Here is a 288,358-nt window from a genome sequence, read left to right as displayed (position 1 = left end):
AGTGTGTATGTAAAAACAGGGCAGGAGGGCAGACAGCATTGTCAGTAAAGAAGGAGCCAGACTCTTCTCAGTGGTGCCCAGTGACAGGACAAGATGGCCACAAAATGAAATACAGGAAATTCTGTACTAAACAAGAAACAGTAAAAACAGCTTTAAGGGTGACGGAACACTGGAACAAGTTGCCCAGTGAGGCTGTGAAATCTTCAGTCTTGGAGATGGACAATACCCAACTGGACACAGCCCTGAAAAACCTCTAATTGACCTTAGGAAGGAGGGGGTTGGACTACATGATCTACAGAGATGCCTTCCAACCTCAGCTATTCTGTGACTCCTGTTGTAATCAGTGGGGAGTTACAACTCATGCTCTCAGCCACCTTCTCCTTTAACAACACCTGGAGCCTTGGCTCCCAGTTTGAGTGACACAATACCTTTACCACCCACTCCCCAATCCATCTGTATTGAATAGCAGAAAGGCATAGAGGCCATTCTGTACTTTATACAGTCAGATTTTCCCTAATTAATGTTGCGGGTCTGTGGTTTGGCTTTTTTTTTAAAGAAAAAAAAAAAGAGGAGAGTAACTAATTCTTCATAACATCTTCTTTCCAAGAAACAGAGCACAGCATGGTCTTACAAGCAGATTGAAAATAGATTTCTGTAAATTACAAGGTTTCTTAATAGTCCATGAGTAAAACCTTATATAAAATAAACAACCAGGTAAGCTTGCATCATTGGAAGCACCTTGCCAACAACAGTAATTTTCAGCTTTTAATCCAGTAGCCTACCCCTTTACAGAGACTGCTTAAAACTTCTGCAAAACTGACGGGTGGGAACATTCAGCTCTTTCAAAGCTGCAGAGAAAGAAGTTGGGACTATGTTTTTCTTGCCACTGTCTTTTTTCACATGGCCCTATTCCTATTTATCATCTTCCATTTAATCCAGTTCTGCAAAGAGATATCAGAAAAGCCACTACTTTCTTTTTAGATATTAGACAACTTCTGGAGACTAAGAAGAATAATTATTGGCCATTCTTACGCTCTAATGATATATCTAAGATAGCAGTCTTACCTGGGCTGCCAAACAACAAGCACAAGATGCTTGGATTCTCTTTTTTAAAGAGAGAAGGGGGGTGGGGATAGAAAAGATTTGTGGAATTTAAGGGGACCTTGTTCACCTAAGCTAAAAATGTCATTCCAGCATTGTTTGCCATTTCTTCAGGGAAAATAATCTCCTCAGCTCCTTCCCTGTCTCCTAATTCCAGGGAGAGCTGGCTCCCCCCAGACAGGCCCCTCAAGCTGATTCCTGCTCACTTGCTTCTAACATCTCCTAGCTATTTGTAACTGCATCTGTTCATTCTAGTTCACTGGAAAAGGTCTATTTTTCCAGCATGAAGCAACATGAGGCAGAATTATTGTATCTGACTTAAGGCTCTGATGCACTTAGCTAAGATGCATACGTAAACTGCAGAGAGAACAGAAATAATATTTTCTAATGACATATGCTAGCTGTTCTCATCACCGAACTCATGACACAAGCACTCATCACAAACACGTTTACCTTCCTCCTGCAAACATTTACCCATTCTGCATTTATGCTCTATTGCTCTCTGATGGAAACCCAGCACCTCTAAGCAAATTGTTGCTCACCAGCTTGCAAGTATATACCTGGAAATGTTCAACTTGTTTACTTTCTCATGCTGCATAATATCCATACGTGCCAAGGCTGAAACGCTACTTGAGTTTTAGATACATTTTCTGTCTTTAAAAATGAGCAGCTTTTTGAAAAGCATACTTGCATACTAAACCATGAGACCTTTTGTGTTATTTAAAATACTTTACCAAAAGCAGACTTTAAGAAACAGTGCAGAAAGACCGTTCACATCATTACACTGTCTGGCCATGCTGAAAAGAAAGCAAAATTCTCAGAATTCTGACTTTAGACATCCAGACACAGGCCACCACAGCTGCAAATCATCTGATGCATCCAGGTACTCAGAGCAATACATTTCAGTGAAAATGCTGCTCTTAGGAAGAAAAGCAACAAGAATTTAAATCATCCCACCTGCTATTCTGTTAGTGCACCTTGTTTGAAATGCTGTGTCCCTCACTCCTTCAAAGCTTTGTGCCAATATGCATTTGCCAGTTCCCCCCCTCCGCCCCCCCCGTAAAATGTTTATGTATTTGCCATCATAATATTTTATTAGCTTGCCTGTACATTAGTTCAGAGCTTTTTAAAAGCAAGCTGCTGGCAGTCCATGCAGGACTCACTCACTGTCTCTGATTCAGTGGTGCTTTTACCTGATGTTACAAGATTTATATTAAAATCTGCCAGGTGCAGTAAGCAGCTCATGCAGAGATTTTGTTCCAAAGAGGACACCATGTCACAAAAAGCAATCGAATAAAATCATGCCATTGGAAAGGTCCTACAGGGTCCCTGAGCCCTAAAACACTTCTTACTATGTTTATAAAAAAGTTATCCTTTCCCTGAAAGCAGCAGTGGAGGCCAAGTCTCCTCACTTCCCCAGTAGCTCAAACCCATCTGCCAGCTTCCCCACGCTCTTTCAGACCCCAGATTGGACAATCTTCTCCATTCCCAGGAGTCTCCTCTGATCTGGTTGCTGTTTGTATTCAGTGGAGGACCAGCTTTATCACTGTTTGCAAAGGCATTAAAGCTGCTTTCACTCTTCTTTAACTATGCCCAGTTTTGAAACAAGACAGTATTTGCCCCGAGCAAGAACTCCTATTACGTGTTGCTAAATTCATGGCCCTGGACTTAATGGAGGTTTGCTTTCAAGGCTTCAGAGCAATCCAAGACCACTTGCATGACTTTTCTGTACTTCTCTGCAATAACGCTTTTTCGTTTGTTTAGCTTTGTCATTAACGGATTTAATTTGTAACAGTCTGTCTTCTTGTAGTATTTCTCCTACAGAAAGACATTTTTTAAAAACTAACAATCAATTGTGGAAGATTCTGAATTATTTTCTCTTTCCTGTTTTTTTTTCTGTCTCCCTCTCCCCCCAAGTTCTTGTAATAACCCTTTATAGTTCCCACCTCATGTGGCGCTATACAAATCTAAGTGACATCCAGACAAATGTGAACTTAAATCAAACATAAGAGGTGGCAGTGTTTCCTGGAATAACCTCATTTTGGTAATTCAGACTATGTTTTTATCCCCATTTCCGATTCATGTGTCATCCTGCTGCCATAATATCCCCCAAATTCCACCTCAGCAGCACAAACCCACCATCAACTCAGCAGTTAGCTTTCACTGTGACAGGCTAGTAATGAGTTACCAACATTACTCACGCATGCATATGCAGGTTACATGTATCTGCAACACATAGCATCAAGCATCATAAATATAAAAAAGGCTGTCCTGTAAGACGAAAAACTATAAAGGGCTGCATATCATCCTTTTACCCCCTTCCAGGCCCTACCACCCTCACACACTCTGCTCCAGGGAAAGGCAGCATTTATTTCAAAATTAGCTATTTGTTTATTGCCAATTGAAATACTAGAGCAATCATTAACACTTCATTAACGCTTCTGTTTACCATCTAGACAGGAGATGGCTTCAACAAACCATGCCCAAGGGAAATTAACATATCTAAAGATTTAGATGCTAAAACAAACATCCTAATTAAGGTTTGGGTCACAAGAAACACCAGGGAGAAGGAAATCCGAATCTACACCAGAATTTCAGAGAACATCTGGGTATGTCAGGAAATACGCATCCCAAAACAGGACCACCCTTCTGTTAACTCTCCACCTAGCGTGAATTTTTTTTTGTCTGAAGGATGTCCTCACGACTCCTTAAGAGCTGAAAGATACAGACAGACAGAAAGAGAAACAAGTATCTCAGAGCTGGCAGTTCAAGTGGGACTAGCGCAGTTTTCCTTTATGAAATCCAAGTATGGGCATCACACTTACTAGGCTAAAACACAGAAGCATAAAAACAGATTTCCTCTTGAATTTGTCTTTGGGACTAAGGGTGAGCTGGGATCAGGTGGCAGGAATGGCACTCCACTTCCAGGGCTGCAGCAACATCCAGAAGCAGAGATATTCTTGCAGCACACTCCAATACACTGGCAAGGGTACTCAGAAGGTGTGTAGCGAAGAGGGAAGATGAGGAGTTGAGAGCCTGTAGTGCACAGAAAGACACCATTTCCCTGCAAATAGCCTCTGGGGAACAGACAGTAGGATCAGAGGCTGAACTGAACAGTCTCTCTGCAAGGTCAGGCTGAGACACCTCAGGTACAATTCTAAATGGAGCTTCCTGGTCAAACAAAACTACCTTGAGCATTTCTGAAAGGACTTCTTTTTGTTGCTGTTTTTCCTTTGCCCTCCCCAAACTGTGATCTTATTGCAGTTTTATTTCCACTTCGCCTGTAATAGGTTTAGTTAAATGTATTCCTTTTCCTCACAGCCAAGGTTATCATTCTAACTCATCTTAACCTCCACAAATCCTCACTGTCCTGATGCATCTTGGCCTCTAATAATACCGCAGCCTTTGCTGATCAGCTGTAAGGATTACAGAAGGAAAGTACCCTGTTTCTGAAGCAATCCTTAAGAGAGGGAGATCAGGCAGTTTAAACTACCTGAAGAATATTTTGGCTTTCACTTTGTTTGAAATCTCAACACTTCCTTCTCAGTATCTCCAATCAAACACTAATAACTCCGTAACTAAAAGAAAAACAAACCTGCAACAAAACAAAACACCATTGAACAAGAGATCAGGTAGATCCAAAATCCTACATCAGTAGAGATGAGTTTGAAAAATCATTGCTAGAGCACAGATTGTTTGAGCTGCAGCTCAGGAAAGGATGATTTTAAAATGTTTACACTCACAGCAATATTTGGATTGTAACTCGGTGGGGTAGGATTGTTTTCTACATCTTTATTCCCGATGAAGGACCCCTGCTGCAGAGCTGGAGTCAGTTTCATGTGTTTTTTTGTGTCATGACTCATACAATGAAGATAGGGATGACACCGTAGAGAAATAGTTTTGCCTCCTTCTCTCAAACTTTTTTATCCACTGCTTGACTGCATGACTCATTTAACATCAAGTACAAATATAATAAGAACTTTTATTCACTGAAAAATAGTTGCATATGATAGCTGCCTTTAATTCCAAAAGAAAGTAGGAAAATCTGGACTGGTAATGAGGTTATTTACGTAGTTATATAGAAATTGTGCACAAATTTCCGTGTTTGTGACATTTGTAAAAGTCTGACCTGTAAAAACAAGTTCAACCCCAGCTGAGGCATAAAAACAGTTGTTGCATAAAAACATGTTTTATTCATGGAGAAAGAGATGCACCAGTACTGCATTCTTTCCATGCTCAGTTTTTCAGAGCTTGATCAGCACTGTGTGCACTGAAGGAAATGGCAATACGCACTACCTTGAGAGAAACTGAGTCTTTAGGTCCACTGATTGATTTACATTTCTGAATCTTGCCATTTATCCTAGCTTGTGAGGCTCGTAAGTCAGCCTGTCACGAGCAAAACAACAGGGCCTACACAGACAGATCCACTTGTACAGCACAATGCAGGAGAATTCAAAAGAGGGGTGTAACAGCACACGGGGTCAGCACACCCTGTTCACTTGGACCATTTCCTCCAACCTGCTCTGACCAACACATAGATAATGCAGCTCTTGAACATCTAGCCAGCTCCTGGTAGAAAGGGAGCCCATAAGTTTTGCAGTATCTGCTCTTCGTAACTTGATGCAGGAGCTCAGTGTGGCTGAGCATCAGAACCTTTAAATCCAACCAAGAACAAGAGGCACTAAAAGAAAATAAGTAAAAGAAAAATATTATAGAAAATGAAAGATAGTGCCCATAATGCAGTAAAGCAAGAAAAACAAGTCACTGAAAGAGAAGTACCTTTAAACAACCTGTCAGATTTTGTTTACCACAAAAAGCCATCCACAAACCTCTCAAATCCTAATGCTGGGGAATAAGAAGTAGTAGTAGTAGTAATATTAATCATCATCATCATCCCCACCAAACAGTCACAGAAGTGTTCTCCCAGACAAATCTGAACTTAAGTCATCACCAGAGGAGCAACATCAAACTTTTTTCTGGGCTGCTATTTCAAGCAAAACTCTACATAAGCAAAGAAGCAATCCTTTGCTTTCTTTAACATCTACATCTTCCTGGAAAGTTTCCTCTCCCAACAAGAACTCCACATTGCTGTAGCTCACAGCAAAGAATGGAAAATCCCAGCACAAAAGCACAGAAAGGGGCAGCCACACTTTGTTTAACGATGGGCTATGATACAAATGAAAATGGCTTCCAGGAAATGGCCCTTCAGACTGCATTTACTATGCTACACACTTCATTTCTCAGTATTATAGAAATATTCTTCAGCCAAGCTACAGCAAAGTGTCTTGTTTGCTTGAATCACTACCAGTGACAACCAGAGTACTTACGTTAACACTCACCATAATGGTTTTTCACTGCCTACCCTTTCACACTTTCTGCTATGAGATTTTTTTTAAGCTTCCAAGATTAATTCTGTAAAATGATCAATGACATTTGTAGTGTTTAAACAAGAAAGTAAAAGTGCCTTGATGCTTCTTTTCTGTTTGTACTTTTGCAGCTTCAATGGAAAGTCTACAAGCTGGCTTTTGTTTGCTAATTACTTTAATTTGCAGCATGAAGAGAAGAAGGGTTAGCACATGGCAGATAAGCTTTACTCTTAAACATGAAAGGAATGACATGACAGAGCATTCAGGCCCTAGGTGAATGATTTCCATGCTCTTTATGAATCAGAGAACAGTCTCAGCCATAAATTATATTTCCAGAACAAGAAGAATGCATGCATGTCCCAAGCTCTACTTGCAAAGAACATCGGCTCATTGACGCTGCCCCCCCTCGACTTGCTTTAGAAAATACATTTACACCAGAAACAGTTTCAAAATACAAAGCAAACAATTCTTTTGTAACATCCTCCTTTTTCAGTGACTTGTGCTGCCCATGTTTCCCCTGCTATTTGATTTCTGTATGCTGTCATCTAGGAATCTGTGAGGCCTTAAAAAGGTGTTATTCCTGCCAAACCTGCAAAGCCTCAAGTTTCCAGGCAGCTGTTGTTACCAGAAACATAGTCCCCGTGTTTCAGTTTTAGCCAATTAACAATATTCCTCGATATAGCAGGAAATTATTCGTTGATACTAGGAAGAGAATAACTGGACTTTATTCCTGACATAACAAGCTGTCTGCTGCTCACCTACCAGATGCTGTTCTGGGGGTTTGTTTTTTTTTATACTAACTGGTAAATGTTAACAGAGGATGTGCTGAAGAGGTTCATTGTAAGTTAAAGGGGCTGCTTTAACTCAAGAGTAGTATGCCAAGTGCTCCAGTCCACCCCCACAGCACATAGAGAGCAAGAGAGGGGAGAACACTGCTCCTCCACGAACATGTGGCCCTTATCTAGGTCCCCTGCAGGGCTGCAGGCACACACCTCCCCTGATCTCCCTGCTTCATGGTGGGCAACTGAGCTGCTAGCTGGGAATTTGCTGGCACTAGACCGATGCAGAGACCTCAAGTAATGAACTGCAGAGTCAACTGCGGCACAAATTTCACCGACTATAAATCAAGGTAAACCTAATTGAAACCAATCTAGCAAACTAAGCATGAGGTGAACGCAGAACTGTTGCATCAGAGGAAACCCCACTGCAACTTGGAAAATTGCTTTTTTTAAAGCTTGAAGTCCCAACATAACTTTGTCACAGATATAACTGTGGTGAGAAGCAGTAGAGTTCAGGCTATAAGAGACTCACACATACACACAACAGGAGAATGGGAACATGCTGCTACCTTATAAAAAAATAATAAATATATATTTAAGTTTTCAGTACACCAGAGAAGGGAAAATAATCAGATTTTTTTTCCCATTTTGCCTCCTTTAAAGTAGCCAATAATACACCTTTTTTTTTTTTTTTTTTTAAATGAGAAACAGAAAAAAGGAAAATGATTAAAAGCATATGCTGCTTTTGGACACAGATGTTATTCAAAACCCACCCTATAACCGTGCATTAGATTATGTTGACTCTCAATGCAATTCTAGTGCAGCAATTCAAGCTGGACCACAGAATACTTAGGTCTATTACTAGGTCTGCAGTAATCTTTCCCCTCTTCTCTGCTTTTCCAGTTCCTGACAAATCCACTAGAAGATATCAGCAAGGAGCCTGGGTACATTTCATCTGATCTCTTTCCCTGTACCTGTTGTGAACACAAGACCAGCAATGCAGCTTGCTGAGCTGGTGCGTGGTTTAGTCTCCTCTGCCACCCAGTGGTTTCCTGCCTCTCCTGCCGCCTGTGAACGCTCTAGTCCATCCTTCGGGTAAGCTCTGCAGAGTAAACATTTTTGCTAGGCATTAGGGTCAACTCAAAGGAGTACAACGACAGCAGAAAGCCAAAGCCTGGTATTCTCGGCACGCTTGAAATAAAGCCAAAAAGCACTTTTGAGGGCTCAGGGGTTTTCTGATATTCTTTCACCCAAAACAAAGCTTTCCTCAAAAACTATTTTGTTCCAGTGAAAACTCCTCTCATATTCAAGATGCAAATTATGGTTAAAGTCTGAGGGAATACAAATAGCCTTCACCATAATCACCAAGACCGTTTCCCCCATATGTTTTAATCCTCAAGCAAGCAAAGCAAGGACTTAAACTCTGTTTTCCAAACAGCACTGCAAGAGTCCCAAGCCACAGAAGTCTTGAACACTTGGGTTTGAGGTTTTGTTAGGGTTTTCCTTTGACAAAAGGCATCAGAAGGTGTTACTCACATCCAGAGGCGACTTGAAGTCAGTTAGATTTTAGTTACAAAGACTTTGAAAGAAAACTGTTGTTTTTCCCTACCAGAAAATTCCCAAACAGTACTTGGAGCAATGCCTTTGTCCCAGACTTAACTCATACTGTATTCTGAGCATATTAAATAAGGCTTTATAGATATACACCATATTAATTTTATTTTGATTTGATTGGGTTTTATTCTCTTTGACTTCTCTCAGACCACAACAGATAATGCCTTTTATGTCAGGGAATTGCTTTTGCAAGTAGAAAAACTCCTGCTCTAAGTAACCAATTCTTAGGACCATCTGTACAGATGACCTTGACTTACATAGCTTCTTTGGAGAGCATACCTTCTGACAGAAAACAGCAGTCTGGCCTGTACATTTAATGCACTGCAATAACTGCTTGTACGGATGTATTATAACAGCAGCCCATCTATCCAGCACATTCTTGTTCTACATGAATTCTACAGCTGTGGTTGTAAACTCAGTATTTAAAGATTCTTTTTTGAAGTTCCACCCCTTTCTCTTTCTCACCCTCCAAATAAAACCCATCCTTCCTGAAATGCTATCAGGAAAGCCTTGTATACCTGACCTTTCACATTGCATTCTGAATGCTTTGTGCTAATGAAGTAGCTGCATTTGAACAGATACAAACACAGTTTAATAGACCTCCAGGGTCCTTGAAAATGGAAATGGGGGAAAAGGCTCCACTCTAAATTAGCATGTTGCAAATTGCCAGTAAGATTAAAATACATATGTAGTGCTGAAAATGAAATCACTGCTTCATGACCGAAAAGCCAATCTACCTAAAACCTAATGAGTAGCAAAGAAGGGAGAAATAAGGGCCCGGAAATTTTGTTGAGCAAAAGCTACCCTGACTCTTGGATCTGCAAGTGACATGAGCTGCTTCACTTTGCAAATAATGAGGCAGAGAATAAGAACTAGCACATGAAATCATCTGCCCCCATCTAATCCATATGCATGAACTCCCAAGTTAGAAAGAAGGTTCACAGCGTATTAGCGAATTTTGTAACTATATATAACAGCTGCTTTTCTACTGCAAACTGGGTTTTCTAAACCAGCCCACAGAAAAAAAAAATCATGTCAGGTACTCTATAATTTTTCATGTGGCTTTTAAAGCCTATATTTTCAAAGCAGATATACATTTCAGTTATACACAAATTGGCACTTATCAGTTAGCTGTGCAAACAAGCCAAGTTCCAACAGAAGAAACTTTACATGAGCACAAAGTAGCTATAATATTCATATCAACCCCATTGACACCGTGCTCTGCATGTGTGTAATTCACGTACCCATGTTTAGCAGGCAAGTTTAGTGTATGCAGGTACTGGAAAATAGTCTGACTAAATTCAGTGTGTGGTCAATTACTCAATTTTATACAGAGAATATTGTAGGGATGTTCCCATCCACATGGAGACAGAAGCAATAGTTATTCTGTTGGCAAAGTGCAAGAGAACTTTATTTCTTTTTCTCATTTTCTATGCACCTCCCCTTCCCTAATTTAACCACTTTCAGAATGTGCAAGATACTGGTGCTGAATAGAGTGAACTCAGCTTCAAGAGCAAGAATACTGAAGGCCAACAATATGGCTACCATTCTGCTGAAGAGACACACTGTTTTGGGGAGTGCTGTTTTAAGATTGTTTCCTTAACTCATCCAAGCACCAGCAAACTAATATCTGTGATGTAGAACTAGGATGTATAAGAAACTGCACGAAGATAATGCATTTAGTGATGATGAATATATTTGATCTGTGTTTCAGAAGGCTTCAGTCTCTTGTCCAAAATAGTAAGTTTAATAGTGTGAAATAAAAACAGCTTAATTCCTTTTGCTATTGGAACATTGCTTGACCTTGCTCTACGTTGATATGAATGCAGTAAAGCCAAGCTGTTTGTTCAAAGTCTAATCAAATCAAACCTATAGCTTGCAGTTTCTCTTACAATGAGAATAGTTTTGTTTCCATGAAGATTTTCATGGTCACTGAACTAAAAATGGAAATGAGTTTATAACAGAAGCATTTTTGCAATAAGCCCCAATCTTTGATGTAGCCATCCTCTCATGGGGAGCAAACATAGCTTTATGTCATCCTTGATTAGCATTCACCTTCCCAATGAAAGGAGACAGATTCCTTTCTGACATAGTGAACATCTTCAACAACCTCCACCCTTCACAGGTTGTGCCAGAGCTCAGTAGTTATCTCCCTCTCTTTTCCAGGCCGTGCCACAGTAACACACAGACCTTCAGACTAGCAAGGGCATTTCTCCCAGACATCTCTGCTTCCAAATTCTAAAAGGGCTTCATGTGTTCCCCCTACTACCTGTCCACAGTAGCCATAAAAGAAATTAAACCTCACTCATTTAGACCACACAGTGGAATTTGTTTCTCATCCGTAACATGTTAAAAATAGTTCCTATACAGACTGAAGTGAGTAAATTCTATACAAATAGTTTTGTTGAAACGCAATTTCCCCTACTTCCATCCTGATGTGACCACCTCTATTTTCACCCCCTCCCGCCTTTGACTCAATATGACCTTGCTTCACCTGCTAACACCTCTATTCCCTCTTCATGATAAACCCAGATACAACACACCATTGTCTCTGAATCCTTCTGCTCCCTTACATTCACTCTACATTTCAACTTTTCATCCCTGCCACAAAAACCACATCCAGTTAATTCTCCATTCAGCTTCCAAATAACCATTTCCATCCCTTAATTAACAAAACAAACCCCCTTTTTTTACTTCTAGTTATACTTATCTTTAAATCCCTTCCACTGGCTTCCTTGTCCCCTCATTTTCAAATTCCTACTCCTCATCTTTGACGCTGATTTTTTTTTTTCTAATATTAGTTGAACTGCTTTTATCTCCCTATGGTGCACTGAGAAGATTTAAGTAGAAATGTACTTTGAGATTCTGGGGAGGGTCAAGTCACTAGAAAACAACAGGTATTTTTACTGACTGCAATTAATCTTGAGTAGTTACAGTATATACTTGAAGAACCATCTTTTGAAGCCTCAAGGAACCATTTGTATGAAATGTTACAGTAACTGAGTGACCTGGTCTCTGTGCTCAGCCCTGTGCCCGAACTACTTAAGTGGTACATACTGCATTTTGCCATGCCTTGCTTTGCCTTCTCAGTTGTCAGCTGTAAAGTATAAGCAGGGACAAGGAACCTTTCATCTCCCCTGAAGGTTGCTGATATTCTATAGCATAATCTCGTCTTCTCGTGGTCAACCGAAAACTACATTTTGCCCAATTTTAGGCACCATTCACAAAGTAACTTTCCCCTTTCTCCCTTACCCAACTGTCCCACAATGCTGCTCAGTTTGGATCTGTAGTCACACCTACACCTTAAAAATGAGTATATGCTTATGTGAAAGGAGAAAAAAAAAATCCTGAAGTAAAAAATGGCCCATTAACCAGGTTGTCAGGCAAGTAAGAATTCTCTGCCTCATAATTACTGCTTTAGTCTCTCTTGTTTAGAAAGGGGAGAGCACAGACCCATTTCCAGGAAAAGGATTCATGGAAGGAAGACGTTGTTTCAGACTTCAGAAAACCTAAACTTCAGAAAAGCTATGCTGCATTTCTTTCAACTAGATCAATGACCACATTTTAATTGTCGGGTTTGTTTACATAAGACTGTACAAACTGTCAAGGCCCATCAGCACTGGATCAAAAGCAGCTAGCCACCCACTCCGTTCCACACTGCTGACTTATTTAGCATTGCCTCGTCTAACAATCCTTGACAGCGTTGGAGGCAGGAGCCCTTTCCTCCCCCGCCACTTGCAAGGCGTAGCTCAGGGAAGAAAAAAAAGAAAACTCAAAACTAAGCAGCAGCATGTTTCACCTCATCTCCTCAGTTTTGTAGTTTTGCTCATGAAGACCATTTTACCTGTTTGTGTAGAAAATGAGACTGTGCAAAATTGCCTTTGCCTTCAAAGGTCTATGGAGTTTTATTCACAACTGCTGACATTGCTTGTTTTTAAATCCATGTGATTGGTAGACCACGAAGTGCACGATAAATCACTCCCTCTCAGCAAAGGCTTCTGGGCACATGGCTGAAGTAATTCAACATTGAAGGGCAGCAGCTTGTAACGTTACACGGAAAATATCTGTGGAGGTACAAGACAAAGAAGCTCTTTCAATACTGCATTAGATACTCCACAGCTGCAAAAGAAAGTTCTTCCCCCAGATACAATTACCGATTTCAGCTGAGTCACTGTAGAGATGAACTTGAGTTTGTTATAAGGCCTCTTCTATCTAGTGCACTACTGACAAGTGATGAATTAGACTGAGCAAAACAAGCTCTTCCCTGAAAATGAGACAAGCATTCTAGAAACTCTGTAATTAATTGTGTCAAAGCCAACAGACCGCAAAACCTTGTTAAGTCACCAGGATGGGAGCAGGCAATAAAAAAGTGCATGTCTGGCTCACAGCCCCAGGGACCCTCTCCCCATACAACACTGTGCACACTTGTGCACAAAAGAGAGATAGGGACAGGGTCCAGCCTCTTTCTCCCCTTCCCAGGTGCTAAAGTCAGAGCCAGAAACTCTCCAAATTCCTGCTCTTTTACCTTATCCCCTTCACTGCTGTTCCCTGGTCGTGGAAACCTCAAGTAATTGGAGGGGGAGGAAGAAGGAGAGAAGGTGCAAAGAAACCATTTTCAAATGGGGAAAGGAGGAAAAGAGGGTGGAGTGCCTCCTTATACACAGCGAATATCGCAGCCCTTCTGTTCAAAGCACTTGGCTTTCTATTTACTGTTGCCAGACAGTTCAGCTTCATTCCCCCCATTTTGGGTGAAACCCTAGGATTTTCTTTGGTTAAAAGACAGACTTGTTTATAGGAATGCCTATGGTCCACTCATGGAAGAAAGTGGAAACCAGTAACTTAATCAAAAAATCTTTTAAAAGCACAGAGTAGAAAAAAAAAAGGCACTGTACCCAGCGCCCCTCAAGTGGTGAACACAAAATGCTATGCTCACACATTCACAGCAATATTCTATTTGGCAAATAAATCAAGCAAAACTTCTCCCAAAGGAGTCCATAAAGGCAGTAAAGCAATAACAACAGCTGCATGAAGATTAGCTGTATCTCAGGCTCTGAAGCTGAACAAAATAAGGACAAGAGGCACTGGAAAGCCTTGCAACATAACTAAATACAGTGAAAGGATGACTGCTATCTACAAATCATGCAGGTAAGGCATGGACTGTGCATTGAAAACTGCAACTTGTAGCATGAGTGCACAACAGCAGTTCCCACATGAAAAATGTTGCCTATCACAGCTACCAAGCCTTAAGAATAGATGTCAGGAAAAATGAGTCTAAAATCTAGCTTTAGATTTTAAAAAAAAACCAACAAACAAACAAGAAAAAAAAACCTTTTACTCCTTTTACTATACATTAGGGCACATATTGTTAGACTGTCAAATACCTTTAAAAAAAAGTAAACAAACTTCACCATGCTGCAACCAAGCGTACTTTAACTTCTCCATTGCTATAAAAACAAAAGTTTGCTATTTTCAATCATCTAATTATAGAATTCCTCTTCCATACGTAGGCCTTCTAACAGAATTGCAGGTCTTTTTGGAAATCATAATGCTGTTAATGCTGCTTAGCGATACCGCTTACATACAGTTAAAAGAAGAGAGTCTCAAGAACAAGACTTTTAATAAAGCTAAGGACATCTAGGACATTTTGCTGACTCTTACTTAAAAGATTATTTGCATTTTGTGGCACTCCTAGTGTGGCAAGAGATGCCTGTGATTCTGTGACTCTGCCGTGATTCTTTGCAAGACCAGAACACCCTCGCCTCACCATACCCAGCACTAGAGGGCCCACCTCGGCTGCTTAAGCAGCTCAGACCTTCCAGCACCACAATTGCTTGTCAGTATATTTTAATTATATAGTAATAATCTGGCCGATGTGATCTCAGAAAAGCAAAAAAGCATAAAATCAACAAAAATTTGGTATTATTTCCCTTCATTTAACTGTAAATATTTTGTATTAAGTAAAAAAACCCCAACCCTCTCAATAATGTGTTATTTCAAATTATAGTTTAGATTACAAACAAACCAGCCAAGAACCAGCCAAACCCTAGAACTATTATGAAAGAAATCCTGTCTTCTCTGCCTACATTCATAGGGCTTTGACAACACAAGATCAATCTGTTTTTCTACAGAACTACAATGCTGTGTTACTCCTCCAGATGCAATTGCTACGTGCTTTGAAAAGCACACCTTTAAGCCTGTTTGGGAATTTTAAGCTCCAGCCTCAAAAAACCCAAACCAATTATTAATGAATAATAAAAGCATAGGGAGGGTTTCCTTTTGTAAAACATTCCTTTTTCTTCATGGTACCTGCTAATTCAGAATCTATTCTTTTCCCCTTTGTTGGTCTCCTTTTATTACCTTCAGTTTTGTTTCCTTGCATTTCTCTGACCCTACAAACTTGCTTCTATGTTTCCCTTTCACTGCATCTTCCCCTGAGCCAGGATTAATAATTGCTCTCTTTCTCACAAGCAATCATTTTTTTCCCTAAAAGTGCTAAATGAGCACTTTTAATCTGCTATTACCCTGATTCATTGTAAACAGGAAGGGCAGGTAAAGACACAGTTCTTTCAATCATTGTAGCAGGTATACAATAATGCATTAAAATCGTGTTTTTTTTTTTTAAATCTAAATACAACCTAATCTAGGATTACATGTATATATGAAGATCCGTAAGTATAAGCTATCTTTTACCGAATTTTAAATTGGAGCCTTCTAAAAACAGGATGCAAGCAATTTGTAAAATTACTTCAGTGATTTTTTCCTCATTCACTTTAGCTCCCTAGCATCTACAGACACTTCCTTTGAGAAAATAATTTCCATTTAACTGACATGCAACAACAGCAACAAAAATAATGTTGCTTATGTATGCAGAATCTCAAACAACTACAAATGAAATAGAAAAGGATTTTGATATATGACCATGAACTCTCAGATAGAAACATCATCAAAAGAAAGAGTACAGCATAAACACGACACAACAAATGCAGATCATTGCAAAGAACAATTTAATATGACGATGCATATTATCAAAACAGCAGCTGGCTTTTCATCCTCCAATAATTTCTTGCTTTGCTAAATCAAATGCAAATAGCCCTTAACAACAATTTCTTTAATGTCAATTAGTTATGTAGGCAGAGAGGAGAGTCTGGACTAGATAAATGGAAGTGAAAAAAATCCATGCATTTAGGACAATAGAAACAAAACAAATATCTAAGGCTTCACTCAAGCCTTACAAGACCAGAGCTCATTGGGATTTACCAGTCTCCTACACCCTGCCCAGCAGCATCCCCAGCTGCTCTGACCAGTCAATAGAGCATTCATAGTTTTCATTCCCCTCTCCTAATTCCCTTTTACAGAAAAAAAGAAACTGAGCAGTGAGGCCAATATCCAGTTCTATCATCTGTTGTTTTATGTCTACACAGCTACTTCCCTTGTTCTGAAGAGGCCCCAGCTCGAACAGGTCTAACCCTAGTCAGACCTGCACTCCCCCAGTTAAGCCAGGAATGGTGCTGCACAGGGCTGGTCATGGCCAAGTTCATCGTTTTACAAAAGGGTGCCCAAATGGATCCAGCTATTATTTCACTGTTATCACCCAACAGACTTTCCCTCCTCTTTATCAGATATTTGATGGAAAGATTGTTAAGAGATCTTTCCATTTATAAGAAACTCATAATACTGCAGGGCCCAGGGCTTGAATTAAATCAATACTGCATCTGAGACTGATGCTATGACAAAATATATACAGGCTGAAAGGGAAAAAAAAAATTACACAAAATAAGTACAGCCAGAATATAAAAAAAATTTGCAGATACCCTAGGCCTAATTCCTTTAAACTGAAGATCTCCAGGCACACCCCTCCATACCCACCAGTTATGCTGGAAGTGGCAGACCTGCATGTGAACGAAATGGACTGAGTTTTACAAGGAGTAAACTGGTGCATTAGATGATAAGAATTATGTATCCATTACATTACAATAGCATGCAAAGTGCCTTTCTTGAGCACCAACAGGTTGAAGCAAAGTAACTATGAATCTTCAGCAGCCTGCCTACTGCAAACAGGGGTAAAAACAAACAAACAAAAAACCCAAGGGTGTTGAGTCCAAGGAGATCTTGTCTTTGTTCTCTAATACAAGTTCAAACAGAAGTCTGTTCCATTGTCTCAAAAGGCTTCAGCAACAGCCACTTTCAATTTCTCAGAGAAAATTGTCTCTTCAGCTCCATGAAATTCTACTGAACCCAGGAACTATACAGGCCTAGTGGGAGGTAAGTTATGGGGAAGCCTGCAAGAAGAGATTTTAAGCTGCATATATCACCAAAGCACTCTGCTATTCAGATTACCAACACAGCTCTGATGCTGCTGCAAGCCTTCATTGCAGCTCTTGCCAGCACATCTCCTGGGAAATCTGCAGTTACCCTTAACTTTGACAACCTCTGACAGATCTCTGAATCAGGGATGTCAGACCAATGGCAAGAACAATGAAAACAGAAATAGCATTTAGGTGGGGTGGGTCTGGCTTTGTCTAATACACAGAAAGACCAAATGTGATCAGTTGCCTTGTATCGGCAGATTCTCAGTCTTTGCAATCAGGAACCCATGAGTCAACAATCCCAGTAAACCACTGCTTGTGGTGCAAATTCTTTCCCTATGCTTGGGCCATACTTACTCAAATTCATAAGTTGTAGTTTCAAAAGTTCACATTCACAGAATCAATTTTAGCTCCTGAAGAATTTAAAATGGGAGTTCCTTAACAGTGCAACTCAGTCAATAAAACATCACTTGGATTTACAAAACAGCACAAGTGTACTGTCAGCATCTTCCAAAAGCTTTTGAGTCAGTTACTCAAACTAAGATGATAGTTACTGTACTATCACCTGCAGTTAAGTCTACAAGGCTCAGACCTTCATTTGCCCCAGGAAAGATACTTAAGCCTCTAAACTTAAACAGCAAGGACACCTAGAGTGCTAGGCAAATACTAAATCCAGCTACTCTAATCAGAGCTGATCTGATACCCACAGACTAACAACTAAAGTTGTTACACAGTGTTGCTCTGTAGAGGGTAGAGTGAAGGCAGCGTGGCTGAGAAATCTTACGTTTATCTGAGCAAAATGAAGCATTATCTTTGTAGCTAGGTAGCTTGTGACTCAGAATGTTCCTATGTTCAGGTACTCAAAGAAATGCAGGCTTACACAAGTTTTACTAGAATAGCCTCTGCAGCCACCTACAGTAGCCATGCAAGGCAGAAATTTGGCAACTGACACATTAAGAGCCACAGAAATAAAAAGCACAGAGACCACAAAATGCATCTCTAAGGCACCTCACACCATGTACAATTCAGAGAAACAAACAGCCTGTTTAACAAATTTTGTGACTCTCCAGCTCAAGGAGGACAATAACACCAGATGTGCAAAACATAACTTAATCCTTGATCTAATAGCCTATTCTACACCTTGAAGAAGTCCTTGAGCTAGTTCACAGCTGGATAGTGGTGGCAGCATACATGACAGAAAAGATCACAAAAAAATTTAACAATATATTCCTGGATTGAGTTTCCCTCAAAACTGAGGCCTCCAAAACAATCCATTTTAGTCACCAGCAACCAAAAATCTTCTCCTAATTGTGTATTACTCACAACCTTTTGTCGTAACTGAGAAACTGAGCAGGAGGCTTGTACAGGATGGGGTCTCTATGCATTTTCTGTAAAGGTGATGAGGAATGGCTGCCCAAAAGGCACGTCCTGTACTCTACAAATAGAGACTAAGGCTACTCTAAGGCTTAGTCTCTAAAGGACTGGATTAGCAGTTCACAGTGCAGTCTCAGTAGGAGGATCATGAGTAATCCATCCCTCCACACAGGAGAACAGCCTATTCCCCACCTTTCTCGCTATCAGAGCTTATTTTTCCAACTCCTTTGGTTCAGCCATGCTGGCTGACACATAGAAAACAAAGCCATTTCAAAACGGATGAAGCCGACTACTTTCCTCTTGAAGGATTAATAGCTTTTACCTTCAAACAGTTCTTCCACCTTCATCAGTTAAGATCAGAAACAAGAGAAACAACAATTTATTAAAAAAGGTGCCTGGTGGGATTGAAACAAAAGCATTCTCCTCAAAACTTAGAGGGGATGGCTGACACTACCTGTCAAAGCTTGCTAACATTTGGGCTTGCAGCCAGCTCTGCAAAAGCATTTAGTTCTCTGTTTGGTGGTACGATCACTTTTAATCTCTTCCCTGAAGTTGTTTATGAGAAAAGTGGAAGAAGTCAGCTTATGTACGCATCCATCTTGGCACTTTTAGTTTGGAGGAAATACCATCTGTAGAAAAAGTTGATCCAAATCTGTTCAAGATACATTCGAGGTTAGAAAACGTGGCTGATGATTGTCTTTCTGTAGGTTCTGCAGTCTGTACTCTGGTTGAATGCTCTTGACACCCATGCTGGTAACATAGGGGTTGGTAGGGAAAGTGTTCATGGTATGTGCAGAACAAGCTATACCTTGCAGAAAATAATTTCTTCACATGGTAAAGGGACTGTGGATGGTTTGACAAATCTCAGCAGTGCTTCAGTGAGGGAACTGCTGTGGGATATGACAAGAGGTCAACAGCCTTTCCTTGCCCGTAGATCTCAGAGAACGTGCAAAATGTTCTTGGAAACTAGTACAACAGGAGATTCACTTATGTGACCTTTTTTAATTTTATTGGATAAGGAATTTGGTGGTGACAAATATGATAAGAGGAATATAAATGTAAAGTCTTCAAAGCACAAGCTAGCAGAACTATTTAAGGTTATCATAATTCCTGTTAGTGGTTGAATGTTAATGTTTTTTTCCTAGTAGAGACAGCGTAGTAATAGCTGTTTGTTCTGAGTGCATCATGGCAACCTCAATGCAGGGATGCAACCCACCTCCCAGGAGACTGTGCCAGAAACTGCAGGCAGTGATTTTTGCATGTTTGTTCCCTAGGCTATCAATGGGAATGGATGGCTATTGGTAGCTTCATCTTGTTTATTAAAAAAGAAAAAAATTACCTGAAAAAGGAGCAAAATTGAAAGCAGCTGACTTCAGAATTTCAGAGAGACCAGACAAGGCTGTGTCTGCAAGTGGATGAAGAAACCAACAAGGCTGATTTATGAGGGGGAACCTCATGATGGTCACACTGAGATGACCAATGTTGTGCATTAAGTACACAGAACTCTGCTGCTTTAAGTTACATTGCAAAATGAAACGAGAAAACGAGAGCAATGAGCTCCATTACATCATGGAGACAGCTAATCCATATTGCGCTCTGCCTCCCACAAAGAGAAATGCTTTAAAGCTGTCAATTTTCGCAATCACACCAGCTGCTCTTCACACACCACCAGCCATCAGCACCTACCAATTTGAACAGAACAAGAAAGCCACAGCCTGCACCCTGCAGTCAGTGGCCTTCCTACTGCCAGATTTAAGTTTTAGCACAGCTAGAACCAAAGTGCCGCAATCAGCTCAACGTAGAATAGAGTAGAGCTGCAGAACTCAAAGAGTGAGTAATACTTGAAGAAGCATATCCATCACTCATTGTGCAACAAACCTAGTTATAGTGGTATTTAGTTGTGACAGGTAGAGGGTGAGAAACAATCAATATATACGTTAGCAGAAAGAGTCAAAATAAGCATTTTTCTACTACACTTTTTTCCTCTCCATAAACTCTACTAGCTAGATACTAATGCAACATCACTTTTCTGAAAAAGCTCAAGCTGGCCTCTGAGACTCCATATGTTCACTGGTCATATTCAGGCAATTTGAAGCAACTCCAGAAAGTGTCAACACACACTAACACTTATTCAGGAGTTGTAAGAGCTTCCAAACAACTCAATATTTCTCTAGTTCCCAAGTGTGCCTAAACCCACACAAATGAAAACGCAAACTAACCAGAAGAATTTGCTCAGCAGCAAATTATGACTTTGTACTTTACATACACGTACACTGCAAATCACAAAGGATGACCTAGCTTAACAGCCTGAAACACAAAATTAATAATTTTCTGCCACGGCTGTTCTGAGTATCCTTGAATAGCTACTTCCTTCTGCACTTTCCTCTCACCCTTAAAACAAAAGAAAAAAAAAAAAGCACAGTGTTTTCAACAGAGCTCTGTAAGTGGAACAAAAGGTGGCAGTTCAAACCCTTAAGAACACGCAGCATCTGCTTACAATTCTACAGTACAAACAAACCACAAGCTAGTGAAAGCATATTGAGCTTGTTCTGGCTGAAAACCATGTCTCCCCCAGGAAAAGAGGTGGTGGTAATGCCTTAGGGACAGAGATTTTGCTGTCTTCCCTCTATTGATTAGGTTTAATGACATAAGGCTTTTTCTGTACATGCAGCTTTTCCTGTTGAAAAGCATGGCACTTGGGCCACGACACTCTGACCTTTTCTTCCGAGTTAACATCAAGATCCACAAGTCTGACTACACTGCAAAAAGCAACATAAGGAGGAGAGCCTTGAGCTAGCAAAAAAACAAGCTGCAAGCATTAAGAGTTACAACACTGTGGTGCACTGTAAAAGCTATTTATTGAGTTGAAAGATAGGGCTAATTTACACTAGGTACAATGTCACACTCATACAGCCAAGCAGCTTTCAGGAGCCACATCTGTAGCTTGGAACAAGGGGATTTTGCACCGTGTAGACGTAACTAAGTCTGGTGCACATTGAGTAACCTTACAACACAGAAAGTCTAACTGGCAGGTACACGAAGTAGATGGTGACTGGGATGAGCTTTGCAAATCAACAAAGCCAACTTGTGAAAGAAGAATCCATCCAGAGTTACTAAATGCAAAGATATCACCGCTGGTGCAGGGAGCGCAGGGATGAATCTGTCATCTAACACAGGATGGTTGCATTCTTGAATGCAAGAGCGGCAACATCTGTGCCTCGTTGCCTCTGCTTGGGCCATCTCCCATGTTAGGTCTGCCTCTCTCAGCTCTTTTGAAGTTTCAGGCATCTCTCCGCCCCAGTCCTCTGCCCGGTCTCCTACTGCTTCCTTTCAGTCCACAGTTCTTTCACCCCCATTGGTTATCATTTGGACCAGGAGACTAACTGTTAGAACGCTCCTACATTTACAATACTGTTCTTGCTTTGAGTTACAACAGTGATCTTAAAACAGCTTTTCTCAGATGGTGACCATGATGGAGAGAGTACCCCTCACGGCTATGAATTATTTCAAACATTTACTGTCGTATCTTTGCAACCAAATGTCCCATGCCCCCTGAAAACTGAACCCAGGTTCTAACATTCACCATCTCCTCCCACAAATCCCAGGCTAAAATAGTAATTTTAGCAAGATGAGTTGTATGCCAAGTGGAAAGGGCAACATGACAGCAAGAGGCCAGATTTAGTATACTGCCAAAGACATGAGAAACAGGTCTATAGCAGGACTGGAAAACACAGATCTCAGCCTCTTGGGTAAGATCTATTCCTCTACACGCATTGCTTAGCCTCTCTACTTGCAGTCTTGAGAAGGAGTCAAATGAAGAAGTTTTGGCAACTCTCTACAGTTCTCCATTATACAGTGTAGTGGGATGACACATTAAAGATCTCATAGTGACTTCACATATTCTGCTTTTCCTATTATTTTGCATGCTGCTATAGTTGTTTTTCTCAACTTTCCCCAGGAATTACTACTTCCTCCCTCTTCTCAGAACTGCCTTGCCTTTTGAATTATTGGCAATTATTATTTTTAAGGGGCAATATAAAATGATGAGTATATTTACAGATATCCTTAAAGCCTATCATTTCTCTAGTACATCTCCTTCTAGAGTTTTTAAGGCACAGCATGTGGAATATTGCAGACAGCTATTTGCATATCAAAGAAGATACAAGGAAGTTCAATGCTTTGGCTGGCATCACGATCAATACATGACGTACAGTATATTAAGATAGCCTGACTCTACATCAGACCAGTGCTAGCAATTTTACCCTTTCTAGCTCAAAGTGCTGAGACTGCCTGAAGACGAACACAGGCATCAAGCTAGCTGCATTTAGTTTACACAAAGCTGTGTTACTGTTTCCAAAGAGAAAACAAGAGTGTATTGGCAGTTACACCACCTACAAGAAGCCATTCATTGGAACAGCTAATGCACATTTTACTCAACAGTAAGACTTCCAAAGTCCACTAGAACTCTGAAGGATGTAGACATTTGTCTCCTGTGAAACCTTCTTAGTGAGGAATTTCTCTATTCTGCACCAGAACTGGGAACCATCCCTTTCTATCACAAATAATTGTCCCAGTAATCTTCAGAAATAAAGACAGGTACGATGCAGTTAGAGTTTCAACCACCAGGAATTAGAAACAGGATTTCCCTGTATGACAGAGTGTCTGGTTCCCTGGGTTATTTATGCATGCAGAGGGATTTCTCCACCTCTGGCTTCCAGAAAGTCTGCCAAGTACTCAAGCAACATTCAGCCAACAAAACATCACTGGAACAGGTAGGTTCGTAACAGAATACTGACTGGTGTGGGCTATACTCCAACACAGTCACTAGCAGATGGACTAGCAGCTCTTCTCTGCCACACTGCTGTTCAAATGGTATACCATATGGGAGGAAAAAAAAAAAATTCTAATCTGAGTAGAGCTGGGTAGTACACCCCCAAACTTAGTCCACCCCTTCAGTAATTTTACACAGTCTTATGGCAAAAATACAGTAGTGGAGCCCAGTCTCCTTTTATGGGAATTCCCCCCATCTGAAAAAAATCTTTGGTGAAACCCTCTAACAAATCTTAACATCACTGCCATTGTTTCAGGGCATGACCATAGTCAGTGCTTTGCTATAGCATATATAAAAACAAGCATTACAATACAAACAGAAGAGCTGTCTTTAAGCAGCATTCTCACAACACTATCATGTAAGACAAGCTCTACAGTTTGTGTACTTGTTCAAGACTGTGTTCTTTTGCATTTTACACTCTTCAGAGACATTCACATCTTTGTTTAAGCAACACCGGGAAACTCAAGCATTACATGTGTATAATATATTCAAAGCTATTTACTAAATACTCATGCAGTTTTACCTAATACCATATATTTTGAGCTCCCGCTTTTCACAGGCTAGCAGTGTAATTTCAGTCTGATCAGAAAGAACAATCAGCCTCACACTGGTTCCTTGTGATCTGTATTGACATAACAACATTCATCCATTCCAAAGCAGTTTTTTGCACCCACCCCTGAAAAAACAGCCATTTCTAAACCTGAAACCCATCAGTCACCTCTGAGGGCTGGTGACACAGCCATACCACACTGGGTCAAGAAAGCCAAGCAGGGGTGAGAGGCTGTAAGGGGAAAAAACCCTGCAGACTGGTCAGTGGCAGCCAACAGAAGATAAAAGCACCTCTCATTTTCTAGAGAAAAGGAAAGAAAGACAAACTATCTTCCAGCTTAAGTTGGATATTTCCAGTAAATAAACATAAATCAGGAATAGTTTAATAGCAAGCACTATATTAAGACAACTCAGGCCCCAAGTTTAGCAATAATATTTTCCAGTTATTCTTCTCCTTATCTAGTGCCCTGGTTTGAGGTAAAACAGGGCCAATTTTGTTCAGTAACTTTGCTTCTTAGCTGGGCCTCTTCTAACTACTGAAATCAACAGCATATTGTGCAGACAATGTTCACTCTCTCAGAGTGATAAGACCTATGTTTATAGTTGATGCCCAGGCATGGTATGCAGAGAGGCTCTTGCTTATACTTATTGCTATAACACCCAAGACCAACCAACTTTTTTTACTTGCCCCGTTGGAGGGTTGGAAGCAGAAAAACATAGAGGGGTCCCACCTGTGGGGAGGAGCGGACAGGACAGGTGACCCAAAACTGACCAACAGAGTATTCCATCCCATCTCCTCATGCTCAGTATAAATGCTGAGGGATCAAAGGGTCAGGGGGCTCTCTTTCTTCAATGGCTGACATCTGAGGAGGACTTTGTCTGTTCATCTGCCTTTGATCGCGATCCTGAATCCACATCCGGAATCCAGTTCCTGTCCGTCACTGAGCCCAGCCTGGGACTTCCCCAGTGCCAGTCAGTGTTGTGACTGTGATCCTGGGAGCCTGATATGGTTTTGTGTCTACTTCATTATTTCCTTTTATTTTGTTATTAATATTTCATTAAAGTAGCTTAGTTCCTTCTGAACTCCTAAGTCTCTTTTTCCCTCCTCTGCCTCTCTCTTTGAGGAGAGGGTAAAGGGGAGCATCTGTCGGTCTCATCTGGGGTCACCCATGTCCCCAGTAGCCGATTTGGCCTAAACCATGACACCTCGCTACTCCTTAACAAGGGTTCCTAAATCTCAAGGTAATGAGAAGTTTCAGATTCATATCAGAAAGGCATCTTCTTGCAACAGCCAGCTCAAAGTACTTTAAGTGACAGAGAAGAGGAAAGCACAGGCCACCACACTTCAGATTGGAGGTCACCATGTTGCATCTGCATCTGCATCTGCATCTGCATCTGCATCTGCATCTGCTCTACCTACCAGCCCAGCCTCCTCCCTCAGTCCATCTTTGCAAGTCCAACTTCCCTCTCATCCTGCTGAGGTGGTGATTTTTATAGCAGCTGTTGCTCATCCCTCCTTGATCTCAGACAGGGCTGCAATTAGCCCTTCATTAGCCCTGCAACAGGGCAGCTGGGGATGTTGTTTGCCCTCCTTCAAAGCCCTCATGCTGCAGCCCCTGTGTGGAAAGGAACTCAGCACCTACCATCTGCCTACTGTTTTCTGTTGCTGAAGTTTGTTGTATGGAGCTGGCCAGCGCTGGTAACACCACCCCACTGTGGGTACAGGCACCTCATGCACTGACTCTTTGCCACTGGGCCATCACACTTCAGGAACACACAGCGGTCTTGTTGTCAGAGTGCATTAGCATGACAAAGCTGTGGTGGCAAGAACACATCTGTGGAAGAAACACATTGCAGGAAAGCTCTGAGTGAACTCTTTGTCATCTTTCATAAGCCCTGAGCCATGTTTATTGATAGTAGAACAGATAAAAAGATGCTTTCAGCAGTATATGTAATTAGGAAAAAATCTAAAAATCTCTAGTGTAAAATGTTAGTGCCATCACAAATAAGAATTAGATAAGCATGTGTGAATCCTTCATAAACTCAGTCATCCTTATTGTTACCAACAAGCCAAATCAGAAACCTGGCCTGCTGCTGTGCAATTTGAGCATGTACTGCGGACAGACCGTGAGATGGGCAGGGGTTAACAACCCTGACTGGAGAAGTTGTGGGAGCTGGACTTGTTCAGCCTGGGGAAGAAACAGCTTCAGGGGGGCACAAAAACAGCCCCCCAGTAACTACAAGGGGTTTATTAAGAAGATGGATCTGGGCTCTTTATTGAGGTGCTCTGTGGAAGAAAAGGCACAATGGACATAAACTGAAAAAAAGAGGTTTTAGATAAAGAAAGTAATTTTCACTATGAGAATAATTAGGGAATGAGTTACCCAGAGTCCTTGGAGGTTTTCAGGACTGGGCAAATCCGTGAGCACTTTGATGTGGATCCCGTGTGACCCTGCTTTGGGCTGGAGACACCCGAGGGCCCTCTCAGCTGGGGTGTCCCTGTGACGCTACTAACCAGTCGAGTCCTTCTCACAGCCAGCCAGAAGCCAGCCACTGGATGTCACCCTGCGCTCACCGAACACCACTGTTCCCACTGGCCAATAAAGGATCAAATCCCATAGCAGCAGGAAGGCTTTCTTAATTACGAGCTTTTTACTTCAGGTAATGACTTAGAAGCATTATACTTCTTCAAAGCCAACCTTGCTGAAACTACACAACAGTTTAGTTTAAAAGCTTCTGAATCCCCACTTAAGGTAGAAAATTTAATGCTAATTTCAGCCAAATAGATACAATGAGATTGCAAGTTTGAGGCAGTTTGAGGCCATATCAAGACTCCTATACAGACTAGTTTAAACGCAAAAATCAAATACACATCAAACTGTACATATATTTCCCCCATGCTGGGATAAAATGAAGAGAAACAGACTGTAAGAGATTGTCATATAAATAGCACACACTGCATGTAAGATATTGTGTACATATTACTAAAACAGTAAGAGTGAAACTGCTGTGATTTCTAGAAACTGCAAGGACAATAATCACTGTAGGGGAAAAAGAAAGAAACTAGAAAATCAAAAGCATCCTCCAATGCCTGCTAGCATAATATTGATTCTCCTTTCCTTCTCCTGAAAGTCAGTTCCTGTTTATTTCACCCAGGTACACTACAGCATGAACACTTAGGGGTCTGAATGATCTGAAACAAGCTTCACCTAAGAATGCAAAATGCAGAAAGCAGGTCTCTGTTCAGTGTGAAAACTATTGATCTTTAACTGTCAACTTCACATTAATAGTGCTGCCAACTGCAAACACTCCAAAGTTTTCTCCAGACATCCCGTGCCCCCTTGCCATTTCTCCCTTCCCTACTCCCCCCAGATTTCATCATACAAGTCTGGGATAATTTTGTTTACTTTTGGTCCTAGTGCTGTTAAGATTAAGGTTGTCGGGCTTCCTTACATTTGTAAAGGGTAGAAACTTAAGACATTCCTCTGAAAACAAGAGATTTTCAAGTAATAATCCAGCCTCGGCAATCGGAATTTTAAATTAATCAAGCACAGTGAAACTTGCAATAAAATAATGGCAATTGAGGCATATTGTGCATCTTCTCTAGAGTGAGAAGACCATGTCAGACTGCAACATCTCCACTCTTCGGAGCACACACATAATTCCTTGCAAAGTGAATCTACCCAACATGCATTCTCAGTGTAGTGTTTACACAGTGAAGAGATTGCCCTCAGAGCAGCAATGGCTATGAAGATCAGGAATTGCTGCATTTGTTATATCACGTCCCTGGTGACTAACGAATGAAGTCACAATTCTCCTTCGGACAACTAAAAAAAGGATCCTGCCAAAAAGTCACATGCTGAAGCTATAAATTTATTCAGTCTACCATACCAGAGTTCACATTGTAGCATAGGTCACTGGTGCTTGTGAGATGACAGTTTTACACAATGTGGATATATAAAACAAGTACCTATGACATTGTGCAGACAAAAGGTGCTATAAAGCTTCATTAGATTGGAAACCATCCAACAGTTGCACATTAAAGACTGAATTCAGTAGACAAGTAGCTTTGCCAGTACAATGCTTCTTCACAGCCAGATGCTTTATGAATTCCACAAAGTGAACCCTTATCTTACTTTCCACAGAATGAGATTTTCAAGTAGCAAAGACAGACTTTGATGCCCCTTGAAAGCCTGCTGAATTATTTTCTGCACAGAAGAGATCACCACAGAACAGGGCCTCTGATGGCAGCCAGGGAAAAGGCAAAAAGAAATAAATACATACTGCCCACATTCTGCCATGATGGCCCCAGACTTGCTGTAACTGCCAAAGAAGTAATAGCAGGCTGTTTTTCACTGATAGTCCAAACGTTGCCCTTTGCGCAAGCTCAAAAAGGACAATATATGTATACCTACTCCCTATTGTATGCATCCTGCACTGACACTATTCTCCTTTTTGTTGTTTTACTGTCCTGAGGTATCCATAGCTCACACAAGCTGGTTAAAGAGCAAACAGGAGCTGAAACCAGCTATGTCAGCAATCTTTTCTATACAAGGACATGGGTTAAGGATTAAGCGCAATGTCAATGACTAAGAACACTGGTCTCACTTTATACCACAGAAAGTCCCGTTTTCCTGGCCTGGAGCTCCTGCACTGTAAATGAAGAGGGAAGGACAGTATCCTTGTGGAGAAAATGTACATAAAGTTTTCTACATCTGCCTCTTACACGTGCATGTAGAACTGGGTATATTAATAACTGTAAGCAATTATCTGAGATGATAATTTCATCCTGGACTTTGGGAGAGCTGACTTTGGCCTCTTGAAGAACCTGCTTGATATGGTGCCATGGGATGAAGCACTGGAGGGAAGAGGGGCCCAAGAAAGTTGGTTAATATTCAAGGACTACCTCCTCCAAGCTCAGGAGCGATGCATCCCTACAAAGAGGAAGGCAGGCACAAAAGCCAGGAGGCCTGCATGGATGAACAAGGAGCTCCTGGACACGACCAAAAGGAAAAAGGAGGCCCACAGGGAGTGGAAACAGGGGCAGATAGCTTGGGAAGAATACAGAGGAATCGTTCGAGCAGCCAGGGATCGGGTTAGACAAGCTAAAGCCCAGATAGAACTAAATCTGGCCAGGGACATCAAGACAAACAAAAAATCCTTCTTTAAGTATGTCAGTGAGAAAAGAAAGACTAGGGAAAATGTGGGCCCTCTCTGGAAGGAAACGCAAGAACTGGTTACCCGGGACAGAGACAGAGCTGAGGTACTCAATGACTTTTTTCCCTCAGTCTTCACTGACACGGACTGCAGCCACACTGCCCATGATGCAGAATGCAAAGGTGAGGTTTGGGAAAATGGAGCACCACCCACTGTAGGTGAAGATCAAGTGCGAGACCACCTGAGGAACCTGAAGGTGCACAAGTCCATGGGACCTGATGAGATACATCTGCGGGTCCTGAGGGAACTGCAGATGAAGTCGCTAAGCCACTAGCCATCATATTTGAGAAGTCGTGGCAGTCTGGCGAGGTTCTGGCTGACTGGAAAAGGGGAAACATAACCCCGATTTTCACAAAGGGAAACAAGGAAGACCCAGGGAACTACAGGCCAGCCAGTCTCACCTCTGTGCCTGGCAAGATCATGGTGCAGATCCTCCTGGAAACTGCTGAGGCACATAGAAAACAAGGAGGTGATTGGTGGCAACCAGCATGGCTTCACCAAGGGCAAGTCATACCTGACAAATTTGGTGGCCTTCTATGAAGGGGTTACAGCGGTAGTGGACAAGGGAAGATCAACTGACGTCATCTGCCTGGACTTGTGCAAAGCGTTTGACACCGTCCCACACGATATCCTGGTCTCTAAATTGAAGAGACATGGATTCGACAAATGGACCACTTGGTGGATAAAGAACTGGCTGGACGGTTGCACTCTAAGAGTTGTGGTCAACATCAATGTCCAAATGGAGACAAGTGACGAGTGGCGTTCCTCAGGGGTCGGTACTGGGGTCTGTACTGTTCAACATCTTTGTTGGCGACATGGACAGTGGGGTCAAGTGCATCCTCAGCAAGTTTGCAGATTACACCAAGCTGTTCGGTGAGGTAGACACGCTGGAGGGGAGGAATGCCATCCAGAAGGACCTGGACAGGCTGGAGAGGTGGGCCCAACCCAACCTCATGCAGTTCAACAAGGCCAAGTGCAAGGTCCTACATCTGGGTCGGGGCAGTGCCAAGCACAAATACAGGCTCGGCGGGGAATGGCTGGAGAGCAGCCCTGAGGAGAAGGACCTGGGGGTGCTGAGTGACGAGAAGCTCAACATGAGCCAGCAATGTGAAATCGCAGCCCAGAAGGCCAACTGTATCCTGGGCTGCATCAAAAGCAGTGTGGCCAGCAGGTCAAAGGAGGTGATTCTGCCCCTCTACTCCACTCTCGTGAGACCTCACCTGGAGTACTGCATCCAGCTCTGGAGTCCCCAACATAAGAAGGACATGGACCTGCTGGAGCGTGTCCAGAGGAGAGCCACAAGGATGATCCGAGGGCTGGAGCACCTCTCCTATGAGGGGAGGCTGAAAGAGTTGGGGCTGTTCAGCCTGGAGAAGAGAAGGCTCCGGGGAGATCTTATTGCGGCCTCCCAGTCCCTAAAGGGGGCCTACAGGAGAGCTGGGGAAGGACTTTATACTAGGGCATGTAGTGATAGGACGAGGGGGAATGGCTTTAAACTGAAAGAGGGCAGGTTTAGATTAAACATTAGGAAGAAGTTTTTTACTTTGAGGGTGGTAAGGCACTGGAACAGGTTGCTCAGAGAGGTTGTTGAGGCCCCATCCCTGGAGGTGTTCAAGGCCAGGCTGGACGTGGCCTTGGGCAACCTGGTCTAGTGGGAAGTTTTCCTGTCTATGGTTGGAACTCGATGATCTTCAAGGTCCTTTCCAACTCTAAACCATTCTATGATTCTGTGATTCTATAATTTGAGGAAAAACTCGTATTTCCCAATAGCAAGTGCTAAATCTCACCTCGCAATTTTCCTTCACGATATCCACAGCACAATTTAATGTACTTTGTGTATTGTTTGCAAACACCTACTACTATGCATACTCTTCTGGTACCCGCAGCTTCTAGTGTGTGACCAGGTATAGGACACATTTCCATCGATCCTACCTAAAATGAATGTATGCAATTGCAAACACCTCATCTTGGAAAGCTGTGCTGAGTGGGAATGATCCAGCTAAAAAATCACACTTTTTTGTTAAAAACTAATTTTTTGCTCACAGACAACCCTGCCAGAGGTCTTTGATAAATTGTCCTGGTTTGAGCAACCCAGGATTAATTTCTCTTTCAGTAATTTTATTTTTTGGTAAGGTATCTTCTAATGCTTGGAAAAACTGCATTTTCTAGGAGACTATCTATTGTCTGAATTTGTGAAAATATTTGTTTTATAGCCTGCTATGGTATGTAGGTTTGAAGGTCTCGGTGTTTTCGACCTGGCCAGGTGCAGGGACAAGGAAGAGCAAGACCTGAGCACTTGACCCAAGCTGGCCAACATGATTATTTCATACCGTGACTGGCACATTCAAGATCAATTAGAAAGTTTGCTGAGAAGTGAGTGCTCTCTCTCCCTTGATGGCTGCCATCCTGAGAACTCCTTGCCCCAGTGCCGGAGCCCTGAGCCCTTCCCTTCCTCCCGAATCTGTAGCGCTCACAGTGTCCCAGGTTTGCTGTCACTGCTGGGAGTGCACAGCTTCCCACGGATAGAATGGGCTGAGTATAATCTTTGTGTATTTTATATTGGTATCGGGATCAATACTGGTTATTTAGTATTACTAATGATAATTATTTAGTATTATTCCATTAAATCTGTTTATATTTCAACCCTCAGGTTTCCTTGTTTTTCTCTCATTCCCCTTCCCGGGTGCAGAGGGCTCATTGGGTGAGTGAGTAATTGTCTAAACAATAAATTGTCGTGGGCTCGTCAAACCACAACACAAATGCAAGTACGGCTAGTCCTAAAGCGTTCTGCCATTCATCCTCTTCAGAATCATGAAATTTTACCTGAAGAACACACTTTTTGAGGCCACATTGACAGCACGGAGGCTGAATACCATCACCACCACTTTCAGCCGCAGGCACGTTTAACGTGGAGTCACCACAACCTCCCGCTCCGGGGGGTGGGGTGGGGAGGGGACAGGAGGCTCAACCCAGCGGCTCCGGGGCGGAGGCAGCGGCGGGCTGGGCGGGCGATGCTCGGCCGGGCCCCGGCTCCCCCCGCCGCCATGGTGCCTCAGGCGGTCCTTCGCCCCCCACCCGCGCGAGCTGACGGAGGGAGGGCGGGAGGGCAGAGAATGCCCGATGGCCATTGGCTGCCGCGCGGGCGCGCGCGCGCGGCTCCGCCCTTCGGGGAGGTCCTCCGCCGCCTGAGGCGCTCCCTGAGGGTGAGCGCAGCTTCAGCCGGTGAGGGGCCGCCGCAAGAGGGCCCTCGGAGCCGCGTTTGGGCTTTGCTTTCTGAGGGGGGGTACCCTCCTCTATTCTGCGTGGCTTCAGGAACGTGCTTTTTCGTAAAAAAAAAAAAAAATTAAAAATTTTCGTAAAAAAAAAAATTAAAAAATTGTCGTCTTCTTCACCCGATTCCACGGGCGAGGCTCCCAGCAGGCGTCCCAGCGCTGGCAGCCCGGCAGAGGGGCATCCGCAGGATACCTCCTCCAGTTCTCATGCTTTGAATATTGAGCAGAGGCAAAACGTCTTCTGTACCAGGCTCCGGGGGGTAACAGGGCACCGCGCTCCCTCGAGGCGAGGGGCGGCCCTGGGCAGGCACCATCCCCAGCCTTGCCCCCTCCTCCTGTGGCTCTGGGCCACGGCTTCAGCCTGAACGTGCCCCATACCAGCACAAAGGACAGGTGAAATACTCTTTTTGACACCTGTATTTAGTTACTGGTGATTTCTCAGTTGTTGAATAGCTCTTGCAACGAAAACGATTTATTCCAGCCGGTCACATATGGCTCACCCAAGGAAGGTATTTTTAATATCCAACACATGGTGTAAGGTTATAAGAGGAAAATGCAGGTCAAAATCACACATCTAATCCCATACATAGCATATTTATACCACACAGACTTACAGCAATTCAAAGGCTATTAGCTTGATTAACAAGTAATGAAATAGATGCAGGTAAAAAAAAAAACTTCTAAAATCCCATCCCAAATCGCTCCCTTTAAATGAAAACTTTCTTGTTTTGAAGAAGGATTACGTGTTTCACAAACATCTATTACAGGAAGGGCTGTGTGTTCAGGGAGGGTGTCCGGGTTTCCCCCTGTCAGCTTTCCCTGGTAGCAGCCGAGAGATTACCTGACTGCTTTCAGCACTATTCACAGAAGAAATCAATGTCCTGAAAAAGCAAGTCAAAAGGAAAGGTGTTTTGAGATTAACAAAGGATTAATGTGTCTTTATCACCCACCCAAAGGTACATGAGTAAATGCAAACACAGAATACACTATAATATACTCAAAGTACCCCATAATATACTCAGCGTATTCTGGAAAAGAAAAAGGTCTTGGACTTCTTTTGCATAGCTGCGATCGTTTGTTCCTGCCATAAATTTTTAAAGTGAATTAGGCAATACCACTTTTTGTCTTCATTTCAAGTGATTCCTTTATCTCCCTTTTTTGTTTTGTATTCCCACATCCATACCTGGATTTATTAGTTATATATAACCCTTTATGCTTAAACAGTTCCTAATCACACAAGAAAAGGATGTCTTGAACAGACTGAGGCTATGCGATACACTTGCTATGGAGAAATGTGACTAGAAAATAAATGCCAGCATTTTGCTTGGAAACTTCCAGCATGGGCTAGACTTCCACAGCATATTGCTTTCATCTAACTTCCTGCTATTATTTTATACAGCTATGTAGATCTCGATTCTGCTGCAGGGAATTATCACACTGTGGCACTCAAACTGTACGACATCTGCATTAGACCAGCATATCACAGATAGCTGTCCACTGGAAGCAGAAGAGAGGGAGCCGTTTCAGAACAGATGCTTACTGGTAATGAAAATACTCTCATCTTAGCCAGCAAATGGCCATTTTTAAGTGATCGAGGGAACACAGGCAATCCAACACTGCTCTGTAGTACACAGAGTCTATTGTATTCAGTGTGATTCAATGGTTCAGAAGTAGCAGCACTGAGGGAGGAAAAAAACAATCCCTTAAGATTTATTGCTCAAACAGCAACCAACAGCCATGGATTACCCAGAGCTCCACAAAATGATACTGAGAGAAGTTCACAGGCAGAAACAATTATTAGCAGGGTCTGCAGCTGATGGAGACACTGACTCCAACAGTGAAAGTTACTTTTTTTGTGAAAAAAAAAAAAAAAAAAAAGTAATAAAAAGAGGGTCAGAGACACAGAGGCCCCCAGGCTGACGCCCTCTTTCAGGCTTCTCAGGGGGGCACACGCTTCTTCAGTGCAGCAAGTGCCCCTCGATAATACTTGTCCCCATCAAGGTCCCTATTGGTTGCTCCTCCATGCAGTGCCATTTGTGTGTGCCACCCGGGTGCTGCATGCTGATTACCCATTCAACTTTGGGGATCATCAGGTCCCCTAATATAAATGGCAGCTCTTTCCCAAGAGAACCCATCGTAATGCCAAAATCGGGCGTTGCAGGTGCAAGGCCAGGAAAGCAAGGCAAACCACTGCAAGCGCCTTCGGGGAAGGTTACAGAGCTGCGAGCAAGAGAACCAGCTTGGAGGGCTGGTGGCATTAGAGGTGTCTATGACAGCGTGCCACACTTGCTCTGTATAAAACAGCACCTTAAAGGGATGTTTCTGGAGCAAGCCCAATGCATCTTGACCAACCTGCATATGTAGACCATTTAAAATGTGAATTTAGAAAGAACAAGATCCTTTAGGACACATTTGCAACACAGTTGAGAGTGGTAGAACAAGGAAAAGAACATATCTGTATCACCCTTCATTTTTGTCGCAAAGCTCCTGTGTAGCGAGAATGTGAAATAAGGGTGAAACAACTGAAAGTCTGCACTGCTAGTTTTGCAAAAGAAAATTGCTTTCCAATTAAAGTTCTGCACTGCTGCCTGACAACAGCCCATTTTGGACCTCAAGTCTGCCTGCAGGCTAAAACATCGCTTTAACCTACCTCTGCTTCCAGTTCAGCTTGCTGTGCAGCAGGCTGCCTGTCATACTGTTGAGAAAAGAGCTTAGAAATGTATTTTAGTCATTCTTACATGTTCTGCAACTAATTAATTGCTGCAATGCTTCTGGGCCAAATTCGGAACAACCTAATGTAGTGTCAAGAAAAGCAATCACTTACCCAAGATTTGCACTTCCTCAAATAAAGCTTGTCTGACACACTATAACGCAAATCCTCACAACTATTACATGAAACAATTCTTCCTTTCACTTATTCCCTCTGTGTTAATGAAAGCCATCTAGTAATCTGGACCTGGGATTAAAAACTCCATATACGATTCAAGATTAAAGCACTAATTGTTGTATTTTGTCATACACTTCAAAATGGCGTATAGCTAAATATTTAATATTGATGAAAGTAATTTATGTAAACCTCCCACTCAATTTGTTTTAAGCATAGAAATAAGCTACCAGTAAGCGTTAGTTGTAAACCAAACCATACCAGCCTCTGGGAAAGGACCCTCCTTTTCCACTCCTCTGTGAAATGTTTCAGTTCTTTCAATAAAATTACGAGTTGTCTGGTGTGCAAGACGCTACGTAATCAGGGACGATCACACTTCTAGAAATAAGCCCACTTACTCACACAACACTAACGTGTTTCCAAAAGCTTTTTCATTCAGCTTTTTGATGTACCAGTAACTTTGTTATAAGAAAGCAAGCCTGCTTTTAGTAAATCAGAAGTTCTGTATGACAGTGTCCATCTATGATTAACAGAAAGCACACTTGTACACGTTACTAAAGCACACAGCACAATATCCAGACTCTGAAAAAAGAAAGCTTTGGGTAAAACTTTTGTGGCCTTGAAGGAATACCATTCAAATCAATAGGAACTGTAATAGGATCAAGCCCTTAATGCAGCATTTGCAATGTCTGCAATATCAGAGCTTATGTTTAGGATTTTATTAAGGCTATTTGCCTGTATAAAGGCCCAAAGATTGGATCCCTAAGCATCTGTGATATGCTACAATCAACTGCCACAATTATGATTTGTTTTTACAGCAAATTAGCATTACACAGCCAAGTATAATTATGTAGCCAGCTGGGATTTTGCAAACTCCTTACCGTTGTAGGAAGAGTCTTATTTGCTTCTTGATAGACATGTTGTTCTGAGACTAAGCTGCTAGGAAAATAACCAACTGTCCCCATATGGTCTTCATACTGTTGTCCATAAACCTTCAAGCAAGGAGATGTATAATTAGGTACCTTAAAACAGTCCTCATCTGGTTTGAGCTAGTTCACAATTTAGTCAAAAGCAGCTACTAATAGTGTTTCTCTTTCTGGTTTTACATTTCCTAGCTTCCAATTAGCTGGCGCATGAAACAAACCATTAACACAAGTTCTGATACAGGCATACATTTTTTTGGCGTAAATGAATACTGCCTATAGTTTATCTGGATTTTTTTTTTTTATAAATGCAGTTAATTATCTTTGCTTCCCTTAAATTTAAGGGTTTTATGACCAACTGCGATAAAAGCTTTCTCCTCCATAGTTTCAGCAAGCAGCCACAGAAAAGAACTGTCGAGCCCCTCCGTTAAGGTTCAGTTCATAATTACCATATAGTTATTGAACTTACTTCATAAAACAAAAAAATAAATATTAAAACCCTCAAGACTCCTCAATCAATTTAAGTTTAAACATTCACTTTGAAAACTAAGTTGCTGCTTTAAAACCCGCAATAGCTCAGCATTAGCATCCATTGCTTGACAGAAATGCGTGTTAATCTACTTATGGTTTGCTTATATTCACAAGAATCTCCTCTTACACTTCCAGCCCAGAATTCTCCAGAGTTGTTTTCTTTCACTAGTTTTGAGTAAACATAAATCAACTCTCCTTTTTTGATATTAATGAATCTGCAGTCCGGAGCATTATAATCCTCTTCTGCTCTGGCAAGGGAAATGGTGTCTAGAAAAAAAAAAAATGAGGTGGATGAATTTAAATACATATATACTTTTACAGAGAGAAATATACGCGTGTGTGTATGCGCACATGTAAAACTATTTCTACAGACAAAAGCAGGTTATCCTGAAATTAATAAAGTCTTCAAGAATTTGTCCTGCTCATTTTATTATTCTTCAGTAAGCAAAGTAACGGCTTAAGAACGTGCCATTTCATCACAGTGGAAGTTATAATCCTTCTCTCTGCACTTACCTTTCACTTGAGTGAAAAATATCCCTTACAAAACCCTTTTTGAAGTTAAACCGCATGTGACATTTCACATAAACCCTCACACTCTGCTTTTAAAGTTGACAAACCAATACAAATATAACAGAGCTAAATAAGCAGAGCACTTTTCCATTGCACTACAGCATCCAAACTCTGCATTTTTGAGACTCCATCCTCAAAATTAAAACAAATTTACTTACAGACACAGTTGTCATCAGCACACAGCTTCTTGCTGGCAAGCTTGTCCATAAAAATTCCAGTTACAAGAGGACACATTAATCCGAGACACAAAAGTAAAACAACCAACGAAACACGTTGTGTCATTTTTCTCTGCTGCAGCGCTTGCCAAATGCGTGCCAGGTCCAGCGATCCCTGTCTTTTATGGAAGAGGCAGACACCTGGACAAACATGCCAGGCCAATGGGAAGGGGTCAGGGCGACATTCCACCCCACCAGAGGAGCCGTAGGCGGGAGGAAGAGCCCAGGGTCCACTCACGAAACTGAATCCCTTCCCAAAGCCATTCTGCATTAACATTTCAATCAGCAACTGTATTATTTGAATGTTTTAAGCCTTCCTGTAGTTGTCCATAGTCTTAATCTTACCTCAAGCAGAGTTTGAGAACGAAAATTAAGGCAGATCCTGGTAAGCAGCAAAGGAAATTACATCCTTCCAAATCCTCAAGTTCATTTCCACAAATGCTCACTGACAAGTGTAATCTTCACCGGACCGTAAACCCTCAGTGGCAGATATTCCCCTGTTATGGTCTACACAAAGGACCTACTAGGACCCTAACACATGGATGCAAATGTACACAAACCATTAGGGAGCTGAAACCCAGTAAAAAGGGCTTCGCAGGTCAGTAATTTAAATTTGAAGTCTAAAAGGCTCAAGCGCTGCATACTTGTAGAGGCAAGATCCTTTCCATGGGGAGACGCAGTCAAGAGTGGAACACACAGATTACGCCAGGGCAGTGACGGTTTCACTTCTATGTACATAGCTGAACTCAGTGGAGAGTTTGCAGATGCACAACGCTGAACAACATATAGTGCCACGGGCTGACTTAAACAGACCTCTTTATGCCTTGGAGAAGACATCTAGAATTTATAGATTCACAGAATGATCAGAGTTGGAAGGGATCTTGAAAATGATCTAGTTCCAACCCCCCTGCCATGGACTGCGACACTTTCCACTAGACGGGGTTGCTCATCTAACTTCCCAAAATCTTGTCCTAGCTTTCATAAGGCAAGACTTATAGGAAGTATTTGAATTAAAATAGGTGCACACACACCCACAAAAGGAAACATCACCAGAGTTACTGCACTGTGAACAATTCGCATCACACCTGTCAGGCTACAGAAAGTTGGTCTGGATCAGTTCTTAAAAGTGACTGAGAGCAAGTGTCGGGAATTCCCAAAAAGCACTCCAGAGAACCAGTGCTTCCTGATTCATGAGGAGACCTGAAGAGCTGCTAGCTGCTTTCAGTCTGCAAGCAGAACAGAGGAAGCAGTCAACTGTCATCAAAAATCCCACTCTCTCTTTTAAAGACAGAGCATCTTGCAACTTCTAGCATCACCTTCCTATTCCAGCTGACTTCACTACATTCTCCTCTAATCTTCCAGTCCATTATTCCTTCCTCCAAACTCCCGTATGTAGTGTTTGACTTCCTTTGGAGACAGCTCCACACAAACCCTTCTAAGTAAATAAGAGTGGTGGTATGCAATGGCAGTCTCATGTACACAGACTAGTGGGATGCAAGGACAGCCTAATTAATACCTATAAGATTATGACCGCAGAAAGAAAACTGTAAAGTTCATGATGGAATAACATAATCACTTTCGCTCCATTGAAACAATTTTCACTTGCAAGTCGTAGAATACTTGTGAAATCACACACACAAATCACTAAAAAGAATGGAAAAATGCGTACATATGGATAGGACAGTAATTGAGATGGCTGTGGAGGGGGCATGATCTTGCACTGTACTCTGGGAGCAAAAGATAAAAGGCTTTTCAAGTCTTGTCAAAAAAAGGTGGTTTATGTAGGTAGTTTCATGCTTAGACATAACATAGCACTTGCTCAGAAATCGAGTGGACATGCCAGAACTACAAAGTATACCAAGATTTTATAAAAAGCAATCATGCTTCCCTGAAGGTGCAGTGCTTTGTCTGAAGAAGTTTTAAGTCAGATCTCAATCACTTCAGAACACAAACTGGAAGAAACATGCTCTGCAGCTACAGCTGAGCCCAGACAACACAGGAGGGGACTGCACTGAGCCATGGTCATAGAGAAAGAGCTACAGCCTCCAACATCTGTCCCTTCTGCTTCCATTGACCACATTACTTTGGAAACAGAAAAAAACTCAACACTTAGAATGTAGCTACAATGCAAAACAATCTTCCTTGCAGTTTCTTGCCTAAACATCAGCTACTCTAATACTTGCCTGAACTACTAAAGGAAATCATCTAACTCCATCCCATTACTTCTTTGTAAGAAAGGTTAGTTAGAGGCTTGACAGAGAAAATGCTCAAGCAGCAAGGCATGGTGCAACATGACAAGCGCTGTACGACCACTTCCTCTCAAACATTAATCTTCAGGGGTCTGATTGCAACCCTCCTAGCCAACACCATGCATCAGCTACTGCAAGATTCACCAAAAATATAATAATATTTTAAGTAAATTTCAGTATTCTCTTAACCTAAAATATCTTCCTAGGTCTTCCATCACCTGAACAAAACACTTCAGCCTTTAAAGTGATTTTTGTACCCAAATATTTAGAACCGTTACAACTCACAATACTACATCTGATTACTTCACTGTGTTTGGTGTATTTCATGTCACACAAGACCTGTAAAGGTTTTTAACAAATGGGAAAAACCAAAACCAAACCAAAAACCAAACCCAGAAGCATAAAGACATGTGATTCTGTGATTTTTGAAAAAACCTGCCTAAAACTAGATCATCAGACTTATCTGCGCTGTCTTGTAAAGAGCCAAAAATCCCTTCCTAAACTATTTATTAAAATCACTGGTAAGAGGGCTGGAAAGAGCAGAAGAGAAGACAACAGATAAATTTTTATCTGTTGTACCTGCTTCTACTACCAGCCACCATTAGAAAGACAAAACCAAGTTGAACAACAGTGCTGCCAATCAATTTCTACCCTTATGTGGAAAAAAAGAAAATCACTAATGATAGTTTGGTTTTAAGTGACAAAATCATCCTTGCTGAAAAGCAGCTGTCCCCTTGATAAGAAGACTGAAGATTGAGTGTTGCATTTATTCTGAATATGCTGACTTCTAGCATTCCTGCTCATACTTTTTGCTCTGAAGGGACAGCTATTTTTCTAGCACTCAATTCCGAGACATGAAAGTCACCTAAAAAGTAGTTAAACCAACATACTGAATAAGCCCTGCAAGCCTAACAGATCAATAATAAGACAGATTTGAGGAAAAACATGGCTTGAAAACAACACAAACCGAATTTATTTTATAAAAATTACTATTTTAACACAAAAATTTACTATCCGGTAGATCCGTGCAAATGCTATGTCTGTCTGTTGTGGCAATTTTACATGTCTTAAGTTTTCCGCAGAGAACAGCAAACATGCTAGCTGATCAAAGTTATCGTATTTAAAAAAAAAACAACTATCTGCAGAAGTTCTTTGTAGGAGCATCTGGTTATTTCTTCGCATAAGTGATTTTCATGGCATGAGACGGAGTGATCTTGAATCCTTGGAGAGCATCTCGAGCAGCTCCTGCTTGATTCTCATTTTCAAACTCCACAAATGCAATGTCATGGCGCCCAGGCACTAAGCGAACTTCTTTGAATCCAGGAAACCTTTAAAATAAAGTGAAAGAGTCAGATAATATTTCCTAGTTGGGTAATACATGTCTCTTCAGAAGGCATAAGGCCTTATCACAAGCGTAAAAAAGTATATTTACTACTAATGAAGGATTTAAATTGAAGGGTTTTACATATCCAGTCCTTAGAACCCTGCCTCAATTAAGAATCATTACATGGAAGCAATTTAATCTGTTTTGCACACATATGGAAGCAACTAAAGCTAGTTTTAAAACTGCTCCTGCTGTTGTAAAGTCTTTAATATTACAGTCACCAGCTTAAATCCAGTGCAGATTGATAGTAGATAACTTACACAATCAAAACCAGCTAAAAAAAATCAGATTTGCCTCCTGCACCAAGTCATCAGAACCAACATCTGTAATCTTGGCAGTAAGACAAAGCACTGAAATACCTCCAGAAGAAATTCTCATTTCTAAAAAGTCAGCTTGCCAACTAAGAAAAAGCATACAGGTAACAGAAGAATTCAAGGGAGAGGTGCTTTCTATTCAAAACTTACTGATTGAATAACATAGACAGCATCATCTCATTTGTTTCCTCAGGCAAGTTATTAAGGAAAAGGATATAGTTTGGCGGGTTATCAGGCACCTGCAACAACAGAAGATCAAAGCTCAGATTATACACAGCTATCTGTTCCAGCTATCTGATCCTCTTGATCTGTCTGCATGATTATTTGAACCAGGACTCACATATCCTTAGTTTTCCTCATAACGCTGTTAGCTGGACTTCAGTATACCTTCATGCAATATGCAGAAATAGCCCCTTGTTTCTATCACACTGATATATTAATTTTGAGAGGTTCTTACTTCCACAAAAATCACAGTAACGTATTGTCTTTGATGTCATATTTGAACTTGACAACTCAACAGCTGATACTGCAGCACTCTCAGCACTGCCAGGGTGGGATGAGGTGCCTAAGCACTGGCTGTCCAAGACACCTGTGTGGCAGTGGAAGAACCCATCAAAGACTCGCACCCTTCTGGAAGAGCAGCTGGAAGCCAAGGTAAATACCCTATTCATCTACAGTAGTACTGAAATACTGAGTATCTAAAACCCACAAGACACATATGGTTTTACTACAGCATTCTACTCAAATTTATTCATTAGAAACCCCATTAGATTTTAAACTTTAGAGTCTTTATCAAACAGATTTGTCTGCTAACATGAATTTGTAGCAACCCGCAAGGCTGAGTTTGCTGATACTGGGCTGAAAGGCGAGGACCTTCCTAAGTCATCAAGGACAACTTCAAACGTCCAAATAGTGGTGCCAACTTAATGCCTCAGCAGAACAATTTCCTTCATCTGATGGAACTATTCCAAGAAGTGCCATTAGAAAATAAACTTCCAAAGTTCAAACAAATACCTAAATACCCAGTGCTGTGCTTCGATGCAAACTGACATACACACATTGTGCCTTGTTACAAATGATGCCTGAAAGAAAACCCAGACTGGGAGCATGAAATTTCCCCCTGTGGATTATGTAAATCTCAATGACAGTACTTAAGAAATGCAGGGCAGGCAAAGATATTCTTCTATAGTATTTGCTCTCCTGCAAATCCTGGCTCTTTAGTACCTCCACTTCTAACACACATGAAGTGTAGGGAGTTGGTGCTACATCCCCACACAATCCTTTGGAAAAGACAACACTTTTGAGAAAAAAGAAAGTGAGCAGAGGACCCCCAAACTCCTGAAAGAAAGCTTTCAGGCAGATATTCTGGCACCCTGTGTAGTCTTCCTTCTTCTTCTCTATTATGAGAACAAAGTAAGTTAAAGGAAATTTATTAACAATGAAAAAAAATTTAAGAATCCTTCAACTAATACTAAGCACAGTCCAAATTTAAGAATCAAGTGGGATTTGTTAATAGTGCAGTTTTCTGTATAATAATGAGAACCTGTAGGTTTTCGTTTCAACCAGACACAATAACTTGTGTGATTTCTTTTGTTTGTTTACTGTGATTTAGCTGTTACACAGATGCCTCACAAAACAAAATGGAAGCTGTAAAATATATCCTCAAGTTTCCACGTGTAACAAACTATTATTCATATAGAATAATTTTAAACATTAGTGCTTTTAGTCACAAAATAAATAAAATGAAAGCATTACCTGCTGATTCTGTGCTGCAGTCCCTGGGGCATTGGCTGAATTTTGTGTTGCTCCCTAATAAATAAGTACAAAATACTTTTACAAAGGTGTTCTGTTAGAAATATATAAGCACCCATCACCATGTTTCTTTACAACTCAAGAAGCATGGTAAGGTTTTTTTAAGCTATAATCCAGGGAACGTTTGTTGCTTATGAGATACCTCCTGAAGGAAAACATAAAGCACATGAATTTTGCTGAACATCAAAACCAGGCAAAGAAAAAACATCAGTAATATCTGATCTGACTAATAGCCGAGTCACCAGATACAGCAAATAACTATTTCTCCTCATTATAAAATTTAGTTTAATAGACAGGAAGAAAGTAGTTTTGAAAATGAAGGCCTAGACAGGACATACCTAATAGGAGAAAAATAGGCGTTTCCACTGAGGAGTCCACTTTAGCAAGGATAACTAAAGCTATTACCATTATAGCTGGTAGCAATTATTTCTTCCTAAGGGATTTGTATATAATGATTGATTTTTCAATCAATCTTAAGAAATTCAAATATTCTACCTAGGAAACGTTGCTTTCTATGAACGCTCTTATGTCTTCTTGATACCAATTTGTGCCTTAGAGGAAGTGTAGTTAAATAACACAATATTCAAATTTTGTGCCTTGATGTCTTCTGCTATAAATCAGCACATAAATTACTAGATGTTGTTAGTTGAGGCCAGGCCAACCCTTAATGGAGATACATTCCAAGGCAACTCCTTTTCATCTACCTGTAAATGAATTATCTTGTTCCCATTTAACATTCTTCAGTGCCTACAGAGCAAATAAGGCATTAAAACACCAAAGGGCAAAGCTGGTTGAGCACTTGAAGCTGGCATTAAAGACAAGCATGCACACCTCTCCCTTTTGTCTTTTTTTAAAAAGAGGTTAGTTTACACTTTGGTTTATTTTACCTTTGTCCTACATCTTTGTTTTAATCTGGTAATAGGAGGGGGAAATAAAAGGAACAGCAAGGACTATATTATCAGCCCACTCTCCTTCAACTTCTAGCGAACACTCAGGAGTACTAGGTATCAACAGACCACAATTTAGGGAATTGAGAAGTACCAAAAGACAATAGTTAGTCCTAAAAAATAATTTAAAACAGCTTTTGTGTTTCTTTGTTTGTTTCTTTTTTAAACAGAGAAGCAGCTTACCTGGATAACCTTTTTATTTGCTGCATTTGCTGACTGCTCCAGAGATTTGGCCTTCTTCTTTTCCTTCCTTTTTTCCTTATCAGCAAAAGTACCACGCATTTTAGAGATGATATCAGAGTCTGTTTTTGCATACTGAATACGCTTTTAAAAGAAAAAAAAAAAACAAACAGTACATTTTGCAGTTAATAATACCGAACATTTTGCACCTGTCCTGGTTTCACTTGGGAAGGGCTTAATTTTTCTTTCTAGTGATTGCTGTGAAAGGAATGTCAATAATACCTATTGGTTTTAGTTGTTGCTAAGTGATGTTTACACTATTCAAGGACATTTTTCAGCTTCCCATCGAAGCACAGACAAAAGGATGGAATGGCCAATGAAATATTCCGTACCATAGACATCATGCTCAGTATATAAATGGGGGTTGCCCAGTGCTGGGGGGGGAGGATCCATGATCACTGCTCTGGACAGTGCCAATTCACCAGGAGGTGAGAGTGACCGATGTTATTATTGTTATTTTTCCTTTTGTTATTGTTTCTATTAAACTGTCTTTATTTCAACTGGTGAGGTTTTTTTCCTCCCTTTCCCATCCTTTTTTTGCCCCTTCTTCCCCCCTGCTTTTGGGGGAGGGGAAGAGGGGGAGGTGAACGAGTGGCTGAATGGTTCTAGCTGCCAGCCAGGTTCACGACAGCATCACTTTTATTAAATATGTTCTACTAAACTGCATTACACATTATTTTTCAGGAACTTCTTATATTAAAAACATTGTTATAAAATGTAGGTATGCTTACAGAGTATCTAATCCTTGTAATTAATTCTGAACACAACTACGGAACTCTAAAAAAACCTAAGATGGTAATTACTAATGTTAACTCATTGAAATCTAAACTCTGTTCATCCAACAGCATCTTTTTAACATCTGTCAAGGTAACACATACAAAGTGATATAAAGACATTTGACAAAATTTGCACTAGCTTCTATGAAAAAAAATCAGAGGATTTTTTAACCCCATTTTAAAGGGAGTTAAAATTTTACAGTAGTTTCTCAGATCTCTACAGAAATTTGAATTCAGCAAAACTCAGACGTCTTAAATAGAAAGGCAAGTACCTGCCTTAATCCAAACTGGATTGCATGAGCTCTGTCAGCAGCACAGCAGTGCTGGTTTTCTGACAAAGGCTGCCCAGTGCACTAGCCAGGGCGGTAAGCAGATTTAGCTATGAGTATACAGGCGTGCAACATTATATGTGCACACAACCCTATCGCTTTTGCTATCAGAGACTACCTCAATACAAAATTACACAGCAGCTGAAGACTTTGTTTTTTAATGCTTTTGTTTAGCGCCTAGATAGGGTATGCACGCTGCAGGCGATACTCAAAGAGGGAAGTACACCTGAAACCTCATGAAGCCTTAATCTTTTTATTTCCTATCGAGTTTTACTGAGCACAGAACTCTTCAAGGGTAAATGATGGAACTGAGCTTGCAGAATTCCTTGTTAAGGATTTCATTAGAGAATCTGGAAGTGTTAACAAAAAAATCTCGTGGCTCAGCAACACGAGAACTGTCTGTGCTCTCCTTCATGCTCAAAGCCACGAGCTGAAAGCCAGTATTGATATACCAATCCCTCACTGAAGTCAAATGGGCCATTTGCATGTATCATTACGCCTCACAAATAGTTGCAGAATTAAGAGATGCCTAATTATCCAAGCAGGTAACAACATGTTAATTGTTGTGCTATTCTGCATGTTATTGAGTATATTATAAAATCACATTGTATCAACCAGCAGTGTATTTGCTTCACTGAAGTTGTACTGGAATTCAGTTACTTGGTTTGGTGATCTGATGCATGCAAAAGCAAAACCAGCCATCAATTTAAAAAAAAAAAAAAAAAAAAAAAAAAATCACTGGTCACATCTGTTGATTTCTGGAAAGCAAAACTTTCCAGAAATCTTGCAGAGATCTTCATGCTACTCACTGTTACCTCAAAAAGGAATCATCATATTCTAGCTATTTATTACAAATATAATAGTAATTAAGGTTACTCTAGGCAAATTAACTGAAAGCACCTAGTTTCAATAATATTACAGAATTCATTTAATTGGTTCAACAGAAGACACAATGATTAAAATGGAAATATTTAAGATCTTAAAAACTTTAATCCAGCATAGAAAAACATAAAGCCGTCATTTAGGAAACCTATATGCTAAGTTCAGCCTCTGTGTGTGTTTTAGCTACTGTCTCTCCGGCATCCCTCTGGGTTGCATAAATACATATATTCATCAAGATGTGATGCGAGTGAGTAACAGTACAATTACAAGTACAGGTGATAGTTAATTCACAAGGTGCAAGTACCAAAACACCGTATAATACTATGGCTAACAAAATAGCTTACCATCGGTTTCCCATAAAACGGAAAGCCTTGTAGTTGTCTCAAAGCATTGGTAGACGAGCCAAGTTCTTTAAATATAACAAAAGCCTGTCCTCTCATCTTCATAGTCTTTAACGCCACAATGTCAACCACATGACCAAACTGTGAGAATAAGGCGTACAGGGACCTCTTCAGCTCTGTCGACAATATAAAAAGAGATAGATTGCAACAGGTTACATGCAAATGCCCACATCTGCAGAGTCTGCTGTCCTTCAGGGACAATGTTTTTTGACATCTTTAGCTCACACAGTGATATGTTACATAAGTTTAGTCAAAACTGTTGCACGAGTACAACTTTATTTGTCCAGTTTGTGTAAGCTCGTGCATAATGCTTGGTTTCACACCTCAAGTATTCAGCTAGTGAAAAAGTTTTACCACCATCCATTCTACCATTCTAAGAGAGTAACAATTACACAAGGGTATGTATATACATTCCTTCATATACACGTACATGCACACACTCTCACACGTTCAAGTATGATGTATGAAAGCCATCAAAGACTGGTCAGAAAATCCATACTGTAACATGCAATAGTAGAAAGGTGTGACTTAAAATAAGAATATTTCAAAATTGGAACTACTTAAAAGCTGATTAATTTTGGAAATTTTGTTTGTAACCGTTTAATCAATTCTCTCATGCACACGAAATTTTTTAATATTCCGGATCCAAATATCTTTTTGTATGCTCACATTGTACCTTACAGCTGCAATGGATTTATTTTCCTTATTTCATATCACCTGACTACACACCAAACTAAACCTTAATCTTATTCAGTCAGGCTAAATAATTCCTCTGTATCATGTAATTGTTCTAACTCACAAATCTTACATTTGAAATATTTCAGCCACATAAGAGCACTGCCTCTGTTGCTGTTGAGGCTTGGTAATACCAGCCCATTGGCACTTCCTCCAGTTGTGCTTGACCAACCACAGTGCTACATTCTTTCAAAAAAAGGTTTCTCAAATCCTTAAAAATAACTTCAAAAACTGTATTAAAAAAAAAAAATCACATTTTTAAGCTTTACAGGGAATTTGAAAACCTACATTTAAAAATTACAACCACGCAATTTCATAATGGAGACTTACTAGGTCATAGGGTACTTAACGCTACAAACAAAGCCCCAAGTTAAATTTATTCAGTAGAACCATCTTGACAAATTAATAAATCCTTTCTCAGCAAAGCTGTTTCCACTTTCAGATCTCTCCCTGAAGCACCCTGAAGAAACATTTCAGTGCTAGTCTGATCCAGCCACTTGGTTCACAAACATTAACAAATAAATTACCTTGATCGCTTTAGATTACAAGCGAAGCATGAGCATTAACTGGATGGTTCTATGCAGACATCGAATATAAAGCCAGATAAGAGCAATAGGTTTGTGGGGTTTTTTTGCAGCACACTGCAAGGAGCCAAAATTTTTCAGGATCGAGTAACTTCTCTCCAGAGAGGGCTACAGTGACTGCAAGGCTGCGTCTCTAAGAGGATGATGCAAAGCAGGCTCGTTCATGCCACGTTCACTGCTTTTGCGCTGTGCTAAAACAAATGAGGAGCACACAGATGCTCCCACATTTCAGAGAGTGGGGGCTGCTGGCCACCGAAACGTGGTGTAACAGTCGGTATAAAGGGCCTCTTCTCATCTATCGGATATTCTGATTACTGCTGTGGCTGCAGTGACTCACTGACGAGCAAAACCAAACCTGTGCAATTACAGAATCACAGAAAGGTTTGGGCTGGAAGGCACCTTAAAGATCACCTAGTCCCAGTTAGCTACAGAACCACAGCGGAGAGGCAATCAGAAACTCCCTTAGAAACGCAGGCTCCCGTTTACAAAGTGACTTGAACGTTGTGCGAGGTTTGCCGGCGGCAGCTGCTGCTGCTGCTGCTTCCCGAGATGCAACCGGCTGCCGGGAGCAGGGTGCGGGGCCGCCATCCGTGCGGCGCCCCGGGAGCCCCACCACCGCGCTGCCCGAGAGCGGGTGGCCGGGCCAGCTGGAAGCCAGCGCCATGCGACAACGCCCGCCGAGTCACAGACACCGATACCTTCTTTCTTAATCTTGTCATTGATGTTGTTGATGTAGATGGTGTGGTTGGGCCTGATGTCCATCCTCTGCGGCGGCCGCACACCTGCCTGCGAACACAGCACACGCGAGAAAGCTTAGCGGCGGCCGAAGCGAGGGCCGACCCGCCGGAGCCGACAACACCCCGGCCCCCGCCGCCGCTCCTGACACGGGGCCCGGGGCTCTCCCCCGGCCGCGGGACCTGGGACGGGCCCCGGAGGTCTGCCCGCCCGCCCGTCCCGCTCCTACCCTCCCCGAGCGGGCGGGTCCGCAGGACGGCGGGACGGGCACTCCCGGGAAGCACTCCCGAGGCAACCCGCCATCCCTCCTCCTCCTCCCGTCGCCCGGGACCGAGCTCCACACCCCCACACGGCTCACCTCCTCCCGCCGAGATGGCGGCCGGTCCCTCCCGCCCCGCGGCGACGCAGCGCAGGTGGCAGAGCCGCTCCCTCAGCAATCGATGTGCCGAGGGCCGGCAAGCCGATTGCCGAGCGGCGCCTGCGCAGTGCCGGCGGCAGCAGGGGCGGGTGGGGGCCTGCTCTGGCGGCGCCATGTTGGTTGGGCTTCTCAGGCCCTGCCGCTGCTGCTGGCCTTTGTTCTCACCCAAAGGGCAGCGAGGCAAAAGGGGAAACGGGTCATAAAGCCGTCAGACAAGCGGCTTAGTAAGTTGCGTGCGTTATTTGATCCCGGCCCTCACCGCAAAGGGAAAGCAGCCTGCGGGCAGGCCGAGCCCCGCGGCCGCCTGGGGCCCCGCAGCCCCTGCTGCCCCGACGGGCGGCTCTGCCCGGGCCGGAGGAGTGCCGTGCCCGCTCCGCCGTCTGGGGTGAGCCCGCAGGAGAGCCTCGGGGAGGTCGGTCTGCCTCTGGATCAGCGCCGGGGTGAGACAGGGCCTTAGTCGGGGCTCCGCGGAAATCGGCGAGGATTGAAACTGACCGACATGGGGATTGCCCGGCCCAGGTTTAAGCTCTGCTCTGTGCCCATACAGTAATAAACAAAGTGAGCTGTGATTATTTTTTTGTGTGTGTGTGTCTTCACAGCAGCTGGTGCAGCAACCTGTGGAAAGCGAAGAGAAACAGTAACTAAAAAATGCCTGTAGACATTCATTAGCTACCATTTGTTTTTGGTTTCAATACTAAAAACGCAAAGTATCCGAGCATGTCTTTTCTTGAAGGTACTTTGAAAATCCCCGCGGTAGTGGTAGCCCAGGGTAAATAAACAGAGCAGAAATGGAGATCGCAGCCTTTGAATTTTTGGAATAATTTTGCAGGGGACATGCCTTCATTTCTATGAATAATTATGCAGGCTTTTTCAGAAACAATTTTAAGTTGTAAAGGTTAAGCCTGGTTACATATCAAAAAGAAGCTCTTTGGAGAAAAATATAATCAATAAGCCAGTTCTTGCTTAAATTTTAAATTTTGTTTGGATGGGCCATCTCTTTGTGAAGAGGCAGGAATGTTAGGTAGAGAGTTCTTGGTTCAGTTACATGTCGGGGAAAAAAACGCAAATGACTTCCAGATTCTGGAGTTTGCTTGAGTAAAAAGAAAATTGGTATTTAGGAAGCCTATAAAGAACAACATGGATTTAAGTGATTTTGTTGTAGTAAAATTGACTAGGAAAATGAAATGTAAAATGTAATTGAAGCGACCAAGGAAACCTGCTGCTGCTCAAGTCCTCTATAGTGCCCCAACCCTATTTAATTATTTACCTAATATTAAAATAGAGAAATAGTAACTAGACATGATTTATCTACAATTCAATTACGGAACTAACCACCAGACAATGTAGCATTGCTGATGAGCAGGGTATTCCTGTCGAGGGAGTGATGAACTGTAGGCCTGGTCAGCAAACTGAGAAAACCACCTGGAACTTCCACGATCAGAGGAGAAGTAGGTAAAAGTTAATTTCGGCAAGGGGAGATTGCGACCACTGGCTCATTGACCACATACCCAAATGGTACCACTTACGCAAAAAAGAACAATGGATGAAGAAGACAGAGTCTGCATGCTAATTTACACAGGAAGCAAAGAAATCTCGACCAATCATTGAAGAGAATATCTATTAATTGACTATGTAATAATCAGTGTATAAAAGTAGAGATTTTTGAAACTAAGGTGTGTACCTGTTTTAAGACGAGCACCCCATTTCTGCACATTAGTGGAATAAACTTGGAAATACCTCTGTTCTGTGTGTTACTGGCTTGCACACTGGGTAAAGAACCTAGATTTGGGACAATTTGAATATAAAAGCAAAAAAAAAACCCAAACATCCCAATCAACAAGTTTTTTCTTTTACTTACTGGTAGAAGAGAACAGTGTGTTCTTCAGTAGTTTATAGTATTGCATGGTATGGGAAATAGTGTGCTGGTATGATGCCATATGCAACGCATACATGCCACAAACTCAAAACATAATAGGTGGAAGTTCTGGTCAAGTTTTCAGGTCCTATTTATTTTTCTTTGTTTATTGTTTTAGAAGTAGTTGTTCAGGTAAAGCATAATTTTGAAATCCAAGCATGCACAATCCATTGAAAAACTGTTTTTCAGAAAGGCTGACTGGTATTTTATGTGATGATCAGCAGTGTAGTCCATGTAACATCATAGTTTAGTAACAATGTTCCAAACTACTTATTTTTTATTGAGTCAAGTGAGGGAATTTGTCTTGTAGAATCAAAGTTATTGACATATTATAAATGATTTTTAAAATAAAATCCTTCAACTGTTCAGAGAGAAGACACTCTAAAGAAAACAAACGCACAAAAAACCTCAATCTCACACAAAGTAAGGAAGAATTCTTCCAGCGCAGTGTGCCACACTCACATTTGCTCAGAGTCACTTTAAGCACAGCAGATTTATTCTTGCAGAATTTGAATGGAAAAAGCAGAAAAGCTGTGTCTTTCCTGTTCCTCAGGTGGGATTTCACAGTCTGCCTGCCAGTTCAATAGAAGTGACATTCATTCCTCAGGTTGTCTTCCCCTCCCTCCCCAAGGTTTATTTGGATTACTTTTGTTTTCTTAATCCCCGGACAGAGCTGTACAGTGCGCTCATATTCACTAAAACAGTCATTTGTTTAAAAAATCCCTGAAAGCTTGAAGTGGTGTAAAAAGTATTTCAGGTTTCTTAGCAACAATGCCCGTAGCAACTTAGTAAGCAATGATAATTCATCACCAACATAACAGGCTGGAAACATACTTCCAGCTTGAACAGGTAGCTGCTGCGTCAGAGACTATCAAACAGCGTTGGAGAGACAAAGCAGAGCGGAGACTTCTTTAAAGTATCTTTGTAGCCACTGCTCTTCCCCCTTCCTGCCCTTTGCTCAAGGTCAAGGGAGCCTACCAGTTCATTATTATTGCTGTTGGTTGTTATGAAACCTGTAATAAAAATGTTTTTTTTAAAAAAAGGAAGATGAAGGGGAAATTCAATGCAATTCCCTGAACTACAGCGGAAAATTAACCAAGAGCTACGTATAGTGGAAGCTTTACAACATCGTGTGATCCTTGTGGCTTTGATTTGGTCCACGTACACATAATGATGCTTCGCACTTTTTGCAGTTGTTATCTTCTTCTGTGAAGATTGTGGAATAAATAAAGTCACTCTAATTCATCAGTATAGAAATATTTTCATCTCACCAGTGGAGGGGAGGAAATAAAAATCCCATGCTAGAAAGAAACACAAGCGTGAATGCTTTGTGGTATGGCTGGATTGATCTTTAGTACGTGGGTTCTACCCTTTGACTGATGTGTTCTGCTTTGTGAAGGAGTGCGTTAACACACCACAAAACATTGGAACATGGACAAAGACAATGAGCAAAATGACAGGAAATAAGGAAATCCCCTAGCAAATACAAACGTATGGCGGTGGTGCTGTGAGCACTTGCAAAGTCAATATACGTGAAACCTCACATTTAAGACAGAAAAGGTTCTTTGAAGGGTGAGCAACTTAGGGATCTATATTCAATTGGAAGGTGCAAAAGAGAGGGAATTGCATCGTATAAATCAGCAGTTGCTGGGCAGTTGTGCTGACTGCCACCCACCAGCGTAAACTGCCAGAAGGAGACGAGGAGGCTGCGGTGATTTACAGATTATTGTTCGCAGGCTCAGGATACATGATCTCTGCAAACTAACAAAGCAAAGTGAATGGACAGCGTGATGGCAGGAGAAATTTAGTATTGACAAATGCGTGGCAAAGCACTTGGAAAAACATCATTTGAACCACCTGAATTAACTGTAACCACTCAGGAAGAGGACCCGGCTGACCCCCCTTTGGGGGACAATAAAACACCCAGTGGTAGGGACAGAGACAAACAAAAACAACATATGGAAGGGGAAAAATGCACTGCAGTTCCTTTAATAAGGCTGTTTCATAACCTCTGAAAAGATGCTTGAATGTATTACTGCTTGATCGAAAACAAAAAGCCTCCTCATATTCCTCTGACATCTGTTATTGGCCATTTATACTTTTAATTATTAAATACACTAGCTGACAGACTTTTCAGGTAGATGATGTGATTTAGTCAAGGGAGCTTTCGCCAACCAAGGGAAGAGTACACCATCAAAACCAATTATTTATTGTTTCAGAGGAAAATCGTCCTGTTGTGATTAATACAACTGTTTTCTTGTTCTCTTGACCAAGTCACCTTTCTCCCTTACCAAGTCCACAAGGAAAAAACAGCGCAGCACTTTATTTCTTTGGACGCGCTTCTAGTTTATGGCAACAGAAAGCAGGTGCATTGTTAAAAAAAAAATAAATTAACCATTGTTAAGTGAACCAGAATTAGATTTTATATACTTGACATTCATCATTAATTAGTTATATGCAGCATAAACTGTGAAATAAGTAATTTCATCTCAGTGCTTTATCAAGTATGGTAGGAAAAAGATTTAAAAAAACCACTAGAACTGGGAGGGGGACTCAGCAGGTCACAACAAACTCATTCAGCAGAAGCCATCGGAGCTCACTAATGAACTACTCCCTTTCCCATCTCAGCTGGGTTTATTCCATTTTAGGGCACACCAGCTGACAGCAACTGTCACTGCTCTATTAATGCCTTAGAGTTTCAGTTAACATCAGGGCTTTGGGAAGCCAGTGACAGGCCATCTCCCTGCCCCCCCCCAAAATCCCCACACCCACAGAAGGGAAGGGGCTGCACCCCAGAAAAAGCTCCAGAGCCTTATTTCAGTTTGTCCTGTGGTTGTGTGCTGCTTCTGTTCTGGCCTCTCCTTTACGGGAGCGCCTTTCGCCTCTCAGACCAGGTGCTGTCGCTGACACCTGCATCCCTTACGTTGCACTGCTACGTCCATCTCCTGGGGCAAAAGACATCTGAAATTGCAAGCGTGCTCAACACTGACCTCAACAGAGAGCTACTCATATTTGCTGTATTTATCATTATGATGACTCCCAATTAGTTTGGGTGTGCTAATACACTGAGAAAGATGAAATGTGGGTAGTGCTTTTACTTTCGTCCAGATGGTTCCAAATTAGTTCAGGGTGGTGGGGTTGTCCTTTCATTAGTAGTAATTGGTGGCACTGCTGTCTGCCCACACTGGAACTCTTGACTGGGAAGAATAGCAGAGCACTGGCTTGATTTATTACTGTGCAAGAATAGCTGCATTCCTTCCATTTTTCTTTCAGTCTGGATTAGTTTTTTTAGTTTTACTGGAGTCAACGTACTAATATAGTGTAAGTGATGTGATTTACGTTGAGCATTTGAAATTCAATACTTTTGAATCCTAATGTAGTACAATGACATCAAGACTTACCTGCCTGGTTGTATAAAATCACCTGGTTGTTTCCCTCACTTTTTCTTTTTAAGTGTCACAAACCGCCAGTCCCCCATGGTGAATATCCTCACCCACATCGTTACAAACCAGTTTTAGCTGCAGTTCTTGCAACATTTCCCCAGTGCGTGAGTTCTCGGCACACCAGGGGCATCCCGGCAGTGAAGCTGGGGAAAAGAAGAGGAGCAGTGCTCTGTCCACCATGCTCTGTCCACCACGCTCATGGGGGGCACTGGGTGCCAGAGGGATGGGCTTTCACAGGGCACAAAGCACTGCCCGGAGCAGAGCTAGGAAACTAGGACCTGGCTGCAGAGCGTGATCTGCTAGAGGAGCAAGCATGGGTGATCTGTGAAGCCAATGGCATCTGGTAAAACAGCTGGAGAAGGCATTGCTGTCTGTTCACAGGGAAATGGAGACAGAGGAGCATCCAGACACCTGGGAGGGGTGGGCAAGGGGCCCTGATGCAAACTATAGACACCTGAAGAACTGCTGAAGGTGGAGATGGGTGCTGGGATCATTACCTCTTATCTCTGAGCTTGAAGCAGCTGGGAAATAGGAGGCTAGAGGTGATGTCTGCAACAGTCATAGAATCATAAAATAGTTTGGTTTGGAGGGACCTTGAAAGGCCATTTAGTCCAACCTCCCCTGCAACGAGCAGGGACATCTTCAACCAGATCAGGTTGCTCTGAGCCCCGTCCAACCTGACCTTGGAAGAATGGTGGCAAAAAGGTGAGCAGAAAGCTTAGCCTGCTTTAAGCAGCGTTGCTGGGCTGGAAGCCAGGGCAGCGGGTGGGCATGGTGTTCCCAAATAGCTGGTGGGACCACTGTGGAGCTGAGGAACCCCCTCGCCAGATGGGGAGGGGATACAGTATGTCCTGGATGGAAGGGCAAACCTGCCATTGAAAACATAGATTGACAGGGAGAGACAGGTTTGCTCAGGAGGAGGACCTCAAGAGCAGAGAGTTGGTTACACCAATCCTGCCTGAGGAGGGAGGTCTGCCCAGCTGAGGGTTTGCACAGTACTTACTGGCAGCTCGCCATCGACTATGGGGCTCTGTCAACAATATGATCCTATAAAGAAGCTCTCAGACTTCCAAACACTTCTTTCTCAAGCCAGCTCAGCCTTGAAATTGCTAAGACCTATGTCAGCATCGAGCTACGGAGCCATAAATAAGCTTGTTTATTACTAGCCTTTTGGTTAATAATTACTGCAGTTTGGGCAAACAGCAGTAGTAAGCCCCTCTAACAAGTTCTGCCTGGGCTTGTGTTGAAGCTCTGCCAGTTCCCTAATAAAGCTCGTGAGTTATTTTGGTTGTCTCATTCCTTCAAACATTTATTGATTTAAATCATTTTGGTCTCAGTCACAGCAGACACTGGGGAGCTGATGGTAAATCATACCATCTCTGGTACTTGAGTCGGCTGTAAATTTACCATATCTGGTAGACTTGAGCTGGCTATAAATTCTTGCAGTGCTCCTGGAGCTTGGCTAGCTGCAGAAAAGCCTGCGTGTGTTGTGCTGCCTTATGTCTGCAGCTGTGCGGGGAGTTGGAGTGCCTTTCAGTGCCTATTTCTCATTTAGCCTTGGCGTGGTGGAGCCTCTTCCAAGTGTTACAGTTCTCCTGTGCCATCCCCTTAAAAAAACCCAAACAAACCCTACATCAACAAACAGCGCAGGTCAAGAGCAACATCAAATGCAGCTTCAATCTCCTCTCCGTCAGAATTCCACTGCGGAGCAGTTCTGCGTGTGTTGACTTTCTGAAAGACTCTGTTCCCACTATGATTTACGCCATCTTGCCTTCAGTAATGTAAAAATAAATCTCAGCTCTGTGAGATGAGATCTTACCTCCAAATGAATAAATTTCCCACTTCCAAAGAGTGAAGTGAGAACAGGTGCTCGGATATGCGAACGTATGAGTCTGCTGGCTTAAGATTAAGTGTGCAGGTGGATTGAGACAATCCTTTCCACCACACTTCTTGTTACAAAGTAAGGCTGTACGATATTAAGCAGTCAACATCCTAAATCAAATAAAAATTTCCTGTTTTCAGCCCCAAAGGCAATTATTTCACATGCAGCTGGTTGTAATTTTTCAAGAGAAAACTAGTAGTGACAAAACCTCGTTTAAGAATATTTTTATAAATTATATTCAATTTTTATAAAATGTTTTTGTTATTCATAAAACGAATAAAACACTTGAACACTTTCGAGCACTGGAAAGTTTTATTAAAAAAGGTATTTTGTTCTTTTCTTGCAAGACAGAGGAACTATGAAGTCTCCCCATATTCCTTCTTCTGTCTCCTTAATTGTGTGTGAAGTGATAGTTTATCCTGGGGAATCCCATTCAACCAATCCAACTTCATTAGACTGAGGTTCATCGTTTTTCACGTCAATGTGAAAATGTGATTGCTGTCTGAAGGTCTACATTGCTGCTGAAGGTGCGATTTCCAGCACCGGGAGACATTTCTGCTCCAACACAACTTTAGCCAGCTCAAGCAGCAATAAAGTAAAGGTGACAAAAGCACAGAGAGATGATTTCTGCAAAACCAGTGGTGATCTCGGGTACTTGGATGGCAGCATTTCACTGTCCTTCCCTCCCCTGCTTGATTCAGGTAGGTATTTGTAGAATCGTAGAATTGTTTTGGTTGGAAGAGGCCTTTGAGATCATTGAGTCCAACCATCAACCTAGCACTGCCAAGTCCACCACTAAACCATGTCCCTCAGCACCCGTCTTTTAAATACCTCCAGGGATGGCGACTCCACCACTTCCCTGGGCAGCCTGTTCCAATGCTTGACAAACCCTTTCAGTGAAGAATTTTTTCCTAATATTCAACCTAAACCTCCTGTGGTACAACTTGAGGCCATTTCCTCTTATCCTATCACTTGTTACTTGGGAGAAGAGACTGACCCCCACCTCGCTACACCCTCCTTTTAGGTAGCTGCAGAGAGCGATAAGGTCTCTCCTCAGCCTCCTCTTCTCCAGGCTAAACAACCCCAGCTCCCTCAGTCGTTCCTCATAAGACTTGTCCTCCAGACCCCTCACCAGCTCTGTTGCCCTTCTCTGGACGCGCTCCAACACCTCAATGTCTGTCTTGTAGTGAGGGGCCCAAAACTGAACACAGTACTCGATGTGGGGCCTCACCAGTGCTGAGTACAGGGGGACAATCACTTCCCTAGTCCTGCTGGCCACACTATTCCTGATACAAGCCAGGATGCTACTGGCCTTTTTGGCCACCTGGACACACTGCTGGCTCATATTCAGTTGGCTGTCGACCAGCACCCACAGGTCCTTTTCCACCAGGCAGCTTTCCAGCCACTCTTCCCCAGACCCATAGCGCTGCGTGGGGTTGCTGAAACCATCGAAGAATGCATGGAGAAGTGCAGCCATAAAGCAGATGAGACAAGTGCTGTCCCCACCTCTCCACCACCCGAGAGCATGGGGCAGGACCTGCAGGTCAGAGCCTGCTTATACGGGTTTGTCAGTGAAGATGCACCTCTTGAGTAGCACTGCCTTAAAATACTGTGCCTTCTTCCAAACCTGCAATAAAGTGTTAGAAATATACTTACTTTTCCCCATTGTAGAAAATGTGTCAGCTCAACAACGTAGAGTGGGTGTAGTCTCTTTCTGGTTGCTGATTGCGAAATATTTTGGGGGGTTGATTTTTTGGGGTCTAGGTTTTAACTAGTCTATCGGTCACTGTGATTATTCAGTACTTCCTAAGACCTAAGTTAGGAATAAAGCAGCGTTAACCATTCACAGGTAACGCCAAATCAAAATTTGGTGGTTGAAAATCCATTTTCTGTGAAAGAGAAGAAATTTCTATAGCCTGTCCTGGGCGATATTATAATATCAAGTAAAGGCACAAATCTACTTCTGGTCCCATTCTCCTATACTGGATTTGGGCGTTCCCAGTAAAGACTCCCTCAGCCTCAGTCTCCATCCAAGCACCAGCAGCCAGCCCTGCGAGGGATAGCCCAAAGCTTCTCAGCATTGCCAAATCAGCCTCTAATGTTCTGAAAATGGGGACTGTGAGTGGGAACTGCCATCCAAAACGTGTCCGAGGGGAGGGTCAGCTAATGGGTTGCATTTGGACTTCAGCACGCTGCGTCCGTGCCTGCTCTTTGTAGCTAAGCAGCAAACAAGGCTTGGGGCTGTCACTGCCCCTTTGGACTTCAGCAAACTTTGAACTCTCAATTTCAGGTGATACTTGAAGGGAGAAATCCATGCACTGGGGAGGGAGTAGTGTCTCCTTTAGCCTAAGTGGGTCTATCAACGAGGAGAGGATGAATATTTTTCCTCAGTGCTCAGCGCTCACGTCTCTGCACCCGGTGTGACTTTCCCCGGTCCACCGTGGCCATAGCGGTGTCACCTCTTGCCCCTGTGTACCGAGACCACACGTGTGTATAAATGACCACAGCCGTGAACTGTGTCACAGCTCATATATCTGAGATTGTCTTTCTCTTCTTCAGCGAGTCCTTTGAAAATGTTAATTTTTTTTTTTTTTTTGTGGGACATCTGCTTATACACAGGGAACGTCCCCTGTGCTGACTTTGTGCAACAGCCACAGCCTTTGAGCGAGTCAGCTGGGGATGCTGTCACCCTAAGAAGTACTGCTCAGCAGCCAGATTATATGCCATGAACCGTTTTTTCAGGGAATCCATCTTAAACTCATTTTAGGCTAACAGTCAGAGCCGTATATTACAGAAAGGGGCAGCTAACCCTTTAGATCTGCTAAGTGTGATTGAAACACATTACTCACTTGCTCACTACCCGGACAGTTTTGTCCAAGAAAACAATCGTTGGGGGGGCAAAAGCCTCGCTATGCAGATGGCCACGGAGCAACGTTAATGATCCAAAAGGTTTCTTTGCCCTGAATTCAAACCAGAGCCAGCTGCCAGAGGGAAAAGCACAGAAAATTGTCTGTTCCAGGGTACGTGCAGGTTTTCTTCAAGTGAAATAAATTTTGCTTTAGGACACTAAAATATTAACTATATTGGCAGCATCAGTACAAACCTGAGTATTGATTCTTTGTCAATAAAGTGTTTTGTTCTTGATGATAAGGCCATGCGATATATCCTCTCTGTATCCACATGCTGTGAAGCTGATGGCATTTCGGCATGAGCAAGCCCGTGAGGAAGGCAGGTGCCCTGCATAAGGGTCTGTTCATTTGTTAAACGAGCGCCACAACATTAACTAAAGCCTCACTGGTGTGGGAGGTTGTAAGGAGGGAGGATCAAATGAGATGTTCATCGGAGGGCTGTAGATAACCTGTATAGTCTAATATAACTGACATAATGGAAATGAGAGAGAGTAGCCTCCTGGTATCAAAATACTGGTGGAAGTTCTCCGTACCAAGAACTCTCCCTTCCCATATACTTCAAAACCTGTCCTAATCCTAATCCAGCAGAAGTATTTTTGGTTATTTTGTTGGGTTTTTTTTGACCAGCCCAGGTTTCCTCTAGACTGAAAAAGATGCTTGCTAGTGGGTACCATTTCAGATGACAAGTGCAGCTGAGAAAAGCTTCTGGGGGACAGCAAAGTTCCCAGCACAGCAGAGGGACAAGAGTGTGGCGTGGGTAGCATTGCCGTGGCGTGGGAGGATCCTCTCCCTTCCCTTCCCTTCCCTTCCCTTCCCTTCCCTTCCCTTCCCTTCCCTTCCCTTCCCTTCCCTTCCCTTCCCTTCCCTTCCCTTCCCTTCCCTTCCCTTCCCTTCCCTTCCCTTCCCTTCCCTTCCCTTCCCTTCCCTTCCCTTCCCTTCCCTTCCCTTCCCTTCCCTTCCCTTCCCTTCCCTTCCCTTCCCTTCCCTTCCCTTCCCTTCCCTTCCCTTCCCTTCCCTTCCCTTCCCCTCCCTTCCCCCGCTTTTTCCCCCTTTACCGCTTTGTTCCCTTCCAATTTTGTTTCAGTTCAGAGCCTTCAAAACAGCGGCTAACTATGGGGAGGAGGGGAAAAGAAGGTTAAATATTTTTTGAGGACAGTTGTGAGTGTTGCTCTTCCTGCAATTGCCTTTCCCACCCCTTGCCTGCTCGAATGTCAAGCAGAACTTGCTCTCGGAGGGAGCAATCCTCTCTCCTTGTGCATTCACAACAGTTCACGACCCAAAAAGCATCTCCTTTTCCTGCCTCTCTGCCGTTAGTTGCTTCTGCCTTAGTTTTAGCGCTAAGAAGGCTCAAGCCTAATGTCACCCAAACAGGAGAAAGCCTCACGTCCTCGTGACGTTGCTCTTTGTCTTTTAGTCCTGGTATTAATGAAACAATCTGTCTGCTTAAAAATGGAAACACTAATTATTTTCCTTTTTAAAATAAAGATCTGTTATGTGCCCGGTATTAGATTTGTCACGTTACCACACATCGATGATGTAAACTGGAAAAAAAACCCCATACCCCAACCACCCAACTGCCCAGCTGATAAAGCCAAACCTCCTGATAAAATCAGGATTGTTCTATGCAGAATGAACAGAAATGGGATTGTTACGTTGTGGGGTGAAATAATATGGTATGACTCCAAAAAATAAATGCCTGGAAAGAAAAATAGAAGGGATTTTTTAGATAAAAATCACATTAGTAATGCTTTCCCCGTGCAGGAAAAAAAAAAAAAAAGAGGATTTTGTGTTTGAATGTGATATTGCAGGAGCAGATACTGCTGATCCACTAATTCATTTTGGCAGAGCTCTCCGGAAAGGACTGCTGGCGGGATGGACACGTATTGTTAGCATTCATGAAAAGGCATCTGCGCTTTGTCACTGGGAAACGGTACGGGAAGGATAGGGATGCCAGCTTGATGGCAGGGATGCCTCCCGACCGCGTTAATGCCGTGCTTCGCAGGCACGAGATCTCTACAAGATCTCTGTCCGAGATCTCTACCGTTTGCAAACATGAACGGACATTTTGGAAGGTCGTTTTGTGAATGGTTCTGTAGAAATGTGGAGCGTTGGAAAAGCTTAAGCCAACGACAGCATCATGGTAGAGCTCTGGAGAACCTCCTCTACCCCACAGAATAGAGTTTTGTGGGATATTGTACTCGTGCGTAAAGTGTTTGTGCTGTTTGCTTTTTAGGTAAGGAGAATATAACTCGGGTGACTTGCCTCAGCTAGAATCAGGGACCGTTGAGTGTTATCGTTAGTTAATAAGCAGAGGGATGCTCATACCTTTACTGCAAAAGGCAAAGAAAGAATCTGGTAAATCAGGATGGGGCTTTTCTAGATAGGTTTGTCTGCGAGCAGAATTAAGATGAGGCCTTTGGTAAGTCCCGAGGGTGGGGATGCAGCGGTCAGGATTTTATTTAAATGTGAGGGCTTTTATTTTTGTTTCTTGTGTGCAATATCTTCTATTGTTCACTCAGTGGGAAAGACTGATTCATATTTGGTTCATATTTATGCGTTCATAAAATGGTAGAGTTTCTTAAAGGTTTATCCCGTACAGGGCACTTTATCTTGTCCTGTGGCCTTTCAAGGGATTAGCATCAGTTCCTAGTAAGGGTGATGAAATCTTGTAAAGTTTTATGATTCTGATTCTTTGGTTTGTACAGTACTTCAGAATAATTTGCTCAAATAGGTGTAATAGTGAGCTATAGCAAAGACTTCAGAGAAGCTGAAACAAGTCGAAAATATATATATTTTTTAAAGCAACAGCTATTTTTCACTCTGACTGATCACTTGTCATTAGGCTGGAATTTCCAAGGCGGGGCAAAGCTCCATGAAATGGAGGGGAAAAATCTCAGCGCCCTCGAGCTCTGCTGGACTCCCACACAGGAGACTTCTTGCAAATCAGGGGGGCTGATTATAATCAAAGCCCGAGCCTGCCTTCAGTCCTTCTGTTCTTTAACGTTCAAGAAAAGCAATCTCTGTGTGTGTGTGTCCCTTCTAAAATGACTCCGTATGTGTTTTATAAATGCTCAGTGGAAAGTATAGCTCAGCTGAAGCAGCGCTGGGGATAAGGAGGTGGGCGGCAGCAGCAGCAGCATGTCTCCTTGCCATTCCCAGTGCCCATCATCCCGGAAAACTTGCTCGTCTTCCCATAGCCGGACTGCCATTTATTTGTCTCCCATCGCAATCATCCCGAAAACAGCAAACCTATATCTTGTTCTTAATTATTCAAATAGCACTTCTCAAGAAATGTTTACATTCGTAATAATACTCTGAACTTCCTGCGGCGGGAAGCGACGCAGAACTCCCGAGCGCTGCTCTGGGGTCGCCTGCGGAGAGGCTGTCTTGGATCATCGCTTTAGAAATTAGATACCGTGATATGACATTTCCTTTTAGCGATCTTGGGAAGCTCTTCCAGTGCTGGTAGCAATCATCTCTAAAGGAAAAAAAAAAAAAAGTGCACTAACCTCTGGTAAATATATCTCTTGAGAGAAGCAAAAACAATCTTGTGAAAGGTATTAGCGGGCTTCTGACGGAAGGAGCCTCGGTGAACGCGCCTGTCGTTTTCACCTTTGCAGCCGATGGGACGTGAAAATGGGGAGATTAAAGAGGAGGAGAGCTTCTGAGAGGGAGCCAAGCAGAACAAAGGAGAGCCCCAAAGCACTGTGTTCGCCTTTGTGTGAGAGGCCTCCTCTAAACGGATTCAGGGAGAAAGTGAGAAGTGAAATGGTTCCCTGGAAGACCTACGGCCCCGTGAACCAGGTGTAATGGAGACAGCTGCTTCTCTCTAATGGCGAACGCTTTCTCGCCGTACCTGCCCACCGCCCTGCCTTGAGGAAGATGCCTTTCCTCAGTGAGATGAACGTTGACCTTGCGCTGATGTGGTGGTGGGTGGACACCTGGAAGATGTCCGTGGTGGAGCAACCAAGCAAGCTACCCTTAGTCAAAGGGACTTCTTTTGGGGCTCTGTTATTTGACAGATCATTTAGGGTTATGTTACAATCATAATGGCTGAAAATTGTGATTATATTTAGCCTGCAAGAACCTCCCCTGTCCAGGGCTGCTTCTCCTTTGCTATCCGCGTGCAGGAACACGCTGATTACTGCTGCTTTTCCATATGGGATTAGCAACGTGTCTTCTGACTCCACGCTGTTATGAGGTGTTTCATTTCAGCCTTTGAATGGTAAATACACCTTAAAATTGCACCGATTAAATTTCAGGTCTTAATTGATTTACTAGACCCAATTTGATACGCGAGCAGGTTGGATTTTGTCGGGAGGCAGGGCACGTTTCTCTGTGGCATGCCAGATTGGGCAGGTATACGCGATAAAACGCATGCGCGACGTTATATTGTTAGTCTTTTGCTTCTTTCTCAGCAGTGGAGGGATTGGATGGGGGGACGCAGGGGGCTGCTCCTTGGGTTTCTAACACGATGTACACCGAGCTCTGGATGTGCCCTTTCCATCAAGTCCGTGTGACCCAGGTGTTGGGCTGTGAGCATACGGCTCATAAAAGCTTTGTTCATATAATATCTGTCCTTACGTGCTCATTGAGTCCTTGCGTGACCATGGGTGCCTCCTTTCCCTTCTTTTCCCTGTCCTCTTTTACCTATCTTCCCTATTCAGCTGCAAATTCCTGGTGTGGAAGCAGCCACACTGCAGCATATCTGCTACCATGGGCTTTCTGGCTTGACTGAGTGGATACTCCAGACATTTTATATAGCAATATAAATTGTTATTGCCAATAATGATATTACCATATTTATCCCAAGGCAAAGAAGGGAAACATAAATTCTCTCTGTCAATGTTTATCATCCGAAAGTATGTGTACAGCAATATCCCATGTAAATTTTCTAAATATGCCATCATCATTATAGCAACAGTGATGCTTCTCACAGCCAACACAAATGCTAGCAGGGTTTGGGTTTTTAATGCAGTCAAGTATCAGTGAAATACTGTATTAGTGTTTTATGTGTTTATATGCACAACTTTTGCCAGTAAGAAAGTGATATTATTTTAATAATTGAAATACAGGTTATACCTCATATCAAATATGGGAAACTGCATCAATTGAAATACTTAGCAAAAGCGCGTTTGTAGCTTAGTGTTTCTTCTATTTCGAACTCCAGCAATTCCAGTGGCGACTTTTTGATGTAATCGTTATATGGTAGATTAGAAATGGGTTTTGTGCTTTTTTGCTGGATCAGTAATTCAGCAAGCGAAAGGCAGCTGGAACCTCTGCAATGAAACCATTTCTACTGTGGTCCTAAAACAGATGATTCGCCCTGTAGCTCGTGCGGGAAGATGTGCAAGATCTCAGTGTGCTGCCTTTGACCGGTGACATTAGATCTGTTAGCGAGACATCGCTAAGCAGAAAAGGAGACACCTGAAATTAAAAGCAGTTTCAGATCTTCTTCACTCCTCTTTCTTTTACAGCATGGTATGATTTATCTCTATGTCAGGGTTGGGGTTTTTTTTGAGCAGTGGCCACTAGAGGGAGAATAGATTATGCGTTTGTTTTGCACATGCATACTTTTTTATTCATGTTAACTACATCTTCTATATGCGGTTACTGATACATCAAACCTGTCTTTCTTGTTCTGGTTTGTGTGAGCCTAATTGAGTTTTATCTCATTGCAGAAACACAATGAAGTAAGAATGACAAGCTGTAGTTTTATTAAAATACTTGGCTTGGCTTGATTTGAGTGTAAATTGCAGCGAGCATTGCCTAATGCCCTTTGCGGATATTACTAACAAAGAAATAAAGTTGCAAGTCGAAAGATTAATTAATAATAAGGGTATAATTTCTTATTAGTAAGGGGTACTTCTAAAAGGAACTAGGATCAGGTAACGCAGGCAACTTGGAAGAAAAAAATATTTCTATTGGTGTTTAGCTTCTTGCTAAATTCTCCCCAAAATGCTTTTTTAAATATTCACCCCTCCCCAAATTTGGTTTTGTTTTGTTTTTTTTTTTTTTTTTTTTGGTCTGGGTGGGCAGTTCAATGACCTTATCTGAACATCTCTTCTGCTCGTGGACAGTGTATTTTGCATCAGTGAATGAAGAAAGTCATCTGAAGCCGCCTGCTAAGGGCCACATTTGGGAGTGTGTACCATGGGCTCGGTACCCATACAGAGATGCGTTCCTCGTGGAGGCTGCTCTGCAGCTGGAGCAACACTGGCGGCGATTTTGGAGGGCCCACCAACCTCTACCCATCCTTTCAAAAGAGGCCAAGAAGTCCTGCAGTTCTTACTCTTTACTCAGGCAAAACCAGCCTTTGAAGCCAAGGATGGAGCTTGTTTTATCTTGTGGACCACAAAAGTGGAATCAGTTCAATAGATCTCTCCAGGGGGTAGGCAGGAACTGCAGGGATGGATGTGAGCAGTGGGCTTCTCGTGATATTCCCCCGATGGGCTGAATCCTCCCTTCTCCACCTCGTGCAGAAACACAGCTTGTATTCATCAGCCGGTGATTCTCCTTGCACCGGTGCTTCCCACGGGCCCCTTTCTTCAGCAGGAGCCTGCCTGCCCTCCCCGGACCCAGGCAGCGGTCTCTCATCGTACCTGGGCTTCTGTTTGCTGTTTCTTTCCTTGCCTTCTCTTTTGCCCCTTGAAACTCTCAGCGGGACTTGCGCGCTGGCACGCTGGGTGGTAGGAGTTGGCTTGCTTGCCTGATTAGAAAGAAGGTTGTATTTATTTTCATGAGCGACTATCAGTAAAATGGCTTTCCAGACTGCCTAAATATTTCATTCCAGTCAAGAGGAATCTGTAGATCCTTTGAAGATGTGTGCGCTGCCTTTCAAGTACCTCCTAAAATAGTTTTCTTATGGATATTACCATATTCAGCAGCTCAGACCTACACCGTCTCTTTCACTGGGGATTACAGATAAAGCCTTATCTTGTTAAGAAGGCTGACCCGTACTCCAGTCTATTTTTCTGCTGATCCTAATCTTAACATTAAATACAACAAGATTTCATGTAGAAGCAGCGTATTAGGACATAAACGTGGTCTATACTAACTCAGAGTAATCTCTGTATTTCTCTCCAAATTTGGCTTATCCAAATCCTCCAAGTGTTTTCTCAGGGAACCTTATTACAAGAATATATTTGTCTGCTTTTCCCTGTAGATATCGATCAAATTGCACTGAAGGCAGTACAAGATTTCTCAATGATTTTCGGTGTTTTACTTTCAGCTTTGCATCAATTTTTATTTTCCCAGGTTGTTCTTATTTTATTCGGACCTTGGCTGTAACACTCTCCTTCGTTTCCAGCACCAGCATCATCTGTTCGGCATCTCTGGATGCAGAGTGAAGAAGCAGTTCTCGCTGCTAAACACTTTGGTCCCTCCAGCACTGTGGCTTGTCGAGGTGTGGCGCGGTTGGGGGTGTGAGATGGCAACAGGTAGGTGCTCAGTCTCGCGTCTCACTGGACAGTCTGGAAGACACTTCTCGGGAAGAGACTTTGCAGCCCCAAACCTCCTCCATCTTTAATGGTAATAAAGGCGAGAAAAAGGATCTCGGAGTGAGGAGCAAGGGGGAACACGCAGCCTGTGTTTTAAAAAGCCAGGAGTAAATGGCCGTGCTGTATGCAAGGACTTTCCTTGGCCTCCTGGATAAAACTACACGGGCACAGCCAAGAACTTGGCCCTGACCTGGCCTCGAAATATATGGCTGTTCTTGATCCCGAGCAGTGACATGCTGATGTGTTGTGTAAGTCCCAGGGTGCTGCCGAGAGAACATCTCCGAACGCGGCACTGCGATAATTCATTAAACGTTATTAGATCTTTCTGCGGCTTGCTTTCTTATCAAGCCCTGTCGTACTACCATTTGGACGTAACAGATTGCCTCTGTGTTAATTGAATGTTACACCGGAAAACAGAGCAAACGAGAGAGCTGAGAGGCTGCCACTGTCCATGTACTGTAAATAATAAGAACTCGATAAGGAAAAATTATCAGAACATCTCCCTATTATATTTAATAAAGGAACAACAAATCGCTACGTTCTTGGATGGTTGGGAAAAAATAATGAGTTGAACAATAGACAGTCTCATTTCTCTTCCCAACTGTGCAGAAATTAAATGTCAACTACAACCACTTATTCTTCATTTCCACTTCTCTGTACCATACTTTTCCTTGTCAGGCTCCTTAACTGGAAGTGAAGCGGGAGAGGGGACAAAACCAACCTCATTTCTGAGAAGCCAACAACAGGTTTAAAATGCCGGAGCGTACTTTGCGAAACTCACGAGTGCTCTTCGTAATAAGAAAAGTTTCTGTGTAGGGCAAACTTCTGTTGTGCAAAGCCATCTCCCGTTAGTATTTTAAGACAGAAATTAGGCGGCTGTGTTTTCACAGTTAGAGTTTGAGGTGACAATTGTGTTTCAAAGGGGAAAGTTGTCTGGTATAGAATATATACATGAATATGAGCGGTACGTTTGTTTCTCTGTTGTTATATACCTTATTTGCTTATTCCCACATGAATTATGTTTCAAACGCTTTGAAACTAAACGGAGGCAGAAAGCACAGCAAAAGGAAAATCATCTCACAGAAGAATTAATTAAGCGATTAGCAGTAGATCAAAGCAGCAGAGAGTCAGGCTGGTGGTTCAATTCTAACGAAGCTTTGGCTGAAGCTGTTTTGCTTCAGTTCTGGGTCAAGCCTCACACAACAACTGGAAGATGATGACGTGTGCCCAGTGGTTTGAATCTTGGCTTGATTAATTCCCGCAGATGATCAAACTCAAAGGCCATTTACAAACTGTTTCTTCTTTTGAGGGGTCCAGCGGACCACAGGAAATTTTTAGCGGGGACTTTAGGTGTTTCCCCTTCCTGCCACAGCTGCACCGCGGCGGCTGCTCGGCTCCCTCCGCAGCGGGGCGAGGAGCTGTGTCTGCTTCCCAGTACCAGAGCCAGTGCTATGGCTTGAAGAACCCACAACAATTTATTGTCATTTCAAGAATTATTTTCTCACCCGATGACCCCTCCCCACCCTGGAAGGGAAATCGGGGAAAACCAAGGAAACCCGAGGGTTGAAATATAAACAGATTTAATAGAATTATACTAAATAATTAACATTAATAATACTAAATAACCCGATACCAATATAAAATACACAAGGATTATACTCAACCCATTCTATCCGTAGGAAGCTGTGCACTCCCAACAAGGGACAGCAAACAAGGGACACTGCGGCTTCGGGAGGAAGGGAAGGGCTCAGGGCTCTGGCACCGGGGCAAGGAGTTCTCAGGATGGCAGCCATCAAGGGAGAGAGAGAACTTCGCAGCAAACTTTCTAATTTATATTGAATGTGACTTTCATGGTATGAAATAACCCTATTGGCCAGCTTGGGTCAAGCACTTGGGTCTCGCTCCTCCTCATCCCTGCACCTGGCCAGGTTGAAAACACGGAGACCTTGAAACCCACACACCATAGCAGGCTATAAAGTAAATATTTTCACAAATTCAGACAATAGATAGTCTCCTAGAAAATGCAGTTTTTCCAAGCATTAGAAGATACCTTACCAAAAAATAAAATTGCTGAAAGAGAAATTAATCCTGTGTCGCTCAAACCAGGACACCCGGTATGGCTTTAAACCCTTTGCACCCTCCCTCGTGGCTCAAACGAAGGTCTGTGTAAGGGGGTGCCAGCGAGGACACCCTTCAAACCAGCTATCCACTTCCCTGTATCCTCCAGCCAGGAATTTGGAGGATCCCTGCATGTGTGCTGCCTGTACTGTGAACAGGCCACTACCTCCTGTACCAGCCTCTCGTGATGCAGCCTCCAATTGTCTGTGATGGGCACAGGGCTCCCCGGGAAGGGACGCACCTGGAATGACGAGCAGTGTTCACCAACCACGACATGCAGCTGCTGGATGAGCTGCTCACGGTTCCTCTGCCAAGCGGGGGAGAAACGGTTGCGTTTCGACTTCTATTATCACCATTATAACCAGGAAGGTCAACAAGAGGGCTGGATGCAAATGAAAATGGACCCATTAACATTTTGTTTAAGCTAATTTCCCAAATTGTGGCAAGCGGAGCGCTGGCACGCAGCCTGGCATGGCAGTGGCACCAAGTGCTGCCACGTCCTCTGTGATTGCTGCTGCTGCTCTACCCAAATGCCGAGGGTAGTGCCAGCACTGCCAGCTCCAGGTGACCCTCTTGGGCTGCCCCAAATTCATTTCTCCCACCCTGAGCTGCCAGCAGCACCCTGGCCAACAGACTGGCTCCATGTCCACGGCATTTCATTAAAAAGAAAAAGGCAATTGCTAGAAAGAGGTAGGGGGAACTACCAAAGCCCAGAACCGGTGGTGGCTCATTAAAACCACACAGCTCCCAAGGAGAATTTCAGGCTGACAGCTTGATGCTTATTTACTTGAAACTGCATGCTGAGACCTGCTGGAAATGGAATAATTCTCCTTGTTTAATGTGGATTCACGCAGCACTTGGTTTAGTTCCTAATAGAGGGAAATCCTTTATTTTTCAGCCATCAGGCAGCTCTGTTTGGACCTTCCATCGGAAAGCTGTAGTGAAGCCCTGGCACTCGCCAGGGCTAGCGGAGGGGCACTCATCCCCTCGAGAAGTTATCCACAGCAAGATCCTCTGCCTGAATGCAGGCGTGAGTTCAAACCGGAGATGTACAGCCACACTTTCTGCAAAGTGGGTATGAATATAGACCCAAAACGTGGGTTGGGAATGAGCTGAGGAAAGCAAAATGTGTGTATGGATTAAAAGGTCCGTGTTTTTGTGCTGCCGGGAATGAGCAATGCTGTTTATTCCTAATGATTTTGACAGATTAGAAAATCGGAGCGGCCCGAGGAGGAGGACAATTCCCTTGGCGGAGATAAGGGAGTTCACACCGCGTCTCGGTGGGGACAACAGAAATGACATTTGACTCTGCGTGGCACGTGGGGTGTGAGAAGCCCCACGGTGGCAGGCTGGAGGACAGTGCTGAGCAAGTGTTTCCCCCAAATGATTATCAGGAGTGGAGAGAAGGATAACTTTCCTGATGGACCAATCTGTGATGAGATAACACCTTCTCCCAAATATTGGCCATGGAGGGCCCTCTTAATCTCTTTAGCAGCGAGTGCTGAGCTTTCTGCATCAAATTAGCAAATGCTGATTTGCTAATGAGCAAACTGAACCGAGGCTGATGGTGAGCTCCAGCCTGACAGCGAGTCCCCTGGGATGGGGAGATGCCCGTCCATCTGTTCCCTCCATTGTCTGCCAACTGGAAAGGTATCTCAGCATGCTCAGGTAGAAGTCCTGGTCGATGTCTCCTTTCTTGGAAACATATTTCAAACTAATGCGAAAAGAGGATGGTGGCAGGTAAGATGTAACCATTGGCTGTGTTGTTAATTCCTACCCTTCCAGCCTATTTGCATAAGAACGCAAGGAAGGGCAACCGGTCATCATCATGGGGAACGTGCAGTGGAAGAGCTTGAATGAAAGACTTCGCACCACTCATTATTAGTAAGGTTCAGCCTGTCATCTCCTGGGCTTGGGACCTGTTGTGCAACCCCAGGAAATGAGGGTATGTGGCTGAAGGCGTTTCTGCCCAAGCAGGTCCATTGCAAGAGGTCAATTAGGAGCAAGAAGGAAGTGCAGAAGCTGGTGGTCAGGAGTCCATCACGTGTGGTGCTGCTCGCCTTCTTGCCAGCAAGCTGGAGACTCGCAGAAGCTCCAGAGATCCCACCTCTGAGTCCAAACATCATTTCTACCTCAGCTGGAACCGACTTTCCCAACTCTGAGTGAAGGGTAGCAGAGAGGGTCTTTGTGATAACGCAAGGAGAAACCTTGGAAATGCTTCATTAACCATATCTGAACCGTGCATTTATTAAATACATTTGTACCCAAGGAGTAGAGAAGTGTTTGGGAACATGTGTGCTTTGGGTTTGGTTTGGATTTGGGTTTACAAACTTTGCCAGGTGTTTCTGAGTGTAAAATATTTAGCATTTAGAAACTGACAACTGGATTTTCCACCCAGTTTTTAAGGAAAGGAGTTTGAAGCACCTGGTATGGGTATGTATATTTACATACCTTTATATTTGCTTTTTTTGGGTCAATGTCTACAAACTGTCATCTATGTATGGAAGTCTCAAAAATATCCCTTTCTGGCAAGTTTGTAGAAGTCAGGCTGGGAACAGAGCAGCTTTCCTAAAACCTCAATCCTTCGAATGTCCGTCAAGCAGCTTAATTACAGGATGCAGCCCTCAATTACAGAAAAGCAGCCTTCCTCCTGGATCCTTCTCTGGTAAAACTTACTTGTTCCTTATTGAAATTGCAGGAGACATTACATATGGTGTGTAATATTTTAATGTGGCTGAACTGATAAGAATTTCAGGCAAAATATTAACTTTTTGCTGAAGCAAGGGGCAGAAGGGATGGTAACAGGTCAAAGGAGCAAACTGTGCTGCTTATGGATGGATGTTAAAGCCAGGCAAATAGTGCTGGTGCGGAATGTGTCCAACTCGAGCAATATTTAACTATGTTCTGCTTAGTTTTACTGAGCAGACTGATTTATCCCACTTCCCTGGCTATAATTTGCGTTGTGTTGACTTACAACCAGAGCGGAGGCAGCCCCTCCGACCCTGCCGCTGGGTTGTGCCGTAACCATCCAAGCACTCTGTGCCGGTCACAGCCCACGGACAAGGGTTCATCGATGTGGCCAGTAGGTCGAGGGAGGTCATTCTCCCCCTCTACTCTGCACTGGTGAGGCCACAACTGGAATACTGTGTCCAGTTTTGGGCTCCCCAGTTCAAGAGGGACAGGGAACTGCTGGAGCGAGTCCAGCGAAGGGCAACTAAGATGATGAAGGGCTTGGAGCATCTGCCTTATGAGGAAAGGCTGAGAGAGCTGGGACTCTTTAGCCTGGAGAAGAGAAGGCTGAGGGGAGACCTTATTATGGCGTACAAGTATCTAAAGGGTGGGTTGAAGGAGGATGGAGCCAGGCTCTTTTCAATGGTTCCAAGTGACACGATGAGGGGTAATGGGCACAAGTTAGAACACAGGAAGTTCTGTTCAAATACACGGAAAAGCTTCTTTACGGTGAGGGTGACAGAGCAGTGGCACAGGCTGCCCAGGGAGGTTGTGGAGTCCCCTTCTCTGGAGATTTTCAAGACCCGCCTGGATGCAGTCCTGAGTAATGTGCTCCGGGCAATCCTGCTTTAGCAGGGGAGTTGGGCTAGATGATCTCTAGAGGTCCCTTCCAACTCTGAAAATTCTGTGATTCTGTGATGCTGCTGGATGAAACCGGGTCCGGCTTTACTCTCCACAGAGTGTTCGTGTCCTGGCCCGGTGAAAGAAAGACATTTGTGACATAGCAAGGCACTGAGAACTGCAGGAGGACGGGAGAGCCTGGGGATGCGCTGCTGCTTCGTGCCTGGTGTGCTGCGGGGTGCGCTCGCTGGTCCAGCTCCCAGCGGCAATGGGCGCTGGCTACACAAGTGGAAAAGTGTTCTCCACTTCGTGGGAGGGTCCGTGAGGGTGGAGAAGCTCCTTGTATCCCCTCATGGCTGGATGTCTTAAAACGCAGCGTGCGGAGACATACTTACTGAACCAGATGTATTTCTTCGATAGCTTTGCTAATAGGGGAGCGGGGAAGCACAACTGTCTGCAAGGAGTTAGTAGATGTTGTACAAATCAGGCTACACATTGATTGGCTTTTCTAGGACCCCTAACTGGTGCTGAAAATCATTAATTACATTTTATTGTGTTTTTTACCACTGCTTTTTATTCTTTTATCCTATTATGCATGCATGTACACATCTACTTTTTTCTTACACACTTGTTAGCTAATTTTGTCTTTCTAATGTGTTTGTGCGATTCCCTGTCAGCTTGATGCGTGTCTCCCAGATCCCCTTTAAAGCTTTCAAGACACTTTTATCAGTTTGCCCGCTGCCTTGGCGGGGGTCTCCTCCCCTGCACATTTGGCTGCTGCAGTGTGTCAGCTCCCACGCCCAGCGGGATGACCCAGTCCTTGGCTGATCTTTAAGCAAATATTGCTCCTTCTGTGATTTCCCAACACCCCCATTCTTTCTCTCCCACTGTTACACGTCTCTGGCATAGCGCAGTCGATCCCTTCCCTCCTTTTTTAGTGCTCCTGTGACCTCTGTTCCACAATACTCTGACACTGGTGCCAAAAATTCTCCTGAGTCTTTTTCATTTACCCTTGGAGTTTGTCTCAGCACCACAAACTCTGCCTCCCTCCTCGCATCTTCCCCCCGTGCTTGTCCTCTCACTTTGCTGAAAACTTCAGGAAAAATACATGTTATGAATCCACTACTTTGTTTTCCATCTCCAAATCTTCAATATGGCTTTTAATCTCTGACTCCCAGGCCAGAGGTCCCATCTGGCTGTTGAAAGCCTCCTGGGTCTCCAACAGTGTGCTCTTCTCTCATTGTATATTGTTCCTTCCTCCTTCTTTCCTATTACCAGCCCCATATTTCTTCTTCCATTCTTCTCTTTTCAGCTGCTGCACCAGTGACTTTCTAACCCCTTGCCCTGGAACCCTCCTGTTCTCATCCCTCCTCTTCTCTTTCTCGAGCAAATTGAACACATAATGGTTTCTCTTTTGCTATAAAACCACCTCTTGGACCTGACCTCTCTCTTCAAACATCACCCCGTCTCTCAGTAGATCTGATGCACTGCTGGGGACATAATTTTTCCGGCTTCTTTCTTCCTCCTCTGCTTTCTCCACCCCATGGCACCTCTTTTTGCTCTGGTTTTCAGCTGTGTTTCCATGTCTGCTGAGCTTCCACCCCATCCCCTCTGACCACCTCCAGCAGTGAATCACCCCCCAAATCTCTTCTGTCTTGGCTCACCATGTTCCTCTGACCTCATCCTAGTGCTTCCCCTACACCTCGGGAGTGTAAATGTGGGGTCCTTCTGGCTCTCACTTTCCCTTCTCTGCTCTCCTCCTTTTCCCAAGTCATCTCATTCATCTGTGCGGTCCCGATTTCCAATTCTACTTGCTCATCAGCTGATGTTTCTGCTGTCATCCCCCCTTTCTTCATTCCTTCCCCTTTTTGGAGACAGTTATTCATAGGAGTCCCCACTAAAGAGGTCTGAGAAGGTTCAAGACCTTCTCCTGTGTTTCACCAATTGTTTTTTTTTTGGCTTATTAAGCCAGTAATGCCTTAATGACTTGAATGCATTTGCATGTTATGATGTAATTTGTAATTGCAAATGTAATTTGCGATGCAGGTGCCTTTGTAGAGCGTTTTAAATGGTGTCTTCATCCTGGGTGTAGTTTCCAGGCATCGGCAACTCCAAACAAACAAAAATATTTATTATTTGTGATAACACTACTTACGCTGCTTTTTTACATTGTCTTCATCACAGTTACTCCTTACGAGCCAGACATCCAGCTGCGGCTGGGTCCTCTTAGCGCTGGCTGCTCCCCAGGGGAGAAGGTGCCTGGAAGGTGGCGGTGGAGCAGTTATCCCTTCCTGTGTGATATGGTTTGAGAGACCCATAACAATTTGTTGTCATTTAGACAATCATTCTATCACCCAATGACCCCTCCCCACCTGGGAAAGGGAAATCGGGAAAAACAAGGAAACCTGTGAGCTGAAGTATAAACAGATTTAATAGAATAAGATTAGATAATTAACATTAGATAATTAACATTAAAAACACTAAAGAACTGATATTGATCCCGACACCAATAGAGAATATGCAAAGATTATACTCAGCCAATTATATGAGTAGGAAGCTGTGCACTCCCAGCAGTGGACAGCAAATGTCGGACACTGCGAGCGCTACGGCTTCAGGAGGAAGGGAAGGCCTCAGGGGTCCGGCACCAGGGCACAAAGTTCTCAGGATGGCAGCCATCAAGGGAGAGAGAGAACTTCGCAGCAAACTTTCTAATTTATAATGAGTGTGATGTTGATGGTATGAAATAATCCTGTTGGCCAGCTTGGGTCAAGTGCCCGGGTCTTGCTCCTCCTCATCCCTGCACCTGGCTAGCTCGAAAACACTGAGACCTTGAGACTCACACACCATAGCTGGCTGTAAAGTAAATATTTTACAAATTCAGACACTGGAGTCTTCTAAAAGTACAGTTTTCCCAAGCATTAGAAGAGAAATTAGTCCTGTCTCTCTCAAACCAGGACACCGTGGCACCGGGACCATGGCCCTTTCCGAGATCTCCTTAGGGTTTCTCGTTACTTAAGGATGTTTTCAGGTTGGTCCAGGCTCCAGCTCTGAAGGCAGCTGAGAGGGCAGGAGCCCTGCTGCCAGCTTTGGTGGAGGTTTGGCGCGAGGTCTCCAGTTCCCCGTACAGGATGCGTCCCCTGGGACAGGGCTCAGCCCCGCTGCCCATCCTGGTCACATCCCGGGTGCACTCCTGGGTTCCTGCCAACACAGATGAGGGCATGGCTCTCCATCATACACTGCACCTTAATGTATGTATGAATTACTTTTTTTTTTTTTTTTTCTGCTTTTCCCCAAGCTGACCATAATCAGCTTTTTCTTGTTATATGTAAAGGACGAAGTCAGTTCTGATACCTATTGGGAGAGCTGCTCTGGGCACTATTATAAGCAGTAAAAAAGTAATAACCCAGATTTAGCACATTATAGACATAAATATTATTATTGGCTTGTGATGTCCACTGCTTAAACATTTCTGTCTCCTGGAAACCTTTTCCTTCCTTGGCTGAGACAGCGCCGTCTGCATCTATGCTCGGCTGAGCACGTCCCTGTGGGCAGCGCAATGTGGTGGTGGGGTGCCGGGTCCAGGTCCTGTCCCCCACCCCATGGTACCAGAGTGGTGGCAGCCTGGCCTCACTAGCATCTCACCAGCATCTCACCAGTGCCAGCCTGACTTCACTGGTGTCTCACCGGCATCTCGCTGGCATCTCGCCAGCAGCTGCCTGGCAGAGCGCAACAGGGATTGCCCGCACAGCTTTGTTTTAACAGCTTCTCTTAAACACGTACGTATGTATATGCATATATATGACCAAGGACAAAAAGGATATATACGGACATATATATGTGTATATTTATATAGATTTGTATGGACATGCATGTATATGTATGTATATGTCTATATAGACATCTCTATCCCCCATATATAGGTATATATAGGTGTATATATAGAGAGGTGTGTATATATACAGGGGTTTGTGTAGGGAGAGATATATATGGTGTGTATATAGGGGTATATATAGGTATGTATATATATAGACATCCTTACCTACAACCCTATATACATGTCTTCCTATATATAACAGGGAGATATATATTTATAGAGGTGTGTATGTGTATATATATGTATGTATATGCATATACCCTCCCAATATATATAGGGAGAGATATATATGGGGAGTATATAGGTGTGTATTTATAGGTGTGTATAGATATAGACACCCCTACCTACAGCCATATATATATCTCCCTGTATATAATGGGGAGATACATATTTATAGGGGTGTGTGTATATATACATATATATACATATGTATATGCATATACACCCCCCCAAACATATATATGCACACATATTTATCTATCTTTGTGTCTACACCTCGGGGGATGGCCCTGTGGAGATGCCCCCACCCACAGTAACTGTATCCCCCCTCCTCGGCCTTCTTCTTCTTCTTCTTCTTCTTCTTCTTCTTCTTCTTCTTCTTCTTCTTCTTCTTCTTCTTCTTCTTCTTCTTCTTCTTCTTCTTCTTCTTCTTCTTCTTCTTCTTCTTCTTCTTCTTCTTTCTCCTCCTCCTCTTCCTCCTCGCCCCAGGGCCGAGAGGAGCAACGCGTTACGACGTAGTTTGCCCCTATGTGGCCCCCATAGCCGCTCCAGAGGAGGGAAGGCCGCTGCGGGGGTTGCCATAGCGACATGGCCTAGCCCGGGGGGCGGCCTGCGCTCGGCCCCGGCGGGCGGGCGGGGCGCGGGTCGGGCCAGGCCGGGCCGGGCCGGGCCGGGCCGGGCGGGGCGGGGCGGGGCGGGGCGGGGCGGGGCGCGGCGCGGGCCGGGCCGGAGGCTGGAGCAGGTGCGGGCCCGAGCCCGAGCGGCCCGGCGGGTATGAGCCATGGCTTCGGTGAAGGTGGCCGTGCGAGTGCGGCCCATGAACCGCAGGTGAGTGCGGCCCGGCGGCGGGGCCGCCCTGGCCCTTTCCTCCGTCCCGCTCCGGAGGGGCCGCCGCCGCTGGAAGGTCGGTGTGGCGGCGATGGGGGCGGTGACAGCCATCGCTGCGGTGCGGGCTGAGGGGGAGCTCTGCCCGGAACTTGAGGGGGCTCCTGGCGCCGGGCTGAGCGGCTCCGGGCGCGGCAGGAGCGGCTGCTGGGAGCGCTTCTCCTGCCGGCAGGCCGGGACGCAGCTCCCCCGCTGTGCTGGAAGGTGTGAGGCCTTCCCGGGGAAGTTCGGTCCGTCGTGGGCTCGGTTGGTTTGTCTGGTCCCTTTAGAATGGCGAAAAGGTTACTTTGGTGAAGGTAGGGAGCTACTGAGAGGCAAGGGCCTGCCAAGGGTGTACGAGCAGGCTTCTGAAATGTGAAAGCAAGGTACTTCTTCCTTCCATCTAGCAACGGCAACCCCTTCTACCTGCTGGAAGGATTGTTGTCTAGTTCATTTGTAATGCCAGCTTTTAGAGGAGTCATTCCGGTAAAGGTTATTAGTAGTCTACCTAAGCTCAAAGTATAAAAGAGGCAGTCCGCCCTATTTACTATATTGAGAAGAGTTTATCACCCACTTCATGACATGTGTCCAGGAAGTAAACACTGTTTTCTTTGGTGAAATAAATACATAATACGCCCAATGGGGTTACTTTTAATAATATTATTTAAGAACCATATGTAGAAAAAGATCAGATTCTACTGGCAGAGCTCTTACTTCTTCCCTTGTTCTGGAATGATGTAGCCAGTTAAAAAAAAAAGTGATTTAAAAGCATAGGCAGCCAGTCAGGCTCTCACCCTTCTTTTCACTGGATCTGGTTCGGGTACGTTAAAAAAATAATTTGCCAAATTCTGAAAGTCAGTTGACATTTTGTCCTTTTCAGTGGGGGAAAAACAAACTTCATGAAAATGAAGTTGATGAAGGTTGGAGGGGGGAGAATACTGCAGGTTGGTTTCAAGGCAATTAGGCAGTTTGATGGAGCTGAGTGGTTAGAGGTCAGGGTTGATTAATAATCTTGTCACAACCTCCTGCTCCCTGCCCCAAGTTTAACCATATGGTCCTTAGAAATTTTAAAAATTATTCTATATATATAGAATTCACTTTTCCTTTGAGAATGTCTGACAACAGGTAGCATAGGTCTTTAAAGTATTGATACACATGCTATTTGTAGTGTTTTGGTAGCACGGAGAAGTTTTGTTTGCGTAATAGAACCGTGATCTGCTAAGAGACAGGAGAGAGAAGGAAATGGAAAGCATATGGCAGAAGGGGGATGGGCTGGTAATTGTGATAGGCAGTGGAAACACCAGCCTATAAAGTGTGAGTAGAACTTGGAAAGTGTTGTGGCAAAAGAATATTACAGACAATGACTCTGGACCTCATGTCTAGAATGCACATGGGAGGATAACTTGGATGGGGCTAGATCAGAGCATACCTAGAAAATGATGGAAATTGTGACGTGGGAAAAGAAGGAGCCTAAGAGCAGGGCAGGCAGAGGCCTGGTGTGATCAGCATCATCTTTGACATGTTGTACTGAGTGGCAATGAGTAGGCTTGACACTGGCCTGGGTTGCCCAGGGAAGCTGTGGCTGTCCCATCCCTGGAGGTGTTCAAGGCCAGGCTTTATGGGGCTTTGAGCAACCTGGTCTGGTGGGAGGTGTCCCTGCCCAGGGCAGGGGGTTGGAAGTAGATGATCTTCCAGGTCCCTTCCAGCCCAAACCATTCTATGATTCTATGAATAAACTTATTTTGAAAAGTAGTAAGTGTGACTATGGAAATCAGCAAACAGTGCAAAGCCTTCTCGTTCAAGTTGTTAAAACCTTGTTATTTATGGGATGGTGCTTGATGTTTATAAACCATTGTCAGGAAGCTGGATTCAGTGTCATGGGATGTTGCTTCTAAGTCTTGATTTTTCAGAGGCATAGTTGCTGTTCCCTGTGGCAACCAGTACTGCAGCCTGGGAGCGGTACTGGGGTTGGTGGTGGACTTGTGTGCTGTATGTTGTAAAACTGGGATCCTAAGCTTTAAGAGGATCCAGTAGCTTTTCCTATTGCAATAGTGAAGGTATGGTGAACCATAAGCCAGGAGCAGTAATCATTTTTGCTGATACTGGTTTCCCCTGTCCACATCTTCTCTCAGCAGTGCTCCTTTCTCCTTTATGGGTCATTGCAGTGTTTTATGGAGGAAGGACCTTTCTGTCCATTCAAAGGAACTTTCCCAATTGGGTGCTCATGCTGCAGCACTTATTTTCAAAATCTTTAACGCGATACTGTATAGAGTTAAATTTAATTTTGTGTGTGACTCTAAATTCGCTTTGATTTGTTCGAGGCTTAATCATAAAATGCACCTTAGTTCATGAGTCATTTTTAATTAGAGAAGACAGAGTTAATGAATAGTTATTGGTAAGACTCCTGCATTATGGAGCAGTTGCGCTGTGTGGTGTCACAGCACTGCTAATTGTGCAATAAGTCATGAACATGGATCTTGGAATGAATCATGTGATAGGGAGGGGCTTGTTGTTTAAGGATTACTTGCTGTTCCATTGCATAGATGACAAACTTTAGTCCCCCCCCCTTTTTTTTTTTTTTTTTTTTCCTGCTGTGATTTATTTTTAGTCGTCTTCTCTGGCTGGCTTGACCTGGAAGGAATTTGTTCATTTCAGTGCTGTTGTCAAAGCCTTTGACCATTCTTCTTAAAGTAGTTAACATCCCGAATTGTGTTGTGCAGAGGTTACACTACAGGTTTTTGACTATGTCTCTGGATAACATAATAAAAATGATGTCTAATGGCTTTACAGTTACTGCTCTGAAACCAGTGGTAAGCATGAGCTTATGAAGTTCAGTTACTTGGTGAGTCTCCGCCTATCCTTTGGTTTTCCTAATTCAATTGCAATGACAGCTTTTCAGTCTATGCTTATATTTTAATGTTTCTGTAGAGGGGCTAAAAACCTGCCAGCTGGCAGAAGACTATGTTTTCTTCATCAAGTAGAAATCTGCTGGGAGGTGAGGTTGGGTGGTTGATGTATTTTGCTCTGGTGACTTAATGCTTTTGGTCACCATTATTTCTAAGGTTCTTTTTCCAAAACAGTCATTAGAAGCATTCATTTATTGTCTCATAATTTGGAGGACTTGACTGGAGAATCCCATACCTGATCCCACAAAATGCGGTTTGTTACCAAGATACTGTTGTTCCTCAGAATGGCCATTTCCTGGACAAAATAATGAGATTATAGAGAGGTATAATAGGCTTTGAGGCACTTTTCTGTTCACTTACTGAACAGATGACTGCGGGTTGCTGGTTACTAGTCACTGTCTTCTGCATAGTGTGAGATACTTGGGATCCTGTTAAGCCTAACCTGATTCTGGCTCTCTGTTCTCTTTTATGCACTGCATCTGCACAGTTCTCTGTTCAGAGTCTTTTAAGAAGAATGAGGGGGTAATCTTTTCTTACTTCCATTTTATGGCACGTTTTCTCTGCATGAAAACTAGAATTCAATTAGTGTTCAGGAAAACCGCTTTTATACTTTTTTTTTTGTCAGGTAAATAAAACCATCTAAAGTATGCTAAATAAGAAAAAATGTTTTGGTATTTAATAAAGTTAATATCAACTTGATTCTTTCAGCTGCTATCATCAATTCTTATGCCCCTCAATTTCTTGCGCCTGTTCTATTTGGCCTTTAACTCATGAAGTAATAGAGGAAAAGAAGCTTTTTCTGATTTTTAACCTTTTTCATCTGTTTCTTGCATTTGCATAAGCTATTTATTTAACTGGTTGAACAAACTAAACAAGGGTCATATGGTGTCCTTACCTGCAGAAGATGCAGCTGACATCAGAATGTGGCTTTGCACTGCAGTAAGTTCTTCCCTGTGCTTATCCAGTGCTCTCAGTGTTTTAAAATGTTTATTGAAATGAGCTGTGTAGACTTTCCCACAACTCTGTTCTTATTGCCAATATAATGAAATAGAAATTCCAATTTGATTTTAATTTTTAAATGGTCAGTTTTTAACCCTGCATGCCCCCAGTCCCCAGATTTGCTCTCCAAACAGAATTGACTGATGGGGATGGCAGAAATGCGTGCCAGTGGCTGTAGTGCTTTACGTGGTTATACAGTCATTCACAATTACCATGTGAAGATTAACAGCTTTTATGTTTAATAGTTGGGAGACAGAGAAAATATGTTTTATTGCTTAGAAAAGGCTTTTGTGTGACTCTGGGATTTGTTTGGATTAAAAACCATGCTTATGTCGATCCTTTAATCCACAAGTACATTCTGTGTGATTATTCATTAGACTTAAGGCTGGCCCTCTTAATTTTACATTATTACACCTCTCAGTTACACTTGTAAAACTAAGTAACTCCTCTGTGTGCAGAGCTGGAGTCAGAACACCTTGGGGAATTTAGGACCAACGTTATATGATCTTTAAAAATAACTGCTTGCACAATCCAAGCCTTAGTATCAATAGCAGAGTTTTCAGCAGCTCAAATTAATACAGCAATGAAAAGGACAGAGATATAAAATAAGATGTTTCATTTCACAAGGAATATGTGACTAGAGTGTTTTTGTAGCAGTGAAAAGAGATAAACAAGTAAACAATGAAGAAGAGCCAGCTGAAATCTTAATTTCCATTCTGAATGTTTACAGGTGATTTAAGTAGGAGCTTTCTGGGAGTATGAAAGTTATAATTAAGTATCCGTGCTTTTTAGAATTGAGAAGAGAAGCAAAAGAAATGCATGGAGAATATATTCCAATGCAGGGAAGAGGGGAGTGGATTGGTGTCTTATGATGAATTGCTGTGTCTAAAATACAGGTTACTGTGTACATTTTTCATTTTCATGAATTTATAGAGATGGAGTGTCTTGACAAAATGTGTGTAACACAGGTAGTGTGAGAAAAGATGGAATGATTACAAGCAAGGATGCCCATAGTTAAATATCATATTTGTCTCTGAAGTGCATGGTGAAATTTTTGCTGTGTCTGTTTCTGAGCGCTGACTGTTGGTTGTTGCTCCCGAGAGGCATCCAGAGTGATAGCAGAAACATAACTGGGAGCTTAAATATGGCCGAGTGTTGCAATACTGTCACTTTTGGAGCTACAGGACCAACGAGGATAAGCCACTTATCAGCAAGTTGAGTTTGCTATTTCTTGTGCTAACTCTGAACGTCTGTTTTAATAATGCTGCTTGTGATTTGATTTATAAGCATGTACAATTTCTCTACTATAAAAAGAAGTTGAAAGATCTTAAGGATAGATGAGGCTCTGGTGCTCCTGGGGTGAGCGTAGCACTCTCTTGCCTCTGCCTTTATCTGTGGGCGAGTCTGAATCCAATAAAAATCTGCTTTGATGCTGAGTTGGCAGGATAAACTAACTGTTCTGAGTGTGACTTTTTCACCTTGCCGTATTTTGTGTCCAAAACCTCAAACCCATTTAGTGACCTCGAGCAGATTTTTCTCTTTGGAAAAGCATCCAGAGTAGATACACTTCTCTCCCTGGAAGTAAGCTATGCATAGATGTATATATAAGGACCTTCATCAGTGTGTTACTTGTGTTGTTAGTGTTGGACCAGTGCATAAAGGTGTAGACTCTGATCTGAGTTCTTGGATCGTGTAAAGTTGATACTAAGAGAACTTGAAGTCTGAAGTTAAAAGTGTTTTTAATTTTGTAAGGTACATTAAGAAATGGGTTTATTTGCTATTTATTATCTCTCACCTTTTCAAAAGGACTGAACAGTAGGAAGAATTTTATTCTACAATATGGTTATGGACACCTTCTCAGGACAGGTCCTCTAGCACAGAGAGGACCAGAGGAGTAAGCATCAGTTTGACAATGTACACATCATCTCTCCTTATAATCGCTACCTTTTTACCTGACCTGAGTGAAGATGTGCTTAACAGATGGGTTATGGTTGGCAATGGCTTGGCGATACCCAGTGGGTATGGCCAGGTTCTCAGGTGGGGTTAAGAGCAGTGGGCTGCTTCATTATTTCAGCCTTGGCAGCTCAGCACAGTGAGGCTGCCAGGCATGAGAGCGCACAAAAATCTGCTACTTGTTCAGTTATGAGAAATGTAGAGTCTGATACTTGTTTCCCTATAGGTGAAAAGAAATGACAGTTGTATGGCCATGCGTTTAAGTTGTAGGACTTGGACAGAGAGGAAAAGAGTGGCGAGTAGGACACACAGGTATGCCTGTTCTGAAGGGGCTGTTGGTCGCTGGTTTTGATGGTTCTTTGAGCATGGGTACCAGCAATAAATTGTGACATAAATACTTGTAGTTATGTAAAAATGCCCTGAAAGATTATAAAAGTCTCAGTGATGGTTGTTTATGGCTGTTGTTATTGCTGTCTGTAGTTCTGGAATGAAGATGCAATTGAGCTAGTAGCGTTTGCTAGGAAACATAGGTGCTATGTATTGTGAGGCTCCTCTAAATGGCGTCTATGCGGATCAGATATTTGAGAAAGGGATGTAGTAAGCTGTGTTATAAGGCTGCAAGCAGACTGCTTGAAAACTGAGGAAAGGCTGGAGAACTTGCTGTTGAAGCGACTGAAGTAGAAGTGACAGCTTGCTCACAGCAGAGTGTTGACTCACTTGGAAGGACTAGAAAAGAAAAAAAATAGAGAAGAGCCTGGTGGGCTTATGGAAAAGTCTTGCTTGTCAGTGGCAAGAATAGGTAAGAGGTGATGGAAATCTTATAATCAATTTAGTAGCACAGGAGATGGTTGGTTTTAAAGTTTTAAGGGTTTTTTTTGGCATGAGGGTAATAAGGAGTAGATAAATAGCGCAGGCTGGATTATGTAGGAATGGAAGAAGCAGCAGCCATAGGTGGGGGTAAAAATGCCAAAGTTATTTTACTCAGTAGTTTAAGGAGGACGTTGTAAATGTAAAGCAGAACAGTCGCTCTCCTGAAGAGTTTAAGTTGAAAATGGTCTAGCTGTGTGTTTCCTAAGGGGTGGTAAAATGCAATATGGGACAGCTGTGTTAAGGAGCGGGGTCGAATGAGAGTATGGCCTTTGCTAAAATGAGAAGTTAAAGCCAAATAGGGAAGCCAACACCTAGGATGATGGTTGGCTGGGAATTTGGATGCCACAGGTCAGGATATTCTAGAAAAACTTGTTGGACGCTCCTTAGGCTTTTCCACAATAGCAAATGTCAGCAGTGCTGAAGCAAGCTGAAACTTAGGGGTACGAGCGATAGAGAATGCCAGCACTCCGGTGGTTTGTTTCTCTAGAATTCCTCACCTGTGCTAAAGTACACAGTCCTTCAACATCAGTGGCTTATTTTCCTCTTCTTTCTCTGCCCTTTTCCTCTGTGGTTAATCTTTGAAGTTCTTCTGCTTAGAAGTGACGGATTTGAACTCAAAAGTGTGCTACAATCACAGTGCGGTTCTTGTTTGCAAATATGTTGCAGAGCCAAATGCTGAAGTTGTGTGGTGCTTCCCCCAGCAAACCCCTGGGTCAATATCTCATAAAGTCCTGTTTCTAGAACCTTATTATCTGAATTATGTTGGGAAGGATCAACAAAAATGACAGGAATCATTGATTCAAAAAATATTGAGCTAAATGTGTACTCTATGTGTTACGACTACTGGAATAGATTAGGAGATGCAAATCTAGAAATATTTGCAGGGCTTAGATGTTGAAAAGAGGAGTTAAATATTTAGTTATGGCTCCTTCATAATACCTTGGGAGCAATGGAATGAAGCTAATAATGGATCAGTTTAAACAGTATCTAAGGAATTACTGCTAATGAGATAGTGCAGGTTGGGGAAGAGTCTCCCTAGGGGAATGAAAGCCCAGGTAATTGGGAAGAGCTAATTCCTTTGAAGAAAGTCATTACAGGAAACGATCTTGCTTGAATGGGAAGGTGAGATTAAACCTGGGTGACTTTTAAGTAGCTCCTGCATTTGCTGTTCTGCCTCTGACCTCCTCTGCAGTGGTTTTTGCACAGCTTTATACACAGGAGAGAATAAACGGGGTATGCAGTCTTTAAAACAGGATCTTGCATCTTGCTCGATAGATGAAAAAGGCATCAGGGATGAAGAGTGCCAAGCGCAGAGCTGTGTCCTTGTGCCGGTGAGCAGCAAAACCGGAGCAGTCTTGACCGCTGCAGAAGGAGCTCTACGGAGTTTCAGCAAAATACTGGATTCCCTTTAACTGAAGAGTTAATGGCTGGGACTGACAGTTAATCTTGCATAAACCATCAGAGGTCGGGAAGCCCACATATAGCCTGTTGTTTACATGTGCTTATTTTTCTGTCCTTTCAAGTGCTTTAATGCAAATACTTCAAAAGTTTTTCAAGCCTGTGGGATGTGTCACAATTGCTACCTTGTCTTGTCTGTCCCCCTCCCTAGCATTGAAGAACAAAGACCTTCCAGTGCCAGCGGGGCCAGAGCACAGTGGCAGTGTGGGCGCATGTGGGGCAACATATTAAACTGGGCTCATTTATGATGTCTAAGCCCCAAAACTTTATGATCTTAAGCATTTTGAACTTAAAAGTCTAGTTTTAGAATAGCGTTTCCTAGTTCATTTATTTCAGTATTATCAAACACACTGCCAGGTTACCTACGTGTGTTGCATCACTAAAATAATGAACAATAAAGTACTCTCAAACTCTGTTTTTTGTTGAGAGCTCCCCAAGACCAGCAGGGAAAAAGGTAACAAGTCTTTCTGTATTGTAGCTTTCCTGATGAAAGGAAGCGAGAGAAAGGTGAGTCTGTTGGTTTCTCAGGCTTTGTTTATTTGAAATTAAGACCAGTTTTGAAATAAATGGGATTAGCACTGAGCTCTTGAACTCAAAGACTCTTAGAAGTCTGAGAGTCTGAAAGGCAGGTATTGTTGATAAGAACAGCTGACTGAATTGAAGAGCAAAGTCTTCTATTTTGCAGTAGCTATGAATACAAAGCCAGGGTTATTTATTGAGAGCGGGTTTTTCAGAGTTCTCTAACAGAAAGAGGGTGTACATGGCACTCAGCATCTTAATTGCTGATGGGCTGAAATTCTTATTGTTGAAGATTCAGACACTTCAAATACTGGCTTTATGAAGGCTCCTCTCCCAAGAGTTTATATTGTAAATACAAAGCAGCAGTGATACACAGAACCTGGGGTATACCCATCATTTTTCTGTATGCTTACACATTTGAAAGATATTTGTGCTTAGGTAACTGAAATCATTTGTTGTTGAATCCAGGTTGCTTGTATGTGTCTCAGTTGAGGAAAAGAATGGCAGAACAACAGCCTTAATGGATTACTTGAGGGGTTAGTAGATCCGTGAAGTGAGGCACTCCCCCCTCCCCGAATTTCTAATTTGAGGACCTTCTGGCCCAAAAGACAAGGGCACTGCAGGGAAACAATGGGATTTCTTTGAATCACACTTTGCTGTATACAAGAGGTTAAGTCAGTATTGTCTTTATGACTTGGAATAGCAGGAGTAGAAGAACAAATCAGAAGAAATGATATTAAAAGCAAACTGTCACAGGGACTAAAATCCAAGAGTCTTAGAGAAACTGCGTTGTGTCATAATAGTTACAACAAAATTCCAGGATGTCACTCAAATCAACTTGGTTGTGCCTGATGTTATATTTTATGTTACTTCTGCCAAAGATGGGTGTTTGCTATATTTTCTTAAAGGCTGACATCAGTAATGTGTAAGAGGGGTTTCACACATGGATATCTTAAAACTTAGCTACGCAGGACTAGTTCCTACTGGTAAGACCATTGCTGAGCCTGGTCTGACACTCCATCTACGCAAGCAAAGCAGAAAAGTTGCTGTTGAGGAAGTCTGCTGATTGAAGCTTAAATATTTTTCAGGTTGTTATGCGATCGTTGACCATGGCATGTGTGGACACATTAACTTTTTTAAAGCTAGCTGTTGCTGATGATTTAAAAATTTGCTTATGTGGCTACCCACTAGACCTGATCTGAGTTTTTGGGAGGTGAAGTCTGCTGATAATGCTGTTAAAACCACAAATTTAAAAGGCAGGTCAGGTACTTGACTTAATATACTGACCAGTCTGTATGTGTTACCATGAGTGTGCATAGTTTCCCCCCAAAAGCTAGATATCATTTGACAGAAGACAGCACAAGGACACCTATAGGCTCATTTTCCAGGAGAGCCTTACTGCTGTAGATTAAACTACTGCCTTTCAGTATTGTTGATGAAATTTATTCTTATGGCTAAAGTCGTTTAATCTAGGTTGTCCTTCATACAAGAACTGATGCGTATGTACCAGTATATAAACTCAAGGAATATTTCTGTTTCATGAGATGTACAACATTTCCCCTGTTTCTGCATTCTCTACCACTGCATTTTATTATTCTGGTTTCAGCTGCACGGTGAAGAAAGTTCTGGGAGTAGCAGAACTCTCTCATTTAACTGTTTGCAAAGTTTGCCAATGCTGCTTATAAAACCAGTATCACAAAAGAGAATGTGGATGTCATTTTAAGGCTGCACTAGCTAATTATTAAGATTAATTTGATCACGGAAAACCTTAAGCCACACAAAACATGCTTTATGACAAAAATCTAAAGTACCAAGTATGTGCACAGTTTCTTTTTCTTCCTGAGACGCAATCGCAATCGTGTTTGTACAAAGCTGTTTCCTTTAACTTCAGTCCCCAGGAATTTTTTCCGCTTTTCTCTTGTCTGGCTTCTTGAGGTGAAACATGAAAGATTGGGCAGCCCGTCTGTCAGCCAGTCCGCTCCCATCCGGCAGCTTTTGAATCTGTTGGCTGACGTCAGTCAGATTTGACAGCTTGGTAGAGGTCTTGAAGATAATGAAGATGTGTTGTTCAGAGAGACTGGGAAGTTGTAGAAGAGTCTGCAGGGCTCTCGCAAACAAGGGGGAGACTGCAGCCCTTATCAGCTATCGGAGGGTCCACCTAGGAACCTCCCCTCAAACCAAGTCTGAAGGACAGCTGATTGCAGTCAGGCTGCTAGATGTACACTGTGTAGTTGTTACCTTTTAGACTGTATTAGTGTAAACATGGCTTCAGTCACTTAATTATGGACTTGTAGCCGTATTGGTCAACAACATGGGGTCACTTTGAGCTCAGGTTATGCTGGGCTATTGCCCTGCTATGGAGACAGCTGTGATTCTTATACAAGTGTAATCAGGTAGTACTGGTGACTCAAGCCACAGTGGATTCCCAAAGTCTTGTGATTAAATCAGATTGCTTGACTTGTTCTGATGTTAGGTCTCAGCCAGTATTATATTGAAACTACTTTCTCTTGAAGTTTATGGAAAAAGTTACTTTAACCCAAAGCGTAATGAAGATGTTTTATACACAGACCACCAGGTTTATGTTTTTAATTGCACCTAGATATGGAATCACATTTTTAAAAACATGTACTCTCTACAAAATGATTCAATAAGCATTGAAGATGTTAAAAAAAACCAAAACAAAACCAGAAAACAAACTCAAACAAAAATGTCTGGATAGGAAAGAGAAATTGTGTGATATTTGAGATTGTACCAACTTTATTTTTCCTGTGGTTACAGAAAGTAACAAAGAATTTCTTGTGTAGTAGGGTTTTTGTTTGACTTTTTAAAGCATATGGTTGAATCCAATGTTCCCCTTTTAAGAGTTACTCAAACAGAGGGAAGTGCTCTTGATCTGTGTAATTCAGTGGGACATCAGGGGAAATGTACAGTTAGTATGTTACCAAGCTACAAGAAAAAGCCAAGTTATTTCTGTGGCACACTTTGCGCTTGTTTTTCGGTTAAATCTACCTTGAATTTTTCTGGTCATTAGTCAACCCTTGTGCTTTCATTTTGCGACCCCAGAAATACACGTGGGTAGCGAACAAGCAGAGTGATAAAATAGGAAATCTGTTACGTTGTGCCTAAATTGTGAATATAATAGCAGCAGGCACTTTGCTGAAAAGAAAAGCCACTGAGCATGGTTGAGTTGCTTTTACAAGCGCTCAGACTATGGTTTGGAGTAGTTGAAAAACAAAATCACACATCTGCTCTTCAGTATAATCATTTTCCAATAGATGTTCCATTAGATGTCTACAGTTAAGTGAATTTCCAAGAGTATATTTTACAGACTGTCTTTCCATTTTGACACAGAGATGCCCCGCAGGCAGTTGAGGTCGTGCCTGTCTCCTTGTCCCTGCAGCCTTGGAGGTCCCCTGAAGTCCTCTTTTGAAGCACTGTTTGGGAAAACTGGTTGCACTTTCTGTCCTGTCCTTTTTGGTTGTCCCCTCCCACTCCCCAGATGAAACACATCTTGTACTTCCTGTTCTCTTTTCAGAGTTGTGTCTGACGTGTGTTATGGTAATCACAACTGATTCCCATAGTTTCAATTTAATGGAAAACAATATTATGATTTTTCTAATGGGATGAGCTATAATACATGCTCTAGTGTCTGAATAATACTGAACAGATTAATAAAAAGCCACTGTTCAAATAACTTAACCATCCACTGAAGGGCCTTAAAGATGAACTTGGAAGAACACCAAACACATTTTGCATGTCTGTAACGGGGATTTTTCTAAAGCTTCCCTTGTTGATTTATAATTCGGGTAACAGTGCTTTTCCATGCTCTTTTCCCTTCTCTCTGTGGGAGGATCTTCAAAAAAATCTCGTGGAGGACTGGGTGAGTGACATAGTGATTGGGGGTCATTGAAAGTTGCCTTGAAATCGGGAGATACTGCTAACGTTTGACTGCCTATAGTATGTTTTCTGACTGGATGCCCATGGAGGTCCAAAAGCTGCTCTGGTCTTTGCTCTTAAAATAAGCAGGGAATATAAGGGAAGTAGGGAAAGAAACTTGACACAGAGACGTCTACACTGCAGCTTCTTCCATGAAGCTGCCATGTTTTGATACAGCTGCTGAATCGTCTTCAGTTTGGGGCAGTTCTTCATAACCCACGTGCCCCTTGTGATGCAGAGAAATTACTAAAACTTTGCCCAAGTAAACAATTTATCCAATTACCCCATTACAAAACAAGTATACTACCCCCTTGCGATTAATTACTAGATGACTAGCTGAATTTAGCAATAGTACAGGCTTAATAATAGCACTGGGCTGATGTATTTCTTGGTGCCTGTGCCAAGAAACTTGCCTGCTTGATCACTTTGTAGTTTGGTTAGGAGCCACGGGATCACGGGTTCTAAGTTTCCTTCCCTTGTGATCCTGGAACTCCACGTGGTGTATGAAACAGCAGGGAGAAGAGCCTGGAGGCTGGCCCTAAACACTGCTGTGTGAGCAGATCGGGCTTTGGGGGACGCATGCTTGCTTAAATCATCAAAGCGTTAATTGTGAACTAGTTTTGGCAGGCAGCCTCTTTACGTTGCTTTCTAATGAGGGGGGTGGAATTTGTGGGGGCAGAGTCTTTGGTTAGTGCCTGGGGCTTGTCTCTGGGCTGAGATAGGGCTGGTGGTTCCTATAGGTGCTGGAGGAACAGCTGGTTGCAGTAGGGTTCTCCCAGCCCTGAAGGTTCTCAGAAGGGCACCCAACACTGCAGTGCAGCTGTAAACAGCCCGAACCTTTAATTAAGGTGGAACTTGCAATCAAAACTTTTTTGAAAGGGACTCATCCCCTGCTCAACTGCATTAAATGAGTGCCTGGAAATAACTGGCATCGTGCAAGCAATTTGGTTTTTTATGGGATCCTCTCAAACTCTTTTATGTGTATGATAAATTACACTCAGCTGTCTCATATTAAAATGAAGCTTTAGCATTAGATTCCTGTTAATTCTTTTAATTTATCTCAGGTTGGCTTATTAATTCTGATCATAGTATTCCTGTTTCAGGTTGTCCTCTCCCTATACCTTCCCCTACAAAAATGCAAAATTCAATTTATGATTTTTCTTGTTGGCTAGTGCTTTACAAGGACTTTTTATTTTAACTTTGAAATCCTCATTCTTTAATAATATTTAGTAATATTATCAGCATTATTACAAAAATTAATGACTGCAGGCTTCTCAGAATTTTGAGTAGTTCACATACGGGTGTCAGAGTTTTGTATCAGAATGTAGACTTTGTGTAAACATTTTGTATTTTTCCATTATTGAGTATTTTTAGGTTTTGTAATATGGAGAGCTGGCTGGATCTGGGAAAGAAAGCACCGACATATTTTATTATTTCCCCTTGTACACCTCAAGCATGAAGAAGTCCAGACAAAAAAGCAATAATTCTGGCCCAAACTTCTTCCTGCCTAGAGTCCTTCCATACTTCCTAGAGGAAGCAGGTTACAAATTATATTTGAAGTGAATTTTCATAGTAAGAGAAAGCATTTAATTGGGCTGAATTACCTATTATACCTTCACTGAGCAGTTACAGACAGGTAGAGATTGATGAGGAAGCAGGATGAATGGTAGTCCTCCACACACTGCATTACTGCAATGCTAAAATCTGTTTCCTACTAAAAAATACCATTGGAAACAACTTCTCGGTTTCCTTGTTTGTTATGCATAGCTGTGTTTTAGTATTTCAGTCTCTTAAGTGTAGACCCAGTAAAAGCTGCTAAGGATGCAATGGAAATGACTAAGAGGCATCTCTTAAGGCATGCCTCTAATGTTTTTCAATGGTAGATCTAAATTCAGTAGTATAATTAGTGCTGTAATTATTACAATTATATATTTTAATAGCTTAGAAAATAACTTAATGTGTTGATATTTAAATAATCACTTTTATTTGCCTGATCTTTATTCAGTAGTGCAGATTTTAAAATGGGTTGTGCTTGTCTTTAGAATTTCTACGGGAAAACAGAATGTGAATAGAGGGTAGCTGCACAGTCAGCTGAGGAACATAGAGCTGGCTGATCCAGTACACCACGAGGAAGAAAATGTCACGCTAAAACCCTGAACTCAGGTCTCTTGTTACTGGGAAGAGGTTTCTCTTTTTCATTTTTGGTTGGTGCAAGCGGATATCCTGTAATCGCTAAGGTACTGTGCTATATGGTAAAGCAGCACTTTATTGCTTCAAAGCCCTTAGCTTTCCTTTTCACCAGTCGGGCACACCAGTTTGCACAGTAACTTAGCAGATGGTTTTGGAACAGGCGTGTGTGTTAGCATTTGGGGAGGGAGGTTTTGTATGGTGCATGTAGCAGTTTTCCTCTTCGTGCTCTTCTTTTCGTGTACGTTTTTAATAAATGAGATGTTATGCTCAAGGTTGTCATTCAAGAGCAGCCTGTATTACTCTTGTGACTAACAATAATGAAATCCTATCTGTAGCAAGCAGGTTGATGCATGCTGGTTTTAGATGCTAAGGTAACGATTTTTTATGATAGTTTTGAAAACAGTCGGAAACAAGTGGTGTGAAATAGATGTGGGTGCGTGAAAACACTGCTGCAGAACTGAACTTTTTTTCTTCCTGGAATCAAAGCAGAGCCTCTGTCCTGCACGGCCGTGATCCATCACAACTAAAAAAAAAAAATGTTGGATACCTCATTTCTAAGAGAGTTTTAAAATACTGGGGTTTTGTGGTTTAAATATTTAGTCCCTGTTACCTGGGCTATATGGGTAAATGAGAACTGCTGCTACCAGGATGGTGATAAGAGGCTGGGGCTTATCTTGTAAGGTTCTGTTTCTCAGCTCCTTAGAGCCACATAATTGACTTCACTGGGCTTTGGATCAGCGTACTTCAAATGAAGAACAAACCACTTAATTGACTTGCAGAGTCAAACTTCTAAAGCAGGTTTCCCTAAGCTGCGGCTGTTTGTAGATGAAGGGATTTGGAGGCAAGCCCAAGTACTTCAAATATATCCCATAGCAATAAATAAACATTGGTCACAACAATTAAAAAATGAAATAAAAATGATTTCACTTGATAATTGACTGTGGCAAGCAACCTAGTGAGTGGAACTATGACTGTGGATTTTGGTGGTATGTTTTATTTAATGTACTCAAGTCTCGTTTTTCTTTCAGGGAGAAAGACCTGAATGCAAAGTTTATTATTTCAATGGAAAAAAATAAAACGACAATCACAAACTTAAAGGTGAGTAAACACAATTTAAAAAAGGAAGTCCTAACTGAATAGCTGCCAAGTTATGACAGGACAAAATAGTGGTGCTCACTGTGCTGTGGAGAGCAGCCCTTAGTTTTTAAAATACAGTGTTGAAGTAATGCTTTGGGGAAACAGGTCAAACTGTTAACTTGCTACATCGTGGCTTTCTGAAAATCGCTCTATAGACTGTATCTCATAGGTTTTTGAAGGTTTGTCTCTCTGGTCATTAAATACCTGGAAGATGAAAGCCAACAATAGAAGAGAGGTACATGCCTGGTAGCTGTTAAACCTTTGCTTCATCTGTAGAAGTCTTCTGGAATTCCCATGAAAATGAACTAAACCCAAAGTGCCCATCACATGCTGTAATATTTTGATGGCAGATTTTAACATTTCTCTCAGCAAGAGAAATCATATGCAGCAGATAGGTTTTCGCAAGATAGTTTCCAATGAAAATTAGCAGTGTGTCATTTGTTTAGACTGATTCAGATGCCAGTGAATATTGCTGAAATATAGTGCTAGCTGTCATGTTTCGTGTGCGGTGATAGCTTAAGCAGCAGGTATGTAACACCATTTAAATTATGACTCTACATTGAAATGCTGTTCACAGTGCAAAGGTCTCTCTGGCACCTGTTGATTATATGCGTAGGATAATCTCTTATTATAATCTGAATTTTATATGCAGGACTGATTTAACTAAACATAAGTATTGTGGAAAAAAATGCACTATGGTGTTAGGAGCAGTAAGCTAAAATCCAAATAATTCCTGCTGTGCTGTCTTGTAACATGACTATCCTTCTGGCTGAAGGTATATGTGTTGCTAATTTTTTCACTGTTGTTGGAATAATAGACTGACCTGTCATTATAAATTCCTAAGTGTGTATAGCCTTATTTTAAATTTACATTTGGATCATTTATTGTAAAATGTTTTTAATTACTTCATCAGGATGTATTATTCCAGCTGTCTCTTTTTTTTTTTTTTTTTTTAATAGGTACCAGAGGGTGGTACTGGAGACACCGGACGGGAAAGAACTAAGACGTTTACCTATGATTTTTCTTATTTCTCAGCAGACAGTAAAAGTCCCAGCTTTGTTTGTCAAGAAATGGTAGGATTTCTGAATGTTAATAATTGATTTTTTTTCTCCCTTTCCTTTTTCTTTGGTTTGAGAGCATGCTTTGAAACTTCTTTCCATTGAAAGTGTTTCTTGTGTAATTTAAAAATTCCTTAGGTACCTGAGAATTTGAATTTTGTTTTGTTTTCTTTTTTTTTTTTTTTTTTTTTTTTAATTTACCTAACTTTAAGTGCTGTGTTTTCTAGTACAACAGGCTAAATGCCTTCTTTCTCGTTGTCTTGCCTAATTTGTCTTGTAAGGTCAAGTTAGAAAACTTCTCTGAGCACTAAATTTGTTTTTGAAAAGCTTTTTTTTTTTTTTTTTTAAAAAAAATCACTTTTGAGAAACAAGCATATATCTTTAATTCACTTAGGCAGAAACATTCTTCTTATCTGGTTAAAGTGTTGTGTTTGGGCTTTTTTTTTTTCTTTTTTTGTCCAAATGTCTTGGTACACATTGAAGAAGATTCTTCTTTCTGTTCCCTTGAGTATTCAGCTTAGGAAAGGACAAAACTTCCTTTCTTCCTGCATGCTCAGAAAATCAAACTCAGAGCTATAGGCATTATTTAGATGAACAGATAGTCCCTCCCTGACCTCACATTTGATGTGAGCATTGAACCTTTTTGTTATTTCACATTCCCAAATAAATCTATTAAGTAAAATTCAAGCGTTTTGTGATTGCCATCTTCTCTTTTGGTTTTGTGGAACTTCGGAGCTGTAAGATCAAAGTGAGAGTATTTCATTCCCCTTAAAGTAAGGGTTTGCTGAATATCCTGTAAGCCAGTTGGATGTGTACCTTTTTGGTATGTACCTCATCTATTGTGTAACCCCCAAAATCAGGGGTAGTGGTATGGCTAATCCTAAAAAGCCTCAGAATGAAAACTAATAGTAAGAAACAATAAGTTGAAGCCAATTTCAAATATTTATGAGCAGGACAAGCTTTGCCATTGTATATAATGACTATAATTGTTTGATAGGGAATTTATACTTGGCATTTCTATTTAACCATCAGTGTAAGTGGTACGTCCTATTTTTTTCTGCAAGCTTCTTTCTTTATTTCGCAGAGTTATTAGTTAGTGTTTAATCCAAACATTTGATCATTTAAATTCTTAAACTTTCTTGATTGTTATGTCTTGATGATGTTCTTTTAAGTAACACAGTTTTTGCTATATTCTCTGAAATATCAAGAAATATACATTTATTTCAGCATTGATGTAGAAATACCCTAATTACTTTAGCACTGTGGCAAATTAAAGGAGTATTTGAGCACAGTGATTGGAAGCCTAGTTTCTAGTGGATGTGTTTAAGCAGGTCGTTCAGTCCATATGGTTTTACTAGAACTTTAGTGAATGCTTTAAGTTGAACATGCAGAGTTATTTATACATTTTAACTAAAGCAGCTTTGATCACGTATTTTTCTGCTCTGATTCTAACTGAAGCTTGAGATTTTTGGTTGTGGTTCTGCAGATGCAACAAATGATTGCTTTAAGTTTGCTCATAGAAATCAATTGGTTGTCTCAGTTTAATGTTACTTAGTTTCTTGAAAATGCATATAATTCTCAGTGATAACTGATTGCCATATCCTCAGTTCTTCCTGATAGAGATAGAGATTTATCTCCATAAAGCAGTATTTATGATGTATCAATACAGATTTGGAAATGTCTGCAAAATGTACTGTAAAAGTAGTTATAGAAATTCTTCTTAGGCACCAATTGTGGCTTAGGGTTATGGGTATTTAATTATTGGATACTTTAGGTAGCTGTTTCTTTACCTGACTTGAGATACTTCTGGAAAGCTATGTTAGACAAGACCTCATTTGAAGAATCCCAGGAAGAGAGTCCATTGTGTTGTTAGGCTGTTGCTGTTATAAAGCAGGTTTTTTTCCAGGATCTGAATGTGCTGTGAAATAATGAAGTTTAATTCTTGTTAAACTAGCCATTTGCAAAGGAAACTGGAATTAATATAAATGGATACCCAAATTGTATTCTGTGTTGATGTCCAGTTTCCACATATAAGTGATAAATCAAGTTTTCCTTATTTTAAGTTTTTCTTTATTCGTACCATTTTGCCTCTGTTTCAGAGCAGGTCATGTTGGGGCAAGATCAGTATAACTTGCCTGTGTCAGGACCTTGTGGGAAAAAAAATAATTAAAATGCCTGTGTAGGGATCACTGCCGCAGCCTTGAGCAATGATTTTTTTTTTTTTTTTTTTAAGCTGTGAAGCTTTATGGTTCATAGTAATAGGATGCTGACAATAAATCCTAAACGTGGCTTAGATGTCCATGCTCAATATTCTGCCATTGCAGTGTCCCCCACAACCCCAGACCGCCGCCTTCATCCTTACTGTCAGGAATGCTAACTTCTCTGGCTCAGCCACAAACAAATTGCTGTCCCCGGGTCAAGTGTTGTTTTAATTACTATGTGCGCAGCACATTGAAAACAAAAGGAGTTTTCAAACCATGGGAGTGCGATTTCTAAACAAATGCTACACAAGCTATTGGTTTGCTTATGTTGTTCATTTTATATTTAATTGGAAGACTTTGTAGTTAAGCTCTTATCAAGTTGCTGCAGAATTTCCAGTTTACTGCACTAGCGGCGTAGAAGAAGGGAGTCTGATTCACATTCATCTTGCCATGGAATAAAATTCATCTTGATTGTTGGTAATGCGGTTGCTTAGTGCGCTTTGTTCAGGATTGTTATATTTTTTACTTTTGAAAGGCAGAAAAATAATAAATGGAAGTCTGTCTAATACTACGTGCTCCATTAATATGCCTTGTAGATGCAAAATGTGCTTTAGTATTCAAAAATTAGAGTGGGAGTGGCAATTTACCATCAAGCTACTTAGTTTGTATTCATGGAAGAGAAACAAATAGAATTTTGATGAGTTAAGTAAACCAGTGTCCCAGTCATTTGGTTCTGACAAAGTCCCATCCTAACGATGCTTTTTCTTCTAACCTATATGTTAAGCGTCTGTGTTCAGACAACACTGACTCTAACTGTCTTATGTACTACCTGAAATCACTTGGCAAGGTATACACAAATTTTTAAAAGGGAAAATGCAGTCTAACCAGTAGTGCATAAAGATTTGGTCCAGGTGATGTGGTAAAAAATTGGACATAGGGAAAGGGAAAAGAGAGGGGAAAAAAAAAGGAGCAGTTACTCAGGAGGGAGAATTCCACTAAGGTGTTCCTTTTCAAACAAAAAGTGAAAGGGAAATTGTGCTTTGGCTGATGTTTATACTTTTCCCCTTTGAGAAGAGTAACAGGTTATAGCATTGTAACTCCTTTGCTCAAGGGAAGGTCAAGTTATGTATTCCAAAGGCATACTTGCAACTGAGCATTAACAATTAAAGAAATTACCCAACAGTCCTCCAGGGGAGGAATAGCATGATTATACTGTGTATGTGCCATTGCTATTAAAAATTACTTGTACACCTTGGCTACTTTAAACCACATGTACTGTTGACTAGTAGCCAAATTAGGTGAGGCATCTGTGAGATTTTTCAAAATCATGTCTGGATTGGGAGACCCAAATTAATATTTTCATTGAGAGAAATGCTGCCCCAAGTGGTGCTCCTTGCCCAGTGGGGGTATGGATGGAAATGAGGGGTAATGACAATAAAAGGTCAGGAATCTGGGAGGGATACTGGAGGCAGTATTGCAGAGGAAGGTGGTGAAGGCATCTCGTGAGAACTGAAGTTAATAGGTGAGATCAGATTCCAAATTACGGGTTGTGAAGGAGGAATTGTTACTGGTTTGTAAGTGTTGAGGCCAAAAGAGAAGGGGCTGGCTGAGGAAAGAGGGTCACTTACCACACAGAAAACATGTTTCCATATTTGCTAGCCTAAAAAGTAATGGTATGTAAAAGCCAGTTAGGGAGGAAATAAGGAGAAAGAAATGGGCCATTTTATTAAACTTGGTTAAAGCAAAAATGGAAACCAACCAAACAAGTCCCTCCAAAAAAAAAACAAACCAAGAAACTGACAGGATCAAACATTTCCCTTTGAGAAGGGGCTGAATGTTTGCAGAACATGGAGACTTGGCAAAGGTACAAAAAGTGTGTAGATATTGGCAGTAAGGAAAAGTGAATGAAGTATCTGAGATGAGCTGAAAGATATTGGAGCTATAGAAAGAAGGGAGTGTGGTGTTTGTTTGTTTTTTTTTTTTCTGCAGGTAGATCTTTGACAGAAAAAGAAGTAGAAAATATGCTGTTGCATTACTGTAAACTAAATACTCTAGTAAAACTCAGCATTTTATTTCAAGTACTAATTTCCTGTCCTATAGTAAATATCAATGGTAGATGCCAATAGCTTATACTTTGGTAGTTTATTGTTTAATATTTGCCATGCTGGATTGATGACAACTTTTTCCCCCAAGCCTCTGTTGTCTTAAAGAAACTTCCTTTGTTTTCAGGTTTTCAAAACTCTTGGTACAGATGTACTTAAATCTGCTTTTGAAGGTTATAATGCTTGTGTGTTTGCATATGGACAGACTGGATCTGGGAAGTCCTACACCATGATGGGAAATGCGGTATGTTGTGTTTTGCAAATGCGTATTTTTATTCTGTATTGAAATTATACTATTGCAAGAGCATGTTTTATGGAATTATTATTACTGATCCTGTCTGTGTGCTACTGAACCCTCCTGTAACGTATCTTCTAGTAGTAATCAGAGGTTTTAGAAGCTGCTGCTTTTATAGATAGATATTTACAGTTGGAAGAAGTGTCTTTAAGTGTTATGTTGGACAAAAAGCAATAATTTTTGTTCAGTAACAAACCCCAAATTTTCAAATGTTACCGCTGATTTTCTATGCCCAACTCAAGACAAAAAAGAAGATGCTAATCTTGAGAACACGAATGATTGTCTCCTCAGAAAGAGATCTGTTTTTTAGGCCTCTTTTGAAGGGTCGGAAGATTAAAATAGGTCCTTGACCCCTGTTTAGAGAAGGCTATGAAGTGAGGAGATGAGATAGCCTCATCTCCTTTAGTGACTGGGGATGAGAGTCACTAAATGTAAGTTTCAGCAAACCATTATGAGATGATACAGTAACTTTACTTTTAAGGATTAAGTCCTGTTGAGCACTGCAGTGAAGAGCCTGGAAGAGGAAGGTATGGTAGGAGGGGCATTTGGCAGTTTGAGAGTGAAGGACTTCCTTGCAGTTGCTTTCATGACTGCCCAAGGACAGAAAGAACCCACTAAACTGTTGGGAGTGGAGCAGTTTAAAAGGGCCGACTGAGGGAGTGGAGCAGTTTAAAAGGGCGGATTGATGAAGCCTGTTCACAAGGCAACCTCTACAGGTTTCATTCTCCTTTAATCCTTGGGGGGGGGGGGAAAAATATGGCATGTCTTCTCCCAGCAGAATTGAACAGGAGAATATTGCCACTTGGCCTTTCTCAGATAGATCACTCTTTTGAAATGTAGTAAGATTGGGCACTTTGTACCTCCTTTAGCTTAGGAGGGTAAATTAGCTGTAAATCTTTTTCCTTCAGTTGTCACAGAATAAGTAGGTTTATATTTAACTTCAATATGGTAAGCAGAATAGACTTTTGTAACCAGAAGAGATCTTATGACCTAGATGTGGATTTCTATTTCAGAAATCTATAAAAGTGACATTTTTATGAGAGTGCCTCGCTATATGTAATGACCGTAATCATCAAGATGTTTTGCAAATGAATAGGTGCTGAAGTTTGTTTGACACTGTTCAATAATAAAGGTCTAATCTTCTTGCCATGACACATAAATACTTTAATCTGGCTTTGTACAGAGCGTGTATAAAATATACTCAGCCGCCAAGTTAAATGCTTGAAAACTGATGGCCCTGTCAGAGAGACTACAGTGCTATAAGAAAACCTGAATTGGAAATAAATTTTATTTTTTCCTTACTTCTACTTAAAAAGTATGAATTCTATTCTCGTTTTGCTTTCGATATCTGCTGTTCTTGGCTCTGGAAGGCTTCTTCTGCAATACTGTGTGCAGCAATCATTTCAAGAAATATGTGGACCAGTTAGAATCAGTCTTGAGTAGATCCACTGAAATGATCAGAGATCCATCAAATATGATCTATCAGGAAAGTCAGACTTGTGTATGCAGGAAAAGGAAGACTGTGGAGGAACAAAAGTCTTCCAAGATGTGAAAGGCTGCTGCAGAAAGGAAGGGAATAATTTGCTCCCTATGTTCGAGGTAGATGGGTAAGAAATAGTACCTTTAAATTGCAGTGAGGAGTTTTCTGGTTAGATAGCACAGAAGGAAAATAGGCTTTTAATGGGAAAATTCAGTTCTGAAGTGAACTACTCATTTTGGTTCTACAGATTTCCATGATTGGAAACTGTAACCCAGAGCGAACCTGTCAGAGTTCCAGGGCTGATCCTGCCCTGGAGCTGTAGGGAGTGAAAAGGGAGAAAATGTTTAAATATATTTTCTAATAAAGAGTGTACATTCTGTAAGATGTATATTTTACTGATTATATGCTGGGAACCGTGTGTTCTTCCTCTCTCATCACTATATTGCTATGGTTGAAGTTACTCAATTAGAGCTAGTATTTCCTATTTTAAGACTCTTTGCTGTTGCTAAATTATGTCAGACACTAATGTCTTGCCTAAAACTTTGTGATGGATCTTTCATGTTTTTCCTTAAGCTTTAATTAAAACTGTTCAGGTGTTTCCAAGCATGAGATGAAAGAAAAGTCTTACTTTTTCCTCTTCCTATGTTTAAAAAGAAAAAAAAAAAGTAATAACAAAAAACATGTAGGGGAAATTCCAACACTGAACCCCGAAACCTTATCTGGAGTAGAGATTGATACATATTGGAAATGGCTGCTCCTTTGTTAGCAAAGGCAACTGGCTCAAAAAAAGCCCTATTAAGCTGTAAGTTTCTCCCTTTTTTTAAGTTTGTTTTTTTTTTTTTTTTTAAGCCAAGGTGCAGCTAGGTGAAGAGTTAGGTAAGATAGGAGATTATTATTTCAAAGAATGAAGCCTGGTTTGAGAAGGACAGGGAGTCTGTGGTTAAGAGGGGGAAGAAGCTGAAAAGGGCAAAATGGAGGGATAGAGTGTGATTACAAAAAAAAAAAAAAAGACTGGATGATCAATCACTAATTATATCTGGGCAAAGGAGAGAGGAAGAGGAGCTCAGAGGTGTCACCTGGAAGACGACTTCTGGGACAGAGAATGCAGTGGGAAGCTGAAGAATGAGGACAGAGGGGACCTGTACAGGAGCAGACTGGAGCGGGCTTGGGCAAAAAGGGTCAGATTTTCTGTGGGGGTCCGAGTAGAAGAGAAATCTTTGCCTGTGGAGCATTTGCCCTGCCAGAGTCTGGTGCAGAGTAGTCCCTTGTCTCCCTGTTTTCCTGCTGCCAGATATCTGTAGAATCCCACCAGGCAAGCACGCTTGGGTGCCTGGAGCGCCTGGGCTTTGCTCGTGTTGGATGTTCGGTCTGGTTTGTCCTAAGTTGCCTCCTGCTTAATTACAAGGCCCCTAACTCTAAGCAAGAACATTTCTTGCCTCAGTGGTGCATAGAATTAGAATTAGTCCATTGCATCAAATCTCTTATGCATTTTTGGACTGGAGGCAAATTATAACTGACAGACTGTTTTGTAAGCCACTTTGGAGTTTGCAGCTCTGAGCCCGAAGCTCATCTGTATGTATATGTCCTCTCCCTTTATTCCTGGGAGCCACGTTCACTCATTTCAGCTCTGAAGGAGTGTTAGCTGCTGTCCTCCAGAAGTGGTGGGGAGGAGTTGTACTCAGCAAGTAGTTGGTCATCCAACTAATCAGACTCAGTGGGAATGGGGCAGCTGGGAGCAAGCAGCCCCTTCTCAGCTGAGACCAGAGCTGCACGGCGCTCTCCTGCTCCTCTCTGCTGCTGGGGAAAACCCTAGCTTTGACTTACAGCCTCGCTGCTTGGCTGGAAAAGGGTCTCCCTGGAGCAACGGGAAGAGCAGAGCTGCATGCTGTGTCTCTGGATACATCAGTGGTGTTTGCTGCTGCCTCGCAGTCTAACACGTGTTTGACATCAGCGGCAGAGCAGCAGCCTCAGTGGGATGATGCTTAATTCTCAAGTGCCAGCTTAACTGAGAAAATGACAGCCTGCTGCTGCTGGCTGCTGTGTTAGCTGAAGTGGTAAGGACCCTGTAAGGGATAGTTGCAGCCCTGCTGGTAAACCACATAGTCTGTAGGGATCAGTGAGAAGGAATGTGTTTTTTCGGTTTGCTTTATTAAACTGACCGAGCACTTTGTGCATAAAAACTCTTTAACTGCGGAGTTGAGCAGTCGGAAGTTAAATATCAAATTTAATTTGGCTGCGTTGTGGGATACAGTGAATGTAGTTTCAATTTTGTTACTGCATGCTGATTTATGCAGAGGACCTGCTGCATCTTTCAAGATGGGATGGACTGTGAGCTGGGGATTGGAGGTTTGAATGAGAGTGGTTCATGGATGCACGTGCATGGCTCTTGTCCCATTCTCTGCAGATGTTGCCAAGTCCATAGTGAAATGAAGTGGAAGGAGAAGTTAGGAAATATAGTATTGGGATAAGGCAGTTCATCTGTTGCTCTGGGGAGCGGGTTTCTGCCTTATGCAGTTGGGGTTCTTTGAACTAAGGGAGAGGGGTGAAATGTATCCCAATAGCAAATAATTGCAGCTAGTATATACGTTCCAACACACACACACAAGGATTAACGTGGCAAGATGACTGCAGGTAAATAAAGGGCAAGAGAGTACTTGCTGAAAAGTTTCCATTTTTCCCCTTTTGTGGACGTTGGAACTCTTCACTAGTGGTCTTGGGTCTTATTTTTCAAAATATATTGTGCATGCATATATAGCCTTGGAAATAAGAATTGCTGTCGTTGCAGGGTGATGCAGGTTTAATCCCTCGAATTTGTGAAGGATTATTCAGCAAAATAAGTGAAAAAACAAAGCGGAATGAGGCATCCTTTCGAACGGAAGTCAGGTAGGTCTTGGTGTGTTAATAGTTTGCTGGTTATCAAACTTATATCAGTTACAACCACCCTGTTTCACATATCTCTGAGAAAAGTGTGTGTTTTTTCCAATAACTTTCCATGCTTGGCCTCAGTCCTATAATTGATTTTTGTTGGCAGTCATAGTCAAAATGCGCAGTCCTAACTTCAACCCAACAGCTGTGCGTTTTTCTTTATTTAAATGATGGAGAAAATGCCTGTGCTACTAGACAGCATCTTCCTTATTTTTACCCTTTAATTCAGGCTGATGTTGGGAGATCTTGATCTTGCTAATGTCTGTTTCCTTTCTACTTCTTGCTTTTTTTGGCTTTTTTTCCGTATGATACAAGTACACTATAGTCATTACTATCTCAAGCCAACTTTGGATCCATTAGCTTTTCCAGGCATCTTGCTTTCAAACACAATGTTAATGTGGCTTTCCTTTTTTTTTTTTTTTTTTTTTTTTTTAAAGACTCTTGAATCAGTCAGTGGTTTTCTAATCTTTTTTTTTCTTTCAGTTATCTGGAAATTTATAATGAACGTGTCAGAGATCTTCTCAGACGGAAGTCATCAAAAACTAACAATTTACGAATACGAGAGCATCCAAAAGAAGGGCCATATGTTGAGGGTAAAAATACTTCCAGTGTTTTGCACTGGATGTTCTATTACCTTTATGTATTTTGAAATGTCATGTCTAATTGCATAGGGCATTTTTATCTTTTAAAATATAAATGATGATGGATGCAGTGCTTTCCTTTGATATAAAAACATTAAAGAATAGCCTCTCGGTTTGTATCCCCACTGGCTTTCCAATTCTAAGATTACTATACAAATACAAGTTTTATCTGTAAATTCATAACACACTTGTGAATAAAGTTAAGGGATGCAATTGGTTTTAAGGCTTTGTTGACTGTAATTTATAAATCTTTAGTGTTTAGATGGAAAGAACCTATTAGGATCTAATTGTCTTGATCTGTCTTCTACCAGGGAAGGTTCACGTCTCTTCAGGGATTATGCTTATGTTATTGCACTAAATACTTTAGTAATATTGCATTTTTTTTTTCCTTAATTTACTGTAAATGTGTAAGTTCTCCATTGTTCACATGAAGCCTCATTCCTTTCCTTAAGTAATAAACACATATGACAATAAACGCTAATTGCAGCAATACTTTGCAGTAGTGAGGGTAATGTGAATGTTTTTGTAAAGAAAATCAAGTGTGGATATGACCATACTGTAACACTCTGCTTTTCTTTAGATTTGTCTAAACATTTAGTGCAAAATTATACTGATGTAGAGGAACTTATGGATGCGGGAAATATAAATAGAACGACAGCTGCAACCGGAATGAATGATGTCAGTAGCAGGTCGCACGCCATTTTCACAATCAACTTCACTCAGGTAACAAAACAACCCCCCCGTCTTAATATGTGTTTACATTCAATAATTCATATGATAATTACAAAATAAGGTCAAATAAGCAAGTATGGGTAGATAATGACTATGTTGTTGCTTTGCGACAGGGAAAGTTAAAAGTGTGAAAATACCGTTTTGAGAATTATCAATATGTTTATCAGTGATTATAAGCTTTAAAATGTACAGTCTAATGTGATTACTTAAAAAGCTATGTAATAGATTTTGAGCAGGTAATTATAGGGAGTTCAGGCCGGATAACAGTGACCAGTGCCGGCGTGTTTCACAATGCCGCCGTGACAGGAGGAGTGGGTGAGGAGCGTGTTGTGTGAGACCTGAGCCAGAGCTGAACACAAACTACCTTTTACACTCTGATGTTATCCAAAGTTTACGAAAAAACCTATCTCCGTGGGCCAAATAGTAGAGCATAGAAATGTTTTCTGAGTGTTTTCTTGCTGACTCTTCATCTGTTACTGTTTATATTCCTTGGTTTAATGATGAAATAATGGAGATTTAAGACATTTTCTCAGAGCATAGTGATCTTCTTGTTTATATGTAGTCAACTTCTCCAGTGACTCCTGCTCTTCGTCATTGTTTTTGGAGGGCTTTTTAGACAGTTGGCGGATAACCTGCTAGATGAAGAGAAGGTAGCATAGAGGTGGTTGGCTCTACTGACAGAACTTTGCATGTCTCCCCCCAAAACCACACACAAAATCCTGTGCACAGCTGTTCACTAATGACGAATTGCTCATCGCAAAGCTTTCGGAAGAGGACGAGAGGCAGGCAGCAAAAGGTCTTGCTCTACTGTTGTACTGTAAAAGTAGAAGGAAGTTTGAAACCGGGCAATCTGAGTTGACTTATGTGAGTGAATTAAGATAAAAACTGTGAGGAAACCTCAATTAAAATCATAGTAGCAATTGCAATTTTATTCTTACTTGAACTTGGAGACAGGGAGAGAAATTGACTGTAAATATGTCTGTGTATGCTATAACTTTAAATGTTGAAAGCTTCATAAATGAATGCAGCACATGTCCACTGTGCATCACGTAAATACCAATTCACATGTCAGTGCATGTGCATAAATGGCTAGGAAGTTGTAAGTACTACAATTTAAAGAAGTAAGTAGTTGCGTGGGAGTTATGCAGCAGTTCATGATCAAATGCTTTTCTGTGGCACCTCTGATAGACCTGTCTTCTGAAGCTCTGCTATTGTAAACAAGTTAAATTCAATTATGACATGAAAAAGGCGACTAAGTTGGATTCAGTTAAATTTCAGGTTTTGGTAGCTTAACACACTTTTTCCTTCCTGTTTGGTTGTCTTTTTTTTTCTGTAGGCTAAATTTGATTCAGAAATGCCTTGTGAGACTGTTAGCAAGATTCATTTGGTAGATCTCGCTGGAAGTGAGAGAGCAGATGCCACTGGTGCCACAGGGGTTAGATTAAAGGAAGGAGGGAATATTAACAAATCTCTAGTTACTCTGGGAAATGTCATTTCTGCCTTAGGTAAGTCTCTGGTTTTTGTGCTTGTCTGGTTTGTTTTGTTTTTTTTTTTTAATCATTAAATACCTTTCTGTTTATTTCTTTACACTTATCTTAATTTTTACTTACACAAATAGGGGCCTAACACATACTGGTTTTGAAAATGAATAAAAATACATAATTGCTTTTTTTTTTTTTTTTTTCCTACCTCCACGTCACAGCTGATTTATCTCAGGATACAACAAATCCTCTTTTGAAGAAGAAACAAGTATTTGTGCCTTACAGGGACTCTGTGTTGACATGGCTGTTGAAAGATAGCCTAGGAGGAAACTCTAAAACTATAATGATTGCCAGTAAGTGTTTTTAAATTACTTTTTTTGCATCCTGAACAGTTCATGCTTAATAGGAGTGGCTGTAAATAATTAGTTTCCAGATGCTTTGTTAAGGTAGAACATTGTTTACGCGTATTAATGATTTCTTCCTGAGTTTTCTAGTAACATTCTGTCTTTACGTACATTCTGCAGAACATCTCTTCCAGCAGTAGAACTATATAGGGTCTCATTGTGTATATGGGGACAGTCTAGTTGTTTATGACATTCCTAAACAATAGCAGGTATGCCTCCAGAATTTGAGAGCTTCATTTTCATATGCAGATCATCTGTTTGGGTGCGTGGATGACTGGCTGGAGTATTTGGTCACAAATGTAACAAGGCATCCGGATTGCGGATGTACAGTTGTTAAACATTTGTTTGCATAAGTAAGGATCATGCAGATGTATATGCTTAATTGCTTACATTTGCTCTGACATCTACCACCCTGCTGTGATTCTTTGACACAGGCGCACTGTAATGGTTAGCTAATCTGACCAGTTAAACTTCAACTAATAGTTCCTGTTTATTCTTGAGGTTTATTTACATTTCTGACAGCTCTGTTACTCATGGTAAATGCTCAAACGTGGACCTAGATAAAGTCTTGTACTTCTCTCCCCTTATACCTCTGCTCCCCAGGTTGTGGGCTTTGATCCCGAGTAAATAAAATATTCCAGCTTTGTGCATCTAGTCAATACTGATGTGTGAATCGGTTTGCTTTTGCAAAACTGTGTTGTTTTTGTTGCATTCGTAGCAGAAACAACCTGGTCTCTTTTGGCATTCCCTGGGTAAGACTGTCTAAATTTTGATTTAACCTACTTTTTGAACACACACAGCGTTTTAGCTTTTTGTCTAAATTTAATTATTTATGATCAGTCATCTTTAAGCTTTTCTTACAGCTTCCTTTTTACCTGTAGGAAGCTCTGTAAGGATCACTTGGTTTAAAAACCTACCTATGGCATATATATTGCAGGTTTTTCAACAAACTGGAATGGGAATTCCATTCCCCCAAAAACCCAAGTGAAGACAGGTTTTTTTTTTTAAGGGGGGAGGATTTTGGATGTCAGAGATACAAGGTGTGAAGAGAAGAGCAGCTCTGAAATTTCTCTTACTCTTTCTGCTCAAATGAAGTGCAGTCTAAACGATGCAGTCCTCTCTTGGGAATGGTGGGAGAGCAGAATTGTGGAAATAAAATGTGTTGAGTCAAATTCTGGTTCTTCGGTCGCTTTGCTATGGTAAAATTCTCTGGATAGCAGTTCCTTTGTTGCATGACTTTGGGGATGTTTTTGGAATCCATGCCACTTTCTTTCCTCAGGCTGATCATAACAGTACCAAAAGAGGATTTTGGACCAGACACTGCTTTGTTTTTCTGGCTGTTTAAGTAACACTGTGCTGGCATCTTTCTTCTTGGTGCTTTCTTGCAGTTGCATCGTGAGTAACTTGGAGGTTTTTTTGACAGAGGGATTGGGAAGAGAAGTTTTAGAAATGCAGTGAGCTTTCAGTGCCTGTAGTAATGATTACAGCGCACAGCTGCCTTTTCAGCTACTTCCTCATCTATTAACAATGCTTCTGCTCGGCAGAGCCCTGATGGTTGATCTTTTCTCCAACAGTTACTCTACTGGTAATGTGGCTGAATTGCCTAACAGAGCCTGTCAAGCTGTCCAGATACATTTGGCCTGCCTTTTCTGTAACTAAACACAAAAAAAAGCAGGAAGATCATCTCAAACTGTAGGAAAGACTTTCATAAAAATACATCCAATTCTGATTTGTCCTATTTCTATAACGTATTGTAACATCCTTCCAGAAAGAGAATAATTGAGTAGGGGAGAGGAGACAGTAGATAAAGTAGGGAAGTGATAGTGTGAGCTAGGGGAAGTACAGTCTCTTGTGCAGGCAAGTGCATCTCCCCTAATTCATGGAGTCTCTACCTCAAAAATAGTATTTATTACTGTTGAGAGAATGAGGAGGGGCAGAATATTTTAGTTACTTGATTATTGTTACAGGTGTTTTCATTGTCTGTTTGTTTTTGTCTTTTATTCAGTTTCATTATTAAGATTTCTGGTCCCTCTTAATTTCTGCATGGTGTTCTGTGTCTTTGCTCATCTATTTGGATGCAGTAATTATCCCTTTAATTGTGAACATCTTGTGTATTGTTAGGAAAATTAAGTGAAGGATAGCATTAGCACTTTAATTTAAACACCATTGTTATTCCTGGTTAAGTTGCTGTAAAAATAATACTGGTTTCTCTTGATGCAACAGTTTTGTGTGCTGCCAGATGCCTGCAGCTCAGCAGCACAGCTAGCTTGGTAAATTATAGAAGCTCTTGTTTTTGTTTTCGTGGCTGCTTTTGCTTGAATGCTGTTTAATTTCCCTTCAAAACATGGACTAAACCTACTGTGTTTTCATCTGCAATGACTTTTTCATTCAACGATTACATTGATACTTATAAAATACTCACCATTTTTCCCACTGTTCTTGTAAAAAAATCTGCGAGAAAGCCTATAAAGTATTCTTAAAGGATGTTTATTCTTACCAGAGAAATGTAAATGTTAAATGGATTGGCGACAGGCTTTCTTTACAACGCTTGATTGTTAGACCAAATTATTCTAATGTACTATTCTAATACAGTGTTTACTTAAGCAAAGTTATAGTGACATGGAAGCAGCGGAGCTAGGTGAAGAATTGGAACAAATTGTAGCCGTACTGGTTAATCGTGTATTTCTGTCTCTTCATCCACATTAAGTTTATCTGACTTCTGAAGTATAAACTAACTTTACTAAATGAAACATATGGTGCTGGATAAACTGCTTCTGATTTCATCTCTTTAGCTATTTCACCTGCTGATGTCAATTACGGAGAAACTTTAAGTACACTTCGCTATGCAAATAGAGCCAAAAACATCATCAACAAGCCTACTATTAATGAGGATCCTAACGTCAAACTGATCCGTGAGCTGAGAGCTGAAATAGCCCGATTAAAAGCCCTGCTTGCTCAAGGGAATCAGGTTAGCTTTACTTGAAATTTATGTGTAATTTTCCTTGAGTTATAACGTCTATTTCTAGAATGTAATGAGATAATTACCTTTCATTATATTGATTTGAGTAAACAAGCTCTATGAGGCTATGAATGAATATTATTTTCCTGATTGAATCAGTTTCCATATGGCCAGTAGATTACCTCTTTTAACATAAGGGGGGAAAAAATGTCATCCCAAAGCCTTTAGCTTTCTCTTAATATCATCAGAGCTTGATTGCAGTGTGCTGTGGCACAGGTAGCCACCACAGCGTAAGGAGACTGAGCGGTACCCTATTTCCTAGTCTGATGGACTGAAGAGGCACTTCATCTAGTATCTTAAATGAAGTAGAAAGTATTATCGATGCAAAATATAAAAATGTAGGAGTATGGACGGGTTTGAACAACAAATTTTAATTTGTGTTTGGCTGCACAGTATATTAGAAAGCACGTAACATGCTAAATATGTAAAAATATTTTCAGTGGTGGTGTAAGAAAAGTGTCACGCTATACTTCCCTTTGGTACGATTCTCTTTTTTGTTCTTCTATCAGTATTGGCCACTATAAACATTTGCTGCACGAGCTCAGCTAGGCTTAATTTCTCCTCTGTTTCCAGGATGGTGAAACCAAGCTAACAATAAGCAATATGCAATTGGCTCAGGCGAGTCGTCTCTTTGAAATAATGTCACTAGGGACTGCTAGATTTCATACTTGAGCAAATACGGTTTGGAAGTATCTGAAATGATACTTCAGATTTCTTTCTAGAACTATCTAATTTTATTTTAGATAGGCTGTGCAATGTGAAATGTCAGTTCAGTGTAGACTTTTTTGAATAGAAGGCTAGACTTCATGCTAGAAAACATTTGCTGAAAAAGGGGATGGGACCAGAGTTGGAAGCAGTAATAGATGTTGTAGATGATTGAAGCGGAGAGGTCTGCTTTGTTACAAACAATTAGAAAACTCTTTATGGGGTTGAATTACTCTATTATACTTGCGTTTCTCCGGTATTCTTTAGGAGGAGAAAATTAATTTATTTTTAAAATAAGGTTTGATTTAGAGTTAGGAAAGTAGATGTAACTTGGACCCCTTTGAAGATCTAATGCTTTGACCTAGTTCCAAGCTGTAAAACAGTGGATATTGCAAAATAAATCTGGTTCAGTTGTAGGATGTGATAGATGGCTGCGTGGGAGACAATAGAGAACTTGCTTAAGTTAATTGAATTTGTGATGGTTGGTAAAACAGCAGGTGGTGTTATGTGTGCACGATAGAATATAAATCTCTGTATAATTTCTTTTGTGGTTTTCCTTTATATTCCCAGAATGCTGTATTGCAAACGCTTATGTGGATCACTGAAGATACTGGTTACCAAAAGATAGTACTGGATTCAGTGTAGAAGGCCACATAACAATACGTGTTGCTTGTGTGTGTGCGTGTTGTATAGTGGTTTTCCTTTTCTAAGGCAAATTACCTTAATGTATATTTATTAAAGATAAGCAGTATACATACATATTATAGTGAAATGGTTAACTGTAGATACATAATGACATTTCATATTTAATAGCAATGTAAAGGTAGGTGTACCAGGAATTACCTGTTATAAACTTGTGTTTGGTTTCAGTGTGCACATGTGTGTGTCAATGTGTATACATAGCGAATGAAAATAGTACTCCCAAAACAATGATTTTGTATTTGAGATATCTACTTTGACAAGATTTTGGTTATTCTCTTCGCAGTACTTCAAGGTAAAATGATGTATCTTGGAATTTAAAATACTTCATCCTAAATAAACAAAAAAGTGGAACAATTGCATTTCTTTCATTGATTCCACCAGAAATTGTTGACTCCCCCTCCCCTTCTTTTTTACTTGATGATATTTACTTTTTACAATTTTAGATTGCACTCTTGGATTCTCCAACAGCTTTAAGTATGGAAGAAAAGCTTCAGCAGAATGAAGCAAGGGTGAGTTATAATTTCATAATACTTTTTTTATAACACAAAAAAAGGAAGGGGGGGGTCTGGATGCAAGGGTGTTGGTAATTTTTGTGATTTTTTTTTTTTTTTTTTTTTTGGAATGTAACTAAATTTTCTCCCACCAAACAGCATTTTCCTGGTGCTTTTTTTTATATAAGAAACAACCTGCATGAACTTGTAATTTTGTTATCCTACTAATGTAAGATAACATAACTAAGAACAAAGTATATCTTTTGATATTTATATAACAGTTCTAATGAATGAAAACATTTGTTCTCAGGCCAGCTTGCCTTACTAAAAAAGTTTGTTTGTAAATAGAATAGAGAGGGAAAAGCGGCTAAATCAGAGTAATCAGTAACCAATAATAACAGTAACGAGGCATTTAGTGTGTACAAAATACAGGAAAAGTTTTATGGGGAAAATGCTAAACTTTTTTATGTTTTCAAGTAATCAGTAACTTGTGGGGTAGGTTTTCACAAAATTTCAGTCTTTAAATCAGGTATTTAGACATATGTTCAGTGCCTAATTAGCTGTGTTTTTTGGTGAGGGTCTAAGATCTAGGTGAGTGTCCTGTCCTTCTTAATGTGCCTTGTACCAGGTTCTTTTAATAATCCAGCTCAGTGTAGAGGCTGGGAAAAATTCCCAGACAGTTTACTCTCATAGGGTCCAAAAGAATATAGATGTAACAGTATTCTCATTTCTCTTAATTTGAAGTCTTTCATCCTTTATTCACTCGTTCTATGTTAATTCTTTTCTATGTATGTGCCTGTTTCTAAAGCCTACTGCAAACTTTTAAAAAAAAAAAAAATTGCATTATTCAGACTTTGAAAGAAGAGAGGGGAAAGTATTTGAAATCATTCAGCTACACGGCAGCAAATTTATTTACTAATGTATTTTCGTTCTGAATATTGTCAACAAGATGCCAATCAAATGTAGATATGATGTCTTTAAGAAGTAGGGGCTTCTCAGCCAGTTTAAGGTCTAAGGTTTGCACTGGTGCTGCTCGGACCTTTACAGTTAGAGAACGAACGCATTGCTTTGAGAATCTTGTTTTCACTCAAGTAGTTGGTACAGTATGTGTCTGTGCTTTTCAGGATTCCCATTCGTAATACCAATTGTAAAGACATGTTGAAATACTTTGCAGAGAAATAATACTTTAAAAATAACCTGCATGACAAAAATGGACAAAACACATGTATTAGTGTGAACCATAGCTGCAAAGTAGACTCCAGGCTTCTCTGTAAGCCATGTTTCTGCTAGGAACACATTTTACAGCTCTCTAATATATGCAGGAATCCTTACTGTGTTGTTCAATAATTAAAATAGGACCTGAATAACCGTAGTGTGAGCCTTCAGTTGCAAATTGTTCTTTTTTCCTATTCATACTAGGTTTCGGATTTTTTTTTTAGCTGAATCGGAGATGGATGATAATATTGTTAGCATGTGTAGTATGCTTTTAGTTTTGTGCACAAACATAAAGCTTTTAATTTAAGAGTAGCTGAGTAATAGAAACTGCTGACTGTATGCTAATTAGAGTATGTTATTCATGCTCTGACAGTAATCACCGCTTGTCCTGCTCAGAAGTGTGAGGTCCCTCTGTGTGAGGAGTATATCGAGCATATTTTATTATCTTTTGTCAGCCTCATTAGAAGGTTATGTGATTACTAGTCATGATAATTACAATAGATGTAATTACTGAAAAATCTTAGTAGATATTGCAGTGGTTATAGCTTTTTTATAATTGAATGAATGCAATAATTAATTTGTTTATACAGATCTAAAGACTTTATCACCATATTTAAATTATCTGACAAATATATGGTAGGTTTCTTTAATGAGTTGATTTGTCCTTATATAAGGGGAATGTTTAAATGATTTCTGAGGAATAGAAATTGTGCTGGTATGGTAAATAGACTAACGAGGGACCTCTTTCATGTTTTCCTTTAATCTTTTCAAATATTTTTTGTTTTAACATTCAGATTAGCAGCACTAGGACTGATATAATGCATTGAAAGATGTATTTACTTTTCTGTTGAAATCTTGAGAGACAGGCAGAAAAGAGAGAAGCTTCTTTAGTTCCCACTGATTAATTTGCTTCTCATCTGCAAAGACAGCCGGGATAGTAGGCTGAGGTAGCAAATGTGGAGATGTTTTGATGAACTGCATTGGTGACCTTTTTTTCCCCACAGTGGTTTTATAGGTAAAGTAATAAAGGGACATAGCTGTTTGTTAGTTTTTTTTTTTTTTTTTTTTTCAGTATTCTGCAGTTGAAATGAAGTCAATAAAAGATTGTGTATGTTTTTAAAAGTCTATGTATTTAATTCCCACACAGAAATCTGATTTAAAAAATGAAAGTGTGTGTGTGTGTATATATATATATACACATATTCTACTTACTATGATTATGATTCCAAGTCGGGCAAAGCTTTGAGGCGGATCTGCCTGAAGCACCCTCTATGCACTGCTTTTTAAAAAGTCTGAAAGACTCTGAACTGAAAAGAGCCTTTACCGGAATGGAAGCTATGGAAGTTAACTTAGGAGAGGGACAACTGGACGAGTAGGAAAAGCAGGACAAAACCTAATTATTCATAGTGACAGCTCTCCCTGTCTGTAATTTGCAAGCAGCTTCTCACTTCTGTGCTGATTTCAACCAAGTGTGTGATTTCTAAGCCACAGCAAACTTTGCTCTGATTCTCCCCTGAAGGCTGGCTGTCTGCTTCTTCCTCTGCGTGCCATTCTCTGGAGGGTATGTTAGCCTGAACGTGCCTACCTGCGCCGTAGGAAAGGAGCTGTCATCATCTTACAGCTAAGGGATCAATCTGTGGCAGTAGACTTTGTAGGACTGATGAAGCGCTGTATGAAATTACTGCATTTTTTTGAAAACGTGACTGCCATTACCTGAAATGGCTATCCCTGTTCTTTGTTTCATTTTATTCTATAAATAAGAATTTTGTGGTTTTCCTTTTTGAGAGAAATTGTAGGTATGGCCACTTATTGCAGGAGCAACAGTGCTCTTCTAGATGTTTAAGTATTAAACTTCACAAAGTATTGCGTACATACTTAGTACTTCTCTAACAATGTGTTATCAAGGACTTTAGAAGAGATGTGATTTTTTTTTTTTTTTCCCAATATTTGTTTTCTTTTATAGGTACAAGAACTGACCAAAGAGTGGACAAACAAGTGGAATGAAACTCAAGATATTCTGAAAGTAAGGAAAATAAATACATTTTCAACTTGGCATTTGAACTAGCCTTAGAGTTTTTCCTTCAAAAAAGTTCCTGTTCTAAGTCAACTTCTTTGGCTTTTTTTAATAAGATAAAATTTTCTCATTCTTGTTTTGGCTAATTCCAAAGAACTAGTTTTTGATAGGTTTTAAGAGTAAATATTCAGGCATGGTGGAATTCTTGAATAAGATTTTAATTATTAATAAAAATGAGACTCTTGTATTCTCTGTGTATGTTTGCCACTCTGCTGTCTGGTTGTACTGTTAAGATTTTATGTTGGCATTTGGCTCGTGATTATTCTGAGGTGATATTTTAATGGGCTACTTTATGATTCCATACGTGCATACAAGCATACATGTGTGTCTGCGCACATGCACAGAAGAATAATTCCCACAATTTCTTTTCTATAACATCAAGTAACATTTTCTTTTGCCGAATGCTTTAACTGTTCTGTTAAACAAAAATCTGGAAAACAAAGCTTAAACTTTTATGACTTGCTATATATGCTGAACATAAACTTATTTGGAGTGCAATTCAAGCAAGCATTTAGAGGTAACTTACTAATTGTCCTTATCAGTGATCTGAAACTTGATTTTTTTTTTTTTTTGTAGATGATTTTTTGCTGTGTTTCACTTTGACTCCTTTTTTTTTTTTTTTTTTTAAAGTTTACTTCCATGTCTTTTATCTGACTTCCAAATAAATTGAATGGCTCCATGCTTAAAAATAAAAATAAAGCACAAATAGCATAGAGAACAGAGCAGAACTGGTAACTGCCTAGCAGATGGTGTGACAGAATGGACTGTTTAATGTCTGTCCAGATACTGAACTGGGAATTACCATTTGCATATTCCTCAGAGATGTTTTGATTCCAATTTTACTTTATTTTTGTGTTTTGTTATTTTGAAGCATCTACACATCCATAGAACCTGATTAATCCCCTCTTTACTCAGGTCTGGATTGGGGAGTTCATTGTAAGATGGAGAATTTGTGAATTTTGGTCAATTGTGAAAGTGAACATGTTGTAGCATATGGGAAGTTTTTAAAGCTTTATGGTGGAAATACACTAATTCTTCCAGAGAAATTACAGAATTGTAGGAGGTGTTAACTGAACAATTCATATAAACAGGGGAAAGCTGCATTTGTTAAATAGCTGAATATAAAGGACTTAAACACAGAAGCTGTAATGGTATTCTTCTGGTACAGAGCTTTTGTTAGTTTAATTCATACAGCTTCTGTATTTTTCACTTTTATACGCTGATATTTGAGTACATGAACATAGCTGATATTTCACTTTTAGGTTAAAGGCAGTTGATAAAACTTTCTTGGCCCCAAAAAAATTGAAAATCTGCAAAAGATTTCTTGGTTGTACTGTTTTATTTTACACCATTTTACTGAAACTATCCATATTTTTATTCACTTCTTGTTTAACGATTCCTGAAGTCACTGCCAGCATATGAGTGGAACAGGGCTTTTTGGAAGTTTGCCAGGCTGAGTAGCTAGAAAGCTGATTTTTAAACTGCAGAGAGCAGTGGTGTTTCTTGTAATGGGCTTTCTCTCTAAGTTCACTGGCTTTTTTTGTTTTGTTATTGGTGTATCCCCACTTGCACACAGATTATACACATTGTTCATTTGTAAAACTAGAACGTCTCGGCACTCTTTGAGAAGTGAGACTGTCTTCATATGTCCGTCTCACTACAGTCACAACTGCAACTTTTTCCATGCCATAATCCAGTAACTTCCAAGATATTCTTCATTAAGGTACTTAAAACTTCATGTTTCTATTTATGTTTAAAACCTGCTTCTCCTTGCTTCCACCTGGGCTTGCAGTCCTGAGATGGTCGCTGCCCTGCAGCGGGCTTGGACAATTAATAACCTTTTGCTTTTCAGTCTCTAACACCTTTTGCTCCAAATCTTTTAGGCAGTGGATTTTGAAAATTCATGTAAACGGCTACCTATTACCTATTCATGCCTGCCAGATGCAAGTGCACTTGCTAGGAACTGAATGGGATTTCCTACGCTATTATAGATAGTTATGCATTTTCATACTAGGTTCTAAATATCAGAGTTCACATGGTTTTGAATTGTTCTCACAGGATGATGGGGAAAATCTGTTGAAAGGATTTTGCATAAGCCTTGTAAAATACAGAAGGGGCATGTTGGTGTCTTCTACTAGTACAACAGATATTGCTGGAAAAAGTTACCTGGCTTTTACTGAATACAGTGCTTTCATCAGGCCTGACAAAGAGGTGAAGCATACTGTTTTCCAGGGAAGGTGTTCCTCAAACTTGTTCACTCCTGCCAGTTATTTTGAACCTTGTTTTAAATTAGACTGGCAACTTCTAAATGCTGCTTTGAAAATAACTCGTAGAGAATGGAAACACTATCTAGCTAGAAAATCCTGAGGAAGAGAGGATACCGTGTGAAGGCAAGCTTTGGGTCAAAAGTATTTGACAGCTTAAAATTCATTTTTTTTCGGGCGGCACAGTGCCATATTTGCAGCTGACACATACACCCCGGTATTCTTCCTTGTTCTTCTGCTTGTAGCACAAATCCCCTTCGACGTTTGCCTCTCTGTACTTCACCCGAAGCATGGTTTTCCATCACGGTGTGCGTCTTTAGACTGGGTATGTTGGAGTATCCTGTCTTTAAGTGTGGTCAATTCTGGATTTAGTGCAGAGTCTGTATGGCTGAATGTCATTATTAGCTGTGAACATCTTGTATAATCCTTCATCGGACTGTATAATCCTTCATCTGTTGTCAGACTGGACATGTCCTGGGCTGGTGATGGTAGTATTGATAGTACGCTCTTTTGCTTTCATGCATTTGGAAGAAGGCCTTTTGCAGGGCGACTGTCTGGGTTCCTCTGCAGTCTGAATTACTGTCAACTCACACCTGAAAGCCAAGTCCTCCCGTTTTTCCTCATGCAAAGGTTAGGACACTGCATACATTGGGGTTTTAAGTTTGTGCTGACTCCACGTGAAGTATTCTTTACTGGGTAGTGTGGCAGCTTCTTGGTGTTGTTAATCTGTCTGAAGCGACAAGCGGTGTTTCCAGTGGTGATGTTTGTTTTCATCCTTGACCTCAGTATAATACAACGTGACACTCTAACCTCTCTAACCTAGTATTACAGTCTGTCCCCGTCTCTCTTTTTAGTCAAAGGGAGGATATTTTAATACTTAATAAGTATGTGGAATGATGCTTCAGCATTGGGTACAACACTGCATTGAAAACCAAAGCGATAGTGTTTGATTTGAAGCTCAAACCCATAGGTTTAGGGTTATTTCCTGAAATGTCACCACCTGTCAAAAGAATTGCACTTTACAGACTAGCACGGCTTTACATTGCTTCTCTATCTTTAGGTGTCTTGCAACCTCAGCACTTTCTTAACTCTAGGATTTTGCTTCCATCTCACTTTCTATGGATTATTTTCCCCCCTTCTGTTAATGTTCTTCATACACAACCCTGAAAAGACGAGGAGGAAGGAAGAAAAACTGTTTGCTCTTTTCCTTAGTGTGGTCCTTTTTGTATTGTTCTGTTAAAGATCAATCCTGGGGTCTGTAATTTCTTTGGATGCTTTCTCAGATGTTAGGGTAACCTATCCAACTTTCGATTTTTCTCTTTCTTTGAGGCCTTAATTGGTACAAAACTTCTTTTGATGTGGCTGCTATATTTGACTGCATGTGTTGTCATTCTAGAGATCTTTTTTCTTTTGCTGGCACCTTATTTTTGTCATCTTTTGTGCATGTTCCAATTTCTTTCTTTAACCTTTAGCAGCTTTTATATTAATCTTTTTAAAATGTGTACTCCTTTATATAATTCACTGCTGTTTTTTCTTCCCAACTTTCTTTTAAATGTCTTCCCCCCTTTACTGTTTGTGTAGAAATTGTTTTGGCTTTTAGCTTTTACCTTCTTTGATGTATGTCATTTGTACCTAGCGTTAAGGTATTTAGATGCTCTTTTCTTTTTTTTTTTTTTTTTTTTTTTTTTTTTTTTTTTAGTTTTAAGTGGATTTAGAGTTACCTTTTTTTCGTTATCCTGTTATCCTTGTTTGATTCTAATCATGTCATTAGCTTTTTGTGGCAGAGCTCAGCTGATGTCAAGGATGCAGAGAGATCTGCCTTCACAGAGTCTATTAAAGAACAGGGTCTCTTTTTTTGTGCGTGTGTGTCTAATTCTCACGATCAATAGTTTAACTAGTAGCTGCTTCAACTGGCTTTGTCCTGTTGGATTTAGTGACACAGCCTCACTTTCATCAATATTACTAATTCTGATGCAGTACTTTACCACATGTGGGGTAAATATGTTACTGAACGCTGTTGGTTTGATCTTTTTCTTTTCGGTGCCCTTTGGTTGAGTGCTTCTTAATAATACATTTTTATGGCTTAACAATGGTTGTTCCTACCTGGGGAAGAAAACTGTTGCTAGTATGACTGTCTTCAAGCATTAACGTATACCTTTTTTTTTTTTTTTTTTTTTTTTGATATCACGCCTCTTTTTGGGGGAGATGAAATAGTCTTAATTTGCCATAGTGAATAAATACAGACTAATACCAAACAATTATTTTTGTAGACGTACTCGTCTAAACAGGGGAATTTTCTTTCCCCAGGAATCTTTGCTATATCCAGCAAAGACACCAGGAGACCAAAACTCAGAGCAATTGTGTTGCTCTTTATGAGGTGCTGATTAGGGTGGCAGACGCTAATAGATTTTGATTTTAATCACTTCCTTCCCACGCCGGCTTGTATACCGTCGTGAACTCTGTCAAGAGCAGTTTGTTGTGTTCTGTAGAAATGCTGTATTAGTCTACATTTATTTGCATTTTCAGATCATTTTTAAACCACAGTAGCTGAATGGTATTTAAACACTCTTATCTCGGTTCTTCTGCCTGTAAGGCTGGACATACATCACCATTTTCCCGTTTCATACCTTTTTGTTACTTCCCATTAACCTTAACTGGCTTGTCTCCTTTTCCTCTTCTCACTTGTTTTGTGTTCTGCCCCAGTTCCTTGCCCTTCGATGAGCATTTGTTTTCTTCGGTCTTTTATGTCTTTTGTTTTAACAACCTCAGTGCTCGGGTGAAAAGTGCTCTCAATTAACACCTGCTACTTTCACATTAAACTCTTGTCTGCTAAATCTACTTTTTGATGGCTGTAGGATAGAGAAGTTGTGCAAGCTCTTGGGCTCCTGAGAACAAACTATAGAACTTTTAAAAAGTACTTAGTGCATCACTAGTCATGGTGATAGCCGTAACCGTGGCATGCGCTTCTTGTCTGAAAACCAGTACTTGTGACACTTCTCCATTCAGTGCCCTTAGGAACCAACAAAATCTTGTGGGTTTTGTGCCTATTCCATAGTAAGATTACAAGAACTTTAGGAACCTGATGCATTATGTAGTCGTCAGAGATCACTAATAAATAGCTGGTGTTGTTTTTTTTTAATTTAGAAATACATAAATTATATAAAATTATCCGATGAACGAAAAATATATCTTGATATTTGTAATTATTTGTATCAACCTAATCATTTTACCATTGGGTAAATTGGGTATTGGAAAATTGCATATTATGAAGTTTTTACAAAAGATGCCAATACAGGCTTTAATTCTGCCCTTAAAAAGTACGTGTGACTTTTTAAGACTTCTGGACACATGCCTTTGGAAGACAGTCCTAAAATGGTTGTATTTACAGGCCAAACGAAAAAAAGGGAGTTGCAGGAATGGTATACGATGTATACATGATACAGTATTTAAACTGTTCATTTTCAGCTTTGGCATATGTGTTTATTTGTATGTTTGGCAGGAATAACACTTGTTTCTAAGACTTTTTTCACATTTCAGTAAGTGAATAATTTTTTAAAATTGTTGCTAGTTAGACATGTTGGTGTTGTATTTTGCTTAGGATGTCTGTTGTTGGCTGTGTTTGAGGCATAACTGTGTACTTTTAACGGGAGACTTAAATCTGTACTTTCGTTTGAACAAATCTTATTTGTTATTTTATAGCTTCTTCTATTTGTCATCTGTATTAAACAACACTCATCGCGTGTTTCCAGTTTTTCTTTCCTTTCTACAAGCTATGTCTTCTGCTTGAATTTTTAAGAAAGAGATTTAAAAATCACTGCAAAAATAAAATTGGATTGCATATCTGTGGAGCCGGCAGAAAGAATTTAAGTCAGATGTTATTGCTGAATTTGTGTTCTTCCAGAAAAGTTGATGGAATAAATAGAACAACAACTCTGTTCCTAGGAATGCTTGCCTTCTCAACAATTGTTTGCCCTCCAACCATTATGTAATACATGTATATTTATCAAACTGAATTTGTATGGGAAGGAAAAATGCGTATTTGCATTAAATAGTCTCTTATTAACATATTATGCTTAATAGGATTCCCTTCAGCTGGCTTGTGAATATTGTGCAGAAGACAAGATACCAGGAAAGTTTTAAAAGGGCTGATGTTAATTATTCTTGTCTGTCTCAGTCAGAAATCGCACAATAAGAAGCCTGTTTAAATGTGGTTTACGTTTCTTGCACTAGATGTCACTGCAGATACAAAAATCAGGTTCTTCTGCATGCTTAATTCAGATTTAATTCAGATATTTTAAGGCAAAATGATTTGCAGTATCTTGATTTTCATTGCTGTTCGGATCTACTAAAATAAGATTATGAGAATGCCAAAGCATTGGTTTAGGAGCAAGTTTAGGAAGAACCTGAGTAACTGTTTTGACAGAAATGCTTCTGAACAACGATTCACAGGTGGGATGTAAAGTGATAATGTACATTCAAAATTATTTCAATTATTCGTCAGAACATTTTTCAACTCTCTTTTCCAAATGACTGTCTATCTAGAATGTTTGACAAATTACTTTAGTGAAAGCCTTTAAAACACATTTGTTGTAACTCCTGATATTTTAGGAATACAAGGAACAGTTTCTGGGAGAGGTAGTATCTTTTACTTGATCAGGTGACATGGTTGAGAAAGCAAACAGGCTTTTGGACATACAGATCATTCACCAGGCCACTTCTGCTCTTTGCTTTCTCTTTTAATGGATCTTGCTGTTGAAAAGCCAGTGGCAATGATATGCAGCTTCTATTCATAACTGTTTCTTTTAACATTTTTCTCTTCATTAATCACTTCTGTAGATTTATAATTGAATTTCAGTACATGAAAATTTAATGAGTTTATTGGGTTTTTTCCATCTTTTTTTTGAGAAAGTTGTCGGAAAACAAGGGAATGTTTACCGTTCTCAATCCTTGTACAGTATTTACCCACAGCTCCTGCCTCCTGAGCAATGACAAGTAATACCTAGTATAGCTCTCATTTTTATGAGCATTTGTTTTCTTATACCTGGCTTTGTGCATTATTTATTTATTTACCAAGTGTAGCAGTTACTGGCACTGGCTGTAGTCTATAAAATCATCTATTCTGGTTGTGAAATTTAAAGTTGGAACAAATTGTCGTTACTAAGTGTCACAAGCTTCCCTCCTCCAAAGCCTCTGCAAATGGGCTTTTTGTTCTTTCGGGGTTCGTTCAGAAGCTGGGACATGAAAACATAGAATTATATGTACCCCCCTCCTCCCTTTTTTTTGGTCATTAAGATTAAAATGAATGTATGTACATCCCTGGATCTTTATGCTACTGGCCGCACGGATTTCCTCTTTGGAATCTGAGTTTGGACAGAGGTCATCCGAACATGATTTGCTTTACCTTAAGTAGACATTGTTTTTTCATACTATATTACTGAACAGGTGCCATTATTAGATGATGATTATTACTTTAACTGATCATCCCCCTTGCTTCAGTATGGTAAGTATGCCTAGGTCAATGCAGACTGAGAAGAAGGAAATTACAGTAGAGAGAATTTTCGATAGAACCAACCAAACAGAAACTTTTTGAGGGTTCATATGGTTGTCCTGGGATACACATTGCTCTTTCTTCAGGAGAGCAGCTCTCATTGCTCTTCACCCTCTAGTGATTTTTTTTCCAGTGCTTTGTCCACTTTCAGCATTGGCTTTCTGTTGTCAGAGGAAGAAAAAATACTAAATTGAGAACTGGTGCTACTGATCTACTGTAGCTCTTTTCCTAATGGAAACACTATTGAAAGGGTTCCAGCCACCTGGGGAATGCTGAGTGCAGCAGTCAAAAGTAGATTTCAAAAGAAATAGTTGTCTGATTTCAAGTCTGTCTCTGCCACCTGTGTTCATCTTATTAAGAAACCTCCTTTCTCTCTTGCAGCCTCTTTAGCTGCTTGCAATGCCTCTGCGGTGGTCTGACCACTTTTAACTTTCAGTTTCTGCTAGAAGGTCCCAATCAAGAGATGCCTAATGCTACTGATCGTTTTTTATTTCAGTTTTAAACCGTTTTTGCCACTTGAAACCACCTGGACCATCAGAGGAGCACGGTCGGAGGCCGCCGTTCCTGAGCTGCCCAGCCACGGATTAAGGCAGGGTTGAATAGTTTGGTTGATCCAGGCTGTGCATTCCAAAAGAGGCCCTCCGGTTTCTAGGAATAACTCTACTCCCAAGTATTTTGCTGCCATCCTCCTTACAACTGGGGCCCTGCATTTGTAGATTATCCAGGCCATGCTTAGCTTTAATCCATCCCTAGGGCTCGTAGGCGGTTTTCAAATGAGAGGGAGTCAGACAGAGTGAGTTGCTTTTGAAATCCTTTCTACAGCTCAGATGCCACTTGTTCAACAATTCCTCCTGGGCATTTGGTCTGCTTTTCTATTAATTTTCTTGTGGCAGGAAGGGGAGCTAAATTGAAAGCAGTGGAAGCTCCTGATTTAGCCTGTGGGAAGAAGAAGAAATATACCCTGAAAGCTGTTTCTTCTAAAGGATCAGCAGAGACGTAGTGAGAAGGAGAAAAGACAGAATGTAAATTCCTCGTTGGACTTAGTTATGGGAGGGTAAAGAAGCATTCCAACATCAACGTTTTAGACGAAAGTCATAAATTTATCTTCAGTCCCTCACAAAGGAACTGTTTCTAATGGCAATGTGTATTGATTATGAGATACTAGAACCATTTTATTCTGCTGGTGTTTTTAGAAGTGTACTTAGGAGTTTATTATGGCATGATTCTGATAGCTTTGACTACATGGTACTGTTGTGCACCTGACTTAATGTCTTAGTTGGCAACTGAGCATAGCCGTGATCCGCACGGCCGTACTGCGGTAGAAGTGCCGCTGGAGTGTTGTGCTTGTTCTTTGTTCTTCTCAACTACAGAGATGATATTTATGATGAGCTCCACTAAGAGATGTCTCAGACACAGATGGCAGCGCAAATCTGCTGCAGTTGCCACCAGGCTGTATTCCTGAACAAAGGAAAGGGCAGGTCCAGTTTCTGACAGTCACGTGTCTCTTCAGGTTCATTCGCTTCAGTAGCTGAGCTGTGAGGGACAAGAACGTGACAGCAACCAAGCCTGTGCATCTTTCTCTGCAAAAGACTTCGCTGTTGTATTACTAGTCCTTAAGTCTGTGGGTTGGTTTTTTTTTTTTTTTTTTTTTTTCTCCTTGCTAGTTGCTGCTTACTAGCATGCATAGTCCTACTCCTTTCTTCAATTTCTTTCAGTAGCGAGGGCAACGTTTTGGCCCTAGGGAAGGGACTAATAGATTTAAAGTAATATATTACTTTATATTCATCTCTACAGAAGTAGAGATGAATTTCTAGGTAAATTATAAACAAAACAGAACTCCAGATAAGTGAAACACTTCTTAATTTTCCCGTCCCCCAAGAAACACACAAAAACTGAAATAGCTTTTAAAATGAACAAATGTATTGGCTATTAAGCTAGTTGGTTTTTTTCCCCCTACAATTCCATGACTCATTCCTCATCCAGCTTTAGCAACAAATGAGGTAGGAGTCCTGTAGATAATAGTCCAGTTTACTACATTCTCCTGATTCATTCCCAGAGTACAGGCTATAGAATGAATTATTCACAGGTCTTGCAGAAAATATATGATCATGTAATTAAAGACTGTATTGTAATGCATATGGGAGAAGAGGCTGAATTAAGATAGCCGATTTCTTTCTCTTCCAGCCAGGCCGCTTTTCCCCTTTTAGATACCAGCATGAAGAATACCGAGGGCAGAGTTGCTGTCTCTTAGCTGGAAGGTATAGTACCTCCTGCTAGGAAGGATCGCTAATGGCAACAAAAGTCTTGTTCTCTGCCCCTAATGTCAGTGCTGAAATACATAGACTTATTTTTCCGTTGAGACTAATGTATGCTTAGAATGGTCACACGTAGGAAGCTGTGAAGAGGTGAAGCCTGCCCCACTTTGAGACATAGCAAAGTGCTCTGTGTGCCTCATTTTTTGAAAGAGAAGAATAGTTTTCTCTTAAACCCAAGCTAGCGGGGGCACAAACCAGCCTGCAGCAGATGCTCCAGCATGGAAAATGGAAGCTTTGATGGTTTAAGTTTTATAAGCCACTGGAAAACAGGATTTTACAGGCTAGTGTCCTGGAAGCTCGAGCGGCCAAACAGGCACCTCTATTTACAATTAGCCAAATCCTGCAGTTCTATTCAGGGATTTTTTCTCAGATGTCAGTAGTAGTTCTGTCTGTACAAGTTCTAAACTGTCAGGGAGCAGGCACTGCAACTTGTTAAGTTTGTCCTTGTAATTCCAGGAACGAAGGCCAAATTTCCTGAAAAATGACTTTGAACCTGCCCAGCTTCTAATGGAAATCCTTGCAGCGCGTAAAGTATAGTGGTGCTTTGGGGTTCCACTGCAATAACAGGGTTTCTGAGTGTTAATAGACAGCTGTGTGTCAGCGGTGAGCACGTGGTAATTGGTTTTGAGGGGAAAGAGAAACAATAAAAAGTGGAAAAGATAAGCTGACCTTATGAGACTAAGCAACTGCTCCTGTCATTCTCTTATTCTTTGAAAGAATAGCATCGTTAATTTTCCATCATTTTAGCTTCACTGTCTTAGCAGTTCCTCATTTGAGCAATTCTACATCTGCCTTTTTAATTGATATTTGTTTGAGGGAGCTGTTGATGCCTGTATGGGCTGCTGCCGGAGCACCTGCACTTTCACAGTAAGCCGTTTGCACCAAACCTGCGGTTTTCCGATCTTGGCTGTTGAAGACTCTTTAATGGCTTTTCTTGATCGATGAGGGTGGTGTGGCCTAAAGCTCAAGGAGACAGCGAAAAATCTGATTAGGAAGTTTCTTCTCAGTTGTGGTTTTCTTTGTGGCTTTGCGTAGTAGAAGTTTCTTCCTCTTGGGAGACTAAAGTGTCTGAATTGTACTAAAGTTTTAGTTTTAATTGTACTGCAGCTGACTGGCAGCCAGAGAGATGGTGTTATTTCTTTGTCCCATTGACTAGAGGACAATACATAGTAGGAATTTGTTCCTTTATTTAACGTGCATATGCACGAGGGAATCAATATCATGTTTCATAATTGACGATTATATAAATAATTAATTTATTGCTGATAAAGGAAAAGCATAGTCTTTAATTTTCGAGAACATTTTATTGAGGTCCGAAGATAGTACAAAATGTAGCTTTGGCATGTTCTACAGACAATAAAGTGTACACCTCTTCACTGATAGCGTGTTCCGTATTTCCTCCTCTCTTCCCCTTGCCTCCCAAATAACACCTACTACTGCGGCAGGTGATTCAAAACTTATTTTGTTATTCCAGAAACCAGACCTGTGTCAAGCTGAGCATAGTAAAACATAGGTGAGAAATTTGATGTTGTATATACAGCTTTATAGAATACAAAAAAAGCTTATTGAACAGACACCCACTAAGGAGGGGAGCAGCTTCACTGATACAATATGGAATAAAACAGCTTTTCACAGTTAATGTGTAGGCTGTCACTTTAATGGGAATCTCAAATATTTCAAAGTTGTTTTCTTGGAACAGATTTTTTTTTTTTTTTTTTTTTTTTACCCTGAAATTGTGTTGTCAATCACAATTAGACACAATCGAATTTCTTTCAGCTGCTGCTCAGTGTTTTGTCTTGGCTGATCTCTTTCTGATAAGTATTTTGCAAGGGAGCCAGCCTGCAGAGCAAGAAGGGTGTTTGTGTAACCAGTTCCTATCCGAAACATAAGCTAAATACTCAATTCCGTTTCTCCCTTCATCTTTTAAGGAATTATTACTAGTAAGCCCAAACCAGATGTCACAATCTTTTGAAATCTTTTTCTCTCCTCTCCTACCTTTTGTTCCTCTCATCCATAAAGTCATGTTGACAGTAAATGTTTTCTCATGCTTTGCAGTGGGAGTTCCTTGGTCCTCTTTTGGTTCTTTGAGTAATATGCTTTGATAAATCTTTTTACATTTTTAACCATTGTATCAAAAACTTACCTAATGCTGGCATTTCTAATATTTCCTGGTGTACTTTTCCAGTATTTCCTAATATTGGCAGGAAGACTATGCATATGCTAGTGGAAAACTGTTGATGAAATGTCTGCCTGTCTTCCAGGAGGCAATGCAGCATTCAAAAGTACGGAGTGGGACTGTTCCATCTCTTCAGCATGTAGTCTGGGTAGTTCTACCCATCAATGCAAATGCAAATAGCTTTGTGAATGCATCTGTGTTGTTTCCAAATAGTTTTTCTGCCACTGTTATTGTAGGTTTTTCCAGTTGGTCCATAGCAAAATGGCTTTATTAGGCAGAATATTTTTTTTGGTGCACTTACGTATTTCCCCCTCTGACTATGAGGATATTATTGAGACATACAGTATAGAGAATACTCAGCCCTGACAATCTAATGTAACTTAATATCCTTCTCTTTCCACTGCAGTCTTCCCAGAAGGAAATAAAAAATCTTGTCAGCCATGATTGACTCATCCAATAGAGTCTTGTTAAAGGGTGTGCAGGTTCAGTTTTATTTCTTGGAGGGTAATGTGCTGGTGTTTCAGGTTATCCCTGGTTTAGGTACTGAAACATCAGTTAGCGCTTGAAAGTATTTTAGGTGCCTAATTCCTATTTGTTTTCAGTTGGATTTGGCTGTATGAATCCTTTCAAGTTACGTGGTTTAGGCAGGATGCTATGGGGTAGTTAATTTTTTTCTTTTCCCCAGCACAACTTCCGTCTGTGTGAAAGAAGTCTCATTGTTTTGCAGGAATTTTTTTTCAGCAAAAGATTTGTGATTTTGGGCAGATTCTGACCTAGTAATAGTTCATCCATGAACATCACCATTTTTACGTCTGGATTTTTTTACCCTTAGATAAATTCAGAAGACATAATTAAGACCAACTGATCCACAACAGACCAGTTAAGGACTTACTCATCTTCAAACTGTCAACTTCTGTAGAGCTTTTTGTTAAATATTTACATTTTGATGTCTTTAAAAGTCTGGTTTGCGGCATCTGGGCAAACTGTTGCTGAAGGATTCATTCTGAATGTGTTTAATTAAATTCTTGGATTTTCTGTGTGGCACATTTCTGTTAAAAAGTGTCTTCCTGCATGAGCACATCTCCAAATCTTTGTTTGTCAAGGGTTGGAAGTTTATTTTGTTTTCAACTGTTTTTCATTTTCCCTTGTGTTCTCATTTTGTGTCTGTGTTCACACAGCATAAGGAAACAAATCTGGAGATGGGTTACATTTCAAAACAAAAAGAAGTGTTTCAACTTCTTACATTTTGTAGCAGTCCAAAGGTGCTCAGCCGTTAAGTATGCGAAGAAGCAGTCTGATACCATAAAGAGTGAAAATTGGTTTATTACCACCCCTTAGAAGCTTCTTACCATCCTCCTTCATTTCCATCCCTGAGCTCAGGCTACAGTACCGGACTTCCAATTTCGATTGTAGAGTGGCGTGGTCGGCACGAGGGTTTGACAAGCTGATGGTGGGCCAAGAGTTGTGCTGACATAACTCGGGAAAATACCATATTTGAATCTTTGGAAAATGCAATGACCGATCTCTCCTGTTTTCCTCAGTTGAATGTGGGGATGTTGGTTTTGAAGAAGAATTTCTGGTCCGGGGAAACAATTCAAACTCCCATACCCTAGTCATTATGGGAAGCTTGATTGCTTTAAGGAACAAGATAAGCTGTCCAGAAACTGTTTTAAAAAAAAATCAGGGTGACTAATTGTGTATTATGTTTTGCATGAAGGAATGACATGTCCGTAGTTGTAGGATTTTGTTGTTGTTGTTTTTGTTTTATGTTGTTTTGTTTTTTTCCCCAGTGGGATCCACTTGTCATTTGTGCTTCTGCAGCTTCTGTGGTGACAGCTTTTTAATAGGAACTCTGAGAAGATCAGAGTTTGGAATGTTGATGTGGCAATTGCTCTGGAATATTCATTTATTTACTGAATACATGCTGCAGGGACACCTGGATTTTGGGGAAAAAAAAAAAAACCAAAAAACAAACAACTTAGAGTGACTGTCACATAACCAAGAATTATCTGTGTTAAAGAAGAGGAGCATATAGTTTCGGTTTTCTGATATTCATTTGAATTGTTGATTGGCCCCTATAGGAATGCACAGATCCATTTGTCTTTTTGGTTACAGATACCAACTTACTTAATGTTTGCAAGGAAGGCTTTTTCCAGTGAGAAATGCAGCTGATAATGTGGCAAATATAAAGTCACACTTTTGGGCAGCTGAAATGTAGATGTTTAAAATGCCCAGCTGAATTATAGTAATCCCCCTGCCATTTACTTCTATTTACACAGTCTTTAATTACGTGATCGCGTCGTGGTCTCTCATTATTTCTCTGGTTTCAGTCAATAGAGAGATGGCTGCAAGATCCAACATGGAGCTCTGAGATGTGGAGGGAAGGAGGCAGCGGTCTGGTGGACCTTGATTGGTTTCAGGGTTAGGGTCATATAGAGAGAGCTTAGCAGAAAGGCAAAGGGGGATTTTCAGGTTAAAGATTCCTTTAACCCAGGGAAATTGTGTCCTTCATCCAGGGAAATCTGAGAGGGTTTCTTCTGGAGGAATTTTCTTTTGGCCGTTTTCCTTGAAAGTTGCCAGTCTCTAAAGACCTAAATTGATTAGCTGAATTTAAGATGCTCATTAAGACAATTAATTGAAATATGCTGGGGAGAGAGAATTTGGTTATATTTGGTTTTATGTTTAAATCTCTATAGTATTGTCCAAGTATAAGCTGCTTTAGATAAGAAATCTAAAAGTTTTCTCTATTTTTAAAATTACATACTTAAATGTTTAATGCCAGATTGCTTTTGGTAAAGGACTATCGAAGTTTGTTCTGAACTCAACAAGTAGTATTCAGAGGTTGTAAGCTTTTGTTTACCAGTGATCTTTTTGGTCCTAATCCACCCGTCAAGTGGTTTCATTAAGAAAGAACGCTGTACCTGTTAAATTCAAGCTGACTTCAGTGTCACGTAGTCTTAGTTGGCAACATTTTTAAAAGATATTTTTAATCTGCTCCTGACAATTTATGTTAATGAAACATTTAAATGAATATTTCAAACACCTAGTCTGCTTTTTATTGAAACAGGTAAAATTAGTCCTATTATGAGGTCTTATTTAACCTCTGAGAACATGAAATGTTTGAACAAGTGGATTTGACCTCCATCTCTTCTGGTTGGTGTTATTTACTTGCCAGTCATTATAAGTCATTGACAAGTGCTCCACTGGACTCCATATCAGTGCCTTAATACTTCATTTTGAGATCATTTACATAGTGGGATGAATTACGTCCACTAGATCTATAATTTTGAGATGCAGTAGTGCTTACCAGGAGTCGCTGCGAATTCAGGTGAGAGGCAAGGCTGCCATGAACCACAGCATTTCTGAGCTTGTGTTTTCAAATCTCAGTAGGGTTATAAAAATAACGCAAAGCTTTGCCACTGAAGAAGAAAAACTTGCCTCATTTTTTACAGTATGTAAATATAACAAATGTCACGCCTCCTTCAGTGAACTTGACTTTCTTTTTTATTATTTTGCATTAGCTGGCAAAAAGTAATCCCCTGGAGGTTTTTCTGAGAATGCAAAAAAGACGACAGCTATCTAAGTTAGGGTTCAAATCAATCGCCAAAGTGCAAAGGTCAGTGATTGCTTCATGAGGTTTGGGTAGATTGCTTTGCATTTTCTTCCAAAACGTACGGCGGGTTTGTATCTTTAAAGGAAGTGTTATTTTCTGTTAGTAGCTGGCAAAGCTGTCTACTCTGCTAAGTTACTCTCATTGGCTAAATGGGCCCTAAATTTAAAAAATACTCAAATCTGGCAAAACTGCTGTTTGCCAAGAATGCCCGATTATTTCGTAGTCTAGATTATATAGGTTGCAAGAGTTTCCTCTCCTTCTGTTTTTTTTCCTCAATCAGTTTTAGCTGAACTTATAAAAAAATGTGATGGGGACTTTACACTTCAGTCAATATTTGGAATGTCTATCTTGGCTATGGCTATGAAAAATGTTTTAAGTTTTGGGGTGTGGTTTTTTTTTTTTTTTTTTTTTTCCCCCCCCCTTCCATTAGATATATTTCTTCTGGCCATGGTGTTATGGACTGATGCCACATTGTAGATTTCACAGTATAGGTTGCTTTTATTTAATTTTTAAAGGACACTTTGATACAAACAGTACAAGTTTCTTGTTATTGTATTTTAGGAATTATACTCTTGTCATCTTGCCCTTTCCCCCCCATTTTATGTGTGTTTATCCTCTTTATTTGTTTGACCTACTCTTTTTTTCTTTTTTCTTTTTCCCCCCTGTGGATGCTTTCAGCTTTGGCATCTATACATGTGATTCATTATTGTTTCTAGTTAAAATTGAGGTCCTTCTATTACAATCACAGTTCAAGCACGTGGTGTCCCCTTATGCTGTTCTTTAAAGCAGTTAAATTACTATATTGGGTTATTGCAAATTAGAATGACTTGTTCATTGTTAAAATTGTGAAATAAACTGTAGTTTCATTAAATGTAATAAAAGGGAACGGCATTTCCTGTGTCTCTTCTCCTGGCTTTCGATCGTTGTACTGTAAATGCTGCAAATTAGACAATTCTTGTTAATTGATAGTATACTGTGTATATGTATACGATTTTTATTCATATTTATATATACATATACATATCTTTTATACTGTTAGTGATTGAGTTTGTTTTTAGATAGGGTTTATTTCACTGGAATTTGAGTTAAGAGAATATGTGTTTAGTTACTTGGAAAAGTTTAGTTTTCCCAACTGAGTTTGCCAGCTTTACAAAAGAAGAGTATCAACAATCCTACTCACTTCGTGGCGTACCACCGGTTGCTAATGCCCTTTGTGCCAGCTTAAAGCACCAATTATTTTATGCTTTGGGTACACAAAATCAAACTGATAGTTTTTAAAGGGCGCTTTATTCTGTCTGTTTGTGGCATCCTCAAATGTTTGCCTTGAGATCACAGTGGATATATTTTTTGCAATTTCTGACCTTTTAATAGTCCTTTAATTTGCATTAAAAACTTAACGTAAACGACAGCTTGTATTTGCTGTCACTGACCTAGTAAAACCTGGCACATTATTTCTGGGGAAAAAAGTAAGGTGATTATACCTTTGTCAATTACCAGAAAAGTCATTATAAGCTCCGTTTTCAAGATGAAATGAAAGAAAAATAGTCTGCTAAAATACTGCCTAGCAGAACTAAACATTTAAAGCTAAATGCAAATGTTAAATTCAGAACTGCTACTCTGACCTACGTTCGTTATGCTGAAGTAATTTGTAGAGGGACTCACAACCTCAACTAATATTGCCTCCTGAATGGCTTATATTTGCTGGACTAGTGAGGAGACTTGAATTTTAAGAAATGCTTTTGTTGTGAAGACTTCTTTGAAATGTTTTATTTATTTCTTCCATATGTCTTTCAAAAATTGGAACAATCGTAGCTACCTTCTTACCTGTCAATCTGGTGGTTTTTAATAGTCATTTCCTATTTAATTAATATTTAGAATCATAGAATCACAGAATGGTTTAGAGTTGGAAAGGACCTTGAAGATCATCGAGTTCCAACCCCCCTGCCATAGGCAGGGACACTTCCCACTAGACCAGGTTGCCCAAGTCCATGTCCAGCCTGGCCTTAGTCTGTGATCGTTTCTGGAGCTCGCTGGTCCTGGCTTATCTGCTCAGTACATGCTGGATCTGGTTCTGTCCATCAGTGATCCCTGCTAGAAACAGCTGTAGGACCAGAAATCTCTCTGGATTTCGGTAAAGCATTTGACCCTGGGACATAGGAAACTATTTCATTAATTAGTGTGTAGATAAGAATTTAAATAAAATAAAAGTGGTTATACAGAGGATGCGATGGAAGCAGTGGCACTGGGAGGGGAGGGCAGTTGGTAGTAGTGGGGTTTTTTTTGGGGGGGGAAGGTGGTGTTGGAGCTCATTTTTGGGCTTGATCAGATTTAACAATTTCTTTAGGTGTGTTAACTGGTGAAGTTTGCTGATATTAAAGCCGGGAGACATAATTTGTCTGGCAGAGCACGTCACAGAGGACGGGACGGCTCTAAGGATTAGAATAATAGAAGGGTGATTGATGATAAATAGTTTGCAGTGCAAAAGTGTTGGGACTAATAAGAACTTAATACACCGTGGGAGGGAAGGAGGATGGCGTGAGACTTTACTGTCGTGAGATAGTATGTCTGCATGAAAGACACATGAAATCTTGGAACGATCCGATAGATGTTTTGTGCAGTGAGTGGAAAATAGGGGTGCCGTTGTGCACGATGCTGGTGAAATTGCATATGCACTGGGCACATGGCATGTAAGTCGTCAAGGTCAAGGAAGATGGCCTCGAGAGAGGGTGCGTTAAACACCAGGGTATGGTGAGCCCGCTCATATGAAAGGAGGTGCTTGGAGCGTAGCCTGGTGCAACCACAGTAAGGAGAGTGGATGTGACTGCTGTCTGTAACTATATCCATGAATAAACACCAGAGAAGGAAAGTAATTATTTCAGCTGAATGTCAATAGCGATGCACAATACACCACTATGAACTGACTGTTACTAAGTTCAGACCAAATATTTGAAACCAATTTACATTATATAACAGATGAGAGCCTGAGTGTAATCTATAAAATGATTCATTATGGTATTTGGGAACTGCACTTGGTAACGTAGATCGCTTTCAGTTCTTTCACCTCAGGTAGAAGAAACACTGCTGGTGTTTTATGTGGAGGGTAAAATTCCTGAAGTTTTGCTTAAATTGCAAAACTAATCAAGTAAGCTTTCTTGACAGAGCACTGGCACAGGCTGCCCAGGGAGGTTGTGGAGTCCCCTTCTCTGGAGATTTTCAAGACCCGCCTGGATGCAGTCCTGAGTAATGTGCTCCGGGCAATCCTGCTTTAGCAGGGGAGTTGGGCTAGATGATCTCTAGAGGTCCCTTCCAACTCTTATAATTCTGTGATTCTTGTGTTTTCTAGGGCTTACTGGAAATTTCACTACATCTTTTTTTTTATGCTTGCCTCTTAATATTGTGAGTGCAACTTCAATAGCTGGCTGTGTCTTCTTTATAAATATAATAATTAACATGCAATGCAGTTGAAATTCAGAGGAGCAGTCCATCTGTTTAGCAGTTTTCTTTCAGAAGAATGAAATCTAGAATTATTGAGACAACTTCTGTAAATAGAAGTCTGCTGCAGTGTATTCCTCTTAAATCCTGCTATTTTTAATCCATTAAAATCCTCTCCAAACGTTAGGACTGTGCCACCCAAATAATGGAAATAAGCTTTGAGTGGAAAATAACAGTTAGTTTGTATTTAGACAGGGGAAAAAGAAATAATGTAGAGGTGGAACTGGGCCATGGCCTACGGCTGTTTCGTACAAGAGTGGTGATCTGGTGCATAGTTGGGCTTAGTTGCTTTTCTCAGAGCTCTGAAGCAGACTTTTGACTTAGCAACAGGGTGCTGTTTTGCAAGCGTTTGCTCAAACACGCAATAGAAATGCTTCGTGGGTTTTGCGTCAGACTTGAGGCTTTAGCAGTTGTGAGTCGTGCAGAATTGCATGCGAATTGAAGTCTAAGACCAAAGTTAGGTGTTTTTACGAAGGACGGTTATTGTTTACCAATGCCATATGGAATGTAATATATTTGCAAACAACGTATTCATAGCTTACGTAGAAGGGAATTGCATGCTGGAAGATTGTCTGTCTTAGATAAATAGGCAAAATATGCCCCTGTTTAAAAAGAAAAAGAAGGGGGGAAACATTTGCACTGAAAGCGTTCATAGAGCTCAGAGAGTTGTGGTTAGTGATGCAGAGTCTAGTTGGAGGTCAGTAACAAGTGGTGTCCCTCAAGGGTCAGTACTGGGTCCGGTCCTGTTCAATATAATCATCGATGATCTGGATGAAGGGATAGAGTGTACCATCAGCAAGTTTGCTGATGACACTAAACTGGGAGGAGTGGCTGACACGCCAGAAGGCTGTGCTGCTTTACAGCATGACCTGGACAGGCTGGAGAATTGGGCAGAGAGGAACCTAATGAAATTCAACAAGGGTAAATGTAGGGTACTGCATCTGGGGAGGAATAACCCCACGCATCAGTACAGGTTGGGGGCTGATCTCCTGGAGGGCAGCTCTGTGGAAAGGGACCTGGGAGTCCTGGTGAACAACAGGATGACCATGAGCCAGCAATGTGCCCTGGCGGCAAAGAGGGCCAATGGCATCCTGGGGTGCATCAAAAAGAGTGTGGCCAGCAGGTCGAGGGAGGTCATCCTCCCCCTCTACTCTGCCATGGTGAGGCCGCATCTGGAGTACTGCATCCAGTTCTGGGCTCCCCAGTTCAAGAAAGACAGAGATCTGCTGGAGAGGGTCCAGCAAAGGGCTACGAAGATGATTAGGGGATTAGAAGATCTTTCATATGAGGAAAGGCTGAGGAACTTAGGTCTCTTTAGTCTAGAGAAAAGAAGACTGAGGGGGGATCTTATTAATGCTTTCAAATACTTAAAGGGAGGATGCCAGAGGGATGGGAGGAGTCTTTTTTTTAAGTGGTGCCCAGCCATAGAACAAGAGGTAATGGGCACAAACTTGAACATAGGAAATTCCATCTTAACACGAGGAGGAACTTCTTTCCTTTGAGGGTGGCAGAGCACTGGCACAGGCTGCCCGGAGAGGTGGGGGAGTCTCCCACTCTGGAGACATTCAAAACCTGCCTGGACGCTCTCCTGTGCAACCTGTTGTAGGTGACCCTGCTCTGGCAGGGGGGTTAGACTAGATGATCTCCAGAGGTCCCTTCCAACCCTGACTATTCTGTGATTCTGTTCATATTTCACAAGAGTGTTTGATTAATGTAGATAAACACATAAATATATGGAGGGTGATACAGAAATAATGAAAGAGCATCATCTATCCCATTGACATATCTGAAAAATTTTGTAACTCTGAAGATAAATTAGACTTCTGTGGAATGCACAGATGATGCATACAATAAGGTAGTATTTTGTTGATCCGAGTTCCTGATTATTGGATAATTTACTTAGGATGTCAAAGCAATAGATTAATATGGAAAACTGCAGAATAATTTAGCTTGTTTGATGGAAGCTCTAGTACTTTATTCAGCTAAACTGTTCCTAGGTTTTATTCTATAAAATCTCACTAATCTATAATTTAGCTTGTCTGGCTTTATAACGCGATGACAACCTTCAGCTAAATGCAAAAAGGATTTACAGGTTAACAAAGTTGAAGTGAAAAATTGTTTGTGCTGGTAAATTGGAGTTTAGCTTCTTTAGTTGTTGGGATTGTGAGGGGATCTACACAGGTATTTACTATCTAATGCAAATTAAATGTAGTGATTTTTTTTTTTTTGTCTGTTTTTTTCCCTTCACAAGGCACGCGGTGCACGTTGTTGTTAAAGTATAAAGCTATGAATGTAGATAACGCTGGTAGCATCGCTGCACTTTATGCAAAAAATTAGAAAGCTGCGTGTTATGAAAGGGGATATGATCTGAATGAAACCACAGCGGTTATAGAGTTGTTGGGCTAGACCGTGTCGAAACTTAAGACGAAGAAGGAAGGACGAGGTAAAGACAGACAACAAAATCAGTCCCCCAATGAATTTTTCCTCTTGTTTTCTCAAAAAACGTCAAGAATTAGAAAAGGTTCTGCAAATTGAGAAGTTGGGGAGGTGGCCAGGAAAGGAGGCGTTTCTCTTCAGTCAGAAGTGCTGCTTCCATGTTTGCCACTTCTTTGCACAGATCTCTTGAAAGGTAACTCACCAAAAGCAAAAAAAAAAGAAAGCTGTGGAATGAATTATTAGGCAATTTTTTTTTTTTTTTTTTTCATACCACTAATTTGAGTTTAAAGTAGTAAGATCTATCTTACTCCCTCAACACGGGATAAAAATGGTTCATTATATCAAAAAAAGGTGTAAATTTGAAAGAGAAGTGTTTTCTTCTGTTGATTTTTATGCACAATAGCTGAAGAACTCATTGCTGTAAATTTTTTTAAGTAAAAAATCAGGAGTCAAAACAGACTGAGAATTTTTATTGATAACAAATTTCTAAGGTATACTTACTGATAATATACATTAAGATACTAGGAAATCTGGTTTTAAATCAAACTTCAAACATTCTCATCCTTTGTACTGTTGTTAAAGAAAAATTATACTGGCTCAGAATAATTACCCCCGTAGATGAAGCAGGGTTTATTCAACAGTTCCCAATTTTGGAATATAAAACAGGGCAAGCGGGTAGCAATCCTTTCCCAGAAAACTCCCCTTGCGTTCTGTGTTTGTGGTTGTTGGAGCTATGGAACCTCAGGCGATAGACACCCTGTGCTTTTGTCTACAAGTAATTCCCTTTTCTCACCATTTCTCCAGTTCATTTCTTGCATCTATGCAAATTATCGGTGCCCACAGTGCCCTTCAGTTTAGCAAGGGGTTGCTTTTTGGTTGTGAACTCCTGCTGAATAATTCTCTTTCCTACTCCCCTAATTCCGTGATGTGCTACATTTGGAAATAGGCGTTTTCACCTGTCTTTGAATTCTGAGCAGTATAAATTTTTTTTTTTTCTGTAGGTATGAAACATTTGTTTCCAGTGATTTAAAGGGAATACAAAATGTACTGAATACATAACTGGAGGAAAACCAATTAAGAATTAAGAACTTCCCTTGTGTACAGTTTACATCTATATATTTTATAGAGAGCTTCATGTTAGTGCTGGGCCACTGAGTATCTTCAGACATTTTTGTGAACTCAAGATATAATAGCGTATTTTCAATGAAATCAAATGCACCCAAAGTACCTGTTAGTGTAAGAATCCGCTCTAGCATAGTCTGGTTAAATATTAATGCAAAGACTATTGCTGTTGCACATTTTTACCCATAATTTCTTTAATTTGGTATTACGCGTTTTTGCATAATTTAAATATAGACATCTGGACAATTTACTTAGCCAGCATAATGTTATGTTTTACTGAAAGTGTCTGCACAGTGTATTCTCAGGACTGTGTGCCAGCAGCTAACTGTTCAATATTTAAATAAAAGAATTGGGTTTTTGCGTTGGAAAGTGTAACAGAAATTAGGCTCCTCCAAGAGGTTCTGTTCATTAAAAGGGCAGTGTACTAATTACGTGTACTCTTTAATACGTCCTGGGCCAGTAGCAGCATATGTTTCACTTTTACTGGTAGGTTGGTCAAAGAATACTAGACATGTCTTTTGGGCTTATTTAATTTTTAATTTAATGTAGCGTGCTGTTGGTTAAGAAAGTAAATTTGTGTAATTCCATCTTTGTGTGTCTATTTACATAAATATATGTAAAGAAATCCCATGTATCTTAGAGGTGTTCTTTATCATGGGCAGTTGTATATGATGAAGATTAAGTCTATGGCTCAAATGCGAACTTTACACAAAGATTTTGTTCCTAAACTCCCAGCACATATCTTAGCAGTGAGCTCGGGAATGCCTCCGTATCAGTTGATATAGCAAACTTAACGCATCAGTGCAGAAGGGATGGGATTTCACAATAGCTCTTACATCTCGCACGGAAGTGTTAATGAATTTACTATATCGGGATATTTCTGACTGCTGAGTCAGAGCAAAGAGACCATCATTTAAATATGCATTGCGATACCCTTATTTTAACTTTGACTCAAGGAAGTGTTTTCTTATGTGGCAGCTCCTAAAAAAGAAAACCTTTTATATTTCCCCCCCCCCCCCTTCTCACACAGTAGCCGTTTATATTAATTGGAGGGCTCCTCTATGGATTAACACTTGGCTTGCTTTATTTTCCACAGTCTATGAATGCATCTTAAATACTGAGGGCGTATGTGAACAATTTTCTGTTCAAGGATAATTCAAGCTGAGATGCATGTGGTACATTCAGCTTTCTTAAACTGTACCTCGAGGTTTTCATAAATTTTCTGAATTAGTATTTTTTAAATAGGGACAGTGACCTTTCCCGCTCTTGTCATTTGACTTATGGACTCACTGCTTTTCAAAATCGTGTTGCACAAATGAAAGAGAATCAAATCACGGATTAAACCTAATCATTTCTCTGCCTTATAACAGTTTACAGACCTTCAATTTATTTCCAAAGAGGCCTGTCCTCCTTTGGAAACATCCTTCCTGTGCTGTCGAGGATGAAAGAGGGGCAATTGGACTACTACTTTCGGGCCTTTTTCTTCTCTTTCTCTCACCGTGGGAGAGCAGAGTAATAAAGATCTATTGTTGATGGGGTTTCTGTGATTTCCGTTTGGGGCAAAAGGGCACAGTTTGGCGTTTGGAGGCTTCCTTGCAGAAGCTTTTGAATCTGGAATTACATTTTAAGCCAAAATGATTGAAGTTTAGCAGTTACTCCAGATACCTGATTAAGATTCAGGATTTTCAGCAATTCATGTCTGAAGATAAAAGCTAATTTACAACAATTATTAAAGAAAAAAATTCTATTTGTAGTTAATCTCAGCTGCTGTACGCTGCATTTGATAGAATGCTTCCATCAACAGGATGCATTCTGTGTCAATGGGAGTCATTTACAAAATAAGGGTTTAGAAACTCTATTAATTTGTGCTCTTGAATTTTAGATCTGAATGAATAAGCAACATGTCTAGTTTAAATCGCAACTATACATGCTTTATTTCTGAATATAGTAAAAATGTGTTAAATATTAAAGGACTGGAAAAGGAAGAATCGTTTATTTTCTTTATTCTTAATTATTTGTGAGATATTTTTCTCCCCCAGGGATAATTTCTTTGCCTCCTGGGATGTCTATTTCTTCCTCAGTCAGGGATGTCGGCAAATACTTTGTTGAGCTGGGGAAGAATGTTCAGCTCTTAATATTTTATCAGTTGCATTGGGCCGAAGGTGCCAGCAGTTGTGTAAACGGCCGCCAGTCCTCAGTGTTTTAAGTCTTCAACCTCGTCATACGGGAACATTATAAATTATGTATAACAGTAGATGCTACTCAATAAATATTTAATAAGCAATAGGTATTTTTGACTGAAATTCCTTTTTCACTCGAACAATGATTTAAGCTGTATTTTTTGATTTTACGAGGTGACACTTTTATAATATCAAGGAATAGGTGGGTGCAGTTTGAATGTCAGAGAGCTGCAAGGCAACGCGAATCACAGCTTTTTTCTTTCTTTCTGAATGCTGGAGAACTTCTTAATTCATCTGCGACCAGAGTGGGCTTTCTTGGTTTTGTTTTGGAGTGTCTTTTGTACGTTGCGTCTTCATCTCTTCTGCCTCAGGTGTATCCATACTTCGAATTTTTTAAACAGTATCAATATTGACACCGTTTTGTACTATGCAAGCAAATGAGATGCTGCATCTGTTTTCTTCTTTCAAATTTGTCAAGTCGGTCTGCTTGGGAAAATATGTATAACAATTTATCAGTGTTTTTCTTGCAAACAGTGTATTTTCTTGGTTGGCTCTGGAGAAGGTATGCTGATGACTTGGAAAAGGAGTAGTTACGCTCCTGTCAGAAAACCTATTTTCCATGTTTACTAGCACCAGGAGAAAAGTGTGCGCCTTATAATACACAGAAGCGATACTTGCTGACATTGCCTCTCCTTCCTGGGTTGTCACTCTTCCCTGGCTTGTAAGGGCTTAGTTGTTTTAGGTAGAAAAACACGTTCATTTTGAAAGGCAGTGTGTGTACACGTTCACACTCTCTGCTGCCGTTGTCTTCTGGGCTTAGAAGTCAGGATTTTGTTTCAACTGGAAAAATAAACTTTATAAATACTAAAACGTATTTCAAACTGTAATTAATAATTTCTTATTTATTTTGTAGGCTGTCTGATTAATACTACATCACGTGCTATTTTATCCAAGGTTGAAGTCTCCCACTTGTATCCCTGCTGAATGATGCTTCCTCCTACAGGTGGCTGTACAATGTTGCCCAAAGGAGTTTTGAAGAATTGAAACTATGTGCTGCAAATATTTCTTGCATTTATTTACTACTTTCAATGCTTACTTTACATTGGATGATGTTTTAACTGCTTAGGCTTACCAAATTTCAGATGCCTGGGGGTTTTGTTGTGCAAGGTTCGGTTTATTTAAAGGATTGCCAAAGAGTTTTCAGTTTTCTCTTCCTTAGCCATACTGAATTCCGAGTTTTAAATTCTTACTGTTATGCAAGGTGGTAGGTAGCTTGCTTTTAGACAACATTTCTTTGTTATGCTCTTGATTGATCTTCCTTATCTGGTATAATTCAGCTGTTTGTCTGGTTTCTTTCAAATAACACCTTCACAGATTCCCTGAACAGCAACCTTGGAATGCTTAGTGGAAATATGAAAGTCCCATTTAAAATGTAAAAATAAAAAAACCTGCGTTTTTTCTTGATGATATAACAGAGAATAAGTTACATTAAACGTGGTTTAGAGAGAGAAGGAAGAGTGGTATTTCTTGCTTACCTAATAAATAGACTTTTGTCCTTTGCAGGAACAAACTTTGGCTCTGAGGAAAGAAGGAATAGGTGTTGTGTTAGACTCTGAACTGCCTCATCTCATTGGCATTGATGATGATCTTCTCAGCACTGGTATCATCTTGTACCACTTGAAGGTAAATACACATCTGTGTTTCCATAGCCTTTATGTGCCTTGTAATTTTTTTTTTTTTTTCAGTAGACAAATAGTAGTATTAATTTGCTATCTAAATACCGTGCTCAGTACATTTCTCCACTGTAGTAAGAAAAGCTCATTACGTTTCTCTTCTGTAGTAAGAAAAGCTCTTAAGAGGTTGCAACTGGTTCAATTCAAATATCTCTTGATTTAGTGCTTAGGTTTATCCTGAGGGTCAACTGGTTAAGCAGAGATAGGTGTTTAACATTCCTAGCCATGTATATTGGTTTGTCGTTCATCTCATTGTAAAGCTTGACGTGAAATCCAAATCTAGATTAATTGCCTTAAAACTACAAAGATGGTTCTACACAGGATAGTTGAAACTTGAATTTGCTAATAATATTGTATAATAATGACTGTGAAATCATTCTAAAAATGCTACCTGATTTTTTTTCATGTATGCTTAAACATATATTTCGTTCAGGTTAGTCTGAGAAAGTGGAAGGATAACTCCCAACTTTGTTGGGGGAGGAAGGGAGATTTAACTGAAAATAATGCATGTTTCTTTCCTAATTAGGAGGGACAAACATATGTTGGCAGAGAAGATGCTATGACAGAACAGGATATTGGTATGGAATTTGGCATTTTTTTTATGTTTTTCAGTTGTTTTTCCTTCTTCTAACATCCCAATATGTGAACAAAGTTTCATATTTTTTTCCCTTTTTCAGTTAATTGTATGTTCTTGCATGTTTTAATTTTTAGAAAATTTGAGAGATGAATTACATAGGATTTGCTTCAAGGATCATGCTTCTAAAATAGCTTGTGGGCCTATTCGTGTGCTTATTCGTGTGCTTGTTTACTAACTTATTTCTTGCTGCTTTTGAAATAGCATCTTGTAAAAATACCTTCCTTTTTCAGAAACCTGTCACATTTACTACACAGTCATTCTCTTAACCTTTGTATAATGACAGTAGTGTTACATTGTTACACCTAAAGCAGTCTTTGGACTTTAGATTTGAGTTGAAGAAAATTCTAGAAGTTGGTAAAAAGTAGGTATGCTGCTTCTACCGATTTTCTTATTCACTTAGCAAAGCAACTGACTGACTGATCTGGTCGCATACATTGCTTGAAGGCAGTTCCACTAAATAAACTGCATCCTTTAATTCTCAAGTGAGAGATTCAGAGTCAAATAACTTAGTTTGGTATATTTTTGTGGGTCAAAAGATGCCTGGATTAAAATTTTTATATAAATTTCATTAAACTAGTGAGCTTGTGTTGTTTTGTGATATTAAACAATACAGGTAAAGATAATCATACCTTAGCTGAAAAAGAGACGGAAAATAGTATAACTGATTCATAAAAGGCCTGAATATAATAGAACATAAGAACCTTATTTCAGACACCCTTGTTAGTCTACAATCAGAGATTATATCCTGTCTCTTCAGATTAAGCGTAGTTGCTTTAAGGTCAAGAAGCTTTCATTATTTCCCAGAAACCAGTCAAAAAACCCTTGTCTCTACAAAGACGTAAATTTTACTTTTACTGTTTGCTATCAGAAGGAAAGAAGCATTTACTAATCTACTGCTAAAACACAGGAGGAAAGAACATTACACCAAAAACACCCAAGCAATCCAACACACTTCTTTCCACTACAATAAAACAATGAACAGAGTTGACATTTAAGGCATGCAGGATGGGATGAAGGAAGAAAAAAAAACAACCCATTGTCGGGAATAAAGAGAAAAGATACTCTCAAATATGTAGTGCAGTATGTCCTTAATAAATAATTATCAGCTTGCTAATTTTACTAGTTGTTGAGACTAATTATGTTATTGTATGTCTTTGTATTTAGTTCTTCATGGCCTTGATTTGGAAAGTGAGCATTGCATCTTTGAAAATCTCAACGGTACTGTGAATCTAATACCACTGAATGGAGCGCAGTGTTCTGTGAATGGTGTTCAGATTACAGAGGCCACACACCTAAACCAAGGTATTACTAACGTAGTGTCATTTTCGATACAGCATCTTTGTTTCTTCCTGGCAAACAAAACTGAAAAAATCTGTGTGTATAGGAAGGGGTTATGATTTAATTAGTTTTAATTCCATGTCTTCTCAACTACAGCTCAAAACCATCAGAAGAGCCGCAGAGTTTTTGTTCTGTCAAAGAATTACCATGTGGTGAAAAGACAATTCTTACTAAGTTAAGCCACTTCACGATCTTGAGTATGAATTGATAGTTACCCTTTGATTTCATTCAACGTTATACGTAAAATGAACTCCATGCCAGATTGCTTAGGTTGCTGTAATATAAACAAAAGAATATTGGTCTCTGTAGGACTGAAATAACGTCAGACACCCTTCCTGCCCCTCTCCCCAAGCTTCAGGTCGGTCCTACTTCACACTGTTGCCAAATCCTCTTGTATAGCAGGAGATTCAGCAGGAGTATCTGTTCACTGCAGCTGTAGGGAAATGATAAAAAGGGGCAGGCTGACCCTTACGGAGGAAGTTTAGAGAATTATAATATTAATATAAAAGCTTTACAATCTGAAAATGAAAAAGCAGCTGGGACAGCTGGGAACAAAAGTGCATTGTATTGGTCTGGAAAGGACTGGCTAAAAAGTAGGCTGGCGAGTGCTGCAGCAGAGGTTCGGGATGTTTTATCTACCAGGAGCACCCAGAATATCTTTCCGTTTAGCAATGAGCTGAAGACCTGTGAGGCTGTGACGCAGCTCAGCTGCTGAAAAACAATGCCACTTTCTATTCCTGGAAAGGAGCTTTCAGGGTAAGCTTATTCTAATAAAAGAAGAATGCAGTGTTGAACAAGGGAAGCCCTGCATCTTTTTTGAACTCAAACAAGCCCTTCAAAAGTCTGCTTTCAGAAAGGAAGGAGTTTGAGAGGGAGCGTTGATTTCGTAAGATGTCTATTTCTTCATGCAAAGGAGAGGCATATGTGCTTGTTTCTGTTACAGATACTGGGGGGGGGAAGAAAGCTCAGCCCCCTTTGTCTTTGAGTAAGTCCCATTGATAAATGGAATAGAAACATTGACATTAATGGCAAATAACACTGTAAACAGCAAGAATTGAGTTGCAATGACTCGTCTTTACTTTATCCTGTTGCATTTTAAGGGCAGTAAGGTTTGATGTGCCCCAGAAGAAAGTGGAAGTTTGGATGCTATTTTCCCCTTCCAGGCATGTGTAACAACTTGATTTTTGTACTGTAAAGAGTGGAAGCATGGCTTTTTTTTTTTTTTTTCCCCTCCCAAATTTCTCTCTAAAGAAATTTGCAACTCAAAAGAAAGGGAAAGGGTTGCTTTGAGTTACTAAATTGTGAAAGAGCTGCGTAGCTGACCTGTAGCCTGTGTAACTAGACTGAGTCTGAGAGAAAGGTGGCAGCTATGACATCAGGTGGGGAAAACTGATGAAATGACCAGTTTAATGACTCGTGCACAATCCACATACCCTAGCTGTGTTAGCATTTAGTCTCCCAGCATGAAGTGCCAGCCTCCTTAAATATCTGCTTTAGGTAACGCTGATTAACTGCTGATATATTTAAATGTTTCCGTTCATTATTAATCACTGTTCATTTGAAAAGGTGTTAAGTTTTTAGACTGTCATGGAGTTAAAAAAAAAAAAAAAGACATAGTAATTAATTAGTGCTTCCTTCCATAGATTACTTCCAGCACTTCTGAATTCTGGCTAATGTGGCCTTTTTGTGTAAATGTAACTTACCACAATATTTTTTTTGTTCTTAAGAACATATGGTAGGATTTCTAGAGGTAACTGAATTAATATTCACAATTAGAGTTTGTCCTTAGCTTAATTATATCCTCAACTTAAACCAATTTTTCAGTCTTTAAGGCCAAACTGCCAACCCTTCTGTATTTAACATAACCTCTCACTGCTTGTTTTTTATAGTTTTTTTAAGAAAAAAAACAACAACTTTTAAAAATAAAAAGGTGACTTTTAGAAGTTGGTAAGATCTTAACTATAGATACGTGTGTTTGCATAGTTCCAAAATATTTCTCTGTTTGGGTCAGAGATGCTTGATGACATTGAACAGTCATTCATCTTCTATATATATATAATTTGTTTTGTTTTGTTTTGTTTTTTTTCCTATGCTCTCTGGTCATTTATGTGTTGGAGTCAACCAGTTAAATTGTGAGATAAGAGCTCCACAAATGATAAAGACTTATTTTGCTTAGTTTTTGCTGTTGTTGTTCTTAGTACTATCAATGTATTTGACGAACCTTTTTTCTTTGCCATTTAACATTTGAGGAGAATAAGAATTGTTGCTTACAATAAATAAATGGAAAGCAAACCCCATAGCAAATCCAGTTATGTTTCCATGACAACATTTACACTGCACTTTGCATACTTGCATGCTGATGGAGAGCCGTGTTGTACAACAGTGGACAATCGAACCTGGTGCTCAGGAAATATTTGACTGCATGATTTTGTCCAGACTTTTTTTTTTCCTAACGAGGTTTTGATGTTGATGCTTATCTAAGTTCTGTCAAGTGGGAATTAAGACTGTAGAGTTTTTCTTTAATAATGGAATAATACAAAAATGATCCTAGAATTCGGAGGATGACTAAAAGAGAAACCTGTTCATATGATCCATCATCTGGGTTTGACTGTCCTGTGCTTGCTGTTAAGGCGCGCTCTCCCGTTTTCTTTTAAATTCATGAAGTTAGGAACACATAACTGTAACTGTATTCATTCTGAAATTAATTAAGTTGCTTCCATCTAGTAAAGTGGTCAAACGTATTTACAATTCATTATTTTTATTTTCATTTGAAAGTAACTGAAGGAATTACGTAGAAGCCCTCACTGTCACAAAATCCCCTTCCAGGCAGTCAGCAAGAGTGGAACAGATAAATGTTGGGGACAACTGTGAGCACATGAAGCAGTGGTAGACTGAAAATAGTTTTAGCCATTTCACTACAGCAGTCATGATCGTTAGGGATCCCTTTTAATTGTTTCCATAAAAAGCATGCCCAATGCACTTCTCAAAGGAAAGGTCATCATATAAATTAGAGGTGGTATCAAAATGACTTTGCAATACAAATGGATGTACAGGTTTATGAAAGGTAATTCTTTTTAAGATTAGACTGAGGTAAACTGTTCATATGGTCCAAAATTGAGGTGTTGTGTAGACAGCAATAAGCGATGTTGTGACTATAGTGCTTTTTGTTGTTTATTTGCCAAGACTGGATGACCTTATGTGGGTTGATATTCCTAATTAAGCTAATTCTAAAGGGAGCATTCCTTATTAAGGACAGCGTTTCATTCTCATATGGTAAGAATTTGTCTGAAGTGCAGTTTTTGTACTTTGAGTGTAATGGAATCCTTTTTCTTCTTAAAAATGGCTCATACTGACAAACAGATAAATGCTTGATTCTGTGGTGGTTATCTTGGAAGACTTCCATGTCTTCTCCAGTAGTGAGACATCAACGACAATATGCTTCTTAGGAAAATATTAATTTTGGTGCCATATTCTTTAAAATGTGATAAGACTTGCCCAGAATATCATTATTTGTGACCTGTACCTTAACTGATTAAATACAATAATGGATGTGCATTGAGCAATATCAATTATTCAAGGCTCTTCCCTCAGAAAATAGCTATTGGGAATAAATAAATCCGGTTTTGAGGGATGATAAAATTCAGTGTTGTTCCACATAGAGAAGAAAAAGGTAAGTGAGAGTACAAATTATGGAAATCTGGAGCTTTCAGTGTAGGTGGATTCAAACCTGACCGCTATCAGTCGTGGGTGGACAAGTTTGTTCTTAGTCACGTTTATGGACATTCCCATTGTACCTACTGGAGGCTTCCAAAGTAGCGCTGTTGAAGAGTATATAGATCAAACTGGGGCAGCTGCTTCCTCTGCTTCCTCTACCTATATTTATTCTTTAACTGAACTGCATGTCCATGATGGAACTTTGTGTGTGTGAACATCTGGGTGTTTTTTTTGTTGTTGTTTTTTTGTTTTTTGTTTTGTTTTGTTTTTTGTTTTTGTTCTTTGGTTTTTTTTTTTTTTTTTTTTTTTTAAGTAGGAAGAGGAAGGAGTAAACTATGTACCTCAGTTAACATAGTGGTGACTGTATCGTTATGCGTTTGAATTGTCAAAATCCTTTTTCATTTTGTTCTTGCTTAATGGGAATCTCTGCTTACATATTGCGTGTTAGAAAAATTACTTGGCATTTTCAGGTCCTGTATGTTGTTGGTCAATGGTGTGTGTTTTTTTCATCAGGTGCCGTTATATTACTTGGAAGAACCAATATGTTTCGCTTTAACCACCCCAAAGAAGCTGCTAAGCTAAGGGAAAAAAGAAAGGTGAGATTAAATCAGTGTTTGGGGAAATTTAAACTTGTTAATATAGACATACCTTGATTTTTATAGAATACTTTTTTAATTTTCTTCACATACATTAGTTAATACTTTGTCAAGTGAAAGAAAACAAGAGATTGTAAGCACATCAGTGTTTGCCTAATACATTTATCTTATGGTCTGTTATTAGAGTGGACTGCTGTCTTCCTTCAGCTTGTCTATGACAGATCTTTCAAAATCTTGTGAGAACCTGTCAGCGGTTATGCTTTATAATCCAGGGTGAGTATATTCTAAAATGCGGTTATTAAATTTGCGACTGTTCTTCGTTTTAGTGGTTTCACAGAATCGCACAGAAGTTTCAGAGTTGGAAGGGACCTCTAGAGATCATCTAGCCCAACTCCCCTGCTAAAGCAGGATTGCCCAGAGCACATTACTCAGGACTGCATCCAGGCGGGTCTTGAAAATCTCCAGAGAAGGGGACTCCACAACCTCCCTGGGCAGCCTGTGCCTGTGCTCTGTCACCCTCACCGTAAAGAAGTTTTTCCGTGTATTTGAACGGAACTTCCTGTGTTCTAACTTGTGCCCATTACCCCTCGTCCTGTCACTGGGAACCATTGAAAAGAGCCTGGCTCCATCCTCCTCAACCCACCCTTTAGATACTTGTATGCCATAATAAGGTCTTCCCTCAGCCTTCTCTTCTCCAGGCTAAAGAGTCCCAGCTCTCTCAGCCTTTCCTCATAAGGCAGATGCTCCAAGCCCTTAATCATCTTAGTTGCCCTTCGCTGGACTCGCTCCAGCAGTTCCCTGTCCCTCTTGAACTGGGGAGCCCCAAACTGGACACAGTATTCCAGTTGTGGCCTCACCAGTGCAGAGTAGAGGGGGAGAATGACCTCCCTTGACCTTCTGGCCACACTCTTCCCTATGCAGCCCAGGATTCCATTGGCCTTTTTGGCAACAAGGGCACATTGCTGGCTCATGGATAATTTTCTGTCTACCACAACCCCCAGATCCTTCTCCTCCGAGCTACTTCCCAGCAGGTCCGCCCCTAACCTATACTGGTGCCTAGCATTCTTCCTCCCCAGGTGCAGGACCTTGCACTTGGTTTTGTTGAACCTCATTAGGTTCTTCTCTGCCCAGCTCTCCAGCCTGTCCAGGTCACGCTGGATGGCAGCACGGCCCTCTGGGGAGTCAGCCACCCCACCCAGTTTGGTATCCTCAGCAAACTTGCTGAGGATACACTCTGTCCCCTCATCCAGGTCATTAATGAATATATTAAACAAAATTGGACCGAGTATTGACCCCTGGGGGACACCACTGGTTACAGGCCTCCAACTAGACTCTGTTTGAATGTTCCAAATGGCAGTAATAGAAAATATTTTGTTCTCAGGTTAATAGTATATGCTTGTGGAATAATGGGCTTCTGAATGAAGGCAGAACTTTTCAGAAACGTTATTTGAACTAGTCCATGCTAGAGAATGGGGTGAGGAGACACTGAGGAACTTTCCATACTGCTTAAAACTTGTTTATCTGGGATTTCTCTACTTAAACGCAAGAAGAGTGACTGCACCAGCAAACAGCGATGCTGATAGAACTAATGCAAAGGCAGCTGTAGTACCTGGAGCCTGGGAGACAACATTTGCATTATAACCGCGGTAGTTCAGCACAGTAATGACATGGCACATTTTAGGTTTGTGCTTTCTTCAGAATTACAAGTTAACTACTTTTCTTGAGAAAAATGCATTGTAAACTGAAAATTAAGGTTTCTTGAGTTCATATAATACCAATACAAGCATAAAAAGGCTGGGGAATGAATGTCTCGTGTTCTCACCTATATGCCTCCTAGTAGGTGGCCAAGTTAGGCTGTGGAAAACAGTTTTATTATACAGTTACAATGACACAGACTGCTTATTGTGGAGGAGCTGTTTTTAATGTTTTTACCAGTGTTCTTAAAATGACTTACAGAGAATTGATGGTGTTTTGTTCTAATTTTTTTTCAATAGCTAGTGCCTATGTTTTGAACTGAGCGTGAGATGAGGCACGTTAACCAGCTATGTGCTTTTGAAAAATTGGCCATGAATTGAATTACAGGCTTGGATAGTGCAGCTTTATTCCTGAGTTTTACTGTGGGGTTGCTCTTTAACCATTAGAACTTGGGAAGATTGGACAGGTAATAATAACTTCAAGTTAAATAGTGTCTTAAATACAGTGAATATGTGCAATAACACTGCTTCAAATGTGATTGTTACTCTTTTGCTGCTGAGCTGCCTACAGAGACTTCAAGACAGTGAGCTAGTTGCTCATAAATTACATCTTTTTTCACAGATGAAAGAGAAGGTTAAAATAGTATATGTATATTTTTCTATTTCTTTACCTTTTCAGATAGTTTGATTAAAGACTTCTAGTGACAGGTGCTAGTATTCTATTTTCTGTGGTCTGGGGAAAGTTCCTGGCTGTTTCCCAGCTTTTCCCCAGCTAATAACGCTATTGTGTTACAATACTGTTATCAATAATTGCATTATACTGCCCAGTACTGACCTTGACTTTGCAGTCAGCATAGAGTAGGACAGATTGTTTCAGCACTGCCTCACTTTTAGTCTTTCAGATTTGCAGCAAAATATAATGGCATGGGCAAGGCCCCGTTGAAGGCAGGCTTAAGAATGATTCTCTGCCCAAGGAGTTCGTGCTGTCTTCAGATAACACCAAATTGTGTCTCAGAGAGAAGATTTTTCCTGTGACCCTTATTAAAAAAAAAAAAAAAAAAAAAAAAAGCCTGGAGAGTTACTTGATTACTTGATTGTCTCTATGATGGAGCAGATTGCAGTAAATCCTTCTTTTTCTCCTAATGTGTTTTGTGGCATATTGCTTCTGTATTCCTTATCATGACTTCAAACATCTTGCCTTGCTTTCCTGGAAATCAAACAGTATGAATAACATAATTAAGTTATCAATGTATGCAGCAGTTTTTAGAAATACTACCATTTTCCCATCTAATACTTCTTGTAACTTTTATTTCCCTTCCTTGGGTGTGATTACGAGAGGTCTCTTGCTGCTGAAATTGAGGATAAGATTAGGTGAAATACACTTCATATTCCTGACTACTTTCATGCCTGTGCTTTATTAGACTATAAACTTAGGAGCAGAGGGTTAATTATTGATATTCTCCTGCTAGTCTGCATTCAATTAATCTTTGTGAACTGGCTTGCAGGATAGATATTTTGTCCTGCTTAATTTGTAAACACAAGAAAGGATTATGCTTAAGGCTCACAGTAGAGGAGGAACGCAAGTCTGCGTGACTGTCACTTGTTTGTGAGCAATAAAACCTATCTGAGGTTATTTCATAGTCCCTGTTGTGTTTATATGTTTTTCTAAGCGAAAGCTCATGGTTGCATATTCGTAATTTAAACTTTTACTCCTGTCTTTAGATGCTTTAACTGCTTAAAACAGTAGATGCCATACCTAATAATACACGTGACCCATGCAGTGCAGAGGCAGGTGTTGTCCTAATAGATCAACAATTTAAAAAAACAAAAAACAAACAAACAAAAAAAACCAACCAAACAAGCCAGACCAAGAACTCGCACCCCAAACCCCTTCAAATATGACTGTTTTATACTGCTTTTATAACTGCTGCAAAGAGAAGGTGGGCTCTGAAGTTAGCACTGCAGTTTAACTGAGCCCTGATCTTACGAATCAGTAGAAGAAAGCATCTTCCACAATTGATGCATCATTACAGACAGCAATTTGGCAAGAGCAGCTTTTCAGCTTAGGCTGGGGTTCCATGACAATTTTATATTTATTTATGTTGGTGCTAACACTGTTTTCTTTCTGTCTCTACCTCTGTGACAGCACTAGGGTTTTTCTGATCATGTGGAAGCTTATCCCAAAGAAGTAATTCTGCAGAAAGTGTTACTTTAAGGGGAAAAAGTGGCTGGGGGGAATGCAAGTTAAATGAAAGAATACGTTTTGACTAAAGCAGACCGCAAGCATCTTGGATATCTCTGGATATCAAAGGTGTTGGGGGGGGGTTGCGAGCATCTTGCTTCTTGGAAAAGAGCAGATGGAAAAGAATATCCTACACTAAATATGGGTTGGATTTTTTTTTTTTTTTTTTTTTTTCCCATCAGGAGCGATGTGGAATGTGGTCCTCTGGTATGACCCTTTGTTACAGTAGGTGGTAGTATCAGTTTCTCTTAACATAACGGTATATTGCCCACCAGCAGTGTAGACGTAGATTTAGTAGCTGGCCCTCTGGGGGTTTTTTGTGACTTCTGTAGCTAACTAGCATTCTGCTTGTTAATTTAGCACTTCCAAGACCACTTTTTCTTCCAGTTTCAGTATTCCTAACCTAAGGGTTGGCAGCTAAATTTGCAATTTCTGTAGGTGCAATAAACAGCTTGTCAGTTCTAGCATCTGTAGCAATCAATGGCAGAAGAGCCATTCAGGTGTTGATAAAGCAGATAAATGGTGGATCTTGCTTACTGTATCTGTATCTTTCCCAGGTGAAAATTAGTGTTATCTTTGTGTTTTCAGATGGGTGATCTTTGTGTGTGGCTTTTGTTGTGTGTGGTTTTTGTTTGACTCTTTCCAATATGTGGAGATAGTTGCATAAAATTTTGGCTTAACATGCAAAATTCTTTGTTCGCTTGTTCCCAGTCTTTGTCTTTAATCTGATGTCATGCAACACTGCTTCAGATAATAAGCTTTGGACAGAATAGAATTTTGCACATAGATTTATGCTGAAGATTTCATTTGTGGACTTTTGTAAGCTACACTGTACTGTAACTCTAAAACCACTCGTGAGAAACCTTGGTCTTGTCATGGATTTAGCATGGGGTTTTTTTGTTTTGTTTTTTGAAATTAATCTCATAAATTGAGCAGCATTGTAATATCTTTGTAGTCCTGCCAGTGCTCAGTTTTTCCTAATAGATGTACTACCAGATCGTACTTTTGTCCTGTGTAAATTAAGCTATTGTAGTACTGTGCTAGTAGAACTGACTTCCTTTCTCTGGAGCTTATCTACACTGCTCTTATCACTAGATATGCCACATTTTCCAGGAAAATCGTGACTATTTAATTCAAGACTGATCAGATTAAGTTCCTTTGTGGTAGATGTACAAAAGAAAGAGTGGGTATTAGTCTTTAATATCTGTATGCTTTTGTTCTTTTTAATTTCAAGCTAATATTTTTTTCTATTCGTGGTAGTGCTCGCGTTAATAAAGGGAGTAAAGGTTATGTGAAAGAGATTTTTTATTACGGATAGACTAAACTGGAAAACATCAATCTTGCATGTGTGCTGAGTAAAACTGGCAGTGATTTGTTATAGCCAGTGATTTTATTATTTTTTGGTGATGCTGAGATTTTGTTTTTCACTAGCTTCTTAAAGAAACAAGGTAACAAGGTTTCTGCAATCATTGACTGCCTGTGCTGCCTCCCCAGATTCTCTCCTGTCCTGAAAATAACTTTGAGCCCATAACCAGTTTGAAGCAAATATTGCAAAGGTAATGGTCTCAAAAGTGGTGAATTCCTAAATATGTTGAGAAAACAGGTAGCCAGCTCAGGAAGACAGCGGTCATTATTACCCCTGCAGAAATGAAGGCTGCAGCATGAGTGCCTTTGGTAGAGAATAGAGATGCGGTGAATAACAGTGTGGTAGGAGAGCATTCAGTGGAGCTCAGACCGTCTTAGGCACCACCGAGTCTATGTAGCAGAAAAAAAACAGCCCTTCTCTTAAGAGTATTTCCTTGTCTAAAATGCACAAAATGTGAATTTTTAGGGCAGCTAGGTGTAGCGTTTGGAGGCTGTTGATTGGGGTGTTAATGATGATCCATATTTGGCTTTGGAAATAGCCATTTTCACTGAAGAAAGAACCAATATTATACAGTTCATTCCTCTTTCCTGAACAACCTCTTGAGCACCACTGGTTTCATTTCAATGTAAGGTAAAACTGATTGTCCTTACACCAATGTTGAAGGTATTGGAGGCACTTCCTCAGAGAGGAAATTAGAGAGGTTTCACCACTGACCTGTTTTTATATCAGACGGATTGTGATGACGGCTCATTTTCCTTGTGTCAGATCTCAATCAAAAGCTAGTTACCATTTTGTAAGTTTGCAGATGACACAAAGTTAGGCAGAAGTGTTGACCTGCTTGAGGGCAGGAAGGCTCTACAGAGGGATCTGGACAAGTTGGCTCGATGGGCCAAGGCCAACTGTATGAAGTTCAACAAGGCCAAGTGCCAGGTCCAGCGCTTGGGTCACAACAACCCCATGCAGTGCTACGGGCTTGGGGAAGAGTGGCTGGATGGCTGCCTGGTGGAAAAGGACCTGCGGGTGCTGGTCAACAGCACCTGAATATGAGCCAACAGCGTGTCCAGGTAGCCAAGGTGGCCAGTAGCATCCTGGCTTGTATTAGAAACAGTGTGGCCAGTGGGACTAGGGAAGTGATTGTCCCCCTGTACTCATCACCGGTGAGGCCGCACCTCAAGCACTGTGTTCAGTTTTGGGCCCCTCACTACAAGAAAGATATTGATATTCTGGAGCACGTCCAGAGACGGCCTACGAAGCTGGTGAGGGGTCTGGAGGACAAATCTTATGAGGAACGACTGAGGGAGCTGGGGTTGTTTAGCTTGGAGAAGAGGAGGCTGAGGGGAGACCTTATCTCTCTCTGCAGCTACCTGAAAGGAGGGTGTAGTGAGGGGGGGTCCGTCTCTTCTCCCAAGTAACAAGTGATATGATAAGAGATACCACCTCAAGTTGTACCAGGGGAGGTTTAGGTTGAATATTAGGAAAATTTTCTTCACGGAAAGGGTTGTCAAGCATTGGAACAGGCTGCCCAGGGAAGTGGTGGAGTCGCCATCCCTGGAGGTATTTAAAAGATGGGTAGACGTGGTGCTGAGGGACATGGTTTAGTGGTGGACTTGGCAATGTTATGGTGATGGTTGGACTTGATGATCTTAAAGGTCTCTTCCAACCTAGACAATTCTATGATTTTTATGCTTATATAAAACGTTTTTGCCAAATTATGTGTTTTATAGGACAGTCAAAATATCAAAAGCTTTTTGCTCTGGGTTTTGCACATTATTAGCTGATCTGAAGCATTTCAATTCATTGTGGCTTAACCAAGCATGGGAGTACTTGTAAATCGTCTTTGCCAGCTGTCTAAGCAAAGATGGTCTACATCTGTCAGCGCCCAATGGACATCTGCGTTTACACCGACCAGAGCTGTATTCCTCAGGGTCTATATTATTTTGGACTGAAGTAATGATGAATATAGTGACATTTGTCATCCAAGCCCTAGGTAATAAGTGATAAGTAACAACTCTGAAATCCAGACGTAGACCATAGCCAAAGCAAGGGCTTTTGAAGTATAACTTAAAGAAGAAGAAAAAAAAAAAAAAAGGGGGGGGGGGAGGGGAGGGAAGAAACTTCATGTTAACTATTAAATTAAGCTTTTGCTTTCTGATGGTCCCTCAAGATTGCTTTTTGTTCCCTTTGCGTAACTTTGTGGACTTTGCATTGCTGCTACAGAAATTATGATAAAATGAAAACTACCAAATTGTTATCTCTTCTTGTGCTGTAATTTTGAGATAATGCCCAGAAGTGCCCATCCTAGACAGTCTTAATGCAAATGTGAAAGGGCTCTTGATGAGACATTTACATGAAGGCTGCAGATGTCTGGAGTTGTGTATGAAAATCTACATTTGATAATCTCTTAGGCATCGTAGAAGGTATTTTTTTTTAAGTGAATTTGTGAGAAATAGGGAAAATGGAATTTGTTAAACTAGTCTTTCTCCAGTATTGCAATGGTTAGAAAGATGCTTCTTGAGCATGTAAGAATCAAAGTTCATTTAAATGGCTTTGTAAATGTTAGATTATTGTTTTATTTTTTTTGCATGTATCCAAGGGCAATTCCTTTTTGTTGTAGGCGTTTGTATGATTTTAGAAAGAAATATTAAAAATATCTTATTTATTAAAAAAAATATCCGTCTACATAACTGTGGTCATGACATCTTAAACTGCTGTTAATCACATTTTTGAAGTTAACTTGTGGGGCAGTCTTGCATTCTTTCAGCGTTTATGGACTATCTCACTAACCTGCAAAATCCTTACACTGTAGCAGGCCTGAAATAACTGGGTATTTGTGTATTTGGTTGAATATTTCAGTCCATATGTAGGTTCTCTATGCTTTTTTTAATACTTATTTAGAAAAGTTTCCTTAAAAAAAAAAAAAGTAAAACTTTCAAAGGAAAACAAAATAGGAGAAAGACTTCTGTACAACTGTAATAAGAGCTGATATTAAAAATGATGAAAAATACTCTCCCATAATTTTTCAGAACCTTATGAAACTAAATACATTAAAATCTCAGAATATTTTGGATAAATGGGTTTGCATTGTGTTCTGTACTCAAATGTTGCACTTCACAGGAATTTGAGGTTTTTCAACCTCACTGATTTACATTATAGCAACGTTTTAGTGGGTTTTTTTCTTGTTCTTGGGAGGAAAAGGAAGGGACTATAAGCATGCTGTAGTGTAGCTTCATAGTTCTTTCCCTTCTCAGAAGTGGCCAAGTTAATAAACCATAGGAAGAAGAGCATCAATTTAACTATAATTGGCATTTGAAAAATGTGTTTAGAAAGAGCAATTATTTAAATTTTACTTTTGAGTTGTAATGTGACAAACGTTCTACGAATCTAACCAGTTTAACCTCTAATAAAACAAACTGTTGTTGACTTTAAAATATTCTGTACTGCTAATATGTTTTTTCTATCAATTCCTTTCTTAATTGATCGCTCTGTTTCCCCCTGCCTCCCATGGCAGTCTTTTCCCTGTAAAAGGACCGATCTGTCTAAGGTACAGAAATTCAATTTCTATGTATTGATTGCCATGTCCGCATGTAATTAACTTGCAGAGGCTATGCTAATCATTTATCTGTTTTGTTTAACTTTACTTTTTAAATAGTTGGGTTTTTTTTTTCCCAGAAGTTCATTTACTTTTCTGTTTGCACTTGTGTCAGACAGCATGATATCTGATTTGTAACCCTAATGAAGGAAATATTTTCTGTTACTGTAGAAAGTAGTTTTATAAAACTCTTGATTTGTACCATTGTTATAATCTTCTAAACAGACAGTCAATTCCATCACATCTTTCTATTTTTTGTGATATTCAAGAAGTAATAAGCTTTGTATTGTGTGGTGTTTTTTTTTTGTTTGTTTTTTTTTTTTTTTTTTTAAACCAGGCTAGAATTTGAGAGACAACAGCGAGAAGAGCTTGAAAAATTAGAAAGTAAAAGGTAACATTCTCTGTGGTCTTTACGTCTGTGTTTGTGTATATACACGTTGTAGATCCATTTAAATCGTTAATTTGAAGTCATGGTGTTACTCAGCAAGCAGAGGATCTAAAGAATGTAATTTTTTTGTCTTCTATGAAGATTTTGGTTATTTTCTTGAACTGTTCATTCTTACTAATAACAGATAGTCAGGCTGAATTGTAGCTGTGATCTTTAGCAAAGACAATACCGAACACAAAGTTATGAGGAGGGTAGATTATACAAATGTAGTATATTACTCTTGCTCTTAATTTTCATGGTATTATTTTAAAAGATGGCAAATTACATTATTTAGATCTTTTTTATGGTTTAGTTGCCTTGGATTGAATCTTGATGGAAAGAACTACCGTTACAAACTCCGCTTCTCTTAAATAGGACAGAAGTGCTGGTATGGGCATACCAATCGTACTTACCAGAACATTATTTCAAAATCAGTTTGAAATGCAAAAAAAAAGTATTGTTGTCAGCTGGCAAACTGAGCTGACTGTTCTGGCTAATCATACCTGCTAAGATTTACAAGTTAGAGCTCTCACCTTGTTGCAGATCACAGCATTGATTAGATTCATAAGCGGAAAGACACTTTCTGCCACCTCAGCTACAGATTGCTTACTCCATTTTGAAAGAGCTGTTTATATAGTTGGACTAAGTTAAGTAAACTCAGAAAACCCCTGAAACTCTGAAGCATTAGAAGATGTTATTCAGCAAATGATGCAACAGAATCAGTGATATTTATCCTCTTTGTTGTGTTGATAGGATTTGAATTCACTGAATTTGATTGCACTGAAGTTGCTTTGATTGTGCTTTAATTCATCTGACTTTAACGTCTCACAAAATAACCAGCCAACTTGCAGGTTGTCTCTGCATGTCTTCAGGCGATTGTATTATGAGGATAATGGTGATCTTCAAGTCTCAGTGTGTCCTCGCTTGGAATGCACTAGAACCTTTAAAAGAGAGATTGCACAGGATGTAATAATTTTTCTTGAAGTAATACATCTGTTTCTAATCTTATAATCCTGTTTATCAATAATTCAGTTGGGTTCACCTAAAGAGAAGGCGTTGTGTTAATTCATCTGTTGGCTTAAATTTGTTGAGGCAAATTTCTGATCAGGTCCTTTTATATAAGTTTGTGTATATGAGAATGTATGCATGTATAAAAATATATTATTTACTCTTCACTGAGTGCATGCATGTGTTCTATCAATATTTTTATTAGATTTGACAGAACTAATACAGTCTAATTTTCTAATGTAAGTGCTATATAGCATGTCTTCCTATAACTTCATATATCCTCAACTTTTTATGTTGAATTAGACTATTTGAATCCCTTTACCATTTGTCTCAATCATTGAGTCACTTCCAAGCAATGTAAGATCTTAACCTGTGGCAGGACAAATCTATTAAAAAAAGAAACCATTATATATACTGCAAAATCTCTGTCCAAACCTTTTTAACTTCTAAGGGATATGTTGTTTTTTGGAAAAAAAAAAAAAAAAAAACCAACTTTGAAATACTGCATGTGAATGTTTTACTGTAGGAAACAAATAGAAGAGATGGAAGAAAAGCAAAGATCCGACAAAGCAGAACTTGTAAGAATGCAGCAAGAAGTAGAGTCGCAGCGCAAAGAGACAGAAATAGTGCAGCTGCAAATTCGAAAACAGGAAGAGAGCCTGAAACGGAGAAGTGTTCACATTGAGAGCAGGTTAAAGGATTTGCTGGCTGAGAAAGAAAAATTTGAAGAAGAGAGATTACGGGAACAACAGGAGATAGAGCTTCAAAAGAAAAAGCAGCAGGAGGAAATCTTTGCCCGAGTCAAAGAGGAGTTACAGCGACTACAAGAACTCAATCATAATGAAAAAGCGGAGAAAATGCAGATTTTCCGTGAACTAGAAAAACTTAAAAAGGAAAAAGATGAACAGTATATTAAGCTGGAATCAGAAAAAAAGAGACTTGAAGAACAAGAGAGGGAGCAGGTGATGCTGGTGGCTCATCTAGAAGAACAACTTCGAGAGAAGCAGGTCATGATAGAGCTCCTGAAGAGAGGGGATGTACAAAGAGTTGAAGAAGAGAAAAGAGATCTTGAAGATATTAGAGAATCTCTTTTGAAAGTCAAGGAAGCCCGGTCAGAAGGTGATGAAAACCGTGAAGAGTTAGAAAAAGCACAGCATGATTTCATAGAGTTTAAAAGGAAACAACTGCAACAGTTGACTATTTTGGAAAAAGATTTAGTTGAACAAATGGATCACCTGGAAAAGGAAATAGAAGATGAAAAAAGAGCTCTGGAACACTTAAAATTTGCACATGATGAACATGTAAATCGCCAGCGAGATGATGAAAACTTTGTGGATGCCGTACTGAAGGCTGAAGAAGTTGACAAGATAAAGCCAGCGGAGTACAGGCTCCAATCTAAAGTACGCCAGCTTGAGTACCTGAAGAGTAATCATTTGCCAGCTCTGCTGGAAGAAAAACAGAGAGCTTCTGAAGTCCTTGATAGGGGCTTGTTAGGGTTAGATAATACTCTCTATCAAATTGAGAAAGAAATAGAAGAAAAAGAAGAGCAGCTTGCCCAGTATAGAGCTAGCACAAATCAGCTGCAGCAGCTTCAAGAAACCTTTGAATTCACAGCCAATGTAGCTCGTCAGGAAGAAAAGGTTCGGAAAAAGGAAAAAGAAATCCTTGAATCAAGGGAAAAACAGCAGAGAGAGGCGCTGGAGCAAGCCGTTGCTAAGTTAGAAAGGAGGCACTCTGCTTTGCAACGTCGCTCGACAATAGACTTTGAAATTGAAGAGCAGAAACAGAAGCTTGCCACCTTGAACAACAGCTGCAGTGAACAGGCAGGACTGCAAGCTAGTCTAGAAGCTGAGCAGAAAGCCCTCGAGCAAGACCGAGAACGGTAAGTGTTGTGGTAGCTTCCATTTATTAGAACCTATCCACAAAAAGTGAATCATTTTATACTGTAGATGTTGAGAGTGTGACTTGTTTTGTGTCCGGGTATTTGAATTTCTTGATGAGTCTCAAGTAGCGTAACAGGAATTGAAACTCTCTATTGCTTTTTAAAGGATTGTTGTTCACTCTTGAATTTCTGTTGTGTTTGGATACTTATCCCATCCTCAGCAGTATAGTATTTGCATTCGCCATCACAGTACTTCAATATTTTTACCTATTTAGAAAGCTCAGCCAACCTTATGTTCTTATAAAAACATGTATCATCTAACAATTATTTTTTTTCTTAAAATGTTGAGGTGTAAACATTTTGTTTCTGTATCATTAACAAGATAGATATGTGTTCAAGATATGGAGAATGATAATTGTAGTGGACTGCCAACTGTGTGTCTCAAAAGTCGATGTATTGGACGCTTCCGGTATTCAAAGTAAACTGGTGCAATGTTTAGGTTTCTGTTATTGGTTTCAGGGCAAAATAAAATAGATTAGCCATATATCCGTGTAGAATTTGACGGTAGTTTTTAAGCTTATTTGAAAATCTACAGAGGCTTTAATACAGCCCTATGGAATAACAAACCCTTTTAGATACAGAAGCAATTTCATCAGTTATACACGTGATATCTGGTAGCATAACATATGAGCATAACATATAAGAATGGTTTAGGTTGGAAAGGACCTTGAAGATCATCGAGTTCCAACCCCCCTGCCCTGGGCAGGGACACCTCCCACTAGACCAGGTTGCCCAAGGCCACGTCCAGTCTGGCCTTGAACACCTCCAGGGATGGGGCCTCAACAACCTCTCTAGGCAGCCTGTTCCAGTGCCTTACCACCCTCAAAGTGAAAAACTTCTTCCTAATGTTTAATCTGAACCTGCCCTCTTTCAGTTTAAAGCCATTCCCCCTCGTCCTATCACTACATGCCCTAGTATAAAGTCCTTCCCCAGCTCTCCTGTAGGCCCCCTTTAGGGACTGGGAGGCCGCAATAAGATCTCCCCGGAGCCTTCTCTTCTCCAGGCTGAACAGCCCCAACTCTTTCAGCCTCTCCTCACAGGAGAGGTGCTCCAGCCCTCGGATCATCCTTGTGGCTCTCCTCTGGACACGCTCCAGCAGGTCCATGTCCTTATGTTGGGGACTCCAGAGCTGGATGCAGTACTCCAGGTGGGGTCTCACAAGAGTGGAGTAGAGGGGCAGAATCACCTCCTTTGACCTGCTGGCCACGCTTCTTCTGATGCAGCCCAGGATACGGTTGGCCTTCTGGGCTGTGATCACACATTGCTGGCTCATGTTGAGCTTCTCGTCACTCAGCACCCCCAGGTCCTTCTCCTCAGGGCTGCTCTCCAGCCATTCCCCGCCGAGCCTGTATTTGTGCTTGGCATTGCTCCGACTCAGATGTAGGACCTTGCACTTGGCCTTGTTGAACTGCACGAGGTTGGCTTGGGCCCACCTCTCCAGCCTGTCCAGGTCCCTTTGGATGGCATCCCTCCCCTCCAGCGTGTCTACCTTGCCAAACAGCTTGGTATCATCGGCAAACTTGCTGAGGGTGCACTCGACCCCACTGTCCATGTCGCCAACAAAGATGTTGAACAGTACAGACCCCAGTACCGACCCCTGAGGAACGCCACTGGTCACTGGTCTCCACTTGGACATTAAGCTATTGACCGCAACTCTTTGAGTGCGACCGTCCAGCCAGTTCTTTATCCACCAAGTGGTCCATTTATCGAATCCATGTCTCTTCAATTTAGAGACCAGGATATCGTGTGGGACGGTGTCAAACGCTTTGCACAAGTCCAGGTAGATGATATCAGTTGATCTTCCCTTGTCCCCGCTGTAACCCCTTTGTAGAAGGCCACCAGATTTTTCAGGCATGTCTTGCCCTTGGGAAGCCATGCTGGCTGCCACCAATCACCTCCTTGTTTTCTACGTGCCTCAGCAGAGTTTCCAGGAGGATCTGCTCCATGATCTTGCCAGGCACAGAGGTGAGACTGGCTGGCCTGTAGTTCCCTGGGTCTTCCTTGTTTCCCTTTTTGAAAATAGGGGTTATGTTTCCCCTTTTCCAGTCAGCCAGAACCTCGCCAGACTGCCACGACTTCTCAAATATGATGGCTAGTGGCTTAGTGACTTCATCTGCAGTTCCCTCAGGACCCGCAGATGCATCTTATCGGGTCCAATGGACTTGTGCACCTTCTCTCGCACTTGATCTTCACCTACAGTGGGTGGTTCTCCATTTTCCCAATCCTTGCCTTTGCATTCTGCATCATGGGCAGTGTGGCTGCAGTCCGTGTCAGTGAAGACTGAGGGGGAAAAAAGTCATTGAGTACCTCAGCTCTGTCTCTGTCCTGGGCAACCTGTTCTTGTGTTTCTTTCTGGAGAGGGCCCACACTTTCCCTAGTCTTTCTTTTCTCACTGACATACTTAAAGAAGGAGTTTTTGTTTGTCTTGATGTCCCTGGCCAGATTTAGTTCTATCTGGGCTTTAGCTTGTCTAACCCGATCCCTGGCTGCTCGAACGATTCCTCTGTATTCCTCCCAGGCTACCTGCCCCTGTTTCCAGTCGCTGTGGGCCTCCTTTTTCCTTTTGGTCGTGTCCAGGAGCTCCTTGTTCATCCATGCAGGCCTCCTGGCTTTTGTGCCTGCCTTCCTCTTTGTAGGGATGCATCGCTCCTGAGCTTGGAGGAGGTGGTCCTTGAATATTAACCAGCTTTCTTGGGCCCCTCTTCCCTCCAGCGCTTCTTTCCATGGCACCATACCAAGCAGGTTCTTCAAGAGGCCAAAGTCAGCTCTCCCAAAGTCAAGGGTGGGAATCAGCTCTCCCGAAATCAAGGGTGGACATTCAGCCTAAGTATGGGATGCTCAGAGAAAAGTGATTCAGGTAAGGAAGGGTCTTCCTATGTGGAAGAGGAGGAAGTCTTTTGTTTTATTTTTCACCTGAGCAAAAATTCACTGGGATTAATCCATGCAGAATGGAAAAAGGGCAGAATTGCCACTTTTAAATGTGTTGTCTGATTTGCTGATCCTAGGGCTTTAAAACCTGTCGTTATTGTCGTTATTGGTGAAAAAATGATGTGGGTTGTTTTTTTTTTTTTTTTTTTTAACTTGAGGTAGAATTTGTAATTTCTTTTTTTAAATATTACACTGGTTATCTGACTCTTTTGTCAACCCTTCAAACAGATGCTTGATTAGAAAAACCACCTTAAAGTAACTTGCTTCTAGCCAAATTGAAGAGCTCTTCTGTATTCTTTTCCTTTTAAACCATTATCAGAAGAGAGCAGTTACTTTCTATACCCTATGTAAAGGTCACTTTTTCAACATTTAGAGCCGCATTGTGTGGATTGTAGTCAAGGATTTTCAGTACTGATTTATCATTTTGTTGTGGATATTGCCATTATTTTTCATAATTGTCTTGAACATAAAATCTTGTTTTCTACACTAAGCATCTCGCTTGACTGAAGTCAGCTATAAACAACTGGAGGTTCCGTGAAAATAGACAGCTTAGTTAGCCCTCAAGAGATTGCTGGGTTGTGTGATAAGAGAAAAAATATGTTGTCAGCTAGAAGACTGAGGTTTGGAAAAGATACCAAGGAAGTGAAAAGGTCTCTTTTTTTTTTTTTTCTGTTTTTTTTTTCTTGTTTACTTTGAAGTCCTCTTGCAAAAACTAAATAAAACTTCGAAGTCTTCTAGTGCATGGCTCAGGGGCCTGAATAATTCAGTTCAGAGTGTTTTTATGAATGTTGTGGCAGAAGAAAATCCTAAGATACCTGGTGGTATGTTAAATGTTTCAGGCTATTTATCGCTCCTGTGTTTGAGTTTACACTTCGCAGTACGCAATGTCGTGGGCACTATAGTAAGCATATGTGTTTGTGTGTCTTATTATTTATCTAGATACCATTATACGATGATGTGCTCTGGTTCAGATCAGTGTTAACTCTCTGAAAATGTTTAAATGCAATATTCATTTGAAATGCTCTGTGAGCAAAAGTCCATCATAACTGGATAAAATGTGTTTTCCAATTTGAATAATACGTTAGCTCAAATTCTTTCACCTACAGGGTGACCCCTGAAACGATAATTTGGTGGTAACTTATACCGGAATAATGCATACGCATTTTTGTCTTTACTGGCAGAAGTTTGTGGCAATAGAATGACCATAAAGGAACTTTAGAGTCGTCTCTGCGACACCGGCGTGTATCGCTCACAAGTGGCAAGGTGCAGTTCAGTGTACTTGCTGGTGGATGCATCGCACAGCTGGATAAGTTTATAGCTATAGGATGTGATATCTTTTGATAGTAGGATGTTTACAAATCAAGAGATAAGTTTTGTTCCTTTAGCGTAATTCTGATTTTTGTGGTTAAATTGATTTTCCATAGATGCAAACACTCTCCTATATCCACCAGACATCTTCCATCCATTTTCCCTCAGGATACAACATTGTTTTGCTGCTAATCAGAAGAAACAGACGGCTTCTGGCAGTGCAGCAAAAAGTACTCTAAAAATGAAGTAACAATTCAGCCTGCTTTACTCCAACCTAAGCCTCAGCATTCATCATCTCTTTAATTTTCTGCTTTAACCTCCAGAATAGAGTACAGTAGTTGTAGCATTGTACTTTAGTTTGGATATGTGCAGTTGTAGGATAAGCGGTAGAATCTCAGCTTGGCATAGTTTCCTCTGGTTTTGCAGGAACTTCTTTTATTCTTTATTTTTCCAGTAACCTTTAGAAAAACAATTCCCTTTAGAGGCAAAAGTGGTCATGGAAATGGGGAAGATTATTACTGTGTTACTAATCTAATCTCAGCTACTTCACAAGTGAATAGTGTGTTCTGCATATTCTATTCTGTGCATAAATCTGGCTGGTATGAGGTGTATTTGTTAAAGTTAGAAGGTTTCCATTTCAAAAGATGACTTATTAGGTATATAAAATAAATCTTAGATATTTTATTTTGTAAGTAAATTTTCAAAGATATATATATACAGACAGAAGGAATAACTGGAAAATAAGATTTATATGTATTACACACTTTAAAGATTTTCTTACAGATATGTTTTGCCACTTAATTGGTTTAGGTTGCCTTTGTGGTTTTATTTTTTTTGGACTAGTGCTCTATTTTGCTTTTGTAATTCCACCCCCCTGTTTATTCATTTACTTCACACTGGAAGCTAATAAGTGAGGTCATTGATAGAGTTCTGTAAAGAGGAAAGTTTATTCAAGTGATGCTAATAGACATGTTAAGTCTGAATTAATGTTTAATGTGCTGAGTTAGATACCTATTGCATTGGAATTATTGAAGTTGTTTAAATTAATAATGCTATTGTAATGTGTTTTGGAGGCTGTCTCTATTTTTCTGTCTAAATATGCTTAAAGAACAATTATGATTTTTGTATTGTCATAAATTTTAATACCTATGATCTTACGTAAGTGTATTCCAGTGTAAGTCCGGTACTTTCCGTAAGAATGATGGGAATCAACGATACTCTAAAACAAAGTGAATTACATTTAAAGATCTCTTTATAGCCTGGACCAGGAAATTCAGCAGCTGAAGCAAAAAATTTACGAGGGTGATGGTGGTCAGAAAGGAAATCATGGAACGTTAGAAGAGAGACTCTCCCATACCACTTCCCCTACCAGCCCAACAAAGCTGCAGCCACCTGCTCCTCCGCTAGTCGATGGTAGGTAGGTAACCTGCATTTCTGCAATATTTTGGTAGGAATGCCAACAGCAGCTTTAGAAAAGAAATATTTTGAAAGACTGTTCTGCCAGGGCTGGCTGTAATTAAATACTGTAATTGTACTTAATGACTATTGTGGAAATAAAATTAATTTGCTGCATTTTACTTTAAATCACCAACAGGCTAATCTGTTGCTCCTGTGCAGTTTGTTTTAGAACAGAGGTTTGTGAAACTGTAGGCTTAAATGTATTTAAGTTGGTTTTGTGTTTACAGTTACTGGACTACATGGTATTGCTTTATATACACTTAAAGCAACAAGGTAAATGAAATTGTGTTAAGCCTTTTTTAATAGGGCTGCTGCTTGCTATCACTTAAAATCTGTTCCACAGAATGGTCAGGGTTGGAAGGGACCTCTGGAGATCATCTAGCCCAACCCCCCTGCCAGAGCAGGGCCCTCTCTGTTCTTTTTACGCTTATACATGCAGTTGTTGGTATCAACTCTTGGAACATTCCTTCTGTTTGAAGACCAAACCTTTGTTAGCCCGAGTAGCTGATACTGCAGAAGTGCTAAAAGCGAACCGATAAATAGCTAAGGATGCAACCCCAGCCTTCTGTTTCTTCTTCATCTCTCTTATCCTCTGCGCCACTTGTATGTAGAGCTGTACGCGTAACGGTGGTTTAACCCGTGGTCCATTACGTTGTCTAATTGCAATAACAAACTGTTAACCTTTGCCTATTAAATGAACACTTGCTCAAAAGACTGTGTTCCTTAAGGAGGTATAAAACTGGTCTAACATTAAGCCTGCCATTTAAGAGTTGTGCAGTACTTCGAGTTCATAAGCATTTCAAAGAGCCCTTTAGCCTGTCTTGATTTTTTTTATCTGAGTATACTTTTTTTAAACTTTTCTATATCTTGAAGGATAAATGCCTTTATTGAACAAGAAGTGCAGAGAAGGCTCCAGAATATTCATCATAAAGCTGAGGATAATGATGTTAGCCTGTCCTGGTCTACAGAAAGTTTAAAGGTGAGCAGAGATGAATAGGAAATCCTGACCTTTGATGCACCATGTGTAACCACTGATTAAGTTTTGTTATTCAATATTTTTCATGTTTTCCTATACTTACTCAATTTCAATTTGCCAAAAATTAAACAGTAAATTGGGGATACCAGTTTTCAATTTTGCTCGTCTTTTTTTCCCCAGTGGCTGTTTTATGTTGGATTCCATTTTTTTTGCAGGTATTAGTGTGTAAATGTCAATAGGAAGCTTGCAGATAAAATAAAAATCTTCACTTTATCTGTAAAATACATTGATAAAATTCCATCTGGAGGAATGGTAATTGTTTATACTTGCAAACAAATGCTTGTTTAAAAACTGGTGATCTGATTCATCCAAAGACTGGGTTGATTGACTTCTAAGCCAGTGGTTTAATAAATACCAGTAAGAAAATAGTTATTTTTGGCTATTAAAAAGAATGTCTCTTCCTAGAAATACTTTTAAATGAACTTATACAAGAAAGGCACTTTTAAAAATAATCACCTGTACCTTTTTTGTTCTTAGGATAATGAGAGGCTTAATAATGGCACTGTTCAACGCAAGCTGAAGTATGAGGTAGGTCATAATTTGTCAGAATGAAATGGTTGTCTTAAATCATGGCATGGCCTGTAATTAAATTTCTTAATGTTTAGCTGCATAATTAGAGCTTTGAATTCACAGCAAGATTAATGGCTAATAGAGACAGCAATGTATTTTGCCAGCTGGAATTAAAGTGATTTTGTGTTTTTTCCAGATTTGGCATGGCTTTTTCCTTATTTGAAAGGTGTGCTGTTATTGTGGATGTTTCTTCCTTGTTTTGTCATGATTCTTAATTTGGAACAGTATCCCTTTCCTGACTTTTAGAGGATAAAAGCACTTAATGAGGAGAGATTGCCTGAATTCAGAACTTCATATTTGTGACTCACAATGAACTCCCTACTGTAAGGGTGTCTAGAATATTAACAGCAGCTTCAGGCAAATTTGCCTTTGTCATGAAGGAGTCGTACATGTATTTTTAAGCTGAGGCTTAGACCTCTCCCACTGTATTTGGTTGCCTAACTGTTGCTTGAAACATGGTTAGTTGCTTGTTTTGGTGAGTAAATCCTAAATACCTTTATGGATTTAAACCTTAGTAGGAGGGCTACAGCACCTCCAATTTGGACTTTTTTTGGACACTTACACTGTTATTTTAAAACTGTGTCAGACTTTTTACACTATCTTTGATAGTATAGGATTATTTTTTTTGTGTGTGTGTGCATATGTGGAAAAATAATAAAGGGTTTAAAATTTCTGCATCTCCCTTTGACTTTCCTGTTGTTTTCGAGTAAAGCAAATATAAACTAAGTGAAATGGATACTGTACAAAGGAAAAGCAGTGGTGGGCTGGGAAGATCAACCATTCCTGAATCAGACCTCAATCACTTCTGTTGGATTCTCTCTCAAAATTAGAGAGATTGTAGAATGATTATACCAATTTTGAATGATTGTACAAACCTAATCAAAATCAATCCTCAATTTTACAAATGTTCAAATCAGAAGATTTTTTTTTTAAAGACATTTCTATTTTCTTCTTTTGAAATTTTTAACAGAAAAGTCAACAGTGGCAGCCACATTATGGCTTTCCATTTATGTCTAAAGATGGCAATTGTGCTTCTGAGTTGTGTGGAGAAAACACAGGAGTAAGAGACCGTAAAAGACAGAAGGAATATACAGAGATGTGGGATTCATTTTCCAGTTCTGGAAGAATCTCCTCCCCTTTTACATCAGAGAAGGCATTTGAGCGTGAAAAGAGTAATTCAGAACAGGAGAGCTTTGCTTGTCGTTGTGACATTGAATGTAGTTTTAATTCACCCCCAAATTACTAATACTTTAAAGAGTAAGAATGTTCCTTATCAGAATGTTTTACCTACTTCTTTACCAAGTCATCACTTAAATAACGTGGCTTATTCGCTCTGCAAGGTTGAAAATTTCAATCATTTTGACGATAAAATAGCGATTTCCCAGGATTGTGACAGCTCAAGAACTGAATCTGATCGTTCACGATTGAAACAGCTGTCTCCTGTAGGATCCTTAATGGGTGCTAATGAGCAGGCTGGCTTTAACAGCATATCGTGCCTTCTCTTTTCTCAGTCTCATGTGCATTCTGAAATAATAACTTGTAAAGGAAACAGCCCGTTTAAGACAGCGCACCCGACAATCGAAGACCAGTCTACTAATTCTCAGATTCCAACACAAAAAGCCTCAGGTTTGATTTCTTTTAAGTCAATAGCTTCTCGTTTTCCTGTGAGCCCGGAGCACACCTGTGGTTTGGGATATCTTTTCAGTAAGCTTTCCTGTCTTTACAAAGATACCAGTAATCAGCTGCTCAACAGTACAGTGGTTTCTAAACAAATTAAGGAGTTGGGGAGTTTGTGTGACAGAAGCGAGAGGTACGCACAAGCAGTATCATTAATAAAAAACCTGCCATTTATAAGAAACTTGCAAGTAAATGTATTCTTCAAGTCAGATATGGATCAAGACATGTCCCACTCTACCGATGACGCCAAAGCTCATACTGAAAATGTCATTCAGCCTGAATCCCCTGTGCAAGAGGCTATCACGATGTGTGCGAGCACAGAAATCTCTGCTGCCTGCGCGAGAAAGCCCTCTGAAGGCTTTGGATGCTGTTGTAAAACCGAAGAGCTGGAAAACAGTCTTGTGTTAAGACAGAAATTTGTGCATTTTCCTGATGTCCTTCTGAAGCTTCAGGTCTGTTCTTTGGAAAAAGTGCTGGAATTTTTGACCTGTGCCTTACCTCAAATTTGTGTTAGAACGGAGGAGTTAAAAGGTATATACTGGCTCGCTGTTGGCAATTGCAAAAAACCCGATCCCGAACCTGCTTGCTTGCTTTTGTTCAGCTCTGTTCTGTATGTTGTTGTTTCATCAGTCAAGCAAGACATCTGCCAGAGTTCCTTGGCAATGTTTCATGAGGTTCCCATCGTCACTATAAAGGAGATTCGAGTTGGCTTCGCTGGACAGAATATTAGTCTTCTGTGTTCTGCTGAAGATGGTTTACTCACGATATTTACCTATAACAAACACTTCACTCAAAGAATTTGCCATGACATAACAAGCATTTTGATTTCTACAACGAATGATGCTGTTTACTTAAATCACCGGCTCTTGAAAGATGATTTGATGCAGATTTCGCTTGACTGGACATCAGAAGTAAATGACTTAGTTTTTTCAAACGGAGTGCAATTGTCCTGTAAATTTAGAACTGAATTAGCCGATCTGGTTTACTTACTCCATGAAAATATGGGAAGTATTAAACCTTCATTAGGTGATATTCAGGTACTGCTATATACCTCAGTGAAAGTAGACTGTGCTAAGCAGACCGTGTATAGAGCTCTTGTTCTTACAACTACTCATATAGGTCTTTTAAGGGAAAACAATGTCTTTTATCCTGCACCTAACTTTTTGGATGCTTCATGCCAGCGATCACAATTTGACAGCCTTCAGTTGCACAGTTTGAATGATATCCGATGTGTAGTTTTGCCAGACAAAGAGAATTTCACAAAAATTGAGCTTGTGTTTTCTAGAAGGGGCAAGGTTGGATCTGATTCAGGAATTGTTTTTTCTAAATACTGTGAAAAAGAAATAAATGCTCAACTGACAGTCATCCCATCAATTCTTCAAACCAGTTTGCATCTCCCTTCGGAAATCTGGAAATTAACATTCAGTTCAAGTGAAGAAGCCATTTGGCTAATTATGCATCTGACTAGGTGTTGAAATCCAAATACATTCAGATACATTCAAAATAAGAGGCTAATGAATATTGATAAAATCCTTCTCTTTTTTTTTTTTTTTTTTTTTAATATATCAATAAGCAAGAGAGTCCTTTGGGCCTCTAAGGAAATACCGTAGGGTGCGTACACAGATTGTAGCAAAAATCATTATTACTTGAGTTTGTATGTTTTGCGAGGCTCTAATATGCTGTACATAATCTGCTTGGGAAGGTTAGGAAATTAAATGTTTCTATCTTATGTGGTAGGTGGATCAAAACTATAATTACAGCTGTGTCTTCTGATTTCCATTTTGGCTGTTGTTTCTGGCTCCCTCCATCTCCTATCCGTCTTCATTAATATCTTCTCCATCCCTTCTTGATTGCCTTTTCCTTAATCTTTCTGAACATCTTTGTTTTTCATGCTTCTCATCTGTTTTGTGCCCTTGATCTCAATATTTCAAAACATCTGCAATTTTTTTTTTTTTTTTTTTATCTGAACTGTAAGGTGCTTTTAGGTTCCAATGGTACATTCACTGTGTGCTCTTAACACTGAGGATGTCTGTAGCTTTTATACTTAGAATTTTGGGAAGAATAGTATTGACAATGCTGGTGCTTCTGATTTTTACATTAAGGATTATTGCACTCTCGCATTAACGTTTGTCACATGTGCAAAAGGAATTGTGCGTGGCTTATTCTAAGTTGTGTTGGCTGAGGTACCAGGGATTGATGGAGTTGCCATCTCTCTTCTCCTGCGTTTACCCTCTTTGCCTAGAGCTAAGATAGTGTAGATTATGTGGAAGCAGTGCAACAGAACAAGAAAAATGCAGAGAACATCCAAGACTCTGTTTAAATTTCCCCCTCCCCTCCTTTTCTTGCAGAGGAACTCATGGCTTTAAGTCATTCCAATTTATTTTGTCAAAATAGTTGACTTGTACTCCCCCACAACAGAATAAGTCTTTATATTCCCTTGATGTGAGCGTTTAAGGAAAACGTGATGTGAAAAATGAATCTGCTTAAAGGGTGTAAACAGGTGTTGATTTTGCTTTAAATAGCATTTCGACCTTTGGTCGTGCTACTATACCTGTGGTAAGACGAACATTTTGGGGTTTATGATCTGTGTACGTGTTTCTCGTGCTGTTAAATGGATAGTTAGCAACTGGGGGTACTGCCTGAAGGATGGAGTAAGTTTAACTCTAGACCTCTCTCCGTGTCATGTGCCTGCCTTGACTTTCCTCCTCTTCTGCTTGCTTACTAATGGGGTTGGTGATGCTGTGAGATTGCATCTCTTACAGTCTCTTTACTATTACATTCCAAGAAATAATGGAACTATTGAACATTAGTAAAAGATTTCTATTAGTCGAGACTTCCCTTTAGCTTAGTACAAGGTTGTTACCTGTTCCCCCTGTCGCATGTTCAAATAATAAGCTGCTGTCTCCCATCTTTTTGTTTGCTCTCTTGTAAAGGGAGTTAATACCTTTAAATCCTGTTGCCTGAATGTGCCATCTGCTTTGTTTGAGGAAGATGATCTTTGGCAGAAAGAACAGTGGTATCTAATCTGAAATTCTAAATTCTGCAAGCATATTTGTGGTAGAGGTGCAATCTTCTACTAGACAGAGTTAGACTTCAGTCTCTCTACTGGTATAAGAACATTTCCCATTTGTTCTTGCCATATGTTGAGGCAGGATAATGTAATTCACGTGGGATTTAAAAAGAAATAGCTTGCATTGGATGGGGAAGTTGTGTCTGGAAGGATGAAAGCTGGTTTGGATAGAGAATTAAGGCGTTGGGTTTTATTTCTCATAACAAAACTTTCTACTAACTTAAGGAAGTCCGAAGATGAGCAAAACGTGTCACGTTACTTTGAGGTATGGTTTGTCTTTTTAACAAAAAAGTATACACAAATATCTCGCAGAATACGGAGCAGGCAGAGTAGTTACGAGTTGGAGCATAACCTTGAGTCCGTTTGAAGAGTGGCTTCCTCACTGATATCAGTAAAGCATTTCTTCTGAAAGTTAACATGGAGCAGCACTGTCTGAGAGGACTGTCTTAATCAAGGCTGTTAAATGACAGCAGTTTCTGCAAATAATTCCTTTTCGGATTGTACCCCAAAGTTAAATGTTTGTGCGCGTTGGGTTCCAGATAAGACGGTTTTCCTCTTTTGTGTTTGTTTTCAAATCCAACTCGATGAATATTCTGCACTTTTATGAAAAAAATGACTTCACAGGAATATCTGTTATTCTATTGTAAATGAAACATAACATAATTATTGAAGTTTATGACTGTCAAAGCATTACTTAATGTATTAGGGCGTGTTTTTCACAGTATTTTGTGTTTGAGATGATTTTCCTCTCTGACCATTAGCTGTTTGTAATAGTTCCCTGAAAATGACTGCCAATAAATTACATGTTGACAGAGGTGGCTTTAAGAGTGACTTTATGGTTTTATTGTTGTTTTTAAAACCGATGATATTGTTGTCAAGGCAATGAATTCCACTTTCCCCCAAGGAAAGAATTGCTTACATTTCTATGCTGTAGAAATCAGTTTTAGTTGAAAAGCCAGTAACGGGGAGAAGTGAAAGAAGGGCAAAATGGAGAGGAGAAAATATTTATTGTGGGAACAAAATTTTGTCACTAAAACTATTTTTCCATTCCAATGCAAACTTTTCTTTGTATTTTGACGCAAAAAAAAAAAAAAAAGTTTGTGGAAAATATCTTCTAGAATAAAGTCCATTAATTGGAACTAAAATTCACTTTCTTTGTATTTTCTTTTTCGCTACTCTTAATGGTAACATTAAGGGAAATGACATTGGCGTTTATAATTGACTAGTAATGAAATAACAGCCTCCCCTTCTTGATAGCCAAGTGAGGATGCCAAAAAGCTGTCTGTAAGAAACAGTATCCAGAGAGGCGTTGAGGAATGAGTTTCAAACTTTTCTTCAGCTCCTACACAGTATCACGTGTACTGGGAATCACTAAGAGCTGCTACAGAGAGCGACCAAGTGTCAATGAGCAGAAGCGTGAGCCACGATCACGTGTGGGGATAGTGTTGGTCAAGACTGAAGAATTTTGACCAAGCAACGTGTTTCATGGTAGTTGCTTAGGGATTGAAAATGAGTATTGAGAATACTGTATCTATAGTGATGCTATCCATCCCTTATGACCATATCATATATATTTGTATTTATAACTTTAAAGTGATAGTTTTTCAGCCTTTTTTGTTATTGTTAACTTATATTTGTCATGGTGCCGTTTGTGTTTTTTTTTTAAAGTATAAGTTCATTAAGCTTTTCAGACCAAATGTGTTCAACTGAGAAAGTGGAGGACTTCTTAAAAGGCAGTTTCTGTACTTATTCACTGTAAATGCTTATGCTACTTTTGGACACACTCACCGCAAAGCATTAATCTTTTCAGTTGCAAAAATATTTTAATTTTGACTTAACTTCAGAGTTACGGATTCCATCTGGCTGTTAGAGGAATGTGCCTTTATTACAAATACCTTTTTAGACTTTTTTTTTTTGTAAAGACCAAGAAAATATTTCTATTAATTAGATATTATTTAAAGAAAATAGCAGGAAACTGTTCTGACAGTGGATTACTATGTTATCTGTACCTTATTTAATTATCAAATGAGACTGGATTTAAAAGTCTAAGATCTAGGCAATTTCTGAATTGCCTCAATCCCCTGCAGTTTTGCATGATATCGTAAACAGGCTTGTTATAGAAAGATAAGACATACAAAAAATATGGCTGACTGCGAAGGCTTGATTCATATATTTATTTTTTTCAAAGAGGGTCAATACAACGTCTTCTGCGTCCCCTTGTTTTTGATATCTGAGCTGAAAACGCCTTTTCAAAGAATAAGCAATAACTTTTGAAGACACCTCACCTCAATTTTTTTCATGCATAACAAAATGCTAGGGCTTGCTGATAAAAGGAGGTCTGCTTTGTTTTCAAGTAACTCCTTCATTTTTGAAGTAACTTCTGCCTCCTCCATGCTCTCTTTCCCTGCTCTTCTGGCCAAGAACCTTTTCTCATTTTTTAGTGAAGTTCTCTTTTTTTTCCTTATGTAGTGATTTTGGTTTTCCTTTGTTCTCCCTATTTGGTATGCACATGAAAGCGGATGGTCTGTCGTTCTCTGGGAGCAAATCCAGACGACCTAAAGGACCCAATTAAAATTAGTATTCCACGCTATGTCCTGTGCGGGCAGGGAAAGGATGAACACTATGAGTTCGAAATAAAGGTAAGTGCTTTTCAGTTACTTCTCCCTTAATGTTTGGGGGTCTCTGTGGACATGTTGTTTGCATTTGTACAATGGTAGCATCATAGTCGCAATAATAATAGAAAAATGCCTTTTGTTTAAAACCAAGTAGTTCCTAGTTTGCTCTGTCCAGCTGTCAGTGTTGACATCAGTGACAGCATCTCACTTAGCAAAGATGGAAACAGCAGCTGGAAACGCACCTGAGAATCTGCAGATTCCAGAAATCACCCCAATGAAATATAGTGGGAGTTTTTCCACTAAGTGCAATTTTTGGTTCTGTCTCTTTCTGTTGTCTAAGTGGCCTCAGTACTGCTAAATAAGAGAGGTTGTGACAAAGCACGCACAATCCAGGACACTACAAAGATTGCTGTTTTCCAAGTGGATCGATTTGTGCACAGGAGTTTGGTGATCAGACTCTTGGGGTGAGCAGTTCCAGATCCAATATCCAATAATTCAGGTGAAAGTGTTGCAGAGATGAGGATTAAGTGCGTGTTACTTGTAGGAAAGCCCTTTATTGAGATGTGAGTGCCAGGTATAGAAAATTATTAGACTTAAAATATTTTCCTGTAGTAATGAAAGCATAATTACAGCACTTTGCACGTATCCACAACAAAGGCTTGATTCCTTTTGGGTTCTTTTGGTTGTTCTGATTGTTCCCACCTTGCTTTTCCAAGGTCTCGATTCTCCAAACTGTTAGCGGATTCCCCTCCTTTCTAGTGGCTTCCTCAGTTGATCTTCTCTGCAGAAATGCTGGAAAAAAAATGCATATTCATTATGTTTCCTCTGGTACTAAGCCAGTGTTTTTTTTCAAAGCAAGATGTGAAATCTAATTGGAAATGTGTTCTCAGTGCATGTGGACATGTAGCATAACTGATGTACATGGCATCAGAGACAGAACTGGCAGCCGCCTTCTCTGAATGTACTGCCAGATGCTTCGTTAGCTGGTGTAAATTTGGAGGAGTGACCTGCCCTCACAGTGTGCAGGACCATTTTTGAACTATGCTCACATTCTCTTTTACAAAGGCTTTTATTAGGATGGGCAACCTTAGCTCTGTTTGAGCTAATTAAATTTGCATCTCGAAACGTATTGCACAATTTGTAGATGGAGTGCTTCCTTTTGCCTTTTGAACTTTGAATTTCCCGGGGCCAGCGAAAGCCCAGAGCCATAGAGACGCTGAGAGAAGAGTAAGTGCATACAAAACTTCCCCAAGGACTCTTCTTGGTGCCAATGGTTTTCAGCACACGGGATTTACTAAACTGAGTAATGGTTAGTGAAGGTAAATACAGTAAAAAGGTATTTTCTCTTTTTAGTAAGTTGGTGGATTTCTTTTCCAAGTATTGTCCCGTCATCCCTAAAACACATGTAAACATCTGCAAGATCTTAAGATGAAGGGACGGTTGAAAAGTATGTGCAGGAAAGACTTGGACTTACCTGGAAGGAAATGTAATAGAAGAAAAATGTTGGAAAGGGTTGGGATTCATAACCAGGAAAGAACCGGAGGATGTATCAAGGAGAGATACAAAGGCACATGAAACTAGGTTCCAGCAGTTCTCTTGCTTGTATTTTGTTTCTGTGAGAAGTAAGGCTTGCAGCCTGACCTCAGTAATGGCATGGAATGAGCGGATGCTCTGGCTGAGCGTGGGGTGTATGGAACGCCTGTTCTCTTCTGTCATACTTGCCGGTACCATCTTTTCTCTCCCTCCTGTGCCATTTCTGGGCTGCCTCTAAAACTGCTGCTTAAATAGCTGTTTTGATAAAGTTCAAAGCAAAGAAGTGGATGACATAAGGGGTAGGGAATGGGCTATCACTTTAATAGTTGTATTCCATTGCTGTCCATTCCTTAGAGCACTAAATAATTTTATTGAAGCTCCTACGGACCTTAGTTTGGCAGTCTTTGGGGTGTTTCTTACAGTCATTCCCTTACACAAATCAATCAACTGTTGATGCATTTTCCTTTGCCTTCAGGTCTCTGTATGTCACAGCTTTTGCTGTGGTCAGGATTTGGCTCCAAGCTACAATCTGCACACCTTCCACAACCTTTTGTATTTTAAACCTTGCCCCTGCAGAGCTCCTAGCTCTAATTTAGTCTGTATTAATCTTCAACAGCTGTTACTTTTGTTCTATGGGAAATCAGAATATATGGCATAGTGATATATATATATATATTTTTTTTTTTTTTTTCCTTAAAAATCAGGAAGGTAGGAAGACAGGGGATAGAGAAGAGAATGTGTACCTGTTTATTTCATCCCTTCTTGATAGGTCAGAATACTACATCAGTTGTTGAAATAATTTCTTATTTCAGCCGTACTTTACTTTGTTTGAGTTAATTTTCAGGTGATCTCATACCAGAATATGTGTCAGTCTTAGGGAAGGACTGAGGCATTGTCAATCTCATTTCCTTTGCCAGCTCCCCAATAAGCTTTCTTCACCAAGGTTCCTCTTGCTCTTGGGAAAATGGGTAACAAACCTATTTGCACATAACAGCACTTTGAAATCTGACAAAGGGACAAGGGGTGATTGAGTGGAATTGTAAACCTTTGAATCCTAGGTATCTCAGAAGTATTGTCTTCAACAGATGTTTCTAGTCATTACGTTAGTAGTTAAATCCTGCCATATTGCTGTATAGAGGAGCAAATATAACAAATTTGTATATGTAACAAATATATAAATTTCTTTTTGTGAGATGCAGTAGTAAAGGTTACTTCCTTCATGTGCCAAAAGAGAGAGAGTTCATTCCACTTTTCTTAGCAGCATCGCGGTCAGTTCATTTATCTTTCAACCCTAACATACCGTTCAAAAATGTCGTCTTTTAGTTCAGCTTCAGCATCTTCTCCATCTAGACATATATAACATTTGGGAATGGGCCGGCAAGGTGATCTGTCCACTCAGGTTCTTCCGCTGGATACAGATCCTACTTTAAGATGTTGAGTGACTCTTATGAGAACCTATTGGAGGGAGTTCAAAATAGAAACAAAACCATACTTATTTAGAGTTAAGATGCCACCTTCTCCTTTTGCAGCAAGAGATATCACAGAGCTGTTTGTGCTGGTCTCCTATTAAGTATTCAGTCTGAATAGATACATTTCCAAAAAATCCTTCCATTTGAGTGACAGGTTTATATGTTGTCTTTAAAGACATGATGAAACGGTAGTAGCTTGATCAGGTCTAAACGTATTTATGTTAGAGCTGAATCAGAGTCCCAACAAACTATTCTTGTATTCTCCTCTTCCTTTCACATTGTGGGATACTTGGAATCTTCAGGCAGGGCTGAGCTAGAAACAGTGTGTGGGAAGAGCTTTTGTCTTGATGAGACCGTTGGCATCTGTTACAGACAGTGTCTGTGGTTGCAGACGGTACCTACGGACGGCAGAAGCGAGGCAGCAGGGATGGGGGAATGCCAGCTCACACAAAGGCACGCAGGGTCTCCCGAGAGCAGGTGATGAAAGCGAAGCCTGGAATCGAGCACAGCCCTGCAGGGGATCTTCTGATAAGAGGGAAAGTTTGTAGATAAGCCTTTGCATTTTTATGCAGCTTTCCCTTATTGTTCCGAGTTCCCTCATTTTATTTATCCTGTTTGATACTCTTTCAAAACTGGCTTTTTGTTGTGTTTCAAAGCCTTTCAGTCATCATTCTGGCTGGAAGGTCACACTCAAAGAGTTGCGGTCAGTAGCTTAATGTCCAAGTGGAGACCAGTGACCAGTGGCGTTCCTCAGGGGTCGGTACTGGGGTCTGTACTGTTCAACGTCTTTGTTGGCGACATGGACAGTGGGGTCGAGTGCACCCTCAGCAAGTTTGCCGATGATACCAAGCTGTTTGGCAAGGTAGACACGCTGGAGGGGAGGGATGCCATCCAGAAGGGACCTGGACAGGCTGGAGAGGTGGGCCCAAGCCAACCTCATGCAGTTCAACAAGGCCAAGTGCAAGGTCCTACATCTGAGTCGGGGCAGTGCCAAGCACAAATACAGGCTCGGCGGGGAATGGCTGGAGAGCAGCCCTGAGGAGAAGGACCTGGGGGTGCTGAGTGACGAGAAGCTCAACATGAGCCAGCAGTGTGCGATCACAGCCCAGAAGGCCAACCATATCCTGGACTGCATCAAAAGCAGTGTGGCCAGCAGGTCAAAGGAGGTGATTCTGCCCCTCTGCTCCACTCTCGTGAGACCTCACCTGGAGTACTGCATCCAGCTCTGGAGTCCCCAGCATAAGAAGGACATGGACCTGCTGGAGCGTGTCCAGAGGAGAGCCATGATGATGATCCGAGGGCTGGAGCACCTCTCCTGTGAGGAGAGGCTGAAAGAGTTGGGGCTGTTCAGCCTGGAGAAGAGAAGGCTCCGGGGAGATCTTATTGTGGCCTTCCAGTACCTAAAGGGGGCCTACAGGAGAGCTGGGGAAGGACTTTATACTAGGGCATGTAGTGATAGGACAAGGGGGAATGGCTTTAAACTGGAAGAGGGCAGGTTCAGATTGAACATTAGGAAGAAGTTTTTCACTCTGAGGGTGGTAAGGCACTGGAACAGGCTGCCCAGAGAGGTTGTTGAGGCCCCATCCCTGGAGGTGTTCAAGGCCAGACTGGACGTGGCCTTGGGCAACCTGGTCTAGTGGGAGGTGTCCCTGCCCAGGGCAGGGGGGTTGGAACTCGATGATCTTCAAGGTCCTTTCCAACCTAAACTGTTCTATGATTCTATGATCTTTGGCAAGCTGTCTATAGGAGAAGGTCCAGGCAGGTGCACCCCAAAGCAGTGCTTTTCTCCAGGTCTGGTCACAGTTTTGTTCAGCCAAGTGCTGTGGTGGGTCAACTCAAAATGTCCATGTTTCTAGTTAAAGTGTCTTTCTGAGCTTGGTGAGCTATTGCAGAATTGGAGTAAAGCAACAGCAGTGCTTTTTGGTACATGGTTCTTGAAGAAAATCATGCATGCCCCATATCCACTTAAACTAGAAAACAGAAAAAGCCCCATCTTCCCGCAACTCTATCAGATTAGTACTCTCAATAGTGAATAAAAAAAAGTTTCCAAGAAATTTTTAAGCAAGTTTTTGCTTTTCAGATGTGAGGAACAGTTTCAACAAGGTCTGTTTGGATAAATACAAATTTTCACAATTACTGTAGGCAGTTTAACCAGCCCAGATAAGGTGGGCGTGTTCTGTTCTTTCCGAGTGCTTCAGTATCAGGTGGATTTATTTTTTTATAAACCCCCCACCCCCAGTTTTACTTCTATTTCTGTGGGACAGAAGGGGAATAAGTTCTGTGACATGCTTTACAGTGACATAAGTTGAAAACGTTTGTTAGGTCGTTTTCTGTCAGTCGTCGTGCAGAAGAAAAGGAGACAGGACTGTAGTATTTCCTTTCAAATTTATACGTTTTACATAGGAAATGGTGAGCTTGAATAAAAAAAAGTCACAATTCTGAGGCAAGTCTGGGATCCCGTAAGTGCCCAGATAAGAGTATTTTGATAATCTGTCTTACAGATTTACTCAATCATATTTTTTCTAATTAAGAAAATATTTTTACTGTATTAGCAAATTACAAGTAAAAAGTAAAGAGCTATTCAAATCTGCTTTGCTTGATACTGTTCAAAAGATCTGCATATGTCTCAGTCCTGTACATACAGAGCCTATATAGTCTGTCATACAGATTTTTTTTAAATGGGGGGAAAAGAATTTCAGCCCAACCTGGTTGGATTACCTGTAGGAGTAAAAGGTCCTGTTCTGGAAGTGCTATCGCTATGCCTAAACCACGACACAGGTGCATTGTAAGTCTCCTATTGATCCTAATAACATTATTGTTGGGCTGTGGGGATGGGTTAAGATTTTTGTTTAGCTCTGAAATTCATTTTCCAATAATATCAGCAGTAACAACGGTACAATTTTGCAATGCGTTACCTGCTAGTCTCATTACAAGAATTAGGAAAGTAAACGAAGCGGATGACAGAGACCGAGTCAGGTCAAGCCAAGCCACCGGGGACTGCTTTAGAGACAACCCTTCAGTTTTCCTGTTTTACTCCCTGTCCATCTCTAACAAGTTTGGGTTTTTATTTTATTGAACTTTGTAGAAGAAAGCTAATAAATAATTGGCTGCAGGCAGTTTGATTTGGGTAAGTTTGGTACTACCTTATCACCTGGACAGCTGTCAGATGCACAGCTAACAACTTGATTGGCAAGCTGACGTACGTGCTCTTCTCCAGGCTGCCTAGCTGGAAGAGTCCTGGATGCTTCGTGCTAGATTGCTGCCCTAAAGCCATGCTTCTGTGAACAAACTAGGGGAAAAAAAGAGGTACTATTGAAGAAAGATCACGTACAAATGAAACTATCACAGCAAAACTTCACGAGTCAGAAATATTAAAATACAGAATTAAAGCAAAAAGAAAGAGAAGGAGTAACATCTCTATTTTATGGTTATCTATTGCACTCTAATGTTTACTTGAACATGGCAATCACAAAGCCCTTTACAGTAAAGTAATTATTCAGAACGAAATGCTTAATTGGTTAATCAAGATCAGTGTAACTTGGATATTCTTGAATTGTTACTTTTTTAGTTAAGCTTGCCTATGTTTGTTAAATCCATTCATCTGATCTGTAAAGTTTGAGACACTGTTAACTGAGGGAGGGCAACTCATGAATTTTTTAATAAGGAAATATAGTCGATCATGCAGATGTCCTAGTAACAGTCAAGCTTATTGGTGGCATGAACAATGACTTTTATCAGAAATAATGAATTTACTTTGTGGAGATGTGCTAGAAGAACCTATGTTTTAACATTCATGAAAAGTTTCGAGAAGGCCAACTTTGTTTACTTACATCTTTCAGTTAAAAATAGAGGTAGAAAAAGGAAAAAACCCAAAACAATAAAAAAACCCCAAACAACCACTTGGTTCCTGATGTCATAAGACACACAGTAATTTTTGGTTTCCAAAACACTTCCCCCAGTTTCCCTGCTCTGTATGCACCAGCAAAGGCAACGGGGATGGGGAAGGGTGGACAAGAGAGGAGTTTGTTGCGAGCATGAGGTAGCAGTTGCCAACAGTGGTGCTTGGACACTGGTTTCCTCTGGCTTTATTGCTCTGGGCGCTTTTTTTTTGCCCCTACTCAGTCACCCTGGTCCGTTGTGACTTTCCGTCACTCTGTAACTTTGATACGCTCAGTAGCGAGGGGTCTACTTGTTCATTTTAGGACCCACTTTAGGGTTAAAATCCAAGCCTGCATCTTTGTGAAATGCATTTTTTTGGGAGATGCTTATTTCTGATCTCCGTGTATAAATTCATGGGTAGGCAGAGGTAATATCACGTATTAGGCCTGTTAGATTAAAAAAGCGATAGTCTCTTCAGGTTTCGGCAATTCCAGTTGGCTTTCTCCAGCTCTATTAGTTGGTGTAGAAGAATGCCCCCCTCCCTCCACCGTTGTTTCTCGGCAGCCTTGGACCACCACAGCTACGGAAAGGCTTTGCTGTAAAATCAAAGGCTCCATAGCACTTTTATGACTCACTTAGGAATTTCTTTCATTTCACCTAATTTCAGACAGCGAAAAATTTTTTTCTTTCCCGTAAATTTTTGACGATTTCTCAAAAAATTCTGTTGGCTTCTCAGTTTCAGTCAGAATTTGGTGAATAACTGGTGGCAAGGTTGGCTTGCCCCCCTGCCCCCCCTCTCCCCCCCTTCCCCCCGGCTCCTTTTGCTACACCCTTTATTCACAGGAGTAATTATGTTGATTTTAATGAAACTTCCTGTATACATGGGATGTTCATCAACATATTGATAACACAGGCACAGACTGTTTTAAAGGAATATCTTATACTGAAAGCTGGCATATGTGATTTTTTTTTTTTTTTTTTTTTTACCCTACAAATTGGAATCCCATTCTACGTGGTAATGAACTCTGCGTGTCTGAAAAATGTGTATTTATTATTTGTGTGTGTATCTGTGTATGCATGTGTGTATATGAGAATATGTACATTTCTATGAACATATAGGGAGGCTATGCTATGCTTGTGCTGGGTGTTATTCCTTCATTAATGGAACACCCCCTGATTGCGATGCTGCGAGCTGCACCAAGGAATGATTGGTGATATTTTAATGTGTTTACAGCCTTGTCAAACCACTCCGGAATAAGGAATAAATGCATTCTGGTTTTTTTTTGCTTTGCAATCAGTGCTCCTTAATAAACATAGCTCTGTCACTGTAATGAAAGAAAAATTAAGTAGACCTATGAAAGCTTATGAATTTAAGGGAACTAAGAATTGCCTAATGTAGTCTGATAGAATAGTCTGATGTAGTCCTTGTATACCGCGTGGTTTTTAGTGTTACGCATTGTGTGGTTTCACTTCTGTTTCTTCTTTTTATATTGTTTGATACAGATAACAGTCCTGGATGAGACGTGGACAGTGTTCAGGCGGTACAGTCGTTTTCGGGAAATGCATAAAACTTTAAAACTGAAGTACCCAGAGGTAAGTTTATGGTAAAACTTCTTTTGCAGAAAAGGGGGAGGTAGAGACTTGAAAAGAAGTTGTTGGGTGTTTGGCTTTTTTCTTTTTTTTGAAAGATGTTTACTCAAAACCAATATTCTTCTCGCCCATGTGCTTCTAGTAAGATTGGCAAAGCCCTTCAGCAGTTCAAAGCTCCAAGGCTGCTAGATACAGGATGGATGTTGCAGTGGAAATGTGACTCCGTGCGTTGCCTCTAGGCATTAATTCCCTTTACTGCTGCCTGGCATCGTTCCCTGGGGGTTGCTGTTTTGTTCATTGCAAGATACTTGCAGTCAGATCATGTCATCCTGACAACTCCTCATTTAAAAGAAAAGCGTTGTTCCACAGATACCCTTTTGTAATAGTGGCTTCCAGGTTTCTGCAAAATGGAAAATTGATCTTTCTGACCACCTCAGAGACTCTGGGCATTCAGGATATGAGGAGCTGTGCCTGACAGAGCTTTAGTTCATTGGAGTGAGCGTTTGTAGAATTACGGTTCTTGGTTTCCACATCTAACTTCCAATTATTAACATTTTGATTCTTTTCTACTTGTTCCCTTGGATATTTGAAGAAATAGATCATTTGAGCAATGGAAGTGATCCTGATTTGAGGGTTAGCACAAGTAAAGAAGCCTGGCCCAAATGTTCCTGAGAAATATATTAAAAAACATTAATACGTTCAAGAAAGAGAGAGATGCAATAGCGTGCAAACGCTTTCTTGGTCTTTGTTGACATATTCTTTAAGCTAAAAACTAATTGAGCATTGTATTTTGTGGAGATTCTGGGACTTAAGACCATTCCATAACAGTATGAAGCCCAGAAATTGAAACTACCACGCACCATATATCTAAGGAAAAGTTTTTTGTTTTTTGGTGTTTTTTTTTTTTTTTTTTAAAAAAGAGATATAAAAAAAGAAAATTAAGTCATCTTTTCTGATTGTCAGAAAAATGGTAAAGGTAAAAATGAGTTTTGAATGGAAAATCGAAATGTTCTCGTTCCACGAATGCTTTTAAAAATATTACTTGTGAATGAACTTCAGTATCATATTTTTGATTCGGATGAATTGTGATTTCGTCTTGGATATTAGAGTTATAGTCTGTCAACAGTAATATCCTAATTGCATCTAAGTCTTGAAAAACCAGCGAGGCAGTCATCCAGCTGAAATAGAAAAGGGCCACCTGAATCCCTCTGCAGACTCATCTTCCCCATTTAGGAAAATGTGTTTGAATAGTCTTTTTCAGAGCCTGTTATCGGTCCTGCGAATACATCGAGGAACAATTGAATTTGGCTTTTACAGTTATGTCAGAGGGAGATCAACTTCTTTCTTGAATGTAGTAATCACATTCAGGAGAAATCCGATGTTCTTAAAGCCACTATTAAAATGCCCCGTGTGCTGCAGCATATTAATGTCCCCTTTTTGAATCAAACACTTGTGATTCACAGTACAAATTCAGGATTTTTGGTATTACAGGAGGGAGTGGGGTTTTGGGTTTTGTTTGTTTTGAAGAACCATGAGAACATAGGAGTGGTATTAATAGGTCAAATAAAGTCCAGCATCCAAGAGCATAGAACTGAGAAATCCCAGCCTAGAGCAAAGGTACATAGTTTTCTTCATCTTGGAGCCTTCCCAACTGAAGTTATTTTTATTGTAATTAATAGATCATGATTAATATTCTTCCTGTGGATTTTTATCTATGTTTTCCATTCTCTACACCACTCACTTTATCTCATAGAGCCAATTTTCTTTTGCTGCCTTTTCGGGTTTTTTTAGCTTCTTTCCACTATTTGCGGTCACGCTTGCAAGGTTAATACATTCTCTAGTTTAATGTGCCGGTTTGTTTCTTATTGACACTTCTGTGTTGCCATATGTCTGTGTCTTAGGTAAACTTATTGATATTCACATCTAGTACATTAATGGAATTATTGGTTTAACTATGCAGGTGATTAAATTTCTAATTTCCACATAGCACACGCATTATAGTATGTTTTATTAAGTTATCTGTTCCCTTCTCAACAATTTTTGTAACTTGGGGCAAATACCAACTCTTACAAGTTTTCAAATATAACTTTCCCTAAAATATGATGCTCTTTGGAGAAACATAGCAACGCGTTTTTGGCTTCTAATATACCTGAAAGAAATGTTTAGTCCTGTTACTTTCTGAAACAACAGATCTATAGCTTTAGTAGTATTTCTTCCAGCCTTTCTAGAGCCTCCACGTCACAACAACCTCCGATAAATTATCAGTGAGGTTCGAGTATGCGTATCTTTGCCAAGTACAAAGCACACTAAAAATCAGGGGAAGCGAGATGAGCATTTGATCACGTCATCTACTGCTTTTAGATAAGTACTGTCACTGAAGTACCTGTTTTGGAAACCCTTGCAGCCCTGATATCTTCTCTATTTCACGTGGTACAGGCTGTTGTGTCGTGTCCACTCCTGCTTTGAGACTTAGGGCACCACGAGGAAACGGCAAGTTTGTGGGCAGAAGAAACCTAGCTAATACATAGTTTGTTTCTTCTACTCGTCAGCATTTCTACAAACTACTGTGTCCTTGTTTGTCAGAGAGGAGGTGCGCATCATGATGGATGAAACACATAACATCGTGCGCTGTGTTAAAGATTTGGTGTTTGTTTGCTTTGAAGGAATTTCATTATCGATGTTACATGTGGATGATTGATAGCTTCCCATATTTTTACCTTTATTTAAAATAGCCTTAATTTATGGTAATTTTGCATTAGTTTTGCAATGTGAGTAGGAGTTCGGTTTGTTTGGTAAATTGAAAATCATCTGTCTGCTTCTGCTCATCTGTCATTGACCTAATTTGGGATTCAACGTGATGCTAAAATGCATTTTAATACCAAACTTGGCAAAGTTGCATGCTTAGTTACTGTATATTATTCCAAAGAAGCTTGATCCTTAAAAGCAATGTTATCAGAATCCACCAGAGCTGAATTTTATCTTGCATAGTTCACCTTCCAACTCTAAATTAATATTTATAATGAACAGCGAAAATACTGTGGACGTGTTTAATGTATGAGTGTCCTGCTTTTAGAAGTGAACTTTACAGCTCATTAGGTGCTGAGCTCTGAGTTACTACATCAGTATTTTAATAATTTGCTGATCTTGCATTTCGTGTTGCTGCCACTGAATTCCCAAAGGAATGTATTGGCAACCTGATTTATTAGGAAGGTCTTAAAAAAAAAAAAAAAAAAAAAGGTGTCTCTTTCAGAAGCAGAAACTATGTAATGTCTTCCAGTCTTACAATATGCCATATATTTTATATACCTGCACATTTCTTCTAATGTAATTAAGTGGCTGCTGACAACTAGATATCTAATTGAAATGTGTAACATGCAAATTTTGTAATACTGAAGAAGCTGCAGCAGGGTGGGGTTGTGCCAGTGGCAGCTAAGTACCGAGTAGTTGACAGTGCCTATTTTTTTTAGGTCTGCATGATTGTCATTTGCCCAGCTTCAGCTTTCTTACACTGCTAGATTGTTAGTGACTCTCCTATTATTTTTGGAATTTTAATTAAGACTGTATTTGTCTTCCAGTTGCGGTAGTCCCTGTAATGAATATACTTTTTGTTTGTTATTAGTCAGAAACAAGAGCAAATGGGCTCTTTAATAGAGAAGTGAGAACTTTGAGCAAGATTCTCCTTTTTTCCCCCTCCTTCTTTATCTTTTCTTATCAGTTCATGGTTTTGAAATACTACCGGAGCGCTGGTTTCTGCAGAAAACCTTCCCTTCCTGATCCCCGTCTTGCTGTGAGGGAAAGCTCACTCTCCCATTTCTGGTAGTTCAGCAAGTTTGAGTGATGTGCAGTTGTGATGGCCAGTGCTCCCTTCTTAACACTTTTATCTCTTCCCTCTTTCAAAGGAGAGCAGAGGAACAATTGTCTGTTTGTCTTTCCTTACCCAAATCCAAGGTTTGTGAAGTCCCTCCTTCATGCGGGAGTCCTTAATTCCCTCTTGCATCCAGGTATCTAAGCCAGGTTTTGCGGAGCTTTCACTGTAGGCTCTGCTTATGGAGTTCCCTGTCAATCTTCTTGAAACCTCTTTACGTGTGCATAAAAATCTCTACGTGGTGTTAAGGGAAGCACTTATTATTGAGGCATTTTTATTGCTAATAGTGATTCTCAACTTAAAATATTAGTAAATCCAGACTTAAAATATTAGTAAATCCATGAACTGCTACCAAAGAGAAGCTAAAAGGTGTGCTTGCATTTATAGATTCATTCATGGAGATAAAGACATATGTCTGTAGGCAAGATTTCTGCAGGAGTGCCAAAGCTATTGACTTTTGGCTTATTCAACAGAATGCAGTAATTTGTGTATTTGTATTTGATGTATGGAGGTCTACATATAAATATATATTTGTATCCTTCACAGTCTCACAGAATTCTAGAATAGTTTGGGCTGGAAGGGACCCTTAAAGGCCATCTAGTCCAACGCCTCTGCAATGAGCAGGGACATCTTCAACTAGATCAGGTTCCTCAGAGCCCCATCCAACCTGACATTGAAAGTTTCCAGGGATGGAGCATTGACCATCTCTCTGGGCAACCTGTGCCAGTGTCTCACCACCCTCATTGCAAAAAAATGTCTTCCTTCTATCTAATCTAAATCTACCCTCTTTCAGTTTAAAATGATTACCCCTCGTCCTATTACAACAGGCCCTTCTAAAAAGTCTGCCCCCATCTCTCCTGTAGGCCCCCTCTTTAGGTACTGAAAGGCCACAACAAGGTCTCCCCGGAGCCTTCTCTTCTCCAGGCTGAACAATCTCAACTCTCCCAGCCTGTCCTCACAGAAGAGGTGCTCCAGGCCTTTGATCATCTTTGCGGCCCTACTGTGGACCCACTCCAACATGTGGCTCCTGTGCTGAGGCCTCCAGAGCTGGACGCGGTATTCCAGTTGGGGTCTCACCAGAGCGAAGCAGAGGAACAGAATCCCCTCCCTCGCCCTGCTGGCCATGCTGCTTTTGATGTAGCCCAGGATATGGTTGACCTTCTGGGCTGCCAACGCACATTGCCGGTTCATGTCCAGCTTTTCATCCACCAGTTACCCCCAACTCCTTGTCAGGGCCGCTCTCAATCCCTTCATCCCCCAGCCTGTATTGATACTGGGGGTTCCCCAGACCCGGGTGCAGGAACCTGCACTTGGCCTTGTTGAACCTCATGAGGTTCACATGGGCTCACTTCTCAAGCTTGTCCAGGTCCTTCTGGATGACATCTTGTTCCTCAGGCGTGTCAGCTGCACCGCTCAGCTTGGTGTCATCCCTGAATTTGCCGAGGGTGCACTCGATCCCACTGTCTGTGTCATTGATGAAGATATTAAGCAGTCTAAAGCACAAAAGGACTGTTTATAATTTTAAAAGAATTTAATGTCATGATTGAGCCAGCTTCCCCTTCCACTGGTCTGGTTTTTGTCGTCTTGCGTGACTGAATGGATGCATAATATCCATATCTGAAACAGCAGGAACGTCTACGTAAAGTTAAACCTTCAAGCCATGTGATCTGCCTTTACCCCCATCTGCTGTTCCAACCAGGAAAATGAGCGTGTGCAATATATTGCAGTAACACATCAATATCATGAACCTCGGAGGTTGGGATTAGAGGCTGTTGCTTGGATGACAGGGTTTTTCAGGTACATTAAGTATTGGACAGTAAAGATTTTATTTTATAACTGTTAGGAAAAAATGCTGTCTGGTTCCCGTTATTTTTTTTTTTTAGTGTAGTGTTCTGGAGGAAAGGCTTTCATCAGTAGTGTCAATGAGAGTTATGTTCCTTCTTTTTATTTCTGAAGATAATATCCTCTGCTTATCAGAAATCTTTGTTTGACAGTATCATTCTATTTGAGTGAACTCAAGACTCTTGTAAACTGGAGGAGTTAACAGGCTGCTCGTTGCTTTGCGCTTTTGTAAGAATTGCATGAAATTCAACGAGCAGAAAATATTTCTCAAGTTTTTCAGAAATAGTATGCGAATGATTTTGAAAATGTATTGTGTTCAAAACACTTGTTGTGAGCTTATTTAATAAATGTTTTAAAATATTTCAGATTTTTTGAAATTCAAAAGTAGTCTGTCCATTTTTTGCTGGAATTATTTCGTCTCAGAAAAGAGAGACAAGAAATATTTTGCATCTCAGTGAAGGCAGTTCCTGTTTCATCCAGCCATACTGCCCGCAACACCCAACATATTATATATATGTTTGCTGTTAAAATACAACGGACGCTAGTTTTGTAATCCTTTCTCAAGTTATTTTTAGATTCTTTTCTAGTGCTGCTTATTGTTTAGGAGTAATTCAGCTCTGTAATGATGAATGAAGAGGCATGAACTGTTCATGTAACCACCCCTGACTGATCTCGCTGTCCTTCCCTTTTGCCTCCGTACTCCTCTTTTGGGAGACTGCCAGGGAAGGATCTCAGTTTTCAAGTGGTCCGTACATCTGGTGCTCTTGATAAGTAATAAGCAGAAGAAATCTTCAACATGAAGGGCTGGCACGGATAATGGTGAGGGCATGAGTTTGAGGTGAAGCCGTTAATTTTAGGAGAGCACCCTTGGATTTCGGAAGAGATTCTCTCCAGGATCGCCGACTGTGGTCACTGACAGAGAAATGCAATTTTTGACTAACTTTTAAGACATGGTTGGTGGGGGTGTGGGGATTTTTATTCTTCCGCCCCGATAGTCTCAAGGATAATTGGGCAATTTCTGTGTATTTATGTAATTATTAAATTCTTTTAAAACGTCTTTCTTACCAGAAATGCAAGCTTCCCCTTCCTAAGGAAGAATACGAGCAGAGAAATTAAACCAGGAGCAGAGCGATAGGGCAGCAGACTTGTGCAGAGGGCTTAAGGCAGCATTTTGGCCGGGATCTTGGCTGTCTGGCTGCTCCGATTCTGGTTCGTAACTGTGCAGCTGTAGCGTTTCATTAAATGTAAAATTTTTGTTAATCTCCTGGGATTACTTTGAAAGGGAAAAGGATGAGGAAGCAATAACTTTGAGGTACTTGGCTTGCAGGGCTGGCGAGCCGGTTGCCATGTAACTAGTGAGCTCCTGGAGCTTAGGAGCTGCTTTGGCAGCAGAAGTCAAAAGCTTGTTGCATCAGAGCTGACTGGCCTGAAGCTATGCTGGTTTTCCATTGGATTTTCTCATTTGCTGGCATCAGTAACTGTATATTTAATTAATAGATGAGATTTAGGTAATACAGTCACATTGAATGCAAAATTCTGGACATTTGGATGCTTCTAATGTTCAGTTGTAAATAGTGTCAAGCACTATAGCTGTAATTAACTGTAAATAAAAACTTGTAAGACAATATTTAAAATGAGTTTGTTCTGAAACCTGCAATGCTTGTGCCAAAGCCTTGATCCTGTGGTGACTGAAGTCCCAATCCATTCACAAGTTCAATGGTTGTTGAGATTGACGTTTAGAAAAAGGAGTAACAAATTTAATATGACAACCTTAGGACAAGCACCAAGAATGCATAAACAGTTTAAAACCTTTTTTTTTTTTTTTTTTTTTTTTGGCTGGAAAATATCTTTGGGCACAGATTAAAACGAAAATTGTTTGCAACATCGATGTGCTTGTAAATAGCAAATGCCATGTCTATTAAAATGATATCTCTGGCAGAATTATAAGTATATAGAAAAGCATTTCAAAAATAGTTTTTGAAGTATATATCCTAAACTAATGGCAGACCTTAATTTTTACTTTCTAGCCTGGAATTTTGCTAGCCCTGGTAATGTATCTTCCCGTAAATATTGAAAGAAAAATAAAGTAGTAATTTTTAGAATACAGATCTGTGTGTAAACCTTAATACTATTATACAAGCACGTGATTATAGCCTTCACCTTTATTCAGTACAAATTACAGTAATTATGGTATAGATAATTTTAACATTCATATCCTTGTCACCTATAACAGCCAGGAAGTACATACACAGGAAGCATATTTTGTCACATACACGTTTCCAGCTCCTGTTCCTAATTATATTATGTTCGGAGCATTCTAAAAGCCTGCAGGCTTATTTATGTAGTGTTTCCGTATCAGCTTTAGTTTGCCACGAGTTACAGAAGGGATTTAAGAAGTAGATCCATAAATGCTTCATCTGGCCTTTTTTTCTGCAGCACGAGACTTTTGACTGCTGATATTTTTAAAAGAAAATTTTAGGACTTTGCTCAGTACATCGGTCTCCAAATGAACGGGAGAATTTGTTCCCCTAAGGAAAGTGTGAAAAACATCGCTGCTAACCATATCGTGTACTTCAGTGTGAGTCTGGTTACGGGGAAGTGTATTTATTCCATGTGGACCCTCTGAATTCATAGTTGCTAACCAGGACTGGAGCACCTGAGACCCAGCAAACCCCCTGGCGTATTCGCTTCCAGCAATAATAAGCAATTCCCAATCTATTTTTAGTGGGGAGAATGAATACAGTGTGTGAATTTCTTATCGTAAAACTAAATCTGAATGTGGAAGAGCCTTGTGAAAGCTCGGCTTTGGGATTAATTTGTGATTATTGTTGTTTTGGGTGCTAGATTTGGGCAGCAAAGTTTTCTTGGCTTGGTGCAGGCAATTCTGCAGAAATACAGTTTCTCTCTGTCTCTTCTCCTCCCCCTTCCTCCTTCCTGTGTTTCGGTCGATGATGAGACCTGGGTGGTTTTTTTGTCTGTCCTGAGCAGCTAACAAAACCTGCGAGCTTCCAAACAGTTCTGTGGAAAAATGCCATTAGCTTTATAGGTCTTCTGATAAATTCAGCACGAGACGAGATTAACCTGCAGGCAGACATCAAATGCCAGGTTTCGTTGATTGCGCTGGGCAAAAGTCTTCTATGTTAGTAATGTAGAAATTGGAAAAAGAAGGATTTTGAGAGGGCCGAGTCCTTCATCTCGTAGTTCACGCACCGTTTGACAGAATAATTGCTTTGATTATTTGATAATTGGATTTTCAAGGCTCTGCTCAATTATCTAGTGAATTTGCATGATATCAAAATATTCACGTTGTTTTATCAGTAGAATAGTTTAGGTGGATAACAGCTACCTGCGAGAGAGGAACGCCTCTGAGAAGAACGTCTCCTGGACAATGTAACTTCAAGTGTAGGTGCTCACTGAGATTCAGCCGTTCCTTAGCTGCTCCTGACTCTCTTTAGGCTCGGGGAATGCCTTCGGCTGCAACTCTGTGTCTCCGTTTTCCTTCCTGCTTAGTGAAAGGCCGAGGGGAAGACTGGAGTTTTTGCGGGGCCTTCATTTTCTTTTAATGATTGCCTTGATTTGGAGGGCTTTAAGACTTGTTCTTCATTAATCATTAGCTGTTATTGACAGTCTCGCTGTCTTTCTAAGGGTTTTGCGAAGAACGACATTCTCACTGTTGGTCAGGGATATGCTGCGAGATTAAGTAGACTTTTCAAGTAGAATCCTTTGGTTTCAGTTGATTTAGGATATGATGACCCAGCTCAAACCCTAGTTTTTATGAAAATACCCAGGTTAATTTTGAACAAAGAGCATAGTAGCAAAAACTGTCTGGTTCCAACTGTGCTGCCGGTTGTGTTTTTTCTTGCATATTTAGACAGTATTACTGACCCAACTACAGATGTAAAGCTATTGTGATAAAGTTTATTCACTGCCTAATCTGGAGGATTATACCAAGCTTCTCTTGAGCCTCATGTGGCGGCTTTTGAGGAGGATATTACAGGGTTGTCCTCTCTTTGGAACCACTGAGAGAATGAACAGGGAAATCTGCGGGTTGCAGATTTTGCAGTAGAGTGAGAATATTTAGTGGTTTATTTTGGCATTGCTGTATTAAGCAAATGAGTGACGTTACCTAAACAGGATTTAGATACAGGCGACTGTTAACTGGTGGAGGCCCCATTCAGATAAGACTGATGTAGTCTGCAAGAAAGAAAAGCTCCCGAAAAACAGTTTTCCCCCCTCTTTATATGACAAAAGTTGTTACACATTTTAATATACATTTATGGTTTATAGTTTATCTAGCTGCTGATGAAGACTCAAAGATGATATGTATTTCATGCTGAGGTTTTGACCTTGTCATTCATGTTTTTGGGGTGTAAAGGTTAAATTGAAGCACGGTTCCTTGTCTCCATAGGCCCCATTTGCTTCACTATAGAGAGATCAGTGCCTTCACGTGGCATTTCAGAGCATCCGAGGTGAGTCTCCTTCCTGGAACTTCTCACTGGAGGATCCTACCCAGCTGCCAGAGAGCAGTAGGATTGGGGCTGTTCCACAAAGGAAGACAAGCTGGGAGCTGAGGGTGGCTGCAGCACAGGTCGCAGCGGGGACCTCGGTGGCCAGGGCACGGTCCAACAGTAGCTGAGCAGGGCCAGGACAGTGACAGTGACCACTCCGGTTGGCAGTCAAGGGTCGGCCAGCTGTGTGAGGTGACAAATCAGGTCCAGGGTCCATCCAAGAGAGGCCAATTACTAGTGAAACATTGAGAGCCACTAATTGGAACTGCAGTGTTCTGTTGTAAATATCCCCCTTTTTAATACGTTAGGTTGGTTAAATGGTCAATTTACTTTAAAAAAAAAAACAAAAACAAAAACAAAAAAAATCCCCATCAAAATCAACCTTATGGCTAGCATTGTTACAGTCTACGAGAGACACTTTTTAAGGGTGTTTCATAAATATTATTTTATCATGTTCCTGCTAATGAGCTTTCAGACTTGATATGGGGAAAATAATACTGTGTTTCTTAATTAAAAATTGGTTGACTTGAGAAGAAAGAGAGAAAAATTCCTCAGAACTGTGCAGCTGATAGTATAGTTTCCAAATGAGTTTCTAAAAGCCTTTGCTTTTGTACTCACAATGAGATCTTTGTGTAAGGCTCTCAGGATATTTTCTTGACTGCTGTAATGTAAATACATTAAAAAAAAAAAAAAATCTGGAAGAGTCTTTTACCATCTGTCTCTGCAACACAGAACATACAGAAGGCTCCATCTTACAAGAGAGAATTGACTTTCCCACTACTGAGCCCAAAGCAAGAAAGCCCAAGCAGTAAAATTTATTAGACATCCCTGCATGACAAAAATCAATAAAATACAATCTCTTGTGGTTTAATATGAAAATAAACATAAAGAAGCAGTGGCTCAGGAAGAATATTGAGCTGCAGGTATAGAATTGAAAATGTCAACAGGAGAAGACTGAAAGTGGAGAATGTTGTCCAGTTTACTGTAGGGTGTCTGTCAGAACCAAAGCCAGAAATAATAGTGCGGAGGGCAAGCTGTCTGGCCGTGTCTGAAAACCAAAATTCATTATGGGGATGTTGGTGATGCGAGTGCAAGTGAGATGAAAAAGCACGCTTGTCATGGATGTCAAACTTTGGGAGCCAGTGTTAAAACATTCAATTAATTCATGGTTATCTATAAATGGTTATGTTGCTGCGAATGATAAAAAGAATCAAAGCTATAGTTCTGTTTGGCCATTTTTTTTTCTGTGTTGCGTCTATTATTTTCTATCATACTTAGTTGTAGGTACTACTGGGTATTACTGATGCTTTAGTGATCTGTGTTGTGCGGTGCTGTTGGCAATGTGGGCGCTCAGAGGCTGTTTGAGCTCACACTCTGTATTTTCTATTAAATACTTTGAATTTCATTCAAACTGCATCTGAACGCTGCATGTCCTAGTCTTGTTATGTCTTTTTGGGGAAAAAATGCAGCAAAGCTTTAGCAGTAATTTAAATTGCTCACTGTACATTCAATTCTAACTCCAATTTTATTTTTATACCAGGGAATAAGTAAGAATACCTTGACTTTTAAGTTCAGTTCAATTTTTGAATATTACCAGTATTATTAAAGTAATTGCAAGCTACTGTATTGCAGGGCTTTATTTACATATGTAGAGTAGCATCATTTCCATTCTGATTGTACCTGAAAGCTCTTATGTGTTATAACTCATTGTAAGGATGCTGTAGAAAAAAAAAAAAAAAAAAAAAAAAAATCACGTGGTCTTTTAGCTTTTCCCGTGCTTTCTCAGTTACTAAAACTTGTGAGGTGGAGCTGCATCACTCGTACGCAGACTCAATGATGCAGTGCTTGTTGGGGACAGAAATGTTATAGCCTTCGAGAAAGCCTCTGACAGATAGTAATTGTGAAGTTACTGACATGTAATCCAAACCCGAGTACTTGCAATAGTTAAACACATCCCCTTTTTCTCCCCTGCCCGGAATGATGATGTTGACTTCGATACCGTGGCATTTTAATCTCGTGTGTCTTTGAGTTTCCCGTGCGTACGTGGTATATACGTGGGTCTTGCTTTCTAAGCGTTTCTCTTCAAGTGCTTGATCAAGAAGTTTTATTATACTTGGAAACAACTATCTATTCTCACCCGCCACCATGACTGTAGGATCTCGAGAGCAGTACTAAATAGGGTATTGCTTGTGAAACTGATAGTAACAGGGATCTTTCTGATCCCCGTAGGTGCTTTTTCTGTCATGCGGATTCAAAATCCTTTGCCAAGGAAGCTCCTGAAAACGTCTCTTTTATTCCATTTCATTAGTTATCTGTTACTTTAAGCTTTACCTAGTGACAACAGTGGTGGCGGGATGAAAATCCCAAATTTGTGTGAGGCTTACAGCTAGTTTTTAATCGTGTGATAGAGCAGTTGGTTCTATGATGCCTGTGAGACTGACATAAGCGAAAAGTTGCGTATAACCTACGTGACTATCAATCACTCTCACTGTTGGAGGGGGGACTAAGTAGTTCCTTTTAAGCTTCCCATTTGCGTACTTGCACTGCATTTTCTCTGGTTTTATCATTTGAAATGACACAGAAGGCTAGCTAACTTCTTGTAATCGGTCCAGTCTGTCGTGAGAGTTGCGGCTTTCTATCTATAACAAATCAAACTCGGAGGCGTACTGCGGATTTGGTTGCAGGTGTATTTCTCTGTGACAGCTGTTCTTTAAGACCCTGAGATCTGCCATTAATTTTGAGTGGCGAGAAAGGCATCCGTCTAGTCAGCAGTAGAAATTATTGCTGCTCTTTGATGAGTTTTCATTATTAGCATCTCTCAAAGGCGAGGGTGACTGAAATTTATGGCACCGGTTGGCCACACGGGACAGGGATGTTTCATAAATGCTGCCAGATGTCAGCGAGATGAGCTCGTATGCAACAAGCAAATCTTTTTTTTGGAAGAGCTGTTAAAACCGCTATGGTGAGTTCTCCTCTCTGAACCTCTTTCTGTTGCTTAAGCCAAATGGTATTGTGACTTCTCAGTGTGGAATCGAAGTAGCCTGGTAGCCAACGTGGCATCGGCAGGAACGTGGTGCAGAGTGGGGCCAGGCTGTGTGCAGCCACAGCGAAGGTGGTGTCTGCTGCGTGGCCCACCTTGTACCATTGCAGGGACGCTTCCTTAACCTTGCTGGAAATCCCAGTGGGAAGATAATGAATCAAATCCTAAATCATTTCTGAAAGGAAAATAAACCCTGCGGAGAGCACCAGAAAATTCCTTTTTTACCTTCTTTTTTGAGAAGTGAGGTTTGAACCATGCGTTGACGAAGATTGATTAACGAGTTGAGCTTTAAAGACATGACCTTGCAAACCCAGCGGTTGCTGCCAGTTCTTTAAAGAAATAACCAAGCACCATGGCCTGAGATTACATGAAAAACAATAATGTTTAGTTTGCAAAATCATGAGCTAAAAGGTGAGAGAGTATGTGTTAAACTTGTCCATAGACTCTCTAGGTCAGCACAAACCCTTGTCTTAGACCACGGTCTGCCACGCGGTACTGGTATTTTTCCCCTAGAGATATCCGTCTTGGGGCAAGGGATAGACAAACAAGGGAGCAAACTCGCGGTTGCAAGGACATGTTATGTTACAATTTTTTCTTGCTTATTTTCCAAATGCGTGTACGAATCATATTTAATTTTTTTAATTTGTTTTTGACTGGTTTACATGCGAGACAATTACATCCTTTGGATTGGTGTATGCTATTTCTGTCCCGTCTTATTCTGCCTTTCTACAGCTTGCATAGAGAACAATATATTTTCTTTACCATTTGGGTCAATTTTCGTCCCTTTTTCCTTGGTTGATAATTCTGAGCTATGCAGGTAGTGGTTTATATTTAGAAAGATGCCCTGGCTATATTAGTTTGTTTTTGATAAGAGAGATTAAAATCCCTAAGCTGCATAATTTTATGGAGCTGTGAAAGGTTTGCATGAACTTTGTTACATCCTAGCGCTCGTTTTTATCGTTATCCTGTATTTAAATGCTATCGTACTGCTTATAATGAACAAAGCGATGAAGTAATTTGTCAAATACTATATTGACCATTGTTTATGGCTCTATTTCAGTATGCTATTATTCTGACTAGTCTGGAAATTGCTTTAAGGAAAAGAAAAACAGCTCTGTAATGCAAGGTAACTTCTTTGGCTGCAGTTCATTTGATTTTTCTCAATAGCAGGAGGCAGACTAAATGGAGTTAAAATAATGCCATAAACAGTGGCCTCCACATCTCGCCACAGCTCCAGCAACGCATATTGAGTCTAGGTCAGCCTGCTTGTTTAAAGGAGAAACTTGGATATGAGAACTCTCAACCCTTTTTGATAATTGTGGATGATTGTTTGATATGCCAGTGGGCACGATTCGAAGACAATGAGGCACAGTTAGTGAAACGCAAAAGAGAAATCTTTGGTGTACAATGCTACTTGGTAATTTTGCATTGTCAGAGGGAGGTTTCAGGGATGTTCACAGGAGGTGGATGTCTTTTTTTTTTTTTTTTTTTTTTTTTTGTGTTTGTATCCCTCTTCAGTGACGGTTGAAGTTGAAATGTTCTTTGGAGAAGCAGTTAGGCCTGTCTGAGGAAGGTAACTGGCGAGCACGCCAGGAAGATCTTAAAAGTTCAGAGATACACCCAGAATTAGAGACAGCACAGCTGTGAGAACTTGTGCATCCTGAGAAGATGCCCGTGTGTTGGCGAATCCAGAGAAGATGAGCTGTGGGGGTTGGTCACAGCCTCCAGACTTTGAGAGGACTCGCAACAGAACTGCGTATATATTTATGGGAGGAGATGTAAGTGCTTGTGCTTCTTGGCATGTCCTGGTGTCAGTATGGCAGGGGAGCGGTGTAGAGGAGGTACCTAGTCATATGTGGGGGATGCTCCGGAGAGATAAATAGGAAAAAAGCAAGGAATTGTAGCCAGTCTGAGTACAGTTGGGAAGCTGCAGAATTGCTTTCCCAGCGGGTTAACCCTAGCAGGGTCTCCAATACACTCTGGCCTCAATGGGATGTGTTCTGGAGGGGGTAAAGTAGACCTGGCTGACTGGGGCTGGGCCAAAAGCAACACGCAAACCAGGAGATGTTCCTGCTAGCCAGAAATGCAAGGGGTAGCCTAGTTCTGTGGGCAAGTAAAGCTTTGGCACAGACCAAAAAGGATGGAGAGCAGGAAGAAAAGAGTATTCTCATGTAGTTGGGGCAGAACAGCTCCCTCTTTGAGAAGAGGCTGTGCTGTAAAGGGATGGGAAACCAGGCTGAGGCATAAACTGTATTCAGGGGAGGCCAGGAAAAAAAAACCCACCCCCCCCAAACCCGAAACAGCAGTACATGACTCTGCAATATGGTCTCTTGTATTTCTCAGAAGGGAGATATTTGCTAACCGATTTATTTAGGATTTTTCAGGGTAGACTCCCTCAAGGAAGGAGGGAGGCGCTCATTCCTTTGCGCATGTTTGAGTGAGATCCAGGCATTGCAGCCTGTAGCAGCAAGGAGAGACAACAACAGAAAGCTGGAAGCCTGCGGCTGTGATGAAGGAGCTGTGAGACAGCAGGGGATGAGCCTGGAGCAGCTCCTCAGGTCTCGGAAACACTGCAAAGACCTGGGGAGCAGAGGGGCTGGAGCCAAGTCTGCTTCCCTCAAAGCTGGTGAAGGACTGACTGTGTTAGCCTGGTACCAGGAACCTTCTGCGGGGGCTCCTCCGCAGGGACCCTGTGCGTAGGAGGAAGGTTGTGTGTAACCTTTTTCCAGTTCTGTTTCCTGGTCACTTGAGTTTTCTTTGGTTTAGGAGGTTAATTATCCTTGTTTGTTTGTTATAATAAATTGCGGGTTTTGTTGCTGTTTAAAAGCTGTTCAGTCTTCTCCTAACTGCGTTAGAAGGTTGACGTGGGTCCACGGCAGAGCTTTGGCTGATCCTTAGTTGCTCGGATATCCTGCCTCTGAGAATATCAAATCCCTCTCCCCTTCTGGCAGATAGCAGGGCGGATGGTGTGGGAGCAGGAAATTTGGTATGGCAAATGGACAGTGGAGTAAGACAAAGAATCAGGTAGGTCACGGGGCAGGGCATCGCAATAGAGACAAGCTGGGAAGCTGGAAAGTCGGGGAGAACACGTTGGAAGAGGTGGAAAAAGAAGTAAGGAGACAATATTAGAAATGGAAGAGAAAAAGTAGGTGACAAACTGAATATGCAAAAATAATCCCCTGGATATTCCCTCTCCTCAATTAGTTGATAATGGAAAATACTGTCTTTAATCTTCCTGTCCTCTGAGGGCATCACTTACCTATAGCATACGTATTGGGGAAGCACTGTAGGGTTTACATGATGGAGGACTATGTTACTATTTTTTTTTAAAGGAGATTAGGTTTAGAGTTTTATTCACTCATATTTGGGAAAACTTCATTTGAACTTTAAATAGTTTGAGCTATATCACCTGAAAATATGACTTAGGTGGTTCTTAAATTATTTTGTTGGTTACTTTTCTAGTGGATAGTGTATGTTCAGATTATTTATCTTTGATCTTTATTTGATATTTTTTTTTTGGCAGAATTTATAAAGCAGCCTTTAATCTGTTCATTAAGTGTTAACTTTTTCCCTTTGCCTAAGGCTCTCATATGAAATTGTGTAGAATAGGTGATTTATTTCAGACAAAATACTAGTAAAAATATCGAAGTTAAGCTTTTTTTTTTTTACCTTGTTGTCAAATCTCTAAATATTTAGTGCAAGTTCCTAGTTAAGAATACAGCTTTTGTCCAATTTCTTTAGAGTCTGGGAGTCTTAGCACATCTTGAGAAGTTGAGGCTTAAGTTACTTTGTTTAAACTTCAAAAACTAAAAGTAGGACAGTTTTTTCTTTCATTACTCACTGCAAAATCAAGTCAGGTGCAGCCACACCGGCTGCAAAACCGTGCCACATTCTTCTCTTTGATTTTTCTCATCTGTGACAGAGATTTCTGGTACAAAGGATCAAAAGTCAGACATGCCCTTTGAAAAATGAGAAAATTCAGAGTTGTAAAAGTAACATGAGAGTTAAAGACGACTGACTTTTTAATTTAATAGTTAGCATTTCCTTAATTTTCTTTTTTCCCCTTTCCCCCCTCCATTTAAATATATCAAAACATTGAAATATAAAGAGAATTTGGGATGAAAGATTAAAGAAGACTCAGCCTCCCATCAGCGTCTGCCCTGTTTTTCTTCTTAAAAAAAAAAAACAAAAAACCAAAAAACTTTTACCATATTGTAGGCACTAAAACATAGATTTTACCCACCAGAAATAATGAGATGTTTCAATCCTGTAGATTTTTGCTTGATGTCAGAAAATGGCACTTTTTTTAATGTTTAGGGAGCATAACACTTCGAACAATTTCATGCTTCAGAAGTGACAAGCCTACATGACTGTATTATGTGGTATTTTACTTTGGTCCACTATATATTGAAATATCATCCGCAAAGTACTGTACAAGACTTTTTATTAACGTGTTATGTTCCACTGTACCATAAAACCCCTGAACTGAATTAAATCTAGCAGGTACCTAGCAAATTTCAATTAACGTCAGTGAAAAGTCTCCAACTGAATATGATGGAAATTAAAGGATATCCTTCAAATGCTGATGTCTTCGTTTTCTAAAGATCCTGAAATGAGTGTGCGCTCCGTCCCAGGCAGAGCCTTTCGTGGAATCGGAGCCTTCATTTGCACTCCCTTGGCTTCCAAAAGGCCACTATCTGAACTTGCATCTCTTCCTGGGGTTCAGTAGTTGAAGGCGATGAAGATGTATGGTTTCACTTTTTAAGAGTGTGCTTTCATATAGATGTTGATATAGATGTTGTATACGCTGTTTCCAGAAGTAGGTAAATCTTAAGGTCAAAGAGTTGTATAGAAGATAAAACAAGCGACTAAAAAAAGGGTCGCTTACTGTTCTGCCATCTGCTCTTACCAGCGTTAAACGCCTGCCGATAACCTTGTTAAAACCAGTCTCCTGGCTGAAATGTGAGGGAAGTATAAGAATTGATTAAGCTGTTTGACATTTACTAGCAGAACACTTGCTGGGTATGAAGCACCTTCCCCTTGAGGACCGGACCTAGCACTGACTAAACCTGATCGTACTAATCTCACAAATATTATAGCACGGTAGGTAAGTACCGTTTCTTACAGATGGGGTTGCTGAGACACAGACGAATAACGTAGCCCCGGTGATACATGACCCAGAAATAAAACACAGCCTTTATTTATTATAAAGAAATTAGGGAGTAAATTGCAAATGACTGTTTGCCTCTCCCCGAGACTGCTACTGCCTAGCAACGATTGCCGGATAGGATAAACATCGTTAACTGTAAAAAGTGTAATGTCTAAAAGACATTAGGAGTGCTGATATGCAGTATGGAGGTGTCTCCGTACTGTTTTAAAATATTATCTGGCTTTGCATTTTGGCTCTCGGAGTAGTCCCAGCCTTGCCCGTGGTATGCATATGCACGCGTGCGCACGCTCGTATGTATGTAGTGGAAGTTGTGTTGCAGCGATGCTATAATTACGTCGAGTGGGGAAGTGCTTCTGCAGCCAAAATAAAAATTAGGAATCTTGCACACTACACGCGGAAGCTTCTCAGGAAATCATCCGAGCTTTCTCTTCCTGTCAGGCTGGGGAATATGCCACTTAATTTCCCCTGACAGAAAACATATCACCTCATCAGCAGCCCTAAAAAATGACAAAACATCCCCGCTGAAAAAGACTGACTGCCAAACGCTTTCGCTGCCGCTGCAGCGAGGGGGACGGGGAGAGGAGGGGCTGGGCTTCAGAAATTTCAGGAAAGGAGAATAATCTTCCCGGCTACCTGTCGAGTTCTGCCTGGTATTGCTGCAAAACATTCATTTCATAGTCAAGGTGTGACCCTCGAAGAATTAATTTGAGCCAGACGGTACCCGGCCGTTTAATTCTAAAAGAATAATTTATACTCCTGAATCTGGATGGTGTGAAATACTCATACAGTGTTTGAGCCATGGCAAACATCTCGATGCAAAATCCATACCTGCAGATCTCTTACATATTTAAGTGACAGAACAAACACGGCTCAGTCACATACTGTGCTGTGCGCATTAACCTGTAGCAGCTGTGACCTCATCTGAAGTTACTGTGCGGTTTCTGAAAGGCGTTGTAGCACTGCTAATAACAAAATTGGACTTTATTGAAATACTTGCTCCTGCAATTTGGCATAAATGAGTATGGTGTCTTAAAGAAACCTCAAAATTCTCTTGAATTGTTGTGATTCTGAATCGGACGCAATTACATTCAGAGTCTGTATGTCAAGTGATACATCGGAGGATCTTTATAGGCAATTATCATAACATCATTACTGCAGTATATTTGTATTGCTGGGCCTTTTTTTTTTTTTTTTTTATAAACCAAAATTTTGATGGGACGAGAACATTTTTGTTGTCACTCTACATATTTGGAACTCCTGCACCAGCGTATGTTTCCCCATGCTAAAGCAGTAACTTCGTCGGTCAACAGTGACCGAGATAAGTGGCATATATATATATATATAAGCATAGTACCTCTGGTAAATATACTAATATTGTATTTTTATATAAATATACTATTATAGACCAGCTTCCTGTTACAGTGAAATTACACAGTCACATAGAGGACTGCATAATTCACATTGCTGCATGAATGGCTCTAGTTCTCACGTTGCAAAGAATAATTTTCAAGTTGTGAACTGAGTGGAAACTGGTGCTGTCACGTCTGCATTAAGTGTTCGGACAGCCTGAAACTCAAGCCCGGGGAATTTTGAATTGTCTTTTTTTCATTTTGGTTGGGGATTAGACTCTTGGCGTGTAGTGGAGTGGAATAATTCAGGGTTTCCAAAAGCTGCTGAAGCGATGAGGAAATCTACGGCTGGAGGTTTTTCTGTCATATAGCTGCGTGGTCATCTGTTGTGGGACAGAAACGGTTTCCATTTTTGATTTGTGAGATGGACATCTGCCAATCATTTGGCTTAAAAGAGGAGCCGGAGGACCCCTGGGAGAGAGCGGGACACAGATGTTCCAGCAGTTTGTGTGCCTTCTGCATCCAGCCCCATAGAGACGGTGGCTCCAGTATGTGGTCAGTCCTTTGTAACATACCCTCTGCAGGATGCAAAATCCTTCCAAGTTACATATATGTATGTATAGGTATGTTCTGTGCACACATACGTGTATTACAAACATAAGTAACGTATATACGTGTGCCAAATATAGTTCGGCACATCGGCGTTCTGATCTGGGTGGAGGTTTTTGTTATATGTAGCTCTCTAAGTCCAAAGTATTCAGATCCGGGTCTTGACCAGCAACGGAACTATGATTTTCGTTTAGGTACACGTTGTGACTCCGAACATTTCAGAGCTGAGTTGGCTGGCTGAGGCCTTTCACGTATTAAATTCAGGACTGTAATAATGGACTTTTATTGGCCTGGTTTCAAAGATTTCTGCATCGTAGTGATTTGGGAGTTAAGAAGAGTTAAAACTATGTGAGTAGCTACATGCGTTTGAATGAGTTTAGCAAAACTCACTGGCTTTAGAAAATGCAATGTTTTTTCTTCTAATGTGTATCCAGAAAGCTAACTGGTTAAGAAAGCCCGTCCCAAAAATTTGTGGAATCGGTCCCCAAATGCCTTTTAAAATCAAACTTAATTTAGATAAAGAATTCATTCCTGGTTTTAGCTGTAATATTTTGACTCTGCGTAGTATGTCTGAGGACGTTGTAGCAGTAGATTTTTTTATTTGTGCAAATTGTTTTTTAACAGGCACTATTTTAAAATTCTATAATGAAAGTATTTATTAGCAAATAAATATAAAAACAATCTCCCTAGGGCTAGGAGGGGATTGTGGTGGTAGTTGTTCTACCTTGCTTGTTTCTGACAGTGACATGATGCAGTACTATTTAATAAAATATACTTTCTGCAGGGGTGGGATTTTGAAGTCCTTGAAAACATTAGCACTTATAATCCTGTATAGATTAAGGAGTGAGTAATGCAGTGAAAATAAGTCCCAAGGACGTAATTATAGGATACTGTTTGGTTGTGTACTGCTTGTCCTGCCAACGCGAAGAAGCAGGCACACCGAGAAGAATATGGTTGGAGAAATTTGAGGAATGTAATTGGGGCGTGCTGGTGAGACTGATGCAGAGCAGAAGACATCTTTTCCATCTCCTCTGATGCCCCACATCAGTTTACATCGCTCATTTGAAGACGTCTAGGCATTTCTTTAAATTACCCAAGTTGGAGTTGAACCGGAGAAGGGGAATGAATTATTTGTATTGCAGAATACCTCTGTATTTTCAAGATGCTTACATTCAATGCTAATAATGGATCTCCTCATTTAATTCGGTATATTGCTGCTCCTTGTAACCAGCCGTAAATTCTCTACAGTCCTGTATGTGCTGATATACTAGAAATTGATGCGTCTTGTTTATTAGTTCAATATCATCAAATAGCCAGGGGAATTCATGCAGGAGGCATTTTTACGCAGGGCTTTCGCCTGCAAAACAACTCCAGCAATGCCAATGGGAGGTTGCGTATTTCTGTCTCATACAGCGAGAGCTCGGGAGAAACTGGTTTTGATATGCCTTCAAGCGCAAACGTGAACTGCGTGGCGAGGACTTGCTTCCTTGTGCATCACTCCCAGCAGCAGTGGCGTAGCAGACCGGGTTCATTGGTATTTGTTACCAACTCTTGAGTCTTTTGTGTGTTTTTCAGATATAGCTGGCTGGAACTTGTTCAAGCATTTTATTTGTTGGGGTACAGGAAAGGAAGGGGCTTCCCTCACTCTCTCCCTTACCAGTGTAGCTTGCTGCAGTTCCTACAGGATGAAAAAGAAATGAGAAGATAGCTTTGAACACCTCTGTGGAAGAACTCCTAAAAGGACAGATCCGAATAGTTGGGTTTAGGAGTTGTGCTGCTGCTTTGTTTTCATTTTCAGTGTGATAAATAGGATTTTGCCTGCTCATGTGGGTTCTCTTTATAAATGAAAGCTACCGGCTTCCAGCGTGGACACACATTCGAATGTGATTGAGCTACAGTTGAGTTTACAGCTCAAGAAGTCCCACTTCCCATCATCATAGCTGCCATCACAGCGTAGGCGTGTGCTGTTAGCCTGTCCCCACTGTGAAGGAAGAAGTTGTAGTTCAAGGCACCCCAAAAGGTCCCTCAGGTGCGGCTCAGATGTCAGCTGGAGTCCACAGCATAACTTCAGTGATGGTTCTTAGATCCAATGATCTTACATTTACAATACAACATAAGAAAAGACAAACAAATCACACGACAGTACGGTTGGAGACCACAGTTTTTGAGAGGCTGAATGCAGTCTTTTAAGATACACAGAATTTCTGAAGAGATCTTTCTTACTTCTTACTTGGTGCTATCACATGAGATTCAGTTTGCAACTTTGTAATCTTTATGAATCTAATTCGTAAATTTGTTTTCTGTCACTCATTTATGACAAAATGCGTTATCTTAGCAGTATTACAGACCAGATTGTAATAACGTCAGCTGAAATGCGTAATGTGATATTTGCTAATAGCATAAAGCGTAGCTCATGAATATTTGGCATTCTGTTTTCCCAGTTGCTTCGTAGTTTAAAGAGAATTTTCTCATTTGAGCTTGTCACTTCTGATGCCGATTCATCCTTTAATGTCTTCCAGCTTGCCGTGTTAGAATTCCCTCCGAAGAAGCTCTTTGGAAACAAGGATGAACGAGTGATTGCAGAACGACGGAGTCACTTAGAGGTAATGCCGACTTTTTAACGGGCTTCTACAGTGTATTTAGGTGGAGTACTCTCTGCTTGACCAACAGAAACCATTCCCATATGGTCAAAGTTAAATAGCCTGCGTGTAAGTATGAAGTTACTTGCTGCCTCATTTAACACAGGAGATGGCAGCAGTAGATTGCAAAGTAATGAAACATGCCTTAAAAAAAAAAATAAATTAATCCTAGTCTAGGAAAAAAAGCGTCTCTTTAGAGATATTCATAGGAGGTACATTTATTTAAGGGGGAAAGGTTGTGGATGAGGTAAGTGTTCACTGTAGACAGATGGTCTCTGTGCAAGACAAGATTAAAAAAAATATTGTTGCTTTAAACGCAGTTTGTTAGCTGAAGATTTACTATTTTATCATAGTTACTATATCCAAATATCCCATGACAGAAGGAAAGCAATATTTAGGCATCTTGGAGCTTTATTTTGTAACCCACCTCTGAATGTATTTTTTTCTTCAATTAGTTTTAAAAATTAATTTTATTGTGGGCAAGGTTACTGAGTGTATGAGAGTTGGGGTTTTCTGCTTTTTCTGCCGTGCCATGTGGATGGTATCACTTTCACTCCTATCACACATTAGGTCTTTATATTTCTATGTTAATGCACGTGTTATTGCAGCCCGGGGGCAGGAGGTGGGGTTTTGGGAAATAAAGAAGAGGCGTGAACAAAGACTAAACCATGCACCCCGCATCTATATTGTGGCCACATGGGGATTACCTGATCATGCAAGGCATTAAGAATTATATTCTTTGTAGAGCTGAAGTAGCATTAAGTAGAGTTTTAGAGAAACGAATATAAAAGTAGATTGCTTCCAACTGGAATCTTTTCTTGCGTGTTTTTAATTTTTTTTCTATGTACTTCACGTTTTCTTTGATCTGCAAACAAAACATCCACCCCCTGACTTTTGATGTGAGCCTGTCTTACGTGTAGCTCAAAACGCAATCTGTTTTTTGTTTCCTGTCCTCTATAGAGGGCGTAAAGGCATGGCCACATTCCAGTCTAGTACACAATTTGCATATTTTTGTACCAGTAAGAAATTTAATCCCTTAATCTTTCTGACCTTTCATTGATTTACTAACAGATTTTATTGTAATGTGAAAACTGCTGCGTATAGTGATGCTTTGATCATGGTCGTGTAGTACTTACAGCGCTCTCTGTATACCCAGTTTTAAGTTTAAAATTAAATTGTATTGATTTTAACTAAATTAAGTCATTAAAACTTTATTGCCTATATCTTTTGCAAACATCATAATATAATATGACCACTGTTCACATGAATGTTTTGCCATGTGCCAGATAGTGCACTTGGCCATGCCACTCAATAACGCTGACTAATCACTCGGTTTTGGGGAAACTGAAGATCCCCTGTGGCTAAGGGACAGTTAAATAAAGAGGAGAAGGAGCCAAGCAAACGGTGCTATTCTTGCCATGAGGACTTTGATGCAACAAGCTGGTCAAAACCCCCTTATGCCTGGGTCTCTAATCGTGGTGTTTTCTTTACATTATATATTTTGCAGTGGTTTGCTCTGGTTTTGCCAACGGCTGGAGAGTTTCAGCCAACATAGCTGCAGCCTCGTTGGTGAAGAATGGGAGAAACCACCTAAGTAGTGATGGTTTCCAAAGTCACGTAATGGTTTGAAAGCTCAAAGCACATCTTGAGTTATACTGGGAAAGTATTTGGCAGGCAGGGTAAGTGTGATAGTGGAAGATGGCACAGACACCAGTTCTATTCAAAATACTGGCTGTTACTGCCTTGTGGCTTTCAATCCGGCATGAACCTTGGGCACACTTCAGCGGGCTAACTGGAAAGTAGTAAATGGATGGATTGCCTCTGTAAGGGATGAGGTTTCTTGGCATTTTGATGATAGAACGTTTCTCAGGTGGGAATTTGGTCAGGTAAGGGCATTGGAGCTTGGTAATGAGCAGAAACATGACTTGTATTCAGTTGGCTTTCCTACCTGATCCTGTGCCTTGATTTGCTGAAAACCCGTTGCAATCTCTTTCAAACCTCACAGAGGTTGTGTTGTTACAGCTGCAGTATGGTATAAAAGCTTATTTGGTTGTTCCACGGGGTTAGTCAAGAGCTAAGGAGCTAATACAGCGTTTTTGGGAAAAGCGAAGCACAGCTTCCAGGCCGACAAAAATGTATATTCTTATCCAACGTCTGTGCTGACTTTATTGACTGAAAACAGATGACAGCCTGACAAATATCAGCCTGATAAGTGTTCTGAACAAATATTCTGTATTGTAAGATCATTAATAGAGCTGTCATCCCGGTGGAGGATGACAACGAAATTACTCTGCTCTTCCAGTTTTCACGTCAGATATTTATCCATCTGGAATATCGTGACTTCACGTTGTTTTTCCTGAACTTTTTGGATTGAAGTGGGATAATACAGCTTTGACTAGTCTAGGGCTTTCTACAGGTCATTTCTGAGCAACAGCGGTCTTTTTAATTTACATTTTTTTCTATTTTAAGTATGCACATAACAAATTAAAATTCAAACTCCAGTGTACACCTGTGTGAAGGGTAAGACGACTTAAGCTGTCATATCAGCTAAACAGCCTGACTAGAGTATTTGCTAGAATTAGCAGTTGGTTACTGAAATGGCCTTGCAGGCTCTCTGTCTTTACAGCAAAACTAAATTGCAGCTTTCAGTCTGGTCTGGGAAAATGATGCAGATCATCTGGGAGTTATTATAGGAGCAAAATTACTCTTCCAATTAACTATGCGCACAACAATCAGAGAGCTGGTTCTAGTGCAGATATCTCAACTGTTACTTTATTTGACTCCGGTTTTAGTCAGGGAAATTTTCCTTGTGCCTAATTATAAAAAGGTTTGTCCAAAACATCCTTGGTGGGACAGTTTAGGAAGAGTTTGGGCTTTTTTCTGCTCATCACCTCTCGGATTCTTGCCACAGCGGGAGAAGTGCTGTGGACAGCAGGGGGGCTTTGTGGTACCTCTCGAGGCAACTGGAATCGGGGCGGGTGGCTGTAGGGTTTGCTTTATTTTAGGGTTTTCGTGTAGAGGTATCTTATTTCAGTTTGAGATTAGAAGTGGGTATATTTCGTCATAATGGAGGTGAAATTACATTGAGTAAAAGACTCCAGGGAGCCCCAAATTATGAGGATTGTAATTTAAAATCACAATAAATACAAAGCTTATGTAAATATGAAGTTCCTTTATATATCCTTTTTATCCCAGCCGGTACAAATGCTTAATAACCAAAAGCTTCACAATATCTTGTTGGTCAGAAAGCGCATTATGTATACTATTTTTGTGTGAGATGAACTCGAAGAGAGAAGTCTTTGATCTCTGGTGTGATACATAGTTGCAATGTAAACACTTTTGCTTTGGTGTTTGTTGGTATAATTGAAAGTCTTTTGACCAATATCTTACATTTCCACAGAGGTTTGGAAAAATAACATGCAAGTTTGCACAAAGGCTTTCCCTAAACATCTTAAGAGAAAACACCTAAATTGTATTTAAAATTACCTATCTGAAATGCCCTATTGCAATCTGTTAATTTAGTATTTCATCAGGGACCTGTTGCAGGGCAAAACTCTAAATTAATTGTTCCACAGTCTAAAGACTGTAATTTCACTTCAGAGCCAACTTTGCTTGATTAAATCCGCCTTAAATGAAACAGCCAAGAATTCTTTTGATTAAAGTTAATGAATAGAAGTTAGTGTGTATCTATCCTTTCACGCAATTAGAAATCAGTAGATAAGGGTATAGGATCCTTTTTTAAAATGAAACCAGATGATGTATATTCCTTTTTTTTTATTTTTTAAGCAAAACTTTGTAAAGGGAGCACACATCACAAGAGATACGTGATTCAGTGAGTGTATCTGTTCCTGTTTTAACTGCAGAATATCTTTTATTCCTTGGCGAGTTGCTCGATCTGTGGATGACAGTAAAAAGAAGTTTTCCTGAAATCCCAGCTTCTTTGGATATTGCATTGCTTGATTGCATCATTATGTTTCTTCTCCTAGACTCATGCTTTGTTGTAGTAATGAAGATTATTATTAGCCCCATTTTCCCGTTGTGCAGCCAGAAAATCCAGACAGGAGCAACTGTCGAAGCTGACAGGGCAGATTGAGTTGTGCATCTTGACTCCTTGGTCAGAAGCCTTGCAGCCATGGACCCACTAGGCTGTCTTGTCTGCTCCTGCTGTCACCAGTGTGCTTAGGAAAAACACCCGAGCTGACAAAATCCCAACAGGTTGTTGCTTCGAGGAAAAGAAAAACTCCCCCCAGACCTCTGCCTGTCTCCTTGTCTCTGTTCCCTGTTTCCCCGCTCTCTGTTCCCGTTGCCGCATTTCCTCAGGTTGGTTTGTGGACAGCAAAGAGGAACAAGCAAAATCCGCGAGCGGGGAGGCACCAACAGACAGCTCGATGGTCGGTAGGAATCGCGTGTTGCCTTTTGCTGCCACTTACAGAGCTGAGGGAATGAAAGAAAGTCAACCTGGAACAGTATGGTAAAGCGAGCCTACTTCAGGTTTTGTAGGAGCACATACATCTTCCTGGCGTTGTCTCTGCTCTTCTTTTTTTCTTGGTACTTTGAACCTCTTTAAAAGATAGACACGCTCAATTTATTTAAAATTAATAATACAATTGTCCTTAACCTTCTCACTTCCTGATGTCGTCTGATGAGGTTTTCGATGATAGGTGTTAATGCAAGAGGCAGAAATAAATCTTGTATGAACTGCATAATTCAATTATGCTCTTGAGTCTGTAGAACTGGCTGGGGAAAGCGTTGTAGGCACTGCACTAACTGAAATATTGCTGATGCCTCCAGTCAAAATTAAGCTTCTGGAACTTCTTTAACAAGATTAAGATTATTTAACTTTTTGGTTTTAGTTTGTATCCTCACTTGAGTTCCTTTGGAGGTGATAATTTCTAGGGGGGGTTTATGTATAGGGCTCTGAAGCTACCTGCTCTGACTTTCCCCTTTAAAAGTGAGATTCTGCTGGTTTTGCGCAGCTCCAAGAATCTGGTTCTTAAGGAAAACATGCAATAATGGAAACAGCACCTTTCCTTGAACTTGAATTTGTACTTGTTATTTAAATGTATTATTAATTTCAGAATTAAGACACAGCAAAAGAAATGTCTGAGAAAAAAACCAAACCAAAATACTTGTCGAAAAATTTGGACAAACAGAATGTTTGAGTCTGAGACCTCATTTCTTGATGTTTTCCTTCATGAGAGGAGAAACATTCTAATTAGATTTTAGATAATTCATCACCTGAATATTCAGTATGGACTTCATGGGTACATCCCACCAGCCTTTGTTTCACAGCTCCATCCCTTAATACGTTTACCCGAGACAACCTGCTTCGTGCGAGTTACAGGTGAACTGATATTTCTTGTGCAAAAGCCCCTGTTGGGGGGTGGGGGTCAGAGTTACCATTTCTGTTTGATTTTATTTATTTTTTTTTTTCCCCCCCGACTCTGATGCTGGCCACAAAGACATTTCAAAGCTACTGATTAGGTGTCAGTTCAAAGTGATTATTAAAAGGAAATTATTAGACTCCAGTATCAGCTTACAACAACATCCCTAATCCCAAAGCTTTTTTTAAGAAGAGCTTTAAAGCCAGCTGCTCGCCAGCCTGGCTCTTGCAGATTGAATGTTTGCCTCTGACAGTGCGGTTGTAAATACTGTTCTTAGAAGCATCTCAATGAGAAGGACTTCAGAAAGCATTCAGAATACATTGGATAGTCATTGAAAGATAAAAGGAAGCTTTTCCTTTTGTTACGGACAGGAATGCGCACCAGATATGACTGCTAGCGCAAAGTGAACCACTGCAAATGTCAGTGTTTGATAATCCTAGAGAAGATCATTTCTTGCCCATGGTCTGAACTACAGAATGCAACATCTTGGAGTGATGGTTTTAATTTCCCACTAGACCAATAGGGATGCAACGGGAGCGCAGGAGGAAAGAGCATAGATGCCGCCACAAAGACAAGAGGAGAGTGTGTGTGGTTGGGCCATATTGTGAATATCAATTATAGGAAATCCCCGTCAAAGGCAGATTAGGCACAGTGTACCAAGTGCCCTTCATAACCTCTAATAACTGCTTAAAAATTTTGAGAAACAAAAAATAACTGCTTTTCAGCAACAACACTAAAGTCTTGCCTTGCCTGCCGACAGTAAAACTTTGCAGTTAGCCCTCTGAGAGCAATCTCACACGTCAGGTTCCCAGCCTTCAGTGCGTCATCGGGGCTGCCCAAGGCACCCAGCTTTTCTTCTTTGAAGCGGTGGCCCTCAAAGAAGAGACTTGTAGCAGCTCTCAACAGGGAAGCATTTCATCTTTTTTTTTGGGTGGTGCTGCTTCTCTTGTTGAGGCATGGTGGCTTCAAAAACTGAGTAAATGAAATGAATTTTATGTATTGATTGCCATCACTAGATACAAATAAGTCGAAATTAGGACTTTGCGGACATCAGCAGTTGATGCTATACCAATAAAATGTTTCTTTGATTAAATACCGTAGACTTTCAGCCAGGCCCGCAGCAAATGCAAGACATTTTTATAATAGCAGTAGAAGAGAAATACGGTAGTTTAGAAGGAGTGAAAGCCTGGGGTTATTTTCTGGATGAGTTAATTTTGAGCTTCAGTCCAACAGGCTACTGGGTGCAAAAGGAACAGTGAGCGTAAGCAGCCCTTTGGTCTCGTTTGCTCAAACTCAGTGTCTTATTCAAATCGGGTCTGAAACCCCCTTTTGCAGAGTTTGCTATAGGCAACTTTTATGTAATACGCATATCCCTTTCCAAGAATTTTGGGGGGTGTTTGTTTAGATGTGTAACTTCAGATTCCTACCTCAAAAACTGGATCTTTTGTGATAAAATGTTTATCTCCATTACAACCACAGAATTAAACAGGATGTGCAATTTGGAGACCTTTTTTCTTTGCTTTTTAGAGATTTCAGTGTATCGGAAAATAAGGAGGTGTGTTTATCATAATTTAGTAAGTTCAGAATATGTGACAGCATATAGTTTGAACTCTAGTTTAGCTCCACATCATAATGCGTTTTGCCGTCAGTTCAAAATAAATTTCCCGACATCCTCCTACAAATCAAGTTTTGAAGTCGTGTGCTTTTCTCCGTCTCCGATAATGGCTCTCAACATCCAAATGTGAGCAGATGAATAAAGGGAGCGCTCGACCAAGGACGCAGGGTTGAACTTGGTGCTATCCTTTTTCAAAGGAAGTGTATCCGCCATCTTCCAGCATCTGATTTCACCAAAGGAAGCAGAGGGTGATGCATGTCAAGTGCTTCGGTCGCTGTTTGCCAAGGCCACTCCAGCAGACGATACGCTGTCGCTGCTGGCCCAGGGATGCGTGGTGAATTCAGTCCCGGTGGTGTTCTTTCTGAATAGATTTTGACAGGGCTTGTTTTGACTTGTGCTCCGGAGAAAAGATTGGTTTCCTTCACTAGTCAGGTCTGTTTTGATCTTTTTTAATATGGCCGTTCACTTCCAGAAGGCGGCTCACGCTGATGGAGCACCTGTAAATCATAGCCCTTGCTGGTATTTTTTTTTTTTTTTTTCTTTTTTTTCTGCCAGCCTACAATTCAGTTTTCATTGGAGCTACTTAAAGCCAATGAATATAAGCTTTTAGCATGCAGGCGTTGTAAGAAATATTAAGTCCTGTGGATTTTAAATGAATTTCAGGCAGAATAAGATTGTAATTTGGGATGTAGACTGACTTTAGAAGTTAATTCAATTGATGTGGCATAATAGTAATTCAACATAATGTGCTCATGCCATTAGACTGGCACAGAAAAACGCTCTAAATAGCTATAATGAATAGTTTGGATTTTGAAAACCTAGGAGAGCAATTTCACCTTGAATCATAACTGGCATTTCTCAGAATGCTTGTACATTACGAAAATTCAAAAAGGTGTATGAATTCAAGTAAATTTCAGTACCACCCTGGGTAAAATTAAATTTTAGTGGCACTCAAACACTTCTGGAGATGTAGTGGTAAAATCTGCTTTCACCTGTATAGCTGTGAAGGAAACTAACCCTGATTCAAGGAACCTGCATTATGCTGTGCATAAAAAAACATGGGAAGAGTTTCCCAAGGGGCTAAAAATGCAAGTCCTGGGTTTTTAATGGAATTTAGCTGCGCAGAGAGCACGATTCTTACCCGCTTAGTTCCAAAGTCATTTAGTTACCTCTAAACGTGCCCAGAGGAGTGGTGTGTATGGCATCGCTGCTTCTCTCTCTTCTTTGGGTTAAGTCCACCACCAACACAGACTGCTGCTGTGTCGGTGCCACTGCAGTGGCAAGAACACGAGTCTCTATGGTTCAGTTTTGCAGCTCCGACAAAAGCAAGGGCCGAGTTCTTTGCTATCAAAGTAAACTTCTGGTTTTATAGATCCAGCATTTACACCCGTGTTAACATTTGGGAGCTATATAGGTAAATCTGTTCAGTGATGAATGAGCTACATTAAATTTTTGGTAGGAGCTTTCAATCTCATCTCCTCCTATCTATCTCCGTAGCAAACAAGTTCAGTCTAACATGTTAGGAGTTTGGCAAGATATTTGCTAGTATTTGCTGGGCAGAGAAGAACCTAATGAGGTTCAACAAAAGCAAGTGCAAGGTCCTGCACCTGGGGAGGAAGAATGCTAGGCACCAGTATAGGTTAGGGGCGGACCTGCTGGGAAGTAGCTCAGAGGAGAAGAATCTGGGGGTTGTGATAGACAGAAAATTATCCATGAGCAAGCAATGTGCCCTTGTTGCCAAAAAGGCCAATGGAATCCTGGGCTGCATAGGGAAGAGTGTGGCCAGTAGGTCGAGGGAGGTCATTCTCCCCCTCTACTCTGCACTGGTGAGGCCACAACTGGAATACTGTGTCCAGTTTGGGGCTCCCCAGTTCAAGAGGGACAGGGAACTGCTGGAGCGAGTCCAGCGAAGGGCAACTAAGATGATTAAGGGCTTGGAGCATCTCCCTTATGAGGAAAGGCTGAGAGAGCTGGGACTCTTTAGCCTGGAGAAGAGAAGGCTGAGGGGAGACCTTATTATGGCGTACAAGTATCTCAAGGGTGGGTTGAAGGAGGATGGAGCCAGGCTCTTTTCAATGGTTCCCAGTGACAGGACGAGGGGTAATGGGCACAAGTTAGAACATAGGAAGTTCCGTTCAAATACACGGAAAAGCTTCTTTACGGTGAGGGTGACAGAGCAGTGGCACAGGCTGCCCAGGGAGGGTGTGGAGTCCCCTTCTCTGGAGATTTTCAAGACCCGCCTGGATGCAGTCCTGAGTAATGTGCTCTGGGCAATCCTGCTTTAGCAGGGGAGTTGGGCTAGATGATCTCTAGAGGTCCCTTCCAACTCTGAAACTTCTGTGTGATTCTGTGATATTAAAGGAATAACAACCTTCATCCCCAGCCGTACTGGTTCCTGTGGTGCCAGGCTTGCTTTTCTCCATTGGTAAGAAGATGCTTGTGCAGGCAAAGTCGGCCAGTAAGGCAGCTGGAAGTTTAATGTAGGTGTGCTTCGGGGGAGCTGCTGATGGGCGTTGTGCATGGCTGTAGAATTATACGTAGAATCTACGTGTAGAATTTGTTTGGGATGGAAATCATCGGTACGTGAGGTGGAGTTGTTACGTAGAGGTAAAGATGCACAAACACGGGGTAAGGTGATACTGATTGGGAAGGTCGTGATTGATTTATTTATTTATTAAACTTTTTTCTTCAATGACTGCTAGGCGTTATCTGCAAAGAACCTTGCTTCTGATTAGGCCTAATCAAAGTGAACAGGAAGGGTTTGATTAAAACGAGTCAATCCTTTATTCTCAGCTTGGGTAATGGGAAGCCAGTTAATCCAGTCCTGAGCCTAATTAATGCCTGCCAATCTGAAGCAGATAACCTCCCCCTTTAATACTATGACCAGCGTGGTATTGACTCATCATATATAAACATGTGTGACTCCATCTTTATTCTCTTGAAAAATGTCTCCGTGCTCACACAAGTTGTGTGCGACTAGCACAAGGTCTCTGGTACCTATGGGATAGATACATTCTGGAGGCATTTGTTTACCTCTGACTCCTCAAGGAAGCTTTGCACAACTTTGACAGTGTCTAAATACTGTAATTTTTGTCAGGAGAGCCCAGCCATCCTGGTCTTTCTGCCAAAGATACCGGCTCAGGTGATCATGTCATAATTTTAGAAGCTTTCTCTCCAAAATTTTCACAGAAACAAGATTTTTTTTTTTTTTTTTTTTTTTTTCTCCCAGGCACCAGGTAGTCTCCCAGGCAGTAAGTCTTTTTCTCAGCGCTATGAAATCACAGCTGCACGTAATGACCTCAGGGTGTGTGCAGAAGATAAATGTGTATATGTGTATGGATCCAGAGGTGACATTAGGTACTTCCTGCAGGGCCTGAAATATCACTTGAGATATTGAATATCACACGCTGTCCTGCTCACATATTTTACTCAGAACTGCTTTATGATATCTTGCAATATATGTTGAGGTGTTGGGGAAAAGAATTGAAGCTTCATGTTTTCTTTATTAAAAAAAAAAAAACCAAACCCCCAAAAATAAACAAACAAACAAAAAAAAACCACAAAAAAACCCAAAACCCACAAGACTAAAATGTTTCTGCGCTAGTTATATCTGGTGAGCGGAGAGCTGATCCTCATCTTGAATGGCTGGAGGTGAAGATATTAGTCATAGTCTGTGGACAGTCCCCCATCCTTTCGAGCTGCTGTACTCCGAAGCAATGCCACCTTGTATTTTATGATCTTGCTACCTGCCAGTTCTGTCTCGGCTCGCTCAAATTTAATAAATCCAAAAATGGATTTGAAACTACTTTTAAAGCGCTACCAGAGCGTTAATGCTGGCAATTGCTCACTCCCGATTAGGCAGTTCAGCCTCAGGTGGTCCCCAAGGGAAGGGGCGATGGTTTTGGTGGCAGGCACAGGGCAGAAGCTGAACTGCGGTGAACTGAATCGTGACATGGGGGGCTGAGCTATCCTCGCAGACCACAAAAGGAGCCTGCTGGGACTACTGCCTGGACGAAACACCTTGGTTTGGACAGCTTGAGTACCCCTCGCTGTGCAGCGTTGGGATATTTGGCATAAGAGAACCTGATCCCTTGGAACTCGGTTCATAAAGAAGCTTCCTATGTTGTGGCTAATGGCTTTTCTTGTCCTCCACACCTGACTCGGATAATCCAGCCCTGTGTGGGGGTTGAGATGTGGTGTGTCCTCTGCACGAGGCTTAGCTTGCGGCCCTTTTCCTAAGGTTTCCTGTCTTCTGTGCTCTCCCAGTGGTATCACAGGCTGCAAGCCCAGCTTACCTCCCGTACAGCGTGTTAATTCCCTCTGACTTTTGCCAGTAAGAAAAAAACAAAACAAAACAACAACAAAAAAAAACACAAGGAAGAAGCAGATCCAATGAGAAGCTTGAATCCTGTTTTTCTTGGGAAGACGTGCAATCTCTGCTCTTCGGATTCTGTATCATCACCCCAGACAGGGCCCTTTGCCAGCCTGAAGTCTCTGTGGGACACCATTGCCTGTCAGTGCTGTTTAAACTAGGCGCTTTTTTTTGTCAGTAGAGACTGTAGTTAGTGCTGATAGCTGGCACTTCTGCTGTGTTTCGTATTTGAAAAATCACCCTGGAAGTAATTTTTTTTTTTTTTTTCCTTTTCAAGATACCAATGGAAATGTCCAAAAAAGAGTAAGTTGGTTAATATGGGAAAGGATCCCCCCAAATGTTCATTTTCCTTTGCATATGCCCAAGACATATTTGTCTCTTTGTAGAAGACAGAGGCAGGAGATGCACTCCCATTCCTGCGTTACAGCGGGATCCATTTGCCTGCGTCATCTTCTGAGCAGATCCTTATTTTTGCGATCACAGAGTGGAAGCGAAGCATGTTCCTGTCTGTTTGTTTTGGGCTAGTGTCTTCCCCGGGAAGATCTTACTTTGCAAATATCTAATTGCGGCATAATGTGGTTTTTCAGAGTCAGGGAATGTGCTTCAATCTGTCTCTTTTTTTGTAATCAGATTCCTATCCTATAGAAAACAGCTGTTGATACCTGCATATGCTTTGCTCGATGAATAATTCAAATCAAGATTTGATTTAAAGCTTGCAGCACTTAACACGAGTCAACAGAATAATTACGTGATTGGTGCTGAGAGAAACAAGCATCTATATTAAAGGGAGAGAGGAGCCAATGCTCAAAGTTAGACGAGCAAGTTAATTAGTCTTGCCTCTGCCACCGATGACCTTCTGTGACCTTGTGGTAAAGCTTTTGACTGTCAGATTGATGTGTAGGTGTTGAGAGTGGGGGTGGTGTTTCAAAGAAAAAGAGCTATTGTTTCAAAAATCCCCAAAGCCTTGTAAGGCTTGTCTTACTGAAGTTTGTGGTGCTTTCAGCTCCCTCAAATATTAGCAGGTGGTATTTATTATGCTAATTGTTAAGTGTTATATTTAAAGAATTTAAAACGCTGACTTTTTTGACTAAACTGCCAGACACAGCAGTAGGAGAGAGAAAGCTTAAAGTTTCTTCGCATCTGGAAGTACAAGAGTTGATGAGTTTTTAAACACACCGAAGTTTAATGAAAAATCCAATTCTTCCTAAGCTCTGCTATTGGTCTCCGAGGCTGTCGCTGTTTGTAATGGATTATGAGAACAATGTCATTGAACTGAATTCCTCTTTAATATGCCACAATTGCAAGGATGATAAGAACACTTTCACATTCCGAAAAGCGTTTTGATTGTAATAACTTTAATAACTTTAAATTAAGTTATGGATTTATATTAAAATGTATAAAATTATGAGGTCCCTGCATCACGAAGTAGTGCAAAAATCATTAGAATGACTTTGCTGTGCTGATGGATTGAGCACGAGATGAATGCTGGCCTACTGCTAAAAAGGTGAACCCTATTAAAATGATTTTTAATAGGCTTTTAAAACTGTTGCCGTTTTGCTATTTGCATAATTAAAAGGGAGGGAAAGCTGCTCAAACTAGTAAGTAAAGACAAACCTTCGGGCCCCACAACACTTTCTCCAGCCTTGTTTCCTTTGCAAACACTTAGACTACAAAGTTAAACCTCGCCAGTACGGCTGTCATCGCTTTTAAGTTAAAGGCCACAAAGGTTGTAATGCATGCCAAGAGGGCAAAACTGCTGCTTTTCCTATTTTGGATTTCTTTTAACACGGCTTTCGATCTTTAAGACTTTTATACATGCCACGAGTATTTCTATTCTCTAAACTCGTCTTCCTGAATGTGCGTTTAGACGGAGCAACCAACGCCGTCGGTGTGTAAGTTACCCATTTTACATCCCATAACAGTGCCAAGATCCCATGCTCTCACATTGAAACGTTTACAAATTCATAATTAGGATGTTTTCCAGCAAACCAGCAATGTAGCAGGTTGAACGCTGTTAGTGAAATGAAACTCCTAAGTGCATTTGGAAGAACGCTGATTACCGGACTAAATAAGCCAGAACAAACGGCCAGAGTTTTGAAAGACTAACAAACAAAACCGAGTAATAATCCCAAGCCTTTTGGAATATTTGTAGCGGTTACCTAGTGTATTCTTTCCAAGCTAATCGTGCAAACCTAGCAAAAGTAGGATTGCGAAAATGTAGTGCTTGGCATACTAGGGGCAACGATTTAGATGCTATCGGTGGAAGTGCTGCTAGGAAGTCACAGCGCTAATTTGTATAAAATTTGGACATGTTTCTGTGAAGGCACCCGGAGCTTGCCACCGTCTGCTAAGAATTTATTTTTTTTTTAATGGAGCACATCAAAAGATACCAGAGTGCTTCCCACCTAGTTTTAACTCAGCACAAATAACATTATTCTGTAAATAGAGAAAAATCGTATCTGCTGCTGGAAATGGATTTTATGTAAAAGCTTTGAAAACAACTCTCCGTCTGCCCACTCAGCGTTGACAGAGGAGATCCTTTCTTCTAGCCTTGCTGCCGCTCCAGCAGCTTCCAGTGCCTTCCTGGGTTGCAACAAAGTCTGTTTGAGTCCCTTTGGGGTCTCTAAGAAAGTTTTCTTTCCGTCATCTCTGGCACTTGGTGTTGATGTGCTTCTGCCCCTTTCCCTGTTTGCTGTGACCCTCATCCTCTCCCCGTCCCATCTGAATTTGGGAAGCGTCTTTCCACACACCGGTAAGGAGCACCACTCTTCCTTTTCTCCTACAGCTTCGTCGTCCACGTTGCAGCCGACAGGAGAGAACAACCTTCCCCCTTAGTGCCTACCCACAGCTCTGTAATTGAGGCATATGCTTGCGGTGTGAGCAAACACTTCTGCCATCAATCACTGTTTCCCTCGCTACGGGACTGAACTCCTAGCCAGCATATCTGGGCAGAGCAGCCTTTATTGCATCGAAGCAGCAGCTTCTTCGTGTCAAGGGCGCATCAGCTCCGTGCTATGCTAACGCATCAGCATTGCAAACGAGGGCAAATGCAGATACGGGATTTAAAAGAGGGCTAATTTGCTCAGAGGTGGTTGTTAAAGAGCACGTAATGCCAAGCCATATGGCTGGAAACCTTCATACACAATGAATTCCGGCATAATCTGGTAGGGTCTGCTTGTTGCCATTTTCCCGAGGATCTTTTTCATGTTCAAAGAATCTGTGATATTCACTGAGCGACTCCTGTGCGCAGATCTGGGAAAATAAGTCTATCTGCTGTTCCTAGTGTTTCCCTGTCAGATAAGTATACGCTTATAGCAGAGGGATTTTTTTTTTTTTTTGCTCTGCCATTAGAGCTATCGTGCCAAAACAATGAGTAATGGCTCTACAGGAAAGGCGTGACAGTCAATTATCTGGCCATACATAGCAAGGTGAACGCAATAGGTCTTGTAATGTCTCCGGTGAGATATTTGGGTACCTTTGAGCTTTCGGTAGCCGTAAACTGGAATTACTGCAGTAACTTTTCAGCACAGTGCTAAAACTCTAAGAGGATGCCGTGTTTTACATTTGGTTTTCTACCATATTCGTCCTTCAGGCATTACTGGATTGGGACTTTTTTTTTAAAGGGCCCTACTTTGTGAACTAATTATGACAAATGTTGATATGACATCTGTTGCTCACTTTAAATTACCTCTTAGTCTGTTGGAATTCATCTTGAAGGCATTTTTGTAATGAATTTTTTTTTTAATGAACATTAATACAACCTGTGGGAGATCGAAATAAAAAAAGAAAATTCACCAATCCTGCCAAGAGAATAGCTTATGTGCCAGCTGCTTTTTTTTGTTTTGTTTTGTTTTGTTTTTTTTGTTATCCTGCTTTCTGTGACACTAATACAGCTCGTTTCCAAGGCACGTAAATAGATAACAGGTTTTTAGAGTATGGAGGAATTCTCCTTGAGGAGAGAGTGAATAATTAGGACTGCTTCCCAAACATAGAACCACTTCCATGACCCAAAAGCTGCTGCATTCCAATAACTAAACCTTGTGGTCTTCATAGGAGATGGTGCTGTTGTGTCTTGCCGATATATTTCCCACTTCATCCAAGATTTGTGAATAACGTCTCGAGTTGTCTTTTCGTGTGGTCAGTCTGTAGCAGAGCAAAGGAGTTTATCCCTGCGCTGCATATGAGATTTGCCCGACAACTATTTGGGTGACAAAGGGTGCTTTTTTAGCACCTGTCTGATCAATGTTTTATCTACTGTGTTTCATTCAACATTTATAAATATGACTTATTAAATCATGGTAAATTATTGTAATAATTCAACCCGTATGTGAAGGAAACCCCATCAGGTTTGTGAAAACTAGCTTTGGGTTAATGTACATCTGCCACAATTTCTCTAGGTACAAATGGATGCAAGTCGCACAGTGACAATTAACTTTTGGGAAGGGGAATGTTTCTTAAGTCTACGACTTAAAAAAACATGAAATTTAGAGGGCAGCTCAGTGAAAAGATGCTGGTAGGTTCTCAGATGATATGGAAGTCATGCAATCTTTGTGCAGATGGCCTTGATCAAAACAAATCCTTTTCGCTGCAAGGATTGTGGAGGCTTGACGAGGGAAGGATTTCTGAAGGCCTTTTGTGTCCATATGTAGTGAAATTCCTGCAGAATGGATTGGAGGTTTGCATCTGCTGTAGTGTTTGGTAATGCTAGACGGCAGGATTAGCAGGTCATGATTAGCAGAAAGCATTACATGACTACAGAATAAAGCAGAAAGCATCACGCAAGCACTGAATAAAACAGTTATTAAGCCTGGCAGGGGAAGAAAGTGGAAAATACTTCTTTTCTGCTTTTCCTGAGCTCAATACAGCTATTTCAGTAGCCCTGTTTTTATGGATGGATTTAAATGCTGATGGTTATTAGAAGGACTTTTCACAGTCCATAGCGATTCTTTCTTTCTTTTTTTTTTTTTATACCGCTATTTATTTAATTCTTCAATGTGGTCATAATCAATTTGACCAACTAAACCTTATGACGTTTTGCATTTCATTCCACAGAAATACCTCAGGAGCTTTTTCTCTGCAATGCTGCAATCTCCATCGTCTCCACTGCACATTGATAAAGTGGGGCTAACTCTGTCAAAACACACCATCTGCGAATTCTCACCTTTCTTCAGGAAAGGCGTTTTTGACTATAGCAGCCACGGGACTAGCTAACTTTTGGGCCAGGACCCTTCTGCCGGAGGAGCCCAGTCGGAGTTGTGCCTTCATTTTTGCGGTGTGAGAGAAACAGAGGGGAGAAAGCAAGTTATCTTCCTCCGTACCTGGGAAGTTGCATCCAAACTACTCCGGTTAAAGACAGCTACGCCCCAGCGCTCGCCTGTGTCCTTTACCAGCTCTCGTATTAGTGCCTGCGTTTGCCTGGCATGGGCTATACAGACATCTTTTGTGTAAGTTGCTCTGTTAATACTGTACAAAGACTCTGACTCTCGTGCTGTGATTGGATCCGCTCCTTAGCGGGAGTGCTTCCTTCCCATTTGCTCAGACAATTTGTTCTGGTGGTGCGAGAGCATCTCACCTTTACTGCGGTGGTGTGTCATGCTGACAGAGGGTTTCCGAGCAGCCTTTCAGTTTCTCTCTAAGCTCTTCCTTAAAGAACACTTCCAATTTTGTTTCCTTACGGCACACTGTGGCGTTTAAGGTAATCCGCATACTCCACTGTTGTTTCTTTTTTCCCCTCCCGGACACACATTTTTAACTCTTTGACTGTATAATTGTGTAGTTTTCCTCCGAAGAATTAAAGGGCCTGGGCAACTCGAATGTTTACAAAAATATATGCAGCAGAAAGAATATAAATTAAACTCTGTAGAAGTCTTCCACACTTGGTCGTTTTGAAGCAGAACGAGTCACTCGCCATTAATTATGCAGCAAGAGAAAGCAATAGTTACTGAAGAATGCAGTCAGCATCTTTTCAGATTTTCTAATTACCCGGACTGTAAGTGGATACTGTGCACTGTACAGAGTTCTTAGCTATGCATAAAGCTAATGCAAAGTGCTGTATTTCTTTTTATTTTTAATAGCTTCTTCATAATAGCTTAACACTGTAGAACCTGAGGTTTATTTGCATCGGTTAAAATTTACAGGATTTGACTAATAGTACTTTAAAACTACTCAGGACTCATTCAGACTCGCACATGTATATACAGGTTGAAGTCATTTTATATTGCTGCGCATCCAAAAATATATATACACTGTGACTGGAATTGTGTATGTGTACATGGTAATGTATAATTGGTTGTATAAAAATCAGAATCTAACAACTCCCTATTATTAAAATGCATAATGAAAGGTAAGTTTTGTGTGCCATTTTAGGAGCGTGAAGCATTATTTGTGAGTTGCCATTGTTGACCACCAGTAGGTCTTGGTAATCAAACTATTTCATGTTGTAGAAAATGATTATTAAAACCTAAAGTAACAACATTGGTGACATTTTTATTTCATGACCTAAATTATAGGAGCAGTAGTGTTTTACATTTAATATGATGTATAAAGATAATTGGGTCCCATTAGTAAGCCTAGCCTGCTACAGTAAGCATTTCTAATTGGAAATAAAAAAAAAGGGGGGGGGGAGAAGAAAAAAGGAAAAAAAAAATTAGAACTGATAATTTAAATTTTGAGAGCATTTTTATTATTTTGATTTATTTCAGTGAAAACAGAAGTGAGGGTAAAATTTCTAACCCACTGGAGCCCTGTTACCAGCAGGGTAGGCTTTGGTGTCTTTGGATGTGTCTGGTGGTATCTGACTCTGTCTCACTTGGGCATCTTAACACCTTCAACTGGGAGCCAGCTTTTTAAGCTAAGCATTCCAATCCAACCTGTTGATTCCCAAACTGGTTTTGCACCGTGTCCCAGCCTTTCCCAGTCTCCATCGTGCAATTCTGCACTGGATTGCTGACTTCACCCGCTCTTCATCACCGACAAGGACCCGATCTCCTGATCCTTACCGTGCCCTGTGCCTGTGTTGCACCTCTCCCATCTCTCCCAGGGCCTTTCTGTGCACGCATCATCCCCCCGGCCCCGCTGGCCGTGTCCTCCCTCCCTTCGTCACCGCCGGTTGGCTTTGCTCGTGCTTCCCGAATCAGAGAGCGGAGGTTGGGCGCTTGCTGGGTTCCTACGGTGAGCTGAGGAACTGGAGTTTGATGTTGTTGCACACGTTAATGGAAGGTTGGTAACTTCACTTGGACGTATTTACCCTCGTGACCCGTGGGAATGCTTCCGAGGCAGAGATTGGGCACGGTACTGCTGGTTTTCATAGTGTTCTGGGAACTTTGACCCTAAATCTCACTTCAAAACCAGAAAGTCTTTTCTGTCTCTCCTTCTCCCTTGGCCTGCTCCCCCTCCTGCCTCATTGCAGCGTAATACAATAAAGAATTTTTAATGCTGAAGAGTTTTTTTTTAAAAAAAATGAATTTTCCGGAACCGTGGATCGTTATTTCCAGCATGCCGCTTCTTTAAAAGGACCTGGCAGGCCAAGAAGCGGCAAACTGCTTTATCTGCTGTGCCAACCCCATTTCTGCAGGTTTCCTACCTGAACAAAACCGCGGTGGTGCCGAGCGCTTCCCCGTGGCAAGCGGCACAGAGCCCCAGGAGCGAAACTCCGTTGTGCCGCGGGGCAAACGGTAGTCTGTGGGCAGGGTTGAGCGCGCAGGACTCCCAGAGGTAAGTGCCACGCTTCGTGTCACTTCGGATTCGGAGAATCTGTTTAAGAAAAACGCAACTAGACGGAGAGTTAAGTCGAGTGAAAAATATGACTGTTTGTATTTTTTTTTTTCACGTGAATTTAAAAGAAGACTTGTCCTCGCTTCCTGTCTGCGGTACAAATGGATTCAGGGAGGACCAGATGCTCTAGTGGTATAAACCTGCCAATAAGGTGGCTAATTTATGTTGGCTAGTTTATCTGGCCTGCAGCGTTAAATGTGTACGTTGCAAATAACGAAGTAAAGGCCGATTAATCACTCCATTTAAAATGTCATCAAGTTAAAAGCTACAGAAACGCAGGTGTAAGCATGCAATTAGGACGGCAACCCCAGGCTGCCAGCTTTTCCCACCACCTTCTGTATCCTTCAGTGGTACCCAGAGTTTAATCAATGACTGCAAGCTTAGGCTAGACTGAGAGGCGTCTTTTAATAATTTTATCAGTAAAAAATATGATTGCTCTTTCTAACCTGCAGTCTTTAAACCCGGAGTCCGTCAGAAGATTTCAATAGAAGCTGAGGTGCGTGTCGAAATTATTAGCCATATTCAAGATGTTCAAACTGCATTTCTGTGAAGATATCCTCAGGCTCTAAAATTCTCCGTTAATTTTATTTTTAAAATATTGGTACTTTCAAAAACATTGTGAAAGTCATCTCCAGGGCTCTGGGGACTTTTTTTTTTTTTTTTTTCCAAAATCGCTCTGTAATTGGACTTGTGGGCTTTGCATCAGCGAAGTCCTTAAGCAAAACCTTAACTTCTGTATCAGGACTATTTATATTTCAAGCGAAGTGCTTTACTGAACTGGGGCCGTTGTTCCTATCCACGTAACTGAAGTTATGCCTCCATTTAAGCCACCAAACCACTTGGCTCATATCCTTGCTTGACCCTACAGCAGTTTTTCATCAGTAGGGGTGCACAAAAAAAGGCCAAAAGGCACACTGGAGAAGGTGCTGGGCTATTCTTCTGCACGATGACTTGATGAAGATGCAGAAAACCTACTTGTTGGCTTTCACCCCTCACTCCTTTAACTGGAAGTGCTTTTCCTCTGAATGTGCTGCTTCGCGTAGGGAAGAGGTAGAGCAGCCCCCAAAGCTCTGCTGCGAAGTGGTTCCCAGCAGTTCCCTTGCTCCACACGCTGCCCTGTCCCGAGAGCACGCAGGGTCTGGCCTAAAACCGATGCCCCCAAAACACCTGCTGCTGTTGGAGATGATGTTAGAGAGGAGTCTTCAGAATTGCCCTAAAAATGTGTGTGTGGGGGAGGGGAAATCCCACCTGTGAAGAGCTTGGCTGGTTACTTCAAGTTTTTGCAGTTGTGGCAGATGATCTGAGGAACTGAAATATGTAAATTAAAAAAAAAAAATTAATAAAAAAAGTGGGACACTAAATGTGTTGCTCCAGGCAATCGGAGCAGATCTTTCCAGTTTAATCAGTGATCCTTTAAAAGCTATTGTGGAATTTCCTCTGTATTGTCCATGCGACCTCTGCTGTATATGAGAAGAAGAAATACATTTGTACTAGACTGTGATAAAGCTTGAAATTTTATATGTTGCCGGCTCACCGAAGCCCCAAAATTGGAAGAAATGAATTTTTTTTTCTTACTTAGCAAGATTTTCATGTCCACCCCGGGTTTGTTTTCTCTGTGTTTCTTTAGGTCCTGGAAAAAAAAACCAAACACAACCCACGTTTGATAAGCTGAAAAGCAAAAATTTGTTGGTTTCTAAGCCTCATCGTGGGAAATAGAAGATGTTTCTTTGCAGGGAAGTCTTCAAGAGCAATTAAAGATCCAAAGAGTTGCAGAGGCCCTGAGACCCAGTTAAAGGGTTGAAGTCCAGCTATATTTTCTTGGCAGACGTATGAAGGGAATTTTTGATATATCCTGCCACTTCTTTTTTATTGTTGTTTTATTATTTTCAGAGAGTGTTTTGTTATAATTGGTTGCAGACCAGAATGTTCTTGTGGATGCACTTTTGTCAAAACAATGACAACACAGTTGATCAGAAAAGAAACCCAAAACCAAAACGAGAAGGAAAAAGTGAGCTACGACCTAAATACGCTTTTTTGGGAGGAAATAGGTAAACTTCCATGATGCTATCCTGTCTGCTCCATTAAATCAATAAAAGAGCTGGTCCAACTGGACAAGAATACCAGATCACAAAAGTTATGGTGCTTTTGTCTTCTTGAGATTGAGTTTTAAAAGGAGTGGGGTTGTGGGGAAGCCTTCTTAAGGGATTGCATTAACGTTTGATAAAATGGAGGCAAGATTTTGGATGAGAGGCTTAGCCTTGCGTCTTGGCAAAAAAAATGCTCGATCAGAACGGGAAGCCCTGTTTCTATTTTCTTCTTTTTAATTTTATTTTCTTTCTCGACACTGCCGTTTTCCTCCAATGTCGTGCTGACAGCTGAAGTGTCGGCTCCCTGTAGCACAGCTTGGGCACTCACACAGAGTTTCGGCAGCATTTTTGTTGTTGTTTTTAAAAAAAAATCCGTCTTAGAAAAAGAAATAGGTCTAAGAAAAAAAGTCTACAGAGTTTTTCAAAGTCCTTCTCGGTTTCTTTTGATTCCTTCTTCTGTCTTCTCATAACGGTTTTGTCCAAATGGCTTGTTCGCATCCTTGGTAAGTTTTCGATTATTTCCTCTCTGTGTTTTTGTTTTACAGACGGTTTAGAAGAATGTGCTGGGAAGAGTTGAGGAAAAAGAAAACCCTTTATTATTTGAAAAGAGGTAGTTATCTGCTCATCTTCTGATCTAGCAAAGTGGAACACGAGTTTTTGATCTTTTTACATATGTTGAACTTCTGAGCCTTCAAAGGTCTCGCATGCTGCAGCTTTTTGGGGCATTATTGTACTTTTTCATGATCGTTCCTATATTCTTGTCCATTGTAATTAACATTTGACATGAGCCTTTCTTCAAACAATGTGTTCGAGGAGAGGGAGCCTTCTATTTAATGATACCTCCTTGTTTAGGTCAGGAGTTCTTTGTGGGACTCTGCCGTTTGTCACTGTCCTTTGCCCAACAGTGTATTTTCTTCACGTTAACCCGTTTTACTGTTGCCTTGGGACAGGGGTTGCCTCTGTAGTAATCTGTTTTTCTCTTTCCTTAAGATATGGATTGGGGATCACAGATTAAAACCAGGTTTTAGTTGTGTTTTGCAAAAATCAATGTTCTTGCTTTTTGCTATGGTGAATTACATCAGAAATCAGAATCTCAAAAATGAGGGGCGGGGGGGAGGGGGGAGACTATTATTGTGTCCTGTGTTTTCAGGACTTCTGCATCACCGTTGTCTTTTATTCCCGAACGTGGATAGCTGGGAGATCCATGGGTTGGAAATTACTCCTTTTCATAGTGCAAATAAGCGTACTAATAATGAGAGCTTCAAGAATTGTTCTGTGGAAACTGAAACCATCTGCATATCAAATCACCTGTTGTTCCCATCGAGTTCAACAGGAGCCAAGCCTGAAAGAACAAGCCATGGCACGTTTCCATCCATAACAGTCTCTAATTCTCATCATTTTAAGTAGCTGAGCAACAGGGGAAGACTGCTGGACAATGTAGGAGCAATACAGCCCTCTGAAAGGTTAACATAAGACTGTGTGAGCAATTAGATACATATCTCAGTTTGTCCTGTATTCAAATCTGTCCGTTTTTGAGTTTGGGAGCGTTCATTAGTGTAGTGCGGATGGAAGAAATAGCCCGTTCTGGGAAGCAAGCGCTTCCAGGAGGTATGGCAGACGCCCTCTGTGCTCTGACACGAAAAAGGTTGCTCAACAGCGTGTGAAATCAGACTCTTGGACAAGCTTCCAATCTGCCCGAGCGTATTGATTCTGGCACCTGCTTTCCTAACCAGGTGCTCAGGTTTATGTGTCCAGATGAAGTTACCGCTTAACATCTTAATTATATGCCAGACTTTGGCTTTATCTGTTGTGCGAGTAGCACTGGGTGCTGTTAGGAAAAGCAATGGAGAATGGAAGTATGCCAAAAAAAATCGCAAGAAAATAAAAATAAACCAAACAAAACCCAAGTGCTTGTTCTAAAACCGCATATATCACGCTTTTCTTAATCTGTGGTAACAATAACATTTGCATAGCGTTATCTACTGAGTGGAACCAGAATTGCTCAGATGTCGCAAGCCCACCAACAAATGAGAGCGTCCTTCAGCACAGCGCACCTCACCTCATATGCAAGAGATTCTCCTGCGGTGGTGGAGCAAGGTTTTAGCGTGGCAGGCAGAAATGCTGCGGGCTTCCCAGTCTTAACTGGGACCCTGTTAGGGTGTATTTGCAACACGTATTTCATTCTGTGTGAATTAAATCGAGGGTGGCATTTGAAAGTCGTACTGAGTAGTCTGGCCTTTAAATTCGGGATGAGGTTTTTATGGGGCAAGTTTTGGCTGTTTTCTGAAGACCCATCTGGCATCCTGCACATTGCCGGACAAAAGGCATGTAATGATTTTCACTGTACCATTATGAAGGCTGTTGTTGTTCTTTTCCAGCAAGAACTTGACAAGGCCGGTAAATGAGACTGCCTCGATCATATTCTGGAAAATCAGTGAGAACAGGACTTTCTTGGGTTGAGTGATTCATTATCCAGGTAGGGAGGGGTTGGGCTGTGGTTTGTGAGGCTGCACAGAGCTCTCTGCTGGAAATTTCGTGGTCAGTATCTCTCTCGTTGGAGATATGCTGAACTTAAAAGTACTAATTTGTTTTGTGAGCCTGTGATCTGTCTGCACTTTGGTCAATATTCACTGTTCAGGTGGAAACTTTTCTTCTGGTGGTAGGTGCCCATTCAAGAAACTAGTGGTGGCAAGAGGGTGGAGGCAGAAGGGGACCAAGATGGGTGTTGGTGCCACTTGGGCTCCTCGAGAGCCAAGTCTAACACTCCTTCCCCAGGTTAACCCACCTGGCAAAGCTCAGGACTCCCTGATTACTTCCTACGACTTCCCAGAGGTTGTGGCGAAGGAGCTGCTCTGTGGGTTCCCAGTGACATTCAGTTCCTCTGGTTCCTTTGTCGAAGCCCTTTTTAAAGTAAATCACGTTTCCGTTGCGGTTGTTTTGGAGATTAAATGCACATGTTGTGTTGATCCTTTTTCACTCCCTTGGTGTAATTTGTTCACTGTCCTGTTAGATATTGCCAGGGATGTGGAAGTAAAAAAAAAAAAAAGCGAGCTGAAGTACCCATTTATTTTTGTGTTTCCTCTCTGTTCCTCCAGCTTTATGATGTCCAAACCCCCCTGTTCTCACCTTCACATAGAAATGCACCTTCAAGGACAATTTTACACTCTGGTTGGTCTCCAGGTAACCTAAATTTTTCATTCCCTTATTATTAAACCGAAGCTTGTAACCGAAACTGAACTCTCATCCCTTTTCAAATTAACCCCTTGGTGCAAAATGTCAAGGATTTTCCAGCTCTATCAAATGGAAGTCACTGAAGCTGGGAACCTATTGACACCAAGGGGTTAACCCATTAACCACTATTTAATGTCCTCAGCTTTAATCTACAGAATCACAGCCAGTGCTCTGACTTACTAACCCTGCCACAAAAACGTCCAAGAACTGGTGTTATTATGCCTTTTATTCAGGGATAGACTTGGGAGAAAACCAAACAACTTCACAGCTGTAAAGAAAAACAAATGAAGGGCCTGGGAGTGGAAACCAGCAGTAATTAAAGAGAGAAGCATCCCACGTTAACCAGCCCTGGGGCAAAAACAACTGTTAATTATAAAAAATTCCTCCGGGTTTCTAATCTCAGTGCAGCTGTGCTGGCATGGTGCCTGCGGTACCCGTGGCACCGCCGGGGCTGGAGCGAACTGGTCTGGAGTGGCTGCCTGCGGGAGGCCTGTTGGGTTTGGCCAAGCTGTCCCGCAAATCTCCCAGCTCCGGGCACGTTTGCCCCTGGAGAGCAGAGTCCAGCTGCGTATGTGGGGCTGCCGGGGACGAGCATGGGCGCTGCTTTCGGTAAGGGCATGTGGATGCTCCGGAGGGCCATACCAGGACACGAGAGCGGAGGAGGGGCTCCGAGGCATCCCGCCACCCCTGCTCCCAGCGCCGGAGCTGTCGACAGATGGTCCGCGTGTTTGAGAAATCAAAGACGGGATTTCTGCAGACGTGCGGGGTACCCCGGAGAGCCCCTCCTCGCTCAGGTAATGCAAATAGACCAGGGAGGAAAAAAAAAAAAAAAAAACAAAAAAACACAAATCCCACGCTTTTCCATCTGACTCCATCACCAAATGCTCCTTCCCCGTGGGGTGGGAGGGAGAGCCGTGGCCAGACGGCGAGGAGGATCCCAAGGGTGCGGGCGTCCCCGGGACAAGTCCTGCCCGCCCCTGCTCCCAGCTTCCCACAGCGATTTGGCTTGTTCTCCACACCGCTCGGGTATGGACTGGGAACGCGGCATCGCCGCACAAACCAGGAGTTTAAAAAGCAAAACGTCAATGTGACATAACGGGGAGACGGGCAGGGAACGGGGCAGTGAGTTTGGATTGGCAGAGGATGGTAAATCTTCAGGCATTCAGGTTTTTGGAGGAGTGGGCTCAAGAAAGATTTATGTGTATTATTTCTTCCTTGGTGAAATGCTGATTACAAGTAATTCTAAGGTCCGTAAGGCTGGAGACGGGCAGTCTCGCCTTATGTTATTCAAAATGTGCTGTTTTCCTCTTGCTGTTGCCTGGTTTTTCTTCTAGAGAACTGCCTTGACAGGATATTGCAGCAATTTTCCCGACAGACCTGATAGTCCATCTCTGCCGCAGAGGCTTTAGGAGTTATTTGTTCAAGGAGAGTGCGTTCCCAGTACCACCAATTCTGTGAAAGTACTAAATTAGGATATTAGTTATTAAATTCAACTACACAAATTATCATTTATATCATTATAAATCTGTCTGTACTGAGCGACCGTTTTTATGGTGATGATCCTAGTATTTACATAAAAATTGCAGTACACAAGGTAAACTATGTATTCCAACCTGCAATTTTTGCCGAGGATTTACACATGCAGAATAAATTATTTTCTCCTTCTTAAGCAACAGTAATCGTAAGTAATGTGCAGAAACATTCATAACTGTGGTCTCACATGAAAGCTACATTTTTTCCCTCCGTAACCTGCTGTAATTACAGTGTACGTCAATTCCACCGTAGGTAGATACACCAGGGTTTTTCCCCCCTCCTTTTCCTCGTACAATTTTAATGACTATCCCTGCTTAGAATACAACATTTTAAATTAAAAAATTAAAAATTTAGAAGTAGATTGTTTCCCTGACAGCAGCGACGGCAACATTTAATTCCCCCCTGTGTCATTTGTAAATAAATACATACAGTTGCTGATACTGGTGAGATAATGTGCCTGAGGCTAATTGTGCCATTACAAATATTTTGAGCCTGAGCTTGATCATGCAGGTCGTGGTACTTAAATATGTATGAACTGAACTAATTTAACCGTCTTCCCGCTTACCAGCATATTGACAAAACCCTTCATAACGAGGCTACATGGCCATCACCAAGCAACTGAGCGATGCTGGGTTGGGTGTTGTGGAGTTTGGGGATTTTTCGGCTCCTGGTGGCAGCCCAACGGAAGAGGCTCCTGTGGGATCACAGAGGGTGCGGACCAGATCCTGCTGGCTTCCTTCAGCCCTACAGATACCTCCTCCTGGGGGCTTGGGGTGGGCTGTACTTGTGAGATGCCCCAGACCTTTCAGCACATACGGTATGTTCGGAGGAACGCCTGTAGGAGAGCTTTGCTTTCGTGAGCCCTGCCTAAAGACGGCAGGCTTGGCTCTTTGATTTATTAATTAGCCTCCAGGACCGGTCCCAGGAGAGGAGGAGCCGTGTGTCTGGATGGGTTTCGCTCAGAACCACGGGGGTGAGCGCTCCGTGGTTGTGTTTGGAGTTTGTGGCTCTGCAGACCAGCCGCGTGGTCGCGTCGTGCTCAGCTCCCGACGGTGAGGCCGGCCGGGACGCGGCCAGAGGCAGGGTCCCCGCAGGGTGTCTGACAAAGGCCGGCCGTGCTTTTGGCGCTGCAAGTTAATGAGTCGTCATGGTAGAAAAAGATGAGGAGAGAAAATGCCACGTTGTCTGGTCTAATCCCCATGTGTTGCCCTGTGGCTGTATGAGAAATCATTTAAGTTTGCAAGCTCCCTCTTTGCGAGATATTCCGCCTGCCATGAACACGGCTCTCGGCTTTGTCCTACCAAGCGTCGAGCTCAGCTTTAGCGGAAAAAGTCCTTTTAAAGCCCTCTGTGAGCATTGCTTTTGGGCTCAGGACTGCTGATTTAGCCTGTGAAGAGCTTTGGCCGGGCTCGGTGGTGCCGTGCCTCTCTCTGCGGAGCGCAGTCGGAGATTCCGCCGCTCTGCTCCTCTGATCTCCGGGCTGAGCCATACTGGGAAGGGGAGAATCTCCTGCCGGGCTTTGGCTCAGCACGCTCCCTCGGGCTGGTGGCAAATGAACTCTTGCAACATCGCTGCAGTGTGGAGTTTGGCTACAGATAGAGCAAAATGTTTGAGGTACGAGTTCTCTTAGATTTCGCATCTCCGCTCGCCACGTTCTTTCATAGCTAATTAAGCAGGTGCTGAACCAAGTAAAAATTTACCAATGGGGCAGTTAGCGCTAACCCCAACTCCAGCATTAGGAAGCCTCCAAGACCAAATTGTGGTCGCCGACCTCTTGGCGTGGCGCTGGCTCGTCCTCCCTCAGGCTGCTGAGGGCAGCTGGTGTCAGCTGAAGGCTGCAGCTGGCACAGTACATGGGGCTTTGCTTGGACACTTCAGTAGCCGGACACGTTCGTTGTCCTCCTCACATCGGCAAAATCTTCAGGACAGTCGAGGCTGGCTCAGATCCTCAACCCATGCCTGCTGCCGGGGCTCAGCTGAAGTCAGCGGCGCTCAGATGTTTTATGGAGTCTGAGGCACTCGCTGTGTGCTGTGGGGAAATATAATCCTGAAAGTGGCTTATTTTAGGGGATGCAATTTCGGCGGAGCAGAGTGTTGCTCCTGCAGGGCTCTTAGCTGGGAAATGGGCTGCCACAAGTCACCTAATAAAGCTCGGGGCAACGTGCCACGATGTGCCATGATGGAGGGGAGGAAAAGCAGACATAAAGGGAGAAGAAGTAATGAGGGAGAAAAGGCTTGAAAACCAGACCATCATGGTTCGAGTCACACTAAAAGGATTATTTGGTTGCGGATAACGGGGTCAGCAATTCCACATCTAACTGGAAGAACCATGTGCTGTCCCATTACAGCAAGTTCTACTTAAAGCTTGTTAGGTTTAATGCGTTGAAAAAACGTTACGCGTAGTCAGCCTTGGTCCATGCCAGTAATTAGTGTGAGTGCAATTAATCTGAGTGGAGATGACACCTTTTGTCAGCAACAGGTAATCCTTTCTAGCGAAGGTAAAGCTGAGCAAGCGGTTGAAAGGGAAATCATTAGCAACGGTCCTCCGTGATCGCAAAGTTTATCTTCACACCTTGTTACTTCCCTAGATGGATGAGCTAAACGCGGAGAATAACAAAACAAGAAAAAGCCCTTCGTGAGCTTCTGAAGCCATTCTTGCCGGTTGAAAGGGAAACTTTCCTTTGTATATGTTGATATATCTTAAATGAGATGCTTTGATGGTCCCTGAGGGATTTAGCTCATCTCGCAACACATGTGGAAATTATAGGAGGTAGGCAATTTGGGAGATAATCCTATTGTTTGAACAAAGATTGGCTGCGAGTGCTTTTCCTCAGATTCAGCACATTTAGGCATGTTTATACCCGGTTACTTGTTTGCTGGAGTCTGTCAGAAATACGGCCCCCGTTTGGGTATCACGCAGGACGCGGTGTTAGACTGCTTCCCACGGCCCGGCCAACCAGCGCTGCCTGCGACTGCCTGGGGACCTTTGCAGAAATGTCAATTAGCAATAAAAGTTCTGCAAACAGGCATTATGCCATCTCCTTATACCTCCCCTGCTGCTGCTCCTCACAGTCGCGCGGTAATGTCCAGAGCTAAAAAGGGGCTGTTGTGGGCTTCCGCGGCTCCTGCCTTGCTCCGAGTTCAGTGGGGTGCTTTTCTGAACACGCTCTCGCGTGGAAGTTGGGATGTCAAATTTGAAAATAGAGCCTGTATCAGGAATAGTGTGGTGAGCAGGACTAGGGAAGTGATCATCCCCCTGTACTCGGCACTGGTGAGGCCTCACCTCGAGTACTGCGTTCAGTTTTGGGCCCCTCACTACAAGAAGGACATTGAGGTGTTGGAGCGTGTCCAGAGAAGGGCTACAAAGCTGGTGAGGGGTCTGGAGGACAAATCTTATGAGGAACAACTGAGGGATCTGGGGTTGTTTAGCTTGGAGAAGAGGAGGCTGAGGGGAGACCTTATCGCCCTCTACAACTACCTGAAAGGAGGGTGTGGAGAGGTGGGGGCTGACCTCTTCTCCCTGGTGACAAGTGATAGGATGAGAGGAAATGGGTTCAAGTTACACCAGGCGAGGTTCAGATTGGATATTAGGAAGCATTTTTTCACTGAAAGGGTTATTAAACATTGGAAGAGGCTGCCCAGTGAGGTGGTGGATTCGCCATCCCTGGAGGTGTTTAAAAAAAGGGTAGATGTGGTACTTAGGGACATGTTTTAGAAGTAGTTTTGTCAGGGTAGGTTAATGGTTGGACTTGATGATCTTAAAGGTCCCTTCCAACCTCAGCAATTCTATGATTTAGCTATTGGTATCCTTTCTCAAGGGAAGCCTGTAGCTTGCATCTAATTCCTCTTGGGCCAAACATCTTTGCTTTTGGTCCCTGTCTGCGCTTTTCGCTCAGGTGGCATTTTTGCAGGTGACTAAGGCATCTCTTAGCTCCTCGATGTCATCCACATGGCTCAGAGGGGCTCAGCAGGCATTATTTACCATTGCTCTCCTCAGGTTTTTTTTTGTTTTAGGTTGTTTTGGGTTGGGTTTTTTTTTTGTTTGTTTCGATACTGGAATCCCCTTGGTTTTAAAAAGGAAAAGCTCATATGCCTGAGCAGTGTCTCTCTTTTCTCCAGTGTAATTGATTCAGGGTGCCACATAGATTACCCCATCAGAGACTGTGTAATTCACTGTGTAATTTCCCAAGTGGAAATCCCTTCCCTGATTGCCCCGGAGGGAATGAGCTATGGATTTGCTCTATCTGTGTGGGGTGGAAGGAGAAGCCCAGAAGCCTTGCCAGCACTGCCATCGTGCAGGCACAGAGCGAGGTGTGCGATGCACCGCCTGGAAAAAAGGACCCAACAGCAATTGCCACGTTGGTGACAGCCTTGATGAGACGAGAATTAACAGAGTGGTTAAATCAGGGACCGGAGAGCTTACCTGTCTGCTGCACTGCAGCACCACCTGGAAAAACATGTCTTGGTGTTGAGGGACAGGAGAAGGGCTTGGGCTAAACCTTCCTTCTGTTAGGCAAGTGCTTTAGATACCAGATGTCATGATACTTCACACGGAGCACCCACGAGGCTGAGATGAGTCTTTAGGTGCCTTTTTCCTACCAGAACATGATGCATCTCCTAACCTGGTGCTGCATGTCTGGTGCATGTCATCCACCTGGTATTGAGTTTGCGAGGCAGCGGCAGCTTTTTGGCCGCAAGCTGACATGGGCTTTTTTTTGAGCACTGTCAGCAGTCCGGCACTGTGCGGATCTGGTATATAGCGCTCCTTGGTGTGGAGATGCTTCCTCCCATTTGAAATAGTCTCACAAAGCCAGTGTGCTCCAGAGATGAAGGGTGCTGTGGGCACACCCATGCATTTTACTTACTGTAACTCATTTGTCCTTTTAATTGTTCGTTGTCCAGTTGGGAGCAATTTCAAAATGCTGTTTCTCAGCAAGACACGTCCACCCCTATCACTCAAATATGTCCGAAGCCAGTTCCTGTAGGACTTAACTGTGTTTTTTTTTTAAAAAATGTATAGTATTTCAAAGTTGCTTTATGATTAGACCAGGATCACTAGCAGTCAGATCTGTCACGGTGCAAAAGTGTTTGAGGACATGTTTTTCCTAAGCCTGGTTGCGGGCATAAAGGGCTCAGCTGCAGAAGGCCTCCAGGTGCTCCACTGCTCCACATAAAAGAATAATAATGGATGTTTTCATTAATAAAAGTGCAGACCATCGCTTATGCTCTCCTAATCCTGGAGTAATTAAATGGCTGGAGAGAAGGATGATTCATACCAACACTGGCTATGCTCAAAGAGTTCCTCTTCTGTATGTTTGAGTATGTCTCTAAGAAGGAATTTGCTTTGTTATATTTTGTAAAAAAAACCAAAAAACTATTATGCTCTTGTTAAAAAGCTGCTTTCTGGGGAGAAAAAATAAATGACTGTATTTGGTTATCATGGTATACCACACAAACCTAAAGCTGACCAGTGAGCATCCGAAGGGAATGGTGTGAGATCTCACAGAAGAGCGTTTCTGGAAGAAGTAGTCCAAGGCAAGAAGGCTCTGCCCACACCGGTGGAGACGCGGTTTTGTAGCGGTTTTGGTGTTGTGAGCTTCTGCTGCGTGTCTCGTGGTGTTGGGGGGGTTACACAACACCCCAGCGTTGGGAATTTTTCAGTTCTCTGCAAATACAAGCTTTCATCAAAAAAGCATTTCTTTTTTTTTTTTTTTTTTTCTTTAGTCCTCACGACTTAAGAAAAATGGTCACAAATGTGACCCTGCAGGCTCAAAAACCCAACAAAAAGAACTCGGGTTGACTTAACATTTATCTCATGATTAATATTTAGGGCTGACTTGCCAATTTATACTACTTGAAGGGCCGACTTAAATAACCTGTAGCGTTTATGTACTACCCTTCAGATGCGGATTGAAAAGCCCTTTCAGATGTGAAACTCTGTCCCTTGTGATACACTTGTGATAGATTGTTACTGTGTGAATTTTGGCTAATTCAGTCTCATTTTTCTATAGTGATTTTTCTTAATTCTGTCTGGCTTTTCTCCGTGAGTGATGGGTTCTACATACGCGTTACTCTCGCCGGGATCTATAGAAGCCTACAACATCCAGTGATTTCACCACAAAATTATCTGGCTGGGGACTTCACCTGCCTGAAAGTTAATCTGGAGAAGGGCATGTGTACAGAAAAGAACTGACAACTGAGAGGTGATATTAAGAAAACCTAGCAAAGAAATCCCCCAGGAAGCAGAGCAGCTCCACGTATTCCCTGGCCGAATTAGCTCACAGGTCTTTGAGAACATTCCCAGCCTGGGAGCAAAACAGAGTGCCTTTCTCCTGCTAACTTTTAAAACTGATCTTTGCTTGGGTAATGCCAAGCTGCTTCAAGTTTAACGGATATAGGAATTAAATGTTATTTGCGAGAGAAATTTGAGGAAATACTGGCGGTAGATCCTCATCTTTGCCGTGAGCTTTCTCTGTGTGCCGAGGGAAGGAGTGGGCTCCGCAGCCAAAGAGCACTCGAAAGACCGGTGACTGCACAGCCGGTCGGTGCCAGTGAAAGCCTCTGTGTTCCTTCAGCTGATGTGTTAGTATGGATTGGCAGAGCCTTCCCTGTAACTCCCAGCAGTTCGTCTGGAAGCACCCGGAACTCACCTCTTATCGTGATGGGGCTGGACAAAATCAAACAGCACAACCCACCCCCCACCTTTTTTTTTTTTTTTTTTTTTTTTTCCACCTGGATTTTTCTGTGTAGGCAGAGCATCCATGTGTACGTATGCGTATTAATAAACACCTATTAGGGGAGGCTGGGGTGGTAGCTGTGAGTTAGCTGGCCCAGGAAGGCTTGGAAGTGAGCAAACCCCACCTTCCAGCTAATCCCCCGGCCAGACTCTCTTTGTGTCTCATCACGGAGCTTTCCTTTCCCCACTTGCTCGGAAATAACAGGCATCATTTTTCCGCTGAGAGATAAATTATAGGGCAAACAAGCTCGCAGCAGCAGTAAGAGCTAAGGAATACCCCCCAGAAATCTCACTGCTGCATGGTAAAGGTGGCACCAATTGCTCGTACGCTGATATTGGCATCTCTGGCTCCACTGTAAATATTTTTTCCTACTCCCGTTTAGGAGGAAATTTCCCTCCTGGGTAGCCGTGAGCTATGGTGGTTCAGCAGAGGTCCCTTGCCAAAATCTTGTCTTCTTTTGCTTTGCTTTACGAACCCCCAACACCCACTCGCCTTGTGCAACCCCAACAGAGTCGATGTTTCGGTAATCCCCAAATGTGTGACACTCTCTCTGTAATATTGAGCTTCATTCCACTTCCATTTTTCCCAGCTCCTCAGGGGTTTCTCGTTCTTCCCATTTAATGCTATGATCCACCTCCGGGTTGACAAAGGCTCTCTGATTTGCCGTTCCTATCTTACTTCCCTGTGGATATTGTGTCTGTCGAGCAAACCCTGTTGCCTTCACCTGTCCCTCAAGTGGCCCCGATAAAGGCACTGGGGGAGGGGATAAGGGAAATACGCGCTGGGAAGCTGCAGGGGCATTTGTGCAGCGATGCCCTGAGCACACGTTTGAGAAGTATGAAGGATGTGTGTCGGGTTTGAGGATTATGCTGAGACTCGACCCGCCTCAGCGCACGTGAAAAACGCCCACCCTGGTTTATGAGAACACGCGTTTCACAAACAAAGCACAACGTGTGCGTGTGTGTGTTTGAACGTGTTATGTGTGCTCGTGGGGCTCGGTTCACGCGTGTGCCTTGTACGTGCGCTCCACCATGTAAGCGTGAGCCCCTTAATAGCTCTGTATGGGACAAGGAGGTGCGTGCAGAGGTTCCCTTTGCACCCGAGTGTGAGTCACGGCCGCCGTGGGCTGCGCTCCCTCTCCCCACCCACCTGGCAAACAGAGCCCAGGATGTGCTGGGGGGAAGGGGTGATATTTAATTCATGGGCGAGCATAATTAAAGCGGGTTCAGCCTGCAAAAATCAACTGGGGAGAGCGCTCCGATTACCGCCTCTCAGCTCCTCTCTGAACCTCCTCCCGCATAAAAGCGGAGATGGCGGGAGCTGGGCGGACCTCCCGTTATCTGCTGAGATAGAGCTGTGATTTGCCCACACATCAGAGGTGAACGATATCACTAACCAAATCGGATGAGAGAAAACAGCAGAGCGAGCCGCACAGCCGTGGGAAAGATGGGAGCGGGAGAGTTTTGAAGGCTGGAGTTCTCCTCCCAGCGAATGAATGAGACGAGATGAAAGGATGAGATCAGTCAGCAGATGAAGTGCAGAAGTTGATAAAATCCTCAGACTTTGGAAGATTTACCTGAACCTATTAAAATGCAGCAGGTTTCCCTCACCGGGACCACGGGAATAAAAGCACAGCTGAGCCTTTCACCTGAAAGCAAAATTAGGAGGGCATGAAAAATAAGCGATGCTCGTGCTTGAAAAGCCCATGCAAATGACTGTAAGGCAAGAAAAGGGGAAGGGATCTGTCTGTGCAGGCGGTGCGAATGCCGAATCAGTGCTATTAATGGCGAGGGTGGTAAAAGGCTTCGCTGTCCTGCTAGAAGCAAAGCGCGGCGGTCGGTGTCCACCCTGTCACGCCAGCCTTGGCGCTGGGAGGCGTGCTGGGAACGGCGACTGCCTTCCACTCGGTATTTCCTAACGATTTGGTCAGAAACCTGACTTAGGTTTGTTGAGACGCTGTGAATCCCTCCTTCACCCTGCAAACAGGAGCCGAGGTTCTTCCCGGCTGCGCTGTTGGCGTTGCTCACCTCCGGGGATGTAGCCGTATCCTCGCTCCGTACAGCAGGACTGTAAATCACTATAGCGGCATTCACGCCGACGGAGTTGGAAACCATTACGGACCTTTATATTTTCTCCTGTCCTGTAGTATCAGCTAGGCTTTCTTTAGATTGCCTTTTTTTTTTTTTTTCTTTTTTAAATTTGTTAGATCGTCTCGTTGCTGCAGTATGTATGTTTAACTCAAAAATAATGCTTTGGAATTAGTGTCAAGAGAATTAACCAGACTTTCACGAAAAGACCATTAACATGCACAGCGAGGAATCCAGCATGGGGACTGATAAAAATCAGAAGTCAGAGTGCTCAGGAGGGGAGGCTTAATTAGCCTGTGAGGTTTTTCTTTAAAATTTTTAAAAAATTAGTTATCTTCTCCAGGATTTTATTAGGGGCTCCTAAATGACTTTCTGTTAGGAGCTTAAGGGTTTGACCCAAATCTTGTCCTTGTTACACCTCAGAGAAATTGTAGAGTTAAGTGCAGGTAAGCCTGGAAGCTGAAGACAAATCTTCCAAGAAGTTGACCCAACTCCAAAGCCAACATGGTCAAAATCTCTTCCCTTGCCGAAATATAGAGGTTTTGAAGCCAAGTCCTTGGTTTAGGAGAGGTGCTTCTGAAAGAGGGCTTTGCTCTTCTGCGCGGCTGAGCCGGCTGTGGAAAAACAAGGAAGGTAAGACTACAGGCTGCGTTCCCAAGTTTATGTGTTGAATGCAATTTAACTGGAGGCTGCAGATGAAAGGCTGAATTTGTTTAGTCGCTGTCTCCTGGGAAATTACCAGAGTCTTTGAGGAACGCTGCAAACCTCTAGGCAGGCGCTTGCCATCCCTCTGGACACTCGGCAAATCAGCTTTTTAGAATTTTAGGTTGTTCCTAAGAATATAAGTAGAAGGAAATCGGTTTTGTGAGAATGTAACTCTTCCCTCAGACCGTGGGGGTGGCCGAGCTCATGGCTGAAGCCCTGAACACCAGCCAGTGGGGTGGAGAACAGGCAAATACTTGGAGCCTCCTGAAACCCAGGGTATCGGTAGCGTTTCCTTTCTTATTTTGTGTGCGTGTGAAGAAATTAATTACTCAAGCAAACCGCACTGCAATTTCATTCAGTCAGGTAGTGACCCTGAAATTCAATCCGGGGATGTGAGTTTTTGCTTGCTGTGAGTCTTCAGGTCCTATTGCTTTACTACGCTTGGGTTTCCCAGGGCGGCACGGGCCAGCCAGAAGAACTGCTCCACCTTCGGTCCTTGCCAGGGGCTGACAGAGCAAAGGCTGTCTTAAATATACAACTGGATGTTGCTGGAGGCCAAGGGACATGAGGAGGAAAGCCCACTTGTGCCAGCAGAGTTGTGGGAAGGTGCTTTCAGACCTTTACCTGTTGACCCGTCTCATCCCGAAGCGATGTTGGCCTGCAGTGTCTAGCCTTACCTCCCTCTAGTTTGGGCTCTGATCATGCAGCATGTCGGAACGCCCTTGATCACTCGCTCGCTTTCCAAACCGGGTCCAAGCTTTTCTGCTTCAAGGCTCTGGCAGCGCAGCGTCCTGGGCAGGAGCCCCCCAAGCACCTTCTCCCCTTTCCATCTGCTGGTCCTGCTGCCGCCCAACCCACGGCGAAGAGCCTGCGGTGCCAGCCCGGCACGTGGCGTTGGGTGACCCCTCTCTCGTAGTGAGGTGCTCCATCAGTTACTGCTGTGTTCAGGCGGCTCTGCTCTGCTTTCCACTTGTTCGGAGTTTGCTTAATTAAGCGTCTGGGCGCCGCGAGCTCCTCAGTTAATTCGCTCCATGCTGAGGGGTGTTTATCGCTGGGTAGCATATGCTCAAATTTCCCAATATTTGTCTGCAGCAGAGGCTTTACGTATCCTTCCCGGTTTTCTGATTCTCCAAGCGTCTCTCTCAAAATGGCATTTTTAGCCGAGGGAGGCTGCTTTCCTTAGCACTCCTGGCACCACAGTGATATTACCATTTTCCCCCACTTCAACACGTGCTTTCTCATTTTGTTTGCTCTTCCTGTTTCTCTCTTTTTCCGGAATCTCTTTGCATTTTGGGGGAAAGGGGAGGAAAATCCTCCATTCCCCCCCCCCCCCCAGACTTTCTTGTTTCTCTCCTTCGTGCATAAGCTGACAGTAGCTAACCTTGTCTCTTCTCTCGTCTCTTCAGTAGCCTCCTTGCCTCTTCTTAACTTCATCTGCGCTGAGCAGGTTGGGTTTCTTTTAGATTCCCGTCGTGAAAACACAGCAAGCGGGGACCAGAGTGACGTCGGCCTTGCCTTTATACAAAGAGGGAAAACCCCGGCCAATGTGGCAATTAGAGACCAGGGAGCTGATTGATTAACGCCCAATGCAGGGGCATGTTTGCACTAAGCACTCACTGTTAATTACTCATCCTGCCCAGGCAGACCTGACCTTCCGCTCCGCATCCAGGGAAGCTGCGGAGTCCCCTGTGGGGGGAGGAGACGGGGAGAGGTGAAGAACGAGGTAGCACCTCATGTTTTACCATCTCCTACTGCACGGAGGATGTTGACAGGGTCAAATTGCTGTTTTGCTTCTGCGGTCTTGAGGCATTTTGTTGCAGGGGAAGATTTATTAGCCGGGCAAACATCAAACATTTTACGTGGGCCTCCTCTGGCAGCAGTGATCACAAGTGGGCTTTCCTGGGGTGCTTTTTTTTCTGCCCCCCTGTTAGGACGCTGGTCCCTGTAAGGATACAGCTATATACTGAACCTCGTGCTGAGGAAAGGCAGCATTCGTGTGGGAGAGGCCAGGTTACGTGGAACGCTGCTGCACCAAGCTGATGAAGGCTCCAAGAGCATGAAGTGGCATCCAGTCGAGAGTCAGCAAAAGGGGAGCAGGTCCCGAGGGCGGTGAAGGAGCCACCTCCAGCTGCCTTGCATCAACGGCACCTCTCAGCTTTCTGGAAATCTCGGTTGGTCTACGGGACAGATTGCCTCTGGATCTGCCCTAGGCTGATGGTACCTTACAATTTTTTTTTTTAGTTGTTGCCTTGTTTTAACCATCTTTATTAATATCTTTGATCTTATCTCCTGGCCTGCCCTGTAAGAGTTTTTTTTAAAAAAGTTTAAAATATTCTAACCCATCTAATGGATGAGATGGAAACTTCATTGACTGATTTACCCAGGAGAGATGTGTGAAGCTCATCACACCTAAATTAAATTTTATCTTGAGCACCTTTCCTTTGAGCGCTGTCATTTTCCTCCTAGAGGCTGTATAAATTGCTTTTTCATTTTATTTGATGTGGCAAAAAGCCAGGACTGGAATCTATCGTTCTCCAAATCCTGAACAGTGGTGATGGGTCAAAGCAATCTAACATGAAGGTTATTATCACCGAGCGTGTGGGTTAGCGGGGCTGAAGAAAATAATGTATTTGCCTGAATTAACACCTGAGTGCACCCTGACACAGAAACTCTGTTCTCTCAAGACTTTTTTTGATTCGGGAACTCCTGTGAACTTCATTGATTATCTCAGTCCTTGATTTCCCATGAGTGACAGAGAAGGCAAATTAAGTTTACGGCAGAAAGTCTTCTAAAGATTGTGTAAATCTTTATACTAATTCTGTTGATAAAATAGATGGGGTAAGCTGAAGTGGTGCGTACTGGGTGAAAGTGGACTGCATAGTCAAACCATCCAGGGGATGAATTCTGACTCGCTTATGAAAAAATGAACACTAACATCAGAATTTGCTTTTTTTTCCAGGCCAAGTATGTTGAAAAAAGACGCTGGTCCATCATTTCCGTGGTGGCCAGAGCTCTTGCACCTCAGACTGCGGGAGAAGCAAGTCAGTAGTTCCGTGCTCCAGATCTGCTCCCCCACCAGCCGGGAGATGTCGTGCTGCCGAAGGTTTGCAGGGCATCTCACTGCGGGCCATGGGTGCGTTAATGCTTACCTTCGAAACCCTTTAGTTTTACCTATCTGAGGTGTACATCAGCCAACGCATACAGTGTATATTCCCCTTGCAGAGCCTCTTTGTGCATGGCAACAGCTGCGTGAGCTGAAGTGACCCAGCGATGGGTGGTTACCCTTCTTGTGTTCCTGCTGCACCCCAAACTGCTCTTCTCCATCTTCCCAAGCACAGAGCTGTGAGGCTGTGTGGCAGTGCCAGCACTGGGAAAGAGGAAAAAGAGGCAGGAGATGAAACCATTGTTTAGTTCTGCTCCCATCTGGATGCCTTCCAGGTGCACACACGTGCACCTAAATTTGTGTGACGTGGGTGTCCTGGGACGGGCAATGAGATACGCTCAATATGCAATCAGGGTTTACTCCATGAGCGGGTGATCAGTACCTACATTTGTGCTAGTGCAAATTGAGGAGGAAATCAAGCCATTGTCTTTTAATACAAAAGAGGTTTGGCTAGTTGGCTGGGATTTTAGTTTCTTCTGTAATATATATATTTTTACACATAAGTATTCTTATATATATATCTGTGTGACTCCTGTATGAATCTGACATACTAAGGAGGTTGGGACTTTAATGTTTGAGCTGAAAGAGGTTAGAGTAATGCAAGTGCAAATTATTTCTGATGTCTGAGTATTTTTACTAATAGTACTTTGTGTTTAAAACAGGGTTTGCGTCTTTTCATGCACTGAAAATACTACTAGTCTTCACAACAGCTGTGAAGTCAGTAAGCATTATTGCCCTATTGTTGTCTAAAACTAATGGACTTCTCTTGGCTTTTTTATAGCTTTCTATGTTCGCAAGAAGTGAACAAGATATGTTATACAGTGATCAGATCCAAAGGCCATTAGAAATGGTGAAAAGATGACCACTGACTGCTGAGCCTTGGATCAGACCCAAATATTTTCTTGGAGACAATTTTTGTGGCAGTTCAATGCCATTTATGTTACGTTCCTTTCTGGTTTATGGTTCTTTTCAGGTTTGATTCAGCAAAGGACCAGAGTTGAGCTAAGGCTGCTCATTCCCAGCTCCTGGTTGAGGGTTTGCTTCTCACAGGACGAGGGTTTTGCTGAAGCTGGGAAGCTACGCTGGCTGTGTGCCTCTTCTCCTTACTCTCGGCCAGGTCCCACCCTGCTCCAGCTCTTGGCTCATCAAAGGTATTATCTATCCTCACTGCTTTGCAACACCTTACGAGCATTAGCAGAGCATAAATCTATGCAAGTTGTCTCCTATGATGTTAACAAAGCAGATGTGCTATTCGTTTTCAGGCCATCCCTGGCCACCTGCCACTGGGTTTTATGATTTGCGTGAGGTTGATGGACAACCTGCAAGTTCTTCGGCCAGTTTTGAAGCGTCACTTTGCATTTTGGGGCTTGCTTTCCTTTCAGATTTCTCCTGCCCTTCTCCTGGCAAGCTTTTCCGCAGCTGGCTGCAGAGTGGAAGGAGTGGGGGGAGATTTTCTTCTGGGTCTCTCGTAATTTTTAATTAATCAGGGAGGTTTCTTTCTGGCTTGGGTTCTTTCTAGCTTCAGTGCCGCTGTCTCATTAATTGCAGCCAGTTAGTACAGTGGAGACGCAGCCAAGTGTCAGCTGGTATGTGCTTTTTGTCTCTTTTGTTGGAATAATTAAAGAGTATTCACCAACTACCGTGTTGCTCAAACATACTCCTTTGTGCTGTTTCCTCTGTTGTGTAGCTGTATCTCATGATCCTTTGGCTGAACTTTGGCTTCTGCAGTGGGGAAAGGTGGCTGGGAGGGAGGGGGTTCGTTCTTGGTGCTAAATGAAAATGTGGCTTGGGATATAAAAATGTTGCTGGGAAGGATTTGCAGGCTGATGTCAGCGTGTTTCCTTGGCAATCCAGGACCCCACGCACAGCGCTCAGCTTCGTGATGGCAAAGCCATCCCGTTGCCCTGATGCAGTAAGTGGGGATGGTGCATTTGAGGGATGTTGTTAGTGCCCAGGGTGGCCTTCTCCGGCTGCTGCAAGGTATGCGGAGGACCGCCTGAGGGTTACGAGATGCAGAAAGAGCCTCCGTGGGGCTGAGCGCTTGCCTTGCCGGAGAAACCCCAAACCCTGGTGCTGTGCAGCAGCTTCTTCCTTCACCTTCGTTAAGTAAGGGCCTGGGAATGGCCGGCCGGGAGGGATCGGACAGAGTCTTTGCACAAAAGCATCAGGCTCCCAGTTCTGGTGAATATTTTTCATGACGTTTCTTTAGGTCTCAAAACCAAACGGCTTGGTTTTGGTCGTATGAAACATCTCACTCATATCAATTACGCAGCAAAATTAAACAAGGGTGGGGTTTCTTAGGTAGCCTGTGACCTACAAAAATGCCAATACCTTACGCATGGATTCAACCTCATTTATTCTCCCAGTCGGGTACATAAGGCGTGAGCAACCCCTGCCTACGATAAACCAAAACTGAGGCAAAGGAAAACTCAAACCACGCAAGCTCCTCCCTCCTCCGGCACCAAACCCGCATCCCTCCACCCTGCCGGGGCATCCGCTCGCCGCTCCGAACTCTACCACTGGTGTGCGGCCCCTTTTCTTTTTTTAATTATTTTTATTCTTTTTATTTTTCCTCCTTTTTTCCCCTAATTTGGAAGTGAAGCCTCACACAAGGATGTAAGTTACCCTTCCTCTCCACTACGTGTATCTCTCTCTCTCTTCTCTCTGATCAAAGGGAGCAGATGGAAGACTCTGCAAAGAGAACAGACATCTCTGCTCCCCGCTGCAAGCCAGGAGGGGGCTCAGGTGTTATCTCTCATACTTCATGCTGCAGTTAACTGGATTTGTCCAGGGGATTTAGGAAGAAAAGATGCCATTGCCAGGCATCTGCATACGGGTAATTTATCTTGATATGTTTTTGGTGTTACTGATGAGAGAGGGAGACAAATGCTTAATTAGGGAATTAACCGTCTTTTAAAAGATTAAGTTTTCTTTGAACTCATTTATCAAAAAAAGAGAGGGGAAAAAAAAAAAAAAGTGCTACAAACTGACAGAAATCTCTGTTCTCAATATGACCGAAAGGCTGAGCAGCTAAAGTAAAAGACCAGCGTAATTGCTAGATAAACCTCGGACTAGGCTCGCCCTGTAGAAGTACTGCTTTCTCTTGCTGTGTCAGTCTCGTGCGCTGGTCCAATTTTCTTTTCTCCCCACAGCTGCTCCGTGCAGCCCCCCAGCAAAGGGGGCGCGTGCGGGTAACTGGAACGCTGCAGGCGCTCGCTCCGCCCCCATCACATCCCCCAGCGCTTGGCTTTGATCCCCAAGCCTTTCTCTGTTACCCACTACCTGTTAGCTGGAGTGATGCAGATTATAATTTCCTGGCACCCGAGCACTTTTTTGGGTGAAAAGGGAGTGCATGCAGCAGTGAAAGGTAGTTGCAGGTATCTCAGGGTGGCATGGAAACCATTGGTTTGATGCAGTGCTGCTTCCCACAGCTATATCCTAAGTTACGCCTCGAATCTTTAAGTCATTCAAAAGTTAATTCATCCCTCTTCCATTAACAAGGATGAATCCAGTTTGGTATGTGAGAGGGGAATAATCTTTTTTTCCCTGGGATGGGCACCAGGACCACCCAATACTCCTATGTGCATCCCTCTGGTTGAGACTTAGTATTGAGGGTGGTGAAAAATGTTCACCTTTTATGAGCAGAAAGTAGCATTGTACAAACTGTGACGGTACTTTTCCCCCTCTATGAGCTAAAACCGGATATCGGTGTTTTTTATCCTAAATTCCTGCCTGGCGCTTTGTGGAGATTCTCTCATTCAGATTGTCAGGTGCTTGTACGTTGGGCTGAAATGCCAAATAACAAGCTACATATTACATATTTATGCATGTATGAGTGGAGTATGGGTTATTTCAAATTTATTGTGGGAATGGCTGGGAGTTAGACTATACGGACTACCTCTTTTATGGTTTCTGATGCACGTCATCTGCCGCTCGTGAACCTCACAGAGCGCACAGCTATTAGTGGTTTCCATTTGCAGCAAAGCATCGTCTCTGATGCTTCTCTAATATTTGCCAGCGTTTGGCTGGAGAGGGGGGGACGATCTTTGACTCTGAAATGCCGCACTCAAACTCTGCCCCAGGCCTTGCTTCGGGGCTGCGTGTAGGAGAGGGACGGCACGCAGCTGCGCGTCTGCGGAGGTTCGCTGGCCCTGGGGCGATCCCACAGCCTCATCTCCTCTGCGTCTCAAGCGATGATTTAATTTCGCTCTCGGCAGCAAAGGCTGTTATTGGCTTCTTGCAGGAATAGCAGCTTCTGCAAACCCATCCCACGTGGGTGCTCCCCCGGTGCTCGTGTGCAGGTGGGTCCATCACCGGTGGCTCGTGGCTGGGCTCAGCGTGACACGGGGGCCCTGGGGGGCTGCGGCTGCTGTGCAGCTTTTGGGTGCACGGGGAGGACAGGCAGCCCTCTGGGCATGGGGGCTTCCAAAGCAAACGTGTTTGGAGGGGTGAGAGGGTGAGCAGATGCCCATCAGCCCGGGAGTAGCCTCACCGTCAGGTGCTCCTTTGGGAGAGCCCCGTTCGAGTCCACACCTCCAGGTGTCCCCATCATGGGACATCCCAGTGGAGCCCAGAAGAGAGGACCCATGTGCATGTCTGTGCCTGAGCGCCCTTCTCTCCTGCAAGCCTTTTTCGGGCAAAGAACCTTTCCCTGCACCAGACACGGCAACCGGGAGGTGTTTGCAGGACAAAAGCCAAGTGTTTGCAAGCATGCTGGGAGTTCTCTTTGGAGCCGTTGTCACTGGCGTACTGAAAAAAAAAAACAATGTAAAAAGAAAAATCGGTATAGCTTCACTGCAACCCAACAAAGCGGCTGTGTTCGGCTGGAAAATTGGAGCAATAATTGGCACCTCATTTGCTGTATATAGCTACAAGAATAGCTTCTTAGCCCGATTCAGCGCTCGTTAACAACGTTATAAAATGAGGGTTATGGCCGTGAATTTACCTAGGTGCGGCACTGATAGGAATCCCTTTGTGTGTACTCCTTAAGCTAACAGAGCATCCTCGGCAACCCTTGGTCATGCTAAGACAGCTGACAGCGGACTCGTTCCCCGAAAACAGGGGGGAGAAGCTCGTGCACAGCAGCTGCGCCTCATCGCTCAGGCGGAATTCTTGAAGGCCGTATCCTTCGGGGTAAGGTAATAATTTTAGGATCGTTGCAGCCCTATGTGTTATTTACCACGAGTAAATAAAACCGTTTCCGATCCATATCCGTCAGCACAGGATGGCTGAAGGGAGACAAAACTGGGGTTTATTCCTCAATGAAAGCTGCTGACAGGGTGTCCCCGTCACATGAGGGCTGCTCTGCCGCTGGAAATCTCTCATGGAATCATGGAATCACAGAGTTTCGGTGTTGGAAGGGACCTCTAGAGATCATCTAGTCCAACTCCCCTCGGAGCGAATGATGCTTTTATCTCTCCTTCCCCTCAAAGGTATGGCCGCAACTGTGTTTCCTGTAGAATAACTACGTGGAATTGTTTAAATGAGCCATAAAATGAAAAGGCCGAGGTGGAGACGCAATGGCACGCTCCTGTGTTGGCAAGGTCGCCTTACTGCTGGAAAATCGCTGGCTCTGGTCGTAAAGTGGGGCTTAGTCAGGTCGGACCCTCTGTCCCCATCCGTAGACCAGAGCAGGCTGAAACTAAAGATGTTTGAATGATAACTGAGCGGTCCTCTGGAATGAGCCCTCCGCACCGGCTGCGAGCTCGTCCTCGCACCGGCCCCCGCGGAAGACTAATCCCAAGTCTTTTGCCTGTTAAGGAAAACTGAAATCAATGGGACAGATTTATCAGACAGATAATCTATAGCGGTGGTTCCCCCCCACCAAGCTTGGTATTCTCTGCGGGCAATACAATGATGATTAATTAAAACACCCCCACCCTTTCAATTACAGCTTCCAAAGCGCTTGCTAAGCATTAAGTGCAGTAATGCTATTCGAGACAGACAACGCATTATCAGCCCCAATTTGCAGACAAGAAACCCCCAGTTTGGTAAAAGAGCCTGATTTAAAAAAAAACAGAGCTAAAATCCTTCTCCTGTGCAAATCAATGTTCAAAGTTCCCTGAAGTTCAGTAGGGCCAAGTTTCCAATTCAGGGACCTCCTGTGCCCAATAAGCCTCGTGAACAAACGTCTTGTTCAAAACGTGAAGTAGAAAAAAAATTGTTATGTTATCCTCAGACTTCCTTCAGCATTTTGAATAATTTTCCAATAACTTGTGATGAGGCACCTGTAATTACTATGCCAGTTTAATTTAGAGTAGGTATTTACCAATCAAATTATATCTGACACAGTTCTTGAAGGGATGGAAGTTATCTTAAAAAAAAAAAAATCACTATGTGCATCAGTAATATTCCAAAAATCAATGTTGTTTAGCAAGCCATATTGACCTTCTTAGAAGCTGAGATTTTTTAATTACATTTCTGGAATAAGATTAAAACCTTTCATTATACCTTTAGAATTGCCTTAAAATAAATAAATAAAAAGCAGCAAAGCATTTCTTATTGATTTTAAAAGTATCTTGAGTCTCATAATAATAGTCTTTAAATCCAAACAAATCAAAATGAAAAAAAAAAAAACAAAACCACCACAAAACAACCCTCCTCTATTATTTGCTGCATCAGGGAGAAGTTAAGCTTTGGCATATATTTTGTAAATGTTTTATTAATGATACCTTCAGTGGCTTTTTTTGTTGTTTCTCCTTTCGGTATGCCAGCAGTAAAACCTACCTTTATGTTCCTGAGGCCTCAGTAGAGATGGTTAAAAGATGTTATTATTTTGGCACCTGAAACTATGCGGCGAGTAATGCCGCTCCGTTAGCGCTGGCATCGGCATCTGTCGCTCATGAATCATCGCTCATCCTTAGAATGCGTAACTGAGGATTTGTTTAAATAAATAAATAATTTAAAAAGTGCTATTAGTAGAGGGAGAAACGTGTATAGAAAGAAGGTTTCAGCTCCATGAGGAAGAAGGAGCATCCATGTGCTGAGACATACCCCAAGCTCCCATGAAAGCCCACCCTGGGGCCCAAGGCCACTGTGTTGGGAGGAGGCAGGCAAAAAGAAAATCAAAGTATCCAGGGAGTTTTAGCAGGTTTTGCAGGTTTTCTTTTGGGGTTTTAGCTGCTCTGGACCAATCTGGCCTTTTAGGTTCTGTATGTACATGGCTGGAATGTCCCCGGGTGTTCCCGGGGCAGACCACAGCTGTGGTGTGATGCTGCTCCTGTGTGCCGGGCACTGCGGTCCGTAATGCTACAAATGTAAAAGAGATGATGTTAATATAAGCAATACAAGCAGACAGTTTTGTGTTTTGTTCTGTTCTTTTTTTCCCAGGGGGATTTTTGGAGAGAAGCAGGAATATTTTCAGGAACACCGAAAATATTCCTGTCCAGTATGGAATTGGCAAGTAGTTGGGGATGAAGAAAAGTGGAATTTTTTTCACTTAAATTTTTTTTTTGGTTTGTTTCAAAACGGCTTTTTTTCTACTTAAATGTTAATTTAAAAATCTGTTCTCTGATGTTAGCTTTAAAACAGTATGAACAGGTTAAATGGAGGGAAGAGCATGGGGGAAAGGCAAAATGAGAAAAAATGAGCAAGCGAGAGATGAGCGAGATGAAGCTGCCGTTCCAGAGGTGCGGGTTAATTGGGGAGCGAGGAGATATCATCAGATGGGCTTCACCATGATGTACGTTTTGATGTTTCTCCTTTTCTCTTGCAGCACCAAACGTTGCCCACTTCTTCAGTGCCTCGGTTGGGAATCCACGTGCCAGCGCATGTCCAGGATATGGTGACGAGCAAGGGACAGACAAAATGCATCCCAGCGCTCCTCCTCACAGGCCAAGGTGAGATATCTGGACAGCAATCCCGAGCTGCTGGGTCAGTTTTACTTAAATGCCTCTGTGGCTGGAGGACTTCTGGTCCAGACATGTCCTTTGGTGGCTTCAGCGCATCCCCACACGTGCAACCCCAGCAGGACCACCACAGAATGAACTGCCTCTTGCCCTACGGCCAGAGTGTCACCGTCCTGGGCTACGTGTGGGTGTTTTGCTTTTTCCTCTGTACAATTGAGCTCCAAGATGGAGTGGAGACATCCAATCTTCTTAACCCCGGACTGTTGCTGTCTGCTGGTGGCTGGGAGCCCCAGGGCTGCTGGGGGGCTCGGCTGTGCTGATCTGCTGGCGTGGCACCATGCCTGCTCGCTTAATTAAGGGCCTCAGTGCCATCCCAGAGCAGGCTTAGGAGGCAGCAAGAATATGCTCTGTCGTCAGGGACCTCCTCAGTGACCCAGCGGAGCTACAAGCACCTTTCCAACCACTTGCAAGCAGGAAAACCGTGGGGCCGTGCAGCCCTCTTGGCTGCCAAGAGAGGCTTCCTGCCATCCCAGGGGCGCGTTCTGATGTTGCCCCCAATATCAAGGCATAACATGCCCAATCGGTCGGCTTAATTGAGTTCATAACTTCTTAAAAGTTTGGCATGAGCCGCTGGCCTCGTTTGTCCTGGCAGCTCCCTGGTTTTTGTTTGAAAGATTGTGATTTACACAGCTACAGGGCCAGGTCCGTAGCTAAGTTAAGCTGGATCTCTTGGAGGATGCTGAGCCTTATATCCGCGTTTCAGTTGGGCGTTTGTTGATTAAAGCATTGGTTCGTACTTTAGGAGAAGCGTGCCAACAGCGGAATTATTGCAAGCACGGGGTGCCACGGTTTGCAGCCTCTGTGCACAGCCGTGACCCCCTCCGTGGCCCCGGCACGTCCTGCACTGCACAGGCAGCACCGAGACTCGTCTCTGACCTCAGGGTGCTGTGCCGGGTACAGGTCTCACATCTCTTGCTCCTCTCCTTTTTTGGTGTTTTACCCGTGGTTTCTGGGTATGCTGTGACAGCCACGTCAGGTGGGTCCTCACCGGTTTGCCCCCTCGCCTTGTAGTACAGCCTGGTGCCAGGTTGCATCCCCGTGAGCATCAACGGGGGAAGTCAGTCAACTTTCTTTCCCCTCCTTATTGAGGACACGAACGGTTGCTGGTGGTGTTTAAGCACTCTTCAGTGAACCCAATGCAATATTCATACCCCGGCTGGTGCATGCATGAGGATGAGCAGGCTCTGTCCTCATAGAGAGGGCAGTCAGCGGTCTGGGGACACACCAGGGCCCGTCACGGTGGCTGAGATTCACAGCTTCAATGGGTGACACCACATGGGCAAAGCTCATCTGCAGATGAGCTGACGTTGCCTCTGGGGCTGTGGGGTGAGCCTACACCGGAGCATCAGCTACCCCCGGACATCCCACCCTCTGCTCCCTGGACACGAGGCAGGTCTTTGGCTCACCTCTGTCCTAAGCACAGAGCCACATGTGCGCGGAAACGAACACAAATCTGCCAAAATGAATCCCGGGAGGAACAGGCAAGTGCCAAATGTTAGTGACAAATGGTGTTGATGTTATTATGACCTTAATGGAGCCACATTATGTAAGCTAACAACGGATTTTTATCCCGCGGTTTTGTTTTGCCAATATTCAAATTTGCGCAGCGGCTTCTGATCACACAGGCAGTTTAATAATTTTGGCTTTTCAGGCAGAGCGTAAAGTTTAGCAGGTGCAGAAAGGGTGCGCTTGTAGCCCTTTCTCGCTACGAGGGACGCCTGTGTCTTTAGCCGTTCAGCAGTGGTGTGACCCCTCTGTCATCTCTACCTTTCCATCCTTCCAAATATGTGTCTTCTCGTCGTTTCTCTCCTTTGCCCATTTTGTCACAAATAGTTCTGCCCCAGCCCTGTACCTCTCTGGTTGCTCTGCAATTGCTGTAGCAGCTTGTTTTGATCCTCCTTTTACTCCCACCAGTGTAACTCCATTAATTGCTGGCCACACCGCTGACATCTTCTGCTGTATAGCAGCATTTAATAAGACCAGGGACCCGAAGTGTACCGAACAGGGCTTTTAAAAACTGATGCGTTGTCTGGCCTCGTGTCTTACTTGCACCCCTCAAGGCTGCCTTGGTGTTGGACGGTTCCAGACGGGCCAAATCGGCACCAGAAACCCCTTTGTTTTACTGGAGAACCCCAATGGTTCAGAAAAGTCAACGTTTTTCTGAGAAAACTTACAGCATCTTAAAGGAATTACAAGTTCGATGGAGATATAAAAAAGCACGTAAAATTTGCAGACAGCTGTGGCAGTTTTAGCAACTTCACAACATGTTGTTTTTCTTCCACAGAGGAGCCCATGTTGATGTGAAAGGGGAGCCCGTAACTTGATTATTTCCTCGTAATTTTCCTGTGTTCCATTTCATACTTTTAAAGATGCAGCGGGATGCGAGGGAATATGTTAATTTGCAGTTATGTTTTGTTTTGGTGGTTTAGTTTAAGCAGTACTGAAACTCAAATTGAAATTAGTATGAAAACGCAGCAGCGTTGTAGAGACAGTCCTGAAGGGGGAAAAAAAAATCCTTTCCATGTTGCTAACTTCACTAGGGAATTTCCTTTTGTGTTCTGAGCTAATCTTCTTTATATTATGCCTCCATTGTCAAACATTTAAGGACCCAGGCTGCAAAGAATTGATTAAAAATCTTGGCAATTGCTGTGTGCCATTAAACTTCATTTTTGCTGTAACACACTTTGCTAATTTGCTATGATGTGTTTGATTTAGTAGTTCATTTAGCCATTGCCAGCAGCGTTAGAGGAAAAGGTAAATTTTCAGCTTGTTGACTTGTTTAATAATTTGATTTAGTCCTTCCTCTTTGACAAGTTTACACCGATGCCAGCAAGAGCCCTAACCGTTACTCAGTCAATACTTGAGTTTCCCGTGCACTAAGAAATACTTTGGGCTATAACGGGGTCAGGCGTGTTTGTGACTGAGGCTTTTCGAACAAACAAATATTGCAGCAGTATAACCAGTTCCTCTATTTTATTTATTTATTTATTTATTAATGGATTCCGTACTTGTGAGCGACTTTGCAGAAACCATCGCACACGTTCAGTCCATAGTAATTACTTTATTTTCCTTCGTGTATGAGTGCACAACCTTAGAGTGAATTGCAGAGGGGAGGGTTATAGCGTTCCTCGAGAGGGACCCCTGGGAGGGCGCACTTACTGTGAACAAGGTTTGGGGGAGAAGGACCTTTTCTTAGAGAGGTTACGTTAGGTGAATACAGCTGGAAATTTCCTCTTTGCCTAAAAGTAAAAATAAATTTGTTTCCAGGCTTTTGGAGTTCACTTACCATGAATATTAGAGCAATCGAGTTTGGGAAGGAGAAAATTTCAACACTCAAATATTTATGAATTTTAAATATGCGGCTAGAAGTGCTCCTAGTAGACTTGGTGGGGATTTTTTTCCCAAAGACGTGGTCACAAATTACAGGTTGAGTGCATTTACAAGTGCTTTACAGAAGGCTAATGGTTGGTAGGTATTTTGTGCCACAGTTAATCAGCTGTTGCAAGCAAACTAGCCAAACGATTACCCGGTGGGGGGCAAAGAGCACCAAACTGCTCTGGATTGATGGGCAGTTCAATGCATCACTGTAGGATTCAGTGTGTCTTGCAGAACCGCAAAGAAACCCTCCGTGTCATTTTGGTTTGTGCACAGGATGTCGTTAGTGCCTGTGTAATACTTATCCGTTGTATAACGTTTGTATTTTATTATATTTTACATATGTATCTATTTAGTTTATCACATAGCTATGCACTTCGTTATTTAGCAGTAATTATATCATGAACAGTAGAAAAGTGGACGTTGATAAATGCACTGGAGTTGATGGTGGAGAATACCGTGAGTTGGGTCTAATTCAGGCATCTAACTTGTCATTCGAAGTGCCTTTTGGAGAGACACTTCGGTGTTTTGAAGGTGTGTAGAGGGAGAGCCTAATTTAGGCATTTAACCTAAAGATGACAAGCTGTCCCTCTGAGGTCCATATTTCTGTTGACTACCTAGGAAATTAAGGCCCTGCTTCTCTATGCCAGAGGAGGTTTTTCTCCACTGACGTGGCACCTCTCATCATTGGCTCTTCCGCTTGCCGCTATAGCTTGCTGGAAGAGATGTAAATAATTTTCAGAAATGGAGAAATTGGGCTCTGCTGAAAATCCCTGTTGGCCGGATGCTCCACGGGTGTCCCAATCCAGGGTGGGGGCAGATGCTCCTAGAGATGCCAGGGTGTCTCAGATACCTCTGCAAGCAGCCCTTTTAATTATAGAAGGTTTGTTAAGTTTATTTTATTTATTTTTTTTTTAAGTAAAGCATTGGGCATGCCATTACAGATTTGGAAAACCTGTACAGAAGAAAGGCAGGAAAACAACCCAAGCCAAGCTTGTGCTGTTACTTGGGATTTCCCCTGGTGTCCCACAATGCCCATTTCTCTCCACGGCCCTGTGGTGTCCTGCAGTGAAGAACACTGTCTGCCAACTCCTCACTTACATTTATGTTCTGGAATTCAGTTGCTGCTTCAGGTTTGTTGCCATGTTTCAAACATAGCTGTATTTATCTGCTGATTCAGGTGCTCTTTTCCTGATGAAACTTCTCTTTTCCATGTTGGTGTTTGCAAGATATTGAAGGTCCCTCTGGACATACGGGAGTAGTCCTTTTGTTAGCAAAGGGGGATCCTGAGGGCTACAGAACCATAGGCTGGAGAGGTTGAGACTGGACATGGGGAAGCATTTCTTTACTGAGAGGGTGGTCAAACACTGGAACAGGCTTCCTAGAGAGGCGGTTGATGCCCTGAGCCTGTCAGTGTTTAAGAGGCATTTGGACAATGCCCTTAATAACATGCTTCAGCTTGTGGTCAGCCCTGAAATGGTCACGCGGTGGACTAGGTGCTCATTGTAGGTCACTTCCAAGTGAAAATATTCTGTTCTATTCTGGTTTAGTCTACTCTGCTCTACTCTACTCTACAAGCTATGGCACATTCCAAAGCTAGATGCCCCAAGAGCATCATGTAGCTGTTTCACCCTCCCTGGAAAACATGACTTGCGACAGGCTCGTTATCGCAAGCGCAGCATGCCACCACGCACGGCCTGCCCTGGAAGGCGCTGGAAATGCTGGAAAAGCATTATTTACACAACCTTTTCCCACTGTCTCAATTCAAGCTCCGTTGCAGTGTTTCCAAATAGCTTGCATATAATATTAATATCAGTTGCTGACTTGGCGCACGAGTGCCTCAGGTTTCCCATTTGTAGGATTTAGGGCACTCTGCCAACGCCCATTGAGAAGCTTTGGGATGCGAAGTCCTTTCCAGAGTCATTTTCTCTGGCTCTCCGAGAGAATTGCAAAATTATTGCCTTGATGACTCCTGGGCCACATTTTCAATCCTTTTGCTTTAGCGCAGTAAAGTCTGAAAAACCATTTTCTGTAACACTTCATCGAGTCTCCCTGACATTTTCTTTAGTGCGCTGTAATTATTACGGCTGCATGTGTTGGGCTGATATTCATCTTTTCCCATAGCTGTTCTACACCTTGATGTCATCTGCATGCGTTCACCGTCATCTTACAATGACTGGGCATGTCGCTGGCAACAACAGCCTTGTGCATCCCGTTGTTCACAGGTTAGTTTTTGGGTTTTTTTCAGAAAACAAAGCCTGAGTGCTCTTTCAGATACACTTGAAAAACTGAATGGGGTCCTCCATTTCCAGCCTGCGAAGGGAGGCAGGGCGATCTTTAAATCTTCATAAACAAGCTGGGAGCAAACAAGCAATTAGCGAGAGGCCGACGTGCGTGAGAGTGTGATGCTGAACAGGCGGTGCCAGGGCTGACGGCGGGGAGGGCTCTGGAGGGATGAGAGATTCTCGGAGGTGCAGGCTTCTGCCAGCAGCCTCTGCTAGACCTGGCGTTGGGGCGAAACCCTGTACTCGGCACTGGTGAGGCCCCACATCGAGTACTGTATTCAGTTTTGGGCCCCTCACTACAAGAAGGACATTAAGGTGTTGGAGCATGTCCAGAGAAGGGCTACTAAGCTGGTGAGGGGTCTGGAGGACAAATCTTATGAGGAACGACTGAGGGAACTGGGGTTGTTTAGCCTGGAGAAGAGGAGGCTGAGGGGAGACCTTATCACCCTCTACAACTACCTGAAAGGAGGGTGTGGAGAGGTGGAGGCTGACCTCTTCTCCCTGGTAACAAGTGATAGGATGAGAGGAAATGGGTTCAAGTTATGCCAGGCGAGCTTTAGATTGGGTATTAGGAAAACTTTTTTCACTGAAATGGTTATTAAACATTGGAAGAGGCTGCCCAGTGAGGTGGTGGATTCGCCATCCCTGGAGGTGTTTAAAAAAAGGGTAGATGTGGTACTTAGGGACATGGTTTAGAACTGCTTTTGTCAGGGTAGGTTAATGGTTGGACCTGATGATCTTAAAGGTCCCTTCCAACCTCAGCAATTCTATGATTCTATGAAACCGCTTAGGGCAGCCATACTGCAAGAGCCAACGGAAACTTCTACAAAAGGCATCTTCCACCTGCCACCAAATGGAAACCTAAAGCAGCCAAACCAGGTGAAATGAGAGCTGAGGGTGTCCTGCTTCCGCTGAATCCGGCCAGTAAACGAATACCGAGTGATGGAGAGCGGGGATACATCACCAGCCTCAGCGTTTTGCTTGATAGGATGCTAGCTGCAGACTGCTTTCTGCAGGCGTGCAGGTTGTCCCGTGGCTTATCTGAAACTGAGAAAAGCTTTGGAAAAATGAATGGCTCCTCTTCACGGCACCTGAGCTGCCCTGTCTCGGGTGGGCGCTTAAAGGGCAGCCTTGGTGCTCCTGGTGGCCTTGCTGCAGGCAGAGGGTGCGGGTTCCACGCTGCCATCACTGATCATCTCGCTCGTAGAATCATAGAATGGTTTAGGTTGGAAAGGACCTTGAAGATCATTGAGTTCCAACCCCCCTGCCATAGGCAGGGACACCTCCCACTACACTCCCACACTCCCATGTCCAGCCTGGCCTTGAACACCTCCAGGGATGGGGCCTCAACAACCTCTCTGGGCAGCCTGTTCCAGTGCCTTACCACCCTCAGAGTGAAAAACTTCTTCCTAATGTTTAATCTGAACCTGCCCTCTTCCAGTTTAAAGCCATTCCCCCTCGTCCTATCGCTACATGCCCTAGTATAAAGTCCTTCCCCAGCTCTCCTGTAGGCCCCCTTTAGGTACTGGAAGGCCGCAATGACATCTCCCCAGAGCCTTCTCTTCTCCAGGCTAAACAGCCCCAACTCTTTCAGCCTCTCCTCACAGGAGAGGTGCTTCAGCCTTCGGATCATCCTCATGGCTCTCCTCTGGACACGCTCCAGCAGGTCCATGGAAAAAGCAGTCTGGAAAACATCCCAGATTTTGCGTCTCTTTTTCTAACAGAGGTGATCAGCTGAGAGAAGAGGAAGGGTGGCAGAGAAATGTCTTCAAACCCCCAGAAAACAGTGGCTACTGTGGCCCACGAAAGCCTGACTGTTGTCAACATCTGGCCACCAGCACAGGAGCGCCCACATCTCCTGCACATTCCAGGTTCCAGGTTTGTACCCTTTGTGCTTGCAGAGAAAACCTCGGAAACATCGCTCAATTAAATCCTAAAAGTCATAAACATAAACCATGTGCCAACCCCAGTTCCTGTTGCCTTTTATTTTTTTTTTTTCTTTTATAGTTAGTCTTATGACGGTTTAATTGTCTGACTCGTGGGGGGGGGTTGTGTGTGTTTGGGATTGGCAGTACTCTGTAGGACTCAATGTAAAAGCAACTCACACAGAACTGGTCCGACTTCTCTTCTGCAGAAAATATTTGTGAAAAAACATACCAATAAAACACCCAGTAATTTGTTTTTAAATAAAATTTCAGTGAGGAATGTGGATTTTATTTTAATCCAAACTCAAGACACAGTTTTCCCTCACAAAGTTTTTTCATAAACTGAGAACATCCTTCTGAAAACTAGATAAAACCCATACCACGTTGCAGCATATTTTGGTTTAAAAGAAAAAAAAACCAGCTTATCTCACACCGACCTTGGGGAAATATGGCAAATTCTCTGGGGAATCTGGAAACTTCCTTTCCAGTGATTTTTTAAAATGGGGTATGTGTTATTGAAGGTTCTTGATTAAATTCATTGTCCATGGCACCTTTTTTTTTTGCAGCTCAATGTTGGAGAAGCTCCACAGGGGCATAGAATAAGAGGCAGTGACAGTGACGGATCTCTCTGAAGAAAAGGGGAGCAAGGTAAGAAGCCCCAGGAGAACAAGGAGCAGCATCCACTGCCCCAAACACTGGTGTAAGGAGTTTGCTGACACCTTTTTTCTTGGGCTGCCAGTACGCACAGCCTTTCATGGAGCACCCTTGGAGCCCGGCTGGACCATTGCTCCGGTCCCACCTGCACAGGGCACTGCTGCCGCCGCCTCTGCGCGCTCAGGGTTACATTTCACTTGTAGTTTCCTCAATGAGCTGCCACTGTTGCTATGACAATCCTTCTGTAGCTTATTAATAAGGGAAGAGTAACAGTTAATTCAGGAAAAATGAGAACATGAAATATTTATGGCTGACTTCTGTTTTGTTATTGCTAGTTTTCTTTTCTTTTTCTTTTTTTTTTTTTTTTCCTTATAAGCAGCAAAAAGAATGCCCAGTTTGTGAAAGGACAGATTGGATTTCTGTTGCAGGACTGCTTTATGTAATTAATTCATAGTCATAAAACAACAACAACAACAACAAAAAAATCCAACCCCCCAAAAAAGAACAACACAGAGGATCAGCCGAAGCCAAACTTGTATGATGTTTTCCATTACGTAACCGTAAAATGCTCCTACTGAAAGGGTTTATTGATCACCCAATAATGAAGGAACAAGACTAAGCTTCCAAAAACGCAGCACCCAATCTATATGGACTGATAGACATAATTGATTCCTTTCAACGTGGAGGTGTTAACGCAGGAAAAGATTAGGTTATCTGAGAGGAGCAGCCTGAATGTTTAGATTGCTATTCAATAAAGGCTTTGTATGGTACCAGCACTTCGAGGGGGCTGTTTCATATTTTCAGTCTTATCTGTCAACAGCTGTGCATAATCCGCCACGGGTGGATCAATATGAGCCAAAGGTATTGCGTTACAGGGTGGTAATTCCTCAGAAAGGAGAGCGTGCATTGAGGCTTCTTTGATAGTATTGATGTCAGCAGGCAAGCCAAAAGCTGGTAATTATCCCTCCCTCAAAAATTGATTATGTAAAGGTTCCCATGGACGGGCAGCATGCGGAGCGCAGACCGTGCGGAGGCAGGCGGCGGAGGAGCGGGTGCCCAATGCTGTCCCCTTGCAGCCGACGTGCCCCGTCACAGCCAAAGCGACCTCTGATGTGCATCGCGTCACGGGTCCACGTGCTGGTGGAAGAAACCTCACCCCACACATCGCAACGCCCAACACCAAGGGGTTTCAGCAGCGTGACCGGCGTCCTCCGGGCTCTCTGCCTTCAGACTGGGCACAGCAGCGCCTGACAGAGGAGATGGTTCTGATGCTTGGCGTCTCTTGCACGAGTGCTTCCGTGGGCCAGGAAACGCCGCTGCCAGAGTTTTGCCATCCACCCACTGGTGCAATGGAGCGATTCAACCCTGGAAAGGGCGACGTGTCGGCCCAGCTGCCCGAGGAGGGGAAGGCGGCACTGTTTGCATGCCGATGCTGAAGCGGCTGTGCCTGAACTTGTCCCCCTCATGACCATCGAGACCAGTGAAAACAACCCTGAAATGAATTTTTGAACCCTCTCCTCTGCGAATCCTCGCTCCAGCTACCTCTGCTGGTGTCCTGGATCCCCCTCCCCAGCAGTCAGGGCACCGTTAGCCAGGGGCGGGTGATGCTTTGTGGCTGTGGTGGAGGTACAGTATTCACTTGCATTGATCCATCCATCAATTTTTCAGGCGTGTCTCAAACATTCATGTGTCCAATTCTACCCATGAAGGTTCCTGTAATCCCCAGGCTCGCTCGGGAGCTGCAGTGTGCTGTAAAGCACCAAGTTCACTGCTAAATTATAGATATGTACTAAAGAGGACTCACATGTGAATGCCTGTGTGTATTTTACGCTATGAGGTTTTATTTGTAAGATTTGTGGACTTTTTTCCCCCCTCCTTTATATAAGCAGAGGAGGCAGCTTCCAAATAAAAATCTCTTTCTCAGCGGTAACCATAAAACATAATGAAACATAATGAAAACAGCAAAGCCAGTGCCTAAATTTTTGAAACTGGGGCTCCACGCTGGATCAGCGCAAGAGCACCCGTCTTCAGAGGGCCAGCAAAGAAAGGGCAGCAAAAATGCTGATGCCAAGCAAATGCCACCACGTTGCCCAGAAAAGCCTGGGGACAAAATTACACAATCTGGGGAGAGCTGAGCTGTGCTGCCTGAAAGGAGACTGCCTAAAAAAAAAAAAAAATCCATTTCTGCAAGCTCCAAAATCCAAGACGGAGTGATTCTGGCTCCTCATTCCCAGCCAGGGGCGAGCCAGCTCCGAAAGCCCTGGCCGGCGGCCAGCGCCGGAATAATGAGAGGAAAGCCGTCTGCCTGGCCGTGCTGCGCTCCCTCTCCCAGCCCCGAGCGGGGAACCCTTCTGGCAACCCGCGTTCTCAGCCGCCGGCTGGCGTGGGATCTTTCGCATGGGCTGGGCGCGGGGATTAGGAGCTGGCCGTTCTGCAGCGGCGGGGGAAGGAGGGCGACCCCAGGGAGACATCAGGTGAAGGTTTATGGCGATAACCCGTTGGCACCGCGCATTTTTTATCCAGTTGTTTGGTTTTTTTTTTTTTTCTGCAATGTTATTCTACAGGCTGCTCAGTTTAATTAAAGCTCCCCAGCATGGGTTTCTCCCTGCATGGACTAAGTGCTGCCTTTAGGTCTTTCAGCGAGCTAACTATTAATTTCTGTAAGTTAATCTGCACGCCTGCCTGCTCTTTTGCCTCGAGGGACGGGAGGTTTCTGCGCTCCCCACTGTCCCGTCAGCCACTCTGCATCCCTCTGCGGACAGACATGGCATCATCAAACCTTCATCCGTTAATTGGTGCCTGAGCGCTGCACCCAGCTCTGCCCAGAGGTGCCGCTGGAGAAGCTACAACCAAATTTTCCCAGAGAGACGAGAGATTTTAATGTGCAAATCTCTTTCTAAGGAGTCAGGAGGTGGCCAGACACTGAAAAGATAATTTGCTTTGTCTACCCGTTGTTTTATAAAGCAAACACATGAAGGGAAAGCCTTGCCCTGGTTATGTACATCTATTTACAGATTTAATATGCCTAGCAGAACGAGCGAGGGCCTGTGCCGAGGTCAGAGCCAACCTGTTCGCTTCTCCTTGCCTCTTGTTTCTGAATTTTCCTCGTATCCATATTTATAAATCCCACTGAAGAAGAACAGAGCTGTCTCCTTCTGTCACCGAAATGCCAGAAAGAGCCTTTAGCTCCTCAAAAACTAATAACCGATATGCTGGCATTGTTTCGCTCTCCGTCCTTCCTCGACAGCACATTAAACAGATGTCACAGCGAGACGCACGTGGATAAGCAGCAACTGTCTGGGGTTTAACAAAACCCAGGGAGAAGGAAAAAGAAACGTGCGGAGGAGCTAGTCAAAATCTGATTAGCAGGATGTGGTGGGGCTGCCTGCCCTCTCCACAGCAGAATGAACCGAAGCCTCAGAGGCACTCGATTCATTTCAGCTCACTGAGAGTCCTGCGCCCGCGGCAGCAGCTGCGTCTCCCGTGCACGGTACCGCCTGCGTGTCTCTTGGGGAAATGCTGCCTACGGGCACGTCTCCGGCGCTCCGCTACTGCGTTTCCCTTACAGCGGCATTTTCCTTAGACTTCTGGCCAAAGTCCGCTTGCGGCTTTGTTTCGTACCATGTCTGCGAGCAGCCGAAGGAGCAGAGGTGGTCTGAAAACTCATCAGGTGCTCCTACTGCAGTGCGGGCTCTTGAATTTAATCTTTGAAGCAAGCTGGACCACTACTTCCCTGATGCCCACGGAATCCATCCTCTCTAGACCCAAATCCAGGGCGAGAGGGATGGCAGCGGCTTGTTGAATTGCAGAAAGGGGTCTCCAGCAGCAGCGCTGCTGGGAGAGTCCCTCTTCTGGGAAATCAGTATGTATGGATCGTGTTCAAAACTCGACACAGACCTCATCTTCTCCCTGGCCTTCGCCCAGAGGGTCTCAAAGCAACAAGTCTAACAAAAGGAGGTGATTGATGAATGAATGAGTGTATAATCAGGTTGTATCCTTGGCTAGAGAGTACGTAGAGGTGTTGATTAGGGGTTCATCGTTTGATTCGAGATGCCATGATTGTGATCTGATTGAGAGTTTGGGGGTAAGACATATTTTTGGCCAAGAGAAGAAGTCTTTTTCTTAAATGGCAATCATTCTGCTTGTGCCCACGTGAGGTTATGGATTTGGTGTAATGAAGCTATAATATAGTAGGTCTGATCTACTCTATAGGTGCATTGCATTTAGCACTTACCATTTCTGGGGTGTCTGTTCGTGAACTCAAGCTCACCTCGAGAGAGCCAGAGGCGGGAGTGGCTGTGGCAATGAACTAATAGCGGCGAGGCTATTGTCCTGATGAGATACCAGATCAAACTCTTTCGAGCTGCTGAAGGTGACCAGGCCACAGCGGTGACCCAGAAGGCAAAAATAATTTACCGCCGGGGTCGCATACTTGGCAAGGGAAGGCTGCCCTGCCGACAGTGAGCTGGTGGTGACCGGCTGAAACCAAACGGTGCTTGGTGGACTCTTTGTTTAAGGACCTAGGCATTCATGTAGGGTTTCACCAGGAGAGCAAGGGTTTGCTAGATGCTCTCTCCTCCTTCAGCTATAGCATTTTGCTTTTGTGTCCGCATAATGCAAATTCTTGAATGGTCCCGTGTAGGCCTTTTCCTGAAGCCGTGATACGTAGCATCATTGTTGGCAGGCCATTACTGTTTCCTAGAAGATCTTTACTGGTTCTTCTGCCGTTTAAAGAAAGGCTTATTGTTATGCCTACAAGCCTCGAGGATGCTTTGCCCAGCTCACAGGCACCCGCTAGCTGGAGCAATCTGTCTACATGCTTTGCTTACTCTTAAATTTCTTTTTTGGCCTAATTTAGACTGATGGCCCAAGTAATGAGCTTTCTCAGAAAGCCTTGAAAAGCTCTGGAAGCAATGTCAGCGCCAGGGAGAAAGACCAAAAGAAAGGTACATACTACAGGCAATCTGGGAGCAAGAAGTGACACAACTCAGCCTCTTTATAATGAAGAAAATGTTAATTAAAATCCTCGTAAACCTAGAAAGAGCAGTTTCAAAAATTAAGTACCTATTTTGTCATATAATGAAGGACATGAAAGAATGTTTTTCAGAGGCTGAAGAACTGTTTCAGCATCTGCTTGCTGAGTTTGTGACAGTCTCTTTTTGACAACAGAAAACCGATTCCTCTAATTCCCCCTTAAATGAAAGAGCTTTCTGCCTTTTTTTTTGGCTTCTGCTGCTGGACTGCCATTACTTTTATGTATGCTGAGGTGAGGGAGAGAATGGCTGAGGTTTGTCACGGCGGCGATGGCAAAGCCTAACATGTCTGTGCTGCAGCCTATTTGTGCTCTTCAATGCTTCAGAGGCTCACGAACGGAGTGAATCGCGCCAGAATAATAATGCCACATCTTGCAATTCATTCTCATCAGTTTTAATGAAGATAAAGGGGCTCACTTTATGAATCCACTTGGGCTTAACAAATTAAACACGCTGCTGAAAGGGTACATGTGAACAGAATATTTGTCCTTTTAATGTTCATTTAGGCGGATGAAGTTAACTAACCTTGTTCCGCATATTTTTGTTTTCTTCTTGCTGCCTAAAGAAGGCCTCACAGCTTCACAGTCAGCTCTGATCTTGTTCCCCGCTCATCAAACACATTGTTTAATTATCGTTTTACCACCATTCCTATGATACAGCATCGTTTTGCTTTGAGAAAGTGTTCTGGGTGTCCGGCAGTCAGAGGAAAAGAGCGGCCGGGGGCAGGGGAGAGGGGGCAGCAGCGCGAGGAAATCTCCCTTGCTTTTCAGCGGCAGCAAAATCAACCACCAACCAAGCCCGTCCCACCCGCAGGCAGTTCTCCAGCTCCTCCACGAAGCTTCATTTCACGGCCCCGTGTCTATCGATCGCTGTCAGACCGCAGCAGCCACCTGGAAGGGAGAGAGGAACCCTCCCGCCTTGCCGGGGAGGTTGGCTTCAAGCGGCAAGTTGCCCAGATTTGTTACGAGCAGACGCTACGGGGAAAGCTTAAGGATAATACCAGCTTTGCTTCCAGAAGCTCGGGGGCAAAGCAAGCCGTGTCTATTCCATCGAACACCTTCTTTCTGTGAACCGCGGGGAAGAATAAGATAACAAACACTAGAAAGGAGGTCAATTAGCGCCCTGACAAGATTTATCTTCGGCAATAAACAATCTCCTGCAAACAGCCAGAGAAGGGTTGCGAATACTGGCTCGCCCGGAGCTGTGACCTTGCATAAAGCACGGACCAGAAGTGGAGAAGCCGACGGGAAGCAGTGCCGGGCTGTGCTGGGGATTAGCGTTTATTACCGGGGTGCGGGTGGCAAAGCGCGTTGCGCACAGGCGGTGCCGGGAGCAGCGCCAGGATGTCAGGGTCCCCGGCGAAGCCGTGCCGTGGAGCAGGTACAGCCTCCCTCCACCCGCAGCGTGCTTAAAACCGCAGTGATGCCATTCACAACTGGCTTTTTCTGCCCTGCTCATGGCAGGGAGTAATTGGCTACAGGCTAAATGGCTGTTAGTGTAGTGTATGTAATAGTCACAGGTGGTAACTTGGCTGCAACGCTAAGCAATGCCACGTAGCTAAAAGCGATCCGTGATTGGCCTTTACCTCTCATAGACACTCGCTGGCATTAAAAATGTTATTTTACCTTCTTTTTCCTTTTAAGAAAAGGCGATGCCCCCAGTTCAGCAGTCTGTTGAGGTGAAGAGAGGGCCCGAATGTCGTCTGGGAGGACAGGAGGTCCAAGAGGGGAAGTTACTTGAGTTGCAACCTGCAGTTGCTTTTTTTATGAAGAGCAGATCCTGTTTTCTCGAAGACAAAAAAGTATGTGCAAACACCAAAAAGGAGAGACTCCAGAAAATGCAGTTTTCCTCTCTGCTGTTGCCTTTCCCTTGCAGCTTCATTGCTGAAGAAAGATAAGCACAGTATGTGGCATTATCAGTCACTTGAAACCTCGGTCAACGTGTACCAGCATCTGTCTGTTCAAAATATTTCAAGCTTTGTTTTTGGTCACAGGCTCACAGCAGTTGTTAGAAAAAAATAAAACAACCAAACCCTGGCTTGGCTGGCGGCATTGGGCTGTTACTGGTGGGAGTCAGAGAGGGAGGAAGAAGAGGAGAAAGAAAAGGACACGCAGAGCAGCAGCAGTACCACAAGTGTCCCACAAATTGACTTTAAAGATCAAAACGGATTCAGTGGCGCGGACTTACACCAACTTACACTTATTTATAGGGGCTGCCTTGAACCGCTGTCCGTCACCAGCACAGGCAGCATCCGTAATTAGCATGTAGGTGTGGGCACCCCAGCCCCACAGGGTAAATTGCCTTAAGATTTTCCAAAATAAAATCGTCCCTCTATGGAGCACGGACAGATTTGTGTGGCCACAACACTCAAGGTGACAGTATTAAAGACAATAGCTCATAAAAGAACAGCTAAACCAAAAGTTAAAGTAGTTATTAGCCTAGCAGCTATTTAGCTTAGTGGTTTTCTTCTAGAAAGGAGCAAAGATTTTGAGGCCATTATTTAAACAAACTGTCTGTGGCTTTTAAGAAGCAACGTTTGAGAAGAGCCGCCAGTGATTATTTCTGAAGTATCTGTAATAATGATTTCCTACCAGTCATCCACTCGTAAGGAAGAACAAAATTTTCATCTTTTATTGTGGCCACTCTTGTCTTTTCAATGATAACTTTTTTTTTTTTTTTTTTCTCCTGGTCAAAAGCCTTCGTCAGCAAGAATTCCTCATTAACCTGATAAGCAAGCCCTCCCTTTCCTGAGCCATTTCAAATGTGTCCCCCTAAGGTTCTGAGGCGGCCTCAATCTCTAGGTCACGCCACAGCATTTCATCTTGTAGGCAAGACCATCCGATTCAGGAATAATAAAATAAAAAATAATGAAGAAGAATAAAAAAAAAATCTGACTGAAGCCAGAAAAAAGCCCCAAGCACCTGTGCCTGATCACAGTGCAGATCACCCTGACCAGCCCTGCGCTTGCTTTTTCATTTTCCTTTCCCCAGCATCGTCTCTGCAAGTGCATCAGGAAAATACAGCATGGTTGTTTGCTTACCATGTGGTCTGGCTGTCTTTGATTTGCTTAACCGTCTTTGACCTTTCCATCCCTTGTGGCTGCGTCTGAATAGATTTTGCCCGGCAAAATGTTGTGGAAAGGAGTGGGCTCACGCAGCCCCCTCCGACATTTCCAAGCCAGGATGGAGGCACTCTTATTGCCCTCTGTGGGGTGATAACACATTAAAACCCCTCTTTTGGCATCTCATTTATTACCTGAAATTGCATTGCCCTGAAACATTAGAAGATCCAGCATCCACCGAGATAGGCTAATTTTAATGATTAACTGAGGAACTGTTAAATTTTACTTCAGTGCTCCACTGTCATTATGGAATTAGTATTAACGGCCGTGTACTGTGAGAGCTGTAATGAGGCTGGCTGGAAGTGACAGTGCCAGGGAGCTGGAGCTCTATAAATAAACTTAGCACATATCATTAAAAAAGAAAAAAAATAGGAAAAAACCCTCAAGAGCCTCACTTAGTTGCCAAATTGTGCTTGGGTCCCTGGAATGTGAAGTCCAATAACTTTATTTCCCGCTCCCCCCCCTCCTCCCTCTGTCTCTCTTGCTCTCTCTAGTTGCCTTTAATTAAGCCTGGATGAAATTAGCGGACAGAAAATCAACACTTGTAAAAACGTCTCATTACGGGATGATGGCGGGGCAGCTTCCTGAAAACTCCAGCAGTTTTCCACTACACCGGCCGTCACGCCTGTGGTGACGCCAGGCCTCCTGCTGCGGCCGCGTGGGAAAGCAGGTGAGCAGAACGGGTGAGTAGATGCTGAATTCAAGACTTCTGGTGCTGCCCTTTCCCCCCTCCCGGCTGTACGTGGATCCTTCAAAATTTGCCGCTGGTCAAAACGGTCTGTTCTATCGCTGCTCCGAAGCCTGCGTCCCCTCTGGTATCTGCTCGTATCTGCCTTTTGTTAACCATCAGCCCGAATTTGCTGCTGGCGGAAATGCCCCCAGCATTGCCCATAGCTGCTGACAAGCCAAGGCTCGCCCGGTGCTTTGGTGGCGCTTCCCGCTGCCGCACACGGAAGGCGGGCTCCCTTTGGTCTCGGCCAGCGCCGCGCTTTGTGTCGTTTGTCTTTGGCCCTTGACTTCATCTCTGTCTCCTTCCCCTGCGCTTTCCCCTTTCGAATGCCTTCCTGACTGTATCCTTTGCTTCAAAGCATCTCAGTCCTCCAGTGAATAGCCTGGCACTCTTTGAAGATCTGAGCTCCCCCTTCATCACTTGTTTTGGCTGTTTTCACTTTTCTGTCATGAGCATCTGATCCACCCACTGGAGCTTCCTATTCTCTGACAGCCATTTATGCCTCATTATCTCCTTGACGGCTGCATTTTTCACTCTGTCTTCTCTTCTTGATCTTCCCAATCTTTTTAAAACATTTGTTTTCAAAGTTATTTCAACTTTGTCCCTTTGTTTTCATGTGCTAATGTCTCATGTCCTTACACCATCTTCAGGGCGATGCTCACCTTGACAGTCCTCCCTTCGATTGTGGATAATCTGCCTCTCATCTGAAGTCCTGAAGAACCTTCTGTCAGTCTGCATACACCTGAGAGCTGAGCAAGTGATCCTCTGGGCAGATTAATCAGTAGGAACAATGTTTCCATGGTGAGTTCTGGTCCTCTTCTGCCGAGAGGATATAAAATGGAGGCTCTTCCAGTACATGGAGACATTTGGGGGCTTTTTGCTTTTCTCTCCAATTCGTTTCCCCAGGAAGACACATGAACCTTGTTGTTACCACTGGTTCGTAGTACCCAGAGGCCCTTGAATGTGCAAGGCCGTCCACTTTCTGTGCAAAATTTCACTTCATCTCTCGTCCTGCATGTTTTTTTGTTATCTTAAACACAGGAGTTAGTTATCATTGACCTTGAATAGCAGTTCTTCCACCATAAAAATTTTGCTGTTCCTGCCTGCAACCTTACTTAAATTTCAGGGTTGTTTTTTTTTTTTTTCTTTGGCACTATTACAGTGCAAACACCTGCTCTGTGTATCACAAAACCAATATTTTTTTGGACACTCCTCCTTCTGCAAGGCGCAGCCTGTGCACTGTTCGGTTACCTGCAGGGGATACCTTTGCAATGCTCTCCCTTCCCGAACTGCCCCCTCTCACATTTACAACAACCACGTCTGATCCTGGTTTAAGCTATTGTTTTTCAGCTGAAAACATGGGACAGTACTCAGCTCCAAAAGTTTCATCAAGTTCTCTTCTGTCTCTCCTCTCTATATAGAGAGGAGATCTATTCTGGGTGGTTAGTGTCTATAGTGGTCCTGGAAATGATGTGCTGAGATGTCCCAGAGCTTGCAGGAGATGCCCCTTGTTCGTGCTTTAAAGCTGATTTCTAGACATTTCCTCGGCAAAGCTGTTGAAGGGAGGGCTGTGGAGCAGCAAACCACTGCTCCAAACAGTGTACCCCAAACACGTTAAATGTTAGAGGCTGCTTCTGCATGACCCACAAGAAATGAGTTATCCGAAGGGGTTTCCGTTGCCAGGAGGTACCAAGCCAGCAAAACAAAGGAGAAAAGTGGTTTGTGTTGAAACCCCATCTCTAAAAAAAGAAAACAATGCAAACCCAGTTAACCCAATGGCTTCCAGTCTGACCTTAGACCTTCAGGTCACATCGCATCCCGTGGAACAAAAACGTAAAGGTATTTTTGTTGCACAGCTGGAAGCCGTGATGCCCTCTTACTTTAAGGGTGCATCAAAATGCAGTGCTTTACCGTGCCAGGGATTTGTTGAGAGCCAACCAAGTTGCAGGTAGTGGTTGATATCTGGTCAGCACAAGATTTTGTACTTTCTTTCTGTCGGTACTCGTGTTAGCACGGAGAGGCCGCTCAGAAGCAAGGTCCCGCTTTGTTAAGTATATTATGACAAATACTTGGAGATAGCGCTGCCCTCCTGAAGAGCTGCAGTGTAAACAGAGAGGAGGGCTCACCGGGAGAAGAAAGGCGGAGTTGCTGTTCCTGCTCTGTTGAGAGGGAAAATCAACCTCACAAGGTGACACTTGACCCTCCAGGATGGGCAGTGGCAAATCTCTCACGGGCTTCAGCAGCAACAGGATTTTTTCCAAAGCGGTCTGCCCAGCTGCCCTTACTCTGCTTATGATAAACCATAACATCTATCTCTATTTTTCTTTTTTTTTTTTAAATTGTTATCGGTGTTTCTGTAGCACTTACAGAACCTCTGAATTAAAACAGAGGGAGAGCTGTACATGGCAATGTGGTTAAAAAGCTGTGTGCTTTATCTCTGGGGTAAGAACGGATTATCAGCCTTTCTTTAGATGAATCTAACCCATGCCTCATCAGGGACAAAACAATGACAATTTTTCAAGTTGTATCGCTTTGGGACTTAAATGACAGCAGAAAACATCACAAGGACACAAAAAGCTGGTGGGCTTCATGGACTTGTGCCCCCCCTATTTTACCCGAGAACTACGTCCTTCCTTAGAAAAATTAATTAAAAAGAAATTACCCTTTTCATAGAGATTCATTTCCTATCAAATACAGCTTAGATTTGCCCTGTTTGTTTGTGCGGTTCCTTGTAGAACCAGGATATTGCTACATTTAAACGCTGCAATTCAACAGAAGCTGAGGATTCAAATGCCTTAAAAAAACTCTTTAAAACTAATTTGAAAACCCAGCTTTAGGTCACAGGCATTTATTGATTCTTTTTCTATATATCTTCCCTCTCGTGTTCCTTCCATTAGAAGAATTTTTCTGAAACAGTAGTATCTTGCCACCATAATTTAAGCAGGCCTTTAAATTTCTGCAGGTATTGCAAACTTTCAAACCAATCTCATGATAATCATTTATCTTCATAACCTGTAACTTTCCGGGGTATTGATCTGGTGTCATATCCTCGTGGGGCCTCTTGCGTCCGTACGCTTCTGCAGCACTTCCGTTGTCTCTTCGACCAGCGTTGGCATGCTTACCTAAATGTGACGCTGTTAAAATTGACTTTATAAAAATGGTGTGTACGTTGAAACCAAGAAAAAGACAAGAAAAATACAATCTTCCACCCCCAAGCCTTGAGCTTCCTGTTGGGAAGGTGAAGCGACTCAATTTGCCCAATTTTTACCTTTGGAAATGTCCCTTTTGCTATACCCCTTACCCCCAACCTGCAATAATCACAACAGTCGATAAAACGGGGAGGTTTCTTTTTTATGTCATCTTTTGTTCATTGCATCTACAGGACAGCCGGCTTATTGCAGTCCTCGGGAACTTCCTCCCCTTGCCTTTCTGGAGTGATTTTGTTTCCCGGTGCTGCCTGCCAGAAGCACTGCCTGGTGTCCCAGTGAAGTTTCTCCCGTGCCATTTCTTCATACCTCTGGTGGGTAAGCACTTTCCAAGGCAAAATAAGCCGCCTGTGTTATTTCCTGGGAAGTCTCGTGTTTTCCAAAAATCGGGATTTTCTTTATAAATCTAATTGGGAAGGGGTATATTTTAGTAAAATATGTTCATTAAAATCTCTTCCCTTCAGAAAACTGTCACGCTAGTGAACACAATGCACCATTTTTCTTCTGAAGGTAGTGGCTATTACATACCATCAAGCATTGCTCTACCACTTCAAAATAACTTAGCCAGTCGAAGGGATGTGAGAAAGCTGCGGAAAAAAAAGAGCTAGGACCTGATTTGAGATTTTACTGAGTCACTGGAAAGCTTTAATCCGTGTACAACCATGACATATTTTATGGCAACACACTTCAAACATTTAGTGTATTTATTTTACTGACAAGGTGACACCTCACCCAGAGGTACGTCTGTGAGAAGTGGCTTAGTGTTGATAAACAGCGATGGTCTGAGCAAGGGACAGTGTTTAGGCCACGTTTACCATTTTATGGATTATCTTGTTTGCTCATTGAGCTCTCCAAAATCAATTCAAATGGGATCCAACCCTCCCAAATGCTTCCTGTGTGATTTACCAGGCTGCTTATGCAGCGATCGAGAATATCAGCTAGAATGAAGAAAAGTCCAGACCATTGTGATCTAGAGGTCAATATCCACAGGAGAGAAAAGAGAGAGAGGCAGACGTCTAGCTGAGGTACTCTGAGTGGCAAAAGAAAGCATGGAGGAAAGGAAGAGTGTCTTAGGAATCATAGAATGGTTTAGAATTGGAAAGGACCTTGAAGACCATTGAGTTCCAACCCCTCTGCCATAGGCAGGGACACCTCCCACTAGTCCAGGTTGCCCAAGGCCACGTCCAGTTTGGCCTTGAACACCTCCAGGGATGGGGCCTCAACAACCTCTCTGGGCAGCCTGTCCCAGTGCCTTACCACCCTCAGAGTGAAAAACTTCTTCCTAATGTTTAATCTGAACCTGCCCTCTTCCAGTTTAAAGCCATTCCCCCTCGTCCTATCGCTACATGCCCTAGTATAAAGTCCTTCCCCAGCTCTTCTGTAGGCCCCCTTTAGGGACTGGAAGGCCGCAATAAGATCTTCCCGGAGCCTTCTCTTCTCCAGGCTGAACAGCCCCAACTCTTTCATCCTCTCCTCATAGGAGAGGTGCTCCAGCCCTCGGATCATCCTCGTGGCTTTCCTCTAGACATGCTCCAGCAGGTCCATGTCCTTCTTATGTTGGGGACTCCAGAGCTGGATGCAGTACTCCAGGTGGGGTCTCACAAGAGTGGAGTGATGTCTGCATCCTTGAGTGTTGCACTGTAGACAGATCGCGTGGGTCAGAAAGGAGTGCAGTGGGAATAAAAAGATATATCTGTGTGAATGAAATAAGGCGTTGGCTATTTTTGTGTAGCAATTCAGAAAAAAAAGAAGCCGGCCAGAGATCTAAAACATCATAGCAGAGTGAAAATGATGAAATGGTCTGCAGCAGGGAAATAAAGAAGCATAAATGTTTGATAAGGATTATCGAAGTAGGGGATAGAACAAAGACAGAGGGATAAATAAAGGTAAAAGAAGATCTGAGCTCCTAAATCACTCAAGAAATGGGAACCCCGGCAGTGTGCCACTGGGGCTGTTGGAGAGCTGCGCAGAGGAAGTCAGTGACAAATAAGCCCCGGCCAAATCAGCAGCTGTCAAACACAGAAGGGTCCTGAGTGGTTGTACATCCCATAAGACTCCAAAAATCCAGGGATCTCCTTCAGGATATCTGGCCTCACTGATGTCAGGAGTTGCTTTGCCTTCAGCGTCAACAGAGCCAGGATTTCTCCTCTGGACTTTGGGTGGCACATGCCTGAAGCAGGTACTTTCTTGACCAAATTGTTTGTGCTCAGACATCTTAACTCAATAACAAATGTGGAGGAAAACATCATGACTCTGTCATTGGCTGGTGTATATTGGCTTGTACGCTTGTTGACTCCAAAGGACCTGTATCAATTCAGGCCATCCAAAGGGTCTGCGTTGTTGGATCTGATACACTTTGCACAGAAGACAGCAGTAGAGATAAGAGACAATTACTGTAATTGATCCAAACTGGATCACCAGATAGTTATTGTAATGCTTTGACAGCTTTCTGTAGAACCAGAGGAGACGGTTCCTCATCTGAGGATCGACATCTTTATAATAAGGTGTGCACTGATGTCTTCAGGGTTCAGAGGAACCTGCCCGCTCAAAACTCCCGTTAGGGAAGGTTCCACAAGGCTTTTGCTGACATTAACAATTAAGCATGTTTTCTTGTGTGGCAAGTTATTATAGCTTGTCCAAAATCAGGTGGTTAATGGAAGGATCAGAAATGAGATGGGAATCTCTTTGTAAAGGCCATGAAAAGCCCGTTTCACAGTATTTTAAATACGAACCTCACTTTTTCTTACCGTTTCATATTTTTATTTGAAGATTGACTTTTCCAACAGGAAGTTCACTAAATCATCGCAGGGCGTCTCATTTCAGCACACCAATGGCTTCTTCATTTTCCAAATGAAAGATCTAGAAGGGCTTTCTAAGAACTCAGAAGTTTTCTGGAACTGAGTGACATTTTCAAGAAGTTTTCTCAGGGACTTTATCCAGAGTGGATGAAGTGCAGATAAGTCTGTCAGTTGCTTATAAGATGCTCTGAAGCAGGCCTGTCTTGCAGGATACTTTCCAGTGCATCTCAAGCATGGTGAGAATTTCTGGTCTGCGTAGGCAACACATGCAAGAACTTTCTTCCAAACCAAGCAAATTTATCCAATTTTTGTTTCCTGTAGGTTTCTTGAATACACATTGCTTGGATCTCGCGCTTGGTTAGCATCAAGGGCCTCTGGTCTCTTCACTCCCCACTTCCCCAGCCATCGACTTTGCCCCCTGCAGACGCTCGCTAATGTGAGCAGAAGGGCTCTTTAGAGAGGAGCCTCTTTGGGGAGCTGCCATTTCACCATTTGGCCTTCTGGCTTCCTCGTTCTGCTGCAGGCTGGCACGCCAAGTGTCTGAGGACCAGCGTTGGCTGAAAACGCAAGGCTTAAAAGTTAAAGAAAGCTGAGAACACGTCCAATTTGCACCAGAGGGAGCCTCTGTAATTCGTTTTGTTGGAAGACGGCATCCAATCGGCAGTACACATATGGCATAAGCGTTTGAAAAGTTCCTAGCCTGGCAAGTGGAGCCACACCGCTCTCGTCCAAGCTAGCGGCAAAAAGACCGGCCCATCTGTGAGCGAAGTCCTTGGGCTGGGGGCTGTTCTCCCCTTCCCTTTCTTTTTTCTTTGGTTGTTTCCCCCCCCCCCCCCCCCCCCCCCCCTTCATTGTCATTTTTTAAAGGAAGTAACAGCATTTCAGGAAGATGGTGCAGAGAGCACGGTTGGATTTATAGCATTTCCACTATCTGCTTCTCATTAATATTGATTTTTTTATATTTCATCTCTGACAGCAAACATGACTTTTACCAAAAAAGAAAAAAAAAAATCCTCTCTTCAGTTCCCAGCTTTTCATGAATGGGACATAACATGCCTTACTCTAAGCAAAACATTTTCTGCCTCTCTACGTGGTTAATTACAGTTTTTCGCTTTTTTGTCTGGCACTCCTAATCAATTGCTGCAAGTTTCTCACCAAAGTCTGCAACTGAGAAAATAATTTCTTGGGAGAGACCTGCATTCCCTAAGTTAAATCAGAACATGCCGCTTATTTTTCTAGACTTCACGTCTTGTGTAATGCTGAGGCATTATAATGTGCTGTTGTAATTAATAAGCTTGCAGATTCCTGAGAAATGAGCGCGAGAAAAGTTCCAAATGGTAAGTTATTTCTTGATGCCAGAAGGTGATTTATTTTTTTTTTTGTTATTACCTCTTGCACATGTTCAGACTGAGGAGTTAATTCCCCTCCTCACCAAATTAAGGCAACTGACCTAAAATGGTAAAGACAGATATGAGAGTGTTTGGCTTTTTACTTTTTCCCCATCTGGAACGGTTTGAAGCGCAAAGGAAACACCTTTTTCTCCACCAGCACAGGTGACCAAAGCTCTGCCGAAAGCTGGAAGCTGCTGTTCCTGCCTCGCAGACCGCCGACTTGGGCGGCGGAGGGACCGTGCCCACGCGTAGCCGCTTTGGACCCCACACCAGGTAACCTGGGTTTGCTCATCACGTGCAGCGTGACCTCCTCTAGCCTGCGTCCGAGAAGTGCTGGGATCTGCCGCCTTATTCAAACTCGAGCTGGAAGGGAAAGGGTATGCGTGTGCCTTCTCTTAACCCCTAATGTGTTTTTTTAAAGAATGCAGATTTGGGGAGGGAGGGGGAAATCTGTTAGATGGGAAACACTGGGTTCATCAGCCTGGTTTTTCCCCGTGCCAGGGCAGATGCCTGTGTGTCGGGAGAAGTACGTTGAGTCTGAGATCATACCTCTCCAGGAAATAAGGCCCAACGGATTGAAATGGAAACTCCCTTTTATTGACTATTTAAGACTCATTCTTTTCCTGAAGGCAACTTGCTTGTCACAGGCAAAATGAAATAAGGACTATGCCACCATCAGCAAGTGAGCTGGTCCTATCCTCGCTCCAGAAAAAATCCCCAACCTGCCCAAATTAGCCAAATTGAGAAACGTCAACCCTTCTTCACAGACCGTCCTATGCCCTTAAGCCGGGGTGTCCTCCGGGGATGCTCTGTGCCCCAGCTCTGCTTGAGGGCTGGGGGTCAGGAGGTGCACGCCGCGCAAAGCAGATTAAAAAATAAATAAATCCCCTTTTGAGAGCTGATCCGCTGCTGACAGCTGTAGCTTTTCTTCCGATATTGAAATATGCATTAAGTTCAAGCATCCACACACGGCCCAGCAATCATACTTGGGTTTTCTCACCACACCTCAGGCTGATTGATTTACCATTCGGCACATTGCAAATACCCCAAAATAAGGGGAGCGAGGAGGGTGGGAAGAGAGAGAGGGAAACTGGAAGGAGCATGTGGCGATGGAGGACTGGAATGATGGGATCGGCACCTCTTTGGTCACTGGGTGTTTGAAAGGGGTTCGAAACGGGGTGTGAAGTCGTCAATAGCTGTCGGGAAGCGTTGCCCGTGTTTGCCGCTTCGCTTGAGGCTCGGTACTTAAAATGGAAAGATTGATTGGTTTCAGAGCATGCCATAATCGATACGGCACGTTTGGGTGAATATTGCAGCTTTCCACTTAATTAGAGGTGACTCGGTTGTTTAGTATTTCAAATCAGTAAAATGATTGTGTCAACGCTGTAATTTCCTAAGGAGGGAAATATCGCCTCATTTTCTGGTCTTTGCTTTGTTTTATGCATATGCATCCTTATTTCTGCATTTGCTTATGCTTTAGTGGATATTCCTTAGTGGTTTTGCAGGCTAAGATTGAGCAGAATTTGTCTTTGAGCAGAGCTTGACATAACAGCTTAATCTGCAGCCGAAACACTTATTTTTTCTCACAGGGACGTACAAGGAGAACAGAGTAATGGCATGGAACATGGTCATCATTCTCCAGCGCTCAAGCCCTGGCAGTCAGCGAGAGGGGCTGCAGGCTGCCTTTTGGCGGCAACTTTGGAAGGGTCTCGGGCACTCTCACCGGCTGTCACCGTCCGCAGCGTTACAGAGACGACGTCTCAAAAAACAGGCTAAGCCTTACTTAGGGCATCATTTGTACCATGATGTTTTAATGCCGCTATAAAATGCCAAGCGATGCCCTACGGCAACGTGACTGATGAGCTCATCCCGTGTGCGCTGAGTGGCCCTGGCATGCCGGGGGCGGCGAGGTGAGCAAAGAGGGTCTCGCAGCATCCCCAATTAGCCGGCTCTCCAGCACACACCGCGGGTGCCCGAAGGGGATTTGCAATCAGCTGTCCTAAGGCAATCAGCTGTCCCTGCAGGGAGGTGTGCTCAGGAATTAATCGTGCAGGACCGAAGTACATTGGTATGAAGGAAGAGCAAAGGACCCTACTGTCACAGGTACTTTCAGGGTTAGGGGAAGACTACGGTGCCCCAAACCTGAACTTTAACAAATTTCAGGTGTCTAACCCCATAAAATCTGGATCAGGACAATGCCATCCGGGATCAGGACAACACAGTGCCTCTGACCCTCCTGATGGGACACTGACGATATTGGGTCCTTCCCAAGTGTCGTTTTACTTCTAAAGATGTGTCTGTCAGAGGAAGGGGCAGACCCGCTTCTCCCATAGATGTAGAAACCAAGAGGGCAGAATTTGCACGGGGGGAGAGTGAGATCCAAGTCGTAGTCTTGGGGCCTTGGGCAACCTGGTCTGGTGGGAGGTGTCCCTGCCCATGGCAGGGGGTTGGAACTCGATGAGCTTCAAGGTCCCTCTCAACCTAAACCATTCGGTGATTCTATGATTCTATGATCATCAGGTTATCGTCTAGCCTGTGGGAGCAAGGGGACAGGGAGAACGATCCCCGTCTCGCAGAGCTGAAACCAGAGGGCCGGGCAGCGTGGAGGGGGTGTATATGCCTGAGCAGAGCTTTGCTGCCACGCTGCGATCAAGGTACCCCAAAATTCACCCCGGAGGCACCCATGTCACCACGCGGATGAGCCTGTACGTCCCGTCCTTTCCCAGTTAGTGGCAATCGGTGGGTCCCAGCGTGGTCGGCGGTTGTCTCGCCCAGGTGCCGAGATGGATGTGGCTTTGCCCTGCTGGAGCGCAGGGAGCATTTGCGGAGACACCGTCTGCGAGAGAGCAGCTGATGAATGGACCCAGGGAGGCATGCAAAGATAAATGAGCTCCATAACCCTTGGCTTTGTCCACTCTTCTAGTCTTTAATAATACCCCAGACGAGCTTAATCTGCATCAAATGCCTCCGGCAGCAACCCGAGCATGCTGAGGCAGCCTATTGCATAGGCTTCCAGCACACCTCCGCGCAGTTTTTTTTGCTGTCACAAGGCTATTTAGGCTTGATGCCTGGCAATTAGCTGCTAATCTGCTGCCTGGAGAACCGGATCAAAACAGGGCCTCGGGTTGGTTGTCGAAGGAACCTTTTTGTGTATGTATATATATATATATATATATATAAACTAAATGCAGCCTTACCCCCTCCTGGCAGCTGGGTCTGTCCAGCTGTCCCCTGGTTGTGAGCGCTCGCAGGGTCTCCCCCCGGTGTCACCAAAGCCCTGCAAAGGCATATTTCCTCCAAAGAGAATAAAAACGGGGCAATAATCCATGGCTAAGCCGTAACAGGAGCCTGTCTGGGGGCACCCAGCAGCAGCCGGCATGAAACGCTGAAGCAAACAGCCTGAGCTGCCTGCTGACATCTTCTGCCTTTGGTTTCACAGCTGACGCTTCCAATCCTCCCCAAACTATTCCCGTGCCTGCCAGAAGACACGGAAAGGAAAAAGGGAAAGTAGGAATAAAAAGGACAAAAGGCTTTTGCCCGTTTTGGTCTGGTTTTAATCGCTGACATGTCAAAATTTGAAACACTCCAATTACCTCTCAGCAGCGCATGGGAGATTTCAAGTGGCTCCTGTTGGTATTTAAATGCACATGAGGGTGGTGGTGGATCTAATTAGGGGCTGTCTAATTGTGATGATGTTGTCCCGAGAAGCAGCAGTCTCTTGGAGAGCAGAACAGTCTTTGAGGTAAGGAAAGAGAGAGGCTTGTCAACAGAAAGGAGCTGCTATCCTTCCCCGAGAAGAAGGAGATGAAATTAGACCATCCTTCATTTCAAAAATGGGATTCCTTCACCCACAGGTTACCAGGACTGAGCCTGAAAGCGACGAGCAGTGGAGATGGGCGATGATGAGATGATAGTGACTTCCAAATGTTTCTTTCATTGTAATGGCTTGAAAATCCTCTGAAGCTGTGAAAGCTTTTTTTTCCTGACAGATTTGGACTTCAAACCAGCCTTTTCTAAGAGTTTGTTTTTTTTTTTTTAATACGATTGTCCTCTTTTTCATCCCTTCTTCTCCTCTCTCTCTCTTTCCCTCTTTAAGCTCTCTCCTTTGGCTGTATGATTCACCAGCGTGTTCTATTTCCCCCCACCGCCTCTGCCTGCAAGGCAACGGGGAGGCGAGCGCACAGGTCTTTGGGAGGGCAGGGCTTGCCAGGCATTGCCCACCGGCAGGACCAGACCTCTCCGGCTGTCCCTCAGGAGACCATCACGAGCAGAGTCCACAGATCCTGAGGCACAGCTCCTGCCCAGGCTGGAGGAAATCATACAAAGTCAAATGAAATTCAGTTTCACGTCCCCCACCACCCCCCACCCCTGTAGGTCTACTTGCCTTCCCCAAACCCCAACACCTAAGCTGCCGCCGAGGAAAGCAAGGTGTAAAAACCATCCCGAAACACCCCTCTGGAGCATGGCAGGTGGGCCCGTGCTTGGCTTCCCTCTCGAGATCTTTCTGAGCCCGGCAGTTTTGGCAAGAATTAAATCATCTAAATTCCTGAGCGTTTTTATTTGCATGTATCGATTCCCGGGGAGGCAGGAAGTTTAAATTGGAGTGATTGATCGGTGCAGCGTTCGCTCTGGTCAATACGGCACCTTTAAATGAATACAGTCATCCTGCACTTAATTAGAGATGACTTGGTTATTTCGCTGAGCGTTTCGTGTCAGGATGGGTACCCGGCGCGGCTGTTCAGCTCGCTGCAAGGGGCAGCACGGCCGGAGGGCGGCTCTGGTTTGCCCGTAGGTGTATAAAAGCAGATGGAGGGAGAGCAACAGAAATTTGGAAGGGAGGTGTTAGCCCAGTGCTAACTTTTGCTGAGAGACGGCGAAAGTTAAAAGCAAATTATCTTCTGCACGAGCAACTCGTGCGTGCAGCGGCGAGCTGGAGCGCTGCATCCCTCCTCCGTGCTGCGGTGAATGTTCAAGCGTCCACAGCGGAACGGCCTCCCCGGCAGCAGGGGATGCAGGTCGGCCCCCAAAACCCTCTGGGATGTAGCTGAGGCCCTTGGGCAGGGGAGGAGAGCGGGGTTGAGGTGGGTACCGGACCACAGCCCCCTGCTACGGTCAGTTAGCAAGGTAATTGCCGAGCTGCCGTGCCACGCCGAGCGGGCCTCTGCCTAATTTGTCATGGTGAGCGACCACAAAAGATGACGGTGTGGTTTTCAATGAAATAAAAATGTATATTTGACCCATAGCAATATCTTTTTTTGAGTGACCCTCCCTCCCACCCCCAAAAAATAAATAAACATAAAATAAACATGTGGGCTTCTTACTTTTATTTATGTCCACTCGGTCTATTTGGCAGTGTTTATGGATGTTCCAGTTACTCACCCTCGTGCTCTGAGGATTATGTGTGTCGGGGGAATAAGTCCATGAGCTACACGCCAACATACGTTGCGAGAGATACCCCCGGCACCCTGAAGCACGGCGGTCCCTGGGGCAGAGGGGTGCAGGGGACCGGGTTCCCCCTCCATCCCCATCCCACACAGGCACCTGCTGGTCTCCACTTCCAGAGGAGCTTCCCGGGCGCTGGCATCCCCCGTCTTGGGGGTTTGCCCGAGGGGAGGGGAGGAAAGGCCGGGTCCGAGCCCAGCACCCGGGTCTGCCGGCACTCCGTCCTGCTGGAGCCAGTTTCATTCCTGTGCTGCTTCACACTGGATGTTTAGTCACAGATTCCCCAGTTGTGCGCGGCAAAGCACAGCTGAGCATTCATCAGGCATCCTTATTAAAATTTTATTATGTAAATTAATTGCGTACATACGCACTGGCATAGCACACCGGAGCGCAGGCTTTGCAGACTCAGAAAACGCCTGCAACTTCTCTGGGTATCCGCAGTTTGGAAAACGTTTCCTTTCCCTTCCAGAAGCGCCAAAGCACACATACGGGTTTTTCTTACCTGGGGGCAAGGACATAAACCATCCAGCACAGAAAAAGGGCATCCGACATAAGGAAGGAAGGATGCAGCCTGCAGTGCGCGCAGCTCCTCCGTGCAGCGGCGTTAAGCATTGCCACGCCATCGCATCACCAGCGTGCTTTCCGAGGTGTATTCCCCGATTTCGGTGCCAACAGCTAAACGTTTCCCACGATCCTCATTAACTGTTTCTAAACAAATGTTCACTGTAGCTTGGCTGTATTTATTAATATTAAAATGTTTCTTCCCTCTCCCCCGCCTCCATTTGCTTGTGCCATTGCTCTTCAGCCATCGTCACCCCCGTGGTGGCTTGGGAGCCGTTTCTCTGCTGGCGTTGGGCAGGCAGCCATCCTTCCTCCTGGACCACATGTCGTGGGAAAAAAACCTCGATCTCGAGATCTGTCAGACTGAAAACTTCTCAGAAATGAGCTCCACAACTCTTTATTTTTTTTTTCCCTCCCTCTGCAGATGTAATCCCACACTGGGTGGAAACAGACTCTGACTGTGCCGTGGCATCTCCCGTGTAGTGTCACTTTGATGTTAATTTAATTCCCCGAGAGCCTTTCGTGAATGAAGGGGCATGCGATGATACAGACCCTCCAGTGGAGTAACTCTAACCTGTCTGTATCTTCCTCGTGCTCTATATGTCAAAAAAAAAAAAAAAAATTGCAGTCGGAGCATTCCCCATCATCAGTTCATGGAATTAATGAAGATTGCATCTGCTAAGCTGATTTACATAAATAAAATAAAATAAAATAAAATAAAATAAAATAAAATAAAATAAAATAAAATAGTGGATGCAGCGGGCCAGCCTGGGTACCAGGGGATGGGAGATGAGCTGAAGAGATGTGGGGTCATGGGTGGGGAACAAGTCCCCGGATGGGTGCCACCACAAAGGGCTGGCGCTGGGAAATGAGGGACCCACGTGCGTTGAGGAACCAGTTGTTTGATAATTACCAGGCCAATTAAAACAATTAAGCTACACTTCCTATCAGCTGCTTTCAGTAATGAAGTTTGACGCTAATGAAATCAGCCACTCAATTTCTTCCCTCCCTGTTCTGGAGGAAAAGCTGCGGGAAGGCACGAGGAGTGAATGAGGGTCAAAACCAAATCTGTGCACAGCTTCATCCTGCGGCGCCAAATTCCCCTCTCAGCATTTGGGGTGGGATTTTTTTATGTTTCATTTAAGACACACATGTTTTGTTGCAGTGTCATACACCTCGCCCCCCCCCCCCCCCCCCCCCCCCCCCCCCCCCCCCCCTTTTGTTGTCTTGTGCAAATCAGACACAACAACAACAACAACAAAAAAGGAGCACGTGCTCCCTGTGCGCTGGGAATTCAGGATAAATAAATTGGGATTGGGGAAAACTGGGATAAACGCAGGCATGTGTCCTGCGCAATGGGGTTGGGGATGACTTGCAAAGCGACATAGCCCTGTATAGGTGACTGTGGCAGGGTGTGGCAGATGGCAGAGGATGGCAGATGACAAAGTAGCACAAGACGTGTTTCCTCCGTGGCACATCCCTTCTTAATCCCATCCGGGCCCCTCCGTGCTCCTGGAAAAAATGAAAATGTTAAGTGAAAATCATGAGATTAAAAAAAAAAATAAATAAATTTGAAGCATGTCAAGAGCCAGGCAATAAATAAACCGTCAGCTCGTGCATCGATCCTGAGATTTGGCACGTGGGTGCAGGGATGTGAAGATCTGCCTGCACCGCTCCTTGCACGCCCTCACCTTCAAGGCCAAGCATTCCCTGTTGGATGGATGAAGTACTCAGACACACGCATGCACGAGACACGTGTAGAGGCTGTCAGCTTTCATAAGTGGTACAGTTATTGCTCTAATAGGAGAGGTAAGAGGGACTCCAATATTGCGATCCTCGCGAATAAGGAGTTGCTCGCTGCCCTGGGTCAGTCAATTTGGGTTCACTTCCTAAAGAACCCAGTCCTCCACCTGCTCTTCTGTCCCATCAACCAAAGTGCTCCCCTCCTTGGCGGCAAAATCTGACTCAAAGGATGGGTTCGATGGATGCCCGTCCTCTCTGATGTGTTGGGCTGCCGCAGCCCATGTCCCAAATGGGGACCAGAGGAGGTTTAGCTGCAGGTGGAAGCTGGTGTGAACCGAGGGGACCCAAAGCAAAGCCAGGCAGGTCCCCCCGGCCCAGGGCTGAAGCACAGGACATTGGCCCCACCGTGGGACCCCAGGTTACCAGAGGCTGCCTGTGGACAGAGGTCTGATGTAGTGAGTGGCGTGGGTCAATGTAAAGCACAAACCAAGCAAACCATAAGAAACAAACCACGGCATGCATGAAGCAAAGCATTTGGGATTTTTCTCTGCAGAAGGTTCCAAAAGGGTTTCCTATTGAAACTGTTCAATTTTGCATAAATATAGTTTTTAATTCTAAAGACATATTTAAACGCGCTCAGTGTGAGACTGGGAAACCACGGGGGAGAGGGAGGCAGGAGCAGGAGGGGCAGCCGGGGACGCTCTGGGGACGTCAGGTCCGTCTTTGGGAAGGGAAAGCCATCCCGCCACCCTGGTCGAGTAATCCCCTACAACGGCACTGCCACCATGGCTCCCCTGCACGTGCCTGGGTGGTTAAGTAGGGACAGATGGACTCTTAGAGACGTTAGAGTCCAGAGGATTTTTTTTCAATATGCCTTTTTTAAAATCTGCTCTTACGCAGACTCACTCAAAGTAAGACGTAATTATTTTAATATCTTTCCCCCCCTTCCTACCCTGCAAATACACTTTGCTTTGCAAGTCCTCAGAGGCAATTTTATGGAAGAAAACATGCACTTTAAAAATATTTATGTTAGATACATTCCTAACAACAGACTTGCCAGGGAACAGGGCGGGGGAGGGGAGTGGTTGTTGGGTGTTGTTCCGTTTTCTTACAAGAGAGAAAAACGCTACCACAGGCTACTGTGGATCAATGAGATCTGGCACATAATTAGGGCAGGCGCGCTCTAGACCGCACACCCAGCTCTCAGCTCCGCACACCCCTGTCTGCCCTCGGCACCGCATGGCGGGGATCGCGTCTGGACCGTGATCCACATCCGTCAGTCCTGCCGCCCTCCTCCCGCGCAGCTTCGACAGCAGTGCCTCTGTCACCTCCCCTCTGCTGCAGACCAAGGACCTGCAGACCATGCTGCCAGGCAGCAGGGACAGGATGCGGGGTGCCCTCGGGGATGGCAAGGCAGGAATGACTTCAGGGGTTGCACCAAAGCCACGCCAGAAACCACTTCCCTCGTGTTGTGGTGTTGTTTGTTTGTTTTTTTTTTTTTTAATTTTATTTTACTTGTCCCTTGTGTCAAACAACCTTTCAGCCCCATCCTCCTGCGAGTTGCCTTTCATTAAAACCTAGAAGAGGGTTTCTTCGGGCTCCTGCAGGAGCTCGTGCCCTACCTGGAGAAAGGTGATGTTTGTGGAGGGGCCTGAGATCTCTCAGCCCTGAAGTCTGCACTGGCACTGCTGGAGGTGTTTGCAGCAAATGTTCCCAGTTGCTGTTTGGATGCTGTAAAGGGAAGAGCTGCCTCCCAGAACTAACACACACACACTTTTGGGTGGGAGAGCTCATGCCCCCCCAGATACAAGCAGTTCCCCCAAACAAGGCAGCACCTGGCAAGGCAGGGTGAGGCCAAATGGCCACAGCTGAGGAACATTTAGCACTGGGGGGGGCTACTGCGTGCCCAGCAGCCTTAAAAGGCCTGTGGGCAGGGCCCTCTGTAGTTGGTGGTGTGTGCTCTTTGCAGGTGGTGGCATGTGGCTTGGAGAAGGTGGTAAACCTGTATCTACGAGCTCAGGTTTGTTTGGGAGTCCAGGTCTGACTCTGCCTTGCTGGGCTGGAGTGGGAGCTGGTGTGGGAAGAGTGCTCAGGGTGGGGGTTGCAATGCTGCACCTCCTGCCGGCCTCAGGTCAGTAGACACTAACTGCTGCTTAGTGGGTTGTGGATGTTAAAGCTCTTTTGCTTTTGACTAAGCATATGGAAAGTGCCTGTGTGTGCAGGGAGTCTCTGCAGCTTTGCATGTCTCTGGGTCCATGTTGGGTTTCTAGTGAGGCTTTTGAAGTAAAGGGCTGTGAACTTTTTCCTTAGAAAACTTGAATTCTTGGAGAGTGTTTTCTGTCTGACCTTGTCTCCTCTCTCAAAGATGGGGGCAGAGAGGCAACAACAAGAGAGGATGTATGTGCGATTTGAGGGTGGGAAAGTTGTGGTTGTGGGCACCTCAGCTGTGTGTTTGTTACTCCATTTGGGGATGAGAGGGCTGCTGGGCATGGGAGGAACAGAAGTAGAGAAGAAGGGGCTCTGTGGCGTGGCTGTGGGAGACACTTGGCTGTCTGCCTCTGAGCCCACACAGGCTGATGTGGGGAGAGGTGGATGCAAGAGCCCTGCATGGCTGATGGGCAAAGCAGTGGTAGTCCACGCAGCCAGGTCTCCTTCCAGCTCATGGAAGCACAGCCCAGAGCAACCTGGCCCTTCCTGAAATCCAAACCTGGGCTTGGTGCAGTTGGAGGCCATCTGCCTTGTCTCTCCTTTGTGAGCAATTTTCACATGAGGTTGAATGTGTGATTCAA

The 288,358-nt window shown here is 42.1% G+C and overlaps 3 protein-coding genes across 10 annotated transcripts; 1 reads left to right on the top strand and 2 right to left on the bottom strand.

Moving 5' to 3' along the window:
- Positions 1–33,238: 33,238 nt before the first annotated feature.
- On the bottom strand, positions 33,239–37,599 carry OTOR (otoraplin; the record flags this gene model as incomplete). Its single annotated transcript, XM_082481152.1, has 4 exons — positions 33,239–33,290; positions 36,175–36,285; positions 36,875–37,014; positions 37,476–37,599. The coding sequence occupies 4 exons, from the start codon at positions 37,597–37,599 to the stop codon at positions 33,267–33,269; spliced, it is 399 nt and encodes a 132-aa protein (XP_082337278.1). The 3' UTR covers positions 33,239–33,266.
- A 3,132-nt stretch (positions 37,600–40,731) lies between these two features.
- SNRPB2 (small nuclear ribonucleoprotein polypeptide B2) lies at positions 40,732–49,311 on the bottom strand. 2 transcript variants are annotated; one of them, XM_082480823.1, is made up of 7 exons: positions 49,279–49,311; positions 48,884–48,971; positions 46,810–46,982; positions 44,422–44,562; positions 43,235–43,288; positions 41,630–41,718; positions 40,732–41,109 (listed from the first exon to the last, which is right to left on the bottom strand). In XM_082480823.1, exons 2-7 carry the CDS (start codon positions 48,945–48,947, stop codon positions 40,950–40,952), a joined length of 681 nt encoding a protein of 226 aa, XP_082336949.1. In that variant the 5' UTR covers positions 48,948–48,971; positions 49,279–49,311; the 3' UTR covers positions 40,732–40,949. The 2 variants fall into 2 exon arrangements, with proteins under 2 accessions (XP_082336949.1, XP_082336950.1); XM_082480824.1 differs by lacking the exon at positions 49,279–49,311 and adding an exon at positions 49,150–49,250.
- A 28,199-nt stretch (positions 49,312–77,510) lies between these two features.
- KIF16B (kinesin family member 16B) lies at positions 77,511–228,511 on the top strand. Of its 7 annotated transcripts, none has more exons than XM_082481950.1 (27): positions 77,511–77,595; positions 93,491–93,560; positions 94,559–94,672; positions 99,088–99,204; positions 103,521–103,618; positions 104,144–104,253; positions 104,882–105,024; positions 106,370–106,538; positions 106,736–106,867; positions 109,711–109,886; positions 111,788–111,853; positions 115,014–115,073; positions 141,834–141,953; positions 142,530–142,581; positions 143,805–143,942; positions 148,206–148,288; positions 148,473–148,561; positions 157,099–157,131; positions 157,517–157,570; positions 159,141–160,496; positions 166,051–166,209; positions 167,121–167,229; positions 167,764–167,814; positions 175,120–175,242; positions 183,603–183,692; positions 206,592–206,675; positions 228,488–228,511. In XM_082481950.1, exons 1-27 carry the CDS (start codon positions 77,549–77,551, stop codon positions 228,494–228,496), a joined length of 3,852 nt encoding a protein of 1,283 aa, XP_082338076.1. In that variant the 5' UTR covers positions 77,511–77,548; the 3' UTR covers positions 228,497–228,511. The 7 variants fall into 7 exon arrangements, with proteins under 7 accessions (XP_082338076.1, XP_082338073.1, XP_082338072.1 ...); XM_082481947.1 differs by lacking the exon at positions 228,488–228,511 and adding an exon at positions 223,135–224,569 and having other exon boundaries at positions 167,124–167,229; XM_082481946.1 differs by lacking the exon at positions 228,488–228,511 and adding an exon at positions 223,135–224,569.
- Positions 228,512–288,358: the final 59,847 nt, after the last annotated feature.

This window comes from Vanellus vanellus (genome assembly GCF_965231255.1).
Source record: "Vanellus vanellus genome assembly, chromosome: 3".
Classification (NCBI taxonomy): Eukaryota; Metazoa; Chordata; class Aves; order Charadriiformes; family Charadriidae; genus Vanellus; species Vanellus vanellus.
Note: the sequence above shows the minus strand (reverse complement) of the source record. Positions and strands in the feature narration are given on the sequence as shown.

Excerpts from the sequence above, each read along its gene's own strand:
- SNRPB2 (XM_082480823.1), bottom strand. The coding sequence starts at position 48,947 with ATGGACATCAGGCCCAACCACACCATCTACATCAACAACATCAATGAC. Across the intron at positions 46,983-48,883 it reads TGACAAGATTAAGAAAGAAG|AGCTGAAGAGGTCCCTGTAC; the intron begins GTATCGGTGTCT and ends TATTGTCGACAG. Across the intron at positions 43,289-44,421 it reads CAAATAAAAAGGTTATCCAG|GGAGCAACACAAAATTCAGC; the intron begins GTAAGCTGCTTC and ends CTTATTTATTAG.
- KIF16B (XM_082481946.1), top strand. The coding sequence starts at position 77,549 with ATGGCTTCGGTGAAGGTGGCCGTGCGAGTGCGGCCCATGAACCGCAG. Across the intron at positions 148,289-148,472 it reads AGCTAAGGGAAAAAAGAAAG|AGTGGACTGCTGTCTTCCTT; the intron begins GTGAGATTAAAT and ends GTCTGTTATTAG. Across the intron at positions 157,132-157,516 it reads AAAGGACCGATCTGTCTAAG|GCTAGAATTTGAGAGACAAC; the intron begins GTACAGAAATTC and ends TTTTTAAACCAG.